The 258,541-nt window shown below is 37.6% G+C and overlaps 1 protein-coding gene across 7 annotated transcripts; it reads right to left on the reverse strand.

Moving 5' to 3' along the window:
• Nucleotides 1–10,170: 10,170 nt before the first annotated feature.
• Nucleotides 10,171–209,263, reverse strand: LOC120534012 (coiled-coil domain-containing protein 136). 7 transcript variants are annotated; one of them, XR_005634664.1, is made up of 9 exons: nt 208,977–209,263; nt 120,117–120,341; nt 115,343–115,417; nt 76,729–77,046; nt 42,545–42,656; nt 38,405–38,660; nt 30,332–30,466; nt 15,579–16,727; nt 10,171–15,411 (listed from the first exon to the last, which is right to left on the reverse strand). XR_005634664.1 is itself a non-coding variant. In XM_039761220.1 (9 exons), the coding sequence occupies exons 1-8, from the start codon at nt 209,026–209,028 to the stop codon at nt 15,596–15,598; spliced, it is 1,185 nt and encodes a 394-aa protein (XP_039617154.1). In that variant the 5' UTR covers nt 209,029–209,263; the 3' UTR covers nt 10,171–15,411; nt 15,579–15,595. The 7 variants fall into 7 exon arrangements, 6 of the variants coding, with proteins under 6 accessions (XP_039617154.1, XP_039617155.1, XP_039617153.1 ...); XM_039761220.1 differs by having other exon boundaries at nt 15,579–15,607; XM_039761217.1 differs by lacking the exon at nt 10,171–15,411 and adding an exon at nt 17,856–17,967 and having other exon boundaries at nt 16,646–16,727.
• Nucleotides 209,264–258,541: the final 49,278 nt, after the last annotated feature.

A 258,541-nucleotide genomic window follows, 5' to 3' on the forward strand; every position in this document is an offset into this window, starting at 1 on the left:
ATGCTCTTGAGTTTGGATTTAAAAATCTCTATGGGTCTGATAAGTTATGATCCATTACAAACTGTGTGATTATTTTTTCAGTGTTAGATATTATCACCAATGTAGTTAAAGACCTATACAGGTCTGGATTTAAAATACAATTAAAGCATCCAGCTATTATACTTTTATGAGTGTTCACATTAGGAATACATCCAAATACATTTTGGATGAAATCTCTTACTCTCTTTGCTGTTTGTATGAAGACATACACATATACTCATCAGCTATGTATGATATATGGTATATGTTGTTAACTTTATCCTTATTGTACAATATGTTTTGCAGTCCTCTATAAAAACAATAATAAATTAATTGTTGTAGTATTTAGTCCGCTTTTATAACTGGAGGTCCTTGTTTATAAGATGTCAAGAAATATCCTTCAGAAATTAAATAGCAATAGAAAAAGAAGCAAAGAGATTATTGCTGTTGTTAGATTCTTCAATGACAAAGTCTTAATCCTCTTGCACCACATCACAAATTAATAGCTTAATGTACATAAAGATGTACAATATACTCATTTGCATTAGATACAGCAACTGTTTCTAATACTGCATTGATAAACATATATTTACTACATATTGATTGCTTTATAGGGTCATTATTGTCATCTGGACAGAGGAAAGTGAATTTCTTGCTTGTATGTGGTAATCAACATACAGTATGCTGTGTTCCCCCAGAATACAGTTTATAGCACTATTATGTTCATATTGTAACATTATTTTTGTGCTGCAAAAATGATTATCATATCTACTTGTTTCATAAATGGGAATTTTATTAATTTAATTTTTCTTCCACATATTTTTGTGTTTTGTGTTGATCCTTCTAATGTGCCATGTGTTCATTTTTTACAGCATAATCATATTTACCGGTACATCTGGATTTATGAAAGAATGCTGCTTTCCAGAGGAACTGAAAAATTATTGTGAAATTCAAGTTCAAATGCATATAAAGTATGCTGAAGCTCTCCCTTATAATAGTGACAGTAGTATAATGCCAAAAAAGACAAAAAGGCAACAAGTGCAACATCATACATTGAATACAACATTAGAATAATTTAGGTGGGAACAGGCCATTTGCCCCAACAAAGCTTGCCAGTCCAATCCACTTAATTTTTCTAAAATAACATCAAGACTAGTTATGAAATTCCCTAAAGCCCTACTATCTACCACACCACTTGGTAGCCTTTTCCATGTGTCTATGGTTCTCTGTGCAATAAAATACTATTTTTCAACTGTGTTCCCATATTCTTGATGAACTCATTTTAAAATAACAGTCTCAATCTACTGTACTAATGCCAGTCATAATTTTAAATACATCAATCATGTCTCCTCTTACTCTTCTTTTGCTTAAACTGAAAAAGCTTAGCTCTTTTATTTTTTCCTCATAATTCATCCCCTGTAGCCCTGGAATCAGCCTAGTCGTTCTTACCTGGACATCTTCCAGCTTTGCTATGTCCTTTTTTGAAGCCAGGAGGCCAAAACTGTACAAAATACTCCAGATGAGACCTTACCAGTGCATTATAAAGCTTCAGCATAACCTCCTTGGACTTGTATTCTGCATATCGTGCTATATAACCTAACATTCTGTTAGAATTCTTAATGACTTCTGCACTGTCTGGCAGTTGTGAGTGTTGAGTCCACTACATCTCCTAAATCCTTCTCATAAGGTGTACTTTCAATTTTCAGACCTTCCATTGCGATTTCAAACCTAACATTTTTACTTCCAACTTATAATACTGTAGCAATACAGTGCAAGCGCATGTGGTTCAAATGGAACAGCGGTCTTTTTTATGGCTGTTTTGTTGGTTCGCTATCTTAATAAGGACTTGCTCACCCAACTGTCAGTGTATAGGGTACATCTGATCAGGATTTTTTGATGTCTTTTGCATTTACATAACGGCCACTAGAATACCGCAATAAGCTTTTCCGCTCAGATGACACTGCATTTGTGCTTGTCACTGCTCCCACAGTTTCCAGTACCGCTGTTACAATACTTCAGGGGTGCCCAATGCGTCGATCGCGTTGCATTCAAAAAAAAAAAAGTTAAACTTTAGTCTATCATATATCCTCCGTATGGCATTTGCCACTTGATTAACATACAGGACGGCCAATCTGATATCTCTTTTCTTCTGTTATCCCGCACGCACGATCAAACGCATGAGCTACTGCAAAACTCCGGCTATCTCAGTGATCTAGTTAACCCTCCAATTTATATCGACTAAAGAATGGATTAAAAAAAATGTTTGGGGAGGATATGGGCTGGATGTGGAATTGGAAGAGGATTTTTTCTCACAATGTCACAATCAAAGTGCGTTTGTCTGATCTGTCAATCTATCATTGCTAGGCTATTCCAAAGAAGGAAAATGTGGAAAGGCACTTTCGAACTGTTCATAAAAACTACGAAACTGACGTCCTTCCAAAAAGTGATCTGAGAAAGAGAAAGCAGAGGGAACTAAAATCACAGTTAATCAGACAGCCGTCATTTTTTACTTGGCTGGATTCAAAAGCTCCTTGACTGCATTATTCGGCCCTACTTATTTATGCAAGTCAGCATTTTCCCACATGATGATTATTGAATCCAAATACGGTAGTGACCACAAATGTATTGAATTGCTATTGTGCCATAAAGGTTATTCAGTTATGCAAGGTAGGACAACATACATTTCATGTATAAAGCATACTCAGTAGGCTATATATATATTGTCACGCACGCACGAATAGGAGACCGCGGACGGACCTTAACACACTTCAGAAGATATTCGCCGGCAGGGAGTGACGGGGTACTAACCTTTCTCCTTTGCTTTCTTCCAGGAAAAAAGACGCTCCGCCACCATAAGCCTCATTCCCACAGTACGTTACTTCCTCCCTTCCTCCGCCATTTTTCCTGACGTCATCAGTCCCATCCTCCCTCATGATTCCTTCCCAGCATTCCTCCACTTCCGGCTCCTCCCTTATAAAATGGCCGCCAACGTCTTGTATGGCGTCGCGCATATGTACAATTTTTGTTTATATATTTTGACCTGTTTTGTTTATTGTGGATTTTTCTACAGTATATGGGGCCGGAAACCCCAAACCTTTATGCTGTCTCCTCTTGTCTACTTTTACAGTGGCGTAGTCGGCAGGATACAAATCCGAATAAAATGACTGAAGGACAAGACCTCAACACAGTGCTGCAGGGAATGAATGCCCATTTCCTGTCCCTGCAGCAAGCGCAAGCCGCTACCACCCGGGAGCTGGAGGCAACGAAGGCCAGGTTGGAGGAAGCCCAGAGGGTAAGGCTCGACCCACCTCGACCAATGCCTCCGCCTCTAGTACCTATGACAGAAGCGGAGGACATAGAGTCATACCTGGGCATATTTGAAAGGATGGCCACCCGGAAAGAGTGGCAGCGGTCCAAGTGGGCGTCCATTCTGGCGCCCTACCTGAAGGGACCCGCGCAGCGGGCTTATTACGATCTCCCCGAGGAGGAGGCCGCGAGTTACGTCCTCCTAAAACAGGAGATCCTGGCACGCTACAGCATCACGCCGGGCCAGCAGGCGAGTGAATGGTGGAGCTGGCAGTTTGACCCTGAGAAGCCGGCCCGAGCACAGGCCTTCGACTTCTGGGGTAAAATGGGGCGTTGGTTATGGCCCGAGGGTCCCCCGGCCCGGAAAGTCGTCGAGCAGGTGGCCTGTGGGGGCCTGGTAAATGCCATGCCTATCTCCCTCGCCCAGCAGGTCCAGCGCCACCCTTATAAGGACATGCCAGGACTAATGGAAGTCCTGGAATGTCAGCTCGCGGTTTTCCGAGCTGGGGCGTCGGAAAGGCAAGCTCGTGGGAACCAACAGGGACGGGCGGCCAACCCCGAGCCCTCTTGACGCGCTGCGGAAGCGCTGCCGAAACCCAAAGAAGAGCGGGCCTCCCCGTGCTGTTACAAGTGCCCCAGGCCTCTACGGGCTTCTCCCCTTTTGAGTTATTGTACGGGCGACAACCCCGAGGACTTTTGGACATACTAAAAGAGGGCTGGGAGGCTGAGGCCCTTCCCTCCTCCAATATATTGGAGTATGTGGCGCAACTGCGTGACAGGCTCACTAAAATCAGCCACTCCTAAAGGACCATGTGACTCGTGCGCAGGCAGCGCATGCCCGGTGTTACAATCGCAACTCCATCCTCCGGGAGTTCCGCCCGGGGGATTGAGTGATGGTGCTCGTTCCTACCTCCCATTCCAAGTTGCTAGCTCACTGGCAGGGGCCATACAAGGTTAAGGAAAGAAAGGGGCTCGTCGACTATTTAGTTAAACAACCTAATCGTCGGCCGAGTGAGAGGATCTACCACGTTAATTTATTAAAACCTTGGAAGGACAGGGAGTAGTCTCCCGACACTCGTAGATCCTTCTCCCTATTCACAAGCATGTCTACCTTAACCTCGGTTACGAGCTGACACCCCTAAAGCGGCAGGAGATAACCCAGACAATCTGGGCCGTCCCCGAAGTAGTGAGCAAGCAACCGGGCCGGACCTCGCTGATTGCGCACGACATAGTCACAGACCCCGGAGTAATCGTCCGGGAGAGACCCTATAGACTACCGGAGGCAAAACGCGCTGAAGTGGAACTGGAGGTGCAACGGATGTTGGATATGGACATTATTGAGGAAAGCCATAGTCCTTGGTCCAGTCCTATTGTCCTCGTTTCCAAGCCGGACGGCTCCTGGAGGTTCTGTAATGACTTCAGACGTCTGAATCAGGTCTCCAAGTTCGACGCCTACCCAATGCCCCACATTGATGACCTACTTGAAAGGCTGGGTGTGGCTCAATACTTGACTACTCTTGACATGACGAAAGGTTATTGGCAAATTCCCTTAACGGCATCTGCAAAAGAAAAAACGGCCTTTAGCACCCCTAGTGGACATTGGCAATACAAGGTCCTCCCATTTGGGCTGCACGGAGCCCCAGCGACATTTCAACGTCTGGTAGATAGAGTGCTGAAGCCCCACCAGTCCTATAGTACCGCCTACCTGGATGACGTCGTCATCTATTCTGGCACTTGGGAGGAGCATCTATTGCAGGTCTCTGCTGTCCTCGCGACACTAGCTAAAGCCGGCCTCCGCATTAACCCCTGTAAGTGTTTTTTTGGCTTGAAGGAGGCCAAATATTTAGGCTACCTTGTGGGACGAGGACAGGTGAGACCCCAATGTTCCAAAATCAAAGACATCCTGGAATGGCCCCGTCCGAATACCAAGAGACAGTTGCCGGCTTTCTTGGGGTTGGCGGGGTACTACCGCCGGTTAATACCCCGCTTCTCCGAAAGGGCAGCATCATTGACCAATTTAACAAAGAAGGGCGTTCCCCTGCACGTGGTATGGAACGACAAGGCGGAACACGCATTCAGTGACCTAAAAAAGGCCCTAACGTCGGCACCTGTATTAAGGACCCCTGATTTTGGGCTCCCTTTTATCCTCCAGACCGACGCTTCAGACACAGGCCTGGGCGCCGTGTTGAGTCAAAGAGTCGATGGTGTCGAACACACCGTGATGTACTTAAGCTGGAAACTGCTGAACCGAGAGACCAGGTATACGGCAGTGGAGAGGGAAGCCTTGGCCATTAAGTGGGCTGTAACCCATCTCCACTACTACCTGTTGGGTCGCGAGTTCACTCTAGTGACCGATCACGCTGCACTTCAGTGGATGTCCCTGCACAAAGAGTCGAATCCACGGGTCACAGGTGGTTTCTGGACTTGCAACCCTATAAATTCACGGTCACTTATCGTCGTGGCAACCTTCAGGCCAATGCCGATGCCCTCTCTCGCATCCATGACCTCTCGGTTAGGTCCGCCCGACCTGACGGTCTTTTTGGTCGTGTCACGCACGCGCGAATAGGAGACCGCAGATGGACCTTAATACGCTTCGGAAGACGTTCGCTGGCAGAGAGTGGCGGGGTACTAACTTTTCTCCTTTGCTTTCTTCCAGGAAAAAAGACGCTCCGCCACCATAAGCCTCATTCCCGTAGTACATTACTTAAGCCCTTCCTCCGCCATTTTTCCTGATGTCATCAGTCCCATCCTCCTTCACGGATCCTTCCCAGCATTCCTCCACTTCCGGCTCCTCCCTTATAAAATGGCCGCCGACGTCTTGTATGGTGTCGCGCATATGAACAATTTTTGTTTATATATTTTGACCTGTCTTGTTTATTGTGGATTTTTCTACAGTATACGGGGCCGGAAACCCCAAACCTTTATGCTGTCTCCTCTTGTCTCTTTTACAATATATATATATAATTTTTAATTTAGGTAGATCATTTCGACCTGGTCATTTTACAAGTAGCTCACAAGCCGAAAAAGTGTGGACACCCCTGCTTTACATTTACTTACATTAAATTTCATCTGCCACAAATCTCCCATTGTAATAATTCAACTGATTGCAGATTATCTGCCAATCCATCTAGTTTGGTATCTACAAACTTAACCATCTTGTTACTTATATTCTTTTCAAAATCATGAATTTATATTATAAAAAGCAAAGGCCCTCACAGTGATCCCTGTAAATCACCACTCTTAAAATCAGCCAATTCTGATATGATTCCTCGCAACATAACACGCTGCTTCCCATGTTTAAGCCAATTTTGCACCCATCTACATACAACACCCTTAACTCCCATATCTATTAGTTTGATGCCCAAACTCTCATGCGGCAAATTCTTTCTGAAAGTCAAGATAAATAAATATCATATGCTCTACTTTGATTATATCCTTTTGTTGCTTCCTCATGGAATTCCAGCATGTTGGACTGTTCTTTAAAACTTCTGTTGTTGCCATTTGTCGCTCAATATTTTACTTAATAATTCCTTTCATTAATTAATCTATGATGCAGGTTAAGCTTACTAGCCTATAGTTGCTTGGATATGCCCAATCGGTGATATTATAAAATGGGTTAATGTTTGCCATTTTCCAGTCCTTAGGAATTCCCCCAGTGTTCAATGACTTTCTAAAAATATGTGTCAAGTGTTTATAAATATACTTGCTACCCTACTTAAGAATTTCAGAATAAATATGATCTGGTCCTGGTGATTTGTTTGATTTTAGCCTATTTAATTTAAGCAATACTTCTCCCTTTACAATTTCCAAATCACTCAGTATTTCCTTAGTATTCCCTTTTTCCTCTGGGCGATTATCTGCATCCTCACATGTTTAGACCTTAGAACAATGGCAGTTTAGAACATCTGCTATTTCATTGTCTGTATGTTTTAATTCCCCTTTACTATTCCTGATGCACTTTGACACATAGCCAGAGTGCAGTATGTCTGGTTGGTGAGCCAATTGCTTATATAAGTGGTCATAAGCTACCATCCAGTTTTGTTAAACAGTCTGCGAAGCATTTGATCGAATGTTTGATGCTTCTGACTATCTTTCTTTTAGTCCAGATGAATGAAATGATTGCCCAGACTATCAAGCAGCTCTGTGTCATGTCAGAGAACTGCAAGTTGTATATAATTTTGCAGAAAGAGGCATTGCACTTATTCAGGCTTACAACTCAGTGATAACAACTGATGAGGAGCAGAAACAATACATTCTGCAAACAATTGAAAGGCACTGGAAGATATTTCCTTTAAGTAGAAAATCTACTGTTGCTGCTGCACAGTGGGAACATTTTCTAGTTAACAATTGTAATGTTGTGCAATGCAATTTTGATTTACTGTTATCAGAAAAAGCACACTAGAATGCTATTCAGCGACTGCAGAGGCACTGCATTTTAATTTTGCATACTAGTGACCAACATTAAATCTATAATGAATCATTTATCTCTAAAATTTTGCATACTTTGTGACATCAGTAAAAATGCTGTAAATGAAACAACATTTCTTGCCTGTCATGTCATGTGTATATTCAACACATTTAGGGGCTGAGAACGTTTACACCCATTTAAGTTCCATCCTAATATTAATATATATATATATATACAGGTGGAATCCTATTATAACGGGACCATAAAAATATTTCACTATAACGGAAATATTGTTATAACGAATACAGGGAAAATACATATTGTATTGTAACCAGAGTGTCGGCGGTGTGTTGCCGGAGTGTTGTCTAATGGCAACAAGGCAAGGACAGTTTTGTAGCTGTTCTGCTGCATCTGGTAAACAGTGAACCAAGGAAGGGCAAAGTAATTGGTTGTCCTCTGCAGGATCAGGGTTACTGCGTACCATGTTTGTTGCCCAATGTTTAACATTTAACACAACACTTAGATCTGCTCATCCTCACGCTCTCCTGATCTCTCTTCTCCAGACCATGTCTGCCACAGCGGTGATTCCGATCCACTGGTGTTCTTCTAATTTGAAGACGGGAGATGAAACAGGACAATCGCCCATGCTGTGGCTCTCAACAACTCCTATTCTGAATGAAGTCTTGAGACTGTACCTGCCTTCTCTATACAGTAATAAAGTACCTGTATTTAACTTGAAAACCTGGACTCACCTTCCTGTATCTTGTGCAACCCTGAGACCCGAGCTTGACAATACCTGTATAAAAAAAACAATTCTTCTTAAACTGCAAAAAATATATTTGAAAATGAGACATTAGATGTAACTTTTTTTTAATTGAAATATGGGTATGAAAACAGAATGAAAATGAGACATTAAATGTAACTTTTTATTCTAGAAATAAGGTACATAATTGAAAACGAGACGTCAGATGTAATTTATTTTAAGTAGAAATACAGGTATGTATACAAAATGAAAATGAGACGTTAGATGTATTTTTTTTATAGAAATACAGGTATGAACACAGAATTAAAATAAATTGTTAGATGAAGATTCCAAAAGTGCTTTTGACACATCATTTTTCTTCATTCCAGAATCAACTTTTTTAAGGACTGTTAATTTTTTTCAGCATAAACTAACACGGTTTCTCATTTTTTTTGTTTGTCTCAAAGAAAACTTTGAGAAGCACTATGAAACTTGAACAGTACGATATAAGCATGCAATGCAACTACCTATGTGGACATTCGGTGGAGCACTCAGAATTCGGCTTTGTGTATGATGTCGCTCTCACACTCTCGCTGAGCCTGCCCGAGACCAGAAATTTCAGAATAGACTGACTCTCTCTTTGACACAACCTGTTGCTGGGTTCCTAAGACTTGGTGTGGAAAATGTAGGAGTGGCATTAAGCATTTATTTCATCGTACTGTTATTTTTGGTGGGCATTTTTAGTTGAACATTCGTTATACTAAGATTTACATTTCGTTAAAATAAGATTAGTTTAACATTCTAAAAATATGTTACTTCAGCATTCGCCATAATGGGATTTAACCTGTATACAGAGTACTATAGTATACAAGAAATAATCATGCATTTGTTAGTATGACTGGCCATTGGGTAACCTGTGGGTAAAACTGTCCCTAAATTTAGTTGTGTGAATGACAATGCTCCTGTATCAGTTGCCAAAAAAATTATGAGTGGAGAAAGTTGCTGTGCCATAAGACTGAAGTCTTTAGTAATGTCTTTTTTCAAAAACTAGGTTCGAAACCTAGTTTTGTAAAATGGCTTATTTGTATGGAATGCTATTTGATTTTAATAAAATCAATAAAATAAAATAAAAAGTAATGTCTTTTTTAATGCCCTGTGTGTTATATACTGTATGTCCTAAATGTCAGTTTAATATTGTAATAGAAAATAATTCTGGAATTGTTTAATAATCACTATGCTGCTTGTGATATAAAATATTTGTTAAGTATCAAGTAAATTACCATCAGTGCATACTTGAAGTCTGCCTTGTATAGGGTTGCTGTGGGTAACTTAAGAACAGGTTAAAGGTACATGCCCATTCACTCAAATGTGAACCTTTCATTTTCATTACATTGCCATAAAGATCTAGAGTCTATTCTTACACCATTCAGTGCAATATAGAAACCCCCTGGTTCGCTGTAGACTATACTCTTGGAGACACATACACACCTTGTAGTAGTTTTCTAAGTATGAGGAAAATTGGGTACTAGGAGAAAACCTGCAAAGAGATGTTGAAAAAAGGCATTTGGCATACAATCAGTGACTGAGCCAGTAATCAGTGACAGGCAACTGGACTTAGAGCAGCCGAGCTCCGAGCTACATACCAGGCCTTTGAATTGCAAAAAGACAAAAGGCTAAAAATAAAAAGTGCATCATCTTTGAAGGATAAACTGTTATATTTATTGATTGCAATCTTTTACAAAATATACAGCTCATTACCAAAATACTCACATTTTGTCAAAACAACAAAGCCATCTAAAAAGCATACAGCCTTTGTTTAGAAAACACAGTAAAATAAATTATTTCACACATACTACCACCAACTGTTTGTTCATACAATTTTACATCAATACTTCACAAAAAGATAACCCCCATAAGATGTTTTAAATGACTTTTACATATCTTAAGTATACTAAATGATGAAATGTGTTTAGAGATTTTTAACTAGCAACACAATACTTATTAAGACCTCAGGGTACTGTTGCACCTGTCCTGCTATGCATATCCAGTGGGAAATAACTATTATTAATAAGAATAGTAGAAGTAAATGTAGGTGGAATGTTAATTCAGAATATTCTCAATGTTTTAGTTGCTACCATGCATGATTGTAGATACCAAAAAATATCATTACATCAGAGAAAATAAACTCTGGCATACAATTTCAGTAAGGCTAATGCTTTAATCTGGAATTGACAGTTATTACACAATATGAAAAGAAGTTTTAGAATAAAATTTTCAAATCTCATCGCTTTCTTCAAAATTAAAAGCTGTAAACATGTAACATTTTATTTACTAGACTAATTAAGAATTAGTTTTAATGTACTAAAATGTTTTTGAATAAACCATCTATCCTGAACATGCAATTACAAAAATGTGTGGACCCTTAAATGTACATCTCCAATTTAGCATAATTATGTGCAGTACACTTTTACTTTGTGGTTTTCCAAACTAAAACATCTTTGTATTCCACTGATAACCATTATTTCCTCTGTGTGTGAATTCACATATTTCTGTATTTGATAAACTTTGTGATAATAATATTTTAAAAGAGCACTTATGTGGGGTGCCATACCATGGATCATATTATGCAAGACATAAAAATAAAAATATTCTTTAAAGAAAACACAATTAAAACAAGTACTAGTTTAATTCAATAGCTTAATCCTGTCCTCCACCAGAAATTCATTTGTCATAAGGAGCAAATTCTCCAAATGTGTGTCGAGAATTGAAACCTGTGCCCTATACCTGTAACAAAAACATGGTTAGTTTATCACATCTAGAATGACAGCATTATACATGCATTTTTTCTGAAATCAAACAGGTAAAAGTTAACAAGCTCTTCAGTGTTGCACAGTACCTAAATTTCAACAGAAAATTCCAAATATTTTACTTAGTAAAGTGTTTCAAACACTCTTAATGAAAGGAATAAAATATCTGTGCTTAGTGTAACATAATGTATCATTCATAATATAAATTATGAAAACAACAGCTTTTAATATTTAAAAATAAAACAGTGTTCAATTTACACCAAGCTCAGTTTGGAGGAAGCAAGTTATTAATATAATTTTTGAAGACATTTAGTAAAATGAAGAAGTTCTTTGACTAATGGGCCTAGCTGTAATATATAACAAACATATTTTAAATGTTTTCTTGAAATGTAATACTGGTAAAATGGAGAATTTGAATAAGACAGCAGCTCTTCTGTGAGAGACCTAGCCTGGCTGCTGACTGAGACTGTTTGATCCCACCTGTGTTCACAGAACTGAGACTGGAGAGGGCGTCACCAGGTTTAAATGACATCGACAGACTTAATTGAATGTGGGTTGTCTTTCCCCTTGACCCTTTCTGACCCATCTTCAGAAAAGGTACTGTTAAGTACAAAAATAATTCAAAGATATATGATGACTAGGTTATAAGAGTAAAAGTACAGTGTAAATGTACTACACCTTTTCATAAGACACATGGTTCCTGTGATTTTGATTGGGAAAAATTATCTTTTGATTTTAGAATAAGACAAATACATAAAACTGTTAAAAGGAATAATATTAAATAATCTGATTTGTGTTTACAATTCCAAATTCAAAAATGTTATGTTTAAACATTGTAAGCTTTACTGAGACAAAAGTACAAATAATAAAGTTTACGGTGTATGAACACAGTAATCAAACTTGCCTGGCTTTCTTGCAAATGTACTGTCAAGATGTTTCTAGTAACCTCAATTAAAATTCTAAATTTCTCAAATTTACAATCTCAGTTGGAAAGATTTTTGGTACTTTTATTGTCAGTACAGGTTAGTATAATGAACTTTTTTTGGAGAGTGTGCTGATTCCCCAGAGAACTGCAGAAGAGTGGGGAAATGCAAAGCTGATTACACAGCATACCAGTGACATTTTTCCTGAATAAGTAACATTTTTGACTTGCAATGGGCCTTAGAGGTTTTGGAATTGTAAATGAAATGCAGGGTAATGGAATTACAGTCTACAGTACTTCAAATTTTCATATCACTGTGTGAACTTAAGAATTCTGCTTAACCTGTCTGTTCCATTCATATAAATAAATTAATTAATTAATTAAAAGTGTGCTATTAATTAGCCAATAATTCTTAACATGACTAAATGATCCCAGCAGCCATAGGGTTAAGTGGGCTTATAAAATGGTATAATTCAATGATATAATGACCCAGAAACTTATAAATAAAATTGTCAGACATAGATGAGTGTCATGACCAGTGTTACTGCATATAGGGCAAATACAAAAAGCAATAAATTTTCACTTTTGTGAAAAAATCTCTTTCTCTATTAAATAAATAAATATAATTATTCAAATATGCCATTTCTTCTTTGTTGTTTTTTGTGTTTTTTACTTAAAAGTCCTCCATTAAATTGAATAATTTCTTTAAAAAAACATGCTGAAGGTTTCTGCAGTATTATTTTCAACAACACATCACAAGAAACACCACAAATCATTTTGTGGCTTATCACATTACATTACTGCAAGTAACTTTTTCATTATTGCTTTGCAGGACGTGACAGAAATTTTGCATGCCAGTCTTTAGAAAGAAAGCTCAAGCATCGGCAAGAGTCACTAAACTGAAAACATGCTTTCACACAAGCACTTTTAGGTAACAAAGCAAGGCAGCCACGGAGTAATAATTTTAGGCACGGCACTAGAAAAGCTCAATCTGTGTAATAGGAATCATGTCTCTACCAAGATTATGTGGGAAAATACAATGAGGCGTGCTCATCATGGTTTGTGATTGTTTTGCTTTTATTGTTATTGCTTTTGCATTAAGTGTTCAGTAAATGAAAATCTTGATTCATGCTTCACAAAGCTCTGTATTGTGCTAAAAAGGGAAATTTTCTATTTCAAATCCCTATTGTATTTAATGTACAGAATTTCTTGGCCATTTAATGGAGCAGAACTAGTGAGATTCAGTGTAGTACTGTAATGGCCCAACTGGTAAACCAGGAATGATAGTAATTGTCACAATGGCTGATTCTCACATATGCAAGCTGCAGAGTAAAAACTAGTAGCTGACATTGTAACCCCTACAATATAAACTATACCCTGCAAAGGTCCTGAACCTGTATCTAATCTCACTTAGGGACTGAATTATTTTTTACTTCTTCTTTCTAATTTGATATATGATTGCATATATACTAATTACAGATGAATTATACATATTCTCTTCTTTAATAAGGCAAGCAATAATTGCCAGAAAGATTGTCAGATTGCCTTTTCCTATTAATTGCTAGCCTTCATGCACTAAACATTGAGAAACATTCTTTTATGATTAAGCAGTATGCAGTGTTTTGCTAGTATTTAGAAATCATGTGTTCAATGCTATCCCAGAATTTCATAAACTCACATAACTGTATAAATTTCTACCTGTATAACTGTGAAATGACTAAGTTCTAGCAAGACTGTTATACTAGCTCACAATTCATGGAGTACTAACATCTGTCCTCCAAGTGCCTGATTATTGATAAGCTGAAACACATTAACTATGCACTCAAATTCAGCTTCTCTGGAATACATTTACAATGAGAGTTTTTTCACTGCTTACCAACATACTTAACATAGGAGGTCTTCCTGTCATTTTAGTAGCAATATAATTGTCAAATGCTGGCAAAAAAATGTTGAAAATGCATGTGCCATTTTACTTTAATAGCTCAGAGGCATTCAGATGTACAATGTGAAATAGAAAGAATTACTGGGTTCAGAAAATAGCAGCTTTTATCCTGCAATATGTACAAGTAATTGACAGCATTTTTCTATTTCCAAAAAAAATATAATAGTGTTGAGAAAAATTAAGTGGCAGCAAAATGCAGTTTGCCAAATATGATTTGATTAATCATGACATAACTCTACCCTATGAGTTGTAACAATCAAGTAAGGCTTGCGTTTTGCAGATTTGTAGGACAGGTAACTTGTTGGGCTCACTAAAGGATAGCTCTAAAAAAAGAGACATTAGCATCACTGTGCTTGTACACAAATCTAAATAATTTAGAAAAAAATCTAACTAACATGAAATGCTAAACTAATTTAAAATTTACATCTGATCAATGTGTCAGTGAATTAAAATATGCTGATTTGTAATTTCAAATGTTCATGATACTGGTTAATTAACATGTAATAGCCCAAAAATATACAACAATCAGAAACATTGAAAATTCTACAAACAAACTGGCCAAAATATTATTTCAAAAAAACATGTAAGCTTATGCAGTATAAAGCGGAACAAGAACTTCAAATTTCAACTCATCCTCAGCATCTTTATGATTCTTTTTAACAAACGTTAACATTTTTGTATTCATTTATGACAAAAAATTCTCGTCGACTCCTTCTACTGAATAGAATGACTTCTTATCAAGTGTTCAATGCACATTTATTTCTTTCTTTAACTGACAATGTTTACTTTTATGCATTTCTGTGTTCTCATTGTTTTTTAAATGACAATGTAATGCAAATGTAAAAAAAGCTTTACATATATTTTTAAAGAAGTGGTATTTATAAATAAAAACATTTTAAGTGAAATAACAGTTTTGACACCATAGCCCAATTTAATAAGATACTGGTAAACATCTGATAGTGGCATGACCTTTCTTGCCCATTCATGTGTGGTTAATTAAGAAATTAAGTTTTATCATAATTCTATGGAATTCATTCCGTGTAATCAATTTGCATTACATTGATACAATTGCTTTAATCCGCCACATCAGTCGACATTCCATTTTGCTGCTGTACATAGGTAGCCATTACAAAGCAACATCATAAACCATCAGTTGATCTGTTCGTGTCATGTCGATTAGGCTGCAGGTAGGGAAGGCAGGCAGGTCAGTTCCAGCCAGGGTCCAGGAGTCACAAGTGACGTGGACAACCTCTGCTCTTAGTTGAGCTGAAACAAAACACTCTCGTATGAGTCATGGGCAACGGTGTAATTTTTTTTTAATGGAAAACATGAATCCAAAAGGGTGAAAACATCTAATGAAAATTGTTACAATAACATGAATTAAAACATACATTTACACATTGACATATATACATAGATATATATATATATACCTTGTAAATGGAGAAGCTCAGCAGTGCAGCTTAGCAACAGAGACAAAAACTGACAGGTCAGTAAATCAAACAGTAGATAGAATATTTTTGGTATACAACATGTATCTATGGAGAGAAAGAAGCAGGAAAATGAAGTCCATAGGTTTATGGAGAAAAACAAACTAACAAAAGCAGAACAATCTGTCTTCAGACAAAGACATGCAGCAGATAGAGAGAACAAAACCCTCAGCCTGAGGGTTGCTACTTTGGGCTGCTCGCACACCCCTTTAGAGTATATTATTGGTTTGACGAGTGACACGAGCTTTTCTAGGCAGTCAACGTTCGATGGAGCAAACTTCAGAATTTCAGAATTTTAACCAGGAGAAGGATTGGTTGAATACATAAAGTGGTATAGGTGAGCTTTTCTGGCTCCACCAGACACCTTTTCAAAGAAGTGAATAGCTTTGTTTCCATGTGAAGGCTAAGCACAAAATAAAATTGAGGCACTGTTCACCCATCATTTAACTCAGGTTTGTTGAAAGTGCTGAGTATCAATCTGTAACAATAAAGGAGAATCCTCTTCTTACTGACCTCCTACATTAATCAAAATAGATTTCTATACAAATTTTATTATGTACTGTACTTCTTCTAGTAGCAGTGACATTTTGGAACATCACTGGCCTTTTGAAACCACACAACGTCACGATTCCATATTAATAAACATAATGTATTATCTTTACATTCAGTCCTGTAGGTTATCCTGTTTGTAGACATCTGTAGATCACAAACACTGTGACTCCTTCTGATATGTGTTGTGAGAAGTAAATGAAACAAATGGTGAGAAGATAAATCCAACCATAATATTCCAAAGAAAATGCTACACCAGCTAAAAGTTGTGTCAATATGAGGCTGATATTCCGTGCACTAAGACATAAGCAACAGGTTGTGTCTTAGATCCATCCCATCACTACATGAGAATTCTAGGTCTGGAAGCAGAGTGCTCTATAGCTGCAGGCAGAGTGCGAGGAAATTTTGCACCTGGTAGGTGTGGTGTTGCCAGGAGACCCTGTTGGATCCTCAGGAGAGAGCTCTAGTCAAGCTAGGGAAGATCAAGACAACAGCTGTAGCTACAGCCACCACCATTAGCGGGCTCCAACCTCCCTCAAGCCCCTGTGAACGTGAGACAACAACTGTTAGGCACATCCTATCCCACTCCCTCACAACCTTCATACACAAGAAGACATTAACATTCTGTAATCACATTATTGAGGCGTCAACACCTGCAGTACATGGGACTGAATTCTTTCCCTGCCACATATTGAAGCAGACACGCCTACCCACTTTATAAATATGTTAATTTTTAAATAAAAATATTCAATAAAATGTATACAGTATGTCAGCAAAACTATAATAAAATGAATACCTGATTAAAAAATACAGTAATGCAAAATATTTAACACAAATATATTACAATACAACCATGTATTCAGAAAACTTACATATATTAATCTTTTGAGAGAGAAAAAAAATAGAAATAATGTGACTAATTATGAATGTTGAAAGCCAAATGTGCAACATAAAATGTGTGCTTGCCATTTTTGAACCCTGGCACTTTCATAATTTTTTAAATCAATTTTTTCTTTTCTAGAATTTCTTTATTTCACTGAATTTAAACAAATATTTACTTTGCTTATGGAGCAGCTGCTATTTTTTAATTTATTACAGCATAAACTTTTAAAATTAGTTATGATGCAAAGAAGGTAGAAGGCCTTGATGCAAGTCTTTTCACATGACCCTGATAACCTGCTATTGTATGGAAATGAAAAGCACATTTAAAATGTAATCCTCATTTACAGTTTTTCATCATGACTATTGGGCATTTATTCATTTACTTAATATTGTTAATGGTTCAATAATAATCAATGCATTAAAGTGATAGAAATTGAATGAATTATGCATGGAATTTAAAATTATTTAGATATATTTTAGTCAGTAAAGTATGCATTGTTTGATACTAATCATGTGTTGTTTTTTTTCTTTGGTTTGATTTGAGATGATTAAACTTTTGTTATTAAGTATAGGCAGAACAGTTACATTGAAGTTATACTTTAATATATAAAGCAGTTATTACTGCCACCAAATGTGAAACTTTATTGCATATTTAAACAGAATTATGTCACCCTGAAAAGTTTCTAATTAAAAAGTATAGGAATGGAATCCCTTCACATTCCAGGATTTTCACTTTTATGTATAATGTATTTAGGGCTGTTTAAAAATAAAAGGAGGGAATACTTGTACCTTGTCAACTCTAGGCTGAAGACTCCGCCCACCAGCACCAAAGTAGGGCCACTATAATAATCATTCCTATTAAGGGGATAGATAGAACAGGTGGCTCAGGGGTGGTAGAGTTCTGGCCATGGGAGGAATGACCACCAGGTGTTAGAAAGAAAGAAAGAAAGAAAGAAAGAAAGAAAGAAAGAAAGAAAGAAAGAAAGAAAGAAAAAAAGAAAGAAAGAAAGAAAGAAAGAATATGGGTTTATGATGCATGATGCATATGGAGAGAAAAAAGAAAGAAGGGATATTTAAAAGACAATGGCAGGGGAAAAGAAAGAAAAAGAAAGAGAATGTGATTAGAATTCACACCAGACAGGGTTCCGTGCTATGAGTTAACCCCTCACTTTAGTTTACAGATATTGTAGCAGGCATTTCCAGTCGCTGAGGGGGTTACTCACAGGGTTGGGGGAAAAATAAACAGTTATGGAAGACATGTGTATGATGACATGAAAAAACAAAGATATTTAGAATATTTACCTTGCTTATTTTCAGTCATCTCTGGCAAATGCTATCCTTAGTGTGGAATATCATGCTTATAGTACAAAAATCTAGATTTAGGAAATATCTATATTGAGGAATAACATTTAAAGATTTTATGTTGGGTTTAACCTAATACTGTTACATCTCATTTTCATTACTCCTCCTTAAAATTACATTATATCAGCTCTTGTTGACTCACTATAATATACTGGTAATATTTAGTCCATTTCTATGCAATTACATTACATTGCATTTTTAATATATCAATCCATTCGTCCTTACTTACAGTCATTTGTATAATGATGCAATCTAAAATAATCACTAGTTTTTCTTTGCTTAATCAACTTTAATGTATGACTAAAATTAGAATTCAATAGGATATTAAGTATGTGGCAGTAAAAATTGCTGGTTGCCATTACAAGGGTCCTAGACAACTGCCTTTACTCCCTTCTTGCTCATACTATACACATCAGCCTTCAAGCACAATTCTGAAACATGTCATTTGCAGAGGTTTTCAAGTGACTCTGCAGCTCATGGGGGTTATGAGTTGAGGAGAGTAGGAGGAAGATTACAGAGAAATGGTGAATATCTTTGTAGATGGTAGATGTATTTTAATTGATATAATTTTTTTTCCACAATTCTGATGAAGAAAAAATTCCCACACTCTTTAGGACTATAAACTGTGTTTGTGATTCTTAAAAATATACAATATGGAATATCCCAAATAAAATTAAATGTAAACTGATTGAAACCAATAATTGTGTAAAGGTATTGATGACTACTGTAATCTGATAAACATTACGTGTAATATCAAGAATTTTAACATTTCCAACTACTATCCTTTCTATCTTTCTCCATAAATAGTCCTTGGCAATTGTAAATCACCTGCACATTCAAATTCAAGAACCTTTATGGCAGATGTAATTAGGTTCTAGGAGCCTGGGAACATGAATGGGTATCAGCAATAACCCAGTGATTTAAATTACATTATGGTTTGGGATTTTTCTGGTTTTCAGAGGGTAAAACACAGAATTCATTGGATATTCAAAGTAGGTTTTCTGCATTTCAGCGATATTATTTCCTTTAAGGTACCACTCCCCTTTTCCCGTTTCTCTCCATAACCAATTACAATACAGAAAATGTCTATGTCAAGTAAACAAAGCTTCAGCCTTAAACTACAGATTCTTCCAAATTTTATAGAATACAGAAATATCATCAAGTTATAAATTTGTAATTATCAATAGTCAAAATTACTTAAATGAACCTAGCAATTTATCTACAGTATATGATATAATCCTACAAATGTATTACTGTATTTCAAAATTGCATATACTGTATCACCTAGTGAAGTATAAATCTTAGTATTCTAAATTTTCAGATATTTGTCATAATGTAAATTTAATGTACTCTGTCTGGCAACCACAGTTTGTTGCTACAAGTGGTGAAAGAGTTAGCCCATTTAAGGAGAATCACTTACAGTTTAATGAATGGGTCAGAACATAAATAGATTATGAACGATTTAACTTACTACTTTAATTATGATAGGTTTAGAGAAATATTCCTAAATCATCAATCAGTCTTAAGATGGCTTTTACAATGTTCTTAATGTTATAATGCTTTGATAAAACACACAACAGTTCCTGGATCTAGCCTGATCTCTCTAAACTCTGTTGCAAAGACAAGAGTGTTGGCTGAGCTGCTGGCTTATCATAAATGATGTTTGACATTCTCTACATGACATCTTTGCCAAGCTGCAGGGAAACCTTCTGGCAATTTTTGCTGTACTCCAAGGAATGATAAAAGACAAAAGAGTCCCTAGCTAGAGCACAATTACTACCATGTTAATAAGTAAATATTTAATACCTTAAGAACATATTGTTAAGGTTGAGTTTTCTTATTTATTTTACTGTTTACAATTTAAGTATGTACTGTTTGTTTTTTATATACAGTCTGCTTCACAATGCACTTTCCCCAAGGATCAATGACTACATACTGTATATATATATATATATATAAATAATAAATGCATGGAGAGGAGTGATAGTGGCAGCAGAAAAAGAAAGAAAGAAAGAAAGAAGGGACTGCGCAGTATTGTGTGCTGTTTACTAGTGTACTGTGCTCTAAAGAGGGGGGCTGGGGAATAGAGCTGCCCCACAAAAAATAAAAAGAGTGTGCTTGGACTTGTGTCTCTGTGCCTCTGTGAATCCGAGTTCAGGGAGCGGTACAGCCCCATTATTTCCACTATAACCCATAATATGTATATGTGTATATATATATATATATACAAACCGTATTCCAAAAAAGCTGGGACACTAAACAAATTGTGAATAAAAACTGATTGCAATGATGTGGAGATGGCAAATGTCAATATTTTAGTTGTGATAGAACGTAGATGACAGATCAAACGTTTAATCCGAGTAAATGTATCATTTTAAAGGAAAAATATGTTGATTCAAAATTTCACGGTGTCAACAAATCCCAAAAAAGTTGGGACAAGTAGCAATAAGAGGCTGGAGAAAGTAAATTTGAGCATAACGAAGAGCTGGAAGACCAATTAACACTAATTAGGTCAATTGGCAACATGATTGGGTATAAAAAGAGCTTCTCAGAGTGGCAGTGTCTCTCAGAAGCCAAGATGGGTAGAGGATCACCAATTCCCACAATGTTACGCAGAAAGATAGTGGAGCAATATCAGAAAGGTGTTACCCAGCGAAAAATTGCAAAGACTTTGCATCTATCATCATCAACTGTGCATAACATCATCCGAAGATTCAGAGAATCTGGAACAATCTCTGTGCGTAAGGGTCAAGGCCGTAAAACCATACTAGATCTCCGCGCCCTTAAACGACACTGCACCACAAACAGGAATGCTACTGTAAAGGAAATCACAGAATGGGCTCAGGAATACTTCCAGAAACCATTGTCAGTGAACACAATCCACCGTGCCATCCGTCGTTGCCAGCTGAAACTCTACAGTGCAAAGAAGAAGCCATTTCTAAGCAAGATCCATAAGCTCAGGCGTTGTCACTGGGCCAGGGATCATTTAAAATGGAGTGTGGCAAAATGGAAGACTGTTCTGTGGTCAGACAAGTCACGATTCGAAGTTCTTTTTGGAAATCTGGGACGCCATGTCATCAAAGACCAAAGAGGACAAGGACAACCCAAGCTGTTATCAACGCTCAGTTCAGAAGCCTGCATCTCTGATGGTATGGGGTTGCATGAGTGCGTGTGGCATGGGCAGCTTGCATGTCTGGAAAGGCACCATCAATGCAGAAAAATATATTCAGGTTCTAGAACAACATATGCTCCCATCCAGACGTCATCTCTTTCAGGGAAGACCCTGCATTTTTCAACAAGATAATGCCAGACCACATTCTGCATCAATCACAACATCATGGCTGCGTAGGAGAAGGATCCGGGTTCTGAAATGGCCAGTCTGCAGTCTAGATCTTTCACCTATAGAGAACATTTGGCGCATCATAAAGAGGAAGGTGCGACAAAGAAGGCCCAAGACGATTGAACAGTTAGAGGCCTGTATTAGACAAGAATGGGACAGCATTCCTATTTCTAAACTTGAGAAACTGGTCTCCTTGGTCCCCAGACGTCTGTTGAGTGTTGTAAGAAGAAGGGGAGATGCCACACAGTGCTGAAAATGGCCTTGTCCCAACTTTTTTGGGATTTGTTGACACCATGAAATTCTGAATCAACATATAGACAGGATAGACACTTTGAAGTCCTGCGAGACTACTTGCACATCACGCCCTACTTACAAACAATTTCTTAGAGACACTTTAATGTCCCACGAGACAAGGAAGTGAAACAAAAGGACAGCTGCTGTACAGGCTTTTAAATGATCGTCGCGCAGCACCACATGCAGATCACGCAGCACGGCAGCAGCAGCTTCTGTACTGGCTTTTAAGTGATCAACAAAAAGCGTGACTTGCAGAACATGCAGCTCGGTAGCAGAAGCTGATTCGTCTGCATCTCCTTAGTGTTCGTTCAGCACCCTCCTTTAAAACGCGAGCGGCAGAGACACGAAGTGGCGAGCGTGAAGCACACCCCCAGGTGGGGTGGGGGGAATTGGGGGGGTGCGTAGGAGTGGGTGGACTGACATTCCAACTGGGTTCGAGGAAAGTACTCTACCTGGCCAGGAGGCCATTAAGGAAGAAGTGCAAGAATGGAGGCACAGCCTCCATTGCGTGATAAGCGCCTCACAGTACAACAGATTCAAGCACAGCTTATTTTCTTGTATCTGGTTGAAAAAACAAGTCTCAGGGCGAGTGGCAGTATAAAAGCTATTCTCTAAAGAACAAAATAGGGTCTTGAAATACTGGCTGTGGAATACAGCAGACTGCAGACCAGGTACTGCATGTTTAGATTTATCTCCTATTCCACACTCAGTTGTGGTGTCAAGAATGTTATCATAGTACTGTCTTTATGGGGCAGAATTTTAAGAGAAAACAGTATGAGATGGAGCATTACACTAGAAACTCATTAGGTTTATCTGCTGTCTCTGATGTGACAAGAATCATTTCCCTAGCAGAAATAATCTGTAACAACAATAACATCCTGCCTCCATCTAGTAGTGCAACAACAAAAAGTTGGTCCTGAACAGACTCCACCAGAGAGAGAGAGAGAATGCATGAATGACTGAAAAAAGAGATCAAGGCTTACAAAGATCAGCCAGAGAAGATCTATCTGAGTTTGTGTGAATATATGGTAAACCTGTTTGCTGACCCAAAATATTTAGGTTATTACCATATGGTCTTTCTGAACAAGGTTAGGCTTGTCGTCCATTTACTTTATAAGATACTATACTTGTTAGCTCTTTACTGATATTTTAATCCAATGGTAGATACAGTGATAATAAGTATATATAGGGGCCAATGATAATGAAATACATTGCTGTGTTGTAAGATTCCTTTTTGGACCTATGTTAGGTATTGTGAACTGAAATAACTTTTGAGGATTATTAAAGGGAAAATTCAGTATTTTTCAAGTCAAAGTTACTTTTTTCACATTGCGGAATACATTCATTTCCTCCAAAATCAAGTATTGTTAAACATTATTTATATATTTACAATGGTGGTTTATGGGGCATTTACCCTCAAGTGCATGGTTACTGGTACTTAACTTAATGAATGCTGCAGTTGAAATAGTATTTTGTTAGTGGTTTGATCACTTAGGCTAAAGTTTATCTAGTAAAATTTTATTTTTCCTTACATTTAGACAAATAAGTTCTCATTTTATACTATTGATATGCCCATCTGTCAACCTAATATATTTTTGCTTGAATAGACCTGAAGCCTCATATTAAAATAAGGTGCTGCACATGTAAAAATATAAAATAATGCCTATAAAGATAAATGCCTTTGCTGCAGAGAGTTGGAGTTACTGTTACCACCACTTTAAAACACGGGCATTGGCAGGAATAAAATTTTTTCTTTTTTTGCTAGCCTGACGTCTTTGTAACTGATGGGGATGATTTTGTAATTATCATCATTCTTATAATTTTGGAAATATTTTTCCATTTTCTGACAAGTAGGCTGGAAGAAGCAAGCAAAGGCAGAAGATCCAAATGAGCAACTTTCATTACTTTTATCTTGATGTCAGGATGGTTGAATGCTTAGCGCTGATGCCCCAAACAACTAAATTAACTTTGCACATTGATACTTCAGCCTACTGAAGGTCGCCAATTGAGGAATTCATGTCTAATCTAAGAGCCATAGCAGAGGGAATCAAAAGAAGCTATAGACACCCTTTTAGGTAATCTTCACATGCCAAGTAAATTAATTTTCAAATGATTGTAGATGAAAGGTACTTTTGTACTAAACAGCAACATGTGCTTTGCTTTGACCAGAACTGAATCATGGCTTTAGTCATAGTGATAATCTTATAATAAAACTCCACATACACCCATCAGTCTCGACAGGAAATGAACATGAACCTATTCCTACATCAGTAAAAATTAAGGCAAGTATCTGTTATAAGAATTAATTACTAGTAACTTAATTTTGTTCTTATAACTATAGCTCTAAAATGTTGAAGGGATGTTGTCTGAGTCTGGAACATGTGTTTCCTCAAAATCTTCACTGAGTTTTAAAGCTTTTGTCTGATGTTTTCTCAGGCCCTGCCTTGGGAAACTACTAGGTTTTAATTTATAAATAATGTTTCACTTAACAATGCAAATTTCAGGGGAAATGAATGGTTACCATTAGAAAGCTTACTGGACTCTGTCAGAGATTAGCCATCTTGTTTTTCCTAGGTTTCAGCTGTTGCCATCAAACTGCAGATTTAGGTTTCTGAAGGTAAAGAGCAAAAGATTTAAGACCTCTTTTATTCCCAGAGCTACAGTATAAGCATTTTAAATTCTGTAGGTCTTAGGGATGCTGCTAAATGATACATTCTGAATTATTATTTCAAGGTAATTATTCATCTTTGTACTCATCTTAAGTGTGTGAATTTACTTATGATAACACTAGTTGTCAGCTGCTGTGTCTTGGCTTATTTTCTTGTATCTGTGTAATAGTGTCTAATGTTTTCTGTACGTTTCTGCTGCAAAAAAGTTCCCTCTGGGATAATAAAGTCTATCTAAACTAATCTGTAATTTAGAAAAATTAACTTCCACTTCAAAAATGCCAAACATATCCTAAATATCATAAAGAGAAAATTAAAGAGATACAATTTCTCCATGTTTCAATTGTGTAAACTTCCTTAATCCATTTTTATGGTGGCTGTAACATTCAACATACACAACATACTGAACTGAAGTTTTTGAAATAAGCTCAGATTTCCTAAATGTCAAAAGTGTACAATATTGTAATGCAAAACCTCCATGATTCATTAAGAACATTGTAAAGAAATTATATTTAAATGTGTTATCATCTTATTTCTTTAATGCAATATAATAAAATTTGAATGAGGTTAATCTTTATTGTGTATAAAGTAATCAATACTAATAAAGGGCAAAGCCCTTACTGACTCCTCACTCACTCACTCACTCACTCACTTACTCACGCACTCATCGCTAATTCTCCAACTTCCCGTGTAGGTAGAAGGCTGAAATTTGGCAGGCTCATTCCTTACAGCTTACTTACAAAAGTTAAGCAGCTTTCATTTAGAAATTCTACACGTAACGGTCATAACGGTCGACAACTCCTGCCATGTTGAACTTTCTTTTTAATGGCCCCATCTTCACGAAATTTGGTAGGTGGCTTCCCTGCGCTAACCGAAACCGATGTACGTACTTATTTCAATGGTATGACGCCACTGTTGGCCGCCATATTGAACTTTCCACCGTCACTAATTTTCTAACTTTCCCGTGTAGGTAGAAGGCTGACCCCATCTTCACGAAATTTGGTAGGTGGCTTCCCTGCGCTAACCAAAACCAATTCACGTACTTATTTCGGTGGTATGACGCCACTGTCAGCCGCCATATTGAACTTTCCAACGTCACTAATTCTCCAACTTCCCGTGTAGGTAGAAGGCTGAAATTTTGCAGGCTCATTCCTTACAGCTTACTTACAAAAGTTAAGCAGGTTTCATTTCGAAATTCTATGCATAACAGTCATAACGGTTGACAACGTTCGCCATGTTGAACTGTCTTATTTATGGCCCCATTTTCATGGAATTTGGTAGGGGGCTTCCCTGCGCTAACCGAAACCAATGTATGTACTTATTTCGGTGGTATGATGCTACTGTCGGCCGCCATATTGAACTTTTCAACGGTCTTTGTTACTTATGGGCCCATCTTCAAGGAAATTTGGTACGCGGGTTCCCAACGCTAACTGAATCCTACTTACGTACATATATACGTCCATAGCCTGCAGCTTGGTCACCGTGTGAGGCGGCGTTGGGATGGGGGACCACGTTGTTGGTTGCCTGCCTATATAAGGCCGTCCGTCGCTCCAGTCTTTACATTCCCTTCCTTGCTTCGCCACAGGATTCACGTCTCCCTGCTGATAACTACAGCCTTTTTATGTAATCCACGGCTTCTCCGCTGTTTTTTTGTTCATTTATTACGATTATAGTTATTGTGTAGGTATTTTAGGCTTACTTTACATTGTTCAGGTACCCATTTCCTTTATCATCCCAACTGTACCCCCATTAACATGTCTATCGAGGTGATCACCATCGATCAAAGAACTGTCACTTACCGAGTGGTTTCCATGCCTGGAGATGGCACCTACCTTTTCCATTCTCTTTGTTACATATTGCACGGCCATATCAGGCTCACTCTTGATATCCGGAGGACCATTGTGTCTTATGTATTGAATGACTGGGACAGGTTCAAGGTGTGGCCTGATGACGGTACAGGAGATAATTATACTACACAGGAGCACTATAAGAGTGAAATGCTTAAGCCCTTCACCTATGCATCTGCATGTGAGTTGATGGCTGCCACTGAATTGTTCGGTTGTCGCTTTCAAGTGTACCGAAATGGCCAAATATTTTACACCTTTCGACAACCGCCAATGCCTCTTAAACATCTTAGATTGACAGGTGACGATTTCAGTAGTGGACACTTTGATGTTTATGAATGTTTAAACTCTCAAAAGCTGGATGTGAAGTTATCGATGAAACCGGTTGTATACTTACAACGATTGACAGATGCCAAATGTCTCTTCAACACAAGTCCTACAAATACTGTCGTAAGTGAAACAAACCATGAAACTCAAACCGATTATGACAGCAGCAATTAAAGCTGTGAGATTTGAAACAAGATTACTGTTCACATGGCCAACTATACGTTGCATGCTCAAGAGTAAGCTCAGCACACAGCTTGGTCATATTACAACCAGTGGGCCGAACTCACAATGTGGTATACAAAGAGATCCTTAACAAATAATTATTGGTATAGTTTCCCTCAGTTTAAAAAGGTTTAATTTTCTTCTTAATAAAAATTTTAAGGCAGTACTTTGCCGCTGCGAAGCGCGGGTATTTTGCTAGTATTTAATATTTTAAATGAATCAATGATATTCAACTCAGGTACTGGAAGAATGCATGGGTGCTGATTTTAATCACATCTAGTTTCTTAATTAGAAACCAGGCCTAGCAGATAATAAAACTTCATATTTAATTATATGGCTTGTTAGTGCTTTTATTCTTCCAAGACAAATCTTTATCACACTGTAGATTTTTTTGTTTTCCAAGAACATTATCCATATGTTTTCTGGTCCAGGGCAGATTTTTACCTTTTGGTCATTCCCTTCTCTTTTATTTAATTTCAAAACATTATATTAACATACATACTTAATGCTCATATACACGCAGGTTTAAATGGAAGCACGTTAGCTGGAGAACTGGTGGTTTCTTTGTCATTTGCCCCTCAAATGATGGCTAGTTACGAAAACAGGCAACAATTAAGATCTTGAAGCAGTAGTTTAACTTTAAAATCAGCAAATAAGGGTTCCAAATCATTACAAGCAAGTTAATTAAAACGAAGCCCAAAAAACAATATTACTTTAACAGGAAATATCTATCCATCCATCCATTATCCAACCCGCTATATCCTAACCACATGTATAGGGTCACGAGGGTCTGCTGGAGCCAATCCCAGCCAACACAGGGCGCAAGGCAAGAAACAAACCCCAGGCAGGGTGCCAGCCCACTGCAGTAACAGGAAATAAATGGGATGTAATTAAAAATTTGGTTAACGCAAAAACCTGGAGCCATTGCGGACCTCCATGGCTGAAGTTGAGTACCCCTGGTCTGTATAATCAAACTGTTATATGTATGATTCTATTATTTTGCAATGGATAATAAATCTTGACATAAAGTGAAACCTTAGTACATAGCGGGGCTTGTTTATTAACTTTAAAACCTTTGGGACATTTATTTTTCAAACATGATGTCTCCAAATTTCTTTTAATTGTTTGGCATAGAATAACCTTTGTCTATATTTTTCTTTTGAAAATGCCCACTGATATAGCTCCTGTGTAACTTCATGCCTTTCTCAAAATCAATTCTTTCAATAGGGATATTGTCTCAAAGCCTTAGCCTTCTTTTAACAATGTAAAATACACTAATATCATGTGCCGTCATTAAAGCACCATTAGGGAGATCCAGTTTGGTGTTCTTAGTCAATGCAAAAGCTTGAATTACATGGCAAAGATCCAGTGAAAATCCATAGGAATCTGATAGCACACATTCCGATAACATGCTTAACTAGAACTTAAAACCTTTACGAATTCACTTCTAAGTGCTAGGACACCATGCCATCCTTTGTAGTACAAAGAGGTAAAAAAAAGTGTAATAAAATTATAATAAAGGGTAATTTAATTAATGCTGATGGTACCATATGTAATAAACACAGTGGATTATTTTAAAACCTGTGTGCACCTACAACATAATTCTTGTCTTCCAGACAGAATGGGTGAGCTAATAGTTGAGAATTCTCAGGGATTATTTTCTCTCAGTTTAATATACTTTTTAAGATATTTATAATGTTGGATAATTAGCAAGTCCAACATGCAAATAATTCCTTTCTCAATGCAATTGAAGTGAAGCATTTTTGTTTGATTAACTTTGGATTAAAAAAAATAACAGAAAAGTTAAAACATTATTTTGGATTTACTACTAACACTTTCAAAAATAAACAAAATACTATACATAATAGCTTTTAAAAATGGAACAAACAGTCTTTAAACAGGCACATCATTCAATAAAGATAAAACTGTCATATTCATTGTATATACCGTATAATAGTTTTTCATTTCTGTTTAAGTTGTTACCAAGCAAATGCCTAAATGCAAGAACCAGCCAGGAGACATTACTCCATCACAGATCACACTTACACAAGCACTCATGAGCCTCCACAGCAGACCAACTAACATCTGCATGTCCTTGGGATATGAGAAGAAAGTAAGGTAACCAGAAAAACAGTCTATTAGAATACAGGGACATGCACACACCATACAGGCAGTGCCCAAATTAAGAATCTTTCCTAACTCCAAACACGAAGAAGAAATATAAAGAAAAAATAGATAGACTGACATTCTAACTAAAGCTTTCTAATACTGAGATTAATGCTCTGCTCATACCATAAAGACGAGTTACATTTCATGTTTGATTTTGTTGTTTTCTTGCATAGTAGTGACTAAACAGATTTATATTGACTTACAAGCTAGGTCAGCACCAGAGGATTCTCAGAAAAGGCAGTGTTTGCCTGTACATTATCTTTCATGAAGTGGGTGAGCTCACTTTACCACAGTTAATGAAACAAAGTACTCATGAAACCTTTATACAGTAGATTAAATAGTCTCTTCTTGCATTGGTTTTCAAAATATTTTAATTTGTTTGGGTTTGGCAGATAGTTTGCCCTTTTATTAGGTTTTAGGCATTACTGATTTATTTGGGGAATTCCTCTGATTTGTAATATGCCAGTTTGTGAATTGACACAATAAGCAATTTATAAAGATGTGGGGGACAAAGAACAATTACATTTCACATGCTGTGCTGTACAAACATTGTAAAGCATGACACAGGAAAATACAAGGCAAGCTGAAAGCAGACAGGGTCCCAAGACACTGAAAACAAAGACGTCTACCCGCAGCTTATGTGACAATGATTTTACCAAATGTCTTGCATAACCATATATTTCACAGGTATTACAGAAAAAAGACAGACAGTTGGCAGAAAACTAAACATATTTTAAGATATTGCTAGTTGGATTACATGTATTTTTATATTTTGATAACAGATATGACCAACGTTCTTTCATAATGCCCTATCAAATGAGACAACTTGTTTGCAATCAAAAATCGAGAATATAACAAGTTTTAACTCTATTGGTAGTTGTTATTCATTGTATTAAACTGAGTCACTAAATTAAAGTAACTTATCTGCAATTTCCTTAAAAGGTAAACATTACGACTTATAACTAGTTTTACCTAAAGGTAAATTTGTACAACATGCGATGAACTATTGTATGCTCAGTTCTCTTGACAGTTTGATCTCACCTTGCCATCCTTTCCTGTGAGGCTCTGCATTTGTTCCCGACATTCCTGAAGTTCTTTTTCCATTTCAGATCGCTCATTCTGACTTTTATTGTATTTATCCTGCAGCTCATGTAGTTCTGCCAGCAGGGTCTCATACTGCAATGAGAAAGTCAGTGTATCAATAGCGTGTAACCAGCGATGTAGTACACATTGTAAATGTGATCAGTGATAAAACAACGGAAATAAATTCAAGAGATTAATTCTGATTCATGTAACCTATAACACCCCAACTGTACTGCACATTGGAACATTATCAGTAAACTGTTTGGACACATAAATACACATCATTTCGGCTTGCAGGTGTGTGCTGCATTTCTCTTGTCATCTTACAGATGGAAAGACATGCAAACAAATAAAAAGATAATTAGATATGGTGACCATGTACCACTCTAATGTTGACCACATAAGCACCCTGTAAATGTTTGTTATATGAATGAATAAGAAATTAAACCAATAGGAATAGGGATGGAGGGAGATTAAAGTAAGATCATGGACTGAGCATAATCCACAAACATGAAGGGTGCCTCTTAAATAACGATTACATTGTAGGAGTAAACTGACGAGAAACTATATTAGAAAGTGAGAATTAGTCATGCAAAATTAGATAAAGTGTGTATTTATTATGTAGTACATTTAGAGATTTCCATTTTCTAAATTGCTTGTTTTTAAATGACATTCAGAAACTAAACTGTAGCAGATTAATAGATGCAGTACTAAATAATAAAATTGATTTGAATTTTATAGACATTCTTTTGCTTTTCTCTTCCCCATTGCAAGCTTTCTTTACCTTGTAAAATTTATATTACAAATTTAATTTAGATGTATATTTGAGCATTTTCTTTATATGTTCGATGTTCAGCATTGTATTTTTCTGTGTGTTTAATTTTAAATGTGTAGCGCTGCCACATAAATATGTTTTCTGTTGTCAATCGGGTGCTGTGGGGATCGTTCTTACATCCTGAGATTGACAGCGGTGCCCCAGAGGTGGGACTTCGGGTTTCCTTTTTTTTCGGGGAGTGATTTGCAAGGAGAGGCAAGAAGACAGGGAGAAAGAAAATCAGAAAAAGCAGATCAGCTACTGCATGGGTCATGTGATGAAGTCCAGGAGCTCCTACAGTCCTGTCAGAAGTGTGGAAGTAATTCTGTTTGACCGGGGAACTGAACATTTCACTATTTCCTATGGACTCGGGTGAATTATATTGAAGGACTTACTGTACTGTATCATGGTGCAAGACTGACTGTATATCTTTTATGTCGAAGATTTGATTGCTGCTAGGAGTCTTCAATTGACAACACTCTTCGTTTCGCCTGCCAGCATCAGGGGGCAGAACTGTGGACGTATTTATAATCTCTGGAAGGGGAACTGAGGGAAGGAATATTGTTATTGTATATATATGTATATATTGTTGCGCCACTTATAAGGGTTATTTAGGGTTGGGAGGGCATATGTAAGGGATTGTATTCTTTTTTTTATGTAATATATTCCTCATGTGATTATAGAGATTGACCATTAGATTTTTTTGTGGACTATAAATGCGCCAGCATCAGGGGTGACTGAACCGTCTAGAATAAGGGGTATACGGGGATTTATTGGGGTGTGATATTGGCCTATCCTTTTATCATCTGCCACCACTTAGGACAGGTCAGCGGTAGCAATTGTCTCATGTCAGCGTGCGGGACGAATTCTTATAAATGTATTTTTAAATGTGTTCCGTGTTCTAGATTAATTGTGCTTTTTTGGAGTAAATTGATGTAAATTGAAATTTGAAAAAGCTGCACAAGTCCTGCATCCGTGGTTTGAAATCTTCCTCAGTCAACACTTTTGTGGAATCTACACAGTTGCTTTGTGTCAGTTGCTGTTTTTTCTCTCACATCATAATGCCGTGTAGGGTCTTTGATGATCATAAAGAGAACCTGTGTGAGTGTGCTCTGCATAGGTTGGCACTGGGTCAAAGCTTCATTCATGCTTAAAGCCATGATCTGGAATAATAGAGTTTGTAACAATGAATGGGAATCAGTTGTGCTATTTCAGTCTGAACAATATATAATATATTTAAACTGTGATTCGCTGTACTTTATGATGATGTTTGAGTTGATATAGATACACTTTACAGGATTTGACATGCTACTATATACGTTTTTGAATGACTAAAAAGGTAAACGGATCACTCTGAGTAGCTAAATGGTACAGACACACCTACAAGTCACTCCCTGACCAGGATTTGAAGCTATGAATACTCTGTAGGTCCAGCCCTTCCATACAGCAAGTAAAGAAAAAGGCAGAGTAAAGTAAGCTTAAGAGGCAGTCATATAGCCAAGTGGAAGCTCATTTTAGAACTGTGTCGCTACACAAAGCAGACTGTGGCTCTTCTAAAAAGATTACCAAGGCAAATGTAAATCCTAGGTTTGTCTGCAAAATAATAAAAAATCACTGAAAAAAGTAAATCTCTTGTGGTCCAATTACAAGAGGCAAAGTCAGACATATTCACAGGTGAAGCAATCCAGCTTCTTTACTGGAATAAATAAAATAAAAATTGAGTGGCTTTTATTTTCAACAGGTGTTGGATATGCAAAAATGTTGTCATCTTTAAAAAAAAACTGTGTGAAAGAGCTACATATTACATATAATGCAGCCTTAAAATGCCAGGATAAATGGCTTAAGCAAGAAAGTGAATGTAAAGGGACCAGAAGGGCATTAATTTAGTATGTAGACAGAAAGAAAACTATAAAATCATGTCCAAAACCTGCAATATACAGGTATATTGCAATAAATAACCTTCCTTTCATATTTTAAATGAAAATCTCCAAATTTAGAAGTGTGTTAGGTCAAATTTTTCAAATGTCAAATTTGTTCTCTGAAACCCCATTACCTTGCAATTGTAGAGTACAAAGGAGTGTTCCTTGTAGAATTAACCTTGGCCAAAGGGACAAAGAAAGTGCAATCTAAAATTAATTCATTAACTATCATGGACAGAGAACTCAGCGGCACTGCACAGCAACGTTGTTTTAGTCACTTGTACTTGGTTTCTCTTTTAGTCACTCACTACACAGAGCTCAGGACCATAGGTAAGGATAAGTATGTAGACTACTTCACCCATGGACTTAGCTCGGAATATATAGTGAATCTGGAAAGTATTCACAGCGCATCACTTTTTCCACATTTTGTTATGTTACAGCCTTATTCCAAAATGGATTAAATTCAATCCAATCAAGTCCCACAGCTGACAGTTCATGTCAGAGCACAAACCAAGCATGAAGTCAAAGGAATTGTCTGTAAACCTCCGAGACAAGATTGTCTTGAGGTACAAATCTGGGGAAGGTTATAGAAACATTTCTGCTGTTTTGAAGGTCCCAATGAGCACAGTGGCTTCCATTATCCATAAGTAGAAGAAGTTCGAAACCACCAGGTCCACAAAGCACATATACCCCATGACTTCTCAAGTGTTCCTCAAATTGAAATTGAAGTCAATGTTGTCCCACCATTGCTGTGAACAGTCCTGTCTACGTTCCACCAAACACTTCTAAGTCATCACATTCACTTCTGATGATTAATATTGGCTGTTAATAACTAATGACAAATGAGGAGATAATTGAGGAGGGAACAAACAGTTAAAGCCACAGGACCAGATGGAGTTAGTCCTCAAGTACTTAGAGCCTGTGTTGACTAACTTTGTAATATCCTCTAAGGGTCCAGAAAGTACTACTGCTGTGGAAATATCCTGTATTGTTCCAGTCACGAAGAAGTCTAGTACCTGTTCATGTAATGACCATAGGCCAGTGACAAGGTCTTACATCCCACATCATAAAGACCTGTGAGAGCCTGGTCCTGGACTATATGAGTCTGCTTGTCAAAGATGACTTGGACCCACTGCATTTTGTCTATTGGAAAAAGATTGCAGTGGTACATTTTATTATATACGTTCTCCTCTAGGCTTATTCCCATCTGGACAAAACTACCATCTTTATAAGGATATTTTTTGATTTATCCAGTTCCTTCAATACCATCCAGCTATTCTAATTAAAGGTACATGCTCAGGTATATGCAGGTGGATGAGCCTTGGATGTCCTGCATAATACGCTACCTGTCAGGCAGACAACAGTTTATGAGACTCTAGGAGTGTGGATGTGAGCAAAACAGGATCACCACAAAAAACAGTACTGTCACCTTTTCTGTTCATCTTGTACACTTCAGAGTATAAATATCACGTCATGTCACTTGCAGAAATTCTCGATTTATTCTGTAGTTATAGGGTGTACAGAATATAGAACTCAGGGGTAGAGCTTTGTTTTTTGGTTTAATAGTGTCTGCAACTAAATATCAAGTAAACCAAGAAATGGGTTATTGACTCATCACACCAAAAAGCCTCTATGCACTATGTCACTGTTCATGGAGTGAATGGGCAGGTGGTGAACAGATACAGGCGCACATTAATAACAGCTTGGACTAGTTCACTAAAACTACGGAAACTATATAAGAATGACTTTTTTTCTTAGGACTGTAGTGTGCTGGTCTAATAAAATCACTTCAAGAGAGGTCCACCAAATCAATAGGCTAATTAAGAAGGCAGACTCAGTTATTGGATGTAATCTCGACCCACTATGGTTAGTTGTGGAGGAGAAAATGAAAACAAAACTAATGACCATTATGAATTATTCTGCATATCCCGTCTCTGATAAACTAGTATTAACTTCTTTTAGCCAACAAATTGTTCAGCACAAGTGTGTCAAGAAATTCTATTTGGACTCGTATGTACCTGAAGTAAAATGACTATGTAATGCTTCACTGTGGCTGCTCTCTTATTCTTAGTCAAAAGTTTTCCTCTTTATTGTAATTCTTGTCTACATTTGAGGAGGTTTTTTTTTGTTGTTTTAAAAGTTACATTTTCTACTAGTGCCCATTTGGAACCATACACACAGTACAAAAAAAATTCTGAGAGGCCTGTTGTGCAGTTGCATCACACGAGTTTGAGCAGTAACAGGTCTGTGATTCCCTTAGATGTCTGGGCCTGCACGTGTGCCGCACTAAACTGATCAATGTATGTCTAACCCGGTATTGGGAAGCTGTTGAACCCCATTTGCGATGGAACTGGGTTTTGCAGTTGTTTCCCATGAACAAGGAATTCTCAGTAAGTCTGGATCATAAGCTTGCATTTATTAAGCCCCCGCCCTTTTTATATGTCTCCCAACACTACTACCAATTGGATGGTTTAGTAAGGTCCTTGGGCGTCTGGTGGAATGCCAAGAAGATAATTGAATTTGACTATCTAGAGGAAGTAAAATTGTTACAATGCTTCTGTAGGTGGACTTGTGGAAGAATCATTAGGGTACAAGAGCAAAAAGGCTAACGTGTCCACCCGATACGATCTCCCACTACTGGTCCTCACCTGACCTGCCTGCCTGCCTTCTCTCTTCTATCTATCTATCTATCTATCTATCTATCTATCTATCTATCTATCTATCTATCTATCTATCTATCTATCTATCTATCTATCTATCTATCTATCTATCTATCTATCTATCTATCTATCTATCTAATGGTTTTCTGGAACAACCTGGAGAGTGTCCAAGTCATTCAATGGCATCACAAAATTCCACCCACAGTCAATGCTGTATCTGACATCTTTTTGACTTACTAGTACTTCTCAGTGAATTCTAGAGATCCCCCTCATAACATTGTGTTGGATGCATTTTTCTTTAACTTGGCAGTTTCCATTATTGATGGTGTCCACCAACAGATTTTACGGTTGCTGCCATGATAAGAACAAACAATCGTTTGGTCACAGCTCCTTGCATGTGACTTTACTACTGAGAACTTAAACAAAATCTGTTTGCAGTTGTTGTGATGTGAGATTTTTCATTTTGCATAAATATTTTGTAAGTCTTTATTTGTAATTTAGGCAAAGCAATGTAATATTAGTGTTACATTAGTGAGAAGCATTCATGTTTACCCCCCTTTTAGGAATGGGTCTCCTTGAATTTTACGACAGAGTTGGGGGGAAGTGCCTTAAGCAAGTTTGTCTAATGTTTCTCTGAAGTCTCTCAGTCAACCCTTATAGGAAAGTCAGGCTGCCTAACTGCAAATTTTAGCTCAACGAATGGTTTTGGGGGGTGGCAGGTGTGAAGATGTAGTAGTCCCCCATTGGTCTGAAGTATGGCTGTTTGGAACTGGCTTGTATCACAAGCCTTTAAGTATCATGATGTCCTATTGGCTCTAGGGGTTGGACAGAAAACCTATAAATTTGCTTGCTTAACTTCACTCTCTCTCTTACTAAATGATGAAGAAGCATCTCACACACCACAAACTGAAAAGAACAACACAATGAAGAGAACAGCTCGGCAGCCATATTGAGACAAGCATGCGGCCATGTTCTGAAGAAAGCTGACCACAAATGATGCCTTAACTAGAGACATTTTTAAGTAACTAACAAGTCTGTGTGCTGCCTAAACTACACATCACCATTTATCAGGTTGTATGGTTGCCAATATTCAAATGTACTTTGCATATTGTTATTATTTATGAATATTACCAACAATACATTGTTTAAGTTGTAACTTAACTCCTGCTTGTCTTTTACTACACCTAATTGCCTGAGGTTATAGATGTAGAAGGGAAGGTTGGGAAAAGTCATATACTATAATACCTTATAAACAGTGGTAAGTTGGGGCGGAGTGGTGGCTTTGAGGCTAAGGATCTGTGCTGGTATCCAGAGGGTTGCTGGTTCAAATCCCCATCACTGCCAAAGTAGATCCTACTCTGTTGTGCCCTTGAGCAAGACCGTTAACCTGTAATTGCTCCAGGGGCACTGTGCAATGTCTGACCCCAAGGGGTATGTGAAAACTAACAAATTCCTATTACAAGAAATTGTATAATGCAAAATAAAGAACAAAAAAAAAAAGTCTGGGAGATCTGAGGCATTCTGACAAAGGCTACTTATTAATAATATAAAAGGGTAACGTAGAGCAATATATTACTCTATCAAGACCAAACAGGACTTTACACCCCTGACCTCTTCTTAGGCTGCAGAGGTGGGAGTTGAACCTGTTTTGTACAGAGGCATCTGAAAAGCATTTAACACAATAAGAACATGCTTTGTGGACTCATCTGTACTATGCAAATGTAAAATTTAAAGATTTATTAAGAAGAAAAGCAAAAAAACTTTTTTTTCAGACAAGTGTTTCAAGCAACAATTCCATTACAACTTTTAACTTGACACAGTTTATGAAAAGAAAGCTTTTAAAGAGGTATAAAAAGCATTAATCATAACAAGTGAGTATACCATGCTTTTAGTGCTAAATCAGCTCATTTTCAGAAAACATATTATTTAATTTAACATGAATTTTTTTTACAGTGCCACTGTTTTATATTATAGACTACCTTTAAGCAAAACACTTTATACTTTCTGTAATAATTGATGACTGAAATGCAAATAAAGCTCTTTTTAACAAATTGCTTTTTTAAAGGTACAGACTAACTCAATCACAGCAAAAAATAACCACAATTTCAAACAGATGGATATGCTATTTTTTTCTTTTTCACTCAAAAAGTTGCACGAATGTTTAGAAGAGGCAGTTTTGTAGTACTAATAACATCTGCACTATTTAACAATCTGAATAATATTCTATACTGAAAAGAGAAGTAAGGCTCTAGACCTTTTTTTACAACTGTCATGACTGTGCATTGGCTTTGCTATTTCTTAACTATGTACATAATGTTTTAATACATAATAATAACAAATGGACAATACACCTTAAAGATTATACTACATTTTTTAATATGTACTAATCCTTCAGGGGTGGGGTTTGATTTGTTTTCAATCTTATTTTTGTAAAAATATATTGATTTATTTGTATGGAATGTTGTGTGATTTCAATAAAATAAATACAATAAAAAAATATGTACTAATTCTCTAATTTTCTTAATAGCATCATTCAAATGCAGTTGATTTCTTTTGAAAGACTTATTTAAAAGACAACACCAATACTGTAAGGCTATGTCACTAGGCAGCCATTTCTGTATTTATTTTCTATCCTTACCTCTCGCTGAACTTGAAGAGCTTTTTCTTCAGTTTGCTTCAGCTGGTCCCGGAGAGAAAACACTTCAGAAAAAGCTGGCGAGAAACCACCACCACTCCTGCCAGTGGGTGTAAGTGGTTTCCCATCAAATGAAATATTCTTTTGGACTGAGGCATCAACCAGCTTACACCTGGTAGTAGACTCTTCACCAGAAGAAATAAATTCTCCTTCATTATTTAGGTCATCTTCTTTAAGAGTTAGATAAAAGTCATTTGTACTGTGAAAAATAAACAAGAAGATTAAATCATATTAGACAGAGGGTAAACAGATTAATAAAGTACATTCAGTTTATTCAGTTTATTGTCATTATACCTTAAAGAAAAATGAAAAGTATTTGTATTTGTCTCACTGGTGCAGAAACATTCAACAAAATTACAATACATGGTACAATGGACATAGTAGACATAACGTATGGAAACAAAAAATAAATAAAGAATAATCGTGCCACCATATCAAATAATAAATAAATAAATGCTATATAAATACATACGGTGGCGCAGTGGTAGCGCTGCTGCGTTGCAGTTAGGAGCCCCGGGTTCGCTTCCCGGGTGTCCCTGCATGGAGTTTACATGTTCTCCCCGTGTCTGTGTGGGTTTCCTCTGGGTGCTCTGGTTTCCTCCAACATTCCAAAGACATGCAGGTTAGGTGGACTGGTGATTCTAAATTGGCCCTAGTGTGTGTCCTGCAGTGGGTTGGCATTAGTTCCTGCTTTGTGCCCTGTGTTGGCTGAGATTAGCTCCAGCAGACCCCTGTGACCCTGTGTTTGGATTCAGTGGGTTGGAAAATGGATGGATGGATGGATAAAAACATATATAAGATGCATCAAATGAAACAAGCAAAAATTAGACTGATAATCAATAACAAAGGAGCAGCAGTGCCTGTTGGCCAAGCAAATGCAGCTTTGCAAAGTACTATAATTGTCAGCTGATATTCTTTGCTCCTTATTTAAATGAATGACTTACCATCTTTTGGGGCTTTTGCAACAATTGTACAAATACTGAATCGTTTCTAAAGCAGTACTGTTTGCACTATTGCAACCCACAATGAGAGGAAAGCAGAATATTTTTGATGTGAACTGTGACATTTGAAATTTAACATGAATTTCCAGCAAATAGTAGCAGTGAATTAAGTGATTTTATGTTTATACTAGCCAATAATCAGGCCGATTGTTTAATGATTTTTATGCACAGGGAGAAATTTAACATTTGAAAAATCGGTAATGTAATAAATCAGCAAGAAAAGCAACATTGTAACAATGCACGGAACGAACCAACATACAATCGTCCGTGACTGAAAACTGGCGGACCCCCATCACGCCTTCTCCTGCCAGACGGAGGGATGCGAGTGTACTGCGCTCAGGCGTGGAGTGTGGAACAGCAGGAGAGGAGAAGGACGTCCACTCCGCTCCCTCCGTCATGCTTGTCTGCTGATTTCTCGTTCAGTATGCACTGCCCGCTTATGTGCCCACCTCCAACTCGTTACTTGAGTCGTTGTCATCTTTGCATAGTCCAGATGCACCTGTGACTCACGTAGACTTTTCATTGCTCTGTGCGGTTTTGGCTGCATTTCTATATATAATCCACCAAGACACCTGACCATGGTAGTAGCAAGGTGGGAGGGGGGTGTGCAGAAAGGGTAGGGACGCAACCAGTGGGAGCGTATGAGTCGCAATTAGTGGGAATTCCACGGTTTGCAGCCCGAATGGGGTTCAATGGCTTACCCACGCCTCTCTGTGCCAGGTAGACACACGCTCAATCCCATGCATAATTTTTTGAATGCTAAACACTTCTGGAAAGACATGGTTGTCTAAAACGGGTTGGTGTGAGAATACAACAGTAAGTGAATGAAAAGATGGAACTCTGGAGAGAGCAAAATACAACACAATAGTGAAGCCGCGGCATAACAAATGCCGCATAATTATTTATTGATGGTTGAACACTTCTGGAAAGACACAGTTATCTAAAAAGGGAGGGTTTAAGGATACAACAGAAAGTGAATGAAAAGATGGAACTCTGGAGAGAGCAACATATAATTGTCCGTGAGTGAAGAAGACACATGTTTGTTGCGGATGTGAATTGCTGTATGTAGGGTGTAAAACAGTTTGCTGTGGTGCATACGGTCGTGCGTTGTAACCGAAAACTCAGTTTTTAAAGACTGTTAACTTCATAGCGTTTTAACCTCAGTTGTAAAGGATTGTTTTAAGGATCTCATGGGATACCCCTCGCAAACCGTTTTACACGCTGCATATGGCGACTCACATCCGTGAGAAACATGTCTCTATGAACAGTCAACGTGGCTCGGAGGTACAAGAGGCCTCTACGACAGACGAATATAAACAACGCCGTTCTTTCTGTGTCGTCGCGTCCGAGTTGGTGGGTATGGCTCTGCGAGTTGTCGTCATATCCAATGGTCTTGGAGTTGGTGGGTGGCTCCTCCCTGCGTGCGCCATAGGTGTCTTACTTGTCGGCGGCTTAGTGAATCCACGCCCCTTCCGGCGTGCTTTCCATGGGTGTCTTGCCTTAGTGAATTATATTTATAGATTTTAACAATGCCTTGTGTTAGAATGCAGTGACACGTGTATGTACATGCATGATGTTACAGCAGCTGATTGTCTCAGACACAAATTCTTCAGTACCAGTAATTATGCTACTTGAGAAATTTTATTCATTTTGAGGTTTTTGTTTGGTTTTGATCTCTTTCCTGCTTAAAGAATTACAATTTCTGCACCCCTTTGGACTCTGGTTGGATTAATGACTTTAGTGTTTGCTGAATCAGCATGTCTGACCGCTTTACTGAACCACAAACCTATCATAACTTTAAAATAAGTAAATCACTGTTCTTCTGTTGACTATTTTTCATGGGAGAGGGTGGGCAATGAGTTGGGTAAACTTTCTTCAAGGTTCCTTTTACTGTATTTTGTTAGACAAAGATTTTAGCTCATGGGATGTTCAGATTACTTACAGGAAAATTCATGGCAGCTAAAAAACATTCAAAAACAAGTAGGCACCAAGGAGGATGATGGACTTTCTTGGCACTTACAATATACATAAGACAGATTGGAGGGTAATTTCTTGCCCAGCCAGGATGCCATAATTGAAGGATGGCAAAAATAGAGACATAACCCGGCCAGGATGCCCAGTAATCTTAGTCCTGGTTGGAAACAAAGAATAGTGGATGAACTGGGGAAAGGTAGATGCCAGGAGCCGTTCATTCCCCCATATGGCAGGTGGGAGTGTTCCTTTAGACTGAACCCATTTACGACACCAACAAGGTGGCATGGGAATTGATGTCCAGAACCGCAGCCTTGTCTGGATCCTTGGGTGCCACCGGAAGTGACCAATGCTGTGACAACAGAAGCAGCCCCAGTTTAAAAGAAGCCCGCTGTATCACCTCGGAGAGTCAGAGTCAGGATGCAGTAAGCTACACTCTCCAGGAGGGCAGAAGGACTACAAGACCATTGAAATTATAATTGTGATTGTGTATTTATTGGCTTTGTTCATTTGGGAATGACAAATAAACATACTTTATTTGAATCCGGAACTGTGTTGGGTGACATTGTGTTTGTAGTTTGGGACTCTGCCCTCTTATTGTTTATATATATATATATATATATACTGTATGTCCATGTAGGTTTTCTTTGGGTATGGTGCTTTCCTTTCTTGTCTCATTGATGTATACGGTAGTTAGGTTTCTTGATGATGCTAAACTGGCACAGTGTGCGTGATTGTGCTAATCAATCAACCCTGCAATAGACTGAAGTCCTGTCCAAAGTTAGTTTCCTCCTTGAGCTCAGTTCACCAACAAATGCTCCCTTTCCCTACAGTCTTTTGATGAAGAAAATATGTTCAGAAATTGGTTGGATGGATGTTGGCCGAAATATCTTTTTTATCTTTTGGCATATTTCCATAATCACTACAGAAAAGTTTGCTTGCAGGAATTCTCTTGAGTATCCATATTGAAACCGCACAAACCAATCTGTGTCAATGTAACCACAGATGTTTCACATATTTTTGTTTGTAAGTGGTTTTCATCTATTAAGCAAACAATGCATTCTGCTCAGTTTTCAAAAATATGAATGGAAAGAGTTAGATATAAGATTACCCCTGCTCTGTTAACCACTGGATTTTTTCAAGGAGTTGTTGATTTTCCTCTTTTAGAGACTGACACTCTGCCTTCAGGGACTGGCACTCTTCCTTCACTGTTTGTTGTTCAGCTGGAAGGAGAAAGAAGTTTTGCATCATATTAGTTACAAAAATACCCTACAATCCCCCCAGAAATATAACCAGTAGCAAACACTTTTAACATACCTGTACATACATTATAAAAATATGTTTTAAAAATATTTCATTCTACTAATAAGACATTGTGAAAAACAAAACATAAAAATTAACAAATGTATTTCCTGTAAAACAACTGAGTGCAGTGTTTTTTTTTTTCTTTTCTTCCACATTTGCAGAATGTACTAAATTGTACTGGATGTAATGAAGTGATTTGAGTGGAAGGTTACTTCACATTACATTAACACAGCTTAATTTTCTGCTTTAACTTACACATCAGTTTCAGGTACCTTTTATCACACTATCATGCTCATACAGATGGCATAATGGTCATCATCAATTAAGGCCTATATCTGAACATATAATTAATGACCTGAAAAGCAGTACCTATCACAGGATACCTAAATAAATAGACGCCATTTACATATCACAGGAATTAGAAAGACTTGGACTGAGGAAAAACATTAACAAGCATATGAGCTAGTTTAATTCTAGAAAGGCAATAATCACTATAATTAAATTAGTTTTAATGATTGCATTTAAATTGTTGAAAAGACAGATGAGATGTACTTTTGTTTAGTTCCAATGATTTTATTCTTATTACACACGAATATGAGGGGCTGTTCAAGAGGAAAATATATAAATTGGTTCAGATATATATATCAATTCAGATACATTGGTTTAGATATTGTGATGGATGTCCAGGGCCCATGCCCGGCTGGGACACCCCTGCAGCATATGTTCCAGGGGAGCAAGCATGAGAAACCCAATATCTCCCCCTGGATGCTAGATGGCAGCCTCCCTGGGTTGCAGCGGTGCCTTGGACTCCCCCAGGGCTTCATGGAGGTTGGAATGTTGTACAGCCCTGTTGGGTTCCGCAGGCACTGCCAGGGGTTGATGCAGCAGGAGATACTTGACCCTTCTGGGCACTGGTTTCACCACTGGTTTTCTGGGTGCCAAATAAAAGGAGCCAGTAACCACCACTCAACGGCCAGAGTCGGGTGGAGGAGGACAAGGTTGCCTGGGAGGAGTGGTGTTGCAGAGAAAGAGCACTTTTGTATGGGTGTATTGTGCTTGGGACTGTGTTGTGCCCAACAGGTGAAGAAAATACATAGTTTATTTTATACTTGAGCCTCTGTGTCCAACCTGTGTTGGGTTGGGCACATATATAGCGCCTTTTTACAATATATACATTAGTTTGAATACATCCATTCAGATGTATACATTGGTTGAGATATATATATATATATATATATATATATATATATATATATATATATATATATATATATATATATATATATATATATATATATATATATATTTGGCTGAAATACATTGGTTTAGATATATATTTTGGTTGAAATAGATCAGTTTAGATGTATACATCCATTCAGATATATATAGTGGCTGAGATACATCCCCGTTTGGATACAGGTTGTCATTATTGTACATATTCTATAAAAGAAGCATATGCATTTTGATTTTATTTTAGGAAGCATATTTATTTTGTAAGCCATCTTGAATGGCGATTATCAATTCCAAATCACTTTTTTTCTTTCATTATTTAAAACACTTGCACAGATGCCCAGTACATTCTGCACCGGCTTATTGTGCCCACCTCACTCACTCCCTCGTGTCCCTCTCATGACATATTCTTCTCAAAAGCCAAGTTATCAAATAGCATTGATCACAGCCTCAGTATATCCCATTTTTTCACCTCATGAAACTTTTGTTTATCGTTGACTGAAAGCCGCACAGTGATTTTGGTATTCCTTATTGGCAGAAAAGGTCTGCTGAAAGGACAAGACTCTTTATGGAGGAAAATGCTGGAGTTGTGCTGTTTCTTCTCAATGTTGATCAGGGATCAGAATTATCAGAATATTCCTGCTTCACAAACAGCCGATGTTTAACTCTTTTTATAGTTAAACTGCCTCCAAAATGCACACACACACAATCTGACACACACACTACACATTAAGCGTGTAATCTCCTGTGTTAGCATTAGAAAGGACTAATACATACCCAGGGCATTTACTGTTGTTTACATACAGAGCATGAGATTGTAAGAGAATTCAGTCTCAGGAGAAAGTCAGCCTTAGTCTGTGGATTTGACATACACGAAAATATCTTACATTACAAGAGGAAACTTGATTAGATAAATATAAAAGTTATTACTTGTCAGAAAGCTTTTTGAGCCTTCCGAATTCATTTCTGGAGGGTGGGACTAGACCAAGCGTCTGCCCTTTTGCCAACCAAGATCCCGAGCTGTTTCGTCATGTGGTGGGTGTGGCAACGCGCTGCATAGTGCATGCTCCCCAACCTGACCTGACCTGATACAATGGATACAGGAGCCAATTTTTATTAACTTAAGTTTATGATTAAAATGCCCCCCCTTCCCCGCCAGCACAAAGCCTCAGTTATTTGTGAAGCAGTAATATTCTCATCATTCTGTATCCCTGATCACCGATCAGCATGCACAAGAAACCAGCTCCAGTTTTCTCCATACAAAGAGGTTCTATCCTTTACTCCTTTCTGATCTAAATTACTCTTAAATGAAATGCTGTTAATAAGGAATAACAGGAATCCATTTTGTTTTTGAGGCAGTACCTTTCCACACTGTATTTCTCAATATTGAACCTGGCCCATTCACAGAGCTAATACTTCCTGTCCACATTTCCAAACCTCACTTGTCAAACCCTCTCTAATGAGTAAAGGAAACCCCAGAAGAAATTACAGATCCCATAACTACCAGTGTTATGGTGTAAGATCATAGTGACATGCTTTAAACATTGGCTTCATATGGACAGTTAACCAGAGATATATTCAGCTATAGACTGATCCCTAATATCTTCTAAAAATCTCATTAATTAGTTGTGGATTAAAAATAATGATAAAAAAGGTAGGATTATTGGAGGTGTTTATAACTGCACTTAAGATGATGTTTCTTTTTCTCCTTAAAAACACAATTATTTACATTTTATTGTTTTCATTTGATGCCAGTTTTTTATTTGATACATTCGTTCAATGAACAATTTATTGAAAAGCCATACTCCAATTATCTTTTATTTTAATTATTTTTCTCCCCATGTAACATACAGTATGTCTACGTATTTAAAGCGGTGTTCTGCCATCTTTTAACTCCTGGGACCCAATGAAATTCCCATCTTCAGTGCTGACACTCATTCAAAAAGTAAATAAAGACAAAAAGAATAAATTGGGTATTGACAACAAAAACAGTGCACTCCTACAAAAACTACACACACGCACTCTCCAAAAATGAAAGTAGTTTTCCTTCTTTATCCCTGGCTCAGGAAGCTCTCCCAAAGCGGGAAAAAATAAAGTAAAAAATGCACAAAAAATTATATGTGTGTATATACAAAAAAAAAAAATATCAATCCCGAAAGAAAAGCTATCCCAACACCAATTAAATATACAGTGGTGTGAAAAACCTAATTTCTTATTATTTTGCATGTTTGTCACACAAAATGTTTCTGATCATCTAACACATTTAACCATTAGTCAAATATAACACAAGTAAACACAAAATGCAGTTTTTAAATGATGGTTTTATTATTTAGGGAGAAAAAAATCCAAACCTACATGGCCCTGTGTGAAAAGGTAATTGCCCCCTTGTTAAAAAATAACCTAACTGTGTGGTGTATCACACCTGAGTTCAATTTCCGTAGCCACCCCCAGGCCTGATTACTGCCACACCTGTTTCAATCAAGAAATCACTTAAATAGGAGCTGCCAGACACAGAGAAGTAGACCAAAAGCACCTCAAAAGCTAGACATCATGCCAAGATCCAAAGAAATTCAGGAACAAATGAGAACAGAAGTATTTGAGATCTATCAGTCTGGTAAAGGTTATAAAGCCATTTCTAAAGCTTTGGGGCTCCAGCGAACCACAGTGAGAGCCATTATCCACAAATGGCAAAAACATGGAACAGTGGTGAACCTTCCTAGGAGTGGCCGGCCGACCAAAATTACCCCAAGAGCGCAGAGACGACTCATCCGAGAGGTCACAAAAGACCCCAGGACAACATCTAAAGAACTGCAGGCCTCACTTGCCTCAATTAAGGTCAGTGTTCATGACTCCACCATAAGAAAGAGACTGGGCAAAAATGGCCTACATGGCAGATTTCCAAGACGCAAACCACTGTTAAACAAAAAGAACATTAGGGCTCGTCTCAATTTTGCTAAGAAAAATCTCAATGATTGCCAAGACTTTTGGGAAAATTCCTTGTGGACTGATGAGACAAAAGTTGAACTTTTTGGAAGGCAAATGTCCCGTTACATCTGGCGTAAAAGGAACACAGCATTTCAGAAAAAGAACATCATACCAACAGTAAAATATGGTGGTGGTAGTGTGATGGTCTGGGGTTGTTTTGCTGCTTCAGGACCTGAAAGGCTTGCTGTGATAGATGGAACCATGAACTCTACTGTCTACCAAAAAATCCTAAAGGAGAATGTCCGGCCATCTGTTCGTCAACTCAAGCTGAAGTGATCTTGGGTGCTGCAACAGGACAATGACCCAAAACACACCAGCAAATCCACCTCTGAATGGCTGAAGAAAAACAAAATGAAGACTTTGGAGTGGCCTAGTCAAAGTCCTGACCTGAATCCAATTGAGATGCTATGGCATGACCTTAAAAAGGCGGTTCATGCTAGAAAACCCTCAAATAAAGGTGAATTACAACAATTCTGCAAAGATGAGTGGGCCAAAATTCCTCCAGAGCGCTGTAAAAGACTCATTGCAAGTTATCGCAAACGCTTGATTGCAGTTATTGCTGCTAAGGGTGGCCCAACCAGTTATTTGGTTCAGGGGGCATTTACTTTTTCACACAGGGCCATGTAGGTTTGGATTTTTTTTTCTCCCTAAATAATAAAAACCATCATTTAAAAACTGTATTTTGTGTTTACTTGTGTTATATTTGACTAATGGTTAAATGTGTTTGATGATCAGAAACATTTTGTGTGACAAACATGCAAAAGAATAAGAAATCAGGAAGGGGGCAAATAGTTTTTCACACCACTGTATATACCTTGTCACACACGTGAGATTAGGGAACAACTAAAGAGCTTGAATAAATGTAATTCCATCTATCCCACGCACGTATCCAGGTAGACACTGGCATGTTCACACCACACCCCAAGCAACTTCCTATTAAAAATCAAACCCCTGCCAGTTGCGTGTGCGCAAGCCACCCACAATGGCCAATGGCTATGCTTATCTCAAGCACACCAGCTGCCACCTTGCAAGTAAGTAACCCTCATTTATTTAGCACATGGGATCCATATCTCTGACTCAGGTTACAAAGGCAAATGCTGTTTTTTTCTTCCAGACACGCCACACCTTAAACCTTCCAGCGATTGGCAGGCTGCGAGGACACCAGCGTGTGAAGTTGAACACCTGCTGAGGAACCCATACTAGCCATTATACCAGCTCCACATGTGCCCAGACCCATGATGCCTCGCAGTGCTCACCTACTGAGACGGCCCGCGTTCCCGTGGAAGTGCTTTTAACACACAAATGGTAAGGGCCCTTCCTTTACACAGGCGTACTTTTACATTTGTAAATAATAATGTTCAGTTTAGTGTTGCTTTTAAGTTAAATTGGTAATGTACAGGGTCGCACATTACAACAGAAGTATGTACAATTTCCCTGTGTTCACATGGTCCTTCTCACAGAACTTCACTGACTATACTGTTTACATTTGAAGGGCATGGTAAATTAGCAGCACTAAATGAGTCTAGTATGTGTGAGGTAGTTTGCATTAGTTTGCATTGGTTCTGACTGACAAGGAATTGTACCACAGATATCAATTTCTTTACATAATTTTTCTTTGTTTAAATTCTGACCACTAAATATAAAGATAACAACTTGCCACACATACACAATATCAGGCTCATGCACTTGGGAGGCAGCTTAAGGGATCTTTTGAGTTACCCGCCTTCCCTTTTCCTCCCATTGCAGAATGAAAGACTGATGGCTGTTCTACCTCTGATATCACTTCCATTGTCCTGCCTCCTAGACCCGCCTCTTCCTGTCTTGAACCCATATGACCAAAATTTGCCCATCTTTGAGTCAGTTGACTATCGTACTCTCGTCTGATAAAACGTCAACTTTAATTTTGTAACGAGATTACAAACCGAAACCTTTCCCTGTGTCTGCTTCTTGTTTTACAACATTAGTAGCGGCATGAATTTGTGATGAAGTGTTTACAGTTATTACAGCAGCAAAAAACACCTCAAAAACATAATAGGAAAGTAAGCAGATTTAAATGAAAATACCACCAAGATATAATATTATGCATCCTGAAAACTTGGCCATGCAATAAGCTATTAAGGCCATGTCTAGAATCATGTGTGCACATTGTACTTGATTTTTCTATCAAAATGAAGGACATTTTAAATAGTCCTGCAAAAAGCTATATTTTTAGTTTCAAATAGAAAACAGGTGCTAGTCAAAAATGTATAGAAATATTTAAGTAATAGGTAAAGTTAATACTAACTACTATTTTAAAAAAGCTTTCCAATGAAATCACCCGGATACAAATGTATGCATGGCTAAGAGTGGCTATAACATAAATGCTATGAAATACATTCTCATAAGAAAGTTGTAAACATGGAATTAGTTGTTGTGCATATTGGCATAAAATAGTACCAGGACATATTAACCCAAAACTTGGTTTTAACAAAATAAAAAACAAAGAACTGCAATATTACATTCAATTCAGGATTGGAAAGATCTACTCATGCACACAGGGCTTATTCAGACTAGCCAATCAGCCTGCAGGATGTGGAAGGAAAACCTGAGTACCTGACGAAAAACCATACAAGCATGGAGAAAACATTAGACTCCTCAAAGAAAACAACTGGGTGTGGCATTTGATCGCAGGGCAATGAATCCGTTAAGCAGCAAAAGTCAGTGCAACATGAAGCCACCCCAAAATTATAATGTGTTTGCTTATCAGCTATTTATAACCCAAATCAATGTTAATCCTTTTCAATGTTCTTTCATTTGTGCATAAAAAAATAGATTTTAAACACTTTCGGATTCACGTATAAATGGTGAATAGACACAGAGCATTATAAATGCTATAGAATGATTTAGATAAAGGTTTTTGCTTTATACATATAGTGGCTACTATTGGGCGACAAAGACCCCTAAATCCCAGATACAACCACACAAAGACAGACCCAAGTGCAAATGGCTGTTTATTTTCACCAATATATCTCGTACAGACCTTTTTCTTTAATAATAAATAGCACAATCTCTCCTTCAGTCCTCCCAGGACATCATTGTTGTCCTCCTCTCCTGACTCCAGCTCCCTGTGTGACATGTAGGGTTCCTTTATAACACTAGAATCCCTGAAGCATAGAAAAATACTTGTAATCCTGTGGAACCTTAAATTCCTTCCCACCTTTCCATTAGCGTCTTTTGTTTGGTAGATGAGGCGATCAGCACAAGCAGCAAGCAGCCTGCTCTCCCGCCCCCACCACCGCTGCAGTCAACTCGGCAAAAGGTTCTCCAAGCTCAAGTCTTGTTTATCTGCATGTGAAGTGCCTGGAGTTGTATAGAGTAAATAATATATCGTTATTTTGAACACATGCATTTCATGGGTGTTGGCTGGCAACTCCTTAAATATAACTGGCAAGATTATCCAGCTAATCTGCCACCCTTCGTCTACCCCACGCACCTATCCAGGTAGACGCTGGCACGTTCACGCCACGCACCGTGACATGGCCCAAGAAACCCGATTTCTTTTTCTTCGGTTATATTTTTGAATAAAAGCGCACTTTTTTGTTATACTTGTACCTTTTGTGAAAGTGTTTATTTGATTTTTGGAATTCAGTCATTACACATTATACACTTCATGTCAAAATTTTGTCATTAGTACTATAACATGAAAAATGTTAGTCTGAGGTATGTGTTCAACATTTCTTGTATTTCTCGAATTTCCTGTCATCCTACACTTACATAGATTGTTTTAGACATGGAACACATATGAAATGCACGTGCTCCAAAATAACAATATATTATGTGCCCTATACAACTCCAGGCACCTCACATACAGATAAACAAGACTTGAGCTCGGAGAACTTTTTGCCCAAGTTGACTGCAGCAGTGGTGGGGATGGGACAGCAGGCTGCTTGCTGTTTGTACAGATAGCCACATTTACAAAACAAAAGACACTAATGGAGAGATGCGAAGGAAGTTAAGGTTGCCCGGGATTATGAGTTTTTTCATAGGCATCAGGAATTCTAGTGTTAAACCCAATCCTACCATAATGCCAGGAAGCACTTCCAGACCTGGAAGAACCACTTTGGAGCAGGAGATTCACCTATCCACAGCTCCCCCTGAAGGCATCAATGAATCCCAACACTGAAGCCCCATGGAATTTCAATTCCCATAATGTGCACTGCAGAGGACCAGACATGGGCATGTCAAAAGGTATGTTGCCACCCAATTGTAATGGCAAACATATTGTGCATGGGATGCAGTCCCGTGCTGTTATTTATTTCTTATGGCTTCCTGGCCAGGAAAGGGAATGGTAACCATCCTGGTTGGGCTGCTACTTCATTCAGGTTGCCAATATGCTATACTGGTTTCCTCCCAGCAAGATAAGGGTACAGAGTCTATATAGTAATAGTAATGCAACAAGTGTTTGGGTGCCATTTTCAGGGCTATAAAAAGGGGAGCAATATCACTCCAAACCAGGAGGGGGGCACGATCATTAATACTTTCTCCTCCTTATCCACAGTCTGGACCAGAGGAGCACTGACATCACTTCCACTCCTGCCTTCTCCAAAACCCAAATCTTCCTCTCTGGCAACATAACAAGTGCCAAGCCACATAAACTCCCCAATTATTTTAGACTTGAAGAAGTTCTAAGCACTAAGACACTTCATCTTTATTACCTACAGATGTGGCCATGGTTTTTGCACCCATGTGTGGTATTTAGTTTGCCTTCTTTTTCATTTTCCTTCATTAAACAAGGTTGTCACCTGACTCCCCAGTCCTTTAGGGTCTTTTGCTGTCTTGAATCTTTGTCTTTCATCTTTACCATATGTAGTAGTGATCATTTGGAGAATACAGACATGTTCATATGAACTAGGTATGATATTTTAGTGAAAATGATTTTAATCGGATTAAAGTAAAATCCAAAAGAATACTCAGGCTATAAGCAAGGGCGAATACACAGTGATCTGAATACTGAAATCCAAAACAAAGATGCCGGTATTCAACAAAATAAGAAGTCAAGAAACTTTTTTTTTTTTTTTTGCTACACGAATCAAAGTCCAAATACTTCCCTGTGAACACTGCCATATTTTACAGTGATAATTTGATGATATTAAAAGTCATTTGACTGTCAAAAGAAAAATTGCATTTTGCAGGACTTGCTAAAATAAAGGATGACTATCAAAGCTGGTATGGAAAGTGAGGGCTGAATTAAGATTAGTACTTCAAGCTACATTAGTACATCAAGCTACAACATCACCAGCATTTCTTCCTACACATGCCCTCCTGTATTTGGGAAAAGACTTTCACTTGTCAACATAAATATAACAGTGATACACAATTAGCATTTCATTGCTCCACCCAATGCTGATCAATTTCTGAAATATACCAGACACCACATAAATGCTTTCCCCAGGGCTCCATCTCACCCAGGAATGGCTCTGCATGTAATTAGTCATTATCTCTTTTCTCTGAATAGCCTCATCTCTGCAGTCTGCTCCTGAGCAGGTAACTATAGCAACACAAGACTAATCCAAACGACATGTACTGTACTTCAAATTCAACTCCTCTGTCATAAATTTCTAATGCAATACATTTCTTTTTTTCTTAATGTACTGATTGAACATTTTCTTAGGCACTTCTGCCCTTCCCAGGTAATTGTCTGCTTACTCAGTAACAACGTCATTTGAAGACAATGATATTTAAGTCAGGTAGGCAGATGGAAGCTGATTGAATCTGTGTGTAATTCTTAGAATGGTAGAAAATTAAATATTCTAGAGGATTTGAATGTGCTTTGACACATTCACATTAAGTGCTCCAGCAGCTGAGAACCTGCTGTGGTTTTCATATTTGATAGTGCCATTGATATGTTGAGAATAGGCCATGACATAAAAAAATATCCAGCCAGTGCTAATCCTATTATCAGACACAAACTGTTAATAAGAGCTGACGCAACTTGTGCAGAGCATAGTCCGTCAACTAACAAATAAATACAACAGTGGTAAAAAAGAGTATACAATTATTATCATCTCATCATGGACACAGTATGCCAACTAACAACCCAACCAGGCTGACCATCATTAACGTCCTGTAGATTTTGCTGCAGTGGGCTAAAGAGTACAAAACTAAATAACCGATCACTGGCTAAACACTTCTTGGCTCAATGAATCTTAGTTCCTGCTGATTCACACTGAAGAGCACACTTCAATATGGGAAAAGGCCCATGATTCCTTGGATCCAACCTGCTGGGTGTTAAAATTGCTAGGTTGGTTGTGGTGATGATGTAATGGTGTGAGAATGTGTTCACGGCCCTAACTAGCGTTGCTCATGTGCACCTGGAGATCACCTGGGGCTTGTCTAAGTTAAGTGATTCTATGCCAGAACATGAGGAGGAGAAGCTGTTGCTATCCATTTTCTCTCTTCTTCACTACCTGACCCCAGCCCCCGGGGCACAGAAAACTCTCTGCCGCTCATGGTGGGGACCCAATAAAAGGTCTCATTTTGAACTTACACCTGAAAGTGGTAGGAGCTCATGAGCTACCCAAAACAAACAAACTTAATTTTGTTAAAAATTATACCAATTGCTGTGGTTGATTTTTGTTATTATGAACGGCTGGTTTAGCAGACTTTTCTTTCAGTGGCAAGCCACAATATTTTAGTGTTTTTGTCATTAAATGAGGTTGCCTGGCTGGCACACCATTAACTATAAGCTCCTTGAGTCTTCCTGGCCATGACACTGCATATTTCAGTAAAGAAAAAAAAATCACACAAGATATACACAGTAAATGCTGTTGCCAATCCCTTCTCTGCAACAATAAATGGGGAGATATTTAAGATGTTTTAGGCAGTGGGGAGGACTGTAATATTTAATGAGTTCCTTTAAATCCTAACTTAATTCAGTGCAAGATCCCAGGGACCAGGGCCTGTCTTGGTAACACTGTGTGTGAGTCAGGAACCATCTCTGGACAGAACACTGTCATACACCTACATGTGCCTCATGTGACACTAATTTAGAGTTGCTAAATCACATAAGACAAACGTCTTTGTGATGTGGGAGGAAATTAGAGTACTTGAAGAAAATTTCATAAGGATAATGGGAGAATGCACAACGAAGTCAAGAGCAGGATTCTGGAGCTGTGACTCAGCAGTGCTAGCTATTCTACCAGTGTGCAGGCGAAGAAACATTTTCACAAGCCAAATTAATTTTCTACAGTTTGATCATTCTTAAACTGCATTACCTTCAGTTGAATTACATGGAACATACTAGAATTACGCTTGTTTGCTTTTAAAAAAATTAGGAAACTAAAGCAAGATGCCTGAAGAAGCACAGCATGAAAGGCAATTACATAGTCACTCCATTTTATAATTTGCATTAAATATCTTCACAGAGAGATTTTCTTACCATAATTTGAAACAAACATCTCTGAACTGCATTTTTACATAGTTCATGGTTACAGTATATCCAATTTTTGAGAAACACAAAATGTTTAATTTTATAAAAAAACACATTACTATACATTATCCTTAAATTCAGAGGCTATAAATTTGTGAAAGTAAAAGGCCATTTTAAGCAAGGAATTAAACTCTTGGGCGAAATCAAGTTAAGAATCTGGCTGCAGTGTTTATATTGAGTGGCCCAAATGCTCTCATAATAGGCTTCAGTATGTCATGGCCCTGATTTAGAATAAGCAGGATAAGGATATCGATGAATGGATGAAAATTTTCAGCAGCATTAGTTCTTAAAGTGAAATTGGAAGAGGTGAATGTGAGGTGAGGCTGTATACAATAAACCACTTTTTTAAAAAGATAAGAGTTAATAAGTGTAAAAAGAGTGCATTAAAAGAGTTTAATAAGTGTTAAAAGAGCATGTTTAAGAACTAGGCTAATAATGCTGCAAATCCCCATAGCAAAGTATGAAAGTACTTCATACTACTGTTATCTTAAAATGAGACATAACATCAAATTTAAAAGAGTTGCTTGAAAATATTTAGAGAAGCTAATACAGAAATGAAATCTAGAACAGGTTGTGCCTTTAAGGCATAGTTCAGTTTTAAAATCTCAGCTGACAGAGAAAAATGATGAGGCACTTTGTCATGAAAGACATATTCTTTATCAAATAATGCTCTTTTCATTACTCACTCCATCTTGATCAATGATTTAAACTGCCTTGACTGCAAGATAAATAAATTATATAATAAAAGCTGTAGGATTGGGTAGAGAGCATACGTTTTCAATTACAGTAAAATATGACTGTTCCCAAACATATACTCTACATTAAACAAGATAATTCACTCTACAGTAGATTAACAAAGTAGAATAAACACAATGGTTGGGGCAATAAGATTAAAGACACCAGTTTGAATATGTATTTTCAAATTAAGAAATGTTGACACCATGAAAAAAATAATAAAAAACACAAATTTGTGTTATCTGGAACTTTTGGGACAGTAGAGAGGTATTGTGAAGGAGTAAAGCAAATCAGAAAGAACGCAGCAAAACTTGAGTTTTGGTACTCTTTTAGTTAATTAACAAGTTTTCTTTCACTAATTTGTTGAATCGGCCTATGAAAATTGTGTTTGTAGGTAGCTATAATACTGCCTGTGAAACCACAAGCACATCTAGAGGTCTATTAAATTAGTTAAGTCTCAGTAAGGACTTTTATTAAAGCTGGAAGTTAAATAGGTACAGTATATAAAAATAGAAAATCCTAAGAGAGAATTAGCTATGAGTGTTTAAGTTTCTTTTATTGTTAGTCTGCCAAATTATATACAGTACATAGAGGTCCTTACAACTATATTCACTAAAAACAAAATTAAGAGACCTTTCTGAACAGCATTGGGCAGTATTCTCATAGCCTGATTATAGAAAATGTAAAAGATTAGAACACTAGAACATTTGACTGACTTTGACAATTCAGCTCAACAAAAATTCACCAATTGTATTCGCCCAATTTGTTACAGTTCTACTGACCACCACACTACTTGCCAACTTTTTCCATGTGCCAATGGTTTTCTCATGAAAAAAATCTTTGCTAAGTTTGTGCATAATTTACCCTTAACAATTTTCCAACTTTATCCCACATTTGTTAAGACCAAATGGGCTCTGCCCTTCTTTCACAGGCTTTCAGTAGTATACAGGGCGTTCTCTGGCAAAACAACAAAAAAGAGATAATGATAGGTATCCTGTTCTGTTATCTCCAGCTCTTTCATTCCAAACTTTAATCCAGAGCGTACAAAAGAACAGAAGCTCCTGGGTTCAAAGAAGATTTTTATGCAGTTTATACTATTGGCCAGCGTCTGGAAGTCAATGCTCCACTGATTTCAATTTCACCTAATAAAATCCTACTAACCAGGCAAGATAATGCTTTTCTGAAAACTATTGGTGCTTAAAGGAACATCCAGTATGGATAAGCCATGAATTTGTCATCTGGAATGATCATAAACTGACCTCTTTATAGCTTGGCACATTCAAAGCAGAGTGAGCTTTCGTTGTCCCTAGGAAAGTAGACAGTCATTGCTGAATAGAACGCACCTCTTTCCTTTAAAACCAATGTGCAATTAATGTAGGTGTCTACAGTATGTACAAATGTTTGTTTTCAGTCCTTCATTACTTTTAATTTGTGGTTCCATGTCATTGATGCAGCAATGCCAGAATCTCAGATGCAGAATTCTGCCATGTGGTAAATAGACATTGACGTTTTCTTCGTTTGTGGATGTTAGAGTATCGCCCTATGATGTTTAGTGATGTGATATGATAATTTATGTATAGTGATGTGTTTGTCAGATTTAACGTTGTTTTTCAAAACAAAAATCAATATTTATACATTACTGACAAACAGCATCTCTACTAGGTTGTCTGTCTGCCATGGGGCATCGCCTAACAGTGCCCTGAGGGGATCATTTCTGCATCTCCCTATTTGACTTAATGCACTTTTCATTAGCCAGTCAGCACAACAAGGTTAGGATGGTAAATTCAAGAGGCAAAGTTGAAATGAGGAGGCTCTGGCTGTGTGAGGACAAGTCTATTATTATGATGAACCTGTGGTAGAGCTACAAACAGGACTTCTGCTGGCGCCAGCCACCATCAGTATACCGGGTGCAAAGGGAGGAGGACTTTGGTACATACACTGTTGATGTTCAGCAGGATGAAATGATTATGGTGGAGCTGCTGGGGTTTTTTACACACAATGCTGAAGTGTGCATTTGACACAAAGTTGGAAACTTCATGTGATGGTCAGAGGTTTAAGGTGGCATGGTTTTTGTTTGCAAAGTGCTCATTTGTGTTTGATGCAATTCACTCACAGATTAAGATATGCGCATCCTAAATAATCCTGTTTACTATTTCTCCATAGATGATTTATTGTATACAGTATTCCACAGTATCAAGAGTAAGATTTCAGGGTTCAGCTAACAGTGAGCAATAATGGTATCCCCTAATTACTATGGAGTAATTCATACACTGCCTGAAAACCCATAATCTTTAGGTAGTCACACATATAGGCTTAGTGAGTCTTTTTCAGGGATCATTTTAAGGTTACACCCAAGTGCTGGTGGAGCAGTGGAACATTTATTCACTCACTTTCCATTTCCTTCAACTGAATGGATAAACACAAACCTGGTGTCATTTCTGCCTCACTGCCAACTCCATTCCTTCAAGGCAGGAAAACTAAAATCAATGTGACCAACCAAAGCCCGTCATTTTTGAGAGAGAATGAAACTCCTACAGCATTGCTTATCTTTTATGGCAGAGGGCATTAAATTACTGATTAAAATACCCAGTGATTTTGACTGGCTAAAACAGTGTGCCAAATAAATGAGCCATTCTGGCTGGCATTTAAATACTTTCAGCTTTCTTCTTCTTTTTCAAACTTTAATAATATAGTCATACTATCAATATGATTGACTATATCTCCGAGTAAGGAAACATACTATGTTACTGGAGATAGCAATAACACACATTAGCCTGGTGCCACAGAATGAGCCACAATTTCTGTACGTAGCTGAAAAGCATATTGGTTAAAAGTACATGAGCCCAAGCTAAATGAGAAAAATTAACAGACCAAGCTCAATGACAGGCCAAGTTGTTATAATTACACTTTACTAAAGTACATGAATTGTGTGGAAATGAGATCAAAGCCGACAACGGCTCACACATCAGATGCTGATTTGAAAACCTGAGAATGATTATCTATTTAGTCCATGCCTTGATGAATAAGAATTCTTAATAACTATTAATAGTTTTGTTGTATTGCTTTTTCTTGTTTCACAGCTACAGCCTAACAAGATCATTAATAGTGTAACTGTGCTGGTTGACTTTCTATCTTGATTAAGTTTTTCTATTAATTCAAACTGGAAATGCAAAATAGAAGTAGATTTTCATAGCATAACACCCTGTCTCTCTCTCTCTCTCTCTCTGTACTTAAAGTAGTATGGTAGAGGAAGAGGGTACACTAAAATCCTGATGAGTGAAAAGTAACAGAAGGGTCTCAGATAAAGCAAAAACATCTGGCTTTGTTATAAAAGAAAATAAACACCTGTTCTTCTAGAAAAACCTGAGAACCTGTAAAAAAGTGGGTTCAGTTTTTGTGCTGAAAAACATCAGTGGTTGAAAGTTTCCTGATTATGCTTGTTTCAGATTTTGCTTACTTTGCCCAAGCTTGTCAGAGAGAAAATTTAACAAGATGGGCATGTTCACTGGTCATCCATGCAGCTTTTTCCAAGCTACAGAGAAACACTCATTTAAAAAGATCTTTTTGTAATACCTCTTTGGTTTTATCTTAGATCAAGACAGGACTTGGCTTTTCCTTTCCACACTCTCAAAAATAATGGATCTTTAATGGAACTATATGGTTCTTTACTATGTTGTTTGGTTCCTTAAAGCTCCATTGCTTGACCAAGTACCATTTCATTCTATAACAGGTTCTTTGCATATTCAGGTGGTTCTTTGTGTTTTGAAAAACTTCCTGATATGTAAAAAAAAAGAAAAGAAAATCTTTAATGTATGGTGGGCTGCAGGGTACTAACAGATTATTAAACGTCTGGACATGCGCATGTTACTGGACATATGCAGCAAGAGTCCTTTTTTTCATTGGCATTTCACAAATGTGTTGCCATCTATTCGTGGTTATTCGCTGTATGGAGCCTGTTATGGATCTAAATAAATAAATGTATTTTCTGGAAACTTGGGAACCAAACCTGGAATCGCTCTGAAGAACCACTCGTGCTCCTTTATTTCTCAGATTGTACAGTAAAATGAATGTGTAAACTGCTTTTTACAGTGGATGTAACTTCTAGCAGGATCAGAAAATAACAACGCTATTAACATTACTACTTACAAGCTTTGGGTGTTTGCGGTGCTTCAGCTTTGAGTCCTTATCTTCTATTTTGGGTGTGAAGATACTATCTGCGTAAATGTGTCAATTATTGAGTTAAAATTGAAGTGGTATAATTGCAAAAATGGATAGCATGGTTGTGTGTCCTAGTTTAATTCACACCAGTTGTGGCCTCTGGGTGAGTTTTTCCTTGTGATTCTGACTTTCTCACAAAGCATAAAGATTAGCAATTCTGAACTGAAGCACTGCAATTACAAGAAGTATGAGGGTATGTAAGCATGTGGCCTCACAAAGTGGGAGTACTAGTTCAAGTAAAGACTTTTTTATTAAGTACAATTTTTATTGTCTCATAATTAAATTAAATCATAAAATAACAATATTTGTGAAGGAAACACTGGAAATCATTTACGTTAATACACTGTGAAAGGAAACAAGGAAGCAATTGAGATTGTACTTCTTAATAAACAGAAAATGTTAACTCATTGTAAATAACGAAATATTTGTACTTGACTATATAAGAGCTGAAATATATATACTTTAACTCTATGCACTACTTTTGTCAGTTAATGTACATTTTCTGCAAAAGTTTAAAAAATAAAACACATTACATGTTCTTAATAATACTTCAGTTAGAAGATGTAATATCCATTACACGGACAAATCTATTTCTTTCATTCTGTAGGTAATAGATATGTTTTTCTAATTGACTTTCAAGCATAAGGTCTTAATCAAAATCCTTCCAAAGAACAAATTTTTTTCCCTGGTGAAAAAAATACACAAGATAACAGGAGTTTTTTTTAGATTATTCAGTGGAAAATATATGCCTACATAAAAAACCTTGTTGAAAATTCATATTTAAACTGATTGTTCAGAGCCTGGATCCAGCTGACATGAGATAGAAAATAGATTTGGTAACATGAACATTGACTTAACAGGGAGACAAGGCTATAGTTGTGTTTAATGGCACAGGAGCATTCTATTGTCTTTGTACAAGCAACATTATGTTCTGAATTTTATTTTATTTAAAGTTAAAATAGCATTATTAATGGCAAGCTGTGAGAAATGGTAAAAGATAAAATGTAAAAATGAACAGTAAAGAAAAGCAAAAAAGTATAGCTAGGATTGTTGATTGCTGATAAGATAGAGAGAACAAGGCAAAAAGAAAGATGTGAGATAATGGGTCATCCTGAGCCATTAATTCTTTCCAGTTGTCCAATAATACTAAAGGCTGTCCTTTCAGTGAGCAAATATGCTGCAGTCATAAGGATTAATTGGCGGTAATGATATATGAGGAGGACCAGTGACAATTAGTGACGTGTTCATCATAGATAAGACAAAAATATCAGTGAGTGTGTGTTATCTGGCTAGGGTCTTCATCCCCACACTTTCTCTTTAGCAGGAGAACACAGTAAAAGTAATGTAGCATAACAGGAGAACCAATCAAAGAGCTGTTAAATGTGTCCATGGTATTTGTATCATCACTAACAGGTACAGGAATACAGGATGAAAGTAACAATGGATCAGAACTTTTGCTCAACACAACAGGATAATACTGATGTAGCAATTTTATATTTTGAGGAGTATAATTCTTTTAGGGAGACATTTTTTATATTGTTCATAGTCATGTCCCACCTAAAATAAATTAACATATAACAACATACATCTTCCACTTTGTTTTTACCTGCGTTTTTCAGCACAAGGTCACAAGGAATTAATGCAGGTCTGACCTTGCATGAAAATTAATATCCAGGATAAAATGAAAGGTAATTAACAAATTAAAGGAATTTGTTGATGAATGTGTGCCAGGTAGGCTCATAGTAGACCTGGACCAAAAGTGATAAACATGAATCTACCGTTGCTGGTGATGGAAAAAAACTGAAGAGAGAATGAAAAGTCACAGCGTGACCAAGCCAAAGACTCTGAGGTTGGGTAAAGGACTGTCTTGTTAATGTGGGAGCTTGAACGTATTAACAGGGAAGAGATGGAAGTGGAAACATCAGGGAACCATGTCAGTTATGAAGCAATGTGAAAATGTGCATTTGCAAAGCTGTTTGATGCTGCTGATGTTTTCATAACACGGAAAAGAGTACCAGAAAAGGTGGGGCCACTCATGTTGTAGTTAAAACTATCACTTGGTAAAATTTTGTTTCAAAATCAGAACCATCAACTGTAAACGAAACAGGATGTAGAAAGAATGTTTGATTGAAGTAAAACTGTCAGATGTGAATAATTAGTGCTATTTTCATATTATTATTGTTCTCTTTAGTACTTACATAACATTTGAATGCTATCAATTCTTGGTTTACATTCCTTGGTGTCACCAGTTTCTATGTTGGTGTGACATATGCTCATGCTGTGACTGTAATGCAGTTTGTGCATGCACTGGTGTATGATGTCAAATCAGACATTAGTTAAGGAAGAATACTGCAATAAGAAAACATCTGAACTAAGAAAAATTGAAAGCAAAATGAAAAGTGAAATAATTTCGGAAATAATATAGTTATTTAATTTGGGGATTTATTTTAAGTTTGGTTATGCCTTTTTGGTTTGTACATTTAATGTTTGCTATCTAGTATTTGACATTTTGCAAATTTCTAACTAAAGGCTATTACTTATGTGAATTTTCCAGTGATTTTCAATCGTAGCCTTCATTTACATAATCAGAATTGGAGACAATTAGCAGTCGGCGGTGTGTTCCTGTGAAGTTGATCATGTAATGTGACATACCCAGCGACTCACCCTGACTAGTGTTCAAGTCGCTGCGATTAAATTAAACTGGTTAGAGTTTACAGGGGCAGGCTCTATCTGCCTGAATGCTTAAAACCCATGAATGCTCACCTGGAATGTAGCAATGGGAAATAAGGAACACTGGTGTTTTTGACTTCACAAACAGAAGATAAGTTTGTCTGTCTGATGTCACATGTTTTACATACCATGACAGAATGAAAAAAAAACTTACCTTGCCATAGTCGTTATCCATTCACATAGCATCAGCTCCATTAGGCAGCATGTTATTGGCCATTAGAAAAAACAGAATGCTCAAGTGTAGTGGAAAGTCAATTTGCTATCACTAAATGTGTGTTAAACTGACAAGGTGTGACAATGAGATCAGCAACCACAGTCAGCATATCTGACATACCTCACCACTAGAAGTATAAGCATAATGTGACATTGACTTAAGAACGTGCCTAGTGCTCTTCTTCACCTCTGCCACCCCTAGCCACTGTGATAGATCTACTTACTTTCATAGGCAGAAGGATATGGTCATGACATAATCACTACTGGTATTCTAATCTTTACTTCTGACTACCCATAAGATGTCATTAATTAAAATTAGATTACAGACCTGAATGTTTACTCCTACATTTTGTGACTATACAGTATATCTTGAGGCCAACATTTTTGTACAGTTCAATGATTTTGAATAATTAAATGATTTCATTTAATTATGATTTTGCAGCCTGGAGGAACCCTATGAAAAGTGGAAGTGAGTAAGATATTATATTTTTTCTTTTTCTTTTTACTTCCAAAGTGTTGACTGTCAACTGTAAACATTCATGAAGAAATTTACCAAATCACCCATGCAGAGAACAATTATCCTCAAATGGCAGCAAAGAGAAAGCTTTCTCACCTGAATAACACATTCCTTTGCTAAAGGCAGAAGCACCCGATTTTATGTAATCTTCATCATCAGAGACATTTGTCTTGTAAAACAACATTATCATTATTAATAACTGGTGCTGTGAGGTTTGAGGTAATACTGCACTCCCCCATGCATCTCATGACGGTGACTTTGGAAGTGTCCATTAACACTGTGCCATAAACAGAATGAAGCCCTATAATATGCCATTGGTGTTGTTCCTGAAGGTTGTGGGAACATGCCAGATTTATCCAGATGTAGAGTGTGGCTTAGTAATTGAAAACTTTTTCCAGTTTTCCATGATATTATCTAATTTCTTATCTATGAAAATATTGTTTTTTGCAATATGTGAAATTGTCATCATTCTGGATACTACCAGTGTTTCCGGTTGAGGAGCTGGCCATGTCATGTTTTTTACATACCCTGCAGTATATGCGTGTATCTGCAAACTAAACTTTCCAGTTTAGTAATTGGGTTTGAAGCCAGAGACTCTTACTTTTGACTTTAAAAAGAAGACCACCTTTTCTTATTTCACTGCATGTGTGCACTTCTGGTTTGAATTCTCCGCAGTCAATCAAAGCTATAAAGCACAAGGCAGGAAAGAAGTACAAAAGAAGCTTTTGCTCCCTTAAAGGCAGTCACATAATTTAAAGAAAAAAAACAACAACAAGAAAGTAGATAAATATCAGGAATGCACTGAGCACAAGACATTATGCTGATCAGGCGCAGTGCAGCATCTTCATCCTCACCCATTCCTCTTTAGGACCAGTTAAGATATTTTATGATTGCTGCTTTTACTTTGAGGAAGACTGCAGTATCATGCCCCTGTTTCAAAGAAGTGCAATATCCTAATGTGGAAAGAACAGGTATGGAGAATATTGTGCAAATGCTTTGCCAGTCTTGCAGTGACCAGTTGTGTTGTGTTGTGTGTAGTTTTCACGTTTTTCCATGTAATTGTGGCTTGTCCTCTTTCATCTCAAAGTTATTCAGTTCTAAACTGTATATAGCTGTTTAAATTTTGGCAGCTCATTTATTTATTTTCTTGGGCTGAGTGTCGTTACAAGGTACTCAGTTTAACATTAACTGTAAATCTACGTATGTTGCTGTATTTTGACAGGCAATGATGATGTCAGAGGATATAGTCAAGACAAACTAGGCATTTTTTTTTTTTTGTTACACAAATGAGGAGCTAGTGAATTTGCACTACTCACTAGTTATTAGCTAAAAAGGGACTGATATTATTAGTTAGGTAAGATAATACTTACACTAGAGAAGTCCACATGCATAAAGGAAAATTCTGGTATGACCCCCACCAAGACTTTCATGTCTAAACTATCACTAGATACTTTTAAACACACTAGATTTTAAAAAGGTTTAAATGAGATTAATTTTATCCTTATTAGATGTAGGCATTGAAGGGGTCCGGTTTGGTGGATTCACGATTGGGTCACTGCTTTTTGCAGATGATGTTGTCCTGTTTGCTTCATCAGGCCATGATCTTCAGCTCTCTCTGGATCGGTTTGCAGCCGAGTGTGAAGCAGCTAGGATGGGAATCAGCACCTCCAAATCCAAGACCATGGTCCTCATCCGGAAAAGGGTGGAGTGCCCTCTCAGGGTTGGGAGCGAGATCTTGCCCCAAGTGGAGGAGCTCAAATATCTCGGGGTCTTGTTCATGAATGAGGGAGGAATGGAGCTTAAGATTGACAGACGGATCGGTGCGGCGTCCGCAGTGATGCGGGCTCTGCATCAGTCTGTCGTGATGAAAAAGGAGCTGAGCCGTAAGGCAAAGTTCTCAATTAACCAGTCGATCTACGCTCCTACCGTCACCTATGGTCATGAGCTATGGGTGGTGAACGAAAGAACGAGATTCCAAATACAAGTAGCTGAAATGAGTTTCCTCCGCAGGGTGTCTGGGCTTTCCCTTAAAGATAAGGTGAAAAGCTCAGTCATCCGGGAGGGGCTCAGAGTAGAGCCGCTGCTGCTCCGCATCGAGAGGAGTCAGATGAGGTGGCTCGGGCATCTGATCAGGATGCCTCCTGGACGCCTCCCTGGTGAGGCACGTCTAACTGGGAGGAGGCCCTGGGGAAGACCCAGGACACGCTGGAGAGACTATGTCTCCAGCCTGGCCTGGGAACGCCTTGGGATTCCGCTGGAAGGGCTAGAAGAAGTGGCCAGGGAGAGGGAAGTCTGGGCATCTTCTGCTGAAGCTGCTGCCCCCATGACCTGATCTCAGGTAAGCGGAAGAGAATGGATGGATGGAGAAGTCAAGCAAAATGACACCTTTTATTGGCTAACTAAAAAGATTACAATATGCAAGCTTTCGAGGCAACTCAGGCCACTACTTCATTACATCTTGCCTGAAGAAGGGGCCTGATTTGCCTCGAAAGCTTGCATATTGTAATCTTTTTAGTTAGCCAATAAAAGGTGTCATTTTGCTTGACTTCTCACTACTTCCATAATGGCTAACACAGTACAACACCCTAGTACTACCCTTGTTAGATAAAATACTTCCTATTTTCTCAAAAGTAGTTTGAAATATTAAACGAAAATTTTGGAACTAAAAAATCTTCAATTGACTACTCCAAATATAATGAAGAGTTTACAATGAAAAAATTTCCTCTCAAAAATAAGAAAAAAGTTTATGATATAACAAGGCTGTTCAGTACATTGGCAAACAGTGCAAAAAACCTTCATGGAAAAAAAGGAAAAAATTCTCACATTACTCGTGTCACATAATCCTCATTATCCAGTCATACTCTCAAAATGTGCAAAATACAGTAGATGCATTTTTGTTAAAGGATTACTTTGGAAAAAGCAGTATACATTCATAAACAGGAAAATATGCACCACAATTCTGTGCATTTGAACTGAAGCCCTGCCTGCCTCTCCCCTTCATTCATTGGTCAGCAGTCCTGTCTTCATTTCAAAAGCTTGGAATTATGGGAAAGCGTTTTCGTGTTTATGATGTACACCATTTTTTCTAGAAGTAATTGTTAATAATATTTTAGCACAAATTACATGTGTTTTGCAGGTTTTGGACATACAACTGGATAATGGACAACTTAATCAGCAAAATGTAGATCAATGAGCTCTGTTTGTCACATGCTTTGTATAAAAATGATGCTCACAACCAACACTACAAGTTTGAAAGGAAAACAATACAATGAGGATCTGTAAAGAAAATGATACAATGAATGCAACTAAGATTCTCAAATTCTCAAAAATCTGACAATGCATTATGTTTAATGCAGAGACCTCACCTATCACTACTTTACTTTTTTGTCCATGTTTTAAGTTTACATTTCCAAATGTTTCTTTTAGATTAAAACAGTAACAGTTTTGTAAAATTCGTTAGAACGTAGCTTTGTTGAATGTTGCTGTACATTTCACCCAGTTATACATTCCATTAAATAATGTCTAATTAAGCCATTATCTTCAACTTAATTAGCTTAAAACCACATTGGACACTACACACAACTTTGTGTGACATTTCAGAACAATTCTTATATCTGGATCATTTATTAAATTTAACCAAAGGAGAAACACATTTAGGTGTAGTGCGCAACATGTCAGATTAGCATTATATTTATGTTCAAATAGTGAAAAACTACAGCACAACATATTGAAAGATGAATCTGAAAACAACATTGAAATCCAGCATTCATTGAAAGCAAATATTTTATCATGCATGTAAAAACAATTTAAGTTCACATTAGCATATAATGTCTGGCTCATACTGTCCTAATTTCATCATCAGGTGACCACTACTGCGTCAGTTGGACAATAAGGATAAACAACAGCTATGTCTTAACATGACTGTGAGTAGCGCGTATTTGATCATTTCTCTTCTATTTTCTGAACTTTTTGTAAGAAAAAGAAAAGAAATCCATGCATTGTTAAACTCACTCATTTCAGTTCATGATTACAGGGGCGAGGGGGAGGGCTGCAGCATACTTGGCTCAAGGTACCAAACAGCCCTGGAGAGAACTCCAATCCACAGCAGGGCACACACTTGTACTATATACTCTAGTATATTTTAGTATCCCCAATTTACTTAACATTCATCTTTTGGAATATGGAAGAAAACCCCACAGTACCCATAGGAAAATGTTACACAGACGTGATGAGGATATTCAAATTATCAATAGATCAAAATCAGGGATTTGTGCCCAGGATGCAGCATCTATGAGGAAGCAGCATTTATCACATTGACAGTTCTCTCTCTATATATGGACTGTGTGCTTTTTGCTTCTTGAAGATGGAAACACAATTCATTATACTGATTATCTTATTAAACAAGACAGCAGTTCATACATTATTTATTATTGAAGGTGTGGCCTTAACGGCTCATGCTATATGTAGCTGTATCATTTATAGTTAAAAGGAATATATTTTTTCTCAGTGGTACAAACTCATGGTGATATATTTGGAAATTATCATTTTGGAGCTGGAGACAACTGTTACATTTAGCAGTTCATTGAAAGTGTTTTTTTTTTTCTTAAGTGCCTGCACTCCAGAATGTGTGTTTCCTAACCAAAGTGTTGAATTTGCATTGGTAGATATTTGATTTCTGAGACTTTGCTGGCTTCTGTAGTAACACCATCTGTGTACATTTTTATTTAAAGTCAAAGATGGTGGAATACAGATCTTACCTATCCTGATTGCTGGTTGCTTCTTTCTCTAACAGATATTGACTGCACTGCATGTACTGTATTTTCATCGGGAGTGACGCTGCAATAGTGAACCTGAAGTATGACTTTCTTCATGTGTCTTGGTAAACTTGCTTTAAAGTATTTTTTTGCTATACTTTAAAAGCAAGCAATGAAATGGAAAGCATGGAAAGAGGTATAACATACTGCGCTGTGTTTTATAATTAACTGGAGTTTTGGAGTACAGTACATTTGTCTGGAGACATTAGCTCTTTCCTATAATGGAATATGTCAAGGTTCAAAACAAAGAAAATATATAAACTGAAACATTTTCTGAATTTCCTGTGAAGTTTTTTAAGATATTGACTTATTTATAGTAAAAGGTAAAGCAAATCCTATACTTTAAATGGATAATTTTACGTCTGCAATCTATATAAGCAGTATTTTAAACTCTAAAAATTATCATACTGTATGTTAATGACTTGCAGGTAATACTTGTATATGAATGCTGCAATTTTTCATGTCTTAATGTAAAGATGTACAATATGGCATTTCCGTTCAGTCATTCTTCCATTTTGTGAGCCTGCTTTATCCAGCACATGGTCACCATAATAAAAGGCAGAACCAAAACCAGATTAGGATGCCAGTCTATCCCAGGACCTACAAATCCTCACACACAAGTAGTCACTCATTCTGGAGCAATTCTGATTAAGCATTGAACCTTGTCTTTGGTAAATGAGAGTCAACTGGAATTAAGGGAGGCCATCAAGGAAGGCAGCCCAGCCAGGATTAAAAAAAGTATGGAAAGGCCTATCAGATTTTATGAGGACTCAACCCACTTTTTCACATGGTAGTGAATTTACAATGCCCACCCTTCACTCCATAAATTTAGCAAGATCATCTGAGTGGAAGAGAATGGAGCGGTCATACAGGATTAGCTAAGATCCACCAATGATGTTGGCTCTGTGAACTGAGCACAATCATTGCACCACTCTGTGGGGTTTCCTCCAGAGTTGGCTGCGATCCACCTGTAATGCTGCCACTATGAATCGAGTGTGATTGTGCTTTAGGGAGGATGGAGGCAGATTGGGAAACTCTGACATAGACAGGTCTTTAAAATATGATTAACTCAACAATTAATTTCAAGTAAATATTTTCTATAGTGCAGCATTGTGAAGAGCATTAACATATCACAGCAGTACAAAATACATGCAAGATTCTCCTTATAACTCATGTCCATGGTTTTTGCTGGCATGTCATTCCATTACTGGACACGCACAAAGAATTACCACCACACTTATGCTGGAATAAATTGAAACAAACACATGGAAAAAATTAAAACTCCATTCAGACTGAGAACAAGCTGTTCACCCATTTCCTGAACAAGATTTTCCTTTACAGAGTTATCAAAAGTTAGAGCCAAGTACCCAAAGTCAGTCTCCTTTGCCAAGGTCTTGAAATGAGGTCCTTCACAAGATGGCTTGGCTGACACTCTGTGATAGGGTGAGAAGCTCAGCGATTCAGAAGAGTCTCAGAGTAGAGTCACTGTTCCTCCAGATCAAGAGAAGCCAGTTGGGGTGGTTTGTTCATGTTATAAGAATGCCCCCTGGACCTGCTCCAGAGACATATCACTGAGCAGAGACGCTGTGGCAGACTCAGGACACACTGGAGGGATTGGATTTCTTGAATGGCTTGTGAATGCCTGGAAGTTTTCCAGGAAGAGCTGGAATCTGTAGCTGAAGACAGAGAAGTCTAGGATGACCTGCTGCCACCATGACCCCCACCAGAAAAAGCGGTTAAGAAAATGAGAGAGTCATCAGAAGTTAGAGCTTATCCCAACAGTCTTAATCACAGGAATGAAACCAGCCTTGAACAGGTTATCATTTTATCACAAAATAAGGCATATTCTAGATCTTGTTCAAGTGCTCATGCTGGGCCAATGTAGAATGGAAAATAAGGCTTTCTTGTGTATGAGAAAATAAAAGTACCCACAGAAATTGCCAATGCAGACAGAGATAAAATGTCCTCATAGGACTAGGATTCAAACCTAGGACTAGAGCTATGAGGAAATAGCTGCAAGTAATGTGTCACGTGAATAACAGCTCTTGAATAATTTTTCTACATCAGAAATGTAGAAACCCTACCCTTTAAGGCAAAGTAAAATATCTGTCCAGGCCTGCCATTTCCATGTCTCTGAAGGTACAAAGCACCAATGTGCCCATATGAGATATACTTGTAAATGTATAAAAAAAAACAGTAAAAGATATACTGACTTCTTTCTTTATCATCAGTGTTTCTTTCACCCTTTATAGCTCAAGAACTATCAGATTGGTTTGTTAACATTATATATTCATTACCATTTTAAAAACAATTGTTTTCTTTAGATTGTAATGACAAATAAAGGCTGAGATGTCAGAGCAGATGCCAAGGGAAAACCTAACTCAAAAGTCTTCATCAGTGCTAACCAATGTTGTCTTATTCAGCCCATTTTTACAAGATGAAACATGTTGTGGATTCAAAATGTTTTTGACCAGCCTCACTTACAGGCATTTGTTTTAAATATGTCAAGTGCACTGTCATTTTTAATACATCTACAAATAAAAATCTGAGTGAAACTGACAAAGGTATGAGCTGTAAGCTGTGTTTAAATAAAGTGTGCTCATGAGTGGGTTTCAAAATAATTAGGAGTTTATACATCCTAGCACAAAGGCAGTGGCATACTTCTTTGCTTTTCATACAGAAAATAAATGACAGAGCTAATAGTTTAGAATGTCATAAAAAGATACAGGCTATTTGAAAAGGCGATAAATAATACAAGTAAAAAGCATGGTTATATAAGAAAATACATTACAGACACATTTGTGAGTGCTTTATTTTTTGTATTAAGCAATGCAGTTAAGATATCTATCTACCTATCTATATATCTATCGGCAGTGTGGTATAGTGGTCAAGGGGTTCAAATCCTGCTACTGACACATTGTGACCATGATCATGTCACTTGACCTGCCTACACTCCAATTGGAAAAAACAAAAGACATGTAAACCAGTTAAATCATGAATGTTGAAAGTTGCGTTGGATAAAGGTGTCATGACAAGTAAATGTTTGTACTGTATCAACATAGTGTGATGTATCATGGGTAAAATGGGCATCCCAAGATTCACTCCAACTAGTTTTAAGCCCTATTAAGCCACACAATTATTTTAGTAAGTTAGTTTTGTATAACTGTGGAATTATTCAGAATTGACCAAAGGACCACAGCAGGAGCTCAACTGTAATGGGGAACGCACCCATCAAATCGAGTGACGAGTTAAGCAAACAGAATATAGATGAATATATCTTTTTCCCTTAGTATAAGCTTACATGCTCATCATGGACAAACACTGACATTTTTAGACTTGATAGCTCAGACTAAGAGGCGGTATCAATAAGCATTATTCCAATGAGCCACACAAAGTTGTTTATAAGCTGGTGTAATGGTTTACCATGCCTCTTCTTGTGGATCAGTCTAGGGCTACTGGGGGATATTTAAGAAACGTGGCTGTGTTTCCTTAGGGATATGGCAATTATATGCCTGTAAACTGTGTCTAACAACATTCCTAGATAGCTCATGTTGGTTTTCTCAGTCACAAAACTTTTTTAAAACATTTCAACTATGAGAGAAGTATTTCACACCTTTCGCAGAGAGTAAACTGTACCCGTAGTAGGGCTTGTGAAGGAGAAGAATTTGAGCAAGATCTGCCTGGTGTCTGTCTTTTTTAACCTGACTTTTCCTCTTTTTAAATATAAACTTTAAAATTATTCTTGAATATATAGAAAAATAATGGGTTTTGCTAGGCAGCCTTCAAGTACCAACACTGTAATGAATAGTGAAACCTAGTAGGAATTCAGTTACAGTAGTTATCTAAAAGCAACTGCAAAAAAAGATAATGAGGCAGAGAGCAGGTTGATGTAAGTTAGATGGACATCTGCACTTTGAGGCTAAAGTAGATTAATAAGTGAATTTGCACCCTATACATTGTTTTGAATAAGTCTGACAGCAGGGAACTTGTTTTTCAGAAAACTGACCTCTGTAAATCTCCATTTCTGTCTATTATCATAATCTGTTATCAAAGCTACATAATCCAGTTGAGAGTTGCAGAGCCAGAGCTTATCCCCATAGGCACAGAGTCTACTTGGAGCCAATTTAAACTCATTAGTTACACTAACACTTATGTGCTTGGGATGTGAGAGAAAAGGAAAAGGGCAACCCACACAGACACTGCAAGTATGTGCAAACAGCAGATGGACATTTAACTGGGCAGGGTGTGAAACGTCAGACTCTAGAAGTATAAGGGAATGGAGTTAACCACTTTTTTTAGTGTGGCATCCATTGTGTTTTAAAGAGCACCCAGTAATTATAAAACAAACAGAGAGGCAGTTCCAAAATATAATAACTTTTGATTGCATCATTGAAGGTGCAGTTATTCTACATTAAAAGGATGATGACACTGACTTCAAGATGAAAAATACTTTTTGCCTTGTCAGTTTTGGGAGTTTGAAGAGACAACCATCTGTAGCAAATTAAATGTGAGTTTATTACAGACCTCTTTAGGTAAAATGGTTTACTGTTAATTTATTTCATACTTTAGGTTGCCAGTTATATTTCCCAAAAGACTTTTCTAAAGTAGTCTTGCATTATAATGTTACACAAATAGTACAAAATATTGTCAATTACCTGCATTAACGCACAATGGCTGAAAAACAGACATACAGTAGCATATTGGATATAGTAAAAGAAGATCTGAAGGAAAAGAGTTTGACTGAAGTGGAGCTGCAGGATTGAGCTGCATGCAGAAGGCTGATCAAGCACATCAACCCAATAAAGAAGTGGGAAAAGATGAAGAGGAAGAAGGTGAAATAACATTTTATTCTCAAACCCACTTAATGTAATTCAAAGATAGAGCTTACCATGGCAACACTTGACACAGGGCAGAAAACAGCCATCACATTGCAAACTCATGCACACATTTACAGTCAATTCAGGCCAATCTAGAATAACCAATTAATGTATTATTAACATGTTGCCTTCTAACACAGGCATAAGCTTCATAAACGTAGATGAGACATTTCCTATTTTCTGTTCTAGGAAGTCAGGTGTAGGGAGCAGGGGTGACACTCTGGTCTGGGTGTTCAATAAGCTTTGCGCACATATATTCTGAAATATTATTCTTTCTTTTATATATAAAATATATATCTTCTTTCTTCTTATTATTATTACATTGCTTGCTTATACTTTTTTATTACCCATTCTTGCTTTTTGCTTTCATTATTATGCAGTATCAGTTTGTGAGAAACTAATTCCATGAGATCTATAAGGGGAAACACTGAAAAAGTTCTTTGTTCCAAGTTATTTATAACCAAGCTCCTAGTTTAACACTGAGTGGTTTATTGAACAAAACAAAACCACACCCTGGCATTTGATAACCTAACACATGCTGGACCCTGGACCACAAACGCTGACCTGCTCAATCCTGGGACTTTGAATTGTGGCCTTCCTTTACCTTCCACTCTCCAAACTTCTCTGCACAGCACCTGGGGGAGATAACAGCCGCAGCACCAAGAGCATCTGAGCTATAGAGAGAGAGAGAGAGAGAGAGAGAGAGAGAGAGAGAGAGAGGGAGACAGAGAGAGAAAGAGAGAAAGAGAGAAAGAGAGAGCGTCCTAACAAGTACAACACCATTCATTGTGGCAACATTCATTTTGGGTCTCCAGGCACAGCCTAATGTGGGCTGTATGTGGAGCAATTCTGTGATACAAGTTAAATATTAAATTATTATTTGGTCTGTGACCATGCTCAGGATAAGCAGGTTTGAAATGGATGGAAGAATGGATGGATGAATGGGCCATGATTGCTTTTATTATTGCTGCGGTTATTTTGTCACCATTGCAATTTGCGGCAGTACTTTAAGTGGAACTTCTTTTTCACAGTCCATTTACCAGCACTGAACCAGATCTATTTGAGCAGTTAATGCTCCCTGCTAGAAATGCTATGTATTTAAGGTTGTGGAAAAATCCCATTGTGTGAAATCATTTTTGTAGTTAACCAATCAATACAAATATCCAAATACAAGTGGTTTTCTTGCCTGATTTTCCTTTTCCAAGTACATGTAATCCACGAAGATGACATACTGTATAGCCTGTTTGTAGTATTCGTAGTAGTACCAGAAGTAGTACAGGTTTATAAGATTTTTATGTCACGAGTTCAAAATGAAGGTAAATTTTTGCTTGTACCTACTAACCAACATGCAACATATTGCCACTCTCTGGCACCATGATTAGTGAGTATAACAACCTTACCTCAAACTTTCTGTCTACCTTATCTTAAAGATCTATCTTATCTAAATCCTGTCCGTCGACATAAGTTCACTTCTAGGTCATAGAATCACTTGATCTGGAAGTGGTATTGTGACATGTACAGAGTGCTGGAAAATTCTTACTTGCATGTCCAACCATGCCACATGTCACCACTGTAATTTCAATACCGTGCCTTTTGCCTTCTTGAATAAAAGGTTGGACTGGCACTGTGGCACAGAAGTTAGTGTTTCACCCTCACAGCTCAAGGCTCTGGAATTTAGTTTCTGGTAAGTGACGAACTGTACATTATTCTCTTTTCCGTCAGTATCCTAAAGTTGCACGTATTAGATCAATTGGTATTAAAGAGAATGCAATCTGTGATGAATTGTTTGTGTTTTTTTTTCTTTTTTGGTATTTATGTGTCACGTGACCATGTAACACATGGAATGGCAAACGCCACATCACATCATCAATTTCTGTCTCAGTGCTTTGCGCTTCCCAATTGCTGGAATTTTCGTGTGATCATGAGTCAGACCAATTAGCTCTGGGTTAAATACGGCCTCACCGTTAACAACATCCTTTGATGGATAAAAACAAACTTTTTTCATTAATTAATGGTGAATTTGGTGTGAAAATTGGGCAGTTAGGTGGCAATCGGTTCTTTAGGTTTTTTTGACTCTCCTTTTGCTTTTTGATTTAGTTCTCTCATTTTCCTCTTTGTTGTTTTGATTGCTCAGTATTCGTCTGTCTTTCTGGCTTCTCACCTCTGCACGTGTCTTTAGACTATTCTTTGTTCTAAATCTCTCAGCTATCTGTAAGATCACAATAATCAAATGGGACATTGTCCCTTATCATTAATGTGCTCTGCAATTTACTGAAGTAACAGGAAGGGTTGCTTCTTGCCTTGTGCCTGATTCTTTCGGGATATACACTGGATCCTTGTCAAAGTGGGTTTGATATTAAATATTTGGACTGATACATACCAGAAAAAAATCTCGTTTAAAGGGCATAAAGATTAGCATCAATAACAATATGGGTATGGCATGGTTCTCTTTAAAATTGATTATTGAATTATATAATTGAAAAAAGTTATCTCTGATTGTTACCAAGTAATTTAATAAGAGTTGTTGCCACCAAAAGCTTATTTTGTGGCCAACAAAAGACTGGATGAATATGAGGAAATTTGGCATGTTTTTAGCTACTGTCTGTTACAAAGGAGGATACCTTTGGCAAACGACTTCTAAAAATAGATGAGGTAGAACAAACATGGACAATATGAGAATTTATATGATTTATCTGCCTCACGAGTGGCAGCATGGGAGTCATAACTTCCAAAAAAAATCAATCAATCAAAACACTTCAGATTAAAAATCTGAAGAGTTTCTCTCCAACTAATAAAACGCCTTGGTCTCAAGTGCCTTGGTCTCATATAAATTTCTCTATCAACCCACTAGGCCCATTGCCCATGCTACATTAACTACATGCCTCAATCGTTTCCAGACATTGTGTTCTGCAGAATTGCAGAAAGAACCCCTAAACATCCAAGTGGGATTCTGTGCAAAATTAAATATCCCAGAAGGCATGCTGTACATATGGCAGATGAAGTGTTCCCTTGAACAGGTCCCTCTTTGGATCTTCTGCCTATCTCAGTTCAACAAAATAATTAGTTCTCCATTTGTGTTTTGCTGTAAAGACTGAATGAGTAATTAGAGTACAATGAATTCCAAGCTGATGATGTGCAGTCTCTTACATCACTAAAGTAGGAATGTAATTGCTAAAAGCATTACTTAATTGATTTGCAAAGAAGGGCATGTAAAGCAGTGCTTCTAACAAGACAACAGCAGATTTTAAGATGTGACAAATTAGAAAGAAAATAAAACATCGCCTGTTGGCAATCAAGGTTAAATTCTTTCCACTACCAACAGAAATGTGTTAGGCTTTGCTGTATTTGAGAAGTTTGTTGATGAAATCAGAATATCTTACTTTGCAGCTGCTCTGCATAGCAAGAAAAAGGGAATTACCACTCATTAGGAAACTTGCATGTAGAAGAACATGATGATTACACAATTCATTTACACTGCCAATGGCACAAAAATCAAGCATGGAAAAACAAACACCAATGATGTACTCGGTTTCCAAACAGGATTGACGAAGTAAGATTTAGAGGCAAGTACATGCCAGTTCAGTTCCAAAATGGTATGCTTCATTGCTCAGGCCTAACTGATAATGTGAAAAATCGAAACCATTTCTTAACCCATCAAGTAAAGCTTGGTATGATCAGAACAAGAACAAGATGTTTTAAGGAAAAAATAATTAGCAGAAAGTAAGAAAAGACTTCACACAACATCACATAACATCACAGGAAATGTGGTCATTATAACAATCACATGAAACATGGTCATCATAACCTCAAATGGGGTAGCATAACACAAAGTACAAATATATAAAGCAATTAAACTTAAAGTGACTGTAAACACTTTTAGCATGCCACATTTAAAAAAGACTCATGATGTTTACAAAGTAATTTTCTGAAAACTGTATAAGCAGCAATTAGATTAGCATATTAGTTAGATTATATAGTCTCTCTTAATATTCTTGTTTACGATATGATGAGGTTGGCAGTACTACGATGGATCTAAAAAAGATGAACGGTCAAACAGCAGCTTTTATAATGCTTCTGCACAATGTTTTAGTTTTATTATTTTATATAGATTGCAGGCACCAAGGCACAGCAATATATTTTCAAATAAGTCTTGCCCACTCTCTGTTTCAATTTAGAGATTTTATGAATGCATTGCCTGCTCACCTTGTAGGGGATTCCCATTGTCTTTGTTTTGCCCACTTCCCTGGCTCTTCATACGAATCTCTGCACGCAGACTGGTGATCTCTAATTCATACTCTTGTCGAGTAGCGTGGAGGCGTTGCAGCTCTGCACGGAGTCGGCAGAGCTCCTCCTGCAGGCTGGCAATGTCATTTTCTCGCTCTGCTGCCGCTTCCTCGGCTGCCTGCTGCAACACCAGCACCTCCTCTTGAGCAGTCCGCAGCTCCTGCTGCGCCTCTGCCAGTTCACTGTTCTTCTCCTCCTCCAGGCTGTCCATCTCCTCTTGCACTGACCTCAGCTGAGCTGAGCAGAGAGAAGTGGGCAAAATGATTTTTAATTAACTTACTGTTGATTATATCGACTCATATATAACACAGTCTAAATCACGCTAGATTTTAACTGTCTACTTTTTACCATGTTTCTTTGACTGCAAAAAAAAATGTGTCCATGACACTGCAGAAAGCTGAGTGCCCACAACCAGGTCAGTTTAGCTGGTGAAAAGTCTTTCTAATCAATTTCACTTATGAAAAAGGAAGAAGGTTTCTAGTTTAAAATGTTTCAGTTTTACGTGCAATCCTTTAATGTGGAATTCTATCTAACTTTTGGTTATATAATGTTTCAAAAGGAAGTGGTTATTACCTGAAAAAGATTAGCTGATTTGATGTAAAGGAAGAATAATTGAAATTCTTAAGCATTATCTTTTAATTTGTTTTTTTTTTTTTGCATTTTATGCATAAAGTAAAGGGTAATTTTACTATTTTTGCTGTTTCGGTAGGGTATAGAGATACAAAGATGATCAAAAGGTATTTGATTTTTTTTTAATAGATAAAGAATAAAACATGTTGTTCCCATCTTTTAACCTGTATTGAACAAATAAATGTTAAGAATGCACCTGTCCTGATTTTTCATTTTTCACTTTTTGTGCTTTTATTTGTTGATTTGACCAATTCTTAATTATTTTTACTGTGTACAAATTCTTTGATTTTTACTTGACAAGCGTTCACACCTTTTCTTTTACATGCTAGTAAACATTAAGGATATGCCGGCTACTCATCTTAAGCCAAACTTAAATGAACATATTTGTGAACGGAATGGGGCCTCATTTAATTCCAGTGTCATTTGTGTGAATTTCTTGAAAATTCAAGAGGTTTAGAGTAGAGAAATTTTCATATTTTAAGGAAATCAACTATTTATTACATAAAAAGTCAATTGACATGAGTTTTTCAAGTTGTGTGACATCAGCACATGCATGACAAACACAGAGCAGGTTAGATGCCATCACATTTAGAAGGATGCCATAAGAGTGCATCAAATACACATACGAACATAACAAAAAGAACACAAGAGCAATTTTGATGAGAACAAGTCATTCTGCTCAACATAGATTGTCAATACCCATTCTTTAACTAAATTTCTGATTACCACAAACCTACTAGATAATTAATGTACATTATCTATGGTTCTCAGAACGAAGAAAAGCTTTGTAACATTTCTGAGACATTTAACCTTAGACAGATTCCATATGTGCCCCTGTAGTCTTGTTGAATAATGTATTTTAAAATAACATCTGGAATCCATTGTGCTAATTTCTCCTATAGTTCTGAAAACTTGAATACTTTATCCTTTAAGTCTCAATTTACTCAAGCTGGAAAGCACATAACCCACAGTCCTGAAATCATTGTAGTGTCTTTTCTATGAACCTTTTCTAGTGCTGCTATGTCCTTATTGTGATATAGACATCATAGCTGTACACAATATTCCAGAGAAAGCCTCACGAAGGTCCTGTATAGATTAAGGGTATCTGCCTTTGATTTGTCCTCAACATCAAGGAAAATAATATCAATCCCCAAGCCTTTTTTAATTGCTTCTGTACACTGTCGAGATGTGGGCAGTCATTAGTCCACTATGATTCCTAATTCCTTCTCATAAGGTTACATTCAAGTTGCAGATCCACCATTGTACATTAAAATCTAATATTTTTACTTCTTCCCTATAACACTTTATACTAACTCACATTAAAATTTACTGACCACATGTCTTTTTGAAACTGAATTATTCTGCTGACCTTAGTACATTTGCTATTCCATATAGTTTAGCATCATCAAGTTTAACCAACTTATTAATTAGTTTTATTATCATATATTTCTATAAATTATACAGCACATTGGGCAATGCACTGATCCCTGAGGGACACCACTTTAAACATTTGGTAATTTAGAACAAACTCCCTGCGAACACTGTGTTTAAGCAAATTTTGCAACCTTGTACATAGTGTGCCATTTATATTAGTCTGATCACAAGTCTCTGTCATGGGGGACTTTATCATAATCTTTCTGAAAGTCAAGACAATTCATATGCACCTTGGTGTAATGGTTAAGGCATTGGACTTCAAACCCTGAGGTTATGGGTTCAAATCCTGCTACTGACACTGTGTGACCATGAGCAAGTCACTTGATCTGCCTCTGCTCCAACTGGAAAACCAAAAAGAAATGTAATCAATTGGATCATAACTGCTGTAAGTTGCCTTGGATAAAGGCATCAGCCAAATAAGTAAAATGCAGAAATATAATTTATATATAGGCTTTTTGCCGCTTCATCACAGAATTCAAACGTATTAGTGAAATGTGATCTCCCCTTCTCAAACCATTTTGACTTTTCACTGTACCTGAGATACCTGTTGCTCAATTATTTTTGTAATATTAGCTTTGCTTAATATAACTTTTAATATGTTTTAAGCTTACTTACCTACTGTTACTAGGATTGGTACTACCATTTATTCATATTGTAACTGTTCTCACAAGTTACATCAGCCAGGGAAGAGTCACCCAAGTATGAGCTGGCATTGCATCATGAGTGGCTGGGGCACCTATATAAATGGCAAGCCTGCAAAGTTGCATGAATTTCCAACCAGTGTGGCAAAAAGAGAGCAGTCCTTTTAAAGATATTGAGCCACCTCAAAGAGCCATGTAAAGAGCAGAGAATCCATCTATTGTGGTGCACGGTGCCAACAGTACAATATTATGGAACAGCATTTGCAAGCTTTCAATCCTTGGGGATTTCCCTAGCAGCCAAGAATCTCTAAAAATCTGTGTTAATGGTTTATAAGCACTCTAACATAAATTTTATTTTATACATTTATTTCAGCCTACTTAATCCTAGTAGAAATTCTCTCTTTCTCCCTCTCTGTTAACAGCTAATCACCACATACCAACAACTGTGCAGTTATCATATTCTTTACTTGTGAAAAATTCAGAGAAATACGCATGTCATTTGCTTTTTCAGTTTGCTCCTAATACACCTCATCTGTTCCTTAACAGTTCTTTTACTACTAAACTACTGAAACAATCTCTTCATGTTTCAGCAACATTTCTCTCTATCTGACTTTTAGCCTTCCTAGTATCCTTTTAGCTATTGCCTTTATGTTTCAAAATGTGTACAGTTACTTTTTGAGGGCATACAGGTACTTTTTTGCAATTTCCTTCATTGCTCTTTACTCATTAACTGCAGATTTATCTTAAGTTTCTCAAGATTTTAGAATGTCAGTATCAATATGTCTTTCATTTTATGTTATATACTCTTGAACTAGTCACAGGCAACTGTTTCTCGACCCTCTACATGCTTTTTTAACTTTTCCACATTTGTTCAAAATCACATTTGCCTTGCTAAGATTATGTTTAAAAAGTCTTTTTTGTATATACACTTCGAAACTCACTGTGAAACATACTATATTATCATCACTGAGTTCTAATTTGTAGATTACCACTGCCCTGGGAATTCTATCCAGATTATTATAAAATTATACATTTAGACATACTTCTCCTCTTCCTGGTATTCTGACATACTGAGTTAAACAAAACAATAACTGATTATGCCCATGCATGCCTGTTCTTGTGGTCAAAAGAATTCAAGTCCCACATTCCGATAACTTCCTATATATACCCTACCTGTATATAGAAAATTCCTATATGGATGAATGTTAGAACATGAGACCAAGAAATGTCCATCAAGTATTCAGTCATGTTTATTTCTGTACCTGTCATTACATCCTGCCTTCAGCAAAACAAGATAACTGTTAAAAAAAAATATATATATATATATATATATATATATACAGTATATATACACTGTATAGTTTTATCATTCATCCACCATTTTGTTCTATTGGAACAGAATCCAATTCATGTAACATCATAATCTATTTCGCAAAATACTGTATGTTATACTTTATATATTAATGATTTAAAACAAGTTTTTATTTCACTTATTTTGTTGCAGCAAACAGGAGGAAAGAAACAATGCCTCATAATTCTGACTTTTGTAACTAATATGTTTATATTTAATGTACACAATATTTAATATTTAATGTATATATTTAATATATTTAATGTTCCCAAAAATGGCAGAGACATGCCTAGCTTAAGACAATATTTCCAACTTTTCCAAATTTTCTATTGACCAGGTCAATTATGAGACATTTTTCTTCAAGGTTTCCCTCGGAGTACTCCGTGTTCAGTAACTTTGGTTTATTAAACACAGTGGCATTCAACCATTTAGACAATTAGGACACTCATTCTGTGGGTTCTCTGGTGAACCAAACTATAAAGGACACCTTACTAAAGATGTTCACAGTGTCTATCATTACAGAATAGAACTATATAGTAATAATACATTGTATACTTGCAGCCTTTATCTTGTTTAACACAGAAACATCTTTGGACCACACATAATAATTCTAATTAATATATATTTACAAAAATACAAAAATTAAACATGTAAAAAGCTTAAAAATAAAACAGCATTAATTTACTTCAGGGTCATTAATTAAATATTTTAACTAGTGTTTGAGTAACTGTCAGTAGTCCATAAATGCTGTTCTGTCAGGTAAAAAGTATATCCACAAACACAAACACACATAAATAGAACCGCTAACCCCTTATTTCTCTGCTAATCCTCAAAAACTAATGATGCACTGGCAACATGTTTTACATATAATTGAAAAAGGGAGGCTGTTCTATCAGCTAAAACACTGTTTTAATTGCTTGCATAAGAAACCAAAATGTACAGCAATAATGTAGTTGTTGTACAAGTACTACTACAAGTGACAATTAGACAATCATAGAGTTCTGGGAAAAGTAAGAAAAATCACTGAAAACAGCTGACCTTCTTTTCAGTGCTATCTAAATATTAATAAGTCCTAATTCAGTAAATAAATATGAAAAACTGTACTTTGCAACACTTACGTTAAACAAAAAATCAACGTAAATAAATTTTACTTTAAGTTAATTTTTGAAGTTATACATTGTCCAGACTGAGAGCAAGAATTAAAACAAAATTAAAGAATTAATCAAAATACCAAACAGCTTTTCAGTTATTACGGGCAAATCTAAAAACACAATGGACACAATTAGTGGGATTCATTTTTGCTAGGACAATCAGTTTTGCATAATTTCAATTTTATCGTAGGAGATACAGTATGCCTTTTCTCCACATCATATTTCTGTTCTCAGTGCATTTAACTTGAAATGCAAACATTGTCTCCTGCCTGTCAATAGATGAACATATATTTTCCTGGACAGGCTGAAAAATTTTTTAAGTTGTATTTGTGAAATGTTTTTAGAGAGTAAAATGTAATATGTTTTCTTTCTATGCAGGATAAAGAGAAAATAATTCACAAATTAATTTCTTGTAGAACTGATTAATACAATACAGTATGTTATAATCAGGGTGCTCACATCTTTCAGTTTGTATATTTCATTTAATTCAAAATTCTCCACAAAGATCATCATAAGCACATATAAGTATGACAATACAACTCCCGATCCTAAATCATTCCAGATTTCTGGTTAAGATTAGAGCTGATCATAAAATACATCATCTGATATATAAATCTATTAATGGCTTGACTCATTTTTCATGTAATGTTATGTCTAGACCCTTTTCACTGAGTTGTGTTTCGAAAAAAATAAAAAACGTAGTAATTAACAAGCTAATTTATGATGCATGTATGTAGCATCTGTGGTGGGCTGGCACCCAGCCCAGGGTTTGTTTCCTGCCTTGCGCCCTGTGTTGGCTGGGATTGGCTCCAGCAGACCCCCATGACCCTGTATTTAGGATATAGCAGGCTGGATAATGGATAGATGGATGTATGTAGCATAACAGTTACTTTTTCATGTGTTTCTCAGAACCCCTCTTAATTGACTACTTTACAAGAAGCACAAAGCACTACTTAGTTAACCACACTCCTGAAGAATCCTTCAAAAAAGGCACCTTCAATCAACTGAAAAGCAATCAATTAAAAATACTTTCATTATACTGTAGGTGATGTTTAGGATGAAAGAAAGTTCTGAATTGTAATATTAAATTAATATGACATCATAATGTAATAACCAAATACGACAGTGTGTACATAAACACAAAATCAGACACCTATTAAAAAGAAAGAAATTATGGACACAGGCCATTTCTCTCCTTCTCTTTTCTTCCTGCTTCTCCACATAACCAACTACAACAAAGAAAGCATCTCTGTGAAAGTAAAGATAGCTGCAACCTTAGAACATTCTTTAAAACTTTTAAAGAATGCCAAATTTTTTTACTTTTAAATGTATAATTATTAAGTGTATGAACTTAAAAACATATCTATAAAATGTAATGCTATAGGTGTTTTAATGTATTCATTATGAAAATGATATCATCTCAAGTATAAATATTAGTATTGTCAATGTTCAAAGAACTGTCATAACGTAAATTTAATGTGTTTAATGTGGTGATTGCTTGCTGTGGCTGTGGATATTGTAAAAGAAAGCCCATTTAAGAAGTCCTTAGTGATTAACAAGTGGGTTGGAAAACAAGGAGATTATGATGGATTTAACACGCTACTTTATTTGTGATGGGTTTTGAGCAACCCTTGAAAATTAATGATCAATCTTAAGATGGAGTTTGCAATATTCTTAGCATTGCAATGCTTTTGGACCTTACTAATACCTATGATACATACCACAGTGTATATAACAATCTTAAGATGCTGGTCTGCTAAAGGCATCAATGATGATGAGTTTTTAGCTAAGGGAACCTAAAGCTGAGGAAGGAACTGACTGCTTGTATAAGAGATGCTTCATCAGCCTCAGCATTTAAATGCAGGCTGGAGATTCAATTCTTTAGTCTAGCATACCCTGATTATTTCTGCTAAATAGCTGTTTACATTGCAAATCTGTTAGTCATCTGCACAAAAATAAAAGCACACAATCATTATGTTTTATCACCACCCTTCTGTGGCACTTGATACCGATGCCACATTGTTAAGCTATTCCTTCTGCTCATGGATACCAAAAGTGACTGGCGCCTTGAGACTCTGATAAAAGGATTTAATCTTATTATTATATTCCCCAGCACATAATAACGATATTATAAAAGGCCCAGCAATGCTAAGGATAGCCAGTTGGCCTTGTTCATCAGAATTTGAACTTTGCCTGACTTGGACTATGACTTTGTCTATTATAAACAACTATGGACTCCCACAAAAGTTTATTTTCTCCAAAAGTATTGTGGACTGGCATTTTTGCTTTATTTTCCTTTGTTTGCCATATCTCATTTATAAACAAACTTACTATTGTTGTATTTGGTTTTGTTAATAATTACATTTGCTCTATGTTACTGTGTTTTTAATGTTATTTGGGCAATTATGTGTTTATGTTTTGTATGGGTTGTAATTTCATTGTACTGAGTCTGTACTAAGTGAAAAGTGCTATGAAAGTGTACATTGAACTTTATTTATTGCATAGAATGAACTAGCTTGATAATATAGAGGTTATGCTTCAAGCAATCTAAAAATTGTTAGCAAGCTCATACTAGAAATAACCATAAAGATGGATATTTATAAGAAACATAATAATCAATAATGTACTCATTTCATATTATACACTTAATTTAGAATACCACAGCAAGTCAAAAAATCAAAGCTGATGGCACACCACCAAAACCTCTTGAGCTCAAGTAAGCCTGACAAGGGTTAATAAATAAATCCACTTCAGATATTTAAAAAACAAACTAAAATGAGTAATCTCGCACATGTGTGCATGGGAGACATTTTATAAGCTCGAAAATGTGTTTCTCAGCTAAGCTGAGGTTGGCGCTGTCCTCTGATGTTTTCTCCTTTTATCCCTCTACAGACCATCAGAAGTGCCCACCTCCTAGTAACATCACTTCCACCTCTCAAGACATTGCAGCCTGATGACATCACTTTCAGTCCTGGTCCCACAACGTTCCTCCTTTTCCTGTTTCTTGCCTATAAATTCCCCATCTTGATTATCCTATTCAGTTCCATATTGAACTCAAGTCTGTAAAGACCTTTATTATTTTTTTGACCCAGATTTATATAGCTCATAGCTCCCCAAACTTTATGAGTGTTTTCAAGTCTTTTTAAAGTGGATTGTAACACTTAAATCACTCCCACATTATTGCACCTTCTCCTACTGTTTCTGTCAATATACAGGGGGATTCATTGAACTGAACATTTTCAGAAATATACTGTTCAGTATCTAAGTATTATATGAACATATAGTCTAAACCAATTTGTAAAGGAACTCTTTACAGTTTTTGTTAATCTGACAAATGCTCAGCATCAACCCTTGTGTGAAATTGTATACGTCAATCCTGTAGTCTAATTCGTCCTAGACTCTTTGAAGCTATCAGACACGTGCAAGTTGGTGGCAGTCAAAGAGCCCAAAGGTGAGTGAATCATTGCGAGACAAAGGGTTATCATGTGATGCTTACCTTAATCTCTCTTCACCTACTGAAAATTTGAAGAAAAATAAGAAGTCTCACTTCCAGGTTCAAAATGGCTGCCACGACATCACTTCCGGTTCACTCTGATGATGCCACCTCCAGTTCCATCAATCCATTGTCCCTGTCCAATCCTGATGACGTTGGTTCCATTTCCCCGCCTCCAATTGTCACTTCCTGCCAACCATTTCCCATCCCATAATCTATCCTGCTATATAAACGCCATTTTGTCTGCAGTTGATTATTCATTTTGTACTGAAAAGTCATATGAATCAACCTTTTCTATCATTTGTCTGGACGACAATATACGGGGAAGAACCCCAAACTTTTATTTTGTATGGAAAATATTTTGTTGTGGAAGCATCTTATCATAATTGGCATAGCCGGCTGGATTTTTTCACAATGTCTGAAGAACAGGACCTCAACACTTTGCTTACCACAATCATGGGTGACCTCAAGACTCTGAAGATCGAGATGGGAGAAACGTGAACCCAATTGGCAGAAGCCGAGACTCGTTCCCTTGCTGGTGTACGGACGGAGGTGGCTCGGTCAGTACCGATTCAGTTGACTACACTAACTGAATCGGATGATATTGAGACCTACTTTTTGATTTTTGAGCGGACCGCTAAGGGTAATGCTTGGCCGAGGTCGGAATGGGCATACCAACTGGCTCCCTATCTGAAGGGGACGGCGCAGAGGGCTTATTACGACTTAACTGCAGAGCAGGCTGTCGATTATGACGCTCTAAAATTAGAGGTGTTCAAGCGCTACGGCGTGTCACCGGAACAGCAGGCAAGGGAATGAAGGGAGTGGCAGTTTGACCCCAAAAGGCCATTAAGAACCCAGGGCTTCGAAGCCTGGGGAAAGGTGTGTCGTTGGCTACGGCCCGATATTAACTCCTCACACAAGATGGCCGAACTACTAGCGTGCAAAACCTTCGTACATGTCTTCCCTAACCATATCGCCGAGCAAGTCCGGAAACATAATTATGAAGATATGGACACCTTGTTTAAAGTACCGGAGCATCATTGGGCGGCCTGTAAATCGGGGCGGTTGGAACGGTCCACTCGTTGAACTCAACAGGTACGTGGGGCAGCTCCTGAGGCACTTCCCGTACCTGCTGCCCATAGAAGGGACAGACTTGCCAGTCTTCCTCGCTGTTTCAAGTGTGGGGAGATTGGACATCTGTCCACGAACTGCACTTACGAGCCGATGGATTGTTCTCTAGTTAGGGGAGAGAGGTATTGTACCACTGTGACTAACCCTTTGTCTCTTCCCTATACAGGTGCAGTGGTTATAAATGGCAGGAAGGTAAGGGCAATGTTCGATTCCGGGAGTAACATCCCTACTGTTGCTACCCGTTTCGTGTTACCGCAACAGTGGAATAAATTAAAAACTAGTCTGAAATGTATTCATGGAGACATTAAATATTATAAAACAGCCAGATGTGAGGTCTCAGTAAATAAAAAAATAACCACTATGGCCATGGCTGTATTACTGGACCCTCCTTTTCCAGTCATATCGGGGAAGGGACTGGAATAAAATTAACAGCGGTAATAACATCACTGTACCTAATAAAAATTTGGGCTTAGTAATGGAGAATGATACTGCGGCTGCCTCCGTGCCGTGTCCCTCAGTAGCACGGACCCACACGGGTACCCAGTGTGAAAATTTCAATGTCCCATCATCCTCTGCAGGAGCTGATACAGTTGTCGTAGAGGAGGTGGAGACTGAAGCCCCTCCCATTGAACTTGCAAGGGATCCCATACAAGATTTGTGTACACAATTCCTATTAACACCATCATCCTTTAAAAGAGTACAATGGAATGATGATTCTTTAAAACTTGCTAGGAATGCAGTAGTATCCACCGAGGGTTATACAACTCTGGATACCATGCCACCAATGCCGTTCTTTGCAATTAAAAATGATCTGTAATATAGAGTGGCAGAACACAGGGGCGAAGTGAGAGCTTTGTTGCTAATCCCACGTACTTTTTGGCGAAAAGTATGTGAATTAGCACATGCTCACCTTCTAGGAGCCCATTTAGGCTCTGATAAGACATTGGGAGAGAATTAAAACTCTGATTTTACTGGCCTGGAGTTCATGAGGAAGACCGGCAATTTTGTGCTTCCTGTCCCGAGTGTCAACTTCGCCACATTCCAAGAACTGACTAAAGCTCCTCTCGTTCCCCTTCCCCTTATTGATATCCCTTTTGAACGAGTTGGTATTCATCTCGTTGGACCCCTAGAACCCACGGCAAAGGGTTTTAAGTACATTTTAATCCTAGTAGATTATGCCACTCAGTTCCCGGAAGCTGTTCCTTTGCTCTCAGCTACTTCTAAAAATATTGCACGGGAGTTGGTAGGGATATTCGCTCGTGTTGAGATTCCCAAGGAGGTCTTAATTGACCAAGGAACTCCCTTCACTTCGGAAACGTTCAGGGAAGTTGCTGAATTACTCAGGATAAAACATCTGAAAACGTCAGTTTACCATCCCCAAACTGATGGATTGGTGGAAAGGTTTAATCAAACATTAAAACAGATGTTACGCAAGGTATTTAACAAGGATGGAAGAAACAGGGATCATTTGTTTCCTCTCGTTTTGTTTGCCTATTGGGAAGTCCCTCAGACCTCGACGGGATTTTCTCGTTTTGAATTATTATACGGAACACCACCCAGGAGGCTTTTGGACATGCTAAAAGAAGGATGGGAGGAGGTACTCCCTACTTCAAATATTCTTGAATATATCGCGCAGTTACGCGATAGACTAGAGAAGATTAGACCTATCTTAAAAGAAAATTTGGAAAAAGCACAAGCAGCGCAGTCACGTTACTATAACAGGAACACCTCCATTCGGGAATTTGTCCCAGGTGATTGTGTTATGGTATTAGTCCCAACGTCCTACTCAAAATTATTAGCGCATTGGGAAGGCCTGTATGAAATTAAAGAAAGGAAAGGACTCGTTGACTATGTAGTTAAACAACCTAATCGTCGACCGAGTGAGCGAATGTACCATATTAACTTGCTGAAACCGTGGAAGGAAAGGGAACACGATCCCTCCTCCAGACAGCCTAGTTCACTGTTTATGTCTTGTGCCCATCTTAATTTCGGTCCCGAGTTGACACCCATAAAATGACAAGATCTCGAAGCTGCTATCTTGTCTGTCCCTAAGGTTGTGGATGAAATACCTGGGCATACTGCGTTGATTGAGCATGAGATCATTACGGACCCTGGAGTGATTGTCAGAGAAATACCCTATAGGCTCCCTGAGGCAAAGAAAGCGGAAGTAGAGCTGAAGATCAGACGAATGCTAGAATTAGGGGTTATTGAAGAATGTTATAGTCCTTGGTCTAGTCCAATCGTCTTGGTTTCCAAACCAGATGGGTCATGGAGGTTCTGTAATGATTTTCGTCGACTCAATCAGGTCTCTAAATTTGATGCGTATCCAATGCCGCGAGTGGATGATTTACTCGATCGGCTAGGAAACCCTCAATTCCTAAGTACGCTTGACATGACAAAAGGGTATTGGCAAATTCCCTTAACGGAGTCCGCTAAAGAAAAAAAAAAACACTTTTAGTACACCCAGTGGACATTGGCAATACAGAGTCCTTCCTTTTGGCTTGCACGGGGCACCAGCTATTTTCCAACGTCTGGTGGACACATTGTTACAGCCTCACAATTCATATTGTGCCGCCTACTTGGATGACGTCATCTATTCCGGCACGTGGAAGGATCGTGTATGGCAGGTTGAAGCAGTACTCTCCACACTAGCTTCAGCAGGGCTTTGTATTAATCCGAAGAAATGTTTCTTTGGATTAAGGGAGGCCAAATATTTAGGCTGCCTAGTTGGGGGGGCTGAGGGGTGGTGCTGTTAAACCACAATATCACAAAATTGATGCCATCATGAATTGGCCCCGTCTGATATATAAGCGGCAAGTACAAGCATTTTTGGGATTGGCTGGTTACTTTCGATGCTTTGTACCACATTTCTCTGAAATTGCTATGCCCTTATCAAATTTGACAAAGAAACGAGCACCTTTGAAAGTGGTATGGGATGAATCGGTTGATAAAGAATTCAGTGACTTAAAATTGGCCCTTACCAATTCAGCACCTGTATTGAAATCTCCTGACTTTTCTATTTCTTTTATTCTCCAGACCGATGCATCGGCCACAGGATTGGGTGCCGTGCTGAGCCAATGTGTCGACGGTGCTGAACACCCCGTTATGTATCTGAGCCGGAAACTGCTGGACCAGGTGACTAAGTATGCTGCGGTGGAGTGAGAGGCCTTGGCGATTAAGTGGGCTATCACGTCTTTAAGGTACTACCTATTGGGGTGGGAATTCACTCTGATGATGGATCATGCCGCTTTACAGTGGATGTCTGTTCATCGGGAGTCAAATCCTCGCGTCACTAGGTGGTTTTTGGATCTTCAACCGTATCATTTTAGTATTACTTATCGAAAGGTTCCTTGCAGGCTTACGCTGATGCTCTCTCCCATGTTCACGACCTCTCGGTGCAGGTCGCCCGACCTGATGGGTCTGGGCTGAGGGGGAGGGGGTCATGTCACACATGTGCGAGTTGGAGGCAGTCAAAGAGCCCAAAGGTGAGTGAAACATTGCGAGACAAAGGGTTATCACGTGATGCTTACCTTAATCTCTCTTCACCTACAGAAAATTTGAAGAAAAATAAAGTCTCACGTCCGGTTTCAAAATGGCTGTCACGACATCACTTCCGGTTCACTCTGATGATGTCACTTCCGGTTCCATCAATCCATTGTTCCTGTCCAATCCTGATGATGTTGGTTCCGTTTCCCTGCCTCCAATCGTCACTTCCTGCCAACCATTTCCTGTCCCATAATCAATCCTGCTATATAAACGCCATCATGTCTGCAGTTGATTATTCATTTTGTACTGAAAAGTCTTATGAATCAACCTTTTCTATCATTTGTCTGGACGACAATATACAGGGACGAATCCCAAACCTTTATTTTGTGTGGAAAATATTTTCTTGTGGAAGCATCTTATCACAAAGCTAATCAACATCAAAGGCCAACATGAAAGATACAATGCCTTCCTTCCTTTCCTAAAATGTCAAAATTTGGAAAATATTAAGGGTATCTCTGCAATATGGTGCATACCAAACATTCACATGTCACTTTACTTTAGTTACTAAGCATTTCAGTACTGAAAGTGTTCAGTGTTTTTGAATTGCTCTATTTATCATCACAGCTAATGTTTTTAGGATTTCCAAACAGTCAATTATAAATTGGTGAATTTTACACCATAACTTTCACAGCCTGTACAAAATGCTTTACATAAAACAATTACGTTATAGTAGAAAAAGAAACAGTTTCACATACAAATAAAGTAACAACTACCAAAGAAAAATGCGAACAGACAAGAATAATTTGTCAACTTTCTAAAGCAGATATTTACACAAAAAATTATACAATTTACACAGCTAAAGTACAGTCTTAATAATATGAATATTTATTTTTAAAGTTGAAGATGCCACAGCTGAAGTCACTTGTTTAAGGTCACACAGCAAGTCAAAGATGACCATGTTGAAAAGTCTACTTGGCTATACTCACTACTGTACAACACTACGTTCAGGCTTTTACAAAATGTAGCACTTCAAAAATTTGTCCATGTTTAGAAAATAAACACTGAAAGTTTAGGGTTTCCACAGCCCTTTTAGTTAGGTGAACTAGAAATGTGTGCACATGTGGACAGTGTACCTAAGGATAGATTGGCCCCCCATTCTGACAGGCTTCCTACCAACCCTTATCCAACCAGTATTTTCCTAACATAGAAGGCCAAGGTGGGTCCAACAGACCTATCATTGTTAAACCATGATTTCTGACAATGCCGCAGGCATCAAACAGTATCATATGTCATAGGAATGGAATTTTTTTATTAAAAGTTACAATCATTTAGTTAAGTGTGCCCAAAATAAACCAATTCACACATATACCATTTATATATCGTCAGTGATAAATTCACACCATTTTTTTCGCAAAAAACATTAAGCAATGAGCTCATTTCCTAACTCAACATGGATCAGATTTTAACAATAGCAGTTATAGTTTTCTGACTTTGACAAGCCATCAGTTCAACAAGTTTTGTAAGAAAATATAAATGGCAATGTCATTGATAACAGTTACTATTATTGCTTATTGCATTTATTGCACAACCAACGTGAAACACTGTGCTCGTTGTAAATGTGCTTGCCACACTCATCACAACACTGATGCTGCTTCCTGTCCTTGACACAGAGTATCAGGTTCATGTAGTGATGAATGAACAGCAATAACATTAAGTGTTGATCTGTGCAAGCCAATTGTTGATCTGCGTGAGATATGAGCATGAACCAATACTTCACTGATATCAGTTAGGAACATTCGGCATCCGGGGTGAGATCGTTTGTTCCAATCTGGATAAGTTAAAGTCCATATAATGAAAGCTACAATGTCACATACATCAAGGCAGTTCATAAAGAAGGCAAAGGGCCATCGGTTTGTGCACCTTTTGCACATGTACTGGTGAACTTCCTGTTCAAGTGTGTCCACTGCCCCCTTTGTCAAGTTGTAGTATGTGATAATTTCTGGCTTGTTAGCTTTGGTTTCATCAACTGAACTGTCATGGTGCATAGTGGAAAGTACTATAACAGCCTTATGTGGTTTCGGCACATATGACACTAGTGTCGTTGTTTTGGTGAAACCAAATACAGATAACTGGGTTGGCCTGTCTGCATGTGCATGAAATTCCGGTGGTATGAATGCTTTGTTTTTTTCTTACTGTGCCAACAATTGTCAGCCCTTTAGACAACAGTGACAAAGCTAACTCGTGATCAGTGAAATAACTGTCGCATGTTACATTTCGATTGCTCCCTTCGTAAGGTTCAACAAGTTTCTCAACTACCTGTCTCCCCAGACCTGTGGCTCTGACTGTTTCCTTGCCTATGCATGGTATGCCATTGAGTGGGTAGAATGTTCCCGAGTCACATGCCCACCATATCTTCATCCTATATCTATCTGGTTCAGATGGGAGATACTGTCTGAACGGGCAACGTCCTCGAAAAGGCACCAGTTGTTCGTCGACTGTTATGTTAACATCTGGTATGTAACTAAACAGACTGTTGGATTCATTGCAAACTGTTTGCTAACCTGTCAAGTGCTGCTAATTATAAATGACTAAAAATATGATGTCATCTTGGCATAAATGTGGAAATACTGCTTTGGGTCCAAAGGACCCGTGTTGGCCGTCTACATTGGTACAATAAAAAATTTTTTTTTACATTGTTAACAACGTCACAGAATTTTTTATGTACTGTATTATGTGGTATATATGGTTACTGACAAATTACAATATTTTCTTAATTTTTTGGGTATGGGTTTGGCTAGGACCTCTGGCCAAACGCACGAATGGGTCCGTTGGACCCACCTTGGCCAGATAAGGGCTATAGTGGATTATGCAAGAAAAGGCTTCAGGTGATAGTGACCCTGTTATAAAAAAGTGGGATCAGATATTGAAAATGTGGATGGAATTTAGGAATAAGATCTTATGGGTATATGTATACAGGGATATAATATAATGGTAATGATGAGGAACCATGCAATACAAAGGCCTGCTCTGGGATGAAATTCTGCTCATCCCTGCCTGTTTTGTACAGATATGAACTCATTTTGGTTTTCTTAAATTCCTTTTTCTACATCCTATAATAATTATAGGCAAACACACTGGTGCCTGATCAACTAAATGCTGATACACTGTGTTTCAAATCAAGCTTTAAGGTCGTCGAGAACTGGCTTACGAGAGTATTCAGTGAGTGAAGCACAAGATAAGTAGCTTTTTGTTTTTATGTACCAAAATTGCGGTAAAAAATAATATTTGTGAAACACTTTCTTTTTCCAGTTAAAAAAAATAAAACAGCTCAAAACTCTTTTCACTTTTTTACTTAAGAATTTAATTTGTATTTATTGTACTTGCATTATTTTTTAGTAACTCATTTTAATATGATTTTATTTCTTTTAATTTTTCTTGTGCTTACTTGTTTTATTTTCTTTCTTCAATTTGCATGATGAAATTTTTTATTAACTATATGTCTAATATCATTTGGGGCTTCTGTTTTTGTACATTTCTAATATAGCTTGAAATGTGCTATATAAATGCAGTTTTTTTATCATTGTTGTTATCTTTAGATTGACAAATGACAAACCTAAAGTGTTTACAATAATTACAATAATCCACATACACTTCTCTCCGTACTTGAAGTTACTGAGTGAAAGCCCCATAAAAGCAGGCCAAATGATTTTATGTTCCAATTCTGTAGATGTACTGTATGCATCAGCATAAATTTTTAACCTAATAAACTACTTGAAAATCCAATTAGGATTCCTTTTATTAGTCTCATTATCAGTCAGTATTGTAAGCCTAAATGATAGCACCATCGAGGCGGAGGCAGTTTAGCTGAAGTTTTTATTTTCAGAGGGAGACTTTCACTCCCAATACAGATTTTTTTGCATTAACTTGGAGAATAGTGTTAACAGCCTAAACAAATGTGTCTACAGCTCACTAGGGAACTACCCTACAAAATGACATGTTTAATTCGATTATGAACCTCCTTAATCCAGCTCAGTGCTCTGAGTGCCAGAGTCTGGCCTAGCAGCATCAGACAAAAGGTAGAAACCAACCTTGGAGGGGGCACCACTTTACTTCAGGGGCTCACTCAAATGAGCCCTGTTAAGACTGACCAAGTACGATAATATGGGTGTGGTTGGATAATGAAACAAGGATTCTGGAAATGTGAGGGAGCAGTGCTAATCATTATTCCCAGTTATACTACATGACCTATTAATTAATTTAAGAAGAAGAGAAATTCATAGATACATACAGTAGATAGACAAAGGTTCATGGTGATCCATATTTTTTGGACCATGTGATTACATTCTGGACAGTGTCCTTGAGCCAGACATATCAGATATGAGTGAATGTTGCTGGCTGGGAACAGAAGAGATAATTTACTGAGTGTCACAAGAAGGTATCAGTGATTTTAAACTGCAAAGAGCAGTAGTACTCTCATTAACCTGGTCTGACAGAGAGTAAACGTATGATTACAATGAACTATTTGTAACCGAAAAGTGTCTTATAAAGAACTTAATTCAACATATAAATATGTGTCTTGTGTGCACAGAGCTCATTTCACGTTTTAAAAATAAAAATAACCTGCTGCAAGTGTATAACATTTCTGTAACATCCGTTTATGCATTGGCATTTTAAGACATTAATGAACATGTGGTAAAAGTAAACGATATGTTGTTGCAGGTGCTGTATGTGCTTTCTTTTGTTCACTGTCGTTGCGACGATAGTGTTGGAGTCGATGTAAGTTTGAAAGAATCGGCAATTACCTTCATAAAAATATACACTGCAAAAAATGCATTTGAAATGTATGGTGTGACACCATCAAAAGAACTGCCGTTAAGAGAGCTGATAACGATGAGCCCCAGGAGATGTAGGTTTCAGTATTCAAAATATCTGAATCAAAAAATCTGCCTAACAACATCACTAAAAGCACAGATGAAACTCCATGTCTAAGCAAGTAACTAAAGGAAGTCAACATTACTGTATAATTGGCAATACAAACATGCCATACCAGAATATACTGTAGCTGCAGCATTTTTACACATACTACATATGTAGACCACAATGCTTATCTAAACTCTGTTTGCTTTTGTAATGCCACATAGTGATGCAATAATCAAAAAATGAAGTAATGATATTATAACAGAAAGTGAAACTTCTCAAACATGTAGAACCAAGTAGCTGTGGTGGTCTACATATGTGTGTATATCTGTCTCCACTGCTTCAATGCTCATTATAATGTACAAACTAATCCTTAAGCTTTAGTTGCCTTGTGCTACTGAGCTCTTGAATGACTAATGGACATTTTACCTTATTATTTTCTCTTAGCATGAAGTGTTTTATTCAGTTTCTTTTGCTCTTTCCCTGAAACCACAGCGCAAGTGCACATTGGAAATTTTTTTCAGAAAAAATCCACATGGGTATAGCCTTTTAGCGTCAAATTGCACTACTATTCTCTACAGACATTTTATTAGGTTGTCCATAGGTGTGTAAATTATTTGAGGATCACATTTGGCCCTGCAAAACTAGCCTCAGGTAGGCTAAAACGAAAGGAGCATGGAAGCTTGATGTGTGCTGCTTTGCCATTTTGAGATGCAGATCTCCATCCTGCCTTTAATTCATAAGCCGTTTGGGTGCCCAGCTTGTGCAAACTTTATGGTAGTGAAAGTCATCATGCTCTATAACACGTACAGACACATAGCTGATAACCTGATGTGCAGCAACAGTGGACAAGGCATTAGCCATGTCAATGCATGTGTGATGTTGATGATCAACCAGATCAAACTTCATCAGTTACAATTGTTTTTCCCGCTTTAAACCTTTCTACCCATTCATAAACTTTTCATTGAGTCATGCTGTTTTCATCTCCATACTAAGCCAACATCCTTCAGAGAGTTATAGCAGGTTTCACTCACTCTGCCCAAAGAAATGTAGCTATGGATCATTGTTCAACATTGGTGCACTCCTATAGAAGAGTGTCCATGTTCCTTTGACCTTGATTTCAACTAGACTAACCGCACAGTGGTGTAATTAGTATGTTCGCACTACCATAAGCAATCATGAACGTGTTGTATTGTGTCGGCTTCTATCCATTGCAGTTACAGAAGAATTTTCAAATTAAATTTACTTTTTGATTTATCCTTGTATTACAATCAAACATATATTTGATTGAAAAAAATAAGAAATGTTAAGTCTTCTTTCTGAAATATAATCATTCCCATATATGATAGAAACATGATTTCTATTGAAAAGTCAAACTAAAATCCACACCCTCGGCCAAAATAGAGAGTTAATTAGTAATTATAAAATAAAGAGACTCATTGTGTTATATAATCTCATATTAAATGAACAACAGAAGTTTCGTAGAGACACAGGAGAGAGCTCAACAGATATAATTTAGAACAACAGTAATGAATTCTTGGCAAATTCAAAAGAAGTTCTGCACCGTTCCATAAAAAGAAAATGTGATTTTTTTTTTCAGAAAATATATAATTTTCCCATTTAGTTATGGAGGGTGCATTTGGATTCATCCAAATGAGCAGAATTAGTCAGCACACTAACAATGTGTTATAGGAAATCAGTATATATAGGAAATAGGTTTATCACCAGATAGTCAAAACTCATTGAAATAACTCCAAAGACTCCTGTAAGAGGATTTGTAATGATCATAAATCCTATATGGCTTGATAGATCAGAAACAATAGTTTTTCAAAAGTGTTTTAATTTTGGACAGTCTCAAAATATATGGCTGACCGAGGCTGGAGTCACCTAGTATCATTTCATAATTGGAGTTCAAACCCAGATATATTTCAGTATAATTTCAATTTGAATAAGTGTGTCAGCTTTACAATTATCACTTCAATAACACCATATTTTGCACAATTTGATGAACAATGACTGCTATGAATGATCAAATTCCACTCCTTGCTGGAGATACAGATAGAGATGTCTCTTTCACAGGATGTCGAATGTGATCTGGAGGTGTGCTGCATGGCAATAATTGCTTAAGTCTTGAAATGCTGCCAATAATCATCCCAATACTAGTTGAATTTTTTTTGAGTGTGAGGATTGGTGGGGGTTGGGGAAGTTAGGCAAATTTTATTTTACTATTGTAAAAAGAAAACTAAGTGTGTTGAAGTAATTCCATACTTACAACAAAGTTGATCAAAAGGTGCAAACATATTATCAGTATGAAGATGTCTGAAGGCTGAGATACCCAGTGTCTTCTTAAATACTGTGTAATCGAAGGAGGATTTGAATGCAGTTCAGTTATCCTGTAATGGAGCAGTACACAGTAGTGTATTTTTCTAAAATGTTTTCTATGTTGGTTCCAAATTTTGAGTGAGAGAATTACAATCTGAATACTAGTAAATACAGTGCATCCGGAAAGTATTCACAGCTCATCACTTTTCTCACATTTTGCTATGTTACAGCCTTATTCCAAAATGGATTAAATTAATTTTTTTCCTCAGAATTCTACACACAACACCCCATAATGACAACATGAAAAAAGTTGACTTGAGGTTTTTGCAAATTTATTAAAAATAAAAAAACTGAGAAATCACATGTACATAAGTATTCACAGCCTTTGCTCAATACATTGTTGATGCACCTTTGGCAGCAATTACAGCCTCAAGTCTTTTTGAATATGATGCCACAAGCTTGGCACACCTATCCTTGGCCAGTTTCGCCCATTCCTCTTTGCAGCACCTCTCAAGCTCCATCAGGTTGGATGGGAAGCGTCGGTGCACAGCCATTTTAAGATCTCTCCAGAGATGTTCAATCGGATTCAAGTCTGGGCTCTGGCTGGTCCACTCAAGGACATTCACAGAGTTGTCCTGAAGCCACTCCTTTGATATCTTGGCTGTGTGCTTAGGGTTGTTGTCCTGCTGAAAGATGAACCGTCACCCCAGTCTGAGGTCAAGAGCGCTCTTGAGCAGGTTTTCATCCAGGATGTCTCTGTACATTGCTGCAGTCATCTTTCCCTTTATCCTGACTAGTCTCCCAGTTCCTGCTGCTGAAAAACATCCCCACAGCATGATGCTGCCACCACCATGCTTCACTGTAGGGATGGTATTGACCTGATGATGAGCGGTGCCTGGTTTCCTCCAAATGTGACGCCTGGCATTCACACCAAAGAGTTCAATCTTTGTCTCATCAGACCAGAGAATTTTGTTTCTCATGGTCCGAGAGTCCTTCAGGTGCCTTTTGGCAAACTCCAGGCGGACTGCTGTGTGCCTTTTACTAAGGAGTGGCTTCCGTCTGGCCACTCTACCATACAGGCCTGATTGGTGGATTGCTGCAAAGATGGTTGTCCTTCTGGAAGGTTCTCCTCTCTCCACAGAGGACCTCTGGAGCTCTGACAGAGTGACCATGGGGTTCTTGGTCACCTCCCTGACTAAGGCCCTTCTCTCCCGATCGCTCAGTTTAGATCGCCGGCCAGCTCTAGGAAGAGTCCTGGTGGTTTCGAACTTCTTTCACTTACGGATGATGGAGGACACTGTGCTCTTTGAGACCTTTAAAGCAGCAGAAATTTTTCTGTAACCTTTCCCAGATTTGTGCCTCGAGACAATCCTGTCTCGGAGGTCTACAGACAATTCCTTTGACTTCATGCTTGGTTTGTTGTCTGACATGAACTGTCAACTGTGGGACCTTATATAGACAGGTGTGTGCCTTTACAAATCAGGTCCAATCAACTGAATTTACCACAGGTGGACTCCAATTAAGCTGCAGAAACATCTCAAGGATGATCAGGGGAAACCGGATGCACCTGAGCTCAATTTTGAGCTTCATGGCAAAGGCTGTGAATACTTACAGTATGTACCTGTGCTTTCTCAATTTTTTTATTTTTAATAAATTTGCAAAAATCTCAAGTAAACTTTTTTTCACATTGTCATTATGGGGTGTTGTGTGTAGAATTCTGAGGAAAAAAATGTATTTAATCCATTTTGGAATAAGGCTGTAACATAACAAAATGTGGAAAAAGTGATGCACTGTGAATACTTTCCGGATGCACTGTAAGTGAGAATTATTTATGACTGGAGTCCAGAGAGGACTGTACTCTTTGAAAGATTTCCTTTCAAATTCAACCATGGAGGCGCATATCTAACAAGGACTTTCTTTCCATTGTCTCAAATTATGAATGTTGGCAACCTAGTAGTATAGCAGCAGTGAATTGATAGAGTAAAAGAAGATTTGAAGGGAAAGGGTTTGACTGGTGAGGAGGTGCATGTCCAAGCTGTATGGAGAAGGTTGGTCAGGCAAACATCAACCCCATACAGAAGTGGGAAAAAATGAAGAGGAAGAATAAGAAGACACCCTAGGAGTACAGGAGAAAATAAGACAGTGCCATTCCACGTTTGGTCTTTTTAATGCTGACTTTTTAATATGTGGTCTTTTTTCCACGTAAATGTGCTAATAACTGAGTAGAGCGTTTTGAAAAAGGATGTATTAATAATTATAAAAATACTCTGAAACAGGAATAAAAATTTAGGAAAGATATTCTTTTTAACTGGTCCGAGTTGATCATCTGCTGACATCTTGTTTACTAATTTCCATTAAACTGCTAACACTGCATTTAAAAAAATCTTTAAGCTCCCTTGTAACTGTAATTGCCAGATACTTAAACTTTTCTGAAAGTCCTATTATGTGCTAAAGAGTTTATTGGAAAAATCGTGATTTTTTTTCCAAATTAATTCTAAATCCAGATATTGTGTAAGAGTTATTTAATACATGTATTAAGAATAGCAAGTCAATAATGAACATAACCATGTCATCTGCATACAGAGATATTTTTGTATCATTCCAACCAACCAACCATTGTCTAACCCGCTGAATCCGAATAGGGTCACGGGGGTCTGCTGGAGCCAATCCCAGCCAACACAGGGCACAAGGCAGGAACCAATCCTGGGCAGGGTGCCAACCCACCGCAGGACACACACAAACACACCCAGCCCAATTTAGAATCACCAATCTACCTAACCTGCATGTTTTTGGAATGTGGGAGGAAACCGGAGCGCCCGGAGGAAACCCACGCAGACACGGGGAGAACATGCAAACTCCACGAGGGAGGACCGGGAAGCGAACCCGGGTCTCCTAACTGCGAGGCAGCAGCGCTACCACTGCGCCACCGTGTCGCCCTGTATCATTCCTTCCCTTATAATTACCTTTTCTGAGTTTTGCTGTAGATAGATGGCAAGCTGTTTGACAGCAATTGTACATAGCATTGGAAATAATGGACTGCTTTGTCACAATACATATTAAAATCTAAATTAATGCTGGTTTATATTGTTTACTCACACAGAGACTTCTGGACTCGAGTAAAGGCACAGGTATTTTCAGTATGGAGAACCTAAATCTATCCACACATTAGGGGTGAATAATCAAAAGAATAATCAATGCAAACATGGGAAAAACATCAAAACTCCATATATACATTTGCTGGATTAGGATTTGAACCCAATTTTCTGGACGTATAAGGCATTAGCATTATCCACTATAACACTATAACAGTGTCAAGCATCTAAATTGCTGCAATAATGAATGGTACAATAAATGTGGACATGCCAGTCTGTTCTGATTTATTGTGCTATCCAAAAAATAATTTTCTCTCTTCTGTATTCTGCTATAGCTTTCTAATGATGACATTTAATATTTTCAAAAACTGTATTGACCCTGACTTTTAAAATACCTGTGAAAGTACCCTTTCCACATTTCATTCCCATTACTGCATTTTCTAGTGTTGCATTAGTTATCATCTGTTCATTGCCACTTCTTCCAGTGACATAACATGAAAATGTAAATAGCCTAGATGTGTTCACGTCTGCAGGATTTATTTTGCCACTAAAATGTAGATGAAAAACATACTACCTTCTTCCTTCTTGAGGTGCCCTTATGGAAACTTATAGATATTACAAATGATACAATGCATGGTAGTAAATTTAAAAAATGTTTGAAAGTGTTAACAAAAACCAGTCCACATAACAATATACTTAACAGTTTTACACAATGAGGTGCTTAATGTAAATTATTCACTGAAACAAAAAAATGTATATCACTCAGTTTGTTTTATGTAACACTCTTCATAGCATATACCATCATAATGTACAAAGAAATCTAGTAAAATTTAATCTATCAGGATGCAGTAAGAGATAGATGCATTTGTGGGTCATTATTTGAAAATGAACAGATTGGGTGTAAATTTATGTTACTTGTAAAAATTAGCTTTTTTCACTTTTATTCTCTCAGTCACATTCACGTTCTCCCACCTCTCCTGATCTGACCCTTACTAACAGCGGCAGCATAGATTTACACCCAATCTGATGGTGTTCGTTTTCAAATAATATTGTATTAGTGCATTTCTGATTGGTACTATTCAGGTCATACATTGCATATATTTGTCTCTTTCTTTTTTTCTCCGGTGCACCAGAAGGCGTGAGCTTATTCAGTGTGAGCAGGAGCCCACAAGTGGTCGGTTGCTTGTGCTATAACAAGCTTGACCTGGCGGCGATGCAAGGCATGTACGAGGTCCACTGAGTAAAGAAGAGCGTTCATGGCTCACCTTACAGAGGAACATTCTTTCCTCTGCATGTCCATGAGTCCTGTGCAGACTGGGCAAGATCGGGGGAAAAAAAAACGCGGTCACTGATTACAAGTACAAGAAGGTACGCAAATGAATATGAATAATATGATAATGTTGCATCCGTGCCACAATGTTTTCCGAAATGTACTATACAGGTCATAAAATGAATAATTCCAAATATCATAAATACCTATGTCTCTGTTTTTTTGTCAGTGCAGCTTTGACATCATGGACCATAAGGCACATACAAATTCAGCGTAAGCAGGAACACTCAATAAAATTGAATAAAAAAAATCAAGTGACAGTGAGATATGAAGAAGGCTGATTCGCCAGCATTTGCGTGTCAGCTTTTATCCATTCAGATCAGAGAATTTCCAGTTCAACTGTCTCAAAACACCACTCACATCTGCAGTTATTCCCAGTTTCAAATAAAAACTAACACCGTCAGATCCCCGGGGGGGGTGGTAGTATGTATCGTGATCGCGACTGAGAGAATACAAGTGAAAAAAAAGCAGTAACTTTTACAAGTACTATACATTTACAGCGGCTGTTACAGACACAAAGCAAATATATGTGTTTATTGTATAATATTAACAATAAGAGCAGCTCACTACTCAAAACGGTAAATATATGAGGCAGTCAGGATCGAACTGGGGGTCTCTTGATTATAAGTTAGCAATTCTTACTGCTGCGCCACGGAAGTTGTTGCATCATCCTTGAACCTTTTGTGAAAGTGTTTATTTAATCTTTGCACTTCAGGCTTTACACATTACATAGTTTATGTGCACATTTTGTAATTTATTACTAAAATATGAAAAACGTTTCTATTTTAGTGATGTGTTTACACAGATTATTGTAGAAACGGAACACACATGAAATGCATGTGTTCCAAATAACAATCTTTTATTTCCATTCTAATACTCCAGCACTTCACTCCCAGATAATGAAGGCTGGAACAGGGAGAACTTTGTGGCCGTTCTGTGGCATTGGGGGGGGATGGAATAGTAGGCTGCTTGCTGCTTGTCTTGATCGGCACATTTACAAGACAAAAGATGCTGACGGAAAAGTGCAAAGGGATTTAAGGTGGGCCGGATTTAAGAGTATTTTTCATAGGCTTTGGTAATTCTAGTGTTAATGACATGAATCAAAACCCGGGGACATACTCAGTTTCAAAGTGGACATATCAAATAAGTTTTCAGGCTTTTTTTCACATTTGTCCTATAGACTAATGAGGAAGATGATTTTGTTAATCTATTAAAATAAACATAATGTTTTATTTATCAACATAGTTTTCCAAATATATGTATGCCACAATTAATGAAAAATTAACTATGACTTCATAAATACCAATCGTGTCCATTGTCCAGGTCATTTGACACAGCCAAATAACCTACTTTTGAAAATGCTATGCAGAGGTTTCAATATTAAATTCACAGGTTGACTTTAAGGCCCAGCTAGTGATAATACATTTTATTTTTATAACAGTTTTCCCATGCTCAAAGTACTGCAATGAAAATGTTTCCCCTCCAAAACAGCTTGCTAATTTTCTGAAATGAATTCCCACAATAGCAAACCTAAACTGGATTAAGTAGGTTTGATAAAGAATGAATAGATGAATGAATGGAAAAAATGTAATGGCTCAAGAACTAAGCTGTATAATATTCTCATCCACAATATCTTCTCAATGTAAAAATAAAATGCAAAAATTTTAACTATTCTTTTGAATGCAACAATAACAGTTCATCTATCTATTTCCTGAACCCACTTCATGATATTCAGCGTAAAGGACCATCACAAAGTTATTGTAAAATTGTTACATTAAAATTTTGTACTTCATTGAGATCTTTTCGACTAAATCCTACTTATTATAGAAGCAAAAGTAAGTAGAAGTATTTATATATAAATACAGTATATAAGCATCAAAGATTTTATCCTGGAATAAATCTAAGTCTAAGGTTAATATCTCATAACATGACACCGGATAAACATAAGAACATGAGAAATTTTACATATTATATGAGACAATTCAGTTAATACACTCATTTGGCAAGATAATATTTAAGTCCCGCCAATATTTCTTCTGCAGAGGGTTTTTGCTCCAGTTACATGACTTGGTGCAATGTTCCACTATTCAATGATGTTTTGGGTGAAGAAGCAATTCATAATTTCCATCATAAATTAAATCTTACATTTACCTTCTACTGGTGCTTTCAAATACACAAGTCATCAAAAGAGTGCTGTCAATTGGCTGAATCAGTTTTACTGATGCCTTCTGAAGGGTTTTATTAAGTCTTCATTCCAACATTGCAGCAGTTGTGACAAAAATAAGCTGTTTAGCCCAACAAACTCGCCCGTACTATCTCCTAAGTTCTCCAAATAATATCAAGTTGAGATTTGAATGCCCCTGAAGTCACATGTTTCTCCACACTACTTTGGGATTTATTCCATGTGTCATTTGTGAGAAATTTGTGCCATATCCCAGTGTTCTTGTGGATGAATTTATTTTAAAGCACTGAGAGCTTTATTTAGCTTTCTCTGTTTATAGCTGAAGATGTTTCCTAAGTTGGCCCTCTGTGGTAGGAGATGATGTAAATTTAATTGATGTGAGTTTGACTCAGGCTTTTTCATTTTTCAAAAAATTTAGATCAGTTTGTGCTTTACTTTGCAACTCTCTGTGTTATATCATTGATTATGCAACAATAATCATGATATGTTATTATACTTCCTCCGACTGGGTGAATATTCTGTCATATAGCATAAACATGTTAGTTGTTCCACAGTTAACATAAAGTAAATGTGCCTAGCAATTCACACATTATCATTTCTTCTGTATTGATCATTTCAGACTAAATATTTCCTTTGAGGGAAGGGGCCATACATTGCAATTAATGCTTTGTTTCCTGAAATATATGTAGTCTCTGATATTGTATCTCATCATCCATTTCATTAATCTACCATTCTTTAATCTTATACTTCCCACGCTAATAATTGCATTTAGGCTGAAGGGCTATCTGTTTTAGATTTGACTAAAATGTCATTTTTTAGGATTTACTCTTGTAGCATAATGTGTAGTTTATTTGAACACTACACTTCAGTGTTACATCTAGTCAGTAAAGGACATGATTTTTGATGAATGAATTTCAAATGGATAAAAAAAACTACATGAAAAAAGAAAGAGGTGAAGATACGTTTCTTCTGATTATTTTTTTTAAAATGGTGCACCCGGACTCTGAGGGATGTACAGTAGGTGTGAGTGGTAAAGCAGTAGGGCATGGTGGAGCGGTTCTAGGATGTTGATGGATAGTTAGTTGGCTGGTCATGCATTCATGTGCAGACAGACACAGCAACCAGGTGCCTGTTTAGCACAGAGGAGTCTGTGATTATTGCAAATGCATCCCTATCAGCTTAAAAGGAGCCTGGACAGCACACAAAGTTGACCAAAAACTTTAACGACAAGCAAGGCAGAACTGGGTACGGTATGTAAGCTAATGTGCTGGTAAGGAGATAGAGCCACAAGTGGCCCTGTGGAGAAGTGAACAGTGTGTTGAGCTGAGCAGTTTGTAGGAGCAGGTGCTATCGTGAGGTAGCCTCCCAGTGACCCCATAGATGCCAAGGAGGATGTGAGAAAGACAGAGGTTCGGCTCAGAGGCAGAAGGAGGCAGTTGGGACAAGAGCTTGAGAGAAGGACTCCAGCTGTGAGCATCTTTGACCAGTTTCAAGACTTGTTAGGTGAGCAGCGGAAATGAAAGAAGGGAAGACATGCTGGGCTGGGAAAGGCAGATAATGTGACCCTAACATGTGCAAGGTTTTGTTTGTGGATTTTAACCATGTGGATAATTTATTGTTGCTGTTATTGATGGTCCTAGGGTCAGAGATGTTGTGGCAGCTGGAGCCAACCCAGACCATCATACTGGTGTTGTAGAACCAACACAGCAGGAAAACTAACATACTTGTTTTATTTTTTGGATTGATTTCATTTCTATAATCCCAGAATCATCTTTATAATGTTGAATCATTCATGTGTCATTTTTTTCCAAATAGATAATAAGACTAGAGTGTCATCATTTGTCCTATCCAGTTGCAGTTCTATCCTGTGATAAGTAAGTTATTAAAGGTCTACTCAGTGCAGATCTGGGTTTGCTACAGAAGATGACATCTCCAACAGTTAGCTCTTCTTACGTAATGTTTCCTGCTTTTTGAAAAATACCACCTCTATTGGTTTAGTCATTATTTTGTGGTGATGGCATGCTGTGTTTAAAATTGTCTTGATTGACAACTTGGCCCTAAGCAGAAATCTGCTTTGGTGTATGTATGGTAGACATTTCAAGAAAAATTACATTTACCAGTTCCTCTTTCAATTTAGTTTCAATAAGAATGTGTACTGGGTATGTCAGTGTGTATCTATCATATGGTCAAGCTCCACTACTCTACTTACTGTACAGAAAATTGCATATTTTATGTCTAGAACACTATATATGGTACAGTATGTACAGTATTTATGAAATGACATTCTTATTTGTATTCTGGCTGATACTACTACTACTTTCTTCCTATTTCATATATTGAGGAAGTTTTCATGATAGAATCGACTTGAGGTTTTCAGTGGAATAATGTGCTTTGATATCCCTGGAACATGTTTGAAGCATTTTTGGAAAGATGTGTTCATGTGTTTGTGCGCTTCTTACATAGATATTGTGGACACAGAAATGTACTTGGTATTCTTAAGAACAGCTTAACTTATGTGAATTCCAACCATTCAGTTTCAGTCTTTTAAACTTTAAAGTTAAATTCTGGAAAATGAGAAAAATTATCATGTTATATAATAAGGATGACTGGGCAGATCCAAGCAAATATAGGCCAGTAAGCTTAACATGCATTACAGGTAAATTAATGGAATGAACTACTAAAGGAAAGATTGAGCAATACTTGACAAGAACAGGAGTTTTACTGTACAATCATCATGGGTTCTGAAGAGGGCAGTCATGTTTTACCAAAATGCTGGAAGCAACAAAAGGATACGATCAAAGTGGAGCATATGATATTATTTATCTTGTCTTTCAGAAAATATTTAATAAGGTGCCATACGAGAGGATGGGCATCACATTATAAGAAGTGGGAGTTCAAGGTGTTGGTGTAGATGGGTGAAAAATTATCTCAGACACAGGAAACAGAGGGTGATGGTGCGAGGGACCGAGCAATTGGCTGATGTTAAGAGTGGTGTTCCACAGGGGTCAGTGCTAGGGCTGTTTCTATTTTTAATATATATAAATGATTTGGATAGGAATATAAGTAACAAGCTAGTTAATTTTGCAGATGATACCAAGATCAGTGGATTGGCAGATAATTTGGAATCTATTGTATCATTACAGAGGGGACATTTGTGGCAGATGAAATTTAATGTAAGTAAATGTAAAGTATTAGACATAGGAAGTAAAAATGTTAGGTTTGAATACACAATGGGTGGTCTAAAAATCAAAAGTAACCTTATGAGAAGGATTTAGGAGTCATAGTGGAATCAACAGTATCAACTGCCAGACAGTGTTCAGAAGGCCTTAAGAAGGCAAACAGAATGTTAGGATATATACTGTAGCACGGTGCATAGAGTATAAGTTGAAGGAGGTTATGCTCAGGCTTTATAATACACTGGTTAGACTAGATAGAGCAGGGGTTCTCAAACTCGGTCCTGGGGGCCCACTGTGGCTGCAGGTTTTTATTCCAACCAGATTCCTAATCAGTGACAACACCTGATAGCACTGATCGCATTTAATTAGCTGGTATTATTTATCTTTTATTCTACATTCAGAAAAGCACAGCAGCTTGTTTACATTTATATGCTATGGATTTAAATGCTTAACTCTTTTTATTACATTTCACCCTTTCTCTGTGCAGTTTGCTCCCTTCATTGAATCTTAATAATGACAATTAAAAACAAGCAGAGCAGAAACCCAAGCAAACACTCAATTGTGAAAGGCTGCAACTACTTTAGCATCCGCCCCACAAAGTAGTAAATAACAGATTAATTAAATAATTAGAACACCTAGAAAAGTAGAATGACAATCAAGATGAAAATACTCTTAAAAAGAAAAAAATACATATAACTGCTTAGCACATTTTAATACTTTTCTGTTTAACAAACTTAGTTTTCTAATTTGTATATTGTTCCCAAAACAGGGAATCTGGGAAACAGTTCACTTAATTAACACAGGAGTCCAATTAAAAACAGAGGCTGGTTGGAACAAAAAACCTGCAGCCACAGTGGGCCCCCAGGACCGAGTTTGAGAACCTCTGGACTAGAGTATTTTGTACAGTTTTTATCTCCAGACTCCAAAAAGGACATAGCAGCACTGGAAAAAGTCCAGAGAAGAGTGAGTCGGTTTACAGGTCTATAGGTGATAAATTATGAGGAATGATTAAAAGAACTGAGCCTTTTCAGTTTAAGCAAAGGAAGATTATAAGGAGACATGACTGAAGTGTTTAAAATTATGAAGGGAATACAGTGGATAGAGACTGTTATTTTGAAATGAGTTCCACAACAATACGGGAACACAGCTGGAAACTTGTTAATGGTAAATTTCACACAAATATTAGGAAGTTTTTCTTTACACAAAGAACAATAGAGCTACCAAGTAGTGTAAGACTTTAAGGACTTTTAAAACTAAACTTGATGTTATTTTGGAAGAATTAAGTGGATAGGACTATTGAGCATTGCTGGGCTGAATGGCCTGTTCTTTTCTATATTGTTCTAATGTGACACAGAGTTGTGTAGTATGGTATATATGGACACCACACATTTAACCATAATTGACTTGTTCACAATGTTTTCAACTGGTGTCATTTTTCCAATGTTTGGCATTGTTTCTCAGTATATACAATAACTTTTTTCTTTTTTCTTCACACTGCTCCAGGTTCTGTTCACTCTCTCAAATGCTATGATGTAAACTCACTAGTAATTGGGTCTAAAGCCCTACCCTAAGCCAAAAATGCTTTGACTACAATGTAGAATTAGCTATTGAAAAAAAATTACAAGGACCAATTGTGTTTACAGCATCAAGGACATCAAAGTGATTATGCATGTGAGAATCATTTTTTAAACATACTATACTTAAGTGACCACAAAACAATGTGCTTAGAAGTTATAGAAAAGGCGACAAATTTAGTATTTGTACAGGCAATTCAGTAAGCAATGTAGACCTGAGCCAAGTAAGGTTAATCTTGAATACAAACAATAGTCTATAGCAATAGTAAAAGAACTGGGTGTTTAGTATGGATGTCTTGATGCCTCTGCCTGCCACCCAAACAAGAAAAAATGTGTGCAAAATACTGGATATTTTGAGTACTGAACAGAGAATAACACTAATAAAAGCAGTAAAAATATTACTGAAACAATATTTTGCTCTCACGAATCTGCCAAAACAAGTATTCTTGTCATTGTGAGTCAAGTAGCGTGACTTTTCTACTTGCTTACATTCAAAGCCAAAAAAAGAAGTCCACACTTCATCCTTTGCACTTGTGCTGAATCTCTCCTGAGCAATATTTTCCTGCCAATGAGCTCTCTGTCCAATTCATTTCAAGAATCTTTTCCGTGCAGGGACTGTTCATTGCACCCTCCTCTGAGATTGCTGAATTACTTAAATGCATTATTTGGTGATGTTGAGAAAGGTTCAGTACAGTGAATTGGTAAGGGAACTTGGTGGCTTTGATTTTTATTGCAACCTCATCAGGAAAATCTATTTAAAGGATAAAGGTACCCAGGAAATTCTTCAGCTGACCTTTTATGTTTTATATGGCAAATGCTTTGTGGAAATCCCTCTCTTAAGAGCTTCATTGATGGCACAACACTGACACAAGGAAAAAGGCATTTAACTCCTGTCTGGAAGCGTTTCCATGTGATAATTCTGCATGCTATTCCATGTTTAAATATGGTTCTCTACTGAAATAAAATTGTGGTTGTTCTAATAGCATGATGTCTGCTTTGCCAATTGTGATAACAATCTTAACAAGATAACAATGTCAAAGAGAGAGAAACAGTTCTCAGTACATTCCTTATAGTGTGCTGTAAAGTGGATGTTAAGTCTTTTTTCTTATCTGCTTCAGTGAGGTAAAACAGTGAATGTGTCTGAAAACAATCAGAAATTTAATTTCTTTTAGTGGGTAGGTTCCATAAATAAACCTCTAATGTCAATTACAATCCTTGAAGAATTAAATGATCTTTTATTTAATGAAAGTGATATAGTGATATAGACCAATTTTACTGACTATTGTAATGCTTTATTTTCAGAGAGTTTTCTTTCCACCTACAATTACAAGAAACTCTTGCAACACATACCACATCTGGACAGCGTGTTGGGAGTGAGCTTAGTTGGAAAATAATATTGATTCATAAATTTTATTAGATTTTTTTAAATTTGCAAAATTTGACATACATCAAATGCACATATGCATTATGTATATACAATATCTAAGCAAAACTAGAATAAGGGCCTACAGAGTCATTTAAGTCCAATTTTAAACATAAAAAACAATGAAACAAAACAGATCAACACATAGTATGCAACCACTAACCAGAAACGCTACAATTTCACATCAAAGCAAGAATAAGTCAGTAATGTTAATGACAATATCATTGGCATCTGTGCTATAATTTCCAAAATTACAATTGAAAAAACTTTGTTAACTACAACTACATTATCTCAGCCCTTAAAATAAGAAGCAGACATGTGAGAGCAGCCACAAAGAGGTGGAAAGAATTACAGAGTTCAGCAGTTGAGACTAGAGAAAATCAAGAGTTTTGCATAGCACTGGCCTATGTTGACTGTGAGGGTGGCACAAAAGAAGCTATTATTCAAAAACAACCACGTGAAAGCATATCTGGAGTTGTTCAAAAAGCATGAGAGTGACCCATTTGTGATGTGGGAGAAGGATTTGTTGAGGCCAAGATAGAATCTTATGGCCAAAGTTCAAAGAGATAAATGAAGCATGATAGCATGGTAGCATGATGCTACCCACACTTCAAAAAAACACTTCACCTACAGTAAAGTATGATGGTGGTAACATTATAGGGCACAGTTGCTATTCATCAGCATGGAACAGACATCTGCTTAAAATAAAAGGAGAAATTTATGGCGGAAAATATAATCAAATACTTCAAGAAAACCTGTTTCCGCCTGCTAAAAAGTGAAGCTTGGGCAAAAGTTCATCTTTCAGTAGGACAATAATCCCAAATGCAAGGAAAAGGTAATTTTGGATTGGCTCAAGGACAAAAACGTTAACCTCTATAAAAGGGCAAGTCAAAGTCCTAACCTCAATCCAACGGAAATTGTGTGGTACAGTACTTTTAAAAATTGTGGTGCATAAGTATTGTATGATATACATTATAAATGTATATAAATAAAATGTTGAAAATTAAAAAGTGCATTGTTTGCTTGTTTAATGTCATAGATATGATTTGGAGACTTTATGAACATGTTAATGATGCATGTGCCTAATGCACATATGTACACTTGAATATGCATTACATGGTGACAGTATTTAATGTGTATGTTATAAATTACCCACAAATTATTAGCATTATATTTAATTTTGAATTCAGCAATTAAAAAAAAATCCTGACAGACTCCTCAATCACAGCCCTCAACTCACTCAGTGGCATTCTAATGTTTGTTTCCTCAGCTTAATAGTGGCAGATACATTTCAGTATAAAATAGATTTTCTTAAAATATTTTAAGCATTTACCCACTGAACTTCAACTTTTGCCCCATATAAACGACAACACCACCTCTTTCTGATCTCAATGCAAGCAAATAAGTTTTATCTTAAAATTACCACCATCACATGACAAACTGTATACTATTCATTAAGCCAATACAATTTATATAAAAATACAATGAGAAGTGAAGCAAAATGACAGCATTAATTGGCCAACTGAATAAATTACAATAAGCAAGCTTTTGAGGCAACTCAGACCCCTTCTTCAGGCAAGATGTAATGCAGAAACTGGAATTCCCTGTGTTTATATAGACACTAGGATGGATACAACATTGGAAAACCTTTAAGTGATATCTTCATAAGCAAGAGAGGAGAACAATGTATAATCAAGATCTTTTGATAAGATAACTGGAGAGTGAGACATCATAGTATGCAGACATTGTTGTGCTAGAGAGCGCAGCATGTCTGTAGACCAGTTACAACAGGTCTGTATTGATTTTGCGTGTAGTATTGTTTTAATTAACGTTTGAGTTACACATGTGCATAGTCATTCACCACAATGTCGCAGTTTGAAAAACGTGCTAACATAAAGTTCACGGGGAACTTTATGACTGCTCCTCATGTGTGTGTATATATATTGTCACAGGGGAAGGCGATTGCGCCACGTCAGACGTTACATCAGAGGACAGAGAGGTGCAACGCCGGAATCTTTGGCCGGAGGATCGTGGCGGTACAGGTGAGTGAAACCAGTACTGTAAAGAGAAACAAAGAAGCGAGCGAATGTGTCCTGGTTTCGTGTGGTTCCAGTGAACAAGTAGCCACATCTCTGATAGTGGTGGTGATGCGAAGAGCTGATCGCGTGGAAGGGGTGGAGCCAAGACGCCAGCTGATGAGTGCCGTGGGTCTTAGTGACCTACCGCCAGAACCAGCATCAGTCTCACACCACTCCACAGCAGTGGAGATGGCGAGGGGTCTCTTCCTTTTCCATAGGGAGACCCAAGCCATCAAAACACCTCAGAGGAAAAGGAAGAATCGGAGGAGGAAAACCGACTCTTCGCACAAAGGGAGATGTGAGCCCGTGAGCTCACAAATCATGACTGGCCGCCCTTTGCAGTGGCAGAGGGAGGCCCCGAATTCAGCGGGGATGATGAGAATATAAGCAAAGGACACGGAGCGGGTGCTTCGGTTTCGGCAACCAGGGTGCTGGCCGAAGCGGGGAGTGTTGGCCCTATTCTGGAACGGAAAACACCAGACAGTTGCATCAGGGCAACGGCTCTGCCCCGTGTCAGTTTTATTTCTTATAGGACCAGGCCCTGGACGACAGCAGTTTGAACCTGCTTTGTCCGAAGTCTACCCTCACAGGACTGGCTGCTAAGCCCGATGGGTCTTCGCTGGCGATGGGGCCAGATGTCACAGATGGCTGGGGTCATTACCCAGCCAGGATGCCTGGAATGACCGGGATGTGGCACTTATATCCTCTGGGCCACGAGGGGGCAACCGCCCTGGATCAGGAGAGGACCATGGGAGAGGAGTAAAGAAGTTCCAACCCGTTGGGACCCATGGCCTCTGCTAGGGGGCGCCTCAAGCCTCATGGAACCCGGGAAACATTTACTTCCGCCACACCCGGGAAGATGGAGAAAGATATTTCCAGGGACGCCCGGAGTGCTTCCGGTGCAAAGGGCAGCACTTCTGCCACACCAGGAAGTGCTGCCGGAAGATTGTCATCAGGTACCTGGAGCACATCCGGGTGGAAATAAAAGGGGCCGCCTCCCCACAATCAGGGAGTTGGAATCGGGAATGGAAGCAGGACGAAGCTCCCATAAGGAGAGGAAAGCCGGCCACGGACATTGAGTTTAAAGCCTGAAATAGAGGTGATTGGTGTTGGGAGCACTGTGCACTGTGTACAGGACTGTGTATTGGTGATTAATAAACGTGTGTTTTATAAAGATGTGGTTTCCGACTGGTGGTGTCCGGGCAAGTCTCACAATATATATAAATGTGTATGTGTTTTTGGGTGTCCACGTACTGTATACAGCATATCCAAAATGATAACTGAAAAAGATTCTTGGAGTTCAGTGCTTAATATATAAGCAATCTTGAGATGAGTACAGTAACAGTGATACTTATTTACTGAGTAGTAAAAGATCTCAAAGCTTTAATCCACATGGGCCCCATATGACACTGGCATTTAAGCAATTGTGCTGCACATTTTAGTGGTGTGTTTGTCTTCACACTATACTGTATAACTAGCATGCACAAGAAGATAACAAACATATCAAAAGGCTACAAAACATGTCAGACAGTCACAATTGCAGGGTTTAGACCGCAATAGACTAGAAGGAGTGAGGCACAGTGGCGCGTTGTCACCTGACAGATGTAGGATCCAATTTTTAAATTCCAGCCCAGTAATATTTTTTTATGAATTTTGCACTTTTGTTTACAAGGTTAGATTAACATGTCACATTAAATTGATGTGTAATGCATTATCGTAGACTTGTGAGGTCAGGACCTCCTGCTCAGCACAGAATGTTGCCAGAATTGGCTCTGGGAACATTGAATTAGGTTAAGTTTTTCTGAACATAGATGGAAATGAACATTGGATAAATACTTTGGAAGACATAATGCCAAACTAACATTATCTGATATTTTACAAGTACTATTAGAGGAAAAAGCAGCGTCAATGCTGTAAGAAATAGAAACTTTTCCATGCAATACATTTGTTATTATTCCTATAAGCAAGTTTTAATTGGATCTATGTACTGTAGAGCTGGAAACTTTCTAAAAAGAACAATTGAGTTTTATTCTATAATCAAAGAGATTTTGCATCTTGAAATCAACAAATTATTTTCACCTTTTCAAATATTGTAAATTAACTTTGAATTGGAAACAGACAAACATAATAAATGATTTGCTCATCCAGTTTCTGGGTCAGCCTTTTTGCTTGCATTCTGTCACAGAGTACTGTCACATTTACAGTACACTCACTGTTAGCCAAGATTAAGAGTCTCTATAAAAGCCAATTTACACATCTTTGGAATGATGGAGGAACTGGAGTTGACTCAAGAAAATAATCAAAATGTGTGGGGAAACCACTGTGATCAGCTGTATATACCCAAAGATATTGCAATTCTAAATCCCATTGTGAGGGAATGTGGGTGTGTATAATATATCAATGGGCTTCTTCCTACTTTGTGCCTTTCTTTTATGATCATGAATTCCTGTGCTTGAATAAGCTTGTTTAGAAAATGAAAGAACATAGATAGATAGATAGATAGATAGATAGATAGATAGATAGATAGATAGATAGATAGATAGATAGATAGAAGTAGCAAGGGACATGAAAAGGCCCATTAGGGGCTCTACTTGGAGAGACAAAACCCACACTGATGAAAGATGAACCACACCCCAGGATTTACAATATATTGCACCCCTTAGGAAACAGGTTGTGGATCATATTCAAGGACTCTTGTCTTTTTAAATGACAGCCGGAGTGTAGGGATGTGAAACTACTGACAGTTTTGAAAAGTGGCATTTTCAGAGGCTTCCAGAGAGCACTGTGGCCGGCCTGAAGGCCCTGAAATATTCTAGGAATGTTCTTGTACCTGGAAGTAGTTTAGTTTTCTCGATGGCCTAGAATTAACCCTCTGTCCAGACATCTTAATGGTGTTGCTGGTAAAGCGAACAAAAATTTTAATAACAGGTTTGTACGGGTCAAGAAATGTGAAAATGACATCATTGAGAGAGAGAAGGAGACTGAACAAGACAGAAAGAAAGATTAATTTACAGGGTTTTGTTTTAGCACATGGATATATTTATTTCTGTGATAATTTACTGTAAGAAAAAAGGCTTGGAAGTAACAATGGCATTTATTCATTTATGAAAAGCTTAAATTACCTTGCAGCCTCTGTATCTGCTTAGTGAAAGATTCTGCTTGCTGGGCACTTGCCATCCGCTCATCCTCCAATAAGCCTGTTCAGAAATTTTAAATAAACTGGGTTAGAGTAGATATTAGTGATTACATTGTTATTTTTAAGTAAATGTAGTTTTAAATAAAAATAGTTCTATTTACAGAAATACATTACCAAACATGAAAGAATATACTATTTTACTGTGGATCATAGTGACACATACCATAGGAAATAGATATTAAGTGACTGAACAGATATCCTAGCTATTTATAATGTGTGAATACACCCTTGTAGATCTTCATAGTCATAGTTCAAACATGCACACACATCTATTCTAAGCATTTTTAAAGGGCAGTTCTCTTCATAATAATTCATCAAAATAAAATATTCAGTCATCCATTTTCTGAATCCACTTACTCCAGTTCAGAGTTGTGTTTAGCTGGAACACACCCCAGCATCATCAGACACAAGCTTGGCACCAGAGCAGCACTTTCTGTATTTGTGTACTGAGTTTAACCTTCCAGTATCAGGAAGCAGCTGTGAACAGCATACTAATCCTGCACAGAGCACACTCACCCCACACCCAGTTTAGAGTTTCCAATTCAGCAAATGTGTAGGTTTTAGGAGGAAACTGGAATCCTCAGGTTGAAAATAAAAAAAGAAAGAAAAAACAAAAAACAAAGCAGAACAACACAGATACAGTGAGGACATGTAAACTCCACACAGACAATGACCAGGCCAGCATTTCCGCTCAGGTCTCTATAGAGAAGCAATATCAGTTTAGTCACCCACAACAAAACCTTCACAATAAAAGAACTGTAACTACTTTCTGGTTTAAATTTTTTATGATTAGTCAAAATCAATTTATTAAAAATAATCTGATCCCTTTGAGCAAAACTATATTAGTAGCATTGATAAGAACGTCTTTAAATGAATATATGATTTATCACTAAGACATGTGGCTATCTTTAAAAACAAAACGTGAAAGGTTTTCAATAACTAGAAATTGTATGAGTGTTCTCAAACAAGCGCTATAAAAATAAAATGTATTATTATTATTATTATTATTTTATTAGTGAGTGAACATAAAAGGTTACCAGTTAAACCTTCGTTAAAATATACAGAGATGAAATAAACACTTCTAATAAACTGCTAATGCGAGACTCAAGTTTAGTTTACAGTTGAGTGAGTAAGGGGTACTGAATTCTATATACCAAAAATAGCTTGCTATTCATTACTTTGGGCTGAATGAATTATTTGGCAGCTCATTTCAGTTTGGCTCATTGGCCCACATTCAAGGTCTTTAAGGCCTTCTCATGGACCACTTAAATCAGGATCATGTCATTGTTCTATTTTTATCTGCAAAATCACATGGTTGGATTAAGTAATATATATGAAATATGCTACGTGCCAAAATTAAAATGGAATTAAAATAAGAACATTTGTCATTTTTAAAATTTTAGAGATAAATAATGCTTGCAATAATATGATTAATGTGATTAAAAAATTTTGTTAACTAAAGCAGATATTTGCTGTCATTTTAGAATAGGTTCATTATAAGTGAGAAAGCATAATGAATTATAAATACAGTACAGCTCGTGTTTACAAGGTTACCAAACACAGAATAATAAAAGATGAGGTTGTATAATTATTTTCAACCTTGCAACAGCACCCCCTAGTGTCTGCTTTGTGCATTGCTGTTAACTTTTTAACTTTGCCATTTTGGAAACTAAAAACTCTCACTATGACATGATTTAGTGAATGTTCTGAATGAACTGAGTGTGCAGTTAAGCTTTACAAAACACACACGCATGGACACACACAAATTACAGGACAATCCACAATATTACAAAATAATTTAGAACTGGATCCATCTACTGTAAAGAATATACAAATTCAACATTGAGTGGCCTGGTAGCATTCACTATTAGTCTTCATCATAACATACGTAAGAACGGTATACGTAGTAAATTTTGTTTTTTTTAATAAAATTCCTTAATGAGGAAAATAAATAAATAAATTGTGTCTTACTCCAGTTTCCTCCCACAGGCCAAAGACATGCAGGTTAGGTATATTGGTGATTCTAAATTGTCCCTAGTGTGTGCTTGATGTGTGCCCAGCGGTGGGCTGGCGCCCTGCTCAGGGTTTGTTTCCTACCTTGCAAACCTGTGTTGGCTGGGATTGGCTCCAGCAGACTCCTGTGACCCTGTGGTTGAGATATAGCGGGTTGGGTAATGGATAGATGGTTGGAGTTGTGTCTTAGTTTATTTTAGAAAATTATAATGACATCTGCAGTGGTCACTTTACCATGTGCACCAAATATCTGTTAGTAGCCTTTGTAGAACCTGACCATGAGAAACATGAAATCAAGGTTCATCAGCTAAGCAGCCTACGAGGAGCTTGACGTTTTTCATAATATGCATTGAATGGTATACTGACATATCCAATTGTGATGCCTGTGACAGTCACAACATATTGCTTATCAATTCTCATTCTTTCTTTCAAATATGCTCCAGGAATCAATTAATCAAAGAAAACAGATTTTGGCACCATTACATAAGCATGAAGATTCCAGCTGTGTCTCTATAGAGTATCGCTTAGACTCTTTAACATGCAGAAACATAACTGCCAAGTTTGATAGGAATAGAGATTGAGAGACATAAAAGTTATTGAAAGATAAATAGCAGAAGTAAAAGAAGTATCAAAAAGGGGTAAGAAGTTGGAACTCAAGTCATCTTAATTTTGTTAAACGGTTTTCTTTTTGGAAAAAAAAAACATTTGTCACAGGCAACATGTCCTTCTAAATAAGCAGTAGGTGTAAACAGCACAAAGCTTTTGGTCTTGTTCCTGTAACTACATTGCAAACTGATCCTGAACAGATAAGTCTACTCGGTATTTACCAAGGGTGATATTTACTGTGAAAAAAAGTTTACTTTTTGCAAAATGAATGCATGTACACTATACATTTTTCTAATCATTGCATGTCCAGTGTGATATGGTGTTGAGGTGGGGAGTGCTACCACCTCACGGCTTCATCATCTTGGGTTTGAATCCCAGCCATTATTCTAAACTGGTCAAGAGGGTATGTGTATGAGTGGGCCATGTGATGGACTAGTGCCCCCTTCAGTCAGTACTCTAGGGATTGACTCTAGTTTCCTGTGACCCTGAATTGGATTGAATGGCGTTAACCTCAGAAGGAATGCCAGGGCAACCACACACTAATACAATGTGGGGCATTTACAGTGCATAGGAACTGACAAATAAGAGGAGGCCATTCAGTCCATCAAGCTGCTTTGGATAACCAACAGCAAAATAAGTGTTATGATTTGTATTTTTATTTAATTTCTCCTCTGTCTCCTTGGTGATATACATAAAAGTTTTCGATCATTTCTAGGGTTTTGATAACCAAGAACTTCACATCCAATATTGTTTTTTTATTAGTTTGAAGGTAATCTTCCTCCTTTTCTGACACCTTTTTCACAGGTTTAATCATTTTGTGGCTTCAACACCATGTTGCAATTACTTGTTAAGGGACATGGCCTCAGAGTGACCCGTGACTTACTAGTGCGAGGGTATAAAGGTTGGCACAATGTACTTCCTAGCATTCTGAGATTACAGATAAAACCTGTAAGTTAATGAGTGTGTTTCTTTGCTTGACCTTTAGTGCACTGATCTTGAGCTTTGACCACTGACTACAAATTCAGAGTTACAATATATTTCTCCTATATATTATATCAAACTCTTAATTTGCTTTTATACTTATATATAAATATACTTATACTAAAGGTGATCCAGGATGAAAGGAAGAACCTTGCAAGTGCTTACAGTCTTTAATCCAGTACTTGTTTCTAGTCCTTCTCATGATCACTAATCAGTTTTGGGAATTTTTAATGGACATTTTTTAGTTTTTTTTTTTTGAAAGTTGCTTATGGGTGCGTCAACACGCTACCAGTGCATACTCCCAACCTGTTTATGGTGCGTTTACCCCACAGTGTTCCCTATAGGTGCTTTCCTGTCACAATGATGCTTTTGCACAAGCATCAATCAATGATTTATCAAGTGTCATCTTATTTGGCCAAAGGCTGTACTAATTCTTCAAATTTTACCAAAAAAATGAAGCTTCTTTTTTGGGCAAGAATTACTGTTTTATGATCAAGGTGCTTTGGCTATGATTACTGGCATTCCTCTTATATAATTTTTCACCCAATAGATTAATTCCATTTGCTTTAGAGGTTACAATTTTAGTGTTTGAATTCAAAACTCTTCTACCTATGAATAAAATGTCTTAAAGTTTCATTGAAACACTCGTTTGATGGAGTGACATTCTCATCTGTCACACTTTTTCCTTCAAATGTAATTAAGAAAGTGTCAAGAATGCAAACAACATTAATACATATTGGATTTACAGAAATGATATGGGGACTCTAAAAGTTATCTGCACTTCTCATTTTAAAGGAAAACATTTTGATTAAGAGAAAGTATCCAGCCACTCTCTACAACAGCAGACTTACCACATTCCAGTTCCATCTGCTGCAGGATAATTTAAAGTGCCTCAGTGTGCAGAACGGCATTTGACAATGGGGACTTGTGTCTAAAAATGGTTGGTGCTGACTGTGTAAGTCACCAAGCCAAAAAGATGACTCCATCTGTAACATCATAATATGGATTCTGGAAGCAGTTGAAACATTTTGCACAGCATTACTCTGTTATACTGTCAGCAATATGAAGGCTGCAACACTTTTTAAATTACATACACTCACCCTGTAGCTCCTGAAAGCTCTCCTCATGTTTCTGAGAAAGCTCTCGTGCCTCTTCCAGCTCTACAAGCAACTGCAACACCTGGGATTTCAAGTCTTCAAGTTCTTGGTTATCAGAAGCTGGTTTCTCATCCTTCTCGCTATTTGCCTTGATCTCCTCGACCTCTTTTTCCGCTGCTGTAAGCTCCTTCATCTCTGGCTTGGCTGTCTTGTCACTGGAATGATCATCTGTTCAAAAGAAAAAAACATTTGAAATGTCTCATAAACAAGGTTGCATTTTTGTTATACTATTTTCTTGTGATTTAGAGTTTACAAAGTCAGACATGCATATGTAGAGAGACTAAGCCATGGAATTATGCTGTAAGAATATACAACACAAGAAGAACCAGCTACCAGATCTTCTGTGAGACACCTGAGAGCTAGGAATTGGAGGTTAACATAAGTCAAATACAAGAGAAAATCCTTTTTGGCAGAAATTATAATAATTGTAATATATCATGACCAGAGGTTGCAACATTCAAAGTCAATTTTATGTCATCTGTTACAATAAGTATCTCTGACTCACTGGCATTACTCCTTCATTTTGTTTTACTGCCATGTTATTGTTAAAAGTGATACTAACACCATTATGTTTTTCCCATTATAGGATAATATTTATATATGTTTTGCCATTCTTTGAATGTCCCATCAATTTAATTTCCAAAACAGTCCATGTCTTTCTAATCAGAGGAGCTACTCTGTTGGTATTGATGAACACTTACCATGAATAACAGCATGGTCAGTCATTTAACATGCATCTGTCTTAGCACCATTGGGCACAAGGCATGGACAAATTGATAGCTTCTCCAGTACCTCAGAGCGCAGTCACTCACACCAGACAATCTTAGAGGCGGAAGCTAACTTGTCAATGTATGTAACTTTGGAGGAAAACTGAAGTACCTGAAGTAAAACTACAAAAACCTCAGACAGTGACCAAGCTGAAATATGAACCCAGGACTCTATGAACTCTGTTAAACATGGTGATGCCAACCCACCCTGATAACACGTGAATAATATTTTACACCAAAATTATTTCATTGAATTTATAATTTAAGACTCACATAATTAGGTGTTCTAATGCCAGTCAGTGTACTGTATATACAATATACAACACAGTATTTTGACAACATGTTTCACTGACTGATTGGGACACATATGGAAAACGGTCCTCAGTTGCACTTTGTAAAAGTTGGGACAGAACCACTATTTGGGATGAGGCAGCTCTTGAAAACAGATGGATGGACGCATACATTCCAAAAGCATTTTTAAGTTTCCAATTCTGAGATCTGTCAACGAGTGTTCAAGAGCATCACCTGCTGGCTGTCTATATATATAACAAATGCAGAAGCCGGCTGGCAAATGAGACATGCCAGTGTAGGCCTTTCTTTGGGCTTTTCTAAGCAGCTGCTGTGTGAATTTTCTTCAGCAGTTTCAGAAATTTCTTTGAGTGTGCACATTCAGAAGTAGCATCATATGTCACTTTCCCACTTTGATAGCCTTAATAAGAACAAATTATGATTTATTTTATTTATTTAATAAGAAAGTCTATATGAAGGCAGAGAGTTACAGGGAAACTAACAATATTGCAGGTTTTGCAATGCTCACAACATAATGAAAACAAGCTCAATTTTTGAGAGTATTCTTTACTTTTCTGACTTCCTCTAAACTCTCTTATCTCACTAGTAGTCTTTATTTTTTCACTGTAGCATATCACAGTTGTGGCAGAGAACTCATCTTAAAATGCTATATATTGTATATACATCCTTTTCATTATTTGAGTTAGGCTGCTGTTCATCTGAAAAACTTTGTTTGGCTATTTTATAAAATGGAATTAAATCGTCTCCAAAATGTATCACTACTGGACTGATGTAGACACTAAGAACAGCAAAACTTATTACAGTGGCTTCAGAAAAGTATTCACACACCTTCACTTTTTGCACATTTTATTGTGGTGTAGATTATTTTTTAAATTGGTAAAATAAATATCCCATCAATCTACACTCAATAATACATAGTGACAAAGACTTTGACAAAAATGTAATTTTGCAATCACATAACTCAGCCCAAACAGCTCTAGTGATAACTCAATAGCTCTCATAGAGAGCAGGTTCTACCTCAAGTGATGTAAAAATTGCATCAATTGATGTCCTGTTTTTAGTTGCTGGTTTGTATAGGTTCTAATTGTTGTTCATATTTCATAAAAAATTATTAAAAAGAAGTACAGTAACTCAATGGGGAGATGTTGCAAGAAACATGGAATTTTCTTGGTAAATTTCCTTGTAGAATAACTGAAGTAATTTTGAAAAAAAAATCAGTCCACTGGGAACTGAGCTGCTTCATATAGACAAACATACAAATAAGGTGCCACTTATACATGTCCATAACAATAGGTGCTTTTGCATTTTACGTGAATATACCTAAAAAAACACACAGTCTCATGGAAACATGCAAAGTCCACAGTCAACGAATGCGCATGACTTAGGACACATGAGGAAACAGCAGCAATGCTAATTCACTGCTGATGTGTGTAAGCTTAACTTGTGACTACCTGACTTATATGTATTATATTTAAACAATGAAAAACCTGATGTAACATTATTTTTTAAATGACGGACATCATTACTTTTTATTTTTAAAATCAAATAACAATCATAGTAAATGAATACAAAGATTTGACTTATCTCTTCATGGGATGCTAATATTGGATTTACCAGCTTGGTATAGTGCATTGACAGTGCAGCCCCTAGAGATAACAGTGATATTTACTTCCCAGGTTACAGATTTTCAGATTATCCAGGTAGATCACTCCTGTGTCTGAATCAAGGCACTTAACTATTTTTACGGTATGATAATGATGATGATACCCCTCACTGTACAGTATAACAAGATTATTTTACGCCTGGCTGTTTAATCAGAAACCACTGTAAAGTACAATAAATACACGGAACTTACCTTGCAATTAGCTGACGCATACATCGACGTGGTGTGAGTTGTCATGGATGTTTTGACTGGTGATTTTGTGCCAATGACAAGCTAAGGTTTACAGCTTTAACTATATGAGCACTTTAATTTACATAGATTTATAGGACCCTCAAAGTACATAGTAAGCTTACCATATACAATAATTACATTACATATTGGTGATGTGGAATTCACTTTGTATAAGAAAGAAAGAAAGAAAGAAAGAAAGAAAGAAAGAAAGAAAGAAAAAGAAATCAACTTGATGATCATTTTCTTTTACCACCCTTGTTCTCTTTACAAACGCCTTGTCTGAAACACGGCTTCATGCTTCAACGTAGAACAAGCTTCTGGATTGACTTGCATCTCAGTGCCTTTTGCTTTGCTGACTGTGCATAGTGAGCATGTCTTTGTTCCATTTATTCAACAATCTGTGCCATTGTTCCCAATTTAGCATTAATTATGATATCACAGTTGAAATATTAAGACGGCAGCACTGTAAGTCTTTCTGTTACTTCTGTTTTGTATGCTTGCTTTGCTGCAGATTGTCAGTGTAGTGTAGATATGTCACATTGCACCTTCCAATGCAATTATCACCTTGCCAATGTGTGGCAAATGTAGTGTTCTGTGCATAGATCACCATTAATTTGCATGGATATTACACTTCAGTCTATTTAAAGTTTAATTTTATACAAACATTGTGAAATTAGATATATTTATGCCTGTACTATACAATTTAAACATTACAAAAAAAATTTATATTGCAGTTAGATAATTTAATTCCTTTCATGACTGGAAATGTGGATTCTGAATCATTATTTAAAAGGTTTACCAATATTGTATGTGGCAAGTAGGAGGGCTAGAGCATAATAAAAGCCCCCTCAAAGTGTTTGAAGTGGTATTACACTTACTGTGTGTATAATATCACGGTTACTAGGCAACATGAATTTATAGATGAGGGTATCATCGCAGTGTGTGTCTGTAAACAAGTTGTAATTTACAGTAATGGAACTACTTGTGAAAATTGCAGCAGAAAGATTTATGATAAGAATCAAAATCTTCTCAAAAGTCAAATATGCTTTTCTGTACAGAAAATGTACCCTTATTAATATTTTACCACAGAGCAGCCACTACCTGATTTATATTAATAAAGGCTTATATTTATTCATAAACTTTACCCCAGGCCAGGTTGTATGTTTGCACACTGGTTAATACTGTTATCTTACAGCTTTGTAGTCCTAGGTTCAAATCCCAAACTGGGCATTGTTCTGTCCATGTCTGCATGGATTCTTCCTGAAGTGTTTCCCATTTCTCAAAGGTATGCCATTAGTTGTTGACCCTGGCCCAATATCAGTGAGCATGTGCATATACTGTATGTGCCCTGTAATAGACTGTTTCCTTGCCAAAGACTGTGTTCTGCCTTGTACCAAGTGCTGATGAGATAGGCTTTGGTATCCACGACACCAATCTGGGTTAAACTGAACCCCAGCTATATCTAAATGGAATATACGGTACCTGTAATGTCTGCTCTCATGCATTTCCAGCAGGACCCAAGTTCACTTACCCTATGTGCCCCTGTCTCTTTCAAAGGAGAAGTTTGCTTGCCTGCTAGAAATGTGAAGAAACACCATAACACCTGAACAAGCAATGAAATTTACTTGTCTAACTTTTATATACAGCTGTGAATCACTAATAAAAATTATCTGCCAGAAATTCTATATCAAAAAAATGCTGTGACCAAATTACCTACCAGCTGGCTTGTTTGGCAGCATCACTTCAAGAGATGCCCACCGCTAATTAAAAGGAAAGTCTAAGGTATGTGACACACTTTGGACCCCCTAGAGGTCACAGCAAAGGAGAGAGTTCAAACAAAACTCAGTGTCATTTTGAACAATGCTGCACATCCTCTCAATGACACACTAACACTGAAGACTTTTAACCAACGAATCATTCAATGGATGTGTGTCAAGAAACACTAGCAATACGTCTGCATAATGCTTAACTGTGTAATCTATCTATCTATCTATCTATCTATCTATCTATCTATCTATCTATCTATCTATCTATCTATCTATCTATCTATCTATCTATCACCCTCATTACACAACTCTCAGCAGATATTTAAATAATCTTTGTGACTCATAGACTCTGCAATTCTCCTCTTAGTTCTATCTATGAGGATCCTGGCATCCTCATTGAAAACCAATTTGTTTGTGCTATCATTTTAATTGCTGTCTCTTCATTTTCAAAAGTCACTGTTATCTATCAGTACAGCAATACCACACTATGTATCCTATGCTAACTTTATCTACTAGATTTGAATGTTCTACCAAGAATGCAATAGCTTATTAAGTTTATAATTAGTTGCATCTTCCATTTGAAATTTCAGTTAATGGTTACTAAATTCAGTTTCTCACTTTTGAGTTCAGAATATCATACAAGATTTACAAAGATGGTATGAGAAAAGGAAATGAAGCATAAACACAAAATACAATGTTGAAACATAAACAGAGACATTATGCACTTTCCTTATGTTTTCAATCTGGACTTTAATGGTATTTTATTTGTACAGCTTCTTTTGATACTTGCTTTTGGAGATTGCCTAGTATACAGGTACCTCTGAAGTCCTCCTGGTATCCATCAGTGCTGCATATATTCTTACTGTACTGTTTTTAGTATATGGCTTATTCTGTAAGCAGGCACAGTATGATCATTTTGCTTTATTCTGCCGCATTGGGCAGAAACCTACTCTGTTCAGGGTGCCACACAGACATGTTTGCAGTTTTAAACCACCTTTGAGCATTCCCTGCACAAACCCTGATGTTACATTATCTTGATCAATTTTGGGATTGCAGATCATTCTAAATGATTTGATTTTTAAGAGCAATGATGGCTATTTCTACACATGTATGTAAAAGCTACACATTGTAAAAAATCACAGATATAAAGAAAGATTAGTGAAAGATTAAAATTTTTTATTGATTTTATTTCCTTAGAATTAAATTTCCCATTCAGCTTTATCAAACAAAACTGCATTGTCTTGTGAATATTATTAGGGAGAAATACTGTATTTGACAGATGGGTGACATCTATCTCCATCATTTGGCAATTCTAGCTTTCACCTTGAGATGTCAAGCACACCTCTGATGGCAATTTACTAGGCATTTTGCCAGCTGTAGGAAAAAAAGAGTGGCACAATACATGATTGGATTCTTGATTTTTGTCAGGCAGCTGATGAACTTATAAGGAAGCCATTATTTATCTCAATAAGATTATTTTTATATTGTGTAAAGCACGTTTTAAACAATGACATGTGTTACAGAAAGTACCAATTGGAAATAACAATTTGAACACTGTTTTTTTTGGCTTATACTACTACTTTAAAATGAGTTTTGCATTTTATAATTTGTATTCATTATTTTATTATCCAAGTGTGCACAGTTATTTTAATAATATTTTCTGCTAATTTAGTGATATAATATTAAGTACAACAGTAATGCATTATTATGTGTGCCTCTAATGTATTCACAGAGGTTTCATTCCAAGAAGGTTGGCTCACTGGTAGCACTGGTGCCTCACAGCTTTGAGAGACTGGTTTAAAGTCCTAAACTGATCAGTGGTTGTGTAGAGTTGGTGTGTTCTTCACATTCTGCTGTGGATTTGTCAAGGTGTACTCTAGTTTCCCTTTGTGGTCTGGTATGAATCAGTTAATAGATGCCTAATGTTTTTTCTTATTTTATGTTAATTTAAGCAAATGCATTAAAGGTACTAAAATGTTATGACCTTATAACACCAAAACAAGCTAAGAGGTGCACAGCACTAGGGAGTGTTAAGGCAAATGTTCAAACAACCAACATTTTGATTTGAATGGGAATTGCAAGTCAAGTTAATCTTGTTTGGAATTAGCTATACAAATCTTGGCTGGTAAATAAGCGTGTAACCTTCTTGCTAATGTTACAAGTATGTTCCAATATTTTCTTTTTTGAATTATAGACTGAGAATTTAAACATGCCATTATAATAAATGTCAGTGTTAAGTTGTTTGATTGATAAGAAGGCTTACCTTTGTGAGAAGAAGCAAGAAATGGAGGAACAAGAGAGAAGAAGAGAATGGGAGTGAAGTGAGAGACAAGAGAATGTGAGATATAAAAGATGAGACGCTAAGAGCAAAGGACGAAACAAACACAACTGTCTGACAAGCCTTACAGTCAACAACGAGAAGTGTTTTGCTTTATCCCATTGACTTATCATTCCTGATAGTGAAGATGGTGAAAGAAATCTCACAGGGAGAGAAAGACACAGAGAAAATAATGAGATGACAAGCTGCCATTGATGCATTGATGCAACTGTTTCTAGAAGTCTCAGCAAAGTGCAAAGTCAAGAGCAGGAGTTCACTAGCTTGAGCTGTTTTTCCGAAAACTGGAGAAAGATGATGATACATCAGTAACTGGATAGTTAGTCAAAGGCACCTTAACTTACAGTATATTTGATTCTTGGAGCACCAACATTATGCACACCATACTATATACTTCAAGCTTCGTCTTAAGGAAGGGGACTGAACACTAAATACCCTGTGTTTGTGTTTTTATAACTTTAAAACTGTGTGATCATTTTTATGAATGAATGTTGTATGTGTTTAAATTTAATCCATGCTTTTAGCATCAGCAAATTCTTGTACATATCCTAATTTAATAACTTGTCATTTTTAAAGAACTGATCATTTTCTAATTTTATAGTAATGATTTACAAAGGATTCACTTCACTTCTCATAAATAAGGCCTCATTTTTTATTGAGTTGGCTGCTCTAGATAGAACATTACACATTCTCAAAGTAAATCTGCTATACAACCATCTGACAAAGTTGTTACTTTAGCAGTCTGTTTCCCCAGTATCATGGCTCACCAGGCATAAAAAACTCACAAGGCATGAAATATTACAGATGCTGGGTAAAGTTGGTTCTTGTTGGTGACACAGATACCTTACATATGAGCAGCATGTGATATAAAAGATCCATAATAGGTGTTATAAGATGCTTGAAAGAAAGAAAGAAAGAAAGAAAGAAAGAAGGGGCCTCATTCGTGTGATTCTACGTGGTCTGGAGTAACTGGGTTCCTATACCTACTATACCTAACCAGCACAAAATATACCATGCAGCTAAATTGAAAAGAACCAAAACACAAAGGTAATTAAAAAGGAAATAACAGAATGACAATAACTCATAATGAAAGGTAAAATAAATGTGAAAATGCACAATCAAAGTGGCATGAATCCATATTTGTGAATCCTCTGATTTTATGAATTTCATTTTGGAACATATGAACAGTACATTTATTTTCATTTGTTGATTGAATTTATCTTTAAAATGTGGGTGTCACCATGGTACCATTTAATGGCTGGTTTTATTGCAGCAATTTTGATGGAAATTGCCATTTTGTTTGTAGGAACATCTATTGCTGGCCTTGTGATTAAAGAGCAAGTGATGCCATTGCACTGAGCTCCTCATTATCCAAACACTGGATAAACTTTGAAGAGATATCTCAACAAATTACTTGATTATTAGGAAAAGCAAGTTTGATTTAGGAACTTTGCTTCTCTTTTTAACAATGACAACCCCTTGAAATGAAAACAGTAAAGCAAGTACAATTGTATGTTCCAAAGACAATTCATGACAGAGAGCCAAATGGTTATATATCCCTGTAAAAATTGTTCTTTATAGAGAATAGAACAGCAAATAAGTTACAAAGGTTGAGCTCACATCTGGCATGTTTGACATTATATTAATGAGTTTTTGACACGTTCTGAAAATGTTCTGAACACAAATACAGATTTCCATTTAAGTTATAAAAGCCAGATTTTGATACTTCTAGTTAAGAAGAATCAGTCTTTGTGCTGGCATTGTGATATAGAATGTTACAACAGATTTTTCATAGCACATTTTTATCCTATCTGGTATTACACCAGATATTGTTAAATAATCAGAAGTGATTTTATAGACCTCTGTTGTTTTGCTAGACTATGATTTTTGTCAATGCTCTTTAATTCCTTAACTTTTCCATTCTTTTCCACTGCTAGTAAAAGAAAATTATTATGGGAGTCTCGAGCAGAGTCTGAAACACACAGAACTTAAGTGGAAAAAACAGAAACAAAGATATTCAAGAAGGCACAAGGCAAAAGTAAATTCAAAAAACAGGCATGGGATCAGTGCTCTTAGGAATCATAGAAATCAAAATAGCAGTATCTGTAAGTGCAAGATGTGCAATGGTTGAGCCAAGAACCCCTATAAAGTTCCCTCTTTCATGATCTTTTATATCTGTTAAGTTAATTCTTATAATGTTAAAGTGACCCTTAAAATGTATAAAGAGAATGCATGTTCATATATATGCAATTGAAGCGTCAATTTAACATTGGCGACTTTGCTGTGAACCTGATAGAAATTGCATGGCAACGGAAATTGAACAGAGGGGGCGAGAGCAAATTACAGGCCAAGGACATGACCAGGGACAGAGGCTCAGCCAGATCTGAGAGGTAGCAATTTTCAAAGAACACAAACTAACGCTTTCATGTATCTCACACATAACAGAAATCAACTCAATGAGAGTCTGTGGGCATCAGCCTGAGCATCATAGTAAAAAAATTTAATTTGAGATTTATACACTATGCAGCCACAGAACTACAGAAATACTTTTACTACTATTCCATTTTTATATTGCTCTAATATATTCAGCTCTCTGCGGTGGGCTGGCGCCCTGCCCGGGGTTTCTTTCCTGCCTTGCGCCCTGTGTTGGCTGGGATTGGCTCCAGCAGACCCCCGTGACTCTGTAGTTAGGATACAGCGGGTTGGATAATGGATGGGATAGATATTCAGCTCTAGTAATGAAAAAAAGTCACACTATTTTTTTCAGACATACAGTAAGCAAAATTATAAATTCTCAGGAAAACTCCAGACAGTTCACTTTACACTAATAATCTTGTTTTTTGCTTTCCAAGATTGCTAACAGAATCAAGACCTCAGCCTCAGTTATATTACTTTCCTATTCTGGATAAACATCAGTGGCCCAGCTCTGTATCTGATCATATTACAAGTTTCTCAGACTTTCAAGTGAGTGATCCAGCCCAGAATGTTAACTAAGAACTGAAAAATCATTTTAGTAAATACTGACATAACTCTATCTTTCAGCCAACTCATACAAAAGGTCCATTCTCTCTCCACATTTCATAATGTATGTGTTGCTAACATTATAGTCATACTGTAGCTACTGCCTAGTTCGACCCTTTCAGTTCACCTTTATATCTGCAGCATTGACAAAGAAGTAGTGATGGTCTTGAGCTACTTTAAAAGAAATGAAAACTGCAGTAGTAAATAATGAAACATTAGAAAAACTAATACAGCTATCCTCATTCACCACTTTCTGCAGAATTGGGGGGGGGACAAAAATGCATACTATTACCATTAAAGAAGATGCCGAAATACAACACTAAGTGTCATTCTTAATCTCTATTATTATGAAAATTATTATCTTCAAATTGTGTTTAAAAAAAATAATTGCCTTCTTTGTAATGGGAAGCAAAAAGAACATAAACACAAAGCATTCTTCATGCTTTGTTGAGCTCCAGTCTGACTCAAAGCATTTCCGAGTTTTTGAACACAAAACAGTGCAGAGCTGCATTAATAAAAAGGTGCACCGTCCTTATTAGGAAAAGGAATCACTTTTGCTTTTCATTTAGGTCAATCATTGGTATTGCAGGAAAAATAAATTAAATAGAAAAATAAGACTAATAAGACTACTAAGCATTAGTAAATAATGAGAACATTGAATATTTTATCATTCTCATTACTAGGCACAACTTCCTTTGGGTTGGTGCAGAAGAAAAGTATCTCATAATGCAGCCTAGTTGCTAAATTTAATAGTATGTTAATTTGTTTAGCTGCAAACACATTTAGAAAGCAAGTACAGCAAACTTTAAAGTAGAAAATTGCCAGTAAGTTTGAATCACAGTTTTGCTGCTTGAGAAAATATAAATAATTTAGAAAGAGCTGCCAATTTTACAAAGTATAAAGAAAACCAATTAAAGTGTTTTGAGCAGCATTTTCAAATACATATCTATTAATATACATGTTTATTAAATGATATACAGTATGAACATAGCTGCTTTGGTAAGCATGCAAATAAGTTTCCAGAGTGCTTTCACCAATTTGTGTACGGAAAAGAAGTTGAAATTGATCATAACCCCTTAGAAGCAATATTTAAAATGCCTCTTAGTACTGCATCACCAATAATCCAACGTTTGCTTATGCGTCTGCAGAAATACCAAGTAAAAGTCAGACATAAACCTGGAAAAGAACTGCACATTGCAGATACCTTTTCACAAGCATTTTTGTCAATTAGTAAAACAAAACAACCAGTGAACCTAAAGATGGAGAAGCTAAAACACAGGTACAGCATATGTTGACAGAAAACTAACCAGTAGCAGCTAACAAGCTTAATGGAATTAAAGTAGCAACTCAAAAATACACAGCATTGAGAAAATTACAACAAATTATACAAAGAAATGCAGTCTCAATTGAAATACCACAGTATTGGAACTTCCAGGAAGAGATCCATGGAAGTGAGGGAATTCTTTTTAAAGGAGATAAAACAATTATCTCAACAGTTCTTATAAATGAAATGCTAAAACACTACATGAGAGTCATCTGGGCATAGAAACCTGTCATAGAAGGACACATAAGGTTATCTACTGGCCAGGAATAGGGAATGACATTAAAAGGTTAGTAATCACACGTGCAACCTGTAAAAGTTATAGTAAAGGACAGCAAAAAGAGCGACTCCAGCCACATGAACTCTCAGAGAGACCATGGCAAAAGATAGGAGTTGACTTGTTCAATTTTAACAATAATGAATGTCTAGTAATGGTACATTATGTCTCCATATTCTTTAAAACTGTTCTCTTAAGCCATGATACAAAAAGTACTATAATCATAAAACCCCTGAAATCAGACTTTGCTTGCCATGGCCATTACCTGAGAAGATGTTAATGAATATTGGTCCACAGTTTTCAAGTATAGAGTTTAAGAAATTTGTACAAGATTGGGAAATTTATACATGCTGCCTCTAGTCCACATTATCCCCAGTCCAACAGAATGGAACGCACAGACAAACTTTGAAGCTGCTAATGAAAAAATCCAAAGCAGACAATAAAGATCCATACATGGCACTATTAGATTTACAAAACACGCCCTTAGAGAGTATTAGATTGTCATCAGCACAATTCCTAATTGGAAGAAGATTGAGGACAAAACTTCCCAAAGCACCTCAGTTACTGATTCCACAACCTATCACCAGTGGTATAGAGGATGAGCTAAAGAAGAAATTAGAGAAACAAAAATGTACTTTGTAGTGCACATTCCTTTCCTGTCATGGAGCGCATACAGCAAGAAAAACGATGGAATTCTGCCATTGTTAAAAATGTTGCAGAACAGCCCGGATCATACATTTTGGGAAAACCAGATGGTAAACAGTGCAGAAGAAATGGAAAATTTATTAAGAAGGCAAATGAATAATTTTGTCAAGTAACTGAAACAATTGAAAACCCTGATGAAAAGTGTCAAACAGCATTAAACAATAACCATGAGTCATCTAATGCACTAAAAGAAACTAATGACACAGAGATTCTACAACTTCCAACTTCCTAAATCACAAAATAAAACGTCAAGTGGAAGAACTATGAAAAAAGCAGCAAGATACAGGGATGAGTGAAAGACTGCTAAAAGATTGTTGCATATGTAAACTGCTGGGTACACATAAACTTGTTTTTGTGTATAACCTTTATTTATTTATTTATTTGGAAAAAGCGGGATGTCATGATTTAACTAAAAAGAATACTTGTCAGTGTTAACAAAGAACAATGAAGCTGATTCAGTTGGCAATGTCTTGGTGATTCAATAGATACGTGATTGTTAGCACTTGTACTCTAATAAATACCTGTATGAATAAATTTGGCAGTCAAACAAATTAAAATTCGTCCAACTAGTTGTCCATTTTGTCTCTATGTCCACTTCCAACCTGGCATGTGCTTCTTTATTTTTGATGGACCCCGGGATGTGTTGTTCACAGCCACAACTGAACTTCAGGCTTAGAGCTGAATGTGTCTGTGATCAGCTTTCAAAACCTGAGTGTGCATTAAAGCAGACAGTCTCTGAGCTGTGGCTTCTGCACTTGTTCCTGATAATGTTTATTAGTGAAAATCCCCTCTCATGACTAGCACTGCTTAAGGCAGTGTAAAAGACCACAGTATTATTTTCTGAATATTAGGATTGGAGTCTGGATTGCTGGCATAACCAATATTTACCAGATCATACACAGAGAAGGCAGATAAATGTTGCCCAGCTTACTTCAATTGCATCCATTCCTTCAAAGCAGACTCTGCCTCAGCAGACAGGCAGCTGTGTTACTTGTGAATTATTTCACTGAGATTTTTTCCATAAATATGAATGTCATTCTTCTCCATAGCAGATGTATCAAAGATTAAAAACAATTTAATGCTGCATGCCATGCTTCAAATTCAGAAATGAATGCCCATAACATATTCACTTTGTCCCTGTCATCATCAGCATAAGGAGGTGCCATTGAAATGTACTGACCACTAGTTTTAAGTGAAAGTGTGAACTGTCCCACGGCTACTATGAATTCATCTTTACATTGCCAAATTGAAGCTGTTCACACTGGAATGCAATAACCGTTTGTAGCAAAATAATGCGTCTGCCTAGTAAGTTTGATAAGAAGCAGTAAAAACATTCTGTACGCATTTCTTGAATGTATCGTGCAACTTTTAGTTACCATTTCATGTTTCTTTGCACGTTACTGAATATTTGAAGACCACATTTTTGTCTCTTTACAAAGTTGTATCAATATGTGTATTTTTTATGGTCTGCATATAGAAACCTAGAAGTTTTACAATATGTCACAGGATGGAACAGAATGGTTTGGAGTTTTGAAGTGTGTATATAGAATATGTGAATAAGAGATTCTGCAATGGCATCCATTTGTCATAACTCAAGGACAAATGTTCTGAACATGCCAGCATTAAGAGAGGCCCCATCTGAGCACACTCTTACTAATATATTTATGTGTTTCATTGTTGATTTTGTTGCTTGTGAATTATTATTTTTACTGTTTTGATGTTATTTTCATCATTGTTTATTATAGTTTAATTGTGTAATGTCTCATTAAGTTTCCATATGTTCTTTATTGTTTGTGGCTGAAGTCCCAAGGAGGCAGGGCCACTCCATTAGTTACCACTCCTGGGCCCTCCCTCTGCCTATTTAAGTTTGCTGTGGAAGCTAAGGAGCTGATCAATCATCAATTTATTGTGCTGATCCGTAAGAATTCCTATTTCCATTTGGATTTACTGTGTTTTATGATATTCCCACCTTTTTTTCTTGGATCATTACTTGTTTGCTGTCAATTGCCATCTTAGGCAAGTACTTTTTGCATGTTTGTTTTTTTCCATTGGGCATTATGGCCTTATTTGCTATTTTTTTCCAAAAAACTGTAATGTATAAAGTTTCTCAGTTGACCTTTTTGTTCACAGGCCAAGGGTTGACAGTTATCATCCATCTTGCGGAGTATTTTGTTAGAATTTTGGACATGTTGTGTTATTTGGCCAGCTCCCTATGTTTGGGTCTGCTTCAGGTGAGACTATAAGGTGGTATTTGGGGTCTGGCTGAGTTCTGGACATGTTAATGAAGATCCTGGCCTGATACCTGGTCTATTTTTGGAGGACATAATGCACATTTTACCTTGTTCAAGACTCCACCTCATGATACACACAAACACTAGCTTTGTCTTTCATTCGTTGCTTAATCTTTTGGCAAAGAATAAACTTTCAAGTCTATTAACTATGTACTCTGCAGAATGAGCAGAACTTAAACTAATTAAACCAAAAAAAACTGAATATTCATCTTCTTTGGAAAAATGTGCACCATATTTCCCTGCACTCAGAATTACACTCTAACCAGGAAACATCATTCAGCTGCTTCTCTGAAAACCATTCTTTGCTTTTTTCCATCTGCATTTTTTAGCAGGTGGAGGAACACAGTAAAAATTGCTTCTTTGTCATTTTCTCAGCTTTGTCATTTTCTGTCTCTTTGGACTAAAAACCTTTCGAGAAAAGTAAATGTGAGCCAAAGTTGAAGTTTTTTGTTTGAGGGGCTGAAAGAAACCAATGTGGTCGAAACAACACCAGGCTAAAGACACATAAAACATCAGTTGTTTGCTTTCTTTTAAAGATTCCAGAGTGTCTGCCTTTTTTCTCTCTGCCTTGATTTACAGTGCATGGACACTGTTGCTTGCACTTCGCTGCACTACATTGTCACTTTAAAGCATGGCCATGCACCTCATTACAACAAGATGGAATCTGCAAAAATGATGGTAAATGAATTTTAAAACTAAGCAACAAATTAAAGGAAACTTAAAGATGCAGAAGATCAAGAACATTTTCTCAAAGTACAATAACATTCAAAATAATAAGAAGGAGCAAAATAAATGGTTTAAATTATTAAATAAATAATGCCTGCACACTATAGGCAGTATTCTGACAGCATTCCAGATGTGGAAGGCAAATAGCTCAAAGCACTTTATTTACCTTACTTCTAAAAATTAAAGACTTCCTGTGTTTTTATCTTCCTTAGTGTAAAATAAGTAAACATTTGCATGGTTATGACAGAAAAGCCCCACACATTATTTTGCCATATGTCAACTGGAATGCTGTTAAGAATGCTGGAACTAAGTACTTTTCAGATGTTATTACTAATAATTGTTATTAACCAGGAATTTTATTTCAAATCCTTAATACTGTGATTAATCTTATTGTTTCTTCATCCCTTAATGTATCCCTTTCAACTTGTGAAAACTGTTTTAGAAACTTGCTGATATCAAGTCCCTTTGACGTGCTATGCTGTCCTGGCTCAGTTTGAATCTCTGTCTCTCTCCACAATGAAAGAAATATTTAGTCAATTGAAATGTACAAATTGTCCTCCTTATGTTGTCCTAACCTGGCTTATTAAACAGGTATTTGGCATTGCTGAACCTAGTACTTTGAAAAATATGATATCTACTTCCACTGCTATGGTGATGACATGCATATCAATTTGCCATTGCAATGGTTTCACTCCCTTAAGTCCTTATTGAACTGTATGGAAGGCATAAACTCTTGGATGTTGTTAAATTGTCTTGATTTTACAGTAATGTAAAGAAAACTGAGATTTTTGATTTTTGGGCTCTCTGACCTCCACAGTGCCTCTGGTTGTAATTTTGTTTCACTAGCACAATTCATTACACCCTGAAACTTAGGTGTGATATTTCACATTGATCTCAAATTAGATAAACATATACATTATGTTGTTAAGGCCTGTTTTGTCCAACTATAAGTGTTTGCTAAGATAAAGCTATTTTGTTTCTGTGGCTGATCTTAAAAAGGGGAGTCATGCCTTTATTTCTTGGTGAATGGATTACTACTGTAACTTGCTATATGCTGGAGTTGTCCAACAAACCCTTTCTCATCTACAGCTGATCCAAAATGCTCCTGGTAGACCTTTGACGGGTGCAAGTAAGCATGACCATATTTATCCTATATTAGCCTCCCTTCATTTGTTTCAGGTTCATTACAGGGTTGATTTTAAGATAAGCTTAAAGGTGAGCATGCTTTTGCAATAGTTGCCTCTAGACTTTGAAATAATGTAACTGCATATGTCAGGGGTGCAACAACTGTGGCCATTTTGAAATCCATACTTTGTTCTGATTTATGTTTTATGTTGTTTTGTCTAATTCATAGGTTGTTAAACCATGGATGTTGTCTCAGTTCAGTTTGCACAGAGTTGTAATTCACAATTGTATTTACTCAATGGGAAAGGGTCGCAAATGCTTTGCCGAGTGTCTCTCAAAGGGATGCAGTTTAAGCAAACAACATTGCTTCATTATGACCTTTGGTGGCAATTCTCCAAGGGAAAGGAGATGACTGTCAATAGTGATTCATCAAGAGGAATGGGAATGACTGTCTGAGTGGATTCTCAGGGGACAGGGGATCCCGGGATTTCTGTCAACATTGATTCTGGGTCTTGAAGACCAAAAAAGCCAAATTTGGGTCACGAGCAAAAAAATTTAAGAAACACTGGTCTAATTTTATCTTGTCTAAGAATGCAGTTCTTTTTACCTTAATTGATTTTAATGTACAGTACTTCGGTCAAAATTGGTTGTTTCAAATGTGCTTTATAAATAAACTAAAACAACTGAACAAGAAATTTGTGTCAACAGTAAAGTCTTTGTTGCTCTGGTGAGGACCTTTTCAAGAATAGGGGGCTTTCTATGTGCCTTATGTGAGAAGGGTTGAGTTTTATGAGTCCCAGAATTCACATTTTAAAGGTGGAACAGGGTAAAGTCGAGTTAGGGTAGGGTTAGAGTTGCTTGATTGTAGAATACTAGCACATTAAATTTAAATGATGGTCACCAGGGCCTTCATGGTAACCTGAAAAGTGAGAGTTCATTTTCCTCATATTTTGATTCTTATCCATTTCTTTTTTGTGCCTAACCCTATGGATCTGTCATTTTTCATTTGTGCTTTGAGCTTCACTATTCATTTTGCAACACTGATTTCTGTCTTACTTTTTTTGCTTAATTTTGTCTGCACATAATGTCTGTGTTACCTGTTTCCAATGTTATGTTTTTGACTAGTTTCCAGTGTTTAATACTATCAAACTTTGAATAACAAAGGATTTTAATGTGAATATAGAAGAAGCAACATTAAACAATTTGGTGAAGGTCCTATGTTTGTTGAGTGACAGGTATGAACCATTTTGAATGTATGTAATGGACACATATTTTCTGTTAATAAGACATTTGTACCATTGAATTCTATTACATTTAATTATGCATTAATAATGATAGACTATACAACATAGGTGATAAGATCAGTTACATCGCCTTTGTGCCTAGACTTCTTGCTTTGTTCTCTAATCCTAACTAATGTCTCTGCAAAATGATCCTTGAGCTACTTGTCTCCCATTTTAGAGATTCTTTATGCTGCTATTTGTACTTGCAATCAGGCTGAGTAACCAAGGAATATGCTGTACTGTTGTTTGCTCATAATAAACTTGTTATATAATATCTAGGTTAAAATGTGTGGATATGGTTAAAGTGGCAATGGAGTTTCAAAACGAGCCAGAAAGTTTTACTTTCCTTTGCCACTAATTTTGAATTATTCTGATTTCTCCTGTTAGCTGGATTATTTTGCCATTGCCCCAAGTATGTCATATTAAAATTTGAAGGGTGTAAATTTAACAGCAGTGAGCATGCATGGTGAGTCCCACAATAGGCTATGCATGCACAAGCCTGGTTCAGGCATCAGCTTCTTGATTAGATACTCAGCAGATTATTTTAGGCTTCATACTAAAAAATTAAGCTGGAAAACTCAGCAGCTTTCACAGATACGTAACAATGGTCTCATTATTCATCATTTATTACTGTTTTTTATAACATGATTATTATGTGGAATATGATACCAATTTCACAATTTAAAATTGGCTTGAAAATATTTAAAAGCACTTTTTTTCTGTATAATGTACTGTGATATATTTTATTCCAAGATTTGTATAAGAAAGTAACAATAATGTGTACCTCTCTAATTACATCGCTTTTGAAATTTTATTAGTTAGGAATTTTAGACTATAGGGCTGCATTGGACCTGACACAAAAGGTAGTGAAGTGAGCAGTGGTGAAACAGACAACAGGGAGGTGCTCAGAGGAGAGGCCTTGAGAAAGTTATGGGACTAAAAGAAATGTTAGTTATAAAAACTACACTGACTCTTTCAATAGCAGTACTAGTTCATGTAGAACAAGAAAACTTGGTGACTGCATGACAACTAATAAGGAAGAAAAACAGACTTCATGTGTATATTATATCTGGCTTTGTGTGCATCACTGTATACAAAGGGAAGAAAAATAAGAGATAGGTTAATAAGGTGTTGAAATCATCATTAGTAACTAGTATAGTATTCTAATGTAGTAGTTTTAAGACATTAATCAGTCAGCTGTTGCCCTTTGTCATGTCATAAATGCATCTATAGATCTTAAAAGTGAACCTGTTACCTTTTGAAAGCATAATCAAATAGTAAAATAACAATTTTCACAGGGGAAACTGAGACATTTGATCTAAACAAGAACAGTATATTGATTTATCTACCACCTGGCATCTGTTCTCAGTAGTGATGAGCAAACTGTGCAGTATGCAGTGTTTGTCCATCCATCCATTTTCTCCGTTAACCCCAGTGTTTCTCCCAGTGTTCAAATCTGCAGTGTGTCAGTCACTAAACTAGCAATACTAACTGTAAGCACTATGGTGTGATCGACATAGTGCCAACCACTGCACAGCTGTGCCTCCATGAGATCAAAGAAGAAAGAACGTAGTGAGATGGTCAAGCTTTGTAACCAGTCTCTAATGCAAGCGATCAGCATTATATACCAAGGGGGAGCGGTCCAATCAAAAGTTGGCTGTTACTGCTCTGGGGAATGTCGCGCTAACCTCGCAAAGCATTATGGGAAGCTGAAAAAAAAGTTCAGCTAAACCGGCTGAATTATCAGTAAAGAATTTGACAAGAAGGCCGAACACAAACGCAGCAAATTCACTGCAAATAACACTTTGGCGAAATTCACTGATCAAGACTAATGAAGAGGCAACATCACTATTGCTCTACTACACCCACACAAAATGAAGATTGAGATGGTTTTGCCCTGAGCAGGAGCTTGTGGTTCATAGTTCTTGGAAGAGGGTGGCATGGAGCTAAATCTGTGTAGGAGCTGGCAGTTGTAGAATGAAATTCTGGGACTATTTGATCAGGAATGGGAGTTATGAATTTGTTCTGCATCAACCCTTAATAAACAGATCATTTTTATTAAAATTTAAAGATAATAGGATGTCTAGGATGATTTAGATTTGGAGAATGACATGAAAAGTTGTATTGTAATTCAGCTTTCTTTGGTTATTTTCTAGTTCCAAAGTCCAGGCCTCAGTTAAGAAAAATGATTGCAATTTTCTTTCTTTCAAGTTTGTTGCAGTTTGAGTTTGATGTGGATGTCACAATTTTATTTAAGTTGTAAACATTTGGAATTTCATAAAGGGAATGCTACTTGCCATCTTTCTGGAGTTCACATTAAAAACAAAATCTAAGAATTGATTGACCTTGTATTGTTCAAATTATTGAGTGTTTTTTGTTTTATAGGGTTTTCTTATTTAGATGACATATTTAGCTGATTAGGTTTTGTGTATTAAAACTACAGTGGCACTGCTTAATGCTTTGTTGCATTTATTCTGCTGCTGAAATACATAAAAACAAATGCTCATGTTTCTGTTTAAATATGGTCAGATGGATACAGATGCAAGACGATTATTTTTTGCCACAGTTCTGTATGAAAGGAATGTAAATTGATTTGCAATACATAAACACCATAAAAATTTGGTACCTACTTAAAATTATTGCATTAAAAGCAGAGACTCCTTAAGTACAGAGTCCAAAAACTAGCACCTGATGCACTTGTCTATAAATCCCTACAGACTGACAAAACATGCACAGCATTAGTTCAGCTTTTGGACTTGAATTCAAAAGACAAAACTGCTTAAAATAGAAAACTGGTATACATAAAGGAGGAAAAATCAAAACAAAAAATTATACTAAAACCCCAACAGTACTCATAGTGTTTTTTTTATGTGGCTATTTCCACAGCATGAAACTACAGTATGTATGAAAGCATTCTGCTATTTGTACATGCAGTCATGTTGAGTAGCCAAGGAATATGCTGTACTGTTGTTTGTTCATAATAAAGTTGTTATATAATATCTAGGTTAAAATGTGCAGATAAGGTTTAAATGGCAATGAAGTTTTAAAAAGAACCAGTATTGAGAATTTTTCCTATTAGCTTACACTGTCTTTGCCACCTTATTTTAGCATTTTGGTTTATCCTAATAGCTAATCCATTAAAAGTGAAAAATAAATGAAAATTACTACTTAATGGTTTATGGAGGAGGTGCGAAATGAGAGCCCTCTAGAATACAGGGACAAAGTGTGTGTTCTTGAGTGTGTTAGCAAATGGCCATGAACATGTACTCTACGTAGGTGTGTGAGTAGGTGTGTGGGAGAAATGGAGTTAGGGGGGTGGACGCAGATGTTTTCTTAGATTTATAATTTCTTAGGTGAATTTAAAAATAAATATTGTCATAATCTGCACTTAACACAGGCAGAATCAGTACAGTTTAGGCAACAGAAACCCTGACTTGGCATTAAATTAGATGGCATAAGTATTAAGAAATCCATAAAGTTAATGCTGTCTTGCATGTCTTGTTTTAATCAGCAACAAGATGGGAATATGGGACAAATGGAATCTTCTTCAGTGAGCCATCTGAGATCAATTACAGACACCCTCTTCTCAACAGTGTTCTTGTAAGAACCTGAAACAGACCAAGACTGGCACAAACATTGTAGTCAAGGCTTTGACATTTAAAATACACCAAAGTCATCTTACCCTCCTCTGTGTAATCATCAAGACCCTGCAGCTCACCTATACTTTCCAAACACATTCAATAATGAAGATTTTTAATACTAGTTCAAAAGTTAAATCTTTTAGGTCAAAAAATACAGTAAGCTATTTGGAAGCTTAGCGTCATGATTCCTGTTAAAAAGGCATTTAGTTTGAGCAGCTATCTCTGCCAACGCCTTTGCTCATGACAGTGTTTCTCAAATTCCAATTGAAACTCAAGAATGATCCATTTTCTATTGCCTTACAAGAAAAACTGCCATAGCAATTTCAATGCAAAGAGACTACTCAACCAGCTCTTGTAGATGGCAATAGCTGACATTTGTCTCCCTGGGCAAGTCCTCATAACCTCACAGCTGAACCATGTTCAAAGAACCTAGTATGGCCAGAGGAGTCACTTTAAAGATATCTTCAAGGCTTACCTTACAAAACATCAGGGGTCTCATGTATAAACGGTGCGTATGCACAAAAATGTTGCATACGCCCGTTTCCACACACACATCACGATGTATAAAAGCTAAACGTAAAGCCACACACATTTTCATGCCAGCTCAATCCCTGGCTACACAAGTTCTCCGCTTGGTTTTGCAAACTGGTGGCACCCAGCGTCAAAGCAGTGCTTTTGTTCCAGTGTGGTTTCCCTTTCTTTTTTAGATCCACATCCCGACGTGGCTCTATCATATACAATTAAATGAAACGCATAGTGTTTATTAGTTTAAGGCATCTGATTGTAATTAACCTGTAACAATATAATGGACTACGGAATGGCCAAACTATTCCAAATACCATAGCTGCTTTAGCTTTGTTACTCTCACTGCACCTTCTTCTTCTTCTCCTTTCAGCTGCTTCCGTTAGGGGTTGCCGCAGCGTATCATCTTTTTCCATATTACTCTCAATGCACCACTCTGAGTATTTATATCACTGTATCTGAGTGTGGAATGACAGCTCTACAGTAGCTTATCAGAAAGAGAATTATTGGTATACAGCATCTAGCACATGCTGCCTATTTGAACTGCTCCCATACGGCAAACACTTCAGAGCCGTTCCTATATGGACCTTGAGGTTCAGAAACAGTTTCATCCCAAGAACTATAAACACAATCAATCAGTTCATCAAGTGCTCCTTGTAGAACTGTTTGTACTTACAAGTACAATCACCTCACTGTAAACTTGCAATACAGTTATAATATTGCACAACCTGAGCCAGTTTATAAAGCATGTACTTTGTATTTACATATGATGACAATATCATCAAAATGCAGCAAAATATGTTTATTACATTATACAGATAAAATGTCAATATCATTTAAATAATCTATATTGTTAATAATTAAACACGTGAGGACACAGTGTCACAGGGAAATACACGAGCTGACGCCCCATTCAGGGATTGTTCCAGCCATGCGCTGTATTCTTGCTGGGGCTGACGCGACACTGGAAGGATAGAATGATAGAATAATTAAACATGTACTACGAAGATATTTCAATGTTCCTTAAAAGTTTTGAAGAATCGTCATTCTAAGCTTACAGATGGCTTAACATCTATTACAGAGCTGATTGTGAGGCGATTGATTACTTAGAGAAAGGAAAGGAAGGACAGGAATTGGGGGTTAGTACGTTTGAAAGAGACAGTACTGCTGCAATAAATTATTTCATCGAAGGTCACGCACGGCACAGCAAGCATTTTGCGTGAGGCAGGAACAATCTCTGGACGGGGCGCCAGTTCGTCACTATCACTGCGCCATCGTGTTCTCATGTTTAAAAACATACTTTAACTCCTATCATCATGAAAATGATATCAAGTATACATCTCAGTATTTAAATTATTCAGAGAGCTGTAATAACATGAATGTAATGGATTCTGTGTCCTGTCGTAGAAAGAGAAAGCCCATTCAAGAAGCACGCAGTGATTCATACACATAGAGCACATAAAAGATCACATACAATACAAAGCATTCAACTTGCTATCTTAGTTACGATGGTATTTGAGAAACTAGCAAATTAAACGATTTTAAGATTAAATTTATGATGTTCTACTTTAATGACAAAATAAACTACGTGATTAAAATGGAAATTTCGAGATTAAAGTTGACATTTCAAGCTTTTTTTCCCACTGTGTCCCTATTTTATTTCTTTTCTCTGTACCCTAATAAGCTTTCATATGACACTCAGATGGTGGGCTATGACTCACTTTTTCATGGCAACTTCTGACAATTTCTTTTTTATTTCAGGCAGTGTGCGACTTTGTGAACTTGAGCTTTCAAGTTTCTCTGACACTCTATGTCACTCAATCAACTTCCTTTTGTTGTTTATACCACTGTTTAAATCAACAAATAGTAAGTTTTTCCTTACCTCCACATTTTCCCCTGTGCTTTTGCCATTGCCTTTTCACAGAAAGCTAAGCTTAAGGGATATTTATATTGATTTGCATATTCAAAGAGGCGTAATTCAGGGAGGAGCTGGGGAGTGGCAGCAGGCGTATGCATGTGCGTCACTTTTCATGCTGACCGGTATTTATGTAGTAGAAGAATGTGGAATTTGGTGTATGCACAGATTTATGCATCTGGATTTTTTGTGCATACGCACATTTCTGCTTTTGTCCATACGCCATGTTTTAGTGTGAATTCTACGCACGGCATTATGCATGAGGCCCCAGATCAGCACTATTCGCTGGGAGCCAAGGAATGTTCTGGAAACTAAGATGTTGCACTGTAATTAACACAGACCATCACTTCAGAGATGAGACAGACCGATTACACTTATTCAAAAAGATTAAGGGGAAACTAGACTTACAGAAGTTGACTTCCAAATGAAGGTTTGGACTCCTCAGCTGTCTATAATCAAACACACAACCTTGATAGGTGTTGTTCTAGTTTTCGGTGACCACTGATAGTCATGGCTGTTGACATGGCCATTTTATTGATACAGTTGTTTTGACACAAATGAGGCCACAGTGGTTGAAGAGGAGAAACTTTTAAATGGAGATCAGAGATGGGGCAGTTGAAAAAAATAGCCATTAATTAAGCAGAAATTGGTACTTAGAATTCTCAATAGTTAAATCAAGTTACTTGTTTATTTATTTTTGAAAAAATACTCTTGTCCAGAACAAATGCAAGTGTTTTCCTCGTTGTCACAAATATCAAACACAAGATCATGCTTGCCACCATGTTTTATAACAGTGTTCTGCAGCTTTGGGTCTTGCAGCTTAGCAGCAACAGCTCTCTTACTTTCAAATAAATGGCAGCATCCATGAAAAGTAATACTTAGAAATGGTATCCTTCAATAAGGGCATGTAAATAAAGGCGAGCTTCGAAAGGGCGACCTCAATTGGGCGCAGCGAATAAAGGCGCACGTAAATAAAGGTGAGCTTCAAAAGGACGACCTCAATTGGGCGCAGCAAATAAAGGCGCGCGTAAATAAAGGCAAGCTTCAAAAGGGTGACCTCAATTGGGCGCAGCGAATAAAGGCAAAAGCAAAAAAATTATTACAGAAAATGTATTAGATAAAGTCAATGACTATTAAAACATCCAATTAATTAATGCATAAACTTCTAACGAACTATTTCTGGAACAAATTTGTGAAGAAAATTGATTAGATAAAGGCAAGGATTGAACGTATAAAGATGTGCTTCCCGTTGATAGTTTTCTCCTTTCTGAATGTGTAGCCTTCGACTACGAGTAGATCTGTACCTTTGTTGCTCTTCACATATTCCAGAGTCATTTGAACTAAATTATCTACGAATGCCTTTATTCGCCGCGCTCAATTGAGGTCACCCTTTTGAAGCTCACCTTTATTTACGCTGCCCTTTATTCGCCGCACCCAATTGAGGTCGCCCTTTTGAAGCTCGCCTTTTTGTGCGTGCCCTTATTGAATAGAACCCTTAGAAATAGTAACAACAAAAGAGACAACAGTAATGGCAATGTGTTGTGTGTGACTACAACATGCAAGTAAGAATTTCACTGTATTCTGTACATGTGACAGTAATGACCCTATACACCTATGATAACAATATAAATACAATGGATTAAAACATGTTCATATGTAACTGTTAACTAGTAAAAACAAAAATAGCGTCAGAGAAACTGTACTAGAAGTTAAGCCGCGTGTATCCAAACCTGTACTAATGGGATCCTGACACAGATGCTACTCTCCCACTACATTATCTCCCAATTAATTTCTTCTCGGATTAAATTAATTTACAGTACTTTCACTTTTACCATTTCTCTACATGTGCTGTAAATCATTAGATTTAGCCTGATTTGCAACAATATGTTTAATTATGCTCCATAATTAAATGGGCGCTCTTAACTGTGCAGAGAGAAGAGAATGCCAATGCATTGATTTTTTTTTTCTTTTCACATCATTGTTCTTAAAGCAAAAGATACATTCATACATTACATACAGGTAATGTAAGACAAATGATTATCAGGCATACCACTCATACAGAAAAAGTACAGACACCATTGAGGATCACGTGGTCATGCATGTATGTTTGTTTTTCCTTGCTCTCCGTGTATGTGCTTGTGCATAACCATGTGTGAAAGATTGTATGAAATGTCTCCAAGTTTCAAATAGTGAGGTAAAGGAATTTGTCTTGCTCATTAATTAGTGCATGCATTACTGTATATTCTCAGGATCTGTATTCTTCATATTAGGTACATATTTTAATCTATAGGGATTCTATTGCTCTTGTTTATAGCAAAATTAAAGCTGCTTTCTAAATTTCTCTTACGTATGAGTGACTTCTTGGCTGCTGCCTCTGTGCTCTGAGGGAAACCTGAATCTGCTGGAGCGCAGGCTTTTAAGAAGGCTTAATAAATACTGCACAAAATATAAAATAATGATTGCATCAAAGGTGAGAAATTCACTCAGGCAGCACCTCCATCTGTTGCACAGCCTTGTGTTGAGCTGCTGAACAGGATTCAGAGCATAGTGTGCAGCCATCTTAGCCAGGTAAGCTAAAGGAGAACTCCCCTACCTCCAGCGAGCAAGCGGGTTTCTAACTGCAAGGGTGTCTTCTTTTTGCAGTGGTCTCTCTTTACATTTCAGTCTTGCTATACTCATCCTTCCCCACCTGAATGAATCCCACACAAGCCCCTAAATGTCACTGATGACGAATTTGTTTGGATGGCACTGCACATACTCACTTGCTGGATGTGAACTTGGGCTGCTGGATTCAAAATGCAGTGTACAGATGTCCAAGTCAATTAGGCTGAAGGAGAAGCCTGATCTTCTTCCAATGTCCCATTTACCTTTGCTGTAGTTGTGCTGTTTTGGGAGAATATTTTGTACTACATGCTGCAAACTTCATTGTATTAAATGGAGTTTGTTTTTGTCAGTCTTTTTATGAGGAAAAGCAAATGGATATACAGATGCAAACTTATCACTTTGGGTGAATCAATATAAAATAATAATAAAATTGTTCTACACAATCTGCACTGTTGAAACATATCTTTAAATGGGATCACTATGCACCAAAGACTTTTATGTCTTCCTAGTTGGTTTTTTTTTGTTATTTTAATTTTATTTATGCATTGTAATTTTTCAGATCTTGGGTAAACCACACAAAATAACAACTAATATTGTATGGGCTATTCTGGTACACCTTGTTCTGCCTAGACTGAAAACTGCAGTAAAAAAAAACTGTACTGCAGACCCAGAACATGAGCAAAAATGTAGTCTTGTGGAAACCAAGGTATGGTTTAAAAAAAAAAAAATAAAGTTATTAAGTATTAAGTACATATATTGAACTTTATCAGGGATCATCAATTGGTGGTATGCACACAAATTCTCTCTAGCCCCACATTATCATCTTATAACACATTTTTAGTTACAATAACAATTATGTTGAATCTGTTAATGTCAGGCATTTATAAATTAAGGTATGTGCCAAGAATTTCAAAGGGGCTGGTGCTCAATTGAGGTTAACAAGACACATGAGGCATGGGAGAGAATTCATAATGAAATGAAACCATTAATTTCATGTTTGCCATTGTGACTCCATAGTGCTTCAATTTCAGTGCAGTACTGCCTATATTGTGCCTATTATTTAAACATACAGCTTGATTACTGCCACATTTATCCCAAAATAATAGTTAAGAAATAAAAATGCATGATTTGCACTTCCTTTGAGAGTGTAATGATGTGACAATTTGGCTGTAAATTGTAATCACGTTAAATCACATCATGCACTTAAATGAATGAGTTACAAATTATAGCAAAATTAATCACATTTTTAATGCAGACCCATACCCAGCATGCTGTGTTTTGAAACATTCACATGCATGTGGCTCAGGTCATAACACTGTGAAGGATGAGGCAGACCTGATCATAAAATCTTGAAATTCTTGACAGAAGCACATAATCACTAATACACATTAATAATGGAGGTGTTTAAACACATTACTTCAATAGGTAAATATTAAATAAATTTTATTTGTTTGCAAAATAACACAATAATATTCATCAGTATTACATTACATGTGATGAATGTATTTGATTAGTATAGGAGAGAATGAGATGCTGTCTCCAGTTCGGAGTTGTTATGATTGGTCCAGTTATGATTTAGTACACTGGCTAATTAATGACAAAGTTTGGTCATTTAAGCCAATGTCACATTACATGATTTTTTGATCCTGGAGCATGTCAGATTTGCCAACTGAAGTTGCTGATCTTATCTCTGCACCATATCAGATTATATGACTGAAAATCGGAGTCCATGTCACATTTACAGACTGACCTCCAATCTTCCGGCACACTCATGCTCGTCTCTTTTTCTGACAGCTAATATTGTGCTACCTGATAGTCATGGCACAAAATTGTAATAGTTGCAGGTGAATTCAGCAGCAATCCATGCTCTTTAATCCTTTTTTCCATTCTGTTATGGTATGTAAAATATAAGACATCAGACAGATGAGCGTCTCATCTGTTTGTGAGGTCCAAAACACGTGTGTTCCTTACCACATCACTATAGTCTATGTATTTTACTTCCGGATGAGGATTCATTGGTTCACTTGGTCGACAGCTTTCCTGTGTACGCAGCCTGCCCCTCTGATCAACAAATAAACCAAACCTGTCTGATTTTATCCCAGCCAGTCAAAGTCTAGTTGGTCTCAGTCATTAGGCATATCACATTAGTTGATCAGCTTCACTGGAGTGGGGCGAGTGCCTCCAACTGGCTAAGATTTTCTAAGTGAAGGCTACAACACCAGAAAACATGTCTAATATAACATACTATAGGCCTTACATTCAGAGCTTTGGAAGCAACACAACTAAGGGTGTTTTCCAGAAATTCTAAAGTAATGGATTAATCTTCACTTTATAAGTTTGACTTCACAGACACAGCCTTAATGTTGCAGCACATGAAAAATGAGGGAGAGATCTGGATACTTAAAGCATCAGGAGTTTATGATATTTTAATTAATTTGATTTATCCATTCAGCATTACCCTTCAGTAAGCGTTACTAAGCAGCTAATGTCCTCCATGTACTGATGCAAACATAAATCTCACAACAGCAAATAGTGCACTTGTGACTTGCTGACAAACCTAATTTGAAAAATGTTATAAAACCAGCTGTAAAGAGTTTCTGTAAATGATAATAATCTTGGCATTCACGGATTTATGTGGTACTAATATTGCAATGTTTAAATTTGTAATTTTTTACCATTAATTTTAAGTAGTATTTAGTTTAATCGTTACTGAACCGAAAATACCATTGAATAAATTTGTACATGCACAAAATAAATTAAGTAAGGTAGTCAATGATAATCATATCATTCTTTATAACTGCTATGCTGAAATCCCCTCATTCCTGATCTAGTGAAGACTTAATGTGCATGATAAGAATGAGGGAGTAATTGAGCGAGAGTGTCCAGGAGTGAACGAGGGAGCATATCTGTTAAAGTGCGTGAGACCTGTTTATGCGTATCTGTGTGGGGGGAATGGGGTCCAGCACAAAGAGTGTTTGCTCTGCGAGAGTTTTCCCCCCCAAGTCAAATCTCTTTGATGATCACTAAACTATAAATTGTAAAGTCCAGCTATCATTAGCTCAGCTGGTTCTTTTTCCTTGGAGTCTAAATTTCAGAGTTCAGCCTATCAAGATTTAGAGGCTTCAGCCCTGCTTTGAGACAGACGAAAAAGCACATATTTACTATGCAAATTAGATTATTTTTCAGTGCTGAATAACAGAAAGCATTGATGATACTTACAAGAACAACACATTTTCACAGATATTAACAAATAATATGATTTATTTTAAAATCTCTTCTTAGTTGATTCCTCCACAACAAAATGAATGGAGCTTCTCACTTAGGCTTGCTGATTTAAACCTAGCTACCATGAATCATCAAGTTAAATTGTAGTTTTTATCATTTAGTTTCTTTCATCACATTATTATTTTGTTTCTTTTGGTATATTAATTCTTTAATTTAAGCACAGAAAACAGAAAAACTTACAATGTTTTTCATTCACATGTAAAACTGTTTCTACTAATATCCTCAACAGACGTACTACTTACTATAATAGCATCCCATGCTGCCCAGGACAAAACTAAAATAGAGACAAACTGCAAATAATAAATAAAAAACAGATTTATATAATAGTAATCAAGGGTAGTTGGTTGGTATAACAACAACACTCCTACGCAGATTGAAGCACTGCAGCCTAGAGTGGGTAAAGAATGAACTTGAGATAGACAAAAAAGCTTACAAACAAATCAAAGAGTGTTCAATAGAAGTGCTAAAGCTGCAAAACCCCTTTCTTCTACCATCTAAAGGTCATGGCTTATTGTGTAGACTTTTGGTGGTCCCAGCAGCAAACTCCTAGGATCTTCACTGCCTAACAGCACTATCATTAAAACTGGCTTTGCTCTTATTTCTGATATACCACAAATCATTCATTAGAGTTGTTATGAAAGTTTCAGGAAGATGACCTGTTTTCTTCTTTTTAGTTAAAGAATTACAAGAATTAAACAATTTCAACAAAATTCACAACAATCGATAAACAGAAACAAACTCCCACCAGCACCTGTTCTCCAACCCACCACTCCAGTCCTAAGAAAATGCATGCAGGTACTGCCAGATCAGCCATTAGAAAGAATGGCAGCCCAATCACCAGGCTAAAACACACATAGTTTCAGGGTAAATCCAAAAACCATCTTGAGATCCCCACTTCACTGACCAGTGAGCACCCAGTCTTCAACAAGTTGACAGCACAGACAGCCATTTTTCAATATTATTATCAGTCATCCAAACAAATATGGAATCATGGAGTTAGAATTAATAGATTACTTGGTATAATTTGGAAGTGAGTTTCTAGTAAAATCTTCATCTTTTAATGTAGAGAAGAATGAAACATCCAATCGGCAGAACATGAAGAAAGCAACAGAAAATAAACCAAGTGAGGCAGCTGTAACTTATGGTCAACTGGGAAATAAATATGTAGTTGAGTCAAGATTGAGAATCATTGGTAGAAAAAAAGAATAATATTCATTGATGGAGTTTATTTAATAGAAAAAGGTGAATTTGGAAAGTGAGTAAGCAGAGTGAGGGGTACATTGGTGAATGGGAAGTTTATGTAATTGTGTATTCATTGAGGGGTTTGCCCGAGTGTTAAATATCAAACCTTCCAACAAGCGCCATATAAAAATGTAACAGTATAAAACATTTAGAAAACAAGTTTATGATCTGAAACACAGGCAGAAGCAAGCAAGGTACAGTATTTGTGACTGAGGAGGCGGGAGACTTGGAAATAAAAAGTGATTGAGTTGAGTCTAGTTTGTGAATGACGACTGGGCAAATGAAAAATATTATTTCATGCAGGGGTTCATCTAACAAAAAAACTCAAGCAAATTATGTAGGATGTGAATCAGAATGTGGACAAGTGGAGTGAGAATTATATTGGGGAAAGGGGACAGAAAATGTTACCAATTAAAGAATTCATGTAGCAGTTTTCAATTCAATTCAATTTCAATTCAGATGAGAATTATTTCAAAGTTGCTAAAATTTAGAATTTGACTGCCTAGATTTCATAAGAATGATGACTGATACTGAGTCACATAGTAAGTGGAGTCCAGTGAAATCTTTCTACCATGTATCTTCACTAGTAAGCAGCAAAATACGTTAGCATCATCAGGATCTGAGCCAAGTGTTTTAAGGTACATATCAGGCCCCACTGAAATAACCAAACCACAATTGCACAGATGCAGCTCTGAAGTGATACTTGAATTCAAATCAAGGTAATACTTTGCTAATAGGCTGGATTCCTGTAGGAAGGCAATGTCTTTTTTGCCACAGATAGTCTAGGAGTCGAAATCTACATATTAAAATTTAAAGTTAAGACTCCAAATGTTCCAATATGTAACTGTTAAATTAGCCACAAGAAAGGAAGAAGAGCGAACATAAAGTGAAAAAAAAAAAATCGGACAAATCACCAAAAAGAGATACTGCTTCATCATCATAACTTGCTCCCACTGGCAACACAAACAACAGATGTTAATGAAAGTGCTTCATCACACAAACCCATCATATTTAAACCCAGAACGAGTCAGAAACCTGAGACTAACACACCACACCACATCCGCCACTATCGCAAAACACAAACCAGTATAACCAAAATATGCATAACACATGAAAACATAACCAAAACTATATCTCATGCCAGGTTGGCACCCTACCCCACCCTAATGGGACACAAAGAAGCAGCACTTGGAAGGAAGCAGTGACCAACAAGTTGCTTCCAGAAGAACTTTTTTCTGCTTTTCTCATTTCATTTTAACATTGGTTTGTCTCATCTGTCTCGTTCTTTTTATGTTCTTTTGGAATTGTGTGGATTATGCTTTACTTTTGCACTTCCTTGTTTGCCCCTGCTCTAGTTAAAGAACAATTTTAAAATAAAAGTTGATATTTACTAATTTCATTTATAATTTGAAACACTTTTATCATGTCAATTTAAAATTTCCATTTGAAAATGGTTCAAATTCTTCAGCATCTCCTTGTAGCTTATACTCCATAGTTCTGGAATCAGTCTAATTAGGAAACATCCAACTGCAGGGCCATGTGGTGTAGCAGGTCCGCGGCTTAGAAGAAAAAAACAGCTTATAAATAAATAATCGCTGCACTCGCAGCTTAAAGAGGGGGTATGGTAGTGTGGCCAAAGCAGTTCCCAGGCGTGATGCGGGCTTGGGCATTTCCACACTGAAGTTCATAGGTCTGGGATCTCCGATGTCTGTGATTGATGCTGCTAATCATCACACCTGTGCCACATACCTATTTTAAATACTAGGAGCATGATTGTGGAGGCGCGATGAAAAAAGAAAAGGACGGAGGTTAAAAAGAAGAAAAGGAAGAAGGCTGCAGAAGGAGCTGGAGCAGAAGCAAGCGAGAGTAGGCTCGCTGAACTAAGGATAGGCAGCGGGGAAGTGAGCCCTAGAGGGCTGTTTGGCCGGCACCTGGGGACAGATGGATTGGGTCACTGCTGCTGAGTTTTACAGAGGAGCAGGAGTGGCCATGATCGAGGACGGCTTGCTGCATAAGACTACGGGAGTCGGAGGTTTGAGGGGTAGAAGCCCCAATGTGAGCATCCTGGTCTCTGAGGAACCCGAGTCTAAGTCTGGCAAGAGCCCTACAGAGTCAGGGATCGAAAGGCTACCAGACCAGTAGGAGAAGGTCTGCTGCAGGTAGGGCAACTCCCCTGGTGCAGGGTCCAGATGGGAGAAATAGGGGAGCCGCCAGCTAAAGAAGGCACCGGGTTTTTAAAGGACTGCTTCCAGCCATTATTGATGTTTAACCTTGATATTAAATGGAATATTTATTGGGATTTTAACCTCCACTTTTTCACTCTGTTTTAATGAATTATTTATTTATTGACTTTTGCTGCACTTCACTTTCTTTTGAACACTATTTGGATTTGTAAAGTTCATTTTTAATAAAAGCACCGTTTGTGCTTTGCACCTTCCCCTTGCTTCATTTGGTGTCCTCATTGTCCAGCTGATCCGGTTACATTACCAACAGTGTCGGGTTCAACAGGCTTCCAAAAGGCAGATGGGAGCATGGAGCAGGACCCGCTTCGTCACAAGCTGCACCACAAGTCTACACCAGCAGTTCTACACCAGCACTTTCATGGCAAAAGTGGCATCACGACACGTTTATACTGTACACTAGTGACACTAACCCCGAACCTTAGCTTTCTCCTAATCTTAACTCTTTATACTACATGACAACCACACTAACCCCTAACTTTAACTTCCTCTGTGAAACTGCTGGTGTAGACCTGCGGTGAAGTATGAAGCTGCAGCAATTTTTTTTTTTATATTATTGGTTTACTTGGTCTTCTCTAGGTCCTCAGAGTATGATCTGATGAGACTGTTAACCAGGGTACACATTTTATAGTCAGTGTAAAAGAGGTTTGTCACAAATGGGCTATCACTGAACGATTGTAGGTAGCCTAAGCCACTGGATACTCTCTGGGTGGACTTTCTGCCAGCATTCAGGTCTGCAGGGACACCACAGGCTGCTAGAGGATTTTTTGGTATTTTAGATTCTATTCTTAGATGATCTACCTGTAATTCAAGATGAGATTCATAGTTTTGGAGTGAAGCCCAACAGTGAATCCCAGATAGAGGTTTAAAATGGTTTCCAGTCCTAATTAATCCTAGAGTCAGATAGTGGCTTGTGACAAGGACTCAAAGGGCAGGGAAGAAATGGAGCCCGAGTTAAGGAAAAAAACAAGAGGTCATGTCAGGTTCTAACACACTTAATCCAGACCAGGGTCGTAAGGTGGTGTTGGAGCTATCCCATCTAGCATGGGGCACAAAGCATGAACAAACCTGGACAGAATGCCAGTAAATTACAGGACGAACACACACACACACACACACACATACATACATCACAACCACACACTAGTACTAATTTAGTACTGCAATCCACCCTAACCTGTATGTCTTTCGCCAATGGGAGGAAACTGGAGGACTCTGAAGAAATCAAATCAGACAACAGGGAGAACATGCAAACTCCAGACCAGGAGGACCTGGGATTTGAACCCTGGTCTCCTTACTGTGAGGCAGCAGCTGTCATTGCACTACTGTGCTACCCATAATTGAGAGGTGCCGGAGCATTTTAATTGCCTGTATTTAAAGGGATATCTTGTTGAATGTATGCATTTCTTATATTTGAGTGTATAAATATTTATTTTAAAGTATCCTGTATTATGTGTTTCTCATGGTTGTCCTGATTGTGTAAATTATCTATGTTTTTCTAAGGGCACTCCTCATGAAATAAGGGTATATTCTAGGTCTTGTCTCCTGAAGCATTGTTTTGAGATTTTTATTATAATCCTTTTTGTATTGTATGTATTTTGGGCAATATATTTATTTTATGATCTTCTTGATGTGCATAAATTAAACAGAACTACAGTACTTGACAGTTTTAGCTGTATTTACAAAACATTGAATGTATATTACATTATTTCTTCTATAATTCACATCCTTTTAATTTGACCAATAATCATAGATTGATTTATAATTAGATATATATAAATAAAAGAACCCTGTGTGTGTGAGTGCGTGTATGACACAGTCCGCTCAGCCACAGCTACTAGATGGTGCATGTACTTTTACATTTTTTCAGCACTTGCACATGCACCACACTTCTCATTCAACTCAAGCAGACAAACTTAGCTTTGTGGCACATGCATGTTGTATATTTACACAACAATCTACCATACGTTTGCCTGAAACAGGTTCCGGTCTGTCCTACTCAATTTGTGCCACAGCTGCACTCGACTACATGTCACACAACATCTCAGACAACATACGACCTGTCGTGGTCCACTTAGCTGACGCCATTGCAAGTTCACCAGTATAGTAAAAGTATCACAAAGACCATACACAGCTAGTTTACAATAAAAGAAAGTATAGCTTTGAGACTGCAGATCATAAACAGCCACTTTATTCACTAGTAAGTATTGCTAGATAAATTGTTTAAATTACAGCAATATTGTGAATGTCACCAATATGAGAATGTTAAAAATGAGTTATAAGCATTTTAACCTTTCGATTCTGAATTTATACACACTGTGCTCCAATTATAAGTACTGGTAGTCAGGGAAGGTTAATGACTCCCTAGCACTGTCTTGGCTTATTTGGCTAAAACACATACTGTATTTTGCCAGTTAAAAAATGTTTTGCCTTTTTTTTAATAAAATGAATTCAGCACTGGATTTATTAGGGGACTTGATGCTGCTTTCTCTACTAATGTGAAGCCATCTAACTGATAATTTACTGGAGACTAAAAATATCAGGCTACATGAATTAATAAAATCAGCACCAGTAAGAAGATTACACTGTGTAGTGTATTTAATTTTATTACTCATTTTTTTTACATTTGTTACTAATGAATGTTTCCTTTGAAGTGGTTGCCTTTCGTAATGCTTCATTATTTGGCAGTCATCAAATTTTATAAGGTCTTCAGTGTTTTCTTCCATATTCTGAATTTTTCATATAAAGTACCCATTTTGGATATATACATTATAGTTCATAAAGTTATATGTTTAATTTTTTACTAAAGTTTCCATGAAGAAAACAGTAAGGAAATTAACTTTAGTATGTTATTTGAATAATTATCAAAAAAATATTCCTGCACTTTATATGACAGCTAGGTGATATGTTTAAGAAATTTAAAACTAGAATAAGCTAGCATTATATTCAACTATAAATTCCTTTCTTTTCAGTGGGGTAATTAATAATTTTAGCATCAAGAAATTCAAGAGGCCACTGATGTGTTATTAAGCCACAGCTCAGTGCACACCCATAGTCTACATTAGGGTTACGTGGTATACCTGTACTGGAAAAGAACTATTAAAGCAAAATTTTAAAACAGTACAGTACCACCATTTCAGGATTGTTGGTACCAGAAGTACTAACAGCTTTTTTTTTTTAACTCCCCTCGACTAATGAGGATTTTGAAAAATGCTAATTTCTGCAAATAAAATCAATCACAGAACTCCCCAACACCTAATTGCTTTTCACGTTCGGAAGTTCACAAGGACCTGCCACCCCGACCCCAATTGCTTCAATGTGATTGAGACTTCACAGGGAACCCCCTCATATTGTTTCAACATGTACAGACCTTAATGCACACTCCCCAATTGGCTTCAACGTGATAGGGGTTTCATGAGTTGCATGAGGGAGACTCATCGTAATACGTGAGTTTTGGGATTTACCCGTTATTTGCTTCTGCACCATTTTGGAACAAGCAGTAAATTCCAAAAGCTGGTAGTGATACCAAAGTTGTAAGTTTAGTATCAATCCAACATTAGTCTGTATCCTGCAAATGGGATACTCTCTTTCTTGTTGGATTTCAAAGGTCTAGAATCATCCTTTTCCTAATTTTTATTTGACCCAGTGGGACTTCCTCCTTCCTACTGGGAATGTTCTATGAGATCTTTGTATGCTCCCTGGATGCAACACTCCTAAACAATTTAACACTAGAATTCCTGAAGCCTACGAAAAACTCATAATCCCAGCCCACCTTAAATCCCTTTGCACCCCTCCATCAGTGTCTTTCGTTTTGTAAATGTGTTGATCAGCACAAGCAGCAAACAGCCTGCTGTCCTATCCCCTGTCTTGAATGAACTCAGCTCGGGCAAAAAGTTCTACCAGCTCAAGCCAAGGCTCCTTATCTGTGTGTGAGGTGCCTGGAGTTGATAGGGTAAATAATACAGTATATCGTTATTTGGAATACATGCATTTCATGTCTGTTCTGTGTCTACAAAGATCCAGGTAAGTGAAAGGAAATGTGAGAAATGCAAGAAATGCTTATTATTATTTCTACAATATAATAAAAATATACATTTGATTTAAGTCTGTAACACCCAGTGTAAATTTTGGCTACTGTACTTGTAAAAGGTAGCGTGCTTTTTTATCATTCAGTTTTATTCTCTCAGTGATGTACACATGGTACAATGAATGGTGGCATTACCTCCATTGTTTTCACAAGAGCAGCACTGTAGTTGATGCCTGCTCAGAACTGTTTGTTGTACCAGCAATCAAAAATACGATGTCCCATGACCGCTATCAGACTGGACAAAGGCAGAACCGTAGCAACAGACAGCTTCTTCACAGTGCTTTCACCAGCTAATAGACTGCTCTGCACCACAGTGAAACTCTGCTTGCCACCATAAAGTAAAATTGGACTTCCACCTACAGCCAAAGTCACTTCAGTAATTCACCATGCTAGTGTTTAGATCTGGCAGTGTCTTGCTGACTGTGTATGCGCCCAAACTTTACACCAGCTGTTACAGACTGTCTTTGATTACTGGTACAACAAACAATTCTGAGCAGGCATCAGCCATAGCGCTGCTCTTGTGAAATGAATGGAGATAAATGTCATCAACTCAGAACAGGAGAGGCAAGTTCATTGTACCGCATGAACGTTACTGAGAGAATAAAACTGAATAATAAAAAAAAAAAACGCGACTTTTACAAGCAGCCAAAATTTAAACCGGGTGTTACAGACTCAAATCAAATGTATGCTTTTATTATGTTGTAGAAATAATAATAATAATAGCAGCTCACTACTCAAAACGCGTAGCCCCCAGTCTCGAACCCAGGACTTTTGGGTTATAAGGCAGCAATTCTTACCTCTGCACCATTCAAGAACATGTATAAACTCCCTGTCAATTGCCATTTTTAACTAATGAAAGCCACATGTAAATCGAATGCTTTTTTTCTTTGGTTATATTCTTGAATAAAAGCGCACATGTTTATTTTATATTTGGACTAAAGTCTTCACACATTATACACTTCTTGTCTTTATTAGTATAACATGGAAAAAGTTTCTCCTTTAGGTATGTGTTCAGCATTTCCTTTCACTTACCCAGATCTTTATAGACATGGAACACACATGAAATGCATGTATCCTGATTAACAATATACTGTATTATTTACCCTAAACAACGCCATACAGATAAGGAATCTTGGCTTAAGCTAGGAGAACTTTTTGCCCGAGTTGAGCTCTGTCAAGGTGGGGATGGGACAGCAGGCTGCTTGCTGCTTGTGCTAATTGGCACATTTACAAAACAAAAGACGCTGATGAAGAGGTGCGAAGGAATTTAAGGTGGGCCGGGATTACGTTTTTTTGTAGGCTTCAGGAATTCTAGTGTTAAATGATCTCCATAATGAAAGAACATCTACTAGGACTTTCAACTTTCATATACATTGAGCAGCTTGTTGTTCTGAATGGCTATCTTTAGAAAATTGTTGTGCCTTTCTCTTTGCCTGTAGAATAATTTTTTTTCCAATATAAGTTTTTGAGCGTACTGAATTGATATTTTGTATGCATTAAGGTATTAGACAGCAGTATTTTTTAAGAATGTTAAAATATTTTCTTGTGTTCCCATGATACCATCTTGGATTTCAATGAGGTATTATGCTAGTGTTTTCTTCAGTGTCACTAGGATTAAACATCCAAGAGGGTGCAGCGCATGATGTCATGAGCAGAAGATAAAGGTCAGCAGCATGCATTTCTGGGTTATTTAAGTTTGTGGATAAATACAAAGCGCATTAGTGTGTGCACTCTTGCTTTGATTCTCCATGTAAAGAATATTGTGCATTGAATTTTGACTACGGTTAATGTTTTAGGTTGGAAGAAAGATGGGTTTGAGTTTTGGTTTAGGAGTTTGCCTTGTTTTTCAATCAAATCTCATTTTCTGCTCTATTTATTAAAGCAACCTCTTTTCTTTCCATGGTGTGTACAGAATACTTCTGTATTATTTCTCCCTAGCCATTGTTATTCTTCTAAATGTGTTTTTAACATGTGACAATCATAAATGCATTTAAAAACACAAAATGCAACCTTTTGTTTTTGGTGTTAGTAATAGCAGAAGCTATAGTAATAGTATTGCCATGTACAAAGAGATACCGTGAAATTCTTTCTTGCATATTCAACAAATATGCATCATGTTGTCATATTCCACCACCATGGTAACAAAAATGTAAAAAATACATAACTTCATTTTAATTAACAAAAAAAACAACAGATTATTGTTACAAATTGGAATTTTCACAAACGATGGAAGGAGCAGAGGCCTCCAAAAATGAGCAAGAAGGATGCCAGGATCGTCTCTTAAACTCCCAAAGGAGGCTCACTTTAACTCAGCCAGGCCATTAAAACTACCTTCTAGCTTAAGATAGAGCTGACTCCAAAAATGGGGATCTGACAAAACAACTTAAAGTATCCACAAATCTATCAAAAAGAGCACAAGAGGGAGGACAACCATCAACCCCTGCTTGTAAATAAAAAGGACAGAAAAGTCCTAGTTGTAAAATTACAATTTATTAACAAAAACAGGCAAATTTCCTCAATAGACCGTTAAAGGCAAAAAAAAAAATTGTCTAAAGAGGCCATCCAAAGAATACAAGTGGTGAAGACACAATCTGTAGACAGAATCCAAAAAAATAGATAAGAAAAATCATAAAAAGCAGTTAATTCAAACAGAAATAACAATACTCACACATACTCCAAACAAAGAAACACTCTCCAACTCCCGACCTAAATAGCCAGAAGGAGGGCTCAAGAACTGTGATGTCAGGGTGGCCCCACCTCCTGAGGTACCACCCACAAATTACAGGTACACAAGAGAACACAATTTTACACATAGAAACATAAAAATCCACAAATAGAAGAATATTAACAAAAAAATAACTACAAAAAGACTTAAAGAGGAATACAAGCAGAGGCACACATTTTGGCAGACTCATCTACTGAGCTTCTTACCTGTTTCTGCACTTCCCTTACCTTAAACTTTCAGATTTATCTAAAAACCAGTTTATGTTCCTATTGAAAAATACAATATGAAATTTATGGAAAATAGTTAATTGACTTTCAAAACGTATAAATGTTTGAGCAATAATTAATGAATGTTTATAAATCTGAGTTGTTCACAGAACACAATATTTTGGTGTTTATGTGTCATGTGGTTCCATCTTTTTTCATATATTTTTTGTTCATTTTGCGCCATTTACTTACGTTAATGTTTCTGATGTTGTTGATAATGTGCATTATCCTTTGTTTTTGTTCTTGTATATAAGGCCTTGTCCACATGTACCCAGGGTTTTTTAAAATCGTGAGTTTTCCACCATTATTTTTTCACACACTCACCATTTTTCAACCACAAGAAAACGCAAAAATCCACTGTCAAGAGCATAAAACAGACATAGATTACAAAGGAAATGTCATTTAGATTAATGTCCATCACCCTTTTTTCCAAACGTATGTTCAGCATGAAATTTGCGAAAATACAGCCGTCATAAACACTACAATTCAGTACAATGTCAATAAATGAACACTTGTAATCACAGGTGAATTGTATGTTAAGAGAAAACTTCCCCTTTCTGTTTAAATAATCCATGGAATTTGTGGATGTATGCTTTATTTCTACGGAGTATTTGATGTAGCAGTGACCCCCGTAGCACATCCTGATGCCTCTTTTGCTCAATATAGTAACATAATTTACATTAAATGCAAACACATAAAAAGTCCTGTTAATAAGGTTAACACCAGCACTACTTGGCGCACACTCTGACGTCAAGCTAAAAAAGATACTATGATGTTACACACCAAAGACACGTAAACATGGAAAACTGAGTTTTTAAACATCTTCACTCTGCAAGGAGTTTTTCAAAAGCTCAATTTTCAGTGACCTAAACACAGTTTGTGTGTGGATGGACAAAAATGTACATTTTAGAAAATACCTGGGTAAGTTTGGAGAGGGTCTCAGATGCCTGTGTTATGTTTAATGTGTTTTGTGGGTGGTCCCCAAGAGGTGGCTACTGCCAGAAACTTCCCTTTGCCCTATAAATCAGGAGGGTCTTCTGCAGTTCTTGGTGGTTCATTTTGAATATACTATGGAGTTGGTGAGTTTACTTATTTTTCATTGAATTATTGGATTTCTGGATTTTTTAACCTTGTTGCTCTGTTTTGACTAACTTTCTGGATATTTTTATTGGGACTTTTTTGCAATGGATTGCCTCAGTGTTTTTGGACAATTCCTTTCCTTCTTGTGCTCCACAGAGCTTGTTTTTGAAGAGTATTTTGAGAATAAACTTTTATTTTTTATAAACATTTGGTGCTGACCCTTATTACTAGCTGAGGTTTGATAATACCCCTCTCTAGTGGACATGTTTTGAAGCTGTTGAATGTCTATCTGTATATACACTGTATGGGCTATAATATTGTAAAGTTTAATTTTATTTTTCCTTGACTGATCTTTGAATACTATATTTGTTTAACCTTTGAAACAGTGCATCATACACATATTAAGTCTAAAAGAGATTTTTTCTTTTTTTGTATAAATGTATACCTTTTTCTTTAATTTTGCATCATTTGTTAGACACCCATCAATCCATAAGTCATTTCTTGAGAAAATTTTTATATTCAGCAGATGATTATGGGGCAGTAGAATCTATCCTGGTAACATGGGCTGCAAGGAAGGCACTCACTGTGGATCCATACAAGCCACACTAACATATACACCCACATACATCTACAGAGCTAATTTGTGGATGTTACTCAGAAACATATCATATCCTTGAAAAGTAGGAGAAAACTGGAATCCCTGGGAGAGACCCACAGAGGCACCAGGAGTCACAGACTGCACACAGAAGGCTCCTCAGCATGGAATCAAAGCAGGGATTCAAGCACTGTGAAGGATAACAAGTTATCTTATTAATTTTCATTTAATATATCATTTTAATTTCATGTTGAATGTGTTACAGTAATAGTAATTTTATCATGCAATGTTTCATATATAGTATTACAAAATATATATGGTTTCTTTTAATTGCAGGGTCACCTTATGGTATATAGGAATACAATTTACTGTCACTGCAGCATGAAGTTACAATACTCACTAGATTTTATTTTAGATAAACCAAAAACTAGTTTTTTATAAGATTAAACAAATCATCTTCTTCAAGCTCAGGTCTGTTAATTCACCAAATGAAATTTGCTGCTCTCAAGCATTACTGATGAACCAAATAAAATGTAACCATGAGCGCTGACTTTTATTTTTAGCTGCCTTCAATTATTTAATATTCATAATTGTCCTGGTAATGTGTGACCATTTATAATGAAACAATGTAATGGATTGTTTGGATAATTATGTTTGGGAAGGGGGAGAGATGAGCTTGTGTGCACAATTCTTAATTTACAGCACTGTAACAAACAATAGCATCATACTGCACATTATTACATGAGACGACAAGCCTCTTCTTAAGCAAACATTAAAATGCATAACTTTATGAGTAAAAATATATGCAACTTGTTAATTTTCCAAACCTACGCATTTTATTACAGTATCACTGATGCTTATTCCAGTAGCACTGGGTAGAAGGCTGGAACATTGGAGATGGTGCTAGTTCAATTCAAAGTACCACAAAGACAAAAATTGGGAGAAGCCCGGGTAGGATCTAAACTTAGAGCTTCAAAGCCGCATACAAATAGTGCTAACCAGTGCACCAACATGTTGTTGCAGTTATATACAATACCAAATAGTTAAATACTAAAACTTGTTAAAACAAAAATTTCACAGTCTTTGTAAAGTAAAATGTGACGTGAAAGGTATTACAGCACAAATAGTGTAATAAGATATCTGTAGCTATGAGAAACAATAAGTGTAATGTTTTAGCCTGGGTTCCTTCCCTGGCTTATGATTTTGGTCTTTTTTATTCTTTGTTCAATTTGAGTTATTTATTTTGATTATTTATGTTAATCTAGTTCTGTCACTTTGTCATTTAGTCATCACATTTAAAATATTATTGTTTCTGTTATGCTTAAAAATATTTAGGTACTTCTTTCTTTAAATTTTTTTATGCTCCCAGTGCCTTGTGTGTAGTTCTTCAAGAGGTGGGTCCACCTGTCCATCACCATTGAGGGGTTCCTCCCAGCCCTGTAAAGGCTGATGGGATATGCAGTCCCTTTGCAGTACCCTGAATGCGCTTTGGAGGCGGGGGAGTTGGAATTGCTGCTTTTTTTGTCTGGTTCTCTGGTTTATGATTTATTTGTGCTCTTGTTGCTTGGATTATAATTTAAGGATTGTGAATTTCACTTGTTTTGCACTTGTCTTTTTAGAAAGTCATTTTTGTTATTTGTGTGCTGCTGTAATCATTAATTAATCTTATTGTTAGTCTGGCAATGCTATTTTGTGTTCTGCTTTGTCTGCAGTTGCTGTGATTTTGTCATTGTTTGCTATGCCCACACTCCATGTGACATACTTGTCATGTAGCTCTGCCTATATAAGATGGTGGTGCATATATTCCCTTAAGCAAATGTTCAAATAATAGAAAACACATTTTGATATTTTATAGAGGGATTTAGAGGGTGTACTGCTGTAAGGGGATTGAACCGAAGCTAAGGAGAGAAAGAGAGAGATGGATCAGGAGATGAGAAATGTATTTCATTGAACAAAGGAAGAATCAAAACCAGGAAGTTAAACTAATGTGCATCAAAGCCTAATGGCTGTATAAAAATTTGAAGTCAAAAAACAAATTGCAACTAGAGTTCTAAACAAAGCCCTAGCAAAGAGAGATTTGAGAAAATATTGACAATCATGGATGAAGTGTTGGTGCTTGATGCCAGCATAAATACAACCATGGCAAAGACATAACATGGTGCAACATCCAGGAATATGCCCCATAACAACCACATCAAAGTAACGGGACCTGATAATAGCAAAAGCCCCAAGAAAACAAAATAATATCACAGGGTTTTACAAAACAAAATGTTAACATAAAATCACAAGTTAAAATATAAGTTGTTCATAGAAAAACTGAATTCCCCATATTTCAAAATCAGAGTAGAAAAGAATAGAACAGACTAAGGAAAAATGTATCCAGTCCAGAATAAATTAAAGAAACACAAGCTTGCCTCACGGGTGCAAGGACATTGCAAAAGTTATTTTTGACTTTGATTTTGACTTTGCACTTTGGTTTTGTTGCTTGGTTTTGAAGGATTTTTTCAATTACTTTTTCCATTTGTAAAGCTCCATCTTTTGCATATATTTTTTCACTCCCAAAACACCAACCAGGCCATCTCCACAGTGTTCATAACACTAGATTATGAGGGTACATTGGTGTCCTGCCCCAGCCCAGTGATGTGGCTTGCCATGATCAGATTTTCAGTGTGCCCTGTAGTGGACTCTCAGTGGTTGTGGTCAAGATAGGTTTTGGCCCTCAACAAACTTTCAGTTGTAAAAGGTAGGTTAAGAAAATATATGCGTGAACAGAATATTTAATATTTAATTTTTTGCGTATAGAGATTAATCAGTTGACTCTTTACCACTTCATGTATATGATATTCAGTAACAACATGTTCTTTATTACTTCTAGGATGTGTTTCTTTGGTATTTTAACTTTGTAATATCAATAATGGAACCTCAGTATATTTTAATACACTTGTATAATGCCATTGGGGATGAAATGTGGGGCTTGAATTCACATGACAAATAGTTTTGAATAAACATGCATAAAATAATGCAGATGAGGTATAAACCAACTATTACTATTCATTTAAGGAAGCAAGGAGCACTGTACTTCTTGCTGTATGAATTTAAATGAATGCATTTGCAAGTTCACCTCAGATGCACTAAGCTTCAGGGTGCAGTCAGTACAGGCAGATTCTGTCCAGATATATTTTTCCAGCTTTGGGGTGACATATAAGTGCTCATTACTTGCCTTCATAAATCCTGGATCTCTCATTTAGTTCACTGTAGGCACAAAGCCCTTTAGCTCATTGATTTGGCACTTACTGAAGGTAACAGATAATGACAGCAACTCTCACGCACAGGGGCATGCATGAGAACTGAAAAGTAACCTATATTGGAGACCAATTTGCATATTACCTATTAAACAGGAGCTATGCAGTTATAAATACAGCTGCTAGCTGCTGAAGTGGAGAATGAACAGGGTGAGGAGGGGAACTCATTATCCAGCAATGCTTGCCCTACAGGAAACCACTCTTTGAAGAATTTTATTGCTATGTATCTGCCAGTTTACCACTACACTCCTTATTAATTTCAATAATGGCATAACTCTTAAAAATTCACAAACATCCCAATTTGAATAAAGCTGAGGAGTGCAGACTTTAACTGCATACCCATAATTGCATAAGGCTGGAATGTGTATTCATTCATTTGGTGGTTGAGAATGCAGATTAATGAATAAGGATTAGAGAGAATTTGCAAGTGAGAAAAGACCTTTCAGTCCATCTGGATCCCTTGACTAGCCAATTAGTAGTTCATCCAAGCATCCATCCTGTTGTCTCTTACACTATGTAGAATTTGATATTGAACACCATAGCCTAAATACAAAAACACTCAGTCACGACTTCACTGCATCTCTTTCTTCTGCCTGTGTGAAGTACTGTATCATTAGAATTACAAAATGTTCAGAATTTTGCTGCCAGAGTCCTGAATCAGTTCCAACACAACCGCTACATGACCCCTCCATCGGCTAAGTTCCATACAGAATTGTCTTCAAAATTCTACTGTTAAGTTACAAGTCTGTGTGAAGTTCATTCACAGTTAGGAGTAGCAGAGAGTCATATCATATGTGTGAAGCCCTGCTATATATTATGGACAACCTTCTGCGTGACTACAGGAACAGAAGATAGTTCCAATAGTTGGAGCTCTGACCTGACATCCTTGATCCACAATCTGAATGAGCTCTGGATCAGAGGTAATTTCACAGGGGACTCAAAGTGACTGCAAAAGTACTAATGAGCAGAGGTTCTAAAGAGCTTCTGAATTTGGAGTTTGGTATGAAGGTGTTGGGAAAGGATAGAGTGGTGTGAGGAAGAAAAGTCAGAGGTGGTGAAAAGCATACAAGAAGTAATTTCAAAGAGTCTCTGCAGTTTACAGAGAGTAACATTATGAGGTAGTAGGGGAAGTTTCAAGGAGATGCCAAAGTTTATTTCATTTTCATCAATTGGTCTTCCAGGAGGAGAATGTGCATTCCAGCCAGAAATGGGAAGAAGCCGTTACCCAGACAGGAGGCCAGTGCGACAATGCAGATGGATTGGCCGGCGGAACAAATAAATAACTTTGTACCTGGCCAGTGTAAATTAATGGTAAGACCTGTGACAGCCAGGAGTCAGAAACAGTTCAATTCCCCAAACGATAGGTGGCAGTAGTCTTTACACAGGAACCCACTTGAGATACCTGCAGGGATGCTTGGGAGTTGGAGTCTGGAAGTGCATGCACTCCTGCCTCTGGGTATCGTTAGAGGGTGCTGTTGGGGGAAGACCTCCCTACTTTTTCTGTACCCTAGGTCTGACATAAAAGGAGTCCGCTGCTTCAGTTCAGTAGAGTCAGAGTTAGGAGGCAGCGGGCAACACTCAGTGGAGTTAGAAAGGACGAATAATTGGTATTTTATTGTTCATTTATTGTATAATTGTAGTGCATTGCTGGAAAGAGGTCTGTGAAAAGGTGCTTTGTGGAATAGTCTTTATTTTACTTATACAAATATCTGTTGCGTTACTGCATCTGTGGTTTGGGACTCTCTGGCACCCCCTTGTGGTTACCATCTCCATAGAGCTCAGTTGTGCACCACCAGCCAGACTCTTTTCCTTGAAATCTTCTTTTACTTTATTCATCCACCTTTGCTTCTGCCTTCCCCAATTTCTCTTCTTCTGTACAGTGGAACCTCAGTTTTACGAACGTTTTTGAACACGTACAAATCGGGTTACGACCAAAAAGTTTGCCAAACTTTTGCATCTATTCATGACAACATACTCGGTATACAAACAAGCCAATTTCCCTTTCGGTTTGTGCGCGCCAATGATTTATGTGTTCAGTCTCTCCCTGTGCGTTCCCTGTGCGGCGAGACAGAGAGAGAGCGTGACACACACGCAAGAGAGACACACACATGCTCACGCACGTGAGAAGGCAGTTAAAGAATGCACCGTTCTTGTATTTAAAGAGACAGATCTGAGCATTATTTTAACCTCGTTGTATTTAATGAAGGCTTTTTTCTATTGGATTTTAACCTCCACTTCACTTCTGTTTACAGCGATCGGTTCGTAGCGTACATTGTTGCAATGTTATTTTTCTTGGTGGTTTATTAAATTATGGATTTTTCAAATGTTAATTTTTTTCCTTGTGCTTAAAACTCATTAAAAAAAAGAGTTTTTAGCGAGCGGTTCGTAGCACTATAGCGCAAACTTGCAGTGTTAGTTTTCTTTGTTGTTCAAGGTTTTCTCAGTGTTATTCAATGTTTTTACATTTAGTTTACTATTATGCTGTGCATTGTATGATATAATTTACTATATTTGTGCTTAAAAATCTTTAAAAAAATATATTTACATACAGTTCATACCGTCTGGAACGGATTAATTGTATTTACATACAATCCTATGGGGGAAATTACTTCGGGTCATGACCAAATTTGGTTACGACCAGAGTTTTGGAACAAATTACAGTCATGAACCGAGGTTCCACTGTACTTCCATTCCAATCCACTCTTTTGCCCATGTTTTCATTTTTCTCTCCTCATCACATGTTCTTAGCACCTTATCAACTTTCCTGTACTTTCTTAGATATCTGTTCCACTTTTGTTGTACAGTACCTCTGATTGTCTCATTTCTTATTCTGTCCTTTTTTGTAACTCCACATATTTCATCTCAACATTATCATTTCTTCCACCTCTCACTTCTTCTCCTGCGCTCCCTTTACTGCCCATGTCTCAGCTCCATACATCATTGCTGGTCTTACCACTGTCTTAAGGACCCTATCTTTAACCTTTGTCTTAATTTTTCAGTCACACAATACTCCTAATACCCTCTGGATCCCAGAGTGGGAAAAGTTGGGGAGTTGGGAAAATATGAAGATGAAAAAGAAGAAGGTGCTATTATTTGATATTCCCTTTTTATAATAAATGCAGTCTTCTTGCATATTTCTGTGTTTACTTTGGATTCATGGACAGTTAACAACCTCCCTTACTTGCTATAACCAGTATATTTATCATATTAGCAAACTTGCTATCAATGCCTACCCTGTATAAACCTGAAGTCAACCTCTAAAAGCCTCTGGCTTGCCATTTCTGTCCCCCAACTCTTTGGTGCTCTCACACTTCTGAATTTTCTGCAAAATGTTATTTTTCTACTGTAGTTAGCCAATAAAAGGTGTCATTTTGCTGGACTACTCACTACATTCATAATGGCTAACACGGTACAACACCCTAGTATTTCAGTTTATTGAATAAACACTTCCTTGTAATAATAGCTCTTGCTTGCATACGGCAATATTGAAGTCCAATAAAGACACAGTGTTCAAGATGTGTTTGTTCACAAAATGGAGAAATGATTAAACCACATTAGAAATGTAAAAAGTAGTTTATAATCATAGACTTTCAAGGCCAAAGCAGGAAAATTTTTGCTTAAGGCAATGTGTCGAATCTGGCAGTTTTCTTACAGTATTTTTCATCACAAGACCAGAGATTTTCAAGCAACCTTTTTACTATCAAAAGAGGCAAATTAGGTATTATTTGGTTCTTTCCTTATGCCGAACACAGCACCCCAGTACAGTCTAGAAAAATGCTACTTTAAAAGTAAATTTAAAAAACTGTTTTATGTACCAAATGAACCTCTTACAAAAGTCAAATCAATGTGTTGTTTTTATCCTTTGTGTAGTGATTTTATCCTTTGACCTGTGATATCCAGGGTTAAGAAGATGTCAGGACAGGTCACAAATTGATTAAATAAAACATTCGCATTAGCCTTTTAAAACAAGATTATTATATGATTTGACATTTTCTGCATGCTACTCCAATATTTCAATGTTATAATCATCTGTTTTTACTTTATCTTTAGGTAGTACAGACATCAGTATTGAGATATGGTTGAAATTATGACTTGTTTACAACAGATTTTCACATTTGAGGTAAGGATCTGAGCTGCTATCTGGAATGCTGCTGGTTCAAATTCCATTAATACCAGAAGGGATTGTACTTCATTGGGCCCCTGAGAAAGGCCCATAACCTGAAAATGGTTCCAGGGGTGCTGTACAATGGCTGACCCTGTCGTCTGACTCCCAAAAGGTCTTGCGAAAAGACAATGTCCTCTTGGGGATTAATATAGTGTATTAAGTCACGATTTGAATATTTCCAGTGTGATGCCAGTCCACTTGTATGCATTATTCTGTGTTTTTGAATGCATCATCCAATTACATTTCAATTTGAGACTTTTGTGATATTAAAATATTGTTGCCCAAAATTCCCATTTGTCTGAATGCATTTCTTAAATAACAACTTATCCTAAAAGTTCCCTTTTTGAAAAGTGATGTTTTAAAAAAAACTGGTGGGAAATGTCATTCATTAAATGTGTTTCCTCCATGTTTCTAACTTTTTTTGGTCTGTTGTCATTTTAGATTTGTTACAGAGAAAGTGCATTATTAACTCTGTTTTTATATTCATTTTTGTCTATTTTGGGACTATTGTGCATAGAAATTCAATTTCTACAATAAGTCTTATATGTAGTTTTGAAATTGCAAATTTGGTTTTCCTTATTGTTACATTTTCTTTATTTATGGAACATCATCTTGAATTTCATCACCTGACCACACTTAGTTAATTTCATGGATGCAGAGAATAAGATATCTATTAGAAATAACATGCCATGGAGCCCAGAAGACAATAGGGAACAACTACTGAATGAGCAGAGTTCTTTGTTTCATGGAAACAACATTGTTGCTATTCTCATTATACAGTATAACAAACCCATGTTCCATAACAGAATAGGGGTGTGATCAGAGCAGCCACTGACTAATACTATACCTACCAGTGAGGAAATGTTCTCACCAGGCAATGGACTACTTGACATGGCCTTGTCATGCAGACCTCACAACCCATAAAAATGTTAAGCTATTAGTAACTAGTTAGAGACAGGTTTTACAATTTTTCCTTAATTCAGTATGTGAAATATTGACTAATCCTAGAAGTGGAGAGGAAGTTGGTAGAATGAAGAAGGGTTTTGGAAGATAGAGGGTTGAAGATAAATAGAAAGAAGACTGAATATATGAGGTTTATATGAGGAATATATGATTTGAATTCAGACATTAGCCTGCAAGAAAAAGCTGTTGAAAGTGTGAATAAATTTAAACATCTAGCATCCGTGGTAGCCCAAGATGGACAATTAGATTCAGAGATAACCCATAGAGTGCAGGGTAAAGGTAACAATTGGATGAAGGAACCAGGGGTGTTGTGTGATCAAAGAATTAAGGCAAAGATTAAAGGTAAGTTTTTTAAGAAGTCGTTAAGACCAGATAAATGTGTGGCACTGAGACATGGGCAGTAAGGGAAGAGCAAGAGAAGAAGTGAGAAGAAGTTAGATATGGAGGTAATGAGAATGTAATGAGAATGTTGATATGGATGTGTAGAGTTACAAAAAAGAACAGAATAAGAAATGAGAAATAAGAGGTACATCAAAAGTGGGAGAAATATCTGAGAGAGTACTAGAAAGTAGGTTAAAGTGGTATGGACATTCGATGAGGAGAAATAAATATGTGGGCAAGAGACTGATGAGAATGGAAGTACAGGGGAGGCGGATGCAAGGGAGGCCAAAGTGGAAGTGGATTCTGTTCCCTCCTTTACATCTTTTGCTGCTAGAACAAGTTTTCACTCACTCTAATGGGAAAAGTGGTTTCAGAAAGTGAATAGTTTCTTTAGCTACGTTTAAAACCACTTTATCTTTCTTCACATCTGAGCAGGTGCTCAGTTAATGTGGCCTTTGTACCTCTCTCATGCCTGAATGTTAAAAAAAGACTTCTTCTTCTATAAATACAGCTAATCTGACTGTAGGCATGTCTCTTTAGTTTTGGATGCTATGCCATTACTTATAAATAAGAGCAGGACTAGCTGTCAGCTGTGGAGGTGATGAAGGAAGCACTAGTTTACAGAACAGGTCAGGGTCACGGATTAAGAAGGCAGCATGCTGAGGTCATGAAGCTTAAACAAATGGTCAGATCATCCAGAAAAGTAAAAACGTAAGTAAAATGGTAGACAGTAGGGACCTGAACACCTAGGGAAGCACAGACTTCTCTGTCAAGTGCAAAATGTTTTTACCTTTTGTAACACACTTTTCATCACTGTAGAACATTTGCTGTTTTGACTCCTTATACTACAAATACTTAAATTAACCTAAAGGTTTTTATAAATACTGTAGCGACCCAGCAGTCAGCGCTGCCGGAGTGATGCATTGTGGGAAGGTTGTACGTTCACTGATTTTTCTAATGTTTTTCCTGTTGTATTTATTAATTTATTAACTTGTAAATAATGTTGTGTTTGTGTTCAATTAGTTGGGTGGGTTTGGGTCATCGCCGTCCGGGGTTATTTATTTTGTAAAAAGTACCGGTTATGTGAAATGTGTCTTCGTGCATGACCTTGACAATGGCAGTGCAATAATGTCGAGCTTTGTTTACTGGCTATCTGTGAATAAAGAGATACAACAGGACAGAGCTGTTATTCATTGCTAAGATTTCATCTAAGCAATTAATGCCGAGACACTCGGAGTCGTGCGGTGTATGGGACACGAGTGCTCGTTACTTAAAGAGCTGGGTACAGCTGCATGCATAACGCTGGCAATCCGCTAGCCGCCAGCTTGGGAGAGGTGCACGGCAGAGATCGGCTTTGAAAACTTCAAGACTCGACCACGGGTCGCTACAATACTATTCAAGGGTGCAAACGCATATTAAAAGCTAAGTGATCAAACGTATCTTGTGTTCCTTGATTTTCGTACAAATCCTTAGATAGATATGTAACTAATCAATTTATTAAGTAAACTGTTTAACATTTTGTATAATTTTAATATATTTGTAATCTTGATTGTCTCTAAATAGTTAAAGGAACATTACCAGTTACAGATAATGATCATTGGTGTGGCGAGTAGATGTATAAAAGCTGTCCTGATGGGCCTGAGATTAAGAGCTTGCTCTTTTGCTATGAGAAATCCTTGATCACACTGTTCCTGGCATTCTTGCATGAAGGAAATGTTGTGAAGAAACAAGTGAAGTGTTGCTATGAAGGAACAGTACATGGCAGTGATCCAGAGGTCTTTGATGGGTAGACTGCTTCTAGATTGCCTCAACCTGGACATAAGTAAATAGCAGGAAAAATCATTATTCCATTATGATGACACAGGAGAACAGAATTCACTCTGTTGTGCTGTTAAGTTTAAATGGTTTTGGAATGCTTGCTTCAAAATAGAACTAACAAAAATGATAATTTTAGTAAGTTATCTGAAATTTTATAAAGATTTTCCTGTAAACTCACAGACATCCAGTATAATAAACAAGTTTGATAGCTTGGTAACACTTTGCATTTCTTTATATATAGTTTCACTGCATAGCACTTTCCACTTAATCATTAGTACTGTAATTTGGGCTCCTTCCGGGAAGCTTCAAAATGGTCCCCCTGTATCTATGTGGAGTTTCTCCATGCATTCCAATTTTCTAATATATGAGGAGCGTTCAAAAACTTTCCACACTTTCTTTTAACTCTGTTTATTAAGAATTTCAAAAACAAATGACATCACTTTCTACATAATGTGATAGTTAGAATTTGTTACTAACCCTCACCTATTCTGTTTCTCTTCTCAATAGTCAAATGTGGCACTTGGTGCCACTACCCACCTGCCAAGTTGTTTTGCCTGCCTAAGGTAAATATTTCTATTGCACTCTTATATTGTATTGAGGATTACTTGTGTTTTGTTCTGTGTATTTTATTGTATTGATCCCCTTCTTTTTGACACCCACTGCATGCCCAACCTACCTGGAAAGGGGTCTCTCTTTGGACTGTCTTTCCCAAGGTTTCTTTAATTTTTTCACTACTAGGGCTTTTTTTTCCTTGTCTTCTTAGAGAGTCAAGGCTGGGGGGCTGTCAAAAGGCAGGGCCTGTTAAAGCTCATTCCAGCACTTTTTGTGTGATTTTGGGCTATACAAAAATAAATCATATTGTTTTGTATTGTATTGTAAATAGTCACCTTCATTTGTGATGCAATTTTCCGTATGTCATACCAACTATTTAATACCCAATTACTACTTCCCATTGATTCCAATGAAAATATAAAAGTGCGGAAACTATTTGAACATCCCTCGTACTACCAATGGAAACCTTGTTTACAAATGGTTCTGGATAAGGAACTACTGAAGTGACATTTGACATAATTCCAAAAAAGCCACTATACCAGGTGACCCGTCCTAATGTTCAACATCACATAAATATACATTAGATATCTGTGCCTCAGGTCAAGTCAAGTCAAATTTATTTATAGAGCACATTTAAAAGACCAGAAGTTGACCAAAGTGCTCTACAGCTTCCATAAATACACCAATACACACACACCCATACACACACGCACATAGGGTGGTCCAGATCTAATTATGCAGATTCAGATCATCTGGGTGAGTTTGATTTATGCAGGGACGATTCCAGTTCAGTGCAAAGATGATTCTTCATGTCATCAGTTTTGCACACTTCTCGATGGTTCGGGATTTTTCGGGTGATTTTCTATGTAATAAACTTAATTTATAGCGTAATGAAAATTGCATAATTAGATCTGGACCACCCTATATATATAACATACAACATACAAATTTAAAAAGCTAAGGCAAAAACCCCGAGAACAGCCACAAACTGACTGAATCATTGCATTTTGTGTGCCAAGCCTATGTTTTTTTAGGTATGACAGAACTCAAAGCAGCAGGTACATAGAAGCAAGCATGTCAGTATAACTCCGGGTATCAGAGGACAAAGGAATGGTTATGAACAGAGAAGCTTAACGTTGTGCTCTGAGTGTCTGGTGAGGAGATTTGGCATTGTCGCCCAAGGTTTAATCAGTATTAGAGGACAGAAATAAGAAAGAGATCCACTTCATCTGCTTAGTCACCAACTCGAGTATGATGCCTGCCAAGCTCCACTGCAGAATAAATGCATATTCTGCACACAAGGCAAACAAATAATATAATTTATCACCATGAACTATACAGGAAATAAACGTTTATGATAATATAATAACATTTCAAAAATTTTATTATAATTATATTATAGTTTTTCACTTGTAAAATATATTTAATATTTCTGTGTGATGCTCAAAGTCATTTATTTTTCAAATTTTTAGCTTTTTGCTCTGTCTAAGATCATATGTGTTGTCACCTGCTGTTAAAACAATACATTCATGGGCTAATGGACCGACAGTAAAGGAACCAGTTGAAAGAGAATAATATCCTCAACCCAGAAAATGATGCGAAAAACCCTGATCCATTTTGTGTCATCTAGTGATCAGTAAGTATGGTTGAGCGCTGGCATTTATGGTCAGGCACTTCAATAATTCCAAAGAGTGCAACACCAAAAGTGACTAGCAGAAAGATGTCATATTTAACAATGGTACGACCATCCTGCCACTTTAATTCACTTTTTTTTCTTTAACTGTTTATATTTGTTCTTCCATCCATCCATCTTTTTAACCTATTTATTCCCCTTTTTAGGGCCACAGGGCACAAGACCTTAAACTGGCAGCAATGGACACAAGGTAGAACCCAACTCTGAATAAAACATTGACCCATAATAGGGTACACTTGTGGTTACATTCATGCACTCTCACGCAGGGCCTGTTTTAAGACATACAAATAAAAAACAACATATAAAAGATACAATGAACTTGGACTGTATTTTTGTAGCCTCCGTATTCAGACTGTATTAATCTCTGCATTTTATAACCTTAAAATCAATTATAATACAACACTGAAATAGGAAACACATTTAATGAACATGCATATAAATTATACATTCAATGTATGATTCTGTACTTTCAGTACTTTTTTTGTATCAATATTGTACAAGTGCCTCTAGTCTGTGGGAAACATGCAGGTACAAATTTAATTATACTAGGTGTCACCAGTAGGTGGCATTGCAGCACCCCAAACACAGCCACAACTACACAAGTCCTATATCCAAACAAATGACTTATTGTGTACAAACACCTCTCACAAGCTTCTCCAAAGGCTACACAAGTATAATTACAAGCAAAAGTCTCCTTCCTTCTTTCTGCCTCTTCCCTCTCCTCCACTTCTCCTCAGTGAACTTCATCCTCTTCCACCAAGCTCTGACTCAAGGAGTAAGGAGGAGTGGCTTCCTTTATACTGAACCCGAGAGGATTTCCGGTGCTACTGCATTGCATCCGGGCAGCACATCCAGGTCAGGTGTAACCTCCCCAAAATGACGAAACCTCCTCCCCACAGCTCCCCCTGGTGGCTCTCATCGGACCCAGTAGGGCTGTATATTGCAACTTCAATTCCTATGAAGCTCTGCAGAAATGTATATGGGAGGCCTACCAGAGAACTGCTGCCACCTGTCATACTGGCCTCAGATGATGGTCTCCTTTCACCCTTCCATTACCAAGGTATCCCAGTAGGGAAAGGTACCATTCCACGAGGATTTCACATACTTTAAAGCTGTACATCTAAGCAAAGGTTCTATTTATAGTATAGAATGCCTTTTTATAATTTGTAAAGTATATGACCAAAATTAAAATGACATCTATAAAATTAGAAGTAGATGACTGTGCCAGAACTAGAGAGAGAGAGAGTTTGGGAGCAAGCCCTGGTATTGCGTTGCTGCATCCATCACACGCGGAACCTATATCGATTGGGACCCGAGTGCAGCGGGTGACACCACAGGTTTCTTTACGGTGACAGGAGTGCCAATCCTGCTACTAACCCCCAAGTTTTCCCTGTAAGTCAGAGGACCTGCTCACATGGCTGGATGCAGGTTAACGTCATACCTAGGATGAAGCAATTGCAGGTTAAGGACCTTGCTCAAGGGCCCAGAGCAGTAGACTCACTTCTGGCATTTATGGGATTCAAACCTGCAAGAGTAGTCAATAAAAATGTTTAATCAACTGGGTTACCCCAGCGTTAACACTACATTTCCATATTGAAAGATATTCACATAGCTGAAAACTATATGATAGTTTATTTCCTTTCTTAATAAATTGGATTATCAGTTTAAAATAAATGAACTATGCCTTTAGCCTTATATACTGTATCATATAGCAACAAATTGCTTGTTAAATAAAAGCTCTTTCTGGTTGTGAACTCTTCCATTGCATAATCCCTTTTTTATTCTGCCATACAGGCTCACTGTATGTCCAGGGTTAATGGAATTATCAGTAATCCACTTTACACTTGTATCAGCTGATGAGGGGGTAACATTTCTCCCATTTTCTAATGCACTTTGTCCTGAACAGGGTCGTGGGGGGTACAGGAACCTATCTCAGCTAGCATAGGGTGCAAGGCAGGAAACACACACACACCCCAACCACACACTAGGGCCAATTTATTATCGTCAATTCACATAATCTGCATGTCTTTGGACTGTGGGAAAAAACCGGAAAACACGCAAACGTGCAAAGAACATGCAAATTCTACACAGGGAGGCCTCAGGACACAAACCCTGGTGTCCTTGCTGCACCGCAATGCCGCCCCAAGGAGGTAACATGGTTTGAGCAAATTAGAAATGAATTGAGTGCAATCATAAAAAGCTTACACTTTTTACTCAGGGATGTCTGTTTGATATGGAAATACTTTTAACTATAGGTTACTTGAATTTATGAATGACAAAATAGAATATTATTTGTGGAGAGATTTAATTGTTATTAAATTATTACATTTATTTTCCAAATATTTTAATAGGGCATCACAATGGGACACTGTCACCTTATAGATCCAGTGTCCTTGTTTAGAATCACATGCCTGGGTGTTGTCTATGTGGAGTTTACACATTTTGCCCTTCTCTGTGTGATTTATCCTACCACATCTGTAAAAAAAACTAGTGGGTTAAAGAGCTACTTTAAATTATGAGTGGGCCCTAAAATGGACTGCTGCTCTAGATAAGCTATGTTGCCTGCATCCCTGAATTGGATTAAGTGAGGTTTAGATGTTAAATCAGGGGTGTCAAACTCAGATACGGAAGGGCCGCAGTAGATGGTGGTTTTTGTCTCGGCCACTTTCTTAACAAGTTGCTCCTGCTCATTTAACATACTTATTTTTCCTTAATTATAACTGACATGCATACAATAAACAGATAAAAAGCAAGCCAACAGATAACCAGCTAACTCAGGAGTCTCTAACAGTCCTTGAAGGTCACCACTTTCACTCTAACCAGTTTCCTATTTATTGTTAATGAAACACATTATTTAATTCTGTGGCTTCTCAGTGCTCTCATTTTGCCACAACAGTCATTTCCAAAACTGATTTTTTTTTTTTTTGATATTAGCGTCCAAATATTTTGTCGTTTTAAGATTTCATTCTTCAGATATTTATATATTATTAGGCTGGTGCTCTAGAGAATGAGATCTTTTGGAAAAGAGAAGACGATTGCCATAAATGGTGCTCAACATCGAAAAGGAAACTCATAGCTTTCTTCTATCTTCTTACCATGGGACATAGGTTAAATATGCTGCCAATATCCCAATACTGAATCCCTATTTGGGATAGATATGCAAGTCAGTTGCATTTTTCATGCATTCTCTCTTTTTTTTAAAGAATACCTATAAGATGCGTATGTGTGTTCTGAGGGCATACAACCACTGTTAGCCTAGGAGGTCACAATGGGAGGATTGCCAGTAGAGGCACTGAAGTTTAAAAAATTAATGTGTAGTGATAATATATAACCACAAGAAATGAGTTAATAGTTTAAACATTTATTCCAGAAACATCAGTTATATATGTTTACTACAATAAATCTCGCATGTGTCCTGTAAAGCCTGCTTCTCATTATTTTCGACCCATTTTATACTTTCTGCTTTTAAAGGGACTCTCTCAATTTACGTCTTTACTTCTCCTCATGCATCTCACACTTGCACTTCCTCGTATGTTGTGTCACCAAAACCAAACTGACCAATTACACTAAAGCCAAATTGACCAATCAGATTACTCTTAGGGACTGGTCTGTGTGGTTAGTGTTTGTTTTATTATATGGTAAATAGGTAAGGCCAAGGAATAGGACATAGAAGGCGCAAACTAAACTACAGGATGACAACAAACCCTGTTTAGGCCTACCTTAAAGAGCTTTGATCTCCGTGTAAGAGATGGGTCAGGTTCCAAGGGGAAATCTTAAGGGGTGCACCTCAATTCTGAATGGGAGGGCTAGTGATATTTTAGTCAAAATGGAGTTGTTGCAGCTACCCAAGTGAAGCTTTCTTTAATTTATTGTCTCAAACATCAGTGAAATAAAAAAAAAAAATACTCCCTAATTATGAAGCTCAATTGACTTACTAAATAAACATCTATTTTCCAACCCGCCAAATCCAAACACAGGGTCACGGGGGTCTGCTGGAGCCAATCCCAGCGCACAAGGCAGGAACCAATCCTGGGCAGGGTGCCAACCCACCGCAGGACACACACCAAGCACACACTAGGGCCAATTTAGAATCGCCAATCCACCTAACCAGCATGTCTTTGGACTGTGGGAGGAAACCGGAGCACAACCACGGGGAGAACATGCAAACTCCACGCAGGGAAGCGAACCCAGGTCCCCTAACTGCGAGGCAGCAGCGCTACCACTGGGCCACCGTGCCGCTAACAAAGTAGACTCCAAATGAAAATAAAATCCGCATTAATACACTTTACCCGTTAACTGAAAACGAACATTGAAACATTCCTACAACTTTGAAAGCTACTGTTTTTATTTTCGCTTAAAGTCTTGAAATACAGGGCGGAGTCAGTGTGAATTGCAAGGTTGAGAGTTTGAGCTGCACTGACATATACCTTTGGCGTGAAGTATTTTAACTACACAGTAAAATTGGCAGAGTTAAACAAAGACCTTTAATGTATATACAAGCCCACTCTCTCATTGTAGACACCTTTGAGTTACTTTGACAACATAAGAGTTAGTTTAACACTGGTAGTTTTGCTCTGCATTTATTTTTTAGGGAACAAGTTAAAAATCTAAACCATTCAAAAATCATTTTGTTCAAATGAGTTGGGGAAAGGCAATCCACCTTAATGCCGGACATTGATCATCATTTCATATGGCTCAGGTAACAGACAGGGTAGCCCGCTCACTTGTCTACCTTAAAGTAACATAAAACACTCTCTTCACTTCCCATTTTTCTTTCTTACTCTTCTCTGGCTTCTCTTCCTATTAGTAATGAACCCTTGACTCAGTCACCTCCCAACAGTTAACTCACAGGGCATTGTACTCAGGCAAGTTTAAATGTCCTTTATCATTTTCACCTAAGCCTGGAAATATGGCGTCCTCTTGCTTCTCCTGCCACCCCCCATCTCTCTGTCTCTCTCCAAAGATATCTCTAGTAGCTTGGTGTCATTTTCGATTCCTCCCTTTCTTATTCTGACCACATAAACCACATTAACTTCCACCTCCATAACAAATCCTCTTCTGAAAACACATTACTTTAACATGGCTTTCTCCTACCTTCACTTTAACTTAATCCTGATACTCTGTATGTTCAGTTCATCATAATAACTATTCAAGGTGGCTCTAAAATCCGTACTGACCCCTACTCTCTCTTCTGTTTCTTTTTCCGGTTTCTTTGTGGTGGTGGCCTGCGCCACCTCCACCTATTCAAAGCATCATGATACTCCAACATTGATGGACTGAAAGCCAGAAGTCTATGTGACCATCATCATGAAATCCTTCCATGAGAGCCCTAAATCCAAAGAGGACTGTTTCATTTATGTTAGGTAGATTGCCCAGAGGGGACTGGGCGGTCTCATGGCCTGGAATCCCTACAGATTTTATTTTTTTCTCCAGCCGTCTGGAGTTTTTTTGTTTTTTTGTTTTTCTGTCCACCCTGGCCATCGGACCTTACTTATTCTATGTTAATTAATGTTGACTTATTTTATTTTTTACTGTGTCTTTTATTTTTCTAATCTTCATTTTGTAAAGCACTTTGAGCTACATTTTTTGTATGAAAATGTGCTATATAAATAAATGTTGTTGTTGTTGCCCATTCCTCTTGTTTTCTAATGCTGAGAAACTTGTCCAAGCTTTCATCACATAACGCATCGATTATTGTCATTTCCAACTGGCAGGTGCCCCTTCTAATCTTATATCACAGCTCCAGTTGATTCAAAATCTCTGTTGCAAGAGTCCTAACACAAACCAGCAACAGCGAGTACATAATACCCATACTGCTTCGCCTCCACTGGCTCCCTGTGTCTTACAGGATTGAGTATAAAATTCTACTAATAACCTACAAAGCTTTAAATGGCCTCGCACCGGGATACATCAGTGACCTTCTCCATCACTCTGCTGCTGTTTGTCCACTAAGGTCCTCTGATTCTGGCACTCTTGTTGTGCCCCACACTAACCTGCGCTCTATGGGTGACAGAGCCTTCAGCTGTATAGTGCCCAAACTTTGGAATGATTTCTGGAAATTAATAAGATCAGCTGACTCCATTCATTCTTTTAAAAAACAACTCAAAACACTTCTGTTCAGGAAGAGTTTAACTTCTGCTCAGGATAATTTGTGTGTGTGTTATATCTCATATTATGTTATTTGTTCAGGCTTTTCTTTTAGTATTCAATTTAGTATTTTTCTTTTATTCTATTTAATGCTTTGTATATCCAGTATTTATCTGTTGTAGTGTTTTATGCAGAAAATATTTGTATCCAATGTTACATCAATCTTGTTGTTCTTTCTGAGACTATGTGAAGCACCTTGAGCATGGGAAAGGCACTATACAAATAACATTTATAATGATTATTATTATTATCTTCAAAGTGCTGGGTAATTAGAGGTTTTACCATTACTGTTTCTATTAATGAAATGTTTTGTAGTGTTTGTATTTAATTTAAAAATGCATCATATACAACACACACAATCCGTGCTATAACAGTGCCCTCGTTTCAGAGAGCCATTATAAAAACAAAAAATAGCATCCATTCTGAAAGTAGCCATGCAACCCGTTTTAAAATTCAGTTTAGGGGCTTGTCAGGCAGAGACGCTGAATCAGTGCATCTCATAATGTCAATTTAAACAAAGCATCTGAGTTCATATCTTGAGGCAACACATAATTTACAGTGTTCCAACATTAATAAGCTTAACTATTTTTATTATTTGACAGTAAATGGCTTATAGATGGGCTTTCCAAAAAATAATTTTCCAGAAAAGGTTACAAGGGTACAACTATTGGGAAATACTGTATATACAAACAAGTCATTTGAAAAGGCAGCTAAATAACTCTAAACATATGCAAATCATTCAAAACAATAAGGCAGGGCTTTTATTGTACTTGTGTCTCCTTGTGTCTCAAAATTTCACTTTTTGCCTTCTTAAAAAGAATACAAATCTGCTAAAGTACACTTTTAGAATTCCAATCTTCCATATCATTCATGTTCATTTTCTGAAACAGATTACTCTGTTTTGTTTATTAAGTGTTTATTCTTTTCATAAGCTATGGCTAAAACAAAGACTTGTATATTTTCAAAAACAATTGGCCTTAATGTTTATGAAATGTGTGACTTCACTCCTGCATCATTGTAATATCTCTGGCTATCTTGTCATGTGGAATAAAATCTAGATTATTAAAATAAAGGCTGAAAGCAGAGATCAGATGTGTTGCAACTCTAGCGCAAAAGAAGGCAAATTAACTACAAATGTACAATATGTGTCAGCCTCTGTCTTACTCCCACAAGAGGAAATGTCTTTAAGCTTGCGGCATCACATTACTGAAACCAAAGGATTAATTATGTACTTGGCTATAACAGAATGAATTCCTGTGAGGAAAAATGACTTCTCCCTCTAGACAATGTACACTACTGAACAGCAGAGGTGAGATTTTAACTCTTATTTCTTCACACAGATGATAAAACAAAGCTTTCAATTTTAATGTACACTTAAGGTCAACTATCCCACAAATATACTGTATAAGACTTGTAACATGTTTGGAGCCATGGCCTGAAATTAGCCAAGAAGTATCACATGAACAGGGGTGCTAACATTATGCATTTACAATGAAATGATTAGATCTGGCATTCCAGTTTAAACTTTACCAGTTTATCGTATACATCGGAACTATAAATGTACTAAAATAACACAGAATACTTTGAAACATTCTTGATCCAACCCCAGCAATTAGGCAGTAAGCAGCCCTGCACAAAGCATCAGTCCGTCACAGAGCCCAATGACACACAAACCCACATCCACAACTATGCCAATTTAAAGTTGCCAATTAATGTACCTTGCATGTGACAGGAGAACTGAAATTTCTAGAGGAACACCAACACAGACAAGTGGAGAATTTTTAAGCTCCACACAAACAATTACCAAGCACTGGATCCAATACATAGGATGCTGGATGCAGAAGGCAACAGCGCTAACCACTGCACCACCATGCTGCATATGCAGTAAATATCTTTTTTTTTTTTTTAAATATTAACAATATCTGCACTGCAGTCTGTTTATGTATTCTCTATTTTTCACAGAAACGATAATTGTACAAAGCATTTTGTTGCTTTTCAATTATTTTGTTTTTCAAATAAATGTTATGAGAAAACTACTACTTTTACTTACTACATAAGTTATAAAGGGGCAAGTTTAAAATCATTTTGAAGGTGCAGTATAACAAAACGTCATATATAGCACATTATTAGAAAAACAGAGCATTGCCTGTGTTTCATATTTCAGATGACTTAACATTTGGCTGCTTGAGAGACAATGTGTGCCTGCTGCTAGTTCATAAATATTTTCATTCTCTTTGGTTTAAAATTCCATGAATATTTGATATGAGGTCTAATGAGTTAGTAATGAAGAACTGTAAACATAGAAACTGGAGGAAATCTCTATACCGAAAGGGAGGCGTTAAAATGCGTATTGTACATGGTTTCCTATTTACAATGCTTCTTTCCACTTGGTGATATTTAAGCTGGGCTATTTAACTCCGGCAGCTTCAGTTTCCGTTGAAGTTAGGAGCAGTGTATCAGGTGCTAAAAATGGTGCTCAGCTGATTTCGCTTTATCAAGCTGATACTGCATAAATTCCAAATATTAATTTTTACAAGCCAATTCATTATTTAATTAAACAATAACAGAATGGGCCTTATCCTCCTACTTGCCTCTTAAATTAAAACTGTACAGAACTGAAACTTACGCTTCATTATTTAAACAGTCACATTTTACGGATATAGCTGTTTACATTACAGCAGAAGTGTTGCCGATGAAGCGCATGCTGTGTTAATGAGGTTATCCTCAAATTTGCGGCACTCGGTTTCCACTCTAAAGCAAACAAATGGGTCTTTACTTTGTGTTCTCCTTTTAATTAATCCGTTAAGAAATGCATACGGATTTCTCAGGGTTTTTGAACATGGGAACATAGCTGAACTAATGGTAAGGAAACAGACTAAGGACTATATTAGTTATGCTTGAGTGTCACATTGTCGGAGAGTGGCAATGTGTTTCACTTTGGTTACTCCATACATGTGACAGTACTATGACTGCTTCTCAAATATCAGTGCAGTATACGGATATGGATTGTACTGTTGTCATAAATGTTGCTGATTTGCAGTGTTTTTCTTTTGCTTTGCAACATCTTGAACTCCATTTTGGGTACTCATATGCCACCATTTTGATTCCCGTTGTTAGGTCCGCATCCCACTTTTCTAGGAAGGTGGTCTATGGTCGTGATCCCTGATTATTAATGTGATGTGTAAGCCACTAGAGGGCATACTGCCACCCTAGCCCCAGGACACAGACAGGCAGGTTACAGGTTCACTCAACACCGTGTTTATTTACAGTTTATGCACAATACCAGCACCACAATATACAGTCCATTCCTTTCCTTGCCACCAGTCCATCTGCCTTCACTCTTCCTCAGGCTTTGTCTCCTTCCTCCCGACTCAGGCCCCGCAATGGAGTGAGGTGGCTCCACTTATTCAGGTCCTGGGAGTGTTCCAAGTGGCTCATCACTATTACCTGGAATCACTCCCAAGTGTGCTGGAGGTCCTCTACAGGGCTCTGCAGCTCCCCCTGGCGGCCCCCACAGAACCCAACAGGGCTTCACCAACCTCCAGTTCCTGACATGCCCTGCAGGAATCCGTGGTGCCACATCTGCCCAGGAGGGCTGCCCTCTAGTGTCTCAGGGGAGGTATTGCCTCATCAATGCCCTTTCCCCTGCTCCTTCCGCCCTGCTGCCGTCCTGGCCAGGTAGTGGCTGTGGCTGTCCATCACAGATGAGATAAAAGGATGGCTTTGAGGTCATTTCTCTATCTGATCTGCGCATACCAAAATCCTTTAAGAAAATAGATTAAATCTACCTTGTTAACTCTCGTCTTCCTCATTACTTTGGTTTTGACCGTTTCTGTTCTTTCGACTTTGATTCCTTGTTCTTGTTTTGGGCTTGGGTTTCCTTTTGTTATTAAACTTTAATTTGTTTTGTTTTGCTTTCTTATGTACATCTTCCGGTCGGTCTCCAAAGCTTGTCTGGCAGTACGCTACCAGAACACTTCTATCTTTCAGAACTGATTTTAAAATGCTGCTTTGATTTTTGTGCATCTTTGTTTCCAATTGCCACCATTTATAAAAAAAAATGAAATGTACTCTATATTGGAAGGTGCAGGTGCAGTTCTTGCTTATGTCTCTCCTGTGGAGCAACTCCAGAGTAGTCGAGTGACCATCCTTGATCAGGATATCTGGACTCGGAGCAAATACTGTGGACAGAGGTGTGTCTGACTATATCTAGTCCATATTTTCACTTTCCCGTGTGAGTTCCAGCTCCTTATATGCTGTTCCGCTTCCCAAGAGTCAGTTTGCACTGCCAGATTTTGTATACCTGGATATCACCTACTTTGCCTGTCACTGAAGGGCATTGCCCTGAGCCCTCATCTGTCACCTTGTGGGTGATGAACCATGTTGTGACTCCATGCACCTTTTCAGACTAGCCTAATTGTTTTATTTGAGTCACATGACCATCAGCCACTGAGCAGTGAAGACCATCAGGCGTGGAACCAAGAAGATGTCCCTCTAACCCTGTGCCAGGTGAGGTTCTCTTTGATTTAAATGAAACAATCATGAGGGATGTTAATGGACTGTTATTTGTCAGACTCCTCATCTTGGAGCAATATGCCATTTGTAACTCGACCGGGAGCACACATCTCTAGACAACATAGTTCAGGGGATCGTTGAGGTACATGCTAAGGTCCCGTTCCTTGTTTTGAGTAGAGTTAGAAGAGAACTATGGTGCCTGTGAGGTTTAGATGTAATTATTCAGTGCAGTTAGTGATTTTAATGGAACAAACAGGAGAAATTTTGTTATACTTGTGCACAGAAAATGTTGGCATTTGAGAATGGCAGGCTGGCACATGTTCAGCAGAATTTCTTATAATAATATACCACATACTGTTATTTCATTTATTTACTTAATTTTTATTTCTTGAAAATGAGATGTAATAGTCATGCACCAAGGGAAGAAAAATATTGGCTAGGAGATGCAGCAGAAATTTTTAAAGTCTGTTGCCATGGTTCTGTGCTCAGCATTGTTCAGTCAGACATAAAACGAAACTGCAGAATTGTAGCACAGGTTATATAACGTATTAGAAGCAAGCTTTAAATTCAGTTGAGAGCACCATAAAGACTAAAGTGTGTTTAAATAAACTTCATTATGTTGTATTGAATGTTGCATATTAAAAACAGTGCTCTGCAGATGTCTTCCGTTATATCTCACCAGTTATTAAGCTTATATTGCAGAGATTCTAACTCTGAATATATGTAAATGAATAAGTACAGCATACCTTATTCCCCAGCTTGGAACTAATGGATATTCTACTCATCACAGTGAGGTGATTCTTCCTTCAGTCAGTGGACGCAATAATCAAGTAGCCCTTTTGAGATAGCATTTTGTGCTTACGTTAAATGCATGTGATGCATCACTAAGCATTAGCTGGTGGCTGTTAAGAATGGCAAAACTAAGAAGTATATTAGCGAGGATCTAATCATACCATCAGGAAATTGTAGTCACGATACAGCAGCTTGGGGACCATAAAACCCTGTGCAACATATGTTATAAAAATAGACACACACTGCATAATAAAGTTATCACTAGAAGCAAAGATCAATTCAAAATCTACTCAATGTACAAAAAAAAGGCCCTTGCTAGAATTTGCAGGAGGCGTCTACATATAAACACAAGTAACAATAAAAATCCAATTTCATATACAAAATGAGAATTACTGTCCAACAGATGTATTTTTGATATTGGGTACTCTTTTGTTCTTCTGTTTCAGGTTAGATTTATTGACAACTCCTGAATTAATTCTGTATGAGAGGGTGAAGGTGTGTGAGTGAAGGTGCCCTTGGAGAGACTGGTGGCCCAGTTTGGATTGGTTCCAGCACTGTATACCAAAAGTCATGCATGTTAGAAATGCTGCCCCTAAATGGCCCTTGTAGAAATGAGTGTGAGAAAGAGTGTATGTGCTGGAGTATGCCTTGTGAAGCCGAGCACCCTACATATTGCTTGGTGACTTCCAGGACTGGTAGTGCCTGTCTATGACCTTGTAATGGTAAAAGTAAGTTTATGAAATGCAGTTCCTTTGGATAATTTTACAGCTTCAATGAGAAGCTCATGAGAGAGCTGTGGGGAATTATATTAATATTATTATTATTATTATTAAATTTAAGTTTTATACCTAAGAAGCATGATGTCACGCAGGAAGTTTCACAGAAAAGCAGAAGAGAACAAGTGCAAGAACTCTGACAGGAGCTTTTAAGAGGGCCCTGTCGCTGAAATCAGTCATCAGTCAGAATAAGGATGGCTGTCTCCAGTCACAAAACAGTTATGTGTGCAGTTTCAGAGAGAGACTGCAGGGAGTTCTGGTGTGAGAAAGAAAACTGTGAAAGAATTTCTGACAAGTGTGTTTCTACAGAAGTGTAGGAGTCACTGGAGTATTTGAGCCAATAATGCTACAGAAACAACTATGCCACATGCTTAGATGCCATTTCAGGTTTTGACACCAACCAAACAGAAACAATGGAAAGGGCTGAGGATGTATTCTGTATGATTGGCATGGCAGGAAATACCCACTCTAAATGTAGATGGTCACTTCTGGAGTGGTGAGCATACAGTTAAACATAGCAGTAATTAAGTCTGCAAATGGACACATTTGGCAGGAACTAAATGCTATCACAAGAGGGTGATAAGAAATGTCATCTGGAGAGACAGACTTTGCAGAGGATTTCCACAGGGGGAATGGCTGTATTGAACAGAGAAATTGTGAGTAAGTCTACATCTGCATGTGCAATGGGGTGTTTAGCTTCCTTGTGTGGAACAGGGAGGAGGATGCTTGTTTCAGTATCTGGACCTCAACGAACCTGAGCAATAACTCAGGCCTCCAATAATGTTTGGTGTGAAATGGCTTTGTGTATTGTGGACTATGGTCGGCAGCTTATGCCGGCCAATACCCCCAAGCCGCCAGGTGGAGTCCTCCCTGTAACGTGGAGATCCCCCGGGTTCCAGCAGAGCATCATGGACCTTGGAGTCTCCCTTCACAGCCCTGCTGGATACCATGGGGACCGGCAGGGGATGCTGCAGGGAGGCACAGGAACGTCTATTTGCCTTATAACCTGGAAGTACTTCCCAGTCGAGGGGACTGAAACAATGTTGTACTTCCGTGTTAAGAGTCACATGGACGGAGGGACAGAAAGACTTCCGGGTCGAGAAGTATAAAAGGACTATGGGTAACCCCAGCAAGCTGAGCCGGAGTTGGGAGGAAGTGCGACAGAGCTGCTGGGAGGAGTGGAGGATTGATTCTGTTTTGTATTGCTTATTGGAATAGTGCTGCTTGTGCACAGTAGTAGTAATAAAAGATAAAAATATTGGACTTATATCAGGTGTCTGACGTGTCATTGGAGGGTTCAAAGGCGCTTATATAGCGCCTTTATTACAGTATACACACTGATGGAAAAAGGAAACCTTATTATTGGACTCAAATTTCAAACTTTGTTGCTGAAATAAAAATTAGGAAACCACAGGGAAACAAAACATTACAACAACAAAAGCGAAAAGAAAAAAATGACAATTGTGAACACTAATAACAGTCATCTTGCACTCCTTCATGTTTTTGTATAACTGCCTGTTGCAACCACCACTGCTTTCCCTAGTGGGGGCTGGGTGGTCTCGTGGCCTTGGAACCCCTGCAGATTGTGTTTTTTCTCCAGCCTTCTGGAATTTTTGTTTGTTTGTTTGTTTTTTATGCCCTCCCTGGCCATAGGACCTTACTTTATTCTTTGTTAATTTGCACTGCCAAATTTTGATATATTTTTTCTTTTTTCTTTCTTCAACTTGTAAAGCACATTGAGCTACATCATTTGTATGAAAACATGCTATATAAATAAATGTTGCTGTTATTGTTGTTGACACCTTTGTTACAAACAGCCTCTGAACCTGCAGTTGTGAGAATGTTGTCAGTTCTGGGGGAAGAGCCTGATGAAGCTGCTGGTCACTGGCACATCTTTGAAAGTTGGAATCCAGTGCATTCCAAAGTTACCCTATAGGGGTAGTAGACCAGGGTAGCACCTTCACACCAGCATTCTCCAGGACGGTTATGTCAGTGACTGAGCATTGTCCTACTGTAAGGTGTATCTAGGAGGAGTGAGCAGAGGGTCGCTTTGCTCTCAGCTCAGCAGCATGAAGGCTTTCTCTCACTGTCCTGTCAGTGATGGGGGCATTGTGTAGGCTGGCAGTAGAAGAACAAGTGGCAGTTCTGAAAGGATATCACAGCTGGATCAGTCTGATGTCTCCACTTTGCTCTGCTGTGGCCACTCAAGAGTAACCAGATCCTAGATAGCTATGTGTCCTGCCAGTCTGCTGAAACCCTGCCTGCAGTCAGGATTCAGTAGAGTGGCTTAATCCTTAATGTCTGGTAATGCTGATATATGACATACTAGTGATCTTCAACTTTGCTTCTGGTCACTTTCAAGGCATTATGTAACAGAAAACCAGCATAGTGTAGCCTTTCTCCTGCTGTGACCTCACCTTTGAATGATGAGCGACCTGATCAGGCATTGTTCCACCTTGATCTTTTGAGGTAAAAATACACTTAACAAGTTTTTGTGTGTTTGACAGGTTGCAATGCAGCACTGTTCACAGGCTGTCTTACTGCCAGTGAGAGATAAAACAAACTAACAACTTCTTGTGGCAGTGCATAAGCTATGATTATAGTTTTCTCACTCCAGAAAATGTTGTATTTCTTTTTTTTTTTCATTCACACATTTTCAAGAGCACTTAATACTTTAAATAGTGCTTTGACTTATTATTTTCTTTCAGCATTCTTATAATGGCCTGAAAATTGATTTTTTTTGTAAATATTTGTTTAATATATTGTGTTGCTAAGCATTCAGTGATATTGTTTTTAGTTCCCAAAAGTGTGTGATGGTGCGATGATTTTAAGCATTGCTTTGTTATGCTAAATTATGCATATGCTTGTTATAAAAAAAATCTCAGTGAAGACAGATGCATACTCGCCCTAACTGACTGGGTATTACATACATTATTTAACATGCTTTATCTGTTTATCAATCCACCTACTACCAGACTTGTTTAATTCAGTTCAATGTCACTGTTATGGTTAATCCTTCCTTAATAATCAGGCAAATGTAAGTTCAGCACAAAAATGAGCAGAATAGAACATTGTCAGACTCTCTGAATCCAATTCGGTGCCGTGGGGTGTTCAGGACTTGGGCACAAGGCACAAACCAACCCGGGATGAGCTTCCAGTTCATCATAGCGGCCAAGTTGTAACTGAGAATCAACGTAACATTTATATCTTTGAAAATGTGGAAGGAACACCAAAACTAAAAAGAAAAATGTATTACCTAAATTAGCCCATGGACAAATCAAAATGAGAATGGCTTCTACCATATTTAAATAGCCCATTAAGACAATTTGAAACACTCACGACTGCAGTTTATTAAATATAAAGCCTATTTTTTAGTGATAAAATCACATAAATGTCAATGCAATTGTCAGAAGCCGCCACCAACTAGAACTGAACTGAATCAACAGGAAATATCACTCGTAATTAGAATGCTGTCAGCGCACAACAAAATTGTTCATATTTTTACCAAATAATTAGACCCAAGCACAGCATAAAAAAGAAGGATGAAACCCTTGCCACATAAACTCTGCAAGCTGCCAAAAATCCCCACTACTCAAAAATTATAACCATCTTTTCCATTTGGTCAACATGCTACGCTTCATGAATTTTTAAAACATTTCCAAAAAGATGAATTAATGAAAAGCAAAGCAGAGCCTGGTCAAGGACTGTGTGGCTTTTTCCTGCACCTCCTGTGTCTGTGCACATCTCAAAGACATCTGCGTTAGGTAGACTGGTGCGTGTGATGGACTGCTGCCCCATCCAGGGTTGGTTTCTAGCTAAACCAGTTAAAAGTCATCAAGTCAACCCAAGCAGTACATCTTTAGGATGGAGAAAGAAACCGTAAGTGCCCAGCACAAACCCACATCGACACAAGTAAACTGAAAAACACAAACCATTATAACAATTACTTTATAGAAAGGTAGCATAACTCTTTGTACTATGAAGAGTATATAATAAATACAAATCCATTTTTTGTTTTTCATGTGCAGTAAAGTGTATTTAGGAAATATACAATAGTTATTTATTTCTTTTTAAAACAGCAGCCTTGCAACTACCCTGGAATCGCACATTCTGGACATATCTCATAGCAGTTATTTGTGTAAAGTAATATTTTTTATATAGATCACCTGGCCATTGGAATGATTTATGATGAAATGCAGCCCAGCAACAGGGAAGAAAGTCTGGAGCCAAACAGAGACCACTATATTCCCACATGTATTCCAAAGCATAAGACAATCAGTTTGCTTCATTATTAAATGTAGGTTTTGCGATAATTCAGTCCTCTTACCAGTAGTGTCATTATAGGGGTGCGGGTAGTGCATATATAATGTATAGAATTTTTGAGCTGTGTTTACGGCTGAAATCACCCCACCTAACCTAACCTTGATGAAACAGTCAAGTGTTTGTGGACTGAAATCAATAAGGGGAAAGCAACTTAATAAAACAGTTGAAATATCTGTAGGCAGAAATAACCAAGGAGGCACCCCCACTCTCCGCACTCAATGTAACAGTCAAGTCTCCACGCACCCTTGATAGTGAGAATTACTGCACTGCTTTAAGCAGCCAAGTGTCCGTGTGCTGCATTGTTTAAAGTATGATCCTCTCTCCGTTAAGAATCTCTGTTCATCAAGTCACCAAGGGACCTATGGGGGACTTAATCCAGCCTTGGTTACTGAACTGCGTGACACCAACCCTAGTGACACCTCTTCCTCTTACAAACTCAATCTCTGTATTAACCTAAGGGAAAAGCCATTCCTATATTCATGAATGAATCCATTTTTTATTATCTTTTGGTTCGAATTTTCCTATTTATGGTGACTTTAAAAAAAAAATTACAAAATAGGTATAGTAATATAGTGTACAACAAGCTGACCTTCAGTTGTTAATTATTTTGAAAGCTCTCACACAGAAGGATTATTGACTGATGAGATAAAGTATGCTAAAGGACTTTGGAGAGGAAAATAGCACCATTAAATGACAGCAACAGATGTTGTCCACCTACCATCATGCCTCCACTACCAGCATCATTATGACCTGATAGCTTCTATTAACCACTCCGATTTTATGGTGACATAAGGAAAAAAATATCAAAAATATATTATTCACAAGGACTCGTATGTGGTTTGCATTGAAAGGTTTGAATTGGCAGTACACTTTTGTGTTTCATCTCGGTGAGAGTACTAAGATTGTTCAATGCTTTCAGTAATTAGATAGATAGATAGATAGATAGATAGATAGATAGATAGATAGATAGATAGATAGATAGATAGATAGATAGATGCATGTCAGAGGGTCACCCTCCAGGTTCCTCCCAGGTATATACTTTGTAAATTCAACCGCAAGCCTAGAGGTTGTGCTGCCGCAAACTGTGTTGTTTTCCATTTTCCGCAACAGTTTCGAGAAACCATGCAGTAAGGGCATCTGACTCTGCTTCTTGGGTCTCTAGACCATAAAATTGTAGAGACCCAGACCCATGCTTTACCCCACATATTCTAAAGAGCCCTTGAGAGCTAATATTTCTGTTGTTTATTGTGCTTTATGATTACTTTTTATTTGTATGATTGAAGTAAACATTTATCTCAGGGGTGTACAACTCAGATCCTGGAGGGCCATAGTGGCTGCTGGTTTTCTTTCCTGCCTCTTTCTTCATCAAGGACCAGTTTCCGCTTGACTTTTATTCATTTTGTTTAAAATGCCATTGATTTTTGAAACTGTGGTGGGCTGGCACCCTGCCCTGGATTGGTTCCTGCCTTGTGCCCTGTGTTGGCTAGGATTGGCTCCAGCAGACCCCCGTGACCCTGTATTCGGATTCAGCGGGTTAGAAAATGGATGGATGGATGGATGGATGATTTTTGAAAATTACATTTTTATTTCATTTGGCAATTAAACTTTCACTTGTCATTAATTTTAAAGACATCATCTTCTGAATTGTTTTTTTCCCTTTAAATGGCAGCCAAACAAAAATTAAATGTGAAGTGAGCCAACAGACAGACAGCTAATTCCCACCTATTTCCCTCCAACCAGTTTCTTAATTAGAAGACATGTTGTTAATCAAACCTGTTATTTATCTCCATGGCTTGCTGGTACTCTCATTCTGCCACAGCAGAAATTTCCAAAATGGTTTATTTTCATTTTTCTAAGAGAGAACCATTAAAATGTTTTATGGGCCTGAGCAGATCAACATTACTGAGACTTTCACCTTTCTTTATTTTCAGTTATTATATGATGGACACATGTTAGTGGGTCATGTGCTGGATCACTTTGTGTCTCATTATTGTTTGGCTGTTAAGGAACAAATAAACAATTAAGAGGTCTGTGCCTTAAAAAGCAAGTCAATTACAAATATGACAAAAGAAGTTAATTAGTAGCAGAAACTGCTCACTAATTAGGAAAGGGTTAGAATGAAAGCTTTCAGCCACTGCTTCCCTCTGGGATCGGAGTTGGACACACCTGATTTATCTTGTGTCAGGAGCCGTCATTCCCTCAGATAAACATGATAGATAGATAGATAGATAATTGCCAGTAGTACAATTCCAATGGGTAAGTTCAGTATTTGCAAAGTCAAAGATAATAGAATATTTTCTTAAGGAATTATAAATGTCTTTTTCACAGGTATGGCATTTCAGTGCTATTCTGTAAAAACATTATTCTGTGTTGCAACATTTTTTTGCCTTTTTTTGAAAAATCCACTGTGACCATTTAATCAGGCCATAAATTTCAAGTCTTTTTTAGTGCTGCTAATCCACAAAAAAGAGCATCTTAAAACCTCTCACAGCTTGATTCTCCAGCTTATTGGATGTCTTTGTATAATTAGTCTGTTCAGACAAGAGATGAATTAGTTCCTGCTGATAAGTGTCAGTGTACCTGTCTAATTTCTTTCAGTCATGCCTGTCATGGATAAAAAAGATGGAAAAAAAACTTCAAGGATGGAAAAAAGGTAATTTATGAAAGAAACAGGAATAGATAGAAAAGATGGAGGTCTTCCACCAACAAGTAACTCTAAGCATACTCTATCTACAGCCATTGCAATTAGAAAATAAAATTCTTAACCTAACATGTTCTTTCCATAATTCATGGACCTTTACCAAGTACTGATTCAGAATGCTGGTGCAGTGGCACAGTGATTAGTTCTGCTACCTGCTCCCCATGTCTGTGTAGGTCTTACATCGCTAGACATGTGGGTCGTATCATTGAGAATGTGTTTGTGTATTTGGTGATGGACTAGTGTGTTACTTAACATTTGTCCTACTTTTCCCCAGTAGATGCCTGAATAAACTCTAAGACTTTGACTCTACAGTGGACACGATAAACAGATGGATGGACAAATATGCCAACCTTTGTTGTCTCATTCCCAATTAAGTCATTTCTAACATTAAAAATGTATGTATAGCTCCAGTGGGGATCATTTGTTGAAAAATACATAGGTTACAGAATCTTGACCTTTCTTTGGTGTGAAAAAAAAATCATTAATGCTTGTCAGCCTAAAGTATATTATTTAGGAAAAATAAAAAGAAGTAACTGATTCTATTCAAATGGTTTGAGTCATACTCACAGGAAAAGGAAGAACAGCGCGATCTTGACGTACCATGAGTTAAAAAGAAGAATTGAAAGTAAAGGGCTAGAATGTATTAGTTGTTAAAAGATACATCTACTTTTTTGACTGTCTGTTTAGTTAAAAAATGACAAATTATGTCAGGAGCCCACCATAGATTGGGTTACTAGGTACATTTGTAGTTTCCAATTAACCAAACATTACTGCCATTGGGATGTGGAAGGGAGCCCATGCTGACTAGGAATGTGCAAATGAGACCCAAACTGACATCAGGCTGGGAATTAACTTAAGACTATTAGACTATGGGGTAGGGACTCTAACTCAAAGTGCCATTTGGGGTCAGGTTTCCTCAGTTCATGTTTAATTCAAAATTAAACTGATCTGTTGTAACAAGGGCATTGGAGTTTTCACATGAATATCTCTTAATAACAGAATGATAAGGAAAAAATAAAAAAGGGAGTTAAAGAAACAAAAATTGAAATTACAGCATCAGAAATACAGCTATAGAATATACAGGATAGAGAATGACAAATGAGAAACAACGCTTAACGAAAACGTGCAAGTATACAGGGTAAACGTACAATGTTCAACAGTCACAATCAGGACTGCTATTTTTTTTTTCTTAAAAACCCTTTAAGAAAAAACATTATCTGGTGTCTTATATGGCTTCCAATGTGTACCCCTTGTTCTGTTAATCATGTCTGTTTGCAAATTGTATTAAACGTTTCTTTCTGATTTGTAAAAGTGTTGAATAGCAACCCAAATCTGTCACAGTGTTTGTCTCTAAACTTCAACATGTTAGATAATCACCAAACTGTTTAATCCAGGAGGAAGTCAAAGTGGAACCATTTATCAAAACCAAGAATCTTCTTGAGAGCTCTCATTAAACCTTAGCATGTAACAATAAAACAGCATGAGGTCCCTATGATGGAAACAGAAATGTCTCTTTCTGTGTAACCCTTATTCAGATACAATAGGAAAAAATCGAATGAACTTTCTGCATCCCCTGTTTGAATCTAAGCCTTGTGGTGTAGATGGTGCACCACTTTTCAAGTTGCCAACTCCATTTCAATCAATTTATCTGTTTTTTTACACTTGCTTAATCCAAGGTGAGGTTCTCAGGGGACACACAAACTATAACAGGAGGTCTGGACACTTCTTTAAAGAAAGTAATGATTGACAGGCCACCAGTCCGGAACTTTGAAAATTGATTCATTAAATCTGTTCAGCTGTCCTAGTGTGTTTGTGAGTATATGAGAGTGTTTCTAGATGGTGGTGTTTTCTGGTAGAGATTCCCTCTCAGTCATTGTCATTGTAAGATTTAGTCCATATAGATATACAGGAAAAGTAAAGGTCCTACAATGTACTTAAGACTAAACAGCTGGTCTTTTATTTATTTTATAGGTTATTGCCACAAATGCAGCCTTTGTTTTTTCCCTTCAGTGGCCACAGTTGAGTTCATTCTTTCTGCAGCCTGGTCCATATTTCTTGATTATTTTACCATCAGAAAACATGATATGAGTCGTGACAGACTAGTTATACTACTCTAAAGAAGGTTACTGCGTTCCCGCATTACAGCTGCAAAGTGATCTGCTCAGCCAGCCGACTCTGATATAAGCGCTCAACTGTCTCCACTTATTTTTCAGAATAGCTAAAGATTTATGTTGCCCTTATTCATAAAAATGAAATGTGACATTTAGCTGTCAGAGGCAATCCATAAATTAATTGTAAAATGTTTTCCAAGTCTATATAGTACAACAGAGGTCTCTCTCATGACCCCAAATAGGATTAAGCGGGTTTAAGAAGGTTGCACTATGTTATGTTACGTTATGTAATGGCAAAGTGACAGACAAGAAAAGTGCAAAATGTAAGAATAATTTGAAAGAGACAACTTTGAAATTGAATCATTAGAAAGAAAGAATGTTCATACTTTGTAATGGGTTATCCAAAAAAATAAGAGTAATATAATCAAAATAACAAGATGGTGTACCATATTCAAAATTAATCGATTGCATTGACAGACAGTGAGGTCTAGCGGCTAAGGTTTTGGACTAAAAACCACAAGAATCAGGAATCAGTCTGTCAGCAATCTGAGTTTATTAATGTTACTGGTAGAAGAATTGAAACAGTGCTACTTTCTTTCATTTCAAAATACCTTGAAATTGTAATCAGTATGTCTAGTAAGTTTTTTTTATTTCTCCAAATTTTATAACATGGAGTATGTATCGTTTCTAAGTAAAAAATGAACGTCTGGTTTTCATTGGAACAACATGTTTTGACATCGCTAGATCGTGTTTGGAGCATTTCTGGAAAGATGTGCATCCCTGTGTCTCTGTGTGTACGTGTTTGGTAAAAATAACATTGGACTATGTAACTTGAGAAGAAATGGGTTGATTCTTAACAAATTATTTAGACGAACTGCACTTGATTAGTCTTAAGAGCAGCAATTTAGCTTTGAGCTTTTAAACGTCAACATTTTTAAATCCAGCACCAATAACATCCAAATAACTGCTCAGAAGTTCACAAAATTTGCCATACACATTTAAGCTTTGAAAGAAAGACTCTTGTGAGTTTTGAGTTCAACACAAAGCTTAAGCGTTGTGCTTTTAAAATTTTCCTACACAATAGTCCCAGTAGCTAAACTCTAATTACAAACAAAAGTTGATTAGATTTTATGCCTTTATTACATTACAAAGATATTTATTTGTTTGTGGTAGATACTTACATTTATAGGTTAAAAAAAAACAAAACCTTTCCTACTTTGAAGTCTGTACCTGGCACCTTCAGTTTTGAGGTGGTGCTGCTAGCCCCATGACCATCTCAGCTGCGTGACAGAAGGTCAGGGTTTCCTGTTCTTCTCCTTAAATATTTAACATCTTAAATTTAAACAAGCCTGAAGAAAAGGAGCTGACACCAAATGCATATAGTTACCAAAAAGTCTCAATATCTTTAGTTAAACTTTTAAAATAAATTTGCCTTTAAAGCAGACTAGAATGTATTGTATGTATTTTACCAAATACAAACCATATGCTACACTCATATTGTAAATATGGAGAAGGTTGTGCACGTCAGTTATGTGTCAAAATACGGAGCAGGTTCACACATGCTGAATTGGTTTACGGAAATAAGAATGAGTTTGACAATCAATAGACTGAAACGCTACTTGCTACAAGATGACGTAAAAAAAAAAAGGTTTCTACAGTACAATACAGAATAATAAAAATACAAGTTCCAGGAACTAGAGACAGGATAAAATTTATGTAGAAGCTAAAAGAAATGAAGGTACATAGGCACAAAATCTATCATCTGAGTTTCCATCCTGGTGAGAATGGACTCTGTAGCCTCTCCTTGCCAGAAGGCCAGAGCAGTTAATATTCAGGAGCAGAGTATGTCCTATCTCAGGCAGGAGCTGGACATGCCATACTGGCATCCCGTTGGGACTCAACAGAAGACCCTTGCCCGCACAGGAGGTCAGAGTAGTGGATAGACTAGCATAGGTAGCATACTAAGAATGTATGAACTTCTGGTGCACTGGGTGGAAGAATTCCTAGACCGGTGTATCCAAATCTAGAACCACAGGGCATACTGGGAATTGTAGTCCCATTGACAGTCCTGTAAGTTTCTATGGGTGCTACCAAGGGGTGCTGCAGGAAATAGCTGTCCCTACTTTGTGAGGCTTTCACCTGACCCGGAAGTGCTTCCCAGGTGCAATGTGGCTTGAATAAAGGGGGCCAGGTAAATTGGAGTCAGGAGGTAGAGGACAAGACTTGCCTGGAGGAAAGTGGAGGAGATTCTTTATTATATTATTCTGGTAGAAAGAACCTGTAAAAGGTATTTTTATAGAATGAAATGTCACTTGATTTGAACCCTTGACTGTGTACACACACTTGTGTCTGGAGTCCAATGCTCAGGAGGGCCCCCTTTTGGTCACACTAGTGTCTTCCTTTCTTTTTGCAACTTCACTTATTCAACATCATATTGAATAATGTTCTTTGTTCTCAAGAGAATTTATTTGACATGGTTTAATACACAGTGTTATCAAATGGCTAATCATCACAGATAAAGGCCAGAAGACTGTACCACTGAACTTGTTCTCCATCTCTCCGGCACAGCATCCACAGCACTCTGGCCTCTCTCAATGCAGCATCACAAAGTGTGCTTACTGGGCCTTGGATCCTTTTCGCTATGTGGGTGGGCATGAATTATTCACAGCTTGTTCCTTACAATGCTTTCAAATCACCAGCATGAAAAGAACAATGTTTAAATTCATTTTTTAGCACTAAGCAGCTCCAGCTACTACCTGACAACTGTATTTTAATAAATAATTTGAAAAAGGAATCTTGGTTCCGGACATGTAGCGTGCCCTAATTTCTGCATATGGATCATGTACACTGTTGCTATGGTAACTGCCCTCTCCCTGGCAATGTGGGAAATGAAGCCACCTCTTTAATCTCACAAATGAAATGTGCATCATAATTTTCACAATAAGAAGACACAAGTTTATGGCATTTAGATAAAAGAAAAAGTCAGGGGCATATTGTTTTAAACATATGGGGCAGTTAAATAGAAAAGCAAAGTCCACTAAGAGCTAATAATCTAAAATATTCCAAGGCTTTGGGGAGAATATACATGTATTAGTGGAAGATGCTCATACTGAGTCATGAATGCTTCAGCAACTCAAGGTTATTGGATTCAAGATCACATATGACATTATAAAGATCAGCAAATTCTTAATAAAGGCATACTTTAGCTTTGGGCAATACACAGTATAAATAACAATATATCGGAACAGCAAGGACATTGCCTCTGCGGAATTTGTATGTTCTATCTGTTGTCATGCGCATGCACTTGGAAGGCAGCTGTGAATTTCCCCTTGGGATTAATAAAGTATCTATCTATCTATCTATCTATCTATCTATCTATCTATCTATCTATCTATCTATCTATCTATCTATCTAGCTTAAGGGCTCTGGTGATGGTAGTTACTCTCCAAACCAGCGGTTGGCACTGTGTGCTAATGACTTCTCTCTTTCTCCCTCTGCAGAGCAGTAGATTGACAGTCATTCCACCTTTGATGTCACTTCTGTTATCTGTCCTCCTGGACCCTCCCCTTCCTGCCTGGAACCCATATGACCAGCAGTTCATCCATCTTTGATGTCATCAATATCTTTGTAAAAAGATTGTTTTAAACTTGTTTTCAATATATAGGGATCACAGACATGCCCCAAACCTTTTCCCGTGTCTGCTTCTTGTTCTACATTATGTCTGAGCAGGTTTTTTTCCTATGTACTCTGGTTTCTCTCCTATTTCTTAAAATATTCTGTACCTGCTGAGCTTATTGGCCCATACTAGTGAGTTCTGGGTATGTGAATCTGTGAGAGTGCCTTGTGATTGACTGGTACTCCAATACAGGGCTTGTTCTTGCATGGTGCCGAACACTGCTTTAATAGGCTGTGAGCCCAATGATATTAAGCCAGATTAAGCAGGTTTAGAAAAAGGATGTAGAGATGGTTTGATTGAATATATTTACAAAACCAAAGGGAGCAGTGAGGTCAACTGTGGCATTAAATTTCTTTAAAGTAGCTCTCTAGAAATTCTTTCTGAGTGGTGAATGATACCCATGGTGCATTTTAAGAGGTTCTGTTGCCAGCATATTCCATGATTTAAATATGCAGTATGATGGGAGCAATTCTCTCTACAGACCAGGTTGGTGTGAGCCACTATTAAAACCGTGTTGATTCTGAAGTCATACATCTCAGAGGTGTCATCTAATTCTAAAGAATTATCCAGGGCAGGAGACATGGATCTGAAGAAGTAGATATGTTATTATGGAAAAGTTATTACTTCTTCCAGAGTTTATTGTTGTGGTGTGAATACTATGGACTACTGACTGTTGTAAGATATGTTTGTTGCCGGCAGCGGTCAAGTTTAATGTTTTAATGCAAATGATTTTTTCTGCACTGATGTTCACAGTGCATGCACATGTTTAATGCATTTGCTGATCCAGAGCTTGCTCTTTGTGAACACAGACGTTTAGGCATGCTGCAATGTCAATGATGCACACCAAGCTGTAGTAAGCTAACATGTAGAACACATGTAGCATTGATACAGATGCTATGGTACAAACCGTGCGTAAAGAAATTAGTTTTTCTTTTGACTGTTTCTTCCTCACAGGCCACATTCTGAGTTTGTCTCAATAGCACCTTGTGGTGACCCTCAACTGACATACGTAGTGTCTGATTGGAGATATGGAGGTGCTGGACATACTTACTTACCTACTCAGTAAAACTGTTATGTCAAGGAATAAATAATGCGATACAAATACCTATTCTTATGTACTCATTTTAACATGTTAGAGAACACAAATGAAAATATGTTTAATGAGTGGCATGTTTATTTAAAAAAATGAAGGTGAACAGATACGTTATATGTTGCCCACAACCAGAAGTTTAAAAACATTGTGTGGGTAACTTGATTTGATACTTTTTTAAACAGTGTATTATATACAACTAGATTAATAATTAAAATCATTCAAAAATTATTTAGAATTGCTACAAACCCTAATTCTGTATTTGCCTCCGAATATAAAAGCACTTGCATTTCTGTTAGGTAGTCATCTTTACATTTTATTAGTTTTTTTCCATCCATTCATTCTTTATTGAATCCACCAATTCCACTAGAGCAGGGGTGGGCAAAGTCAGTCCTAGAGGGCCGCTGTGGCTGCAGGTTTTTGATCCAACCCAACTGCTTAATTAGAAAAACAATTCTTGTCAATAATTCAATTTCATGGCTTGCTAATACTTTAACTCTGCTATGTCAGGTCATTCTCATATCCTAGATTTTTTTTCCTTTCTAAGGATATCATCCAAATGATTTGTAGGCTAAAATGGATGAGTAATTCTCAGTCCTTCAGTTTCTTCTCTTCACTTTTCTTCCAAGTATTTAATTAAACCAAATAGTACACACTAAATCCACACAGGTGAAAATGGAAACAAGCTGAATGGAGAACTGCTGTCTTCTTTTATCATTTGCACCTTTTTGCTAATAAGGAGCAATTAAAAACTGAGACTACAGCTGTTTAAGTCTAAAATAAGCAATAACGGTTTAAAATTTTAATAAGCGAGACAAATAAAATGGTGCAGAGGTGATACCTGAGCAATAAGTGCTTCTTATTATGCAATTGGGTTGGAACAAAAACCTGCAGCGACTGCGGCCCTCCAGGAACGACTTTGTCCACCCCTGCGCTAGTGCCTAACCCGCTAAGGTGCAAAGCAGAAGTTCAATCCATACACAAAAACACAACAATAACATGAGAAAATGAGTAAAAAAAAAGAAAAGAATATGCTGCACCAAAAATGCCGAGCACCTTTAAAAAAGATAGAGACAAAGAGCAATGATATAAAAAAAATGCTAAAGCTTACCAGACAAGAAATATTGTCATCAGTAATAAGGACTGGTCAAAGGTTTCTGACCAAATGCTGCTTTATGCTAAGACTTTTAACATTCATCACAGCAGGCTAAAGCTACATTTTTGTATTAAAGTCACATTAATGCCATATTTCCTTTTTCCTTTTGTTGCTGTAATGACTTTAAAATTGCCATTTTGAAGAGTCCTGTCAATGTTAGCAATATTCATTTTAATTACCCCAGGCTCAGCCAACAAACAGTTTTGAACACAGTCTATGCCCTATGTGACTGTTGACTTGACATACAATATCAAGAACAAAAAGACGTAATGAAAAATAAACATCAAGGTCATCTCTATTCCTTTTTTTTTTGTAACCTTAAAAAGGAGAATAAGAGAAAATGAGTTTTTCACAGAATTTGATTCACTGAACGTTTGCTCCTGTCCACAGCACTGACATCCCATGTAGCAAACTATGAAGTCGGCTTCTGCACTCCAAATCCATACTTCTCAGGCTGCATTTTTTTGTAGTTATTTACTATTATAATAAAAAAAAACAGGTTTATTAGATAAATGATAAAAGGGAGGAATGAACAGATGGGATAATCATAATATTAATTAAACAAAATTAAAATAACAAAGACCTTTCTAGACGTCATAAAAAAGGTTCAGTATTTTTAAAGCTATCAGCTGTAATAGTTAAGTTGAAGCCTGTGTGCTTCAGAGTCTCTTAAGAGATGTTTTAAACTTACCACTGTTGTGAAAAAATGTATGTCTTATATATAAACGTCTACACGTGGAAGTGTGTGTGATGGTAGGCCTGGAAGAGAGAGGTGGAGTCGGGATAAGGGCTCCACATCCGAGGAAACAGAAAACTCGCTTAGCAGCTAATAACACAAGTGAGGCCAGCACATCAACAAAACAAAACCTCAGAAGAAAGACAAAGTTGCTTAGCTGCTAACATTGTCAAAATGGTATGCCTTTTACTTTTCCTCCCACCGCTGATCCACAAGCGAGGTGTGCACATTGGCAAATCGAATCCTCCGAGGAGAACAATAGTTTCTAGGGCCCCAGGCTTTTTACAGCACAGGCTTACACGGCTACTAAATGAATGACCATTTATGAATCCATCTATGCTGAAGACTTATTTAAAAATGACAGAACCACCTCACAACCCACCGCCATTTCATCATCACAGACAGAAATGTTTGCTCCAATTATTGCAAACCCCTTATAAAAAAATAAAAAAGCCACTAAATATTCTTTTGGATAGGAGAACTAAAATGGCTGCCAGCAGTAGGCCTCCAGCTCACATACTTTAGCTATTCTATTACTTTTGTAGTCCCTATATGAGTGACACATCTTTCTGTATTTTGCATGAGTAGGAGTGTTTGTATGGCATGTAACTAAATGTATGTTTATTGTATTTATTTCTAACTTTATTCCCTTGCATACTCAAATGTGTTAAATGTGATAGGGCTTTGTTTACTTGGTTGTTGAAGTTCCTAAAGTTGGATACTCTTATCTTTGACCTCAAGGCTACACAGGATTTCCCATATACCCATGGGTAAAGGGCGCCATGCCATGGACTGCAGTAAGCAAGGAGCCTGCATAGGCTGTAATTAATAAAGCACCTACTGTTGTCTGTTGAAAAGTGCAGTTAACATCAGTACCCCAGTAGGAATATACCATCATATCATCCTTCTCCTAGTCTGATGACAATGAAATGCTTTATATCTATCAATCACACTCACTCAGATGCAAGGTAACAATCTCAGAAAGCAGATAAAGAGAGCAGAGGCTTTTCAGTGTCCAGCAAGTAATGGATAATATGCAAGACTAATTAGAGTGCCGTTGATGCACACACACTAGGTATCCAACATGAGGTCAAGCTAAGAAACACCATGTAGAATCAAATTATCAAGGGCTAATCGAGATCAAATACATTTAGCTCTGCCATGCAGATCAAAGAAAAACAAACATGCAAGCTTACAAATGTCCCAATCTGCAATGAGCATGCCATCCATGAGCAAAACTCAAAGCCATAGTAATAACCTGTGTTTCAGAGTCGGGACATTAGAAACAGCCTTTATTTTGTTATTTTCTTCCATACTTTCCCCCTTTCCAAACTGTTCTTCTTTACTAGTTTTGAACTTTGTTTTCCCATTTTGCACTACATCAATGTGCACTCTGAGCTTCTACTGGAATACGAGAACTGCAGTCCATTTACTTGTGTGATCTGTGGAGTTTGTGTAGGCTGAAATTTACACTTGGAGTCAATAGAAGATGTACTTACTGCATGTAGAGTTTGTAAGGGTGTCCACGAGCCATTTACAATGTTTAGACCACTGCAGACCCAGAGTGTATTAAATTGTTCCATTTTGAAAAGATCTCCAAAATTTAATAAAAACATCAGCTGCACGATATTTTGAGTCAATCCCTATCTAATGCTATCAGGATGGGCACCAGCTCCCCTTACACCTATATTGATCTAAGTAGGCCAGAAAATAATCTGAGGGATAGATAATCAATATCTCTTTAAATAATGCAAATCTTTTTTGAAACTCTGACATGGATCAATGCTATACTCAGAACAGTTTATCATATTAGAGACTCTTCCTACCTTTTTAAAACATCAGTAATTCCTGTTTAGCATTTATTTGCCTATTTTAAGCAGTGAACGTTTATCAAATTTGAGACTTCAGATTGAACACTTATATTTGCAGTAACACAAATACAAAATCCATCTGTTTTCTAACCTACAGTTTCAGATAGATCAAGGCAAGGTCACAGAGGCTAAGAACCTCTAAGAGTCTGCTGCACTACGCAGAGGGTGGGAAGCAACCCTGGATGGGGCATCAGTCCACTTTAGAGCACACCCGTACACACTCTCCAACTCAAACGGTCACGCCAGGCCAAATCAGCAATTTCTCTTACAGTACTTACATATCTTTTGCACATGGGAGTAAAACTAGAGTATAAAATACAAACAAGGGAAGAATGGTAAAATTCTACACTGGGCCTGAGACTGGAACTCAAGCCTCAAGCTGTTAGGATGCAGCAGTGGACCACCCACTGTATACTGAACATAGTAAAATATCTAACTAAAATTCATAAGTGGGGTTCACCTGGACAGGTACTACAGTTTCTGATTAGATACAGCACAAATCCCTGCCTCCTTCTTAACAGCCATGTTTTCACATTTGTCCCCAACACAATTCCTCCCTTCATCAAGCCTTTCCCACTCTTCTAAACATAAAGTAAGACGGACTAGAAGGCACCGAGGACTTTAATATATTTCAATATAACAGTCATCTATCCTTACAATGCTGCCTTCACAGTGAAAGGAAGTCATAGTTTTACAGATGTCAGAAACTTTACAATAAAGACAGAATGTTCAGCCGTGAAAACCGTATTCATTTCCATTCTCCTAAGGCGTATACAGTAAGTAATAATGTGATCTGGAGTTCTCCATGGCATTACTTTCCACTTCAGTGCTAATAGTTTGTATGTTTCATGGATCTTCATGAACTGATATTTACATTTTGGCTGAAATTAACCCTTAATAAGCTTTCTTTGAAGTCATTATATCTTTTTTTTAGAACCAATCTTAATTGAATAAACTAGATTTCTAATTTCCTTCACAGTTTTGAATATTTTACTCCTATTTTTTATTTTACTGTACATTTACATAGGTTGCCTTGATCTTTCTTTATAGCTCACACGGAAGAGTCTAGGACTTTCTCTGCTGCTTTTCTATTCTTCTTGTGAAATGGATCGCCAATGTGACCTCAGAAGTTTATGAGTGACCATTTTCGACTTGTAGTCTACGCAATGTCTTATAATAACCACAGCATGTTATTGGCCTTTTTGAATTACTCATGCACTGAACTGTAGGAAGTGATAGGAAGTGACGAGTCCACTAGGACTTACAAGTCTTTTTTATAAAGTATACTTTCTACCTTTCTACAGTACCTCCAAACCCCTTATTGTGTATTTTTATGTTTACTTAAAGGACCTCGCTGACATTCCAATGTACCTCTTAATCCATCTAATTTAATCAATCTATCCATACATTGTCTAAATCTGCTCAATCCAATTATAGGCAGCCATAGCCTATCCTAGCAGCATCAGACATAAAATGTCCTCTCCCTGGATAAGCCATTACAAGGCACATATGCCTACACTCATGCACAGAAAGCCATTTTAGGGTCACTAATCCACCTATCGCACATGGCTTTGGGATATGAGGATAAAAGGAGAAAATGCAGAGACAAACCCACATAGACAAAGTAGCAAAGGAGTGCCTGAATGTCACGTTTGACATTGCCAAAAAATGTTGGTCACAACATAGCTTTCCCACAGTCTAAATCACTATTCAGTGTTCTGCAGCACATATTTCCCAGTTAGATGTTTTCAAGTTGTTTTCCAGCACTGCCTCCATGACTATCAGTGGCACAAGTTAACTAGTTTTAATTACTAAGGTTGGAATTGCGTATAATTTGCTAGGTTGGTAAAACAAGCATAACCACAGTTTGTACAAACAACTAAAATACCAGTTTTTAATGTTTATACACAGTATACTGTTTTAAGTCAAAATCTTCTCTAGAATAAATGTGATCCAGTCCTACCCATTCATTTTTCCAGCCTTTTCAATCTTTGCAGCTAATTGCTTTCTGTAAGGTGTTTAATATGAGCGTAATATTACCTGTGGCTACTGGCCTACTACTGACCTCTTCCTGATTAAAAGCTTCAGAAAAATATGAATTGGGGTATTTGTTGTTTTATTAATTATTAATCTCATGTTGGTCCTACTGAACATCTTCTATTCCTTGACTGTTCTCTTACTTCTAAAATACATTTTAGTGCTGACTTTAGTGCTCATTATTATTAGCATACCTTCCGTTATTTATATATATTGTGGACAGTGTCTTCCACTATTTATCACCTGAGGATACTGCTCATTCCATGACTTCTATTACTGTGCAACCTTTCCCTAATCACCAAGCCCTTGTAAAGTCTCATTAGTTTTTGTTGGAGAAACCCCCTCAGTTTCCAACAGTTTATACTGTAGTGCTATCACTATCGACGCATTGAGTTTTTATTAACCCATGCACTGTATTTCTGAACCCTCTTTTTATCATTAAAGGGCTGCTGAGGCACAAATCTGGGAAGAACAATAATCCATTATGGAGCACATTGATTTATACCGAGCCAGTTTTTGACAGTCCACAAGATCCCAGAACTGTGAAGAATCAGGACTAAACACTCTGCCAACATATCACCTTAATCTGATCACTGGAATTTTTTAAATATATTTTAGCAGATTTTTCTTGCTGTCTATGCTAAAATTAGAGAGGTGACAGATGGATGAGAAGGGATTCATGCAAAGCTTACACTAAATGTGCCTAATCCACGTACTGACTTCTGTTTCTCTTCAGCATCTTGCCATTTCTTATGAATTTGTTATGAATCCCAGGCGTTACTCAGGTCTGTTGTTGACTAGCATTGCAGCATTGGCTTGCCATTTTATCTCATCAGTTTTCTAACAGAGCTGCAATAGTGACAACATTTGCATTTATACTTCCTTCACATGCTGTACCTTGAATACAGCTGTCACTACTTTATGGAGGACTGCATACAGTAGCATATTAACTGGCCAGAGCCCAATGTCATGAAATAAATCACCGCTTTTACTTGGATAAAGAGAGTAGACTTGATAAAGGGAGTAGGCTTTCAATACTTAGTTATAATCACCTTAGCATTATTAAAGATAATTCAAATCTCTTACATAAGCATCAAAGGATATGCATTGGATAAGTGCACTTTACAAGACAGAGAATCCTAATATTATGCACATTTTACTCTGTGTGTGTGTGTGTGTACACATGTGTGTGTTGTGTGTATATTATTATTATTATTATTCTTTGACAATTCAGATGTCTTATTTAAGAGGAATGGCATACATTATTGTTACAGCTACTTTCAGTGCATTAAATACCATACACAGTTAACACCCAGATATGTAGTACTTATATGCTGTATATGTATATGATAAACATTAACATATACACTCACACATACATATGAATATATATATATACACACACACACACAAACAAAACACACATATATATTACATATATATAAAATATGTATTCTATATATTCAAAATCAACTTATGTGAAATTTGAAAAAAATGCTGTTATTATAAAAGAGAATAGGGGGTACTTAATGAATGTCTCTACTGCAAGTATCTTAAACTTGTAGATTGTGTTCTTAAAATATAGTTATGTAAGTGCAGTACAAGAAAAAAAAATCTATTAAATTAATAATAAATCCAAGAATGCTTTCAGTATCTCAGTAAGTCTGAACTGAATGTTATTGCAGTTTTTTCTTTATTACCATGCCACCTCTTTCACTGCCCATTAACAACAAGATACGCATTTTAAGAATTCTATACATGACAGTTTCTCCTGCTAGAAACACAAAAGGCACATGGCCATAATCAGCCTGTTTAGCAGAGTTTTCCTCACATCCCAATAACATATACACAGCCCCATCCACACACATTCTAACACATATGCCGTCTAAGTCAGTTGCTCCTAATCCCCTTGCAATGCCACTTAGTGAAAGGTCTGTTACCCAGAGGGAAAATGAGTAATAAGACTAAGCCCTGACCTGTGGGTTCTCCGGCTTCTTCCATGACTGGAGCCAGACGAGGTCCATCCATTACTGCTTGTGCCGTTGCTGCTGCTGCTGCTTTTGTTGCCAGATAGAAATGAGTTAAGTGATGCTGTAGTATGGGTGGGAGAGAGAGAGAGAGAGAGAGAGAGAGAGAGAGAGAGAGAGCAGTGCAAGAGAATGAAGCTCAGTAAACTGAGCTATGAAAAAGCAGCCCTAAGAGGTACTCGCTAAAAAGACCAAACACCAGTCTTCTTTAACAAGTGGCAACACTGAAGTCAAATAAAGACCCCACCCCCACACACCTCTCTCTCACTTTAGCCCAGCTCCTCTTAGATGTATTTAGAAACAGGCCCTCAATCCTCTCTCTCTCCCTCTCCCTTACCCGCTCCGTCTTCTCCCCCTCCCTCCCTTCGTCTCTCTGTCTTTCACACATGCATGCAGCTCCAGTGCCAAGCCAGTCTTATTTAACCTTAATAAGATCCAAGCCTTTTGGCTCAAGAGACTTAAATTAATTCTCTCGGACCTAATTTTTTACTCCTTTTCCTGACAATTGTGTTCTCCTTACTTAGGCAGGGCCTTAGAATTTTAATTGCCATTAGTCCAAGCTCTGATACCTAATGATACTGAACATTGTTGTCAAATTGCTCTTTTTTGTCATTCTCTTTCTCTCTCTTTCCTTTTACTCCTCACACAGCTGGTGCCTTTAACCATATGCTGTCCCTGTCTTATATGGGTAGCAGCTGGGTTTTGTGCACTTGCTAAAATATGCCAAAGGTAATGATAGTTTTTAATATGTCTGAAATGTGATGGGTTTGAACTGAATTATTAATTTGCCAGTGCCCAGCTGGGTCACAAAAAGAATGCTGATTGCGGATCTCCAAGCATTATGTACATACAAAGAAATAAAATTAGCAGTGATTACTTCATAAATTGTATGGCATCTGGTATTTGATAGCCAAGACAAAGCAAATATGTGGAAGTATTGTTAATTAAATTAGAATAAAAGCATCTTTCACTGGCTTAAAAAACTCTTGACAGTTTTTTTACAAGTATTCAAGTCTCCGTCCTACAAAGATGTATGTGTTAGTAGAGAAAGAAACTAAATTAGGCATGACTGAGTAAAGGTGGGTGCCACACAACGGAGTGACACCCTCGCCATGGCTGGCTCATACCTTACACTGCTTGTTGCTGGGATTGGATCAGGAGACTCTGTGAACAACAGAGCAGGCTAGCAAGGTAGAAAATAGGTTGCTGGTAGCTTGAATGATCACAATTAAAAAGTAAAATGCATAATCAGTAACATGAAAGTGATCTCCTATCTCCTACCCAACTGACGGACTGTGAGAGAAAAAGCACACAGTGAAAAATAACCTAGAACAGATATTTGAAACAAGAGCCACGATTAAAACATAACATGGCCATTTTCCAAGCATGCTTCAAAAATATTTCAAGACTCAATACTCATTATAGAGAGCGGTGCTTTCTGACCCTAAGGCTTCATTTTTGGATGGACAGTAGCTCTTGCACCCTTTTCTCACCTAACTGCATTCCTTAAAATATTGAAAAATATAAGCAATACATTCAAAAACTAGCATTGTATTTTTATGTGAACCATTCTGCTATCTTAAAATCAATACATGTAAAACCTGAACACTGCTTTCTGTATCCAAGGATACAGCGCTGACGCCAACACAGTGCGTGGAGGATTTATTGAGGCACAGGTATTGATGAGTCACAGCAGCACACTCGAGTACGGTACTTACAAGGCACCAAAATAAAAATATCTGCTTTACTCTGATTTCCTTTTAGATAGTGAACTTTTACAAACACAGAGTACTTGTACACAATGTCCACACATAAAATGGAATATATTAAATAAACCAAAAAAACAATTTTCAACATATATACAGTAAAAAGTGCATTATATATATATATATATATATATATATATATATATATATATATACATATATATATATATATATATATATTGTGGAGAGCAACCCAGACAGGCAGGCAGACACCGATGGTTCAAATCCACACACACGTTTATTATACATTTTCCAAACTATTTGCAACACTGCGCACAACCCAGTGCCCCTGCACCAACACCCTCAGTCCAGGCCTCTTTCAACAATGCCTCTCTTCACCACCTCCACTCCTCTGCTCCGAGCTCTGTCCTCTTCCACCTTTCTCTAGCTGATGAATGGAGGGAGGCGGCCCCTTTTATGTCCACCCGGATGTGCTCCAGGTGCCTCCAGATGAGCTTCCTGCGACACTTCCTGGCGTGGCAGAAGTGCCGCACGAGCACCTGGAAGCACTCCAGGTGTCCCTGGTAATCCTTCTGTCAGCACCTCTGGGTGTGGCAGAAATGCTGACGTCCAGGGCTTTTCAGGCATCTGGGTGCTCCCTGGCAGTATACATGGGCCCCTACAGGGTTGTTCTTCCATGCTCTGTTCCTGTGGTCCCCATACCAACCCGGGCGGCTGCCCTCTCGTGGTCCGGAGGAGGCGTAGTCCCTCCCCTGGTCCTTCAGGCATCCCGGCTCAGTACTGCCCCCAGCCGCTCGCCACAATATATACTGTATGTGTGTGTACTGTATATATATATATATATATATATAGTACACTTCTTTAATTTGGCTGACGCCAAGGTGACTTACAACATTTATGATATATTTAGTTACATTTGTTTTGGTTTTCCAATTGGAGCACAGGCACGTCAAGTGACTTGCTCATGGTCACACAATGTCAGTAGCGGGATTTAAACCCACAACCTCAGGGGGTGAAGTCCAAAGCCTTAACCACTATATCACACTACTTGCCCAAGGATAATCTCTAAGATTGGTTACATTTCTTGGGGTTTTTTTTCCCCCAGTTGGAGCACAGGTTGGTGAAAGTGACTTGCTCAGGGTCACACTGTGTCAAGGGTGGGATTCGAACTCACAACCTCAGGTTTTGAAATCCAAAGCCTTAACTACTGTACCATATATACATATATATATAAACTAGCCATGTGCGCCCAACTGCGTTGCGCATGTTAAAGTTGTCTGTAAAGGGCTCTCTGTTTAAACGTGGCTGCAAGTCGTGAACTGTGCCCTTCGTCACACAGCATTATGATTTTTTATAAAGGAAACAAAATTAAAAAAGAAAACCCTTTGATTTGATAGGAACGGCCTACTCGGAATCACTGTCCTAATAGTAATTATGTGGTGGTGTAGGAGCATTTCTGTTTCTGTCCATTCACAGTCCGTCTCATTTTCACAACGCTATCGTTTCCTCTCACGATGTCTTCTCAACCTTTTTCCAATCGCACAGGTTGCTTTGTGGCAATCCAAAGAGTAAGGTAATATACACAGAGCAATGGTTATAAAAGGGGGACACATAGGTATCCAGACTCTTTAAAGCATAAATAGGGATCACTTCACTGACATGTGAGCAAGCCACGGTACAACTGTGAGACGCGCAGCACTCGCCGGCTACAACGTAACAATAATAATTTCCGGAACATGCTGTTACGTTGTCATTCATTTTACCCACTGTCTTTCTTTCATTCATATGTTACGTAGGCACGTACCTTTTATGTTCGGCAATCTCATTCTCTAACCAGGCCTCAGGAGCTAACCAGCGTAACACTGTCCACCACCCCTTTCGTTATTCCGGCACATTGTTGACATCCGTGAGTAACAACAACGCACTAAACTGGAAGGTGGTCTACGCATGTGTGGAACTCGCGGACAAAGATCAAGATCTAAATGAAGATCTCTTTAGTTAATTTAAAGCACAACAATTTGTTTAGTTTGAATGTCTGTGTTTTGAGGTGTGACTGGAGTACTACAGTCTTCAGTAGTATAAGCCTGGAGGAGATTCTTAATGCAATGCCTATGTTTTAGCTGTCTCTCTACTGCCATCTAGTGCTTCTTCTAATTCATTCGCGGACAAACAAAGATCAAGACCCATATGAAGATTATATATACATATATATAATGTATGTATGTGTGTGTTTCTGTTAGACCACTAGGGGGGATCACAGGCTCCAAACCTCAGATGCAACTGCAGTGACTCAATTCCAGGTTCAAATCAATGTTCTTTAACTGCACAAGATACCTTCTTAGGTATTTCCAATGAACATAAACACAGTACTATACCCTTATCCTTCCTTCTTCCTTTACTTTACTTTACTCTTCCTCCCGACTTTGACTTCCTTGGAGAGGCAGGGCAGCTTCCCTTTTTTTGTTCTACACAGGGGTACTTATCGGTGCCAGAACATTACATCCATGAAGCACTTCCAGGTCAGGTGGAACTGCCAAACAATACAGCAGTCTTCTCCCAGAAACTACCTCTGGCAGCCCCTGAGGAGCCCAAAAGGCATGCCTTCTGCAACTACGTCCCATGCAGCCCTGTGGACGTCCCAACAGGAGCCAGAAAAGAGAAACACTACCACCTATCATACTGGGGGAAATGATAGGCAGGTTCCCTTAGTCTATCCACAATACTTTCCCCCAAACTTTGAAAGGGAACAGAGCCTATCCCAGTCAGGACAGCCATATTGGCTTTCGCTATATATATATATATATATATATATATATATATATATATATATATATATATATATATATATATATATATATATATATATATATATATATATATATATATATATATATATCATCACAAGATTTGCATCTCACACCCATTTACTTGGGGGGGGGGAGTGGTGGTAGGGGGTGTGGGATATCTAGAAGTGGATAAGACACTCAAGCATATAAAATTATTCTTCAATTAGCCTGGTAAAGATGAGGAAGTGTGTTACTTATGTGCCTCCTGCCCGGAATGCCAGCAATACCTGATCCCCTTATTGAAAAAAAAAGCATTACTGGCACATCTCCCATCACTGAAGTGCCCTTGTAATGGACTGGTGTAGACATCAGAAGATATTTAGAACATTCCTCAAGAGGGCACAAATACATTCTATTTGTAATGGATTATGCCACTCGATATCCTAAAACATTACTTCTAAGGGTTGCAAGCTCTAAATCAATCTCTACAGAACTGGAAGAGGTTGTTGAACAGAAGAAGTCCTCACAGACCTAGGAACTTCCTTCAATTCTAAATCATTTAAACAGACAACCAAGTTGTTGTGCATTAAACACCTGAAATCATCTGTCTGTCTTTCAAGCAAATGGTTTAGTTGAAAGGTTCAACCAGGCATTAAAACAAATCTTGAAAAAGGTGGTACAAACACTGGGGTGAGATTGGGAACAATTACTCCTGCTTGTTCTGTTTGCATATCAAGAGGTGCCACAGGCATTCACTAGCTTCTCGCCTTTTGATTTTCTGTAAAAGGAGTCAACGTGGTTAAGGAAGGTTAGGAGGCATAATCTGAATGTCACACCACCATGTTAGAGAGCAACCCCTAATTAAGGGACCAGTTTTAATAGCTGTGCTCCCTTGTATGTGAGCATTTAGAGACGTTGTAGTGCTTGCAGACCTGCAAGTTTCAACTGAGAAACACAGTCATTGTACTCATACCTACCTCACGTTCCAAATTGCTGGCACATTAACAATCCCCTTACCAAATTAAAGAAAGGAAGGGTCTAATGGAGTATATGGTTAGACAACCTAATTGGAAGACCCTGGACAGATAGCTTTATATTGAGAATGACAGGACCTAAACTTATGCGATAGTCTCTCCCCCAAAACAGAAACAAACAAAACTAACAGGTAATACTAAAATGTCTGATATTAAGGCTACAAAACCAGGAATAACTCACCTGATCATATATGATATTGTCAGTAACCCCGGGCTATAGTACTGGATTACCCTCATTGACTTCTTGAGGTGAAATAGGCTGAAATTGAGTCTAAAAAATGCTAGACTTCAGAGTAATTCAAGAAAGCAAGAATCTGTCCAGTTATTCCTCAAGCCCAAGCCCAATGGATCCTGGAGATTGTGCAGTGTCTTCAGTATATACAGTATATATTGTCACACACATTGGCATCATGACTGCCTTACAGGGACTATTTTAAAGGTGCATCCGGGAGTTTGGGTTACACTATATATAACATTTGTTTCTGTTCCTGCTCCAAGGACGGAGAAATTATCAATCAAGGTATCAACAGTGTTGTCAGTTCTGACCATCCCAACATCACCCCTATCTAGGTCAGTGGCTATAAGAATAGACTAAGAAAAGAGTCATTGTTATTTGACCAGCAACAGCCATAGGGATACAATTTTTCTACTTGTTGTTTATTCATTGACGTTATATAATTAGAAACGCCCCAAAAAAACATACATTTGGGCAGGGCTTTCCTGGTTGGGACCAAAACAGCTTTCATGAGTTCTTGTTTCTCTTTCACAATATATAGTATAAGTAAGTTATGTGGCAATATTTAAAAGATATTACCGTTAAATACTATAATGATATCCATTTAATGAAAGTAATACTTTATTTCTTTGATCGAATTGGCCTAAATGATTTTTTCCAGGAAGAAACCACAAAGAGAATGATAACATTGCAGTAGTTACCTGCACAAGTACTGAATTCAACAAAGCAAAACGTACATAACTTCAAAGAATATTCTGCAATCTTAACCCAAATGATAGATAAGGGTGCAGGAACATGTCCCATTTGACTAGCACTTGGCATAATGCAGGAACCAGCCTGGATAGGATACCAGTCTGTCACAGGGCTTACTCATGACCATGCCCACACTTAAGTCCATCCAGCGTAGTTTCACCAATTAGCCTAAAACACATATCTTTGTGATAATTGGAGGAAATCTCATACAGACATGAAGAGGAGGAGGTGCAAACTCCACCCACAATGCAACCAGAGGCTGACCCTAAGAGGCTGCAGAACTAAACCATCTTCTACATTGTTGGCTTACTGAACATTATCTTCTGAAAGCTTTAATATCAAAATGAGCACAGTTTTATAAAATGCTGCTGCTGTAGGCTGTTTTTGCACATCTGACAAAGTTACATGTCCTAGATGACCAGAAAGCTGTCCAATTCAATGGGCCAGATCAGCGTCGATGCACTTGTATCATAGTGACATGCCCCAGAGTATATCAGACTTGCCAAGTAATACGTAATTTAGTTTTGACCAGCTCAAGATATACTTAAGGAACAGTTGTCTTGTGTGGACAGCACACAAGCAAATACCTATTTTTTATTCTTCTAAAACACTTTCTGAATCAACACAGCCATATAAGCAGTGCCACAGGCTCAATCTATGGTAACATTTATGCGTAATTCTCTTACTGATTGAGTAACACAATAATAAAAAAACAAACTACTACGCAGTAATTATAAGGGTGTTTTACAAAAAGTTAGAAGTCCCTTTTAGTTTGTGGGGCACTATGGACTGCAAAAAAGCAATTCTACCAAACACTGTCAGTTTTCTTCATTAGTTACGTAATAAAAATAATTGTGGAAAACAAGCAAGGTGACATTATCCTCACGACAGGTACCAAAAGTTTGTGCTGCTTTCTTGTTATTATTCTCTTTTTTCCTTTAAAATGATTTTGCCTAAATCTATGCTGACTATTCCTCAGCATTCCATGTACTTCAAAGCTAAGTGTTAATCTATATTATAATTATTTACATTGATTTACTTGTGACTGAGTTTGAAGTTAATACAGTCTATCAGTCATTACTTTAGAATAGTAGAAGCCCTTTTTATGACAATTCAATATTGGTTAGCATCCTATATTCCATAATTTCAAATTATTTATAGTTACCAGTAAGATGGCTTTGAGGCATTTTTATAAAAGTTCACTGAGAAGGTACAAATACTCATACTGTATAACAATTATCTATAAGTAAATTAACAAAGTGTAGGTATTCACCAAGAGTAAAGGGATTAGAATTGCACACTTATCAGAAAACAAGATGTCAGTCATTGGCACAGTATATTGCACACAGCGTGCTTGTCTGTTCATATGGTTCCTAGACCAGCTCAGTATCATTCAGCACAAGTGGAACAAGACCTCCTCAGCCAAGGGGTGACTCATTATAGAGCTCTTACTGGAGCTAAAACCTTGTACAAAGGACAAGAACCCTCTGTTCTAAAACTTCCTCCAGTGAATCTAGCTTGAACCAGCCATTTTAGTGAGGTTGTTTAGTCTGTTGGTATCACAAGCACTAAAGCTACGTATTTCCCCAGCACACTTCTGCATAGAAGAATACACTGAGTGACTTCTGCAGAGTGGTAGAAAATATGTGACAGTGGCTTGCATACACCAAATGACTTAACTTCCTCAGGAAATAGAGATGATTATCACCTTTCCTTTATACGGCCTCCTTCAGAAGCACCCTAAGGTGTCTGTATGTCATTACCACCTCCACATCTTCATCATCACTAAGAACCAGGAGCAGAGTGAACTTGGACCTTTCTGAAGTCTACTAATCTCCTTTGTGTTTTGTGATGTTGAGCTGCAGGTGGTTCAATTTGTACCATTCGACAAAGTCCTCCACAAGTGTCCTGAAATTGATTCTTCTGCCCACCACCAATACACAAACATTTCCACAGATGTCATGAGATAATGACCCTTGCATTAGTGACAATATCGGAAACATGTATATTTATTGTATTTTTCTATTCCCATTTTCTTTTTGTTATTTCTCCATGAAATTTATATTGCATTTTCCTTGACTGTCCTCTTAATACTTGACAATGCCACATGCTCCCTGAGATGCATTTATCCACTCAGAGTCACCTTCCAAGGCTTTTGAAGCACAAAAACTAATGCTCAAGAAGAGATATCCTATCATATTTGGCTGGCAGCGTGACCAGTATTTGTGATTCAGATTGGGATGACTGAAAAAATAGTTGTTGTGAAATTATATTAAAGTCCATGGAACAAATGGCTTAATCAAAAAGCAAAACAGAGACAAATATACAGTATGAAAAAGTCTTATCACAGATGACAGATGTGTGTCAGATCAATGCACTGAGTGGGCAGAAATGTACACAGAATAAGCTCTTCACAGCACAACATGCCACTCAGTAAAATGTAGATGCCCACATTTACTAAAACAAAAATGCTTATCAGAATGAGCCACTGAAGAAGCAATCACTATAGTAAAATAAAATGTTTTCATCAAAAAAAGTCAGAAATCCAAAAGCAGTAGCCAAAAAGGTAGACACATATGCAGGAGGACAAAAGAACAACAAAAGAAGCAAAGGAGTAAGAAGTAAAAACAGATCTAAAATTCAGGAAGATGATCGTAAACAAGTAGGCAAAAAAGTCAAATCAAAACAAAGATCGAAGCTTGAAAATACAGAAAGCTTGAAAATACAGAAACTCAGAGAAAGGCTGTTTGGTGGCAACATACAATGCTCATGCAAAGGCCTCCACTCAGTTGCTCAATTTTATTTCTCTGTCTTTGTAGGGGTATATTTTACATTGGATAATCCTGTCCTTTATTAAAGTTGTTTTTTGTTACATCCTTACTCATCCATCCTGACACTTAATTACAAATCTTACTGCCTCTGATTTACAGTAGAGTATTCATTTTTACTGTACAAGTGTTTTTTCCATTGGACAACATGGCAAAACAGATTAGACAACACTGCCATCTTGAAGTTTATGAGCTTCAGGTTCTATTATCTTTTGCAGCTCATTTAGCAATTATGAATTACAGTTTGGCTTCTTCAGGTACCATTTGTTTCACTTCTGGACAATTTTGGCTTATATTTTTTAATCGTACACCACTAGTATTTTCGTGTTTTATGTATTTTCTGTTACTATTGTTATGTTTATTTATTTTTTGCTATTTATGTATTTACAGTAAGTGCATTTACATTTTTTTTTGTTTTGTGGGGGGAACCCCAAGATGCGGGGCCTCTCAGTATCATTTGTGCTGGGACCACCCTCAGCCTTTATATTTTGCTAGAAGAGATGGTTCACTGACATCTTTCAGAGTGCTATTGTGAGTATCGTTTCTCTGGTTTCTGGATTTTTCTTGCTTCAGTCGTTGGTTCTTGAGCATTGGATTTCATTTAGATGTGTTTGTTGTTGGTTGGCTTTTTAGTTAAACCCTGCTGCCCTATTTTGCCATTTTTATTCCTTTTGAATCATAGAAAAATATTTCTTCATTTATAAAGATTTTGCAATTGCACTTATCTCTGAAGCCAGGGGTTTTATGGTTCTTATTCCTTGTGGGACATATATGTACATTTTTGTATATTTTAGGGCATTTTAAAAACTATTTTGAAAATTTAGAAAATTGCTTTTTTGGGCCTTTGTAGCTCAAAGCTGACTTGTAGAGTTTGGGGTTGGGCTGCTTAGGGTGAGGTTTATTCTACATAAACTAGAGAAGGTCCTGCTCTGGTTTATGACTTTTTTGGAAGTCATCACTGTTATTTTTAGCCAGGGTTCCTCTCCAGCTGGGGTTCAAATTCCTCTTTTATGTCAGTTTTTATCATTTTTAATTGTTTTGTTTATGTTAATATTGCTGATCATTTAGTTTCTATATGTCTTTTCCATGTATTTTGTGGGTGATTCCCCAAGAGAAGGGCCACTTGCCCATCACCATCAAGTGACTGCCTTCAGCCCTATAAGGATAAATAAAACCCACAGGCCCTTGCAGTTCATTGAATACGCTTAGTGCTGTGGTGAGTCCTAGTGATTACTGTTACTGTGCTCATTTTTTATGAATTAACTGGATTCTGAACCCTTGCTCTACTTTTCAACTTCTCTTTAGGTTTTACGTTTCTGGGACTTGGTTGACTTGGATTGCCTTGTTGTTTCTGATAACTCCTTTTGCATTTTGTGCCCTTAGGAGCTTTTTTGTGTCACTAAGCATTTTCTGTTAAAAATATTTTTTTTTAATTTACAAAGATCATGTGTTTGTCTTTTCTTTACTATCCGGGATTTTATGGTTTTCTCTCATCTAGTGGGAATTTTGATGTATTTTGTGTTAAGAAACCCTAAGTTCACAACAATTACCTCTTACGCTTTTTCGAGTGCATTTATACCATGACACCTACAACATTATCTTCAGTTGTTGATTGTTATAGACTGAGCTGTTTTGTATTAGTTTCTGATAGCTGTAACCATAGTGTGTATTGTTACAATGGCTGTTGCCAGTCACCTGGTTGGGTGGAGCCATGACGCCTAATTTTAGCCCAAGGCTCCAGTTTTGGAAGGCGGCATGCATATCAGAACATCCTTTCTTGGGATGAAAATAAAACCAAAATCTCTGTTATTTTGTTCATTCTATTTAGTTTTAGAGGAAGGCAAGACTCTCCCAAGAACATTTTAGTGCTAGGACCCATGCTTTGCATTCTGGACTTGCTTTGTTGTTTGGCTTAGTTCTTTGTGTTATGGCCCAGGCAAGAGGGTACTTCAATCTTCTGTGCCTTCTTTCACATTCCCTCTCTGTTGGTTCAGAGTGTTCCTAGTTTTATTACCACAGTCAGAGACCTAACCTCCAGTAAGCTGGCAGCTCTGAATTCACTTGTAGCTGTGTTAATGCAGATGGGATAGAGGGGCTTTCCATCTAAGACCAGATGCCACTTTCTTTTCCATACCGCCAGAACACAGCTCTACATGGCCCTGAAATGTACAAAAACGAAATTGAATGATACAGTATTGATCATGAAAGGATTTTGACAACATAATGATAATAACAGATTAAATGAGAGAAATGGTTAGTATAAATACTAAAGCAACCAAGGTTAGCATTTTCTAGCTGCTTATGCAAATTACAATTAGAAAACCCTGCTTTGATTCCTAGTTAGCAAAAGAATGAAAAAAAAAGAGAAATAGAAAGGTATGGGAAATGATGTAATAGCATGTGACCTTAGAAGAGAGAGAGCAGCTTCAGAATATGTCAGTGTTATTAAAACAACAAAAGTACCCACCTATAATACCTTATACCAGTGAAGTGGGTCCATTAAGAGCACAGAAAATATCTGTAGTGATGAGGTGAACAGATATGAGAGGAGATATTTAGACTGGGTGCAACATTTAAGAAAGTATTAAAGTTTCAAGTATATTCAGAAGCACAGTCAAAAGTCAAAATTAAATGTCATAAACAGAGTTAAAATTGAACATATAAATAAAACAATACCATAAAAAAACTACACTGTGTGCTAGAACGTCAATTAATTTTATTATTTCAAATATAGGAACCCATAGACATCCTACACTGTAAAATTCAGTCAAAATTAAATCTGTACTGACATACTGCTTTTCATGCTAATCTCAGTATTGCGGCCTTGGCTAGAATAGCTTTCTGTTTCACTGGGATATAATCCATTAAGGAAAAGCAAAAACCCAGAGAGGCAAAAATGACTGAACTTCATAAATCTGCTATGCTGTGGTGTGCTGATCCAGTAAACTAATTTCAAGAGGAGCCCACCGAATCAATAAGCTCATTAAAAGTGCATGCTCAGTTATGGGACACACTCTGGACCCCCTGGAGGTTGTAGCAAAGGAGGGAATTAAAACAAAACTGAGTACCATTATGAAAAATGCTGCACATCCACTCTCTGATACACTAACTTAGAGTATTTTCAGCCAATGAATTATCATCAGAAGTGTGTCAAGAAACGCTACTGGGGTCCTTTATACCAACAGAAATCCGTCTGCATAATGCCTCATTAAGACTGTGATGGAAAAGTCCAAGTTTTTCTTTCTTTTTAGTTATTCTGGTGTATATTAGGTGGGGGGGGGAGTTGTTTGTTATAATATAATATTATTTATTTATTCATTTATTGAGCTTCTGTATAAAGCCAAATGTATGTGGGGACAACTAAAGTTCTATCTTGCATGAATGCTGAATTAATGAGTAGGATGAAATAATGAAAGGATAGACAGTGTTAATAAGAGAGGATAGGACATGTGTTTATATTCTTTGTTCAAATGTTCATGCATAGGCATTGCTTGTTAATGCTCTTATTATTTCTTTTGTCTTACTCATTTGCTCCATATTGCTTTGGACAGACAATTTCTTTAAAGGGAAAATGCAAGTTCCTCACCTGTTCATACTCTTCTGACAAGACCCCTATACAAAGGAGAAAAAGCAAGGTGAGAAACTCCAGACACAAACTTATGCAACTCTGACAGCTTGCACTCCATGAAAGGCCACAGTTGACAGTTAAAAAATGTCTGCTCCTCCACAAATTGCTAACTCTGTAGCTCAAAACTACATATGGAGATTTGCAGCAGCACAGGAAGGCAGTACTGGCTTGAATTAACCAAAGAACAAACTTCAATGCGAAGCAGCATCTTAAATATACTATCTTGACATTGTCCTATTAATATTTTTGTAAGAAAAAATTAAAAAGGTTGGTAGATTGCATATCTGACTATTTTCTTCTAAAGCATGCTGTTTTATTTTATCATCATTCCATGATGATAACATGTTGTTAAAACGTGGACTTCTGCTGCCATGCCATCCTAGAAGTCTCATCACGTGATGTCAGTGACAAGATTCAGTTTAAACTGGCATTATATAACATTTGCTTGTCTAGGTTAGTGGGTACTTTCAAAAGTTTTGGAAGGCAATTTTCTGCAGTTCTTTCTAGTTATACACATCCTTGGTTTGTTCTTTACGACTTTGACTATTGATTATTGTGGTAAAGCATGTTAGGGGTCCATGGTGTTGTGAATTTTATGAATAAATACAGTGCAGCACCTCATGTTTGGTGGTTGTGGGTGCAGCAAAGGCAAGCAGCCCTGGGGTATTAATGGGAAACTGACTGATCGCATGTTCAGGTGTAATATGAATCAGTTCAGCCAGTTTCCTCATTTGCACTCTGTGGATCGTCATTAAGGCACCTGCACCCACATGGTATAAAGAGCCTGGGAAAAACAAGAAAGGAATGAATGGATGAAAAAGAAAGTTGCAGGTAAAATCAAAGGAGAGGAAAGAAAAGAAAGGAAACTCAGTATAATGGTAGATCTGGTGCCGTAGAGAGGGAGGCATGGCGGTTGGGGAAGAAGCCAATTGCAGACCATTGGTGCCCTGGGCGTAGGGTTGGTTCTGCTGAACATCGCGGAGGAGAAGGAAAGGCCGATTGTTAACAGAGGTCCCACTGATGCCGAGGAGATGGGATCAGGGCTCGCTTAATCCCCATGGACACCAAAGGATGGTGGTGGGTACATAAACCAGTAAAGGTTTGACCACACTTGTTGGAGTGAATCTCTGGAAACTGAGCAGACCCTGTGGGTGAACACCAGATATGAGGTTAGATGGACTGAGGCTCATGGATTTTGTTTCTTGAACTGATCCTAACTGTGTTTAAACCCTTGATTTTAACCTACAGTATTTAGGGATTATTAATTTATTAATGGATTTTAACCTCCACAAACATTGTTTTAATGGGATTTTTCATTTATTAATTAGAACAACAACAACAACATGTATTTATATAGCACATTTTCATACAAACAGTAGCTCAAAGTGCTTTACATAATGAAGAATAGAAAAATAAAAGACACTGTAAGAAAAGAAAATAAGTCAACATTAATTAACATAGAATGAGAGTAAGGTCCGATGGCCAGGGAGGACAGAAAAACCAAAAAAAAAACGCGGCTGGACGGCTGGAGAAAAAAATAAAATCTGTAGGGATTCCAGACCATGAGACCGCCCAGTTCCCTCTGGGCAAAATTAAATTAAATTAAATTAAATTAAACAAAGGAAGCACTGCAGTTTTATTTTTTATTCTTTGGACACTGTTTTGAATAAATGCGCAATGCATCTTTTGCTCCACCGTTGTTGTTATGTGTGCTCATTGCTCTAGTCCATCTCAGTTCAATATTATCAATGACTCAAGTTCAAGGAGGATCTGTCCGCTGCAGCAACCTGAACATCACAGTCAGGTTATATATTTGTTTGATTTCTGTCCTGCTTGTCCTCTGACTAAGAGTTCCTGGTCCTATTAATTCTATTGCTTCCATCTTTGGCAGCATACAGACGTTAACAGTTTTTGCTGCTTTTCCACTACTTGTTTAAAATCCATCATGATATCAACCTGTAGTGCCAATCCTATGCAATCAGTAACATACGGTACTTCTACTACATCAATGCTATCAACCCACCTTTTCAATATTTTGTCATTTTTATGTGTTAATTATTAATACAATATTAGATTGTTAATTATAGGGATGGTAGATGGGTACAGACTCTGTAGCTAATTCTCTTCTTTAACATGAGCAGATAGAATGTTTTCAGCTGCTAAAAGAACAACATGCTAGTACACTAGACCAGCGTTTCTCAACCTTTAAGTATTTGCAACCCGAGTTTTCATAACAGTTTTAATCGCGCCCCTCCTAATATTTTTTTGAAATGTCGATGCATATTTTATTATACCTACTTAACTTTTATCGACATTTATCTAACTCTATATTTATTGTTCTAGTATCAGAATATAGTTTAAGTTAATTTGTTTTGGTTTCAACAGATATTTTTGATTCTTGTTTTCTTTTTTCACATTTTCAAGCCCTCCTTTTTGTTACTTTGCGCCCCACAGGTTGAGAACCATTGCACTAGAATGTAGTACTATTTTTCTACAACATGCAAGATCATCAGGATCATTTTATGCTAAAAAATAAAAGAGAAAATGATCTAGAGTATGGAATTTTAAGAAGGCGAGTATTGGAGACTTTTAAAGGCTGAAGAAGAGCAGTCAGGCTCTGCAGGGTTATAAACACAGCATAGTCAATTCAAACTGGTAAGAAGCAAGCAAAAATGTTAAAATCAAGACCTAAAATAGAAATGAAATGAAAGTAACCTGCTCCCACCAATAAGTCTTTCCTTTATTTAGAACAAGAGGCAGATGGTTGCAGAGCACATGGCTCTCTCTTTTAAAGATGGCAGCCTCCATGACCATGTGACCCCATGAGGTCTCATGCATGCATGCACACAGGTGGTCACTTAATATAATGACATAATACTGACACTTATGAATTGATTTGTAAGGCCAGATGATCAGGTTTATGTATAAGAACTTCACTTTTTTATTGAGGCCAATAACTAACAATTTCCATTCTTTGCTTTAGTTTAAGTAAATATATTCATAAATTCTCTGATGCAACCTGTCTCAATATGGAAGCATGTGATGGCACCGTCAAGAAAAAAAAACTAAAGAAATGGTGAGAAAATAAAATAAATAAGACTTCAGCTTAAAAAAAAAATGTTTTAAAGGCGCACTTTGATGTTCTAAAAACGTTTAAGTGTATCGACTACTAAAATCACCATCTGTTTCAAGGCTGTTACCATAAGAAGATGGGGTGGCCTCAGCGTAGACATTGTTTTGCAGTGTTTACATAGTGACAAGCAATTTGCAATTCATAGACTTTCTTTTTTTCAAATTGCTGACTGTAAAATAAAGATTTGTATATAAAGCTAACAAGCAATGTGGTGGTTCACTTGTTAACACTACTGCCTCCCTGGTCTTTAGACGTGGGATGTAATTGTGGCTCAGCAGTTATGTATAATTTGTATGTTCTCCATATGTTTATGTGGGTTTTTATCACATACTCATATTTTCTCCTGAATCCAAATGATGTTCATTCTACAGTGGCCCACTGTAAGAGTGTGTATACAGTATAGATAGATAGATAGATAGATAGATAGATAGATAGATAGATAGATAGATAGATAGATAGATAGATAGATAGATAGATAGACTTTTATTTGTCCCCAGGGGGAGATTTGTGAGTGTTGTCTCCCATCTAAACAGGGATGTCTTAATGTATGGGCATAATGGGCACTGGCCGGGGGCCCCAACAGCATAAAAGCCCACAATGTTTCTGATGCCTATGTACGTTTCCATTTTGCTATCAAAAGAGGGGCTCCAGCACGCTACTTTGCCCAGGGGCCTATGATGCTGTTAAGATGGCCCTGCAGCTTGGGATGGTTCCTAAGTTCTTTCTAACACTGCCAAGCTAAGTTTTGGATCTTGTGATGGTCTGAACTGAGAATGGTAGGGTGGATCCATCCATCCATCAATTATCTCTGTCTGGTTGGTCTAATTAAAAGTTATGACAACCAAAGGCTATCCTTAGTCACTTCTATCGTATGACGCAGTTGTTTAACATTCACTTAGACTTATCAGAATATTAGAATGCTGGGAATTTCTTACATTTTATTCCAAGGACAAACAGCACACAAATATTGTTTGTGCTTTGCTTTCCTTGGAGATGAATCTTTCAGATATTCTAATTATATTGCAGATAGATTGAATGTATTAAATTTCATATAGAAATGCACCTCTGTTTTCTTCTTAAAATTATAATATAAACTAAAACATTTCTGCTGACTAGAAATGTAACATGAAAAAGATAGTCATATATCATCACATTTGTGAAACTCTTTTTGGAACAGCATTTTTTTTTCTTCAGTATGCTGTTGATTTTACTGATTGGAAATAAAACCTCAAAGAGCTCTAAAAAGCCTGATGATGGCTCTGTCAATCATTCCCCTCTGTCTAAAGAGCTAATAACATTAAGCAAGGCTTGAGTGAGTCAGCCTTCTTACGTAAAGGCGTAGATTTGTATTGCTGTGAGCATTAAAGGAGAAGACAGAGAATTGTTCAAATACAGAGATAAGACATTTTAATTAAAAAAAAAACACCTTGAAAAAATGAACTGTAATGAATGCAGTAAGATCTAGATAATTAAAAAAAATCAGGTGATGCTGGAATAACTGGATGCACACAAATAAAATGCAAATTTACCAGTTTTAAGAGAAATCCAGAGTTGCTTACATTATAGCAACGGTTTTCTAATGCTGTGTCTGTTCAGCTGTTCATTACTCCCTTTTGCAGTTCATGTACGCCACATTTTCTACAGGCCTTCTAAAGCAGGCACAAAATCTGAATCGAATAATGGAATTTTTATTTTAAAGTTTAGCTACGAAGCATAAACAAACCTTTACACAAAATACTGAATACAAATGGTGAGATAAAGACTGAAAAGAATATATTTAACAGATGTAATATGAATCATTTATTTTTCACTGCTACTAGAAATTGCTGTGGACCCAGGTGGGTATTTTCATTGGGGTTATGGGTAATACAGTATGGGATAAGTACAGGGCTTATAAGAACTATGGAAGTGAACTTTAGCAGGGGTAGCAGACTTCACGCTAAGATGGTGGATGATATGCTGCCAGAGTATGGCAGTTGTATTTCTAGTTTTCTTGTACCTATTTTTGCATTTTATTATACCTTCTGCCTGTGAGCTCCAGACTTACTTGTGCATACTAGTAAATGCAAAATCCATATTTTTGACTAATGCCTGTTACTTAGATCGGAGCTTTTATTGGTCCAATGTTTGCTTGCTTCATTGTACTTTTTGATCTGTGCCTGTGTTCATGAATTTTCTTTGGTTTATGAACTCACATACAACACAGCTTGTTTTATTTTATATATTTATTTTGAATTTCTTTCTCCACTATACAATATATTTTAAGCGTTGATGAAAAACTAAAAATCCAACAAACAAAGAAATAAGGTTAACCAAAGGATTGATTTAAAGGCAAAGTGTACCTTTGATTATCATATTGGCTTAGAATGAGGCCTGCACATTACATTGTTTGGCAGCTCCTGAAGTAAATTACTAATGCATGCACTCTTGAAGTAAATGGTAGACTTAACTAAGATCTACAGGGAGAATAAAGTCCAGCCTGTGATGATTATAGGGCTGTTGTCTGGAATTTGCTCCAGGACATCAGTCAGGCAATTCTGCTGTCATATTTTGGTGTAAAATACATCATCCTTTCATGTTAGGGTGAATGCCATCTTTCTTGACAAATTCAGCCATTGGCTGCACTCTGTCATGACCAATTAGGTCTCTTTATAAAGTGAGCTGAATAGCTCATAACAGTTAAAGGAGATGGAGATCTTATTTTCAGACAGTTCAAGAAGAGTCATTTGGACAGTGCAGGGTTTGACTCCTTAACACACGGGTGTCAAACTCCAGTCCTGGAGGGCCGCAGTGGCTGCAGGTGTTCATTCTAACCATCTTCTTCCTTAGTGACCAGTTTTTGCTGCTAATTAACTTCTTTTGTCTTCATTTAAATTAACTTGTCTCTTTTTCCTTAATTAGCAGCCAAACAATAATGAGCCGCAAAACAAGCCGCCACATGGCCAGCTAACCTGTAGCCATCACACAATATCTGAAAATTAAGAAAGGTGATGGACTCGGTAAGATTGATCTCTCAGGTCACCAAAACATTTTGATGGTGTTCTTATTAAAAACAGTTTTGGAAATGTTTGCTGTGGGAGAATGAGAGCAGCAACAAGCCATGGAATTAAATAACGGGTTTAATTCACAGCAAGAATCAGCTTCTTATTAAGAGATTGGTTGGAGTTTGAAATTCTAGTTTAGCTGGTCATCTGTTGGCTCGTTTCATGTCTCAGTTCTGTTTGGCTGTCATTTAATGAAGAAACAAATCAATTCAGAAGACTGAATCCTTAAAAACAGGGCTATTAAAATGAAGGGAAAAGAAGTTAATTAGCAGTGAAAACTGGTCACGGATTAGGAAGCAGTGAATAGTGATGCTGCCTCACAAATCCAGCACCTCATTTATTAGATTCAAAGAATTTCATATAACAAAAGCACACAAATACTTGAAAACAAAATGTGAAACTTCAAAAGTCCATGATCCAGATGTTCAGAGACAAAATTCAGAATTAGAACTTTCGAAATGTGAAAGGATTAATGGACTTGAAGACAACTGCAAAAACTTGAAAAAAACTAATTTCTAAACAAAGCCAAAAATTCTATATTTTAAAACAGGTAACAAAGGCAAGAACCATACATTTCTTAACCTGAAATCCAAAAACAAACTGTCAACTGATAAATTCACAAAAGCACAATAGGAAGCAGAAGAACACAGTTTGAAAAACTGATACCACTACACTGATGCAGTGGCTTTCTGAGATTTACCATAAATAGCCCTCAGGTGCTGCAGCAAAGCTATACACCACACCTTAGGGCTGTTACTTAATCGGGGGCTTGTCAATCAGTTTAACAATTAACAAACTGACTTGCCTAACAAAACATTGTGAACTAACTAAAGTGATGGAAGAGACAGTTAATAAAAATAAAACTCAAATAATATAAACACATTAGAGAAAGCAAACAAATTCTTAGGATATAAAAAAATTAACAAATCTGATCTCCATGTGTAACCATTTTTATTATTATTATTATTATTATTATTATTATTATTATTATTATTATTTGGTTGATGCCTTTATTCCAGGTGATTTTCAGCATTTGAGATACAACCATGACTCTGAGTTGAATTAAGCATGTTGAGATTGTTATGTTATGTTAAAATGTCACCTTGCCTTTTCTCCTTTATCTCCTTGAGCACACTGTAATCTTAAGGAGACCTAATGAAATAATAATCAGTTATTCGTTCTTTGCCAAGGCGTAAGACCCCTTGACCAAAGCTACTTGTAACTTTTTAATTAGTTCTTCTATTTTTGGGCTGCTCCCTTTAGGGGTTGCCACACACATCTTCTTCCATATCTTTCTGCACATATCCAAACCAACGCCATCTCGCCTCTCTGACTTTGTCTCCCAACCGTCCAACTTGAGCTGACCCTCTAATGTACTCATTTCTAATCCTATCCATCCTCGTCACACCCAATGCAAATCTTAGCAGCTTTAACTCTGCCACCTCCTTCTCTGTCTCCTGCTTTCTGGTCAGTGCCACTGTCTCCAACCCATATAACATATAATTCTCTAAATACTAGAGAAAGTAGTCGCCAGTCAGCTTCAGTCACACCTTACGCGTTACAATCTATTTGAGAAATTCCAGTCTGGCTTTCGCACTGGTCATAGTACAGAAACGGCACTAACACAGGTTGTAAATGACATTCTGATATCCTCTGATGAAGGAAATTCCACTGTAATTATGTTGTTGGACTTAAGTGCAGCGTTTGACACCATTGACCATTCTATTTTACTGCACAGGCTAGAAAGCGATGTTGGGCTTACAGGCCCGTGCTCGCTTGGTTCAATTCTTATTTATCAAATCGATTCCAGTATGTACAGAAATGTGCAGACAGTACTCCATCATTATACACAGAAGTTGAATATGGTGTCCGCAGGGCTCAGTACTGGGACCTTTACTGTTTTCACTTTACATGCTTCCACTGGGATCTCTCATTAGGAAACATAATGTTAATTTTCACTCGTATGCAGATGACACCCAGTTATACCTTTCATTTAAATCAAATGAAGTTTCTCCGATGTTGTCTTTAATTAGTTGTGTTAGTGAATTAAAGGAATGGATGAATGAGAACTACTTGTCTTTAAATACAGATAAAACAGAGATGTTAATTGTTGGAGGGAATGACGCTGATCACAGCAATATTTTGTCGTCATTTAACTCAGTTGGAATCCCAATTAATTTTACTGAATCAGCCCGCAATCTAGGTGTTATCTTTGACTCTAGCATGTCATTTAAAGCGCATATTACAAAGTCGTCCAAAACATGTTTTTTCCATCTTAAAAATGTTAGGAAATTAAGGCGCTTTCTAAATAAACAGGATTGTGAGAAATTAATTCATGCATTTATCTCTAGTAGGATTGACTACTGCAATGCGGTGTTCACTGGCTGTTCAAACTGTTCTCTATACAGCCTCCAGTTAATCCAAAATGCGCTGCAAGAATTATTACAAGAACAAGAAAATATGAACACATAACCCCAGTTCTTAAATCTTTACACTGGCTCCCAGTTAAGTTCAGGGCAGATTTCAAAATCCTCCTTTTAACATATAAAGCATTAAATGGCCAAGGTCCGCATTACTTGTCTGAACTTATCATGACTTACAAACCTGAGCACATTAAGATCTCAAGATGCCGGTCTGCTTAGGATTCCAAGGATTAATAAAATAACAGTGGGAGGTCGAGCTTTTAGTTACAGGGCCCCTAAACTGTGGAATGGTCTTCCTGCTTCCATAAGAGATGCCCCTTCAGTCTCAGCCTTTAAATCCCGGCTGAAGACTCACTACTTCAGTTTAGCATATCCTGACTAGAGCTGCTGATTAACTGTACATACTGCATCTCTGTTGTTAGTCATTAGCACTAAAACATAAGTAACATGATAATTATATTTGAATACTAACCCTCACCTATTCTGTTTCTTTTCTCGGTACCCAAATGTGGCCATTGGTGCCACGGCCCACCTGCCAAGTTGTTTGCCTGCCTATGGTAAAGTCATCCCTGATGGAGGATCACAGGAATCATGGGAAAGAGGGTCCTTTCATCGAACAACGTTTCAGCCGTGGCATGGCCAAATGGGGAGGCAGCTAGATGGATGAGGTCTCCAGGACTCTAAAAATATCCAAACCTAATTATGTCATATCATCTACTGTTAAACCGTACTTCTAAAATTTTTATTATTATGCTGTCTTAAGGAATTGTTCTGTTGTGTATATTGTATTGTATTGACCCCCTACTTTTGACACCCACTGCACGCCCAACCTACCTGGAAAGGGGTCTCTCTTTGAACTGCCTTTCCAGAGGTTTCTTCCATTTTTCCCTACAAGGTTTTATTGGGAGTTTTCCTTGTCTTCTCAGAGAGTCAAGGCTGGGGGGCTGTCAAAAGGCAGGGCCTGTTAAAGCCCATTGCGGCACTTCCTGTGTGATTTTGGGCTATACAAAAATAAACTGTATTTTATTGTATTGTAACACTGCTGGTCTCACTACCATCCTGTAGACCTTCCCTTTCACTCTTGCTGATACCTGTCTATCACAAACCACTCCTGACACTCTCTCCCACCCATTCCACCCTGCCTGCACTCTCTTTTTCACCTCTCTTCATTACTCTGTACTGTTGATCCCAGGCATTTAAACTCATTCACCTTTGCCAACTCTAATCCCTGCGTCCTCACCATTCCACTGACCTCCCTGTCATGTATTCTGTCTTGTTCCTACTGACCTTCATTCCTCTCCTTTCTAGAGCATATCTCCATCTCTCCAGGGTCTCCTCAACCTGCTCCCTGCTATCGCTACAGATCACAATGTCATCAGCAAACATCATAGTCCACGTGGACTCCTGTCTAATCTCATCTGTCAACCTATCCATCAATGCAAAGAAGAAGGGGCTCAGAGCCTATACCTGATGCAATCCCATGATGTAATCCCCTAGGTTTCTCTAGATCCATAAACATACAATGCAACTCCTTTTGGCTTTCTCTATACTTCTTCATCAAAACCCTCAGAGCAAACATCACATCTGTGATGTTTTTTATGGTATGAACCCATACTGTTGCTCACTAATCATCACCTCCCTTCTTAACCTAGCTTCCGCTACTCTTTCCCATAACTTCATGCTGTGGCTCATCAATTTTATCCCCCTGTAGTTATTACAGCTCTGCACATCCCCCTTATTCTTAAAAATCGGTAGTACCAGTACACTTCTCCACTCCTCAGGTATCCTCTCACTTTCCAAGATTCCATTAAATGATCTGGTTAAAAACTCCACTGTCATTTCTCCTAAACACATCCATGCTTCCACAGGTATGTCATCTGGAAAAACAGCCTTTCCATTCTTTGTCTTTACTTCCTCCTTGGTAATCCATTCCACTTCCTGGTTCACTATCTCCAACCTCCACTGTCTCATTTCATTTGTTAATTGCTGTTTTCTTGCCATTGTCACTGAAATATTGTCTGATGGTGTAGTAAGACAGTCTGTTCCAACTCTGCTTTAGGACAGACAGAGAGTTTTTAAGTAATCAAAAGAAGTTGGGACACCTGTGATAATTGTTTTCTTCAACTTGCAAGACTTAATTTACTTTAATTCCTGCAGAACATCTGTAGGTTGTAACCCATTAGTTGTTCCTGAAGAAGGCCCATTTGTAATATTCTGACATTTCTTTTGTTTCAGTTTTTACTAACCTAAACTTTAAATTTAAACCTCTGGCAGTTTCGTTCTTAACTTTTCACCATTTTAGGTCATTCACTCCATTTCAACAGATTAAATCTGAAGAAAAACTGAGGTGTTCTAAAAGTCCTGACTAGCAGTTTATATTAATTCATAGGAACCTCATATGCGTGTGTTTGTCTGCCTTCTTATGAACTGTTTAAATAAAATACAATCTGATCTGCACATTATAAAAACTGCACTTTACTCTGAGCTATGTTGTATTTTAAAAAGAGGAGATTTGATTGAAGTGTTTAAGATTATGAAGGGAATTAGTACAGTGGGTTGAGACTGTTATTTTAAAATGAGTTCAGCAAGAACACGGGCAAACAGGTGGAAATTTATTAAGGTAAATTTTGCACACACATTAGGACGTTTTTCTTTACACAGACAGCCATAGACACATGGAATAAGCTACCAAGTAGTGTGGTAGACAGTAAAACGTTAGAGACTTTCAAAACTAGTCTTGATGTTATTTTGGAAGAATTAAGTGGATAGGATTGGCAAGCTTTGCTGGGCTGAATGGCCTGTTCTAATTTTGATTGTTCTAATCTTGTTACTGAAAAGATATTTTGCATTTATTCAGACATTTAATCCCACAGTAATTACAGACTAAATAAGATCTGAAAATCTGAATAAACCAAATAAATAAAAACATAATGAAATATAACACAGCATAATGTAATCATTAGTCAGAGGTTGGTTCCTGCCTTGTGCCCAGTGCTGCCTAGATAGGTTCCATCTGTCCCACAGCCTTACACTGGATGAGGCAGGCTTGAGAATGTTATGTTGCTATTACTAGTAGGATAACTAAGGCATTATTTATAGAATAGGTATCTGTTGTAAACTACTTTAAGTAAAATAGTGCAGATGTTCCACCACAAGTGTCAGCAGTTCACCATCATGGGATTACAGCCCAATTAATGCTGCTTAGCTTGTGATTGAGACGGGCAGAGTGAGGAGCAAACAGGCCAATTCCGACTCAAAGCAGGAGATGAATGTTAGACTGTTTGCATGAAAACCTAGCGTCTTCTGTCTCATCAATACTGCAATCTTGTCTCTTGCTTATATTACAATTTGAACTGTCATTGCTCTTGTGATTTTGTCAGCTTGATACCATACTATAGACTTGTTTTCTCTGTAAAGTGCTGATTGTTTGCACATTCTGTTAGGGTCAATGATTGATTGAGGAAGCATTACACCCGGCCTGCTTTACTAGTTTAAAGATGTGAACAGAACAATATTTTTGGTTTTTGCATGTGATATCTTGCTTTATTAAAACACCGAAACATATACAGTAAAATGACTTTGGATGTCATGCTTGGGAATTACAGAAAAAAAAAATTAGAGGCAGTTAAAGTAAAGAGTACAAGCTCTTTCAGGGAGGTAAGTATTTTGATTTTAAACCATCTTGGTTTTAACAACCGAGGCCCTTATTTATATTTAAAGGCTACTGAAACCTGCAGTATAATTAGTTGATACATTAGATCCAAGTATCTTTTATCTTAGAAGCTTAACCTAAAACAGCAAGAGGCCCTTGCTTGATTAATTAATAGCTTTTTATTTTTATGTGGAAAACAGTATTTTTCCCTTACAGCCCATAAAATGGTAAATTCAGATAAACATTGCTAAATTCTAAACATTTATTAGTGCTTTTACCAGTACTGTTCACTAGTGCAGCACATATTATTGAAGTTGTGGCCTCTCTGAGACAGCTAATGTCAACCAATTTCTGAAAAATGATTTGAGTAAATATGACAGCTGTGAAAACAAGCTCAGATTTCAATTCATAGCCTGACATAAATAAAACAAGGTCAACACAGACAGTTGTAAAAAAAAGAAAGCAAAGCAAAGTTTGATTAATAATAAAATACATTGAGCAGCAACTGCACATGTAAGATGTCAGAGTGACTCCAATGTATCTCCAAGTGAAATAGCACACAAATGACAAAGTATCTTTTATCAACAGCTGCATATCCTTAAACTGAAAGGACTTTAGAGATATTGTCCTTTTTCATGAGGTACCTTTTGGTCTGAGCAGATGTAAAACATTAAATACCCAGTGAGCATTTCAAGCACACTTTGATTTTAGACTTTTGTTGTTTGATTTTACAGATGATGGCTCATATTCATGATTGCTGAAATCCTAGCTAAGCAGAATGGGTCTACCAATGAACATTGAACCTGTGAAGCTCATTTCCATTGACTGACGTTGTACTGATAGACAATAGAAGGGTTAACCAGAATGTTAATCAGAATGGATGAATAGTAACTTTCTCAAGTTAAATAAAGAGAAAACTAAAATCTTAGTGATTAGCAATAATGGATACAATGAGGCTATTAGAAATAAACTGGATACATTAGGATTAAAAGTCAAGACGGAGGTAAAAAGCTTAGGGGTAATTGTTGATTGTAATCTGAATTTTAGCTTTATTTTAGCTAAAGTTAGACCTCTTATATCACTGAAAGATGCTGAGAAATTAGTTCACGCGTTTGTTTTCAGTCGACTAGATTACTGTAACGCATTCCTCTCAGGACTACCCAAAAAAGACATAAATCACTTGCAACGAGTGCAGAATGCAGCTGCTAGAATCCTAACTAGGAAAAGAAAATCTGAACACATTTCTCCAGTTTTAATGTCACTACACTGGTTACCTGTGTCATTCAGGATTGACTTTAAAATTCTGCTTATGGTTTATAAAGCCTTAAATAATCTCGCCCCATCTTATATATCGGAATGTCTGACACCTTATATTCCAAATCGTAACCTCAGATCCTCAAATGAGTGTCTCCTTAGAATTCCAAGAACAAAACTTAAAAGAAGTGGTGAGGCGGCCTTCTGCTGCTATGCACCTAAAATCTGGAATAGCCTGCCAATAGGAATTCGCCAGGCTGATACAGTAGAGCACTTTAAAACACTGCTGAAAACACATTACTTTAACATGGCCTTTTTATAACTTCAATTCAACTTAATTTAACGTAATCCTGTTACTCTATATGTTCAATTTCCTCATAATAATTACTCATAGTGGCTCTAAAATCCGTACAGACCCCTACTCTCTCTTCTGTTTCTTTTTCCAGTTTCTTTGTGGTGGTGGCCTGCGCCACCTCCACCTACTGAAAGCTTCATGATGCTCCAACAATGATGGATGGATTCAAAGGCAGAAGTCTACATGACCATCTTCATCAAGCCCTTCCGTGAGAATCCTAAATCCAAAGAGGACTGTTTCATTTATGTTAGGTAGAATGCCCAGAGGGGACTGGGCGGTCTCATGGTCTGGAATCCCTACAGATTTTATTTTTTCTCCAGCCGTCTGGAGTTTTTTTGTTTTTTCTGTCCCCCCTGGCCATTGAACCTTACTCTTATTCGATGTTAATTAATGTTGACTTATTTTGTTTTCTTATTGTGTCTTTTATTTTTCTATTCTTTATTATGTAAAGAACTTTGAGCTACTGTGTGTGTGAAAATGTGCTATATAAATAAATGTTGTTGTTGTTGTTGTAACCACGTTCAGGTACAGGGTGTGAGGGAGCAATCTAAGAAAGAAAGGACAAGGAAAATAAAAAGGGTCTTTTACACGGCAGTTCCTTCAATGATGCCTGCTGTTTATTTCTGTTACTCTCACTCCGTCGTGAACCTATCGTTGAACCTGTGACTATAAAGTTGAGTCAAAACAGGTATTGAACTTTTCAGGGTGCAGCATGTTTGAGTGGTTGAGATCATGAATCAAGCCTCATTATTCCAGAATAACTAAAGCTGATTGAAAACAGGCAATCACCTAATGGCTACATCGGTATGAGTAAACCATGAGTAGTGCGACTGGCCAGTTGCTTCAATTAAACACATATACCACTGGTTTGTTAAAGTCCTCACCTCACGGGATCTAATTTGGAAACAAGGATTTTTTTCCTTTTGAGTTTTGAGTGTTATTTTGTCCAGTACACATTAAAAACACACACATATGTGTCGGATGATCATCTCAGGGGTTTATCTGAGGTACATACAGTAATCCCTCCTCGATCGCGGGGGTTGCGTTCCAGAACCCCCCGCGATAGATGAAAATCTGCGAAGTAGAAACCATATGTTTGTATGTTTATTTTTATATATTTTAAGCCCTTATAAACTCTCCCACACTGTTAACATTATTAGAGCCCTCTAAACATGAAATAACACCCTTTAGTCAAAAGTTTAAACTGTGCTCCATGACAAGACAGAGATGACAGTTCTTTCTCACAGTTAAAAGAATGCAAACATATCTTCCTCTTCAAGGTGTGCGTCAGGAGCAGAGAATGTCAGAGAGAGAGAGAGAAAAGCAAACAATCAAAAATCAATAGGGCTGTTGCGCTTTTAAGTATGCAAGCACCGCGATAAAGCGGCCGGAATGAAGGGATCAATGTGAAGGTAGTCTTTCAGCATTTTTTACAGGAGCGTCCGTATCTTCTAAGCAAACAGTCTCTGTGCAAACAGCCCCTCTGCTCACATCTCCTCAGTCAGGCGCAGATAACGTCAGAGAGAGAGAGCGAGATTAAAGCAACAATCAAAAAATCAATACGTGTGCTTTTGTGCTTTTAAATATGCCGAGCACCGCAATAAAGCGGCATTTTTTAGAGGAGCGTCAGTATCTTTTAAGCAAACAGCCTCTGTGCCAACAGCCCCTCTGCTCACACCCCCTCCATCAGGCGCAGAGAATGTCAGAGAGAGTGAGAGAGACAGAGAAAAGCAAACAATCAAAAATCAATATGGGCTGTTAGAGCTTTGAAGTATGCGAAGCACCGCGCGGAAGCATATCGTATATCATTGAGGAATTTTATTTAAAACGTAATACGTGCTCTGATTGGGTAGCTTCTCAGCCATCCACCAATAGCGCCCCTTGTATGAAATCAACTGGGCAAACAAACTGTGGAAATACGAACCATAAATTAAAAGACTCATTGTCCACAGAAATCCGCGAACCAGCGAAAAATCCGTGATATATATTTAGATATGCTTACATTTAAAATCCGCGATGGAGTGAAGCCGCGAAAGTTGAAGAGCGAAATAGCGAGGGATCACTGTAATACTAACCCAGGGTGAGAGGAGGCACTGTCGCTAACTGTGTCATCTCTGTCTTTCTCCACAGTCCAGAGAAGATGCCCATTGGGGGTAACTGACTCTGCCACTTCCAGCAGGGAGTCCGTAAGATTCAAGCATTCAAGAAAGAGAATCAGTCTATGAAAGACAGAGTAACCCACAGGACAGACCTTTATGCAGCCTGAGGACTCAAAGTCAGATGCACTGTACTTTTTGTTTCATTATATTTAATTCTTAAATCCGAAGTTGAGTGCTCTATTTTTATTTGCGATTGATCAGTTTTTGGTTAACATATCACTGAGTGTTTGTATTGTTTGGACTAAAGAATTGGTTGGTGCCTCAACATTTATTTCTGTACGCTCCTTCCTTTGTACGACAACAACAGATATTTTGTAATGTTATCTTGAGCCATGCGTAAATGCCATGCTACACTCATTGTCACCTTTTTAACCACACTTATCACATGTTCGTTTTCCTTAGTCATGGCCTTCCTTGCTGTTGGCGGTTAACCACAAGTGGACTTACATAGGTGTGTGAGCCATTAGCACTTATAGTTAACCAGCCTCTAAAAACAAAGCTCTCGCTCAACCATAATGAGTAGTATAATGCCCCAGTCACTCCTGCTGAATAGTTTGCCCTCGTCAGAAAGTCAAATTGCACATCAATGTCATTTAAATGGACTGACCTGTGCATGGATGTTATGAATGGTTAGTATACATATTCAGCCTTTGATTGGCTTGGCGGTGCTGTTATTCATATACAAGTGCATTCTATTGCACCTATGACATTTGGGAAACTTAAATAATATTATCTAACTCCATTGCATAATTACATTGTGCATAGACTCACCCAAAAAAAAATCAAATTAAACCGAACAGTTGGCTGTCAGGATTAAAAGTCAAGACGGAGGTAAAAAGCTTAGGGGTAATTGTTGATTGTAATCTGAATTTTAGCTTTATTTTAGCAAAAGTTAGACCTCTTATATCATTGAAAGATGCTGAGAAATTAATTCACGCTTTTGTTTTCAGTCGACTAGATTACTGTAACGCACTGCTCTCAGGACTACCCAACAAAAGACATAAATCGTTTGCAACGAGTGCAGAATGCAGCTGCTAGAATCCTAACTAGAAAAAGAAAATCCGAACACATTTCTCCAGTTTTGATGTCACTACACTGGTTGCCTGTGTCATTCATTTTTTTTCTCCAGCCGTCTGGAGTTTTTATTTTTGTTTTTTCTGTCCACCCTGGCCATCTGACCTTACTTATTTTATGTTAATTAATGTTGATTTATTTTTATTTTTTATTGTGTCTTCTGTTTTTCTATTCTTCATTTTGTAAAGCACTTTGAGCTACATTTTTTTGTTTGAAAATGTGCTATATAAGTAAATGTTGTTGTTGTTGTTATAATACATAGATTAATGGGTAACTTAATCTCTCCTGCCTGTTCTGATACTTTATTCTTGTTGCCTGAGGTCCTAGATATAAAATGTAATGTAAAATATGTGGGCTTTAGCAAGGATTTGGGGACATTTTGTTAAGGTCTACATAATAAAGTGCATAAATGGGAGAATAGGGTCAACCTTGCACCCGAACACGACAAAGAATTGAAAAAAACAGGAAAAGAAGATTACTAAGTAAGAAACATAAACTAAAACACTTAATGATGAGTGTTAATGTTTGTCAGCTCACAAAAAGGTCAAAGAAGAGATAGACATCAAAACAAAAGTCAGACTGCCACTCCACACTGGTGTAAACAAAACAATAAAGGCCTACTTACCCAAATCAGTTTGGTCACAAGCTCAAGTAACAGTATTCCGGTCTGCACAGGTCAAACAAAAAAGGGAAAGGATATAATAAAAAATAATCACAATTGAAAGAGAGGAACCATGAAAACCTATGTCTACAATAACAAATATTACAATCATTTATATTTGTATTATTTGTATTAAACAAGAAGAAAAAATCATGTGGATCAAAAAAGTTTGCATAAAATGGACAAGCAAAAAAGTTAACAAAACCAAGTCCAATATTCAGAAATTTTAATCCACCAAGAAGAGTAGAGTTCATCAATCAAAGAATCACATTAAAGTACTTACAAGGGCAAATCCAAAAATCTAAAGAGAACAGGATGAACATTCACAATAGTCAAAGTCTCAGCAGCCAGTTTGCAGTGTGCTGACTCTCAATCAGAACTGGGGATAGCAATCCTGCTGTTGCCTCAGAGAGCCCACCCCCCCCAGGCTCAGCATACATAGCACAGTGTATGTAACTTAAAGAACATATGTCAACTAAAATCAAACACAGAATACCTCTTGAAGAATAATAAACTACAAAAAGAGAAAGACAAAAACATTACAAAAAAACACTTAATTTTAAAGCAACTTGAAAAGAACAACAAATAAATAGAAAAGAGACTTAAGTTAGGGATGAATTCTTGGCTGTATCACAACAGGAAAGCAGTAGCATAAATAAAGAAGATAATTAACCAACATTAATTCATTAATAAAATCATCAAAACAGTTTACCAAAATTATCAGAATAAAAAAGAGGGATTGAGCCCTACCAAAACTTAAGCAGGTTATTTCCACACTTTTACTGTATTTTTATAGTTCTGCCTGTGTTTGTTAACCTTTTGTGTTTGACTAATCCAGTATTGACCTTTGCCCTCCAGCCATGTTTCCTGGTTCTGCAAGCAGTCAGTGTCAATGTATGAATTTATTCTGTAAAATATCCATCCATCCATTTTCCAACCCGCTGAATCCGAACACAGGGGTCTGCTGGAGCCAATCCCAGCCAACACAGGGCACAAGGCAGGAACCAATCCCGGGCAGAGTGCCAACCCACCGCGGGACACACACAAACACACCCAAACACCAAGCACACACTAGGGCCAATTTAGAATCGCCAGTCCACCTAACCTGCATATCTTTGGACTGTGAGAGGAAACCGGAGCGCCCGGAGGAAACCCACGCAGACACGGGGAGAACATGCAAACTTCACACAGGGAGGACCCGGGAAGCGAACCCGGCTCTCCTAACTGCGAGGCAGCAGTACTACCACTGCGCCACCGTGCCGCCCTATTCTGTAAAATATTAGAGTCAATATGAGTGGGTGTGGGCCAGAAAAGTATTGGCATGAAGTGTCTCAATAAAGGAAAGGATAAACAAAGTCATAATAAATGAGGAGATGATACAGATTTAACATCTCTGAAAAAGAGAATCAACAAAGAGGCAAGAGAAAGAATGGCTGATTTTCCACATTATAATTCTATAAAGAAAGTGGCAGAAGATACAAGTATGTGGCTTTTGGGCTCAGCTTGAGCTTTGTGACATTATTGCCTCCATCATCCATAAAAAGCAAATGAGAATTTTCTAATGAAAATGCTCTGCATTTTGTGTAATGAGCCATATTTTCCTGAACTTGAGGACACACGTTTATGACAAGATAGTTGCATTGATTAATTAATTTTAAAACCAGTATATATGGTAAAGCTAAGTGTTGCAGTAATCATTTCTGCTAATATGATGAACCTCCATTTGCATATTGCTTGGCGTTTAAGTCTAGGAAGCCAATACAAATAATATGTGCTAATAGCTAGAAGTTATATCAGCAAATGTGTTGAGGATGTTACTGTCACCAGGACAATCACCACATATCACAACCAGAAGCCCTGGATGAAGGCAGAGGTCTGTTCATTACCCAAAGGTCGGAATTCCATTTTTAGGTCTGGAAAAGCAGCAAGACGGAAACTGGTGGTGGGAATAAAAAGGGCAAAAAACAACTACCTCTTAAAGTACAGGGTCATTTTTTTTTACCAATGACCTCAGGAGCATGTGGAAAGGCATTAAGAGAATCAGAGATTATAACAGCAAAGAGGCAGAGTGCCCCCTGGACTCGTCTATACCTGATGCTCTAAATACCTTTTACACTTGCTTTGAGAAATTGAACGCTTTTCCCACCACCAGACTGACCTCTCCATCAGATGAGCTGCCCCTCACCATGTCAGCAACAGTTGTAAGAAGGTCCCTGTTAAAGGTTAATCCCCGTAAAGCTGCAGGCCTGGATAAGATCCCAGGCAGGGTCTTGAAGGACTGCAGATACCAGCTAACAGAGATGCTGACAGACATTTTTAACATCTCACTGTCCCAGGTATCTTTGCCAACATGCCTTAAGACCTCTGTTATCATTCAAGTCTCAAAGAGCTCCATAGTGTCTTGCTTGAATGATGTCAGTCTGGTTGCTCTAACACCTATAATCTCTTTGAGAGGTGAGTAATGGCAGAGATAAATAAAATGATGTAACAGTGGACCCCCATCGATATGCTTACAGGAAGAACCGCTCCACAGCAGATGCCATCTCTTCTGTGGTTCATCTGGGTCTCACTCACCTAGAGAGGAAGGACTCCTTTGTCAGATTACTCTTTTTGGATTTTAGCTCTGCCTTTAAGAGCATCGTCCCCCAAATGCTGGTGAACAAACTGTCACTACTTTTATTAAAGTCAGTACTTTGCAATTGGATTTTGGATTTTCTAACAAGCAGGATCCAGTGAGTCAGAATCCACAGTATTACATCTTCTACTGTTATTCTCAACACCGGGTCCCCCCAGGGCTGCATTTTGAGCCCCCTACTGTATACTCTGCTGACCTATGACTGCATACCTCACTATCCGAACAATTACATTGTAAAATTTGCAGATGACACAGCCATGTTAGGACTTCTCACTCCATAATGATGAGTCAACATACAGGATGGAAGTGACTACACTGGAGGCTTAGTGCAAGGACAAGAACCTTAGTAGTAATGTCAAAAACCTAAGATTATGAACTTTTGGTGGACTGGCACTCTCCCTCATCTCCCCTTTACATCAATGGAGAGGAGGTTGAAATAGTTACCTGCTTCAAATACCTGGGTGTGCATATTACAAAAGACCTCTCTTAGGGCTAAAATACGGCCTTTCTGGTAAAGAAAGCCCACCAACGCCTCTACTTCTTGAGGAGGCTAAAGCAGGCGGGTCTATGCCCCTCAGCTGCAGACAGGAGAGCACTGCAAGAGATGATTAAGTCTGGTCAGTGGATCATGGGCAGCAGCCTACCCACTACTGAGGACATTTACACTGGCATATGCAAAAGTAAAGCCTTCTCCATTATAGAAGATGTCAATCATCTGGCACTGTTTGCCTCCCTCCCATCAGGCAGGAGATTGCACAGTTTACAGGCTAGAACCACCAGATTGAGGAACAGGTTCTTCATGGATGCTATTAAACAAATGAATACAAGATCACTAAATTTGACTGTACCCTCTGTGTGACTTAGACTACACTTTGCATTTTGTTTCAGTAGTCTCTTGTACTAAACTGTTTGATGCTACCTTTTTTACTTACTGCTAATTACAAGGCATACTGTAATAATATTTATTTAAGCTATAGTTATCTTACTTTACTTATGTATAAATGTTATGTCATTCTATCTTATTGTGTTTATCTGATACCTTTGTAACAAAATTTTAGGGGTTAAGGGGCTACTCATGGGGTACTTTTTATTATGAATTTTTTTAGGCGGTGGTGGGCACTATTTAATTACCAGGACCTGAGTACTGAATTTTGTTTCTAAATATGGACGTTGGAATGACAATAAAAGACCCCTGATTCCTGATTGATACTTGATCTGCCCAAGCCTGTGTGCTGTCCAAGTCACTCTGTAATGATTCACAGATTCTAGATTATCTGCCAATCCACCTATCTTGGTATTATATGCAAATTTAACCAGCTTGTTATTTACATTCCTATCCAAATCATTTATATATATTAAAAATAGCAGCGGCCCTAGCACTGACCCCTGTGGAACACCACTCTTAACATCAGCCAGTTCTGATGAGGTTCCTCGCACCATCACCCTCTGCTTCCTGTGTCTGAGCCAATTCTGCACCCATCTAAAAACATCACCCTGAATTCCCACTTCTTTTAACTTGATGCCCAACCTCTCATGTGGCACCTTATCAAATGCTTTCTGAAAGTCCAGATAAATAATATCATAAGCTCCACTTTGATCGTATCCTTTTGTTGCTTCCTCATAGAATTCCAACATGTTAGTAAAACACGACCTCCCTCTTCTGTACCCATGCTGACTTTTCAGGAAAATTCCTGTTCTTTCCATATGTTGCTCAATCTTTTCCTTAATAATCCTTTCCATTAATTTTCTTGTGATGCACATTAAGCTTACTAGAATATACAGTAGTTGCTTGGATCTGCCAGGTCACCCTTTTTATATAACAGAATAATATTTCCCTTTTTCCAGTCTTTCGGAATTTCCCCAGTGCACAGTGACATCCTAAAAATATGCATCAAGGGTTTATATATGTACTCGCTAACCTCCTTAAAAACTTAAGGATAAATATTATCTGATCCTGGGGATTTATTTGATTTCAGGTGGTTTGATTTGAGCAACACTTCTCCCTCTACATTTTCCAAATCACTCAGTACCTCCTTAATATTCCCTTTAGCCGCTGTGAGGTTAACTACTTCCTCACAGGTGAAGACCTCAGAAAAATGTAAGTTTAGTGCACCTACTGTTTCACAGTCTATATTTTTTAATTCCCCTTTTACTATTATTGATTCACTTCACCTCCTCTTGACTGTTCTTTTACTACTAAAATGCTGAAAGAATCTTTTCATCTTTCACCTTATCCATTATATTCCTCTCCAAATGTGTTTTAGCGTCCCTAATATCCTTCTTAATGGTTGCCCTCATGTTCTCATATGCCCTATGATTCACAATTGGATTTATTAATCTAATACACCTTAGCCAGCTGTTTTTCCTTTGCAGCTTCTTTTTCAACTCTTTATTAACACACTGCAGAGGTTTTATTAAATTTCCTACTAATTCCAAATTTAGCTATGTACCTGTCCTGCATTATATGTAAAACTTTTCTAAACCTGTTCCCCTGTTCCTCGACTGTCTCTGCACTGTGGCCTGCAGAGGACGTACAGCTCCCAAAACCCAACACAGACAGACACAAAACACAAGTTCAGCACACACTTTTTATTTTCCTTCTGGGAAAAACCTTCTCCTGCTTCCCATCTGCACAGCACAATTCCAATGCACCAAGCACAGCAAAACCACACTTCTTTCTTTTCTTTTCCATTCTTTTCCTCTCATTCTCAGTCTGCCACCACTCCTCCTGGCAAGCTTCGTCCTCTACTTCCTGACTCTGGCATCTGGAGTAGAGGCAGCTGGCTCCTTTTATAGAAGTGCTCCAGGTGTTCCATGACCTTCTTCCGGCAGCACTTCTGTTTGTGGCAGAAGTGCTGCAACCAAGAGCTCAGCAGTACCTGCAGCACCCCCTGTCAGTGCCCATGAAACCCAACAGGGTTGTACCAAACTCCAACTCCCACAGAATCCTGTGAAAGTCCGAGGCACCACTGCAACCCATGGGGCCTGCCATCTAGCGCTTCGGGGGAGGTAATGCCCTTAATATGCTTTCTCCCCCAGTCCTTCCACTATAGAGGCTTCCCGGCTAGGTAAGGGCCCCAGCCATCCATCACAGCACTTAAAAGCTTATCCCAGTCTATCTTCCTTAGACTTTGCCACATTCGCTCAAGATTTGCCCTATCAAAGTTTTTGTCTTTGCATCTGCATTCTTCCAAAACACTGAAAATTATATTATATTATGGCCACTTGACCCTAGTGGCCCAATCACCTCTACACCCTTGGTTCTCTCCTGATTATTACAAAATACTAAATCCAGAAATGTTTCACCCCATGATTATACTTTTACACACTGTGTTAAAAAACTGTCACAGTACTTCTTAAAAACTTGTTCTCTTGGGCTGTATGTGCAAGGTTATCCCAGTTAATATTTGGGTAGTTAAAGTCCTCCGTGATTATAATATCCCCATGTAAACTTGCCTTTTTAATATTACCAAAAAGATTTGCATTGAAATTACTGTCTGCTTTGGGTGGTCTATAACACACTCCTAAAATAAGACTTCTTTCCCAAATGCTTTCCAGGTGAAATCAGATGTCCTCACTAAGATGGGGCTTATCGTCCAATTGAAAAGACTTGCATTTAAATTCTGCATGATATAAACAGCAACCCCACCTCCTTTTCTGTTCTGTCTATTCTTCCTAAAAAATGTCTATCTCTCTATGTTATATTCACCCCCATCTTACTTTAATCCTGATGCTCTATATATTCAATTAATTATCATTATTATTTATGGTATTCATATTCAAAATCCGTACTAACCACTACTTTCCCTTCTGTTCTTTTTCCAGTTTTCTGGGGTGGCGACCTGTGCCACCACCACTTGATCAAAGCACCATGATGTCCCTACACTGATGGACTAAAGGCCAGAAGTCCACATGACCATCATCATCAAGTTCTTCCATGAGAACCCTGAATACAATGAGGACTGATTGAGGTCATTTATGTTAGGTAGAATGCCTAGAGGGGGCTGGGCAGTCTCGTGGCCTTGGAACCCCTGCAGATTTTATTTTTTTCTCCAGCCGTCTGGAGTTTTCTTTGTTTTTTTCTGTCCTCCTTGGCCATCGGACCTTAATTTTATTCTATGTTAATTAGTGTTCCCTTATTTTAATTCTTATTTATTTTGTCTTTTTTCTCCTTCTTCATCATGTAAAGCACTTTGAGCTACATTATTTGTATGAAAATGTGCTATATAAATAAATGTTGTTGTCTACATACAACTCTAACTCACTTGTTTTATTTTTGATAATTCTAGCATTAAGGCAAGCTATTTTAAATGTGTTACTTATTTTACTTTTGCATTTAAACATTGGGTTAGAATTTAAATTACTATGCATTTTTATTTGTACACTATTATCTGCTCCTTAATGTACAGTTTTAAACTTGGCCTGTCCTAAACAACCGAAACACCCTAGTTTTAACAATTCTTGACTAACCTACTAATACAGTTCCAAAAGGAGTCCCAATGCCCAACAAACCTATACCCTTCTACCCCACACCAAGATCTGAGCCACGTGTTAAGCTTTCTAATCTCTTCAGTCTTACCTGCACTGGTGTGTGGCACAGGAAGAGTTTCATAGAAGATCACCTTTTTAGTTCTGCTCTTCAGTCTGGCACCTTACTCTTTAAATGTGGATTGCAGAACTGACAAACTACCCTTATGTTTGTCATTTGCTCCAAAATGGACAATGACAACTGAATCCACCCCCTCTCTTGCCAGGAGCCTATCAATGACCTTCTAGGAAGGTCTCCCGCCTGTACACCCAGAAGGCAACACATCATGCAAGACTCTCTGGTTTTGAGATGTCCCGTTGAGACACATCATCCCGGTCTACCATCTCAGAATCTTCAGAGAAATCATCCAGCTCCACAATGACCTGAAAATGGTTTGACACGTCCAATTCTGTAGTTGATAAAATTTAAGTAAAAGAAATTAGATCAAAGAACTACTACAGTTATTTTACATCTTCTGGCCCCTTAAACTCCTGTAACATTCCCCCCATCTACTGCCTCCTGTTTATCCTTTTTTGAGCTTAGCTTTACTCTTCTCCTAACTTTGCGCTTCTTTTCTTCATTACTTAAAAGATTTGCACTTGCACTTGTATTTCTTCGCATTAATGACACATGCGCTGTTCCCCTCTTTTTTAACTGCTCTACTTTCCTGCCCACTAAGAAGTGTTCAATCTAGTAAATCCTGCTTACTGAATATGCGCTGCAAGTTTTTCTTACCTTCTTGTCTGCTCTTACAGTCATTTGCGCCTGATCAATGCCTTAATGCTAGTCACCTGCTTACGTGCTGCTGAGCCCTTCTATTTATTTATTTCTTTTTTATTGCCCCTTTTTTCCATTAAGGAATTGTTGTTTCCGTTATTTACTACAATGGCAGTTATTTACTTATCGATGACCCCTACTCTCTTTTCTGTTTCTTTTTCCGGTTTCTTTGTGGTGGTGGCCTGCGCCACCTCCACCTACTCAAAGCTTCATGATGCTCCAACAATGATGGACGGATTAAAAGGCAGAAGTCTATGTGACCATCATCATCATCAAGCCCTTCCGTGAAAACCCTAAATCCAAAGAGGACTGTTTCATTTATGTTAGGTAGAATGCCCAGAGGGGACTGGGCGGTATCATGGTCTGGAATCCCTACAGATTTTATTTTTTCTCCAGCCGTCTGGAGTTTTTTTGTTTTTTCTGTCCCCTGGCCATTGAACCTTACTCTTATTCGATGTTAATGTTGATTTATTTTGTTTTATAATTATGTCTTTCATTTTTCTATTCTTTAATATGTAAAGCACTTTGAGCTACTGTTTGTATGAAAATGTGCTATATAAATGTTGTTGAGATGCCGGTATCAACTACTGCTGCTTACTGCCCTGCCTTAATGATGCTACTTTGAATACAAATAACAAGTACACGAACAATTAATAAGTAATTTTCTAAATGCTCCCCCAAACAATCAGCTGCTTTTGCTCCTAAGTGGGTGAAAAAAAAGCTTTAAAAATTCCCACACTATTCCTTAGTGGCAACCAAAACACAAAGGTTTTAGGAGAAAAATGTATTTTTTATTTAACTCTTACAACAGTGAATACAAAACCTCTAAGCTGTTTATTCTTTGTTTTCAAAGATGATGTCAGTATATCAGTAGGAGGGTCTCAGTGTTGAATACACAGAGTGCAGCACAGACAGTCAGACAAGTTATAGGTTACATATAACAGCTAGATAGCTGATTTTGACATTTCTTCCTCTCCCTAACCAAAGAAGAGAGCTGGTACTCTTTGTGTTAGGTGCAAACCATAGGTATTCTCATAACACAATAACACAACAAAAAAAAACAACTGTTAATAAAACTGAAATTAAAGAGAGTATTAAACAATAATTTGGAGATTCTAAATTGGCCGTAGTGTGTGCTTGGTGTGTGGGTGTGTTTGTGTGTGTCCTGCGGTGGGTTGGCACCCTGCCCAGGATTGGTTCCTGCCTTGTGTCCTGTGTTGGCTGGGATTGGCTCCAGCAGACCCCCGTGACCCTGTGTTCAGATTCAGCGGGTTGGAAAATGGATGGATGGATGGATTAATCAATAATAGATGAAATACATGAAACTACAATGATCCCACCCCAATTCCTCGACTATACAATACAATTAACACAAATTCAACAAGAACATACCACTAACAAAAAACACACACTATGAAGTCCATGAAAATGGTAACTGATGAAATTAAATGGTGGAGATAGATAGTCCAGAGATCAGCACACCGTATATGAATGTAAAGATAGTCCTACTGGTATTTCCTGATGAGATGATGGCATGTGAATGGCATCAGGAGCAATGCTTTCTTTGCTGGATGACAACAAATCCTCAGACAGTCCTCATGCAGAAGTAAGACACCAGACAGTTCATACACCCAGAACAGGAGACAATCCAGGACAAAACAAGCATGCACAAGTATCAAATGTTCAGGCAAACAGACAGGCAACTTCAGTCATGAAACTTTTTTTTCTCTGCAGAACTGGCCCCCTTTTAAATGTTGCGCTGGCCTCCTTGTGACCAGCAGCCCCTGCACCCCCAGCAGATGACTAATCAAAGACACCACAGGGACTGCTGGGAGTTGAAGTTTGACTCCCCAGTAACACTTCAAGACTTTTTACCTCTTGGGGCGCTGGGTAGTCCAAGATGGACCTAGATGGACCTAATTTTCTTTGGGTCCACCAGGACACTGTCTATAAACACCACATATCCAAGGAAGGTCAGTTGGTTTTGTATAAATCTACACTTCTTGGTTTTGAATTTAAGATGAGCTTTGCATAGTCGCTGGAGTCAAGGTCCTTTAGATGTTGTTGGACAGACGGGGAGAATACAATGATGTCATCAATATATACAAAGCAGGTCTTCCCAATGAGCACCCGAAGGACCTGCTCCATTAGCCGATGGAATGATGCCCCTGTGTTTTTAAGTCCAAAGGGCATCACCTGAAACTGGAACAACCCCTCTGGGGCGATGACAGTGGTCTTCTCAATGCTACTCTCCCCCCTCCTCACCTGCCAATACCCGGACTTCAAACCTAGGGAGTGGAACACTGCTGCCCCATGCAAAGACTCCAAGATGTCATGGAAGAGTGGCTTGGAGTATGCATCATTCATGGGCTTCTTATTCGCTTCTGATAGTCCACACGGAATCAGTAGGTCCCATCTGGCTTTTGAACAAGTACACCAGGACTAGCCCACAATGAGGTGGAAGGCTCAATGACACCATCCACCAACATCTGGTCGACCCACTCCTTGATTATTCCTCTTTTCACATGTAAAGTCAATGAAAATGGCAACTGATGAAATTAAATGATGGAGGTAGATAGTCCAGAGATCAGTAGATCAGTTCCCCAGTAGCAACGCTACAACACTGTAACTTGAGAAAGAACAGACCAATACTTATATTTTATAGACAACTTGCATTCTTTAGTCTTAAGGGCTGATAAGGTTTGGTGATGAATTTAAACTATTTAGCTTCAAACTTTTAGAGTTCAAAAATTTCAAAGGCAATGCCAACAACACTCAAACCACTGCTCAGAAATTCATGATATTTGACATTTGCATTGAAAGTTAAAAATGTTACATCCAGTAGTCACTTCTGCTTCTTCTTTCAGTTGCTCCTGTTAGGGGTTGCCACAGCGGATCATTTTCTTCCATATCTTTCTGTCCTCTGCATCTTGTTCTGTTATTATATCCAGTAGTCACAACCGCTCTAATTTCAAAGAAACATTCATAACATTTTATGCCTTTATTGGGAAACATGCAAAATTAGAAAAATGAGGGGTCATAGTTTACTTCATTAAGCTCATTTATTTAGCTAAAAGCTAAGTTGTCCCACTATCTCATCCAGATACTTATTAAAGGTTACCAGGGCTTCTGCTTCAACTACATATCTTGGTAATTTGTTCCAGATTCCCACAACTCTTTGTGTAAAAGAAGTGCTTTCTGGCTTCAGTCATAAATGCACTTACTCTTAACATCCACTACTGAACTTGAGTATGCGATTTGTCATTTAGTCAAAACTTTGTTCTTTTCTGCACATCTTCAAAGCTGCTGTGTCTGTGTGGAGCTGTGCCCAGAACTCTACAGTAGATGTAATCTCACTAATGCCTTACTAAATTACCATAATAGATTTGACTGTTAAGAACATATTAAAATGTGGCACGCTCATACGCTCCTAATTGTTAGCTGTACCCCTATTAAACGGTAAACCAATGGCAAAGAAATACAGCTGTCCTTAAGAAACTCCCTCGTAAACAATATTTCAATGAGAAACAAACACACTCTTATCCTTCTTTTATGGGATAAGCTGCAGGCTTGCAAGCTTACCGGGTAAGATGCTTCTCACACGAGGTTTAGAACCTTTAAAAGACAGAGCCCTGACCAACCTAAATGCGCACTGTCTTGTCCTCTCTTCTCCAGATTATGTCTGCCCCAGTCGCTGCTTCCAAACCACTGAACTCACTTGATGTGTGTTTTTTTAACCTGAAGAGGGGAGCTGGATCAGAATGTTTTCCAGTTGCCACCTGTGTGCTGAACACAATCCACTTTTGAATAAAGTCTTGTCCCTATACCTAACAGTTCAGCAATAAAGATTTTGTACTTTGGAAACCTGGTCCCTTCTTCCAGTCTTCTGTGCAACTCTGTAACCCAAGCTTGACTATATATATACTAGCAAAATACCCTGCTTCGCAGCGGAGAAGTAGTGTGTTAAAGAAGTAATGAAAAAGAAAAGGAAACATTTTAATAATAACGTAACATGATTGACAATGTAATTGTTTTGTCATTGTCATGAGTGTTGCTGGCATATATATATATATATATATACTAGCAAAATACCCACGCTTCGCAGCGGCGAAGTACTGCCTTAAAATTTTTATTAAGAAGAAAATTAAACCTTTTTAAACTGAGGGAAAATATACCAATAATTATTTGTTATGGATCTCTTTGTATACCACATTGTTAGTTCGGCCCTCTGGTTGTAATATGATCAACCTGTGCGCTGAGCTTACTCTTGAGCATACAGTTGGCCATATGAAAAGTAATCTTGTTTCAAATCTCACAGCTTGGATTGCTACTGGCATAATCGGTTTGAGTTTCATGGTTTGTTTCAATTACAACAGTATTTATAGGACTTGTGTTGAAGAGACATTCGGCATCTGTCAAGCATTGTAAGCACACAACCGGTTTCATCGATAAAATCACATCCAGCTTTTGAGAGTTTAAACATTCATAAACATCAAAGTGTCCACTACTGAAATCGTCACCTGTGAATCGAAAATGTTTAAGAGGCATCGGTGGTTGTCGAAAGATGTAAAATATTTGGCCATTTCGGTACACTTGAAAGCGACAACCAAATAATTCAGCGGCAGCCATCAACTCACATGCAGATCCATAGGTGAAGGGCTTAAGCATTTCACTCTTCTAGTGCTCCTGTGTAGTATAATTATCTCCTGTACCGTCATCAGTCCACACCTTGAACCTGTCCCAGTCATTCAATACATAAGACACAATGTTCCTCCAGATATCAAGAGTGAGCCTGATATGGCCATGTAATATGTAACAAAGAGAATGGAAAAAGCAGGTGCCATTTCCAGGCATGGAAACCACTCGGTAAGTGACAGTTCTTTGATCGATGGTGATCACCTCGATAGACATGTTAGTGGGGGTACAGTTGGAATGATAAAGGAAATGGGTACCTGAACAATGTAAAGTAAGTCTAAAATACCTACACAATAACAATAATCGTAATAAATGAACAATAAAATAGCGGAGAAGCCGTGGATTAAATTAAAAGGCTGTAGTTATCAGCAGGGAGACGTGAATCCCGTGGCGTAGCAGGGAAGGGAATGTAGAGACTGGAGCGCCAGACGGTCTTATATAGGCAGGCAATCAACAACGTGTGAGGCGTTGGGATGTGGGACCCAACGCCGCCTCACATGGTGACCAAGCTGCAGGCTATGGATGTATATATGTACATGAGTAGGAATCAGTTAGCGTTGGGAACCCGCGTACCAAATTTCTTGAAGATGGGCCCATAAGTAACAAAGACCATTGAAAAGGTCAATATGGCGGCTGACAGTGGCGTCATACCACCGAAATAAGTACGTACATTGGTTTCGGTTAACACAGGGAAGCCGCCTACCAAATTTCGTAAAGATGGGGCCATAAATAAGAAAGTTATGACCGTTACACGTAGAATTTCGAAATGAAACCTGCTTAACTTTTGTAAGTAAGCTGTAAGGAATGAGCCTGCCAAATTTCAGCCTTCTACCTACACGGGGAGCTGGAGAATTAGTGATAAGTGAGTGAGTGAGTCAATGAGGGCTTTGCCTTTTATTAGTATACTAGCAAAATACCCGCGCTTCACAGCGAAGTACTGCATTAAAAATTTTATTAAGAAGAAAAGTAAACCTTTTTAAACTGAGGGAAAATATGCCAATAATTATTTGTTAAGGATCTCTTTGTATACCATGTTGTCAGTTCGGCCCTCCGGTTGTAACATGACCAAGCTGTGCGCTGAGCTTACTCTTAAGGATGCAATGTACAGTTGGCCATGTGAATAGTAATCTTGTCTCGAATCTCACAGCTTGGTTTGCTGCTGTCATAATCGGTTTGAGTTTCATGGTTTGTTTCAATTACGACAGTATTTGCAGGATTTGTTGTGTTTAAGTGACATTTGGCATCTGTCTAGCGTTGTAAGCACACAACCGGTTTCATCGATAAAATCACATCCAGCTTTTGAGAGTTTAAACATTCATAAACATCAATTCGGTACACTTGAAAGCAACAACCGAACAATTCAGTGGCAGCCATCAACTCACATGCAGAACCATAGGTGAAGGGCTTAAGCATTTCATTCTTATAGTGCTCCTGTGTAGTATAATTATCTCCTGTACAGTCATCAGTCCACATCTTGAACCTGTCCCAGTCATTCAATACATAAGACACAATGTTCCTCCGGATATCAAGAGTGTGCCTGATATGGCCGTGCAATATGATCATCTCGATAGACATGGTAAAGGGGGTTGGAATGACAAAGGAAATGGGTACCTGAGCAATGTAAAGTAAGTGTAAAATACCTACACAATAACTATAATTGTAATAAACAAACAATAAAACAGCGGAGAAGCCGTGGATTAAACAAAAAGGCTGTAGTTATCAGTAGGGAGACGTGAATCCCGTGGCGAAGCAAGGAAGGGAATGTAGAAACCGGAGCGACGGACGGTCTTATATAGGCAGGGAGCCAACAACGTGGGAGGCATTGGGATGGGGGACCCAACGCCGCCTCACACAGCGACCGAGCTGCAGGCTATGGACGTATAAATGTACGTACGTAGGATTCAGTTAGCGTTGGGAACCCGTGTACCAAATTTCTTGAAGATGGGCCCATAAGTAACAAAGACTGTTGAAAAGTTCAATATGGCGGCCGACAGTGGCATCATACTACCGAAATAAGTACGTACATTGGTTCCGGTTAGCTCAGGGAAGCCGCCTACCAAATTTCGAGAAGATGGGGCCATAAATAAGAAAGTTCAACATGGCGTACGTTGTTGACCGTTATGACCATTACGCGTAGAATTTCGAAATTAAACCTGCTAAACTTTTATAAGTAAGCTGTAAGGAATGAGCCTGCCAAAATTTCAGCCTTGTACCTACACGGGAAGTTGGAGAATTAGTGATGTTGGAAAGTTCAATATGGCGGCTGACAGTGGTGTCATACCACCAAAATAAGTACGTACATTGGTTTCGGTTAGCTCAGGGAAGCCACCTACCAAATTTCGTGAAGATGGGGCCATAAATAAGAAAGTTCAACATGGCGGAGGTTGTTGACCTTTATGACTGTTAAGCATAGAATTTCGAAATAAAACCTGCTTAACTGTTGTAAGTAAGCTGTAAGGAATGAGCCTGCCAAATTTCAGCCTTCTACATACACGGGAAGTTGAAGAATTAGTGACGTTTGGAAAATTCAATATGGCGGCCGACAGTGGCGTCATACCACTGAAATAAGTACATACATCGGTTTTGGTTAGCGCAGGGAAGCCACGTACCAAATTTCGTGAAAATGGTGTCAGCCTTCTACCTACACGGGAAGTTTGAAAATTGGTGACGTTGGAAAGTTCAATATGGCGGCCGACAGTGGCGTCATACCATCGAAATAAGTAAGTACAGCAGTTTCGGTTAGCGCAGGGAAACCGCCTACCAAATTTCATGAAGATGGGGCCATAAATAAGAAAGTTCAACATGGCGGACGTTGTTGACCGTTATCGACCGTTATGACCGTTACGTGTAGAATTTTGAAATGAAACCTGCTTAACTTTTGTAAGTATGCTGTAAGGAATAAGCCTGCCAAATTTCAGCTTTCTACCTACATGGGAAGTTGGAGAATTAGTGATGAGTGAGTGAGTGAGTGAGTGAGTGAGTGAGTGAGTGAGGGCTTTGCCTTTTATTATTATAGATATTATATTATATTATATATATATTATATATATATATATATATATATATATATATATATATATATATATATATATATATATATATATATATATATAGTGACTGTGACGGTGCTGGTCCAGCTTCATGCTCTCCCTTTCCTTTTAGACGTATCTTCAACCCAACGCCATCGGTAATGCAACTGGATGAGCTTGGCAAATGGGAACAAATCGCAGTCAGAGCAAGGGGATGGTGGATAGTGCAACAGTGCTTTTATTAAAAACAAACCAAAACAGCGTCTATAGTGCAGTGCTTCAAAAATCAGTTAATAAATAAATCCTATAAAAAGAGTGAAATGAAGGTTAAAATATCAATAATTAATTCCTTTAAAAATGAGGTTAAAATACTGACAAGAGCATTTAAAAATTTTACATTCCCCGGAGCTTCTCTGTTCAAACTGACACCTCTCGGTTTATCCTTCCAATGCCTTGCAGCATGGAGGGACATATGCCAAGAGGCGCAGACATCTATTACACCTGGCCCGTGTCCCTGGTGCCTGATCCACGGCGTTCTGCAGGGAGTCGCCGGACCCTGCTCCTGGGGAAAGCATGACATCCTTCCACTGCTGCTAATCCAGGCTCCACCCAGCAAGAAGACATCCTGGAGAGCAACAATTACTCCTGCTCTGGGCTGCTCAGCAGGAGTGATCCTCATGCCTCACCCTGAGGCACCATCCCCGTCTGCCTCCTATGTCCTAATAAGCACTGGCTTACTCCAACTCCTGACTTTCCTTCTGTTCCTTAACCTCCACTCATTGTATCTCCTTTCTGTTCTCTCTCTCTTCTCTTTATGATCTCCTATGAAGGACCGTACTTATTTGGCTTCTTGGGCACAGCGGCTTAATCACACATTGCAGGAAGCCAATGAAGCAACTGAGAAAGAATACACCCTCATGTATAGGTGTGACTTGCAGCCAATTACTCCATCAACTCACAACAGCTTCACGAGCACACCCACAGAGACTGACAAGACCAAATGGATTATTTTAAAAACCGCCATTCTTTCGGAGCTGTGGACCTGCTTTATCACAGTGACCACTAGGAAGTGCTCCAGCTCCCTAAACACCCAACACAAGCAGGCTCAGACACAACTTAAAAGCCCAAAGAGTATTTTATTGTGGATAAACTCCTTAAACCATCACAGCCACAAGTACGAAAAGCAAAATAGCACAATCTTTCTTCTCTCTCTCGGTCCCTGGTTACTGCCTCCTCCACTCTTCCTCACAAGTTTCATCTCTCTTCCTACCAACTGTGGCTCTCTGATGTGAGCTAGACAACTCCTTTTATTCAATCCTTGGGAGTGCTTCTAGTGACGTAGTGCTGCAGCTCCGAAGCATTCCCAGATGAGGTTGGACTCCCAAATCCCTCAGTTGCCCCAGTGGCCCCCATGAGACCCACCAAGACTGTGGACACCCATGTGGGAATCTGAACATGGGCTCACTGCCATCTAGTGTCCTTCTAGACTCCTAGCCATTCCTCAACATATGCTGTCCACATCAGATATTTTTGTCTGTGTCGAATAATGGTGTCATCCAAGATGTATGACCATAAATATGTTTTTTCTCAAGAGTAAAACAGATAGAAGGCATTGCAGTAATGTTAAATCTAAAGGTGATTCTTCACTGATTTACAGCATGGGCCACAGTCCTATACCTTGGTGCTCCAGTAAGCTTCTTAGAACCACGATCCATTTATATTGCAAATGTTCAAAAGTTTCCTTCATATTTGATATTTTTTAGCAATTCATCTTGTATTGCGTTACGTTCTTGTGTAAATTGTTCTCACTGCCAGCCATTATTTTCATTGTGCAGCAAAGTATTACAGTTGATGTTAATTATGAACTGCTTCCCAACATTAATTATAATCTGGTCATATCAAAATACGAAATAGCCATTCCTTCCATATGTTAATATTGTTAAGGAGGTCAGCATTTAAAATAATTAAAAAGATGCAGTGGAGCATAACCTTAAAATTAGTATTAGTAATATTTAAAGCAGATGTAAGATTCAGTGCTACAGAAGCTTGTTCCATTTCCTATATTACATTAACAGTTTTATTCTTTCTAAATGTTGGTAGATCTTCGTTTGGAAATATTATCTCTACTGCATCCTAAAAGGCTGATTTGAAGAATCTAATTAGGCACTTGGAACCACTGGAATTTCTTAGCTCAGTTTTCTGTTGAGCAGTTAAAGAAAGAAAGCAGGGTTAGAATGATTCTGTTTTGTCCACATGTAAGCAAAACATAGCTACTTCTCAGCGCTAGATCTTTAAGGGTTTGGCCACAGCTATTTTTTGCCTACATGCATAGTTAATAAAGGATTCCACTACATAAAATTATTTTATTTTTCTTACTTACTTAGATTTTTCAAATATTATGCATAGAAATATACACTTAAAAGGCCTCAAACTTTGATAACAACAACAACAACAACATTTATTTATATAGCACATTTTCATACAAACAGTAGCTCAAAGTGCTTTACATATTAAAGAATAGAAAAATGAAAGACATAATTATAAAAAATAAATCAACATTAACATCGAATAAGAGTAAGGTTCAATGGCCAGGGGGGACAGAAAAACAAAAAAAACTCCAGACGGCTGGAGAAAAAATAAAATCTGTAGGGATTCCAGACCATGAGACCGCCCAGTCCCCTCTGGGCATTCTACCTAACATAAATGAAACAGTCCTCTTTGGATTTAGGGTTCTCACGGAAGGGCTTGATGATGATGATGGTCACGTAGACTTCTTCCTTTTAATCCGTCCATCATTGTTGGAGCATCATGAAGCTTTGAGTAGGTGGAGGTGGCGCAGGCCACCACCACAAAGAAACCGGAAAAAGAAACAGAAAAGAGAGTAGGGGTCAGTACCGATTTTAGAGCCACCATGAATAGTTGTTATGATGAATTGAACATACAGAGTATCAGGATTAAGTTAAATTAAGTTTAATTGAAGTTATAAAAAGGCCATGTTAAAGTAATGAGTTTTCAGCAGTGTTTTAAAGTGCTCTACTGTATCAGCCTGGCGAATTCCTATTGGCAGGCTATTCCAGATTTTAGGTGCATAGCAGCAGAAGGCC

The sequence above is a fragment of the Polypterus senegalus genome, chromosome 8 (genome assembly GCF_016835505.1).
Source record: "Polypterus senegalus isolate Bchr_013 chromosome 8, ASM1683550v1, whole genome shotgun sequence".
In the NCBI taxonomy this organism is placed as follows: Eukaryota; Metazoa; Chordata; class Cladistia; order Polypteriformes; family Polypteridae; genus Polypterus; species Polypterus senegalus.

Bases quoted from the DNA above. Each gene is read 5' to 3' on its own strand.
- LOC120534012 (XM_039761217.1), bottom strand. From the start codon at position 209,028: ATGGATGGACCTCGTCTGGCTCCAGTCATGGAAGAAGCCGGAGAACCC. The intron at 120,342-208,976 runs GTCAGGGCTTAG...TCTTTTGAACAG, and splicing joins AGAAGCCGGAGAACCCACAG to ATGATCATTCCAGTGACAAG. The intron at 30,467-38,404 runs GTAAGGATAGAA...TTCTCATTGCAG, and splicing joins CTCTTCAAGTTCAGCGAGAG to TATGAGACCCTGCTGGCAGA.